The sequence below is a fragment of the Seriola dumerili genome, unplaced genomic scaffold (genome assembly GCF_002260705.1).
Source record: "Seriola dumerili isolate Sdu_G_001 unplaced genomic scaffold, Sdu_1.0 BDQW01000609.1, whole genome shotgun sequence".
NCBI lineage: Eukaryota > Metazoa > Chordata > Actinopteri > Carangiformes > Carangidae > Seriola > Seriola dumerili.
The window spans coordinates 680649-884354 of record NW_019174864.1 but is presented as its reverse complement, the minus strand read 5'-3'; the positions used below and the strand labels follow the sequence as shown (position 1 = coordinate 884354).

At 41.4% G+C, this 203706-nt stretch overlaps 6 protein-coding genes across 8 annotated transcripts; 5 read left to right on the top strand and 1 right to left on the bottom strand.

The window, feature by feature from the left end:
- The first annotated feature begins 5570 nt into the window (after positions 1 to 5570).
- Positions 5571 to 24816, top strand: LOC111236280 (calcium-binding mitochondrial carrier protein SCaMC-3-like). Its single transcript, XM_022764953.1, has 10 exons — positions 5571 to 5977; positions 11309 to 11432; positions 11611 to 11698; positions 14073 to 14184; positions 14514 to 14672; positions 17464 to 17616; positions 17877 to 17990; positions 20462 to 20629; positions 21667 to 21817; positions 21905 to 24816. Exons 1-10 carry the CDS (start codon positions 5762 to 5764, stop codon positions 22084 to 22086), a joined length of 1467 nt encoding a protein of 488 aa, XP_022620674.1. The 5' UTR covers positions 5571 to 5761; the 3' UTR covers positions 22087 to 24816.
- Positions 24817 to 36098: 11282 nt separating this feature from the next.
- Positions 36099 to 67210, top strand: pdxdc1 (pyridoxal dependent decarboxylase domain containing 1). The gene is made up of 22 exons (XM_022764912.1): positions 36099 to 36227; positions 36470 to 36538; positions 37637 to 37720; positions 38049 to 38198; positions 38847 to 39036; positions 40395 to 40463; positions 40551 to 40629; positions 40803 to 40887; positions 43510 to 43558; positions 44250 to 44351; positions 45206 to 45331; positions 46333 to 46383; positions 55370 to 55430; positions 57478 to 57548; positions 59754 to 59859; positions 60069 to 60243; positions 60608 to 60726; positions 60817 to 60938; positions 62735 to 62827; positions 63067 to 63163; positions 64264 to 64362; positions 65841 to 67210. The coding sequence occupies exons 1-22, from the start codon at positions 36151 to 36153 to the stop codon at positions 66122 to 66124; spliced, it is 2358 nt and encodes a 785-aa protein (XP_022620633.1). The 5' UTR covers positions 36099 to 36150; the 3' UTR covers positions 66125 to 67210.
- A 5861-nt stretch (positions 67211 to 73071) lies between these two features.
- Positions 73072 to 92311, top strand: LOC111236263 (eukaryotic peptide chain release factor GTP-binding subunit ERF3A). 2 transcript variants are annotated; one of them, XM_022764934.1, is made up of 14 exons: positions 73072 to 73495; positions 74608 to 74652; positions 79728 to 79970; positions 82050 to 82083; positions 82201 to 82278; positions 83179 to 83359; positions 84049 to 84203; positions 84946 to 85086; positions 85207 to 85300; positions 85814 to 85894; positions 86914 to 87087; positions 87781 to 87870; positions 88154 to 88322; positions 91632 to 92311. In XM_022764934.1, the coding sequence occupies exons 1-14, from the start codon at positions 73303 to 73305 to the stop codon at positions 91682 to 91684; spliced, it is 1731 nt and encodes a 576-aa protein (XP_022620655.1). In that variant the 5' UTR covers positions 73072 to 73302; the 3' UTR covers positions 91685 to 92311. The 2 variants fall into 2 exon arrangements, with proteins under 2 accessions (XP_022620655.1, XP_022620656.1); XM_022764935.1 differs by lacking the exon at positions 74608 to 74652.
- A 6995-nt stretch (positions 92312 to 99306) lies between these two features.
- On the top strand, positions 99307 to 101581 carry LOC111236277 (transmembrane protein 238-like). Its single transcript, XM_022764952.1, has 2 exons — positions 99307 to 99978; positions 101071 to 101581. Exon 1 carries the CDS (start codon positions 99442 to 99444, stop codon positions 99961 to 99963), a length of 522 nt encoding a protein of 173 aa, XP_022620673.1. The 5' UTR covers positions 99307 to 99441; the 3' UTR covers positions 99964 to 99978; positions 101071 to 101581.
- Positions 101582 to 106727: 5146 nt separating this feature from the next.
- gps1 (G protein pathway suppressor 1) lies at positions 106728 to 119242 on the top strand. Of its 2 annotated transcripts, none has more exons than XM_022764929.1 (14): positions 106728 to 106891; positions 108531 to 108623; positions 109341 to 109522; positions 111562 to 111726; positions 112777 to 112912; positions 113174 to 113251; positions 113480 to 113540; positions 113725 to 113810; positions 115653 to 115747; positions 115935 to 116040; positions 116159 to 116239; positions 116471 to 116608; positions 116696 to 116830; positions 118568 to 119242. In XM_022764929.1, the coding sequence occupies exons 1-14, from the start codon at positions 106859 to 106861 to the stop codon at positions 118640 to 118642; spliced, it is 1464 nt and encodes a 487-aa protein (XP_022620650.1). In that variant the 5' UTR covers positions 106728 to 106858; the 3' UTR covers positions 118643 to 119242. The 2 variants fall into 2 exon arrangements, with proteins under 2 accessions (XP_022620650.1, XP_022620651.1); XM_022764930.1 differs by lacking the exon at positions 106728 to 106891 and adding an exon at positions 107752 to 107833.
- A 1877-nt stretch (positions 119243 to 121119) lies between these two features.
- On the bottom strand, positions 121120 to 130459 carry LOC111236258 (fructose-bisphosphate aldolase A-like). Its single transcript, XM_022764928.1, has 8 exons — positions 130351 to 130459; positions 129043 to 129159; positions 126762 to 127028; positions 125369 to 125529; positions 124991 to 125074; positions 123146 to 123320; positions 122825 to 123024; positions 121120 to 122043 (listed from the first exon to the last, which is right to left on the bottom strand). The coding sequence occupies exons 2-8, from the start codon at positions 129152 to 129154 to the stop codon at positions 121948 to 121950; spliced, it is 1095 nt and encodes a 364-aa protein (XP_022620649.1). The 5' UTR covers positions 129155 to 129159; positions 130351 to 130459; the 3' UTR covers positions 121120 to 121947.
- Positions 130460 to 203706: the final 73247 nt, after the last annotated feature.

Here is a 203706-nt window from a genome sequence, read left to right as displayed (position 1 = left end):
TAAACAGGAAGTGCGAAAAGTCCAAACAAAACTAAGGGTGTCTGCCATAGCAAACCATGACACATATTTTGTTTTCTAACAGTTGGATATAAAATTGTCTTATAGCTGTGAAGAACTATATGTCTTCATTTAGCAAAAGGAGGATTTAAGTTTTGGTAAATTAATGTGACAGACACATGATGATGAGATGTTTTGGAATATTTCATTCATTTGTGTGATTTTATCGCAAGAAATTTAAAAATCAGTTCAATAGAAATGTATTCTAACCCATTAATTATACAGGACTGTCATGTCAGAATCTGCATTCCACTGGTTCACATACTGGTGGCATACTAGAAAACACTACAGTACTATTTCCCAGCATCAATACACATCACCTCTACAAAACAGAAGCAGTTTTATCACAGTGTCACCCACCATGGACTGGCACATCCCAGCCACTGTACCATGACTAGTTTTTCAGGCTGTACCAAGTGACCAGTGTGTTCGATATTCGTCAGGTTACATGCATCAAATGACACACTACATGATGCAGCTGTTTTTAAAAACTACGTGTTAAAAATGCTGCTGCCAGAGTCCTGGCAAACACATAGTGCAAAGTGCATCACCTTAGGGTCTGTTCAGAAATAAAGCAAAACCCATTTCCCCTGATCCAACAACATTGCACAAACAGCTCAGGTGACAACTGTAAAGATGATAGGCCCTATTTTAATCACAGCTGTATGTCTCCACCTGCTGCTTGCTTCATGTATATGTAATACACCCCTGAATAGGGGAAGATATAACTTGTGTTAAAAACAACAGCGACTGTTCTGGTCTCAAGTCAGTAAATTTAGTGACTGACACACAGACGAAGGGCTCCCCCTACAGGCTGTGTAATGGAAGGGACATCACCAACTAATTCCCTCAAAATAAAACAATAAAACAGTAAACAACATGAACATACATTATATTGCACATAACATTAGATTCAAGAGTACATTTGATACTTTATATTGTACCCACTACATGTGCAGCAGCACAAAGTGCAGAAGGACTGTTAAAGAGGAATATAGATCAGTTGATCAATTGATTAAAGTGATGATGGTCTCATCACTCTGAAACATTAGCTGACAACCTTGAGCAGTGGAAAGAAGCAGACTTGATGGTCATCAGTGCTGCAACTTCCACCTCGACAAAACCTGATACATCCTTGTTGTGTACAGTTTTCTGCTAACAATCCCTGCACAGATGGTGTCTGCTACATCACCAGGAGATGAGGCCACCACTTTCCCATGGCCTTCAGACAACAACACAAACTCAGTATTAAAATGTTAAACTCATATTTGTTATAATATATTCAACAATTTACTCCAGGGAAACCTTTCTCTGGCAAAGTCGGTTTAAAGTAAAATGCATTTTGTGTGGGACATAAGTTCTGAACACATTTACACACAAGGTTCATTTAAAATAAAAAAATAAAGTACATAATTTCCATATGAACATAACACAGCACATACATATGCACACAATAAAAATAAGACAAAGGTGGTGTTGTCTGTGATTTACATATAAACCAGTGAAATTAAGTTTTAACAGTGTTGCTGTTAAAAAACATAATGAATAAGAGACCTGGTCAGAGGCCTCTACACTCCACCTCTGCAGGTGCATCCAGCAATGATCCCTTCTCCAGCCAATGCCATGCTGATTTGTTGATGCATTGTTGTACTAGAGGCGACTGTGAGACTGGAAAAATTGCAATGTGGTATAAAGCCATAGTCTTTGGTGAGGTCCTGCCACAGAGCAGGATAAGTCTAATCTGAATTTACTGTAGCTTCATTCATTCTTTATTTATTCCTTATTCTTATGTGAACTGCCTCATGCAGTTAAATGTTTTACTTTTTGCCTTCACTGTCTTCTATACACTTTAGTGTTTGAGCAGAGAACATTGTCATTCCGCTCAGTTGAATTTGATTTGTACAGCATCACATGATAACAGACATTGCTCAGTGCATCATGGGAGTCCCCCCCAGAGCTGGTTGCACAGGAGAAGAGCCTGATAGCTGAGGGCTCTGCCTCCTCCCATTCTGCACTTAGAAACTCCAGGAACCACAGTAGACCTGCATTTAGAGAGCGAGTATTCTGTTGTGATAATAGGGAACTATGAGCTCTTTGAGATAGGTGGTGTCTGACCATCAATGTCTTTGTAGGTGAGGAGGAGGATTTTATAGGGAGCCAATGAAGCTGACACAGGAGAGATGTGATCTCTTCTCCTAGTTCCTGTCAGTATTCAGCAGCATTTTGAATCAGCTGGAGGTTTTTCACTGAGTTATTGGGACATCCTGATAATAAAGAATTACAGAAGTCCAGTCTAGAGGAAACAAATGCATGGACTAGTTTTTCTGCATCTTTCAGAGACAGGATGTGCATGATTTTCCAGTGTTGCATAAGTTAGAAAAGGCAGTCCAGTCTGTTCAAGAATATAACTTAGAGATTCATTACCATGGTGCTGGAGGCCAAGGCAGGGTAGTCCCATAATTTTCTGTCATATTTTACTATAAAAATATTAACAAGTATTTTTATCAATCCTAATTTGTCACCTGTATTTATTTTCTTTTTCCTGGTGGAGGTGATCAGAGTGTGATCACATATACATGTAGCCTACATTCAATCCACCCACAAGCCATTAAACATGCAGCCACTACACCAGAGACAGCCACATTAAGGAAGAAGTGTAGACCTCTATAATCCACATACAGGATTAGAAACAAACTCTCTACAGATGAGCTGGAGGGGAACTGCCGCCCATAGACTCATGTAAAAGGTCGCTTATTATCAGCTGAAAATCTCATATCTGCTCACCTGCAGTGGTTGAAGAGAAGAGGACATACCTCTGAGCCTGAGGCTTTCAGCTGCAGGAGGTCAGTGAAACGGAGCTTCTCAGCCTGACATTATTTACTCTTATCTTTAATTAGTATTCCAAAAATGTTTATAATAAAGATTCATCCACACTGTGTCTGTAGTTTGTGTCTGTCCAAGCCTCTCCTTCTCCTGTTGATGAACCTGATGAGCAACAAACTGTCAGACTGCTTCTTGAAAATGGCGTAGCCAATGAGGATTTCATATCTTGTCTCCCAATGATAATAACATGTTGGATAACGGAATGTTCTGAGAGGCCTGGTTGTAATGTTTTGCCCACACATTGAAGGCAGGAGAACTGTTGTACACTGTGAGGTATCAGTCACAGAATGAGGTTTATTCTTAGAGCAGCAAAGGGTTAGTCTGAAGAAACATCAGTCACCATCCATCCATGTGCGACTGGACCATGTTCCTAACCCTGGAATTTTTAAATACTGGGGGAACAATGTCGCTGATTCCTGCTCTTTATCAGGTCATTGGCTGCTTAATAAAAAAAAACAATATATGGGTTAGGTCCATGACACCAATAAAGAACTGTATGAAACACTGACCGTTATAATCTCTCCTTTCTCTATCCTGTAGATGCTGACCAGGCACTTCACTATCCTCTGCTGCACGTCACAGCTCACAATCCCTATTATTAATGCTATTAATAGCCAATAAGCTATCAATGGTTCATTTTACTCACACAGTGATCCACAGGATTGGCAACTAATACAATGTCAGTGCTCAGATCTTTAAATGCTTATTCTTATCATTATGTATATATACTGCTGTAGTTACAATTTAAAACTCAGTAAAATATGTTCTTGTTACTCAAGTAAACGTAGCCTATATAGGCCTCAGAAGGGCAGACCGACGATGGTTGTAACGCTTTTGACATTTCTGTCTGTTTCTTTTAAGCCAGTGTGTTCACACTGTGATACTAACTAGATCCATGTGTCTGCTGTTAAATGGTGTGGGTGTTATCTCTGCAACACAAACAGTAAATGTCTGGTTTTGTCTCAAACACAAGGAATGAAGTGTTGCATTTCACTACATAGTCCGGCTTAGTTGTAACATACATACATCGTAACATAATAGTACTGCATTCAAGACACAAGTATTGTGTATTCAGTGTGTGTTCTATTATATTATTGAATTGTTATTGTACCAAGGTACAATGTACAGTATAAGAAAAGCAGTTAAACAAGGGTCAGACTCAGCAGCAGGACAGACTGTGCAAAACTGAAAAAAATTATGAAAAATATCACACATGGTGGGAAGTATAGTGATATTTGATATTATCAAATATCGGCCCAAGCCTAAGGTTGTGTGTGGTTAATAACATATAATAACAAATAATCCATCCATCTATCTATTATCTATGCCACTTGTCCTTATAGGGTCGTGGGGTGGGTGGGTGGAAAGGACCCAGGCCCAGGGTTAAACCTAGTTCCTCCTTGCTGTGAGGTGACAGTGCCACTCAATGCTCCACCATGCTGCCCTAATAATAAATAAATAAGTGAATAAATAAAAATTAGAGATGAATCATGCAGGAGTTTACTTATAAAATACTTACAAAGGTAAACAACCGACATATTCACAAAAAGCAATTAAAATGATGGTTTAGCATTTGAAAATATAACAAAATTAACAAAGTATTCCAACTCCAATTTTGATTAATCTTTGTGACTCATTAATCTTGGTTATATTAAACTACTTATTAGACTAGGTTAGTAGACTCTCCTGAACTTAGCAGTATTTGAGCTGGATCAATAATGTTTTCAGTTATTCAATGTTCGTCTGTCCGTCCATCCCATTCTTATGGATATCTCTGTAACGCCTTGAAGGAACTTCTTCAAATTTGGCACCTGGACTCAAGGACAAACTGATTACATTTTGGTAGTTAAAGGTCAAAGGGGAAGGTTAAGGAGTGACCTCACAAAATGTGGCTTTGGCCTTGTGAATGCAATATCTCCATTATGCCTTGAGAGAATTTCTTCAAATTTAGTAAAAACATTAATTTGGACTCAAGGAATAACTGATTAGATTTTGGTGGCAAAGGCTAAAGGTCAAGGTCAGTGTGACCTCACAAAACACTTTTGAGCCAGCAAGAAATCTCACACAAATGGTTCATATTTTATATGACTGGATAAACAGGGATGTAACCTGAAACTAGTCTGAGTATAGGAATACAAGGAGGAGGAGATTCTGGCTACATTTCGGATCTAAATAAATAAATACGCCACATTCCGTTCACGTAGTTGCAGTAAACGGTTTGAACTCAGTACCCTCTCTCTCTATATTCGATTCTGTCTCTCTCTCTCTCTCTCTCTCTCTCTCTCTCTCTCTCTCTCTCTCTCTCTCTCTCTTCCTGTGCTGGATGGTGTACTGCCGTGAGCGCGCGCGCCGAAGATGCCGTGCGTCTCGTGTGATGCTGCAAAGCCGCGCGTCATCACTGAGAGCAGTTGCTTCCCTCGGACGCTGGTTTGGTTTTTTGACATTTACCGACTTTAAAATACAGATACCGGGTATCGCGTGACTGTACTAGTGTAGACAGTGTGAGCGCGCGCACAGATGTGCTTTGAGAGACTGCGGTAAAAACCGCTTGCTCATCCTCCGCGCGCTCCTCCTGTGACGGAGACATCTAAGTGAGTTGAAGGAGTGCGTGTTACCGACACGAGGATTTATCTCACGCTAGCTCGTCTAAAGCCGTATCTATCCATCCTCCCGGGAGGCACGTTCCCCGGTAGAGAACGCGGCGGGAATAGCGCGGCGCTCCGGTCTCTCCTGGAACAAGGAGAAACCTCGTCCCGGTTGTGACAGTGTTATGTGACATCGACAGTCGACCAGTAACGAGCACCGGCTTTCCCTCTTTCACATGGGCGAAGACGAGGAGCGGTTCAGCGTCCGGACCCACCGCGGAGGAAACGAAGAGAACGGAGACAGCAGCGGAGCGTCTCTGGACCCGGAGAGAGAGAGGAGATATGCGGAGCTGTTCGAGCAGCTGGACCTGAATAAAGATGGCAGGGTAGACATCAGCGAGCTGAGGACAGGACTTGCGGCTCTTGGTTTGCACCGGGGAGAGGCGGAGGAGGTGAGGAGACGGGACACAGGCTGATGCTAGGACAGGTGCACACACACTTAAGCGGCTTTATTGTCCTGAAGGAAAATGAGTGGTGCCCTGTATTAAGATTTAGATAGAATATAGTAAGAAATGTACACAATTTTTGTTATATAGGCTAAATGAGAGGTAACAATATCTTACACCAACTAATTTCTAATTTCTGTTCATTCATACTTTCATTACTCACATCATTTTGTATCTCCCCAGTGACATAAGTAATATTTGTGTCAATGCAGTAAAAGTGGTTATATCTACCTGTTTGTGCACAGTCTATTTGATTGTGAGCACTGAACCATGTTAAATTAACTTTTAAGCTTGAGGCCGCAGTACAGTTCTTAGATTTAAACTTTACAGTAGTGTGTTTGAGGTTTCTTGGATGTCACAGGGAAAAAAAACTGAATATAAAACCATTGAACTGTCTCTCCCATCTAATCTGTCTCTACTCGACTGCCTGGAGTGTCCAAGATCCACTCTGTGGTCCACTTTGTGGTCTGATGCCTAGTAACAATGTTCTCACAAGTTTAACCACCTGAATGCCAGAGCATGTTGTGAACTCTACCTTACAATTGGGGAAAATAAGTTGCAATATAAAGGCTGTTAGTGGTCCACATCTTTCCATCTTCAACGTTCACAACTCAATTTAAATATTTCTTATAGAATCACAGAAAAAAAAAGTATAAACAAAAAAAAATCATGTGGGCATCATAAAGAGAGATAAACGATCATTGTGATATTATAGTATTACTCAGCCGTCATATAACAAGATCATTCTGGGGTAATTTTCATATTTAGTTTTCATTCATTTTAGGAATTCCATCCAAACCCAAATTCAAACATCTTTCCAGAAATGCGTCATTTTTAATCTAGAGCATCTAGAAGAACCCTGAGTATGAAAGCAGACATTCAGCTAGTTCTGTGTCATTACAAAGAAATGTGGTAACTGAGAGTCAGTTCAAACACTTGGGAACCTTCTTAGTTACATTCAAAGAAATGCTGTATCAATAAAGTATGAGAGCACTAAGTGTAAGGGGTTACAGTCTTGTTTTCTCCATTACAACCAAGGCAGCCACAACAGTGTCAACGCCAGTGGATGAAAAATGGATGAAAAGTTAGGATAATAAAAGAGAAGTCAAAATTGAGATAAAGGGGCGTCGAGTAGCTCAGTTGGTTGGGCATCCGCCCCATGTGCAGAGGCTCCTCGCTGCAGGTGGCCCCGGTTTGAGTCCTGCATTGGACAGCCCTTTACTGCATGTCGTTCCCCCTCTCTCTGCCTCCCCATTTCCTGTCTCTCTCTACTGCACTGTCAATAAAGGCATAAAAGGCCCAAAAAAATAATTTAAAAAAAATGAGATAAAGGTTGCAAAAACTTGACTCAGTATCTCATATTTCAGACTTCCTACCTCCTAATTTTGAATTAGTTAGTAAAAAAGATACAGAAAGTCATAATTTTGACTCAGTAAATCTCGTTATAAAACTTAATAAATGTCTGGACCATGTATGGTCAATGTGTGAAATTAAGGAAGTAGCTGAAAACTGTAAGCTGCAACTACTTTCAATGTAAAATCAATCAATCAACATATGTGCTTGAAAAAATATATTTCAATACACATAAAGCATTTATAATAAATTTATACTATTATGGTTGTACTTTATTAGAAGAAATAAGACCAAAGTGTTGTCAACCTGGATAAGTCTTAGTTTTCCTCGGTGGATCCATTGCAAATACAATCAGTCAATGTCAATCAGTATTATTAACCTAAAACTATTAAATATCATTTCTCTCAGAGGTCTTATGTCGCGGTCGCTCCATAATTCGAACCACCACGAAAAGCAGTCACGTGGTACAGACAAGAAGCGAGGCTTCACATGTCATCAGTTAAGTCATACACCTAGAATGATACATGCATCGCGCTTCACTGGAAAAGCAGAACTGTACTTGACACACACTTCAAACATCTCACGTAACATCACTAGCAATTGTACTACACAGTCCACCAGTCTGAGGTGAGCCATTATGTCAACAGGGTACATGCCATTAGCCCAGCGCCATTCTTAACACATCAGTACAAGACAAAGATGCTAAGTTGGCAACACTGACCAGTGGTGTAACTTTCAGTCAGTGGTATTCCCGCTCCACTGTTGTGATTAAGCCAAAAAATTTTAAGTTTTACTGTCTCATAATTTTGTTAGTCAAAACTTTGACTTATCAAGTAAAACTTGTTATTGAGTATCTTACTTTTTACTTAAAAAGTAATAATAATAAATATATAATATACAAAATGTTCATAACCTGTTTATAGAGGCATATACCATTACTTTCTTAATCATATTCATATATCATTTGTATATTATTTATGATGTTGACAGACAAAATGTATCTTGAACATTAGAAAATATAGCATTGCAGCATGACCTTAGGGTGTAGAGCACATGGGCCTAAATTCCTCGAGAAGTGAGTCCCCAGTTTGACTGAGACCATATGCTCCATGTCATTCTCCACAATACCACTATCAAATACAGACATTTAGCAGTGTAATATATAAAATAGTATTTGAAATATTAAGTAACGTAACCCAAGTAAGAAGCCATTTTCTGGCTTTTAATAGTATGAATCCAAAAAAAAAAAAACAGTGCAGTCAAGCCTCTGGGGTGAGACTGTGATTCCATGTCATTAATCAACCTCTAACAGTTACTAATTTGTGTGGCCTGGTTCTAACACCATATAAAGACTGCTCCAGTTTGCAGAGGAATCGAACCCTTTGTGGATGAATATTTTAACAGTCTGTGTAACACAAAGCTGCTGCACTGCTGACCTTGGATGTCAGTCTGGCTCCTACATCACTTTACTGTAATCTACTTATTTTTGCATTTGACTGCAGCAGGCTTTTGAATGTTTATGAAGATGACTCTATTTAGCACAAACTATTGCCTGCAGCAGCCAGACCATCCACACCATCCACATACAGAGACTCAGAGACCTTCTCTGCTGCACGAACTTCACAACCTGTGAAAATGTGAGGATTTTTAAAGAATGTACAGACATCGCTGTCAGTGGGAGTGAGTCGCTTGCTAAATGTCTTCTTTTTACCTCTAAGATATTCCATAATGTTCTATATCACAATATTTCCCGCCGTTTTCAATATTTTTCATGGTATTGGAAAAAATAATAATAATAATTATTGTTATTATATTATAAAAATAATATGATATATTGCGATATTTGGACTGTACTGTACCAAGATATTACATTTTGGATATCGCCCAAGCCAAGTAGGCATTACAGAGAAAATAAAATTAAAAGCCTGAGCAGGCTACATGCACAAGTCCTCCAAACTAGACGACAGAAGTTTTAACACTTTAACATAAATTTGCAAGAGATGCAATACATACCCACTCACACAAAATTCTATTTAGATTAAAGACATTTTCTTTAAATGTGTTATTTTGTTATCATTGGCTTAAAAGATAACACCTATTAGCATTTTCTGATCTGCCTCCATCAAGCAGTTGTTCATTGCTCTACATGTACAGGACATGTACAGGAAGTCTCTGAGGAGACACAAGCAGGGTTTGCAGAAAATTAAAACTGTCTTATGTTCTAGTCATAAAGGACTCCCCTGAATAAATGAGGGACAACCAAACTAACTTCACTCCACACAAATGTGTCTTTGAACGTGTAAAAGTCTCACTGGTTCTCACAGGTTTAGAAAACATAACACACACAGTGGCAGTGTATAATCAGCCAAAAACACATGCTCAGGACGTTCAGATGTTCAAAGCTGCTACCAACAAACCCGCCACAGCACCTCTGTCTGGGCAGCTCTGACTTCAGGACATTTTTAGACTTTTTACTCTCAGCAGGTCAAGTAGAATAAATTAAATCTCAGGTACTTGATACAGTGAGCTACGTTCTGCAGCCATATCTGGGGAAACAAAGAAATCCTTTAAAAGAATTCAGGCTCTGCACCAAACCCTAATCCTTCACTCCCTGCTCTGTTGCTCTGTTGTCCATCCCTCCATCAGATTTCACTGAGGCCTGGTGACAAGTTTTTGGTTTCCTGGTAACAAACAGACAAACAATTATCTGCCAACTGAATCCAATACAGCATTTGTTTTGGGTCACACTTTATTTTGCAGGTCCATAATTCCCAAGTAAATTCCAATTTATTTCCAAGACATTTACTCAAAACAAAGCTGGTAGCAATTATAGAAAAACTAAAGACAATGATTAATTTCTATATTTCCAGTTAATTCAAATTGAGTGTTAATGTAACTTAGAGTATGTGCTTCACTAAGTTAGTCATTTTGTTTTGTCTCAGTGCAGTAAAATATATGAAATAGAAATACTAAGAATACACTGATGATGTGTGGGTGATGCAAATCTGTCATTTCTGCCCAAGCCCAAAAAGTGACTTATATTTTATTATTTATTATAAGCGACTTTTATTTTTTAATTCTCTGCACTGGAGACAGTCAGAGCCTACTACTGAAGGCATACTGTTTTCAGGTTGTCCATCCATCCATCCCATTCTTATCAACACGATGTGTCAGAAACGCCTCGACAGAACTTCTTCAGATTTGGCAAAAACGTTCACTAACAGTATAAGGATGAATTGATTTGATTTTGGGGGTCAAAGGTCAAAGTACACGGGCAGGGTGACCTCATGTGATATCTCAGTAAGCCTTGAGGGAACTTCAGATTTGGTAAAAACGTTAACCTGGACTCAAGGACGAAGTATTTGAATGTTGTATGCTTTATATAGTTGATATATTTATTTAAAAATTATAATTTATTATTAGTGCTATTTTCTATACAGAGACAATGTTTGTATATTCTGAATTCCTTCTTTGAGGGCCTGGTCAATGTTCCTGTGATGAAAAAAAAGGGAAAGACTTGTAATCATATATTTTGATATCCATTGTTGAATCCAGAATAAAAAGATTATTAAAACAAATGTCTCTAAACCTTGTAGCTTGTACTGAGGCTATAGCACAGAACAGTAACAGTACCTGAGTGTGTTTCCTCCTCTCGGTGCATAGGAACTAGTCGTGTATTTTCTGTCTCTCTTTCTAGAGAGGAGAGGTTGTGTTTGCAGACAGGTAGGATGTGTTTTCCTTCTTGACCTTCACAGGGAGCACAGAGCCTTACATCCTGTCCTCACCCTCTAAACCCCCCACCCCACCCTACCAACATCTCCATGCCATCTTCACTGTTAAAATGTCTTCACCTGTGCACATGTACCTCAGCAATCTCCACCCACTGTCTTCACCCTGCTGAATGACTGGTGCTTCTCCCTGCAGATCGTCCTGGAGAGTGACATCAACCACGATGGTTTGCTGGACTTCCAGGAGTTTTCTCAGTATCTGCGGGCTCACGAGAAGAGGCTGCGGCTCATCTTTCACAACCTTGACCGCAACAATGATGGTGCAATCACACACACACACACACACACACACACACACACACACACACACACACACACACACACACACACACAAGCTCTCCATCAATTACAAACATCCTTGTTTTTTCATTAGTAATCATGGAACATGAATATCATCTCTATATGGACTGAACACCAACTTCCTGTTTTTCCCTGTAGGTCGAATTGATGTGGCCGAGATCCAGCACTCGCTGCACAAGCTCGGGGTGGAGGTCACCATGGAGCAGGCCTCCAGAATACTGCAGAGGTGAAGAGTGTGTGGGAGACTGCAGGCAAAACGAAAAACATACATTTCCTACTAAATACTTTTTCTAATTTAATGAGAACTTCTCACTAACCACATGGTATCTCAGTATCTCTGTCTGAAGTTTACAGGACAGCACTGATTGATTGATTGCCTTATTGATTGCTTGCTTGCTTAATTGATTGATTGATTGATTGATTGATTGATTGATTGATTGATTGATTGATTGATTGATTGGTTGATTTTATTCACACATATAAAACATTACAAATAAATTGTATATAGTTTTTTTAAAGGAGAGAATGTGCAGCTGAGTTAAGAAACCCATCGAGGGGCTTATGTGAAACCTCACCACAATGTAAAAATAAGAATTAAATCATACAAAATGAGAAAGGAGGAAAGAAAGACAGGAAAAAAGAAAGAAAGACAGAATGAATGAAAGAAAACAACACGATATATACAATGGAGGGAATACAGATATTTAACTAGATCTATCAACCAGAGATACAAAGAAAAAGAAAAATACATAAACCAAATCATATTAGTTCACCCTTATTCCCATCCGAGAGCTTATTAATGTTTCTCCTAATTTTCTTTTTAAAAACAGGTAGAGAAGGTGTCCACCAGGTGTAAGTTGGTGTTCCACAGTTGTGCACTGCTCCATACCTCATAAATCCCACATGAGTCCATTTGAATATCTGCTGTTAGAGTTTTATAACAGTTTGTTCATGAGCGGTCAAACAGGAAGTTTGAGTCCAACTCATCCCAAACATAATGTCACTATCTCAGGTAACTTACTGCACATCTCTTTGTCTCTGAAAATACATTTATTCATGAAAAGCCCGTAAAACATATAAAAGATGAAATGTTATTATTATTTATTTGGTTCAACAATCTTTCATGGTCTTTTCATATTTTGTTGCCGTTCTGTTTTTTTATTTTTATTTTTTATTTATTTATTTATTTATTGTGCAATTATTAGTCTTTGACTCTAAACAAGAAAGCTAAGCCAATGTGAAGAAAAGACAAAACATATAGTCACATGTGAATTGTTGTGTCATTGGATTTTGTGTGTTGTGAGCTTGTTCATTGTTCACCTACACAGGTGTTTTGTGTGTGTTTGGGCGTGTACAGAGCTTGACTGACAGCTGTCTGATGCTCTGATTAAGCTTGTTGTCTCTTTTTTGGGAGCGGTTCGACCGACATGATTAGTCTTACTGGTTCATGTGGTTTGGTGACCTCATGATTCAGACACAGCCCTGCTCCACTTCAAACTGAGCAGTATGCCATTGTTTTCAGTGCTATACCAGAAAGTGGCTTTATACTGTCAGGAAACTCTAGCGCTGTAAACCTTCCTATTCATTCTGAAGATTGGGTGGGAAGTATTTATATTTTTGAAACTAATATCTTGAAAGAGAAGTGCTCTAACAAAATTATTAGGAATACTCTTAGTTATGTTACTGTCCCATCATCTCAATGTGTTTGGTCTTGCGTATTTGTGATATTTTGTGGAAAAAAAGCATGGAGAATCTGTGATTAATACTGTATTGATAACAAATTTAAAGAGGTGTCTTTCAAGATATTACAGAGTTAAACATGTGTTCAAGAAGAGTATTTGCCATCTATTTTCACTGTGTATATATATATACATGTATATATATATATATATATACAAGACTGTTCGGGATTGATGTAGACAACTTTCCGAAAAAGAAAACTAAAAGTGAATATTGAAATAGTTATGTTTGATGTAATACTATGTTTTTTTTCAAGATAAGATTAAACATATATGTAATTCAACATTTTATAATTTTTTTGGAAAATTCCATATTCATAAGAAAAAATGGTCAAGAACGAAGCCAAGCCTTTCCTGCTCTTAAATAATGAATTTAAACAATATAGCACCACTCAATCTGATGTTAAAAACAAAAAAGCCATTAAGACCTTAAAACTATTGAATTAATATAACATGCTGCATATAACACAAACTCTGGCTATGTGTGTATTTGAAAAAACAAAACAAAAAACTAAATTTCAAACTGAGCACAAGTCTAATGAGCCAGAATATGTGAAAACAACTGAGAGGGGAGTGCAGGGTCTTTAACAGAAGAATGGTGTCAGAACATGAACACTGCAGGTCCAGTACCCTGATGCAGGTTTGTGAATGAGCTGTTCTTAATGGAGCTGCCTTCCACTAAATATGCTCTTATTTTGAAAGTCATGCTTCCATTACTTTTATTCCACAACAAAACACGTGGTAAAAAAGACTGAGGCCCCTGGTTTGGAGTCGTTCAACTTAATCAGCGTTCAAAGAGGGATGTCAGAAGCTGTATGTGATCTGGTGATGACACAGTACTGTCTGTGTTCTCTCTCCCAGTATGGACAGGGATGGCACTATGACCATTGACTGGAATGAATGGCGAGATCACTTCCTGTTCAACCCTTTCCACAACATGGAGGAGATTGTGCACTACTGGAAACACTCCCATGTGAGTCATCAGGTTCCACTCATTGTTAATGATAAAATAATAATGACAATAATGACATCCTAAAGGTGATTTTTTACATTTTTTATACTTCTGAAATCATAAGCAGGAAGTGGCACTATTTTACGAAATAAAACAAAGCAGGAAAGGAACAGACAAATGAGAGATGGTTAAACAACATATGGTGATAACTAATTGCTACGTTAATCAGTAATTATAAACATAAGTGTAGATTTGTGTAATGTATTGTTAAGAGATGGTACAGAAGAAGAGGCAGAACTTTATATTGTACTGTATACTACAGATTGGGCCTCTAATTTCTGATGTGATAGATGTTTGACATCGGGGAACATCTGACAGTGCCAGATGAGTTCTCAGAGCAGGAGCGGCGCTCAGGTCTGGTGTGGAGGCAGCTTGTTGCTGGAGCCATGGCAGGGGCAGTGTCCCGAACAGGAACCGCTCCTCTGGACCGCCTCAAAGTTTTCCTGCAAGTGGGTCATTTAATTATGGCTATGTAAACTGTACTTTATACGATGCATTATGTATAGTCTTGTCTTAGGCATTTACTGTAGAGCAAATATGCAGTTTGCAGGTTCTCCACAACATTCCCCTGATCATGGTATTTAATATAATAATAACAATAATAACAATAATAATAATAATAAGAGTAATAGTAATAATAATAATAATAATAATATCATACAATAGTTTTGTAAAATGTACAATGAAAGTACTACAGGATATTTATAGTATTAACAGCTGTAACAGTTCCACATCAGCTGTTAGTGAATGTGATGTGGCAACATTGTTTTTAAGTCTGAAGCTCACTCTTCACTGATATTCACTCACACTCACATAGAGTGATAAAGCACATGGTGGGTTGTGTGGGTGGGTGGATGGTTGGAGTGTTTCCAGCTCCACCCATGTTAAAACCCTGAAATATCACTAACCGTTTAGGTAATAGAGAATAACTGACACTGATCAGCTCATTTATTGTCATCATTTTCTGAAGTGAGGCAGTAAAATAAGTGACTAAGTGATTATTGATTAAAAGTTTAAACCTAGATAAATGCCCAATGTGTCTTCACACTAGCATGAATTTAATATAATGTGGTTTCATTGAATTTGGAGTGTGAAAGCAGCTTTAATCAATATTTTGTTTATACAGATGAGCTGACTCTGCAGTTCCCGGTTTTAAAGTCATTGTTGTGGTTTTCCAGTCTGCAAACTATTGCTCTCTAATCATTTTCTGTCACAGCAGCAGCTGATTTCAGAGAAAACCCTGTAAAAATCCACTATCACTACCTGCTCAGCAGCAAACAGCAAACACACACAGTTAGAGAACAGCCGGAGAACACAGAGCCAGATATTTCCCTCAGGAGCTGGTGAGGAACCAGACCAGAGTTGATAGGAGAGTGAATATTAGACTTAGCTTCATCAGGTGGACACTTGTTTCCAGTGCCCCCATTACTGCAGGTCTTATGTTGCTATTCCTCTCTGAGAACGATAATTAGAAGAACCAAAAGCACTTTTTATTTAGGTTTCAGGGTTGATCATTTTTACAGCAGTACCGTTATTCACCTCAGTGGAGGATTCTACATCAAAGGAGAGAGATACTGTAGCTCAGAAGGTAGAGCGGGTCATCCACTAATCAGAAGATGGTGGTACATTCCCTCACTCCTCCAGTCCACGCATCGGAGTGTCCTTGGCAAGAAACTGAACCCCAAATTGCCTTTAATGTATCATTGGTGTATGCGTGTGCATGATAGAGATGTGCTGTGTATATAGCAACTGCTGTATGAAGGCTGTGTGAATGGGTGAATGTGACTCATGGTGTAAAGCATTTTGAGCAGGCAGCAGGCTGGGTAAAGCAGCCAACCATCCTAGCAACCACTGGACACCGTGCCCAGGGGTTAAGATTTCTTGCAAAGATCGTGTGGCAGCAGAGAAGATGTACAGCATTTTTATATGCACTCTAAATTTTAGCCACTAGGTCGAGCCAGAGACCGCACAATAGGCACACATGAGGCTCTGTATCAGATCACATAATGAAAATGTCATGTACATCAAATGACTGTCACTCAAGAGTTAATTCCTGTTTTCAGTAGGTGGCGCTGTGACTAAGAATAATTATTAGTATGCAGATGTTTTCAGTGTGAGACTGTAATCAAACATGTGAAATCTAGGGAAGACTGGAAATGTGTAATAGTGTTAAAGCTACTGAAGGGATTGCATGTTTATCTGCATTCTTAACTTTGTCCACCAGGTAGAGCCAGAGGCCATGCAATAGGCACACATGGAGCTGTGCATGAGACCACACAATGACATAATATTAGTATCCAGATGTTTTCAGTTTGAGACTTTAATCATATTTCATATTTCCATTAGGTGGCGCTATGAGCATTAGTAAATACAAGCATGTAGATGTGTTCAGGCCGGGACTCTTATCAAACATATAAAGTTTGGGACAGTTTGGACTATGCATACTCGAGTTATAGTGAGTTGGTATTTCATGGCGAAGGATCAAAATTCGCCAGGCAGGTTGTTCCACAAAATCTCACAGTTTTCATTATGAAGCATATTCAACTTCTTGCAAGCATATGGTGACGAAGTTTGACGTGGATGTGGTCAACCCTCTAGGATTAGTGCATCAACATGTAAAACATAACATTTCCTGTTGCCACAAGGGGGTGTTATGAATATCACTAAATATTTGCATATGGTTGTGTTCAGGGCGGGACTCTTATCAAACTCAGAAAGTTTAGGGTCGTTTGGACAATTTGTGTTGAAATGAGAGCAAGTTCAATTTTCATAGCGAATCATCGCCGCGCCACCATGGGCGGGTCCTCCAACGAAAACTCAAAAGCTTCACAATTTACCATCGCAGGTATTAATATTTGACTTAATGTAGATCTGATTAATTCACGAGGAGGAGTTTGTTAAAGTATGATGTCTCTAAATTGCCAAAATTGCAGATTAAATTCAAAATGGCTGACTTCCTGTTGGGTTTAGGGTATGGGCTGTAACAATGTTTTTTGTATGTTTTGGCATGTTACATGTGCCTACCAAGTTTCATGCATATAGGTGAAACCCAGTGCTATAGTGCTCGGGGCCGAATAAACACTGCTGTAGCAGTTAAGATGTTGGGAGCTGGTGAGCTTCAGAGACAGCATGTCCTTTTCCATCCTGTTCAGTTTTCTGTCCTGCAGCTGGTTACATGTGCACATTATCTTAGCAGAGGTTGTAATGAGATGACTGACCTGCCATTGTTTGTGTGTGCAGGTGCACGGCTCCACGTCTCGGGGCATTAATCTGTGGTCCGGATTGAGGGGGATGGTCCAGGAGGGAGGTGTCTCCTCACTCTGGAGGGGAAACGGTATCAATGTCCTGAAGATTGCTCCTGAATCTGCCATTAAGTTTATGGCCTATGAACAGGTCAGCACTCTAACCATTTAGTGACACTTAGCTTGTCACTGAATGTTTGTGCAAGTCACTGAAAGCTGAGACAAATTTATTCATTTAGGGGAAACCCTGGCACAGATAGGGTGACTGAATCCTGCATCAGTTTCATACATAATCAAAGCCTTTGCACATCCCTCCTCTCATGCTGCATTGTGCAGTATCACTGTTTCTCTTCTGTGCCCTGCCAACATCTTCTTCCCCTCCTCCTTCTCCTTTCTCTTCTCTTACTCCAGATCAAGTGGGTAATCCGAGGCAGTAAAGAGGGGGGCAGTTTAAGAGTACAAGAAAGGTTCATTGCTGGCTCTCTGGCAGGAGCTATTGCCCAGACCATCATCTACCCCATGGAGGTCAGTCTGAAGTTTGCGTTAATTCCACAGTCATTCCTTCTTGATGATTAGTCTCCCTCTTTTCTCTGTATGTTACATATATACTCGATCTTTAATTGCAGGGTTCACCTTAACTAAGACATGTATGAATGCAAATGATGTTGTGTAAAAAAGAAGTGTCTGTTTAAGCACAAATTTAATTCAGCTGCAAGATTCATTAATTGACCCCAAGCACCACTTCTCATTGTTGTAGAGATGTCCTTAGCAGCTTTCTTCAGATCAGCATTAGGACTAATTAGCTTCCCACTTATTACACGTGTGCAGAAACTTTATTTTGGTGTTGATCAAGTGGATTAAGGAGATGTAGAGGGATAGAGCCAGTCTGAGACCCCCCCAGGGAGCCTTAGGCCGGGCCCAGACACTGGTGGTGGAGGAATGAAGTTGCAAGTGGCTTACACTGCAATGACAGCAGAGAGAGACAACATAGGAAAGGTGGTTTAAATGTTCCTCAATGTTACTGCTGCAGCCGTAACAGTCAGCTAAGATGATCACTGGATGATGTGAAAGGCCGTGCACAGAACCCAATGAAATCAAATCAAGCTAATAGAGGAGAGGTGGAGCCTCAGTGTGATGAACAGATAAGGTGGCTGACAGTTGTCTTCCTGCTTGAAGTTGCACTAAAAGCTTCATTTTGTACATGAAAAACATCAGTGGAACAAATGTTTATTGGCAGATAAAAGCCACTGTATAATCAGATAAAGAACAGGAAATAATGTCTGGGTGAGAGAGAAAGCCTGAATGATTGATTGTGAATCACAGTGAGCATTGATCACAACAAACCAATTAAATGCATGACACTCACTGGATGTAAGTTTGTTACAGCAAAGATGGCTGATTGGACGGGCTGAATAAAGAAAAGAAGAGTGGAGTGGAGTGTCCTTGAAGACTACAGTCTGAACAGGTGGTATGTGGGCATCCTCCAGTAAGCTGAAATATGGACTTCTTTGTCCAGAACTGAGCAGTCGAGGCCCAGGTTACATTGAGTGATGTAGATTGCAGCTCTGCTTGAAAAGTCTTTGTGATATTGGTAGAATATTTTTATTATAGGATTATAGGATTTTTGATCTCAGCCTAAAGGATATATTAGCAACAGAAGAAATGAATGTTCTACTGGATGCAGGAAGGGCCATTGACAGCATTATGTGTAGGAAGTGCTTGGCTGGAATGCCGATTGAGGAGACTGGAAGGTGTGGTGCCATTAAAGATCTGTGGCTGATTTGAAAAGGAAGATGAGGAATTTTCTGCTGCTAAAAGATGTGTATCCATGTTGGATATGGTGTTGGTGAGCTGGTTGAAGATGGACCTTTTGCACGTGGCAGGTGGAGGAAATGGAGATGACTTTTTTACATGCTTACAGCCTCGGGCTGAAGTTGGGGGCTGACTGCCCAAGAAAACTCAAAGCCATGGGTTTAAGTTGGGACAGATCCAGGTTGGGTGGTGGATTCAGACCTTTTTCAGCTAAAAGGCTGATCAGCTTGATCTTGTGCTAAAAGCTTAATTTTTCTTTGAACTGAAGCAAGTAGCAAGATAATGATGAAGCAAAAAAAACAGATTCTAACCTCATTTTGTTAGCGCTTAAGTGCTGTTTTGCTCCAGAGAATTCACTCCCCCCATCTGACATCACCTCTATCTGGAACACCTAATGGTGGTGAAAAGAATGTGGTTAATCAAATGAAGTTTTCAATATACCATTTTTTTTTTGGCGATGCAAGATAAAAAAAAAAAGTGATAACATAATAAGACATAACATAAGATAGAATAACATAACAAGACGTAATTTAACATAACGTAACATGATGGCAACCTGAGAACAACGGACAGCTTTTTATTATTGCTATAGATTTAGATGACTTATATATATTTTGATTTTCAATTTACCAGTTGATCGAACATCTGTCTCCAGAGGTGGAAACAAACACCAATGTTAACCCTTGTCTCTATCACATCTTTTCATCTACGGAAGTTAGCACGCTAACCAGCTAGCTCCAGCCACTCTGCTCACTTTCTTATAGCGACTCACTGTAGCCTCCAATGCCCTGAAGACGTAGCTACTCAAAGGACATATTATAACCTCTTGTCTTGTAAACAAAATGATTGACGAAGCTCTTGTCAAGCGACAATCAACACCACCTGCTCCCAGCAGGAAACCACAGGTGGCACAGGAAGATACATACTCCATCTCATCCAGGAACTTCTTGGAATTTGGGGGATATGTATAAGTAGAACAAATTCTGGACTACCTTTCTTAGCCTGCTGCTACAATGACCCAGGAGCAGGAAATGGATGGATGGAAAATGACTTCTTGATGCCCATAAAAGAATCCAAAGATTAGTTCTGTCTCCTTGTCCAGTTGAAGAATTAACCTTTTGCCAGTGGTGTCCTCACTCTTCTAACCATGTTGTTCATCCTTCTCGTCCTCCTCTGCTGGGTAGGTGCTGAAGACTCGTCTCACATTACGGAAGACGGGACAGTACTCTGGAATGGCCGACTGTGCCAGACAAATCCTGAAGACAGAGGGGGTACGAGCTTTCTACAGGGGCTACCTGCCAAATACACTGGGCATCATCCCCTATGCTGGCATCGACCTGGCTGTGTATGAGGTGTGTGAGCATGTGTCTACAGTGCAGTGTGTGTGTGAGTGAACAGGCCTGTTTCTGGTCTGGGAATTTCTAAAGTGTAGAGGTTATAAAATGTTGTAATTCAGGCCAAAGAAATCAGTAGGCTGGTTAAATTCTCCAGAGAGGTGGGCGATAAAAAGTGACTTTTATACTTTACAGAAGTTACAGAAGAGTATGTTTGAGAAATAGTGTCACTCATTCATATCATTTGATGAGAGAACACACTGAAAGCAATGGTTTAGTCTAACTTTAAACTTATGTAGTTCTGTAAAGTAAGCCAGCATAAGAATAACTAACAATGGATCCAATAACTATGGACCCACAGAGAGTGATCATCAGCTCTACAGTTTCCCTTAGATCCACTCAGCTTTTTAGTGTCTTGTAGTTTGTTGTTTTGGTTTTCCCACCATCAGATTCAGTTCTCATCAACCTAGCATCATCATCATAACTCTCTTTAGAGAAAAAGCTCCTATGAAGCCACTGTCCTCTACCTGCCTAACTGTTTGCTGACTTTACAACAACTTTATAAAATGATGTCAGATTTTGTGTTTTCAACTTGTTTTGCCTCCAAGTGACCAAAAGAATCAGTTACTGCAGCTTTACCTGCGAACTGCAGTCTCAATAATGTTATCAGATGTTGAATAGCAGATGTTTTGTACATAAAATTGAGCCACTGTAGTGGAAACCAGGAAGAGCTATAATTTAGATAATTATTAATAACAGGTTTGAGAAAATATATCAGTGTTTGAATAGGAACTTGGACTCGGGGACATTTACAGTAAATATTTAGCATTATTCTGTATTCTTTAACAGCAAAACCATATATGTGTTACTCTGTCTCTTTATGCCTTGACTGCAGCGCAGATGATGTCACGGAGTGTGTTTATACAATTTTATTTTGAAATAATTCAAATGTAAAAGTTAATTATTATTTTCTTGTCTTTTCTCTCTTACCTCTAATAACTCTCTTTTCCACCACTCTTCTCCTTTATTGTCTGAACTCTCCCTCTTGCTCCAAGACTCTGAAGAACGCCTGGCTGCAGAGGTTCTGTGTAGATTCAGCAGATCCAGGAGTTCTGGTCCTGCTGGGCTGTGGCACCATCTCCAGCACCTGTGGCCAGCTCGCGTCCTATCCACTTGCTCTCATCCGGACACGCATGCAGGCACAAGGTCAGCAACACTGTAGATTTTGACATTTTACAAACATACAGGTTCTTCTACCAGCCTCTGTAACCTCCGTGACTCCTCTTCCTTCAGCCATCACTGAGGGGAAACCCAAGATGACGATGGTGGGCCAGTTCAAATACATCATATCCCATGAAGGTGTACCAGGCCTGTATCGTGGTATCACCCCCAACTTCCTCAAAGTCATTCCTGCTGTGAGCATCTCCTATGTGGTGTATGAGCACATGAAGAAAGTCCTGGGGGTGGGGTACTAGACTGAGACAAAGAAGATGGACAAACAGCAAAAAAGGACAGAGAAGGCAAAGACTCATTGTGCTGGTGGAGAGGTGATGAAGCAGCTCCTCTGTTGTTCAGGAGGAGGTCAGAAAGGAACCATGGCTCTGCTATAGACTGCACTTCCTGTCGACACATTCAGGTTTGAGCTTGTGTAACATGCAGATAGTTTGTCAGTAGATCATATTCATGTGTGGAGAAGAAGACGAGGTTTGACACTATTATACCACATTTATACAGGCCATACATCAACTCCCAGTGTATTTCTAGTTTATGCTCCACAGTTGAACAGTCAGGACATTGTAACAGTTCAGACTGGGGTGTACTAAATGTTTGACTGACTGAGAACATACAGTAATGCTGGTGTCTTGAGAAACACAGGGTCATTTCATTTCATCATTCACTAAACATCTCAGAGCGGTCAAGATGAAAACGGCACTGTGTAAAGAAATGGACAAACAGAGAATCGAGCCAGCGGTTCAGAAGCTCATCAGATGCTAAAATGCTGCACAGTGGTTCATTATTGATAAATTACTTTATAAAGGAAGCTGTGCATTCACCTGATTGGCCAGTGCAGTCAGTCTCTGGTTGATATTGCTTTGTGTTAGAGTAAAGTCTAATTGTTCTGCTGGACGTCCTGCTTGTTTGTGCTGGAGTGGCTCTGTATTAGGACTGCTGCAGTGTTTTTTTCACTCAGTGCCAGATGTGAAGAACACAGCCTTAAAACCCCAAAACTTGTTTTTGTCTGAAGTACTTTACAGTCAGAAGCTGTCTCTGTCTGTGTCCAGTTGAGGTTGGTGGGTTTGTGACTGCTGTTTTCAGATTGCCTCCATGGCAACCATGACAGCCACAGAAACCACACAAGGTGAAACTACACAGGAGATCATTTTAATCATTAAAATACTCATATAATATATATAGATATTTAATAATATATAACTCATCTACACTAGCAGTGGACACACATGTTAATATGAATAGTCCTGGAGCAACGCCAGCATCAAACTGGGATTTTCCACTCTGGGCCAATCAACACTGTTTATCATATTAGTTAAACTTAGTACCTGTGTCATTGCTAATGCTTTCCTCCAGTTTGGAATAACAGAGGGCTCACAAGTTACTACAACCAAACCCAAACAATGAGAAAAAGCAAGTCCAAGTGTTGTGGTGTGATAAAATACTTCCTGAATATGGCCTCAGGTACTTTGCACAATACAATGTCCTGTTTGTTTCACATGTACACTGCAGTTCATCATACTGCATAGTTTTCAGATCAACAGACCGTTGACCCTGTAGAACCAGAAAGGACAGAACATTTAGATCCATGGAAGCTTTGACTCAGTCATAGAAACACATGGGATCTGACTGAAGGTGCATGATGTCCGAAAATAGAAGTGCATCAGCATCTCTGTGCAAACAAAGAACTGTGAAACGGTATCAACAGTTTGTGAGGAGCTGAGTGTTTGAACAGCAATCAATACACTGGAGTTTTGTTTCTTAATCATTTGACTGAGAAATGAGGCAGTCCTTGACTTTATGAAATGTTGCTGTCCAAATACTTCAAAGGCTCAGGGTGGAACTGTTACTCATGAGGTGTAAGTAGTAGCCTCTAGTTTCATCATGGTGGGGTGCAAAGCCAGCAGTAACGAGACTGAAGAGGTTGAGCTAATTAAAAAGCTGTCTCTGCTACCGACATCACGTAGCTCATCACAGTTTAACTCACTGATATCTCTCCATGTCGTCTTAATCCTAGTTAAATAAAGCAATCCCAATTTAAGGTCCACTTACTATCTTTTCCTGGAGCTTTCAATTGTATCACACAGGCTTAACAGCAAATGTAGTTTGCTTAGTTGTCATGGAGATGGAAGTATTGACATACAAACTCAGCATCATCCTTAGTACTTTTTGTCCATGTTAGCTAAGCTAGGTATGAAAGTTTGTGGAAATTGTAGTTTGAGCAATGCAATCCCAACTCAAGGTCCACTTACTGCATTTTCAGAAGGTTTCAACCTGGGGCAACTAAGAAAATTGGTGATGAAAATTGGGCTGTTGAAAGCTTTGGAAAACTCCAGTAATAGACTGTACTGTGGGAGCCAGGAGGGCTGTCAGCGTCCCAGCAGCCCTTTACTCAAAAGTAGATTCATCATTTGTTATCTTTGATATGAATATATTATATTAAAATATTTGGGGGAGGGTAATGCAGTATTTTTTAAGTGAAGGAGAGGGTCCATTTGAGGGCCTTTGTTAGATATATTGACAGAAGAGAGATGACAGGGAAAGAGAGGAGAGAGACTGTGACTAGTGAACACTGGTTCCTGGACTTGAATCTGGGACATAACAGTTCATGGTTGACCTTAAAGTCTAAAGCAAGAAGTGCACTTGGTGCACTTACAATGAAGCTAAAGATTCAGCCCCCTGCCTACCCCAACAGTGGGGCCAGTCCTATAAATGTGAATGTCGCTGACTGACTGAGTGATGAAGTGACACCACTGGAGTGTTGGAGACTCAAATCTAGTGACTTTTTGGACAAACCTTAAATACTGTCTGTAAAAGAGAGTCGTACTGTCCCGTTACCATCTGCAAGCACACCTCTCTCTGCTGAACGTATGGCAGCTGATGTGAATGAGCTTCAACCTTTCTCTGTGAGTGATCATGTTACAGTAAATCCAACTGAGCTCACAGCTCAGTCTTTGTCGTTACTGATGTGTTTGGTGGTTTTGTCAGATGATGTTGTTATGAAATCAGGATTTTAGCAGCAGCTTGAAGTGACTGCTGGTTAACATGTCATCTTAATGGGCCACTTTTTCAGTCACTGTTTCAAATTTGTTCTGTTGTGTAAGATACTGTATATGTGAGCACAGAGAGGAGAGAAGAGAATAGATAAAGAGCTGAACCCAGCTGACCCTAGACTGAAACCAGCTGACCCTAGACTGGATGATAATACGATATGGTCCAGCCAGATACAAGGTTTTGACCTGGTCTTGTACAGTCCCTCAGTAGACCTTTAGTTCGAATTGTTTAGAATTCTTTTATATTAAACTTTACTATAGTTATAATTTATCATATCATATAGTACCATATGTACTGCTGTACATGTCCAACGGTGATTGTTTAATACTTTTTCATATAATATTATAAGGGCTGTCAGTCTGTGTGTGCAGATTCTCTGTTACTGTCCACCTGTTTACCACCATGATACTAGAGGCCAGTGTGATCTGTGTGTATTAATGCAGATGATTGAGTCATGACAAATATTTCAAACCCTCTGATTTTCTGACTTAGAATATATTTTGTAAATTTAAAGCATATTGAACTATTTTCGATACCAAAAACCTCAACCTTAGCTGCAAGTGCAAGTGTCAGAATAAGAGGGCGGAGTCAAAGGTAAAAAAGAGGTGAACAGGTGATTGAGTATGCATCTGTGCATGGTTTTTAAAAATCATATTTAGATATAACTTGAATATGAATTGCATAAAAACTTTTTATAGTAGTTTGTTGGTGCAGTTCTGAAGCAGCTGCATGTAGGTGTTACACTCCCATAGACCCTGAATGTCATTATTTGCATAGTAGGCAAATGTATAACATGTATATTATTATGCTTATGAATGCCTAATTCCCTTAAGAGTTGATTTTCTGTTTGTTTTTGCAAGCGTACTTGAAATGATGGATGCTTGTTGCCACTGGGGCCTTGCAAGCATGATGTACAACATTTTGAAAGCATGGGTGCATGTTTCTGAGCCTTTTTTCAAAGGTGTAGCCGGCTAGCTTCAGTGTGACGACTGTATCGCCTTTCATCTATCGGCTATCCCCCCCCCCCCAAAAAAAAGAAAAAACAGAGCTATTGTAGAATGAGTTTGATAAGAAACATGACAAAAAGAGCTTTCTAGTTTTGATAAATTATCTATGTCAGATGAATGTGTGTGTGCACTTTACATGCCTCCATGATGTAATTAAACCTGTGACAAAGAAGAGGGTGATGTTTCACGTCTGTTTCATCTGAACAACTGCAACATCTCCATCTAACAGTTATTAGTATGGAATGCCATTTTAATCAATACTGTAATGTAAATGTAAATATAAATATATAAGTGAGTCAATAAATAAATAAATAGCTTTATAAATTAACTAATTAATGAATAAATAAATAGAGTTTTATTTAAAAAAAATGACTTTTTTATTTATTTCAGGGGTCTTTTATTTCATTATTCCACATTTATTTATTTCTTGAGACTTTTCTTTCCCAATGCCACATTTATTACCCAGCTCTTTTCCATCTGTTATATTCAAATTAGGGGGCGCGGTTATCTCACAATTTTATTATTTTATTATTTCAGGATTTATTTCATAGCTGTATTTATTTATCTATTTCATATTGATTAAAATGGCATTCCATATATCAGCACATGGTCGTCTTTAAAGCTGCACTAACTGACACTATCATTTCATGTGGTTGTTATGGTGAATGTTTTGTTGTTACTGTTATATTATTTTGGTCTATTGGAGGCAGGATGTTGCAGTTTTAATGAAGTCAGGGTCAAATCTTCCCATCCTAATCATTTTCTTACAGTCCCCAAATGATCCTCTATGTGGTTTTGGTCTCCAGCAACTCCTGAGGAAAATATCTTTTTATAGCTGCATTGTGTTCTCTGTTTTGCTCAGAGGAGGATAGACTGACCTTCTTTGGGAGAGCAGTTTTTATTCTCATAATATTATGACTTCATTTTTGTAATTTCTCATTTTTGTTTCCTCAATGTGGCCCTAATACTTGTATTTATCAGACCCTCTTCACTGAAAACATCTGGCTGCTGCAGCTGGAGATCAGGTGAATAGTGTAGAGAGTGGAGTCTGTGGGCTATAAACCAAAACAATGAACCACAAGAGGCTATAAAGCTCAATAGAGCTTAAGGGAACTGAATATCTGTGGGTCCATCACTATGAGTGACAATACAATTGATTCATTTCATTTATTCATATTTTTAAAATGCAAATTTTCAACTCAATTCCAAATTTTATTTATTTATTTTCTAAAATTAAAGATAAAAAATGAAGAACCCTGCACACATCACACACCACTTTGGTAATAAGGGTTAACTGTTGACATGTAAAAGAACTTTATTACTCTGAGCTGAACTGTATTATTCTCTCCTCCAGTCACAGTAGAAACTGGACAATGGAGTGAGGAAGAGGAGAACCATGTGTTTGTGAGACATTATTACAGTGTCACATTCAAAATATTAATACAAGGTGAGCTTCAATACCAAACCACAATACAAAGATTCACGACTGATTCACTGAACTCTGAACTGGAGCATGATCCTGCTCGAAGGAGCCATTAGAAGATGGTGAACTGTGTCCATGAAGGGATGAACATGGTCAACATGGCAACAATACTCAGATAGACTGTGACACTCAGACCTTGATTGTGAAAATGATTATGAAAACACTTCCTACACCATCACACCACAACCACCAGCCTGGACTGTTGCAAGACAGATTGGTCCATGGATTCAGACTCTGACTCTACAATCTGCTGCCTCAGCACAAATCCAGATCCATCAGTCCAGAGGTCTGTACTGCGAAGCAGGATTTGAGGTTATCGAGGTAACTTCAGGTTTAACTCTGGGTTTTCAGTCCTACAACAGTGGTTCCCTTGTTACCGGGGTAAATCACCATGGTAACTCCTCACCCGCTCAGAGGTTGCCTAAACCTAACCGCAGACAGTACCTAGATGTATCATTTTATCCACTCAAAAAAACGATGCCTCTGAATATGATCCAGGCAGCAATTACATTTGCCATCACAATGTAATTGAGACAACAATTTATTAAAACAGACTATAAACTTAAGATACAAGGGAACATGGCAATAGAGCACAGTCCATTCAATCCACTCTCATCCAGCCTTCTGTCTTCTCTCTCTTTACCTTCCTGTTTTGTTCAAACGCTCCCTTCCTTCACTTACCTCCTCCTAACCTCGTCTGTCAGTGTGGCAGTATGGGGTGATGATTGTAAAGTAAAATATAAATATATATATATATATATATAATTTTTTCTTGACATTGTTTGGAACCGAATGTTGCTGTTAAGTTCAGCATGTGCCACTTTACAGTCAGCACCCCACACCAGCTAGACACACATTTCTTGTAAGGGGTCAAAAGTAAAATAAAAGTGAGTGTGGGTATAGTTATAATTTATTCTATAACAATGTGTAGTTATCTATATGCTTTTCTAATCTCATTTTGAAAAGTAGCTTATAGAAATCTTATCTGTTAATAAATGTAGTGAGTAAACATCCAATGTAGCCTAAAATGAAAATTCTCAAGTTAGGTAAACCTCAAAATTATATTAAAGCATAGAACTTACTGAGTTACTTTCCACCAATGCTTTCCAAGAAATCTCCTGGATTTACAGATACATATCAGTTCCTTGGGACTCATAAAATAAAGTCTCCCCAGTCAGTCAGGTGAATGCAGACATTACACAGCAATATCTGCCAGATTTAAAAGCCTCTATCAACTGTAACCTGCAATAGGAACTGCCAAGTATTCCACTTGTTGAAATAGACATGCCATCCATGGGAGCTGGGGTTTTGCCAACTCCTCCTTTCCCAGTGCTATTGTGGAGAAGGTATTAACTGCTGCTGACAGCCATTAATGGTGAAGAATAACTACAGAGAACTGCTGATCAACAAGTGAACTGCATCCAACCGTGCTGCGCCCTGTTCTGTTCGGTTTTTTGTAGTATGACTGTGAAACAGTTGCAGAACTATTATTTGTACAGTTAGAGTTACAGAGATAATTCATACATGAAACCACTGACCTTTAGCCTGAAGTTTAACATTTTTTGAAGGTTTACACCTTTACACCTTTAAAGCTGACTTTGTTGCAAGTTTATATAACCTAATATACTGTAACTTCACCAAGTGTTTGCCCATCTCACCACATATAATCAGAGGGAGCAGCTGTGCCCAGTGGATCATGACTGACTTGTTTACTCAGAGTCACCTGCTGGGCTGGGACACTTGGCATGTATAACAATGAACACATTTAAGAGTGTGTTTGGGTTAGAACCAGCTCTCTCTCAGACGGGCAGATTAATGTTTGTATAGTGGCCTCTCTCTGGGATTTGAATTTGGTTACTCTTGTGCACTCAATCAAATCACTCTGTGAAGACTCCTTGAAAACTCATTTAAAAAGATTAAGTCACCCATAACTAAGCCATTATACTTTTAAAGGGGGACTGCAGAATAATGAATTAAGTCATGCTGCCTTCAGCTCAGCTCAGCTCCCAGCTGCTGGAGACGTCCTGTCCTGTGTCACTGAAGAGCGTCAGTGAAATTTAAAGGTAAACTGCTTTATTCAGTGTTTCTACTGGTTTTAATCCCCTGGTGTGTTTGTTATGGAGAGGAGGACACCTCTGTGGATAATTCAGCTGCTGGTAAAAACCTGCTGAACATCTGGTTCATAAGTTATCAGAGAAACAATCAGAACAAAGGTTAGCATCAATCTCAGCTCCAACTCTTCCCTGACGTCTCTGTCCTCCGTACAGCGTCAATCAAACACTGACTTTAAATGTCAAACTACTTTATTCAGTGTTTTTAACTGTTAGAATCACTGGGTCTGTTTGATTCCCTGAACCACTGACACTGAAGGAATCCAAACAGGGAGGAGCTTATGGTAATGATGGTGAAGATAACAACTCCCATGATCTTGCGCTATTTCATGATGTCACCCAATGCGGTCTTTTCTTATTGTTTTGTTTGACTCAGCTTTTTTCTATGATAACTTCAGATCCAGACGTCCGACGACTAAAATCCTTCATCTGGTTCAAATATAGAATTGAAAACCACCAAGGTGTAAAAAGTGTATGTGACTTAAAACTAGATAAAAGTCAATGTTGACCTTCTGTCAGACAAACACACTGACACATGATCCTAGAGGATATGATGTCATTGACAGGAGACCAATGACACCTACTGTTACCATGATTAAAATCACAGATTTCTCTGGTTTGAGAATTGATGGAAACATTTGTGATAATGACACAACTCAACATCATATAGAACATAGGTCTAGATGTTTTTAGACATTTTAATGTGGAAATTACAGATTAAAACTTTACACTTAACAACTGCATTATTTTGTGAGAATGTTTTAATGAAGAAATTTCATATCCAAAACTTAAATTGCAACATTGGTCAAAATAATTGCAATCAAATGTTTTCCTCAAATCCTTCAGCCCAAAATGACAGTAACGCCACTGCTAAAATAATGAATGTTTGAAATATCTTATTCAGGAACTGTAGAGGCTGAAGTGAAGTTGCCTCACACCTGGAAAGACAAGTGTAGCCTACCAAAGTAATGCAGGTAGGACACGCCTAAACATTTCTCCTGCATTAAGTTATGCAATGTTTTACAGAAAAATAAATACATTGTTGCTATTTCTCAGTCTCATAACAAGAAAGTCCATCTCTATTATGTCTTCTAATGTTGTTTTTATGGTTCTGTGTTCAACGAAATAAATTTTAAAAATCCGCTGTCGTCATCAGTTACCACCTGACTGGCCAGTTCTGTAGCAGAGCATGACGTCGGCGCTGCCAGCGTGGAACGCACGTCGCGTACCAGTCCAGGAAGTAAACTGTCCGGCTCAGTCTGCGGGACACAGGCACAAGTGAGAGCAGTAACTACGTGTCACAGTTAACGTTTTAACACGGCTTTCCTCGCCACAGATTTTCGGCGTCCCCGGACAGGCTGTCAGCCGTGTGCAGTGAAGGTAAGAGTCAGAGCTAGCTGGGTCAGCGGTGTGAAGCTGGCTGAAGCTGGGTGTATGTTGCTAGCTCGCCGTCTGTGTCCTGCTCCTCTCTGCGGCTGTGGTGGAGCTCTGTGAAACATGTATTTCACTGTAGCTGTTCTTGCCTCATTTCTAATGTGTCCGCTGTAAGACAGACAGACACCCGGTGACACTGCGGTTCTCCCAGGCGAGGAGGAGACAGCAGGCTGTCAGAGGATCCTCCTCCGTTAGCAGTGCACCTGCTATAGCCACGACCATGAAGATACGTGGCCTTCAACAGATGTAGACATGAAATTCTCACAGTGTAAATGTTAGAAAAGATACCTGATAGCTCACTTTATACTTAATGCCTTCTCTTGTTGTGTTAAAGAGATCCTGCAGTAGCTATAACAATAATAATAATAATGATAATAATAATAATAATAATTATTATTATTATTATAATGATAATAATAGTGATGTTAAAACAGACTGGATTTCAACCTAAGATGAGTTTGAAAAAGTAGGTTTTAGCATATTTTTCATTTTCTAGAGTGCCACCTCAAGGCCAAAATGCACCAAACTGTACAGAACCTCAGTGTGGCCTATGCAGCCTTAGAAATAGTTTCACATATTTCACATTTTTTTGTAAGAAGTGGGCATGGCCTATATCACCAAATTCAGCTAAATTCAGGAAATGCATACATGTAAGGTTTTCAAATGTGCAATGTACAATGTGTGAGTTACCGGCCTAAATGCCCTTACCTTCATGATAGCACCACCTGCTGATGGTCGTGTCATTTTTAGTGTTTGATGTGTGTGAAAGTGGCCTGTGAGATGAATAAAATGCACAACAATAAATCACTCAAACACATGCACAAGATTTGTTTGGGCAGCATGAGTGTGTGTTTGCAACCCAATATAAACCAAAAATGTTACTGTTATTGTGTGTCTGTCTATGACAGCTGACATCTGTTGTAGCAATGCTCCACACACAACGTTCATAGAGACTAATGTTAGCTTGTTTAGGCTAACGTTAGCCTGTGTATGCTAATACAGCGACAGCTCATAATATGAGCTTGGTCCTCACAACATTAGCAGCTACAGTCATCACTTCTGTCTGTCAGAATATAACACAGACTTTTAAAATAAATATTTCTGTGTGTGTGTGTGTGATCACACTGTCTGTTTAGCAGCCTCTGTTGTTTTCTGTTTTTTGGTGTTTTATGGAGAATTGTGGAATTTCATTGATATTGGTCCCAACTACCAAATTCCTGGTATCGTGACATCCCTAATTAGGAATCATGAGAAGGTTTCAGAGTGACGGAGCCATAGAGAATCTCCATTACCATAGTAACTTGTGAGTGGAGAGAGGGAGTGACGCTGTGCTGCGTCCTCTTTTTGCTGCGTGACGTTTTCACTGTGTGAGAAAATGGAAGTGTGGCGTGAGAGTTGGCAGCTCTGCTTTACAAACAGCAATAAACTAAGTGGGCTGGGTGTAGGCAGGGTCCAGTTTCAGTCACTCTCACACTCACACTGACACACAAAGCGCCTGTTATCCTGCTAACTAACTTGCTTGCTAGCTCACAACTCGGTCAAACTCGGTCCTGGGATGACGGGAGGTCCCTCAGCTTGAGCCCTGATATGCTGCAGTACCAGTCAGTACCACATACAGTGGGACATAAGTCCTTAAAAAGTGTCATAGATGTAGAAAGCAGAAGAAATGTAAATTTCTTGCAGTTGCTTATAAGAGGCGAGATGATTATTAATGAGCAATCTCTAAAAGAGATTATCCCAAATTGTGAAAATGTGTAATTGGAGTTTATCAGGGGGTCCAGGTATATTTTAGGGCTTTTCAGTGTAGACAACACCTGGGACAAAACTTTTAAAGAGGTTTGGATTATGGGGTTATTTCCATATGTTATTTTACACCTTGTTGGAGTGTTAAGGAGTGCTGGGAGGCATGAACGCTCACAAGAACGGTGCAGTCATGCAGGCATTTCTTCCAGGTTACTGCCAGGAGGGTAACCACGCCTGAAAGTAAATATTTAAATGGACAGGCAGATAGTGGATTAAAAATAGGGACGACCAAATCCACCTTCACTTTATTTAATTATATTTATTATTTACCTGACCACATGACATATTAAACAACAGTCGATCTTGTTGAAGAAAGATTGACGGATGTACTTGAATCTCGGCAATGCTACCATCTTAATAGCATTAATATGTCCTACTGACATAGGCAAGGTGTTCCAAAAGTTTATGTTTTTCTCCAACTGTTTCATTTATGAAAAGTTATGGCCCTGTTCTCTTCTCTTCTGTAATACCCAAGCTTGAAAGTTTATCTCAGACAATCTTAAACGTGCTGGTCTTCAGGAATGCCTGTCTACCAGTTGTGATAAAGGTGTTATTTCACTCTATCTCACTTATTCTCCACCTTGAGAATGAGCCAGACTTGTTTATTAAATCTAAAAGAGGGGCAATAGAAGCTTCAGGTATACATGAGGCTGAGGGTTCTGGAACTAAAGCAAAGATAAATGCTGAAATGTGATCACCCTGGCATGTCAGGGATTTGATATATTTTGGTTTGTAACAGAAGCTGTAGACTCTTTATAAATGATCCTCATCCAATTCATGAATGAATCACTGAAAACAAATTTAGCTAAGACAGCAAATAAGGCTGCTCAATTTGGTTAAAAGCCTTTTAAACCTCAAGGGAAATTCCAACTGAGTCTTCCATGCTACAGGCAAGAGTGTACATCATATTTAAAAAAAGCCTTTGTATGTTGAAATATATATATATTAAGAAAGATCCAGATCCAGATGTATAATTTTATTAATGAATTCATTGAGGCAGTTTGATAAAAATGTTACATATTTGTTTTTAACTGGGGGGTCACAGCCTTTCTTCAGTGTTAGAAGAATTCTGTCTTGGTGAGGATCCCACCTCTTTGGAATGATTTAACACCCGGGGTCACTGGCGTACAGCTAACATGGCCTGACACAATCAGATTTCTACCATTGGGATCCCCAATTGTTGTGTATTGGATAAAAGGGATGTTTCTCCTGCTACTCCTCAAGCCTTGCCTCCAAAGTTAGCTTGATACGCTGCGCCCAGCCAATTATATTGAAGCGCTGCCTTTACATTGCCCTTAGCATGTCTCTTGCAGTAAAATAATGTAGGGCCAGGGTGCCCCAGTGGCTCACTTGGTGGAGCACGTAGGTCAGTCCTTATAGGTAAAGATAGCCATACCTGAGGTTGGACTGCCTTGAACTCTGTGTCGGGGAAGCATCTCAGCAGTTTGATCAGGGAAAAACTCAAACCTTATTGGACATTCACAGCATCAGGAGCGGGAGGTGGAGCGTGCAATAATTTGTGTTGCTATCGGGGGAGTAGTACTAGAGGTAGTACCTGCAGATAGCTGTATGGGGCAAGAACTAATTTTAGTGAATTAAGTCTCCACAGTCCTCTGTAGCACTCTAAATGCACTCATCACATCTCCTGTGGGAGGGCTTTGGCTCCACAGACAAGGTTGCTGAGCTAGCTTCACCAGCCCCACTGCTAACGACAGGTTGTTTGCTTCTCTTGTTGATTCAACATCTTCAGGTGTTTCCTCGTACTTTTCTCGAGCTGTGTTCGGTTTGGACTTGGTCGTTCTCTGTGTCCTGAGTGAAATAAATGATGAGAACAGTAGATGGAGAGCAATATCTTGAAACTCAAAAACTAGCCACGCCCCCTCAAGGCAGACAGCACACCTGTCACTGTAACGTTAAAAGTTTTAGTGCTATTTGTGCTATGGAGCTGTTTTTATATGAGTGGGTCACGTTTCATTTATAATGCGCATGCACACACACAGGTGACACGATACACAGTCCAACCAATGGTTATCCACAGTTCGACTGACCTATAGATGGCAATAACAAGCCAAGATATGCTGCAGTCCACTGACACAGGGTGGCAAGAAGAAGACTACAAGCTAGGAAACATGGATGTAAACATTGCTGCAGTTAAAATACGTGAAAAGATCAGCTGATGTTTTATCAGCAAATGTTTTATGAGGAAGGAAATACACTCGACACATTTATTTCACCTCAAGTACACACAGGGAACACTGAATGTAACAGAAGTTTTGTTTACAAGAAACCTGGTTAACTCTGGTGTGGGACACGTGAAAGAAGCATTATTAATTAAATAATTCATGATGACAAATGATGACAGCTCCTCATTAAAGTCTTATACACATTGAGCTTTAGGCTCTAACAGAAAAGTGAGGATGTTTTCAAAAATAAAGCCACAGTTATCATCACTGAAATTCATACAGAAAAAACTAAATACTAAAACTCAATTTAGGGCTGAACAATTAATTGAAATATTATCGAAATCTCAATATGACCAAGTGCAAAATCCAAATCACAGGAGCTGCATTTGTTTTGATAAATGTGAAAAATGTGACAACAGACCATTAGTGAAGCAGTGTGGTGCTAGAGAGACGCCTCTGCCTATAAATCATATTTTCCAGACCTAAGGGAACGCGATTATTTGTTATAAGACCCAACAAAAACTGTTTTCAGTGAAAATGAAATGAAAAAATGATATTTGCTGTATTTGCTGTGACAACATTTTAGTCAAACAATGATATAAAAAGGTTTCCAGTTGAGCATGTTCCCTGTTATTTCATAAGAATTTTGATGCTACATTTCTGAACTCTGAACTTCTGTATTAGGAGCCTTTCAGCCTGCTCTGAGTCTTTATGACATCAGGTGGTGCACTGCTGCACGCCTGTTCTCATATGATCCCAAAGAACCAAATACAACTGAAAAAGTCCGGTTTAATGGTTCATCTCAGGCTTGAAGGGAAAAGCTGCTGTATGACAGGTGTAATGTGTTTAGACAGATCAGGTCCTGGGTGCTGATCTGAATAGATTACTTCAGCTACTCTTTGGTCTTTTTATGGCTTCATTCTCTCTCTCACTGTCTGCTGCTCATTGACCTGCACACAACCTGCAACAACACTGTAACTGAGGGAAACAATGAAAATGGTGTTCTACTGTTACCGACACACGCTGTAGGTTTTTACATGTGAACGCTGTGGAATTGGTATCAGTGTGTCTAAATGTGTGTCTGCATGTTGACTGTGCTGATGTAATTATTTATTTTTAAATGATTGTCCTAACATTCTCCCTAATTCTCTCCCAGCACACACACACACACACACACACACACACACACACACACACACACACACACACACACACACACATTCAAACGCCTTAGATGATGGTGGACTCCACGCTGGTTCAAGTGGGCAAGAATCTGAGTGAAGCCATGAAGATCCTGGAAGATGGACAGAGGTAATAGGAAAAATTTTATACTTGTAATTAAAGAAACATCAGATCTGACTTCCTGATGACCCTGTGACTTCAGTGAAGGCGGGAAGATTCTTAGATCTTTGACAACAAGTCGAAGATCTCAAACTTGTCAAACATGTAAAGCAGCTGAACATCCATCCTAAGGAGCACATGAACGCAACATTACATAATATATCAAACTGGAGCGTCTTTAGATCTTTGTATGTTTGTATCCGTCTGTCTAGAGAGCTGGAGCCGGGAACAGAGAGGAGGCGTTTCAGCAGAACCAGCATCCCTGGACCGCTGCAGGGAGAGTAAGACACACACGCACACACACACACAGACACACACACACACTCATCAGTCCAAGCTAGAGTTTAAGGTTCTTTGTTTTCCAGTTAAACGTGATTGACTTAATTTCTGTCAAGGGATTCTGATCCACTTGGTAATATGAGAGCAAACATATTCAAATTCATCAAGGTTTGAACAGTCAAGAAAAATATACATTTGTTAGAGGCTTTCCCATCCCATTTTTTCCTTCCCGATACTGATTCCGGTACCTGAACTTGTGTGTCGGTCAATACCGAGTACTGATCTGATAGCACTGTTTTAACAGGCTCAGGCTAAACCCTCTGTAAAACATGAACAGATACATGAATCCTTCCTTTGTTATCTAATTTGACTGTAAATCATAATAAAATGAATCTAGGAATAAATAACTCTTCCTACACTGGTGCCACCCCTCCAGATTAAAGCCTTTTATACTGAACACGTCTCCTTTTTACTGCGGGGACTTTCTAGTGTAACATGTTCCAAAATTGACGAAATTTTGCTATTGGCTTAGGTTAACACTATCAACCAAAAATCAATTGTTCTTCTGCGATCTTAAACAGTAGCTGCACACCAACTTCCTGTATAGGCTACTGTTTTAGAGCAGCAAAGAAGAATTCATTTGGGGGAAAACTGACATTTTATCTGGCTGTGAAACTATAAAGTTCATGAATAAATTACATGGTGTCGGATTGGTACATAGACTCACATACTCCTATCGGAACAACTCCAGCATTTGACACCTTGAAGAACTTTGAAAACGATTTTCCATAGCAGAGAAGTAAAATTACTTTTTGTTCCATTGTGGCACAAGCACAAAAAAAAAAAGACTTTGTTAAAGTAGTGAGAGTAGAGTCCATTAAAAATCTTCTAATGTCATATTTCTGCACAGTAGAGAACTGTTGAGAGACCAAGTCTGAGCTTTAAGTAGGAAGTGACTGGAAACAAAGTCAAAATGTATTATTATTGTTATCCTTATTATTATTATTATTGTTAATAATAATGTATGATAAATTTGAAGTTTGTTTTCTGGAGAACAGTTAAGGAACTGAATCTTTGGTTTCTTGGTGTGTCTTGTTCAGCGGTCAGGATGTCGCCACTATTCTGCACTTAGTTCACAACCTCATTCATGAAGAGGAAGAGACAGAGGACAAACCCAGCCAACAGTAAGTCGAACTAATGAGTGAGCGGTCTGTAGCTTCATGGAGGAAAATCCTTATTAATAAGTGAACAATTCTTTGTAAGTGTGAGTGATGATGAAGCAGTTTCTAATGATTGTGGTGATTGTTGTACTTTTCGGTGTGAAGTTATAACAGTGAAAAAGCCGAGTCATTTCAGATGTGTGTATTTCCCCCCCAGTTCCTGATTTATAAAGCATTTTTGTGCAGTACACGCCCGATGCATGTATGTGCAATGTTGAGTTACATTAGCTTAGCATCTGAGTTATGCCCTCAGTGTGCAATGCATGGTAAAGCTGCTGTTTGGTGTCTCCAGTAGAATGCAGAATGTGGGTGAACAGGGTCACATGGCGCTGCTGGGTCACAGCCTGGCGGCCTACATCTCAGTGCTGGACAGAGAGCGACTGCGGAAGCTGACCACACGGATCCTGTCTGACACCACACTATGGCTCTGCAGACTGTTCAGGTACGACTGAGGCCACAACCCTGCAGCACGGCTCTGGATCTGTACAAATCACCTCTGTCTGTCTTTTCCGTTGATGCTGACAATCACAGTCTAGTGTAAGCACACAAATTATTCATAACATGCACATAGAACAGTATTACATATTGTCCCACATCCTAACAATGTCCAGTCCCTCACTACTATGAAAACAGACAAGATAAAAGGACATATAATATTTTTTCTCTAGATAAAACACTCTAAATCACCTTAAAGATTAAACTCCATTGGTTGTTTCTACACATTTTCACATCTGTACTGTGAAACCTCTGGGATCTGCTACCAACATTGATATGGTAAATGGGGTAAAGTCATTTAATCTAGAAATCATCTTATCACATTACTTTGGCCATTGTAATACATCTAGGTCTCATTTTTACTTTTCTCTTACAAAACTGTTTTATTAAATATCAAAAAAGAGTGAAGATTGGATGAAAGTCATGGGTAACACTGAATCCTGAGGCTGGGTGAAACATGTTTTCTCAGATTCTGTAGTTTGACCATTTGTTTTCTTTGAGTCTGAGTGACTTGAAACATTGGTGGATCTTGGTTATTGAGCATTTTCTACTTTCAGTATTTAGTCTTTACACTTTGATGTGACGTGTCTCCCAGGTATGAGAACGGTTCAGCCTACTTCCATGAGGATAACAGGGATGGCCTGGTCAAAGTTTGTCGGCTGATCATCAATGCCCGCTATGAAGAATACGCCTCTGAGGGCTATTCAGTGCTAAGCTTCAAACAGCCAATCATCTACCAGAGTGCGTCCTGCAGGCCTGGTCTGGGACAACACCTCTGCAGCCAGGTAGGAAGAGAAAAACGCACACGCACCCCAGAAATCATGAAGATGAAAAGGGCTATTTGTAATTTTGCTGTTGCTATATAGCTAGCGTTAGCATTAACAGCTGTTTACTTACCATTCTAGAAGAAATGTTTAAAACCTTTACTCACCAACATCTGTCTCCAGAGGTGGAAACAAACACCAATGTGAACTCTTGTCTCTTTCACTTCTTTTCTTCTACTGAAGTTAGCATGCTAACCAGCTAGCTTCAGCCAGTCTGCTCACTTTCTGATAGTGACTCACTGTAACCTCCGATCTGTTGTGAAGGAATAGCTGCTCAGAGGACATATTATAACCTCTTGTCTTGTAAACAAAATGATGGAAGAAGCTCTTGTCAAGTGACAATCAACACCACCTGCTCCCAGCGAGAAACCACGGTCGGCTGCGGACAAAACTTACAAATATCACCCTTAAAGCGACAGAGTTTCGGCGATCCCAGATCCTATCCTCTACCTCCACTGTGATCTTTTACAAATTCTCACCCCCATTTACCTGGAGGGAGTTAGTCTGTTCATTTCAACAAAATTAAGTATTTTGAAAATATCTTTTCTAGTTTTCTGCACTGACTAATCATAAACTATGATCTGATCTTCATCTAAGTTGCAAATACAGACAAACACAGTGTAAAGTAAACTAATATAACACAAACAACTATAATCTTCTGTGTCTTCATTGAACACAGCCATTAAACATTTACAGTGCTGATGGAAATAGTCAGTGAGGCTTGGATTTAATAACTGGTTGAGGCTCCTCTGAAACCAGCTCTTCAGTAGCTGCTGATCAGAGCTGCTCAATGTTCAGGAGGAAGTTTGGACCATTCTTCCTACAGAGCTGCTTCAGTCAGACAGATTCTCTGGATGTCTGGTGTGAGCGGCTCTCTGAGTTCAGTCCACAGCATCTCTACTGGATTCAGGTCTGGGCTCTGACTGGCCCGCTCCAGAAGGTGGATTTACTCCGATGTTCAGGGTCATTGTCCTGCTGCATCAGCAGCTTCTCCTCAGCTTCAGCAGGTGGACAGACACCCTGACATGATCCTGGAAGAGACCTTGATAAACAGGTCCAGAGGCAGCAGAGACCCAGATCATGATGCTCCCTCCACCCTGCTTCACCTCTGGGAGGATGATGTTGGGATGTAGTATGCAGTGCCATTTACACCACACACATAGAGCTGCATGTTTTTCCTAAACAAGTCAACCTCAGTTTCATCAGTCCATAAGACATTTTCCCAATGATACTAATATTCAGTATTACTTATTCACAGTTTTGATTGTATTCTATCCATTTTCATACATAATACAAAGTGATTGTCTCTGTGTCATCAGCTCGGCCTGCCTCTCTCCAGTTTGTGCACAGTCCCATGCAACACCATCTTTGGATCCCAACACCAAATGGTAGGAGAACACAGATGAAACAGACACAGCGAATCAGATAGTTGATATGAAAATGATTTTGGCTCATGTCCTGTCTGTCCCTGTCAGGATGTTGCCCTGTTGGACAAACTGATCAAAGAGGACGTGGAGGCAGGGAAGCTTCCTCTGCTATTGATCGCTAATGCAGGTGAAGGACACTAACAGACAAACATTGCACTCTGTATGCATGTGGTACATGACAGCAGTTAAAGATAATATTATTGTAACAGTAGATTAGCAGCTTATGAGATTTTTTCTGCAGTTTAAATATGTTACTTTGGAATTCAGTGCAGTAATGTGTACGTGTGTTTTTTTTACCAGGCACCCCTGGGGCAGGTCATACAGACAAGTTGGGTCGCCTGAAGGACCTGTGTGACCAGTACAAAATGTGGCTTCATGTGGAGGGGTAGGTCAGCTCCTCCTCTACAACTTATGCTCTAAAATAAATGGTTGTAATTTCTCATCTGTCTCATCTCTGTGCCTCTCATCAGAACAGAGCTGGAATTAGGATGTGGTTTGTTTACTTCATACACAAACAGAAATGATGGAATGACAAGTTCTGGTTTTATGGGCAGTTACATGTTTGAACTATTTCTTGGCGTCAAGTGACGTCCTGGAGTGTCATCATGGCCATGAGGTTGCCAGGCAACAAATAAAAGTCTTTCCTGAAATGTTAGACTATACATGATATATATATACTCATTGTTTTGATCCCCTCATATACTGTATGTAACTGTTACCTCCTGTCAGCTGTAGTGTCAGAACCTGTTCTGAAGCTTTTGGTGGAGCTTTGTGTTTTGATGCCTCGTGGCTGGATTCATTATGTCTGTCCAGTTCTCGTGATATCTGAGGAAACGTTTAGTTTCCTCTAATTTGGTACAAACGTTCACACAGACTCATTAGATTTTGGTGGATAAGGTGATAACGCTAGAATTCATATGCTAATTATTAAGTAAGCTGTGTCCCAATTCAGGGGCCACATCCTTCGGAGGAGGCGGCCTACAAAGGCGTGGCCTCTGAAGGAGGTCTGGTCTACGGAGGATTTCCTATTAATCCTCTGCAGCTGTTTCATTTGCAGAGTTTGCCTTTGTCTCTTTTTGAAAAGTTATTCATCCATAGATTGTATGATGCACAGTGAATCTTGGGATAGGTTGGGCTGCAAAGGATTCACCCACTGGGTCCTTCATTGCCCAGGAGCCTTCGAAATGGGACAGTCTAGTCAGTCTTCAAATGCAGCCTCTGATGGACATGGCCCCTGAACTGAGGCAAAGCTAAAATTTCACACTAATGTCTAATAGGATCAAATGATGAAGTGATGATGTTTTTACATCCAAAAGGACAAAGGTCAGCTTCACTGTGATATCATAACGTTCTACAGAAACTCTTTTCTGGCCATAACCCATGAACAGAAGGGGAGCTTGTGACCATATTTTGTATTCCATATTTGAAGCCTTGTCTTCTGTCATGGCTACAACTTTGTGTTGTAAAGGACTCAGCCTCAATGATTTGTCTTGTAAGAGTTGAGCCTCCTCACTTCCTCTCCCTGGATGACAACCAGTACAGGAGGCCTCTTGTTTCTCTGGTCGTCCACCACAGGCTGATTGGATTTGATGATATTGAGCTTCGGGTGATTGTCGTTGCACCATGTGATGAAGCTCTCTATCAGTGCTCTGTGCTCCTCTGTAAAAAATCTCTTGAGTGAAAACAGCATGTTTCTCACTGGAATCTTAGCACCTTTTATTATTTTCCTTCAAAGGCTTCACTACATACAGTATATTATATGAGTCTGGGCAGACATGAATGTAAACTGCAGCGTGACTGACAACAACCATGAGGTGGTAATTCTGGTTTCTGGTGCAGTCATCAAGTCAGCATTTTAATTTCTCCAACACTGGTTTATTATCATACATTGAGATGTTAGCACACTGAAGCTTTGATGATGACCATGGTAAACATCATCAGGTTAAATTTACTCACTTTACCATCTAATCTAAACCCTCCATTCGTTCTTCACTGCTTCTCCAGGAAGCGGTGGCAGCAGATCGGGCAAAGCATCTCAATACCTTTTTCTTCAGCCACATCCTCTAGCTCAAGGAAATACTTGAAACACTGGGCATGTGGAGATATACTGCATGTACTGCATGTTCTGGGTCTGCCCAAAGTTGTCCTCCCACTTGGAGATGGCTGGTAGGCATCCCAGTCAGATGCCCCAAAGACTCAAACTGGCTCCTTTCAATATTCATTCATTTTCTTCCGCTTATCCTCTAGTAGGGTCGCAGGGGGGCTGGAGCCTATCCCGGCATCTTTTCGGGCGAGAGGCGGGGTACACCCTGGACAGGTCGCCAGTCCATCACAGGGCAAATACATAGACACAGACTCCTTTCAATATGAAGGGGCAAATTAAAGATGAGAGCAACCCATACTGGGATCCTTTTGATTTCTAATGAAATGAAACGCTTCTTCAAATTTGGCACAAACATTCACTTGGACTCAAGGATGAACTGATTAGATTTTGTTGGTCAAAGGTCAAAGGTCATGGTCACAGTGATCTCAGGTTCTTGTGAATGCAATGTATCAGGAACACATAGAGGGAATTTCATTACATCTGTCACGTTTTTGCCATGTTTTTGGCCATAACTCACAATTTTTTTCACTAATTATAACATAACTTAACTCAAATATCTATAAACATAAAATTAAGTGATAACATTTTATATCCAAGAGGTCAAAGGTCAACTTCACTGTGACATCATAATGTTCAACAAAAACACTTCTGGCCATTATTCAGTGCTGTAAATGAGGAAGGAGAGACTGTGTTCCCTGATATTTGTCGGGTTGGTGAAGGAAACAACCAGGAGGAGGTGACTCTGGTTTTAAATGATAGACAGCATCACTTTAAAACATTAATTCTATAAATGCACATGAGCATTATTCCTATGATGTTTTCAGGCTTGAGTCTGATGAGTGACTGAAGTGTCACCAGTGCTATCATCTTTATTTCTTATAATGTTGTTTTTTTGTTCTGCAGGGTCAACCTGGCAACCCTGGCGCTTGGGCAGGTCACCTCTGCCGTCATGGTAATCTCATGTTTAAATGGTCCCAGTTTGATTCACATACATTTTATCAGATTAACAAAAAGCTGCAGCACATGTTTAAATACACACAGAGAAGTTGTATACATGTTCACTGTTATAACATTATCATCTTTTTATTGCAAAAAGAAACTAAAATCAGTTTAATAAACTATGAACGCTGTGAATGGAGATTCTTCTTATGTCAGAGCTTAAAAATGTTTCTCCCCTTGTTTTACTACAAAATGATAAGAAACAAACCTAATAATCATCATTCATTATCAATATTATAAATGATGAAATTGATTATAAAATGTATGGTGATCATGGTGGACAATGGTCTTCAACTGTAAAATAAGTTTTAAAATCAGTGGTGCAGCCTGTAAGAGAACTGAGAACATTCCTTCTCCTTCTTATCATCGTTTTCCAACCAGTGTTCCTCAGCAGTGACACTGCTCCCTCTGTGGATCAGAGAAATGAAGAATAAACTGAATCATTTGTTTTTACAGATACATGAAGCCAACTCTGTGATATTCTGTGCTTTAAAATATCTATTATCACGTGCACAGTGTAAAAACCTGAAGAGAAAAATTGTCAAACATCTGACTATGCTCTCCACACCATCCGTCCCAGTGTTACTGTCTCACCTCACTCTGTCTACCTCATGTTGACTGTGTATTTATGCATATTGTTCCAGGCGGCCACCAGAAGTGATAGTATGACACTGACACCGGGTCAGTGGCTGGGACTGCCTGCTGTTACCGCTGTCACCCTCTACAGACATGAAGACCCAGCACTGGTAAGCACATATAACTTCATTAAGTGTTTTTGTAGCTTTTGTGGAATTTTCTGGTCACTTCTTAAACAGGTGTATCACCATCACTATTGTGACCTTTATGTCCGTCCGAATGTTTTTAAAGGATGTGTCGTCTTCTGTTAAAAACTTTTTAACTACTCCTTCAGTTCACATTAGCTGTTATAGACAAATAGACCTTACATTGCATGCGTCTCTCCACAACAGTCCTGAGTGAGTCCAGACTTCTGCCAAGCACAGACCCAGCCTTTTTGACCAGCTTATCCAGTCTCTTTGTGTTCATGGTGGAAATGCTGCTGCCCCAGCAGACTGCAGCATAAAAGAGTACATTGTCTACTACTGGCCACAGTTACCCAGCCTGCTATACTGTGGTCGTCTTGTCAGGTAATCCACAATCAAGGATCCACCCCCATCCCTTCCAGCTTGTCTTTAAGAATGGGTGGTTGGATGGTGTTAAATGCACTTGAGAAATCAAAGAACATAATCCTCATGTAACTACCTGGCTTATCCAAGTAAGAATGGGCCCAGTGGAGCATGTAAAGGACAGCATCATCCACTCCAATATGTTCTCTGTAGGTGAACTGTAGGGGTCTAGTGCATGTTCAGCCTGTGGCCTCAGAAGGTGGAGAAGCAGCCGCTCCAGGTCTTCATGATGTGTGATGTGAGGGTCACCGGTCTGTAGTCATTTATCCCAGCCGGTCGTCCTACTTTATGGACCAGAACAAGACATGATGTTTTCCACAGGACCAGGACCCTCCCTGTTATTTCATTTGGATTAGTTGTATTTTGTCCAGCTCTCTGACTGTCTCACCGCTCTGTGTCTCTGTGTTGTCTCTCAGTCTCTGGCAGCAGGTCTGACCTCTAGTCAGCCGGTGGAGAAGCTGCGAGCGCTGCCTCTCTGGCTCTCTCTGCAGTACCTCGGTCACAATGGAATTGTCCAGAAGATCAAACATGCCGCCGCTCTGGTGAGCATCACTTCTCTTCCCCTAAACCACAGGCCATCCCTTTTACATTTCTGTTTGTGTGCAGACTAAACAAATGAGACACAACATAGTAGTTAGGGGGAGTTATGTGCTGGAACTATTTCTTGGCAAACAACAGTCAGGCAGTGTTTCTAGGTTAGGTACCATTGTGCCTGTACAGAGACCAAAACCAAAGCCTGTTCTGTAGCCAGAGACACTGCACAAAAGTACTGGATGGATAAACTAATGTTTGTCTAAAGTATTAGGGCCACATTGAGGGAAAAAAAGAAATCAGAAATTTTGAGAATAAAGTCGTAATATTATGAGAATTAAAAATGTAAAATTTTGAGAGAAAAAAAACACATTTTTAGGAATATTACATCAACCAATCAAAGAGGTGAAAGGGCAGGCAGTGGTAGCCTGAGCTGCTTCTGTTTGTCTGTCTAACAACAGAATATAGATATAGAAAAAAACTGAATAATGATGATGATGATGATGATGAAGTTTCTCCTTATTTGTGAAACCAGCTAAAGTAGAACTTCACAGGATGCTCCATGTTCCTCATTTTAAAGCTTCTGATATTTCCCCTCTAAAACAACACACAACCTAAAATTACAACTTTATTCTCATTATATTATGACTTTTTTCTTGAAATATTATGATTTTGTCCTCAAAATGACTTTATTCTTGAAATTTCTTTTTTTTGTCCTCAATGGCCTTAATGTTATGTTTCTCTTTGTTTACAAACTAAACAAACAAGATACTGTGTGTCAGTCAATGTATGTGAGCCAGGGTAGCCCTGCATCCAGTCTTTATGCTAAGCTAGGCTAACTGCATCCTGACTGCAGGAGATGTTATCAATCTTCTCTTCTCTTTGTGAGAAGGAAAGCAAACAAGCACATGTCCCAACAAGCTGAACCAGTTTAAACATTTTCAACTAAAACAGGGTTTTCAGAAATGAACTTTGGTGCATCACTTCGCCTTTATCTCTCTCTTTCCTCCAGAGCCAGCAACTCCTGCAGAAACTGAAATCTTTGGCCTCAATCAAGACATCGGTAGGTGATCTGCCATCAATAATGACATAATGTAATAAACGCCGAACAGGCTTCATGAGGATAGATCAAGGATTCTCCACTGTGAGCAAAGTCATTGAAATATACTAGTTAGTGGCAATAAAGCCCTGTTGTATCTGTATCACATGCTGCCCTGACTGACAGACTATAAAGATGACCTTCAGGAAATAATTCATCCTGAAGAAGAACATTGTAGGTGTGATGATCAAAGTATAGATCTGCAACAAAATATTATGAAATAACTTATTTTACTATAAATATAAGAACATACAGAGACGTCACAGGTGTTACTGCAGTATCTCTGGTATTATTCCATGTTTTTTGTTATTGCCATGAAAAGATTAAAACTATCAGTGTGTTTGTCTCTCAGTACTTCCTGATGTCACGACTATGTCTCTCAGTCCCAGTGGTTCCTCCTGAAGATGTAAATCTTAAATATATAGTATATATGTTTTCTAAAACATCTGGTCACTGTAGTTTTTAACATACATTAGTCACACAGGAGGAAGTAAAGCACTCGTTGGGAACTATTTTTAGCAGCAGGTTAATCCATACTTGGTGCTGTAATGAGTACCAGGGCGGCAGCATCATGTATGTGTACTAAGTGGTGATATTCTATTTACTCTTATTGTCAACAAAAATAGCCAAAGCCAACAATGTGTCTCTCAATGCTGAATGACTTCCCCTCCCTGTCTGTGGCTGTCATCCCCAACAGCATCAGTTTTCTTTTCTCTTTTCTCTTTTCTCTTTTCTCTCTTCTCTCTTCTCTTTTCTCTCTTCTCTCTTCTCTCGTTTCCTTAAGCAGGCGGGGGCGATACGCTTATCTCCTGATTCAATACCATCACGGTACTTTGGTGCAGAGTCGATATGTATTGCAATCTTTAAGTGTTGCGATTCAATAATTCAATTCCAATTTCAATTTATTTTTGTTTACTTTTTTTAACACTAGACCGTGAGAAAAATTTGAATCATACATTCTACCATATATTGTATATAATCAGTCTAAGGCCCTGTTCAGACCTGGTATTAACATCTACTTGACTGTTGCTATTTCCCTGACCTGATGATGTGATATGAGCGCAGCTGGAGGTGTGTGCTGAACTATCCAGGCTTCCTTCCTTCATCCTCTTCTGACTCTTCTTTCTGGAAATGTTTTCATTTTTGCAAAATTTGTTACAATCTAAGATAGATAGCGACCGTTAATGTAACATTGATTTACGGTTAATAGAACACTTATAAAGCGGAGTGATACATGTTGTTAAAAGTCCCAGTGCTGTTATACTCTATTATCAGCACTCATGGAATGACTCTCATCCACTCAAATTACTTGGTTGGAACTAACTGTTGTATAATGTTAGTTAAGTAATTGTACTTAAGTTAAATAAACTATTAACTAAACTATTACAATAAAGTTAAATACTGTTGCAGTCAAAGTAAATAAAGATAAATAAAGTGTTGTTATAATGAAATGTGTTGACATAGAACAACTGGTGCTTTTATTATGAAGCACTAAGCTCGTCTCGGGTCAGATGTGTTGATATAGTTGCTGTGAACTTGAGGCTTCCAGTCAGCCGACGGTCAGACAACAGTTAGCAAATACAGTTGCTGTTAGCTGTTAGCGGGAGTTAAACCATTTACAGTCAGCGGTGCCATTAAACATGAAGATTTATTCAAAGTGGGCACTTAACAGTTGACACAGTATGTCTTATTAAAAAATTTAAATGGAATAAATAAACTCACTGTTTAGTGGCAGTTCCAGCCGCTCTCTGTTACGCGCTGATGCTATCAGGCTAACTGTTAGCTGCTAGCTGTAATAGCTGGCAATAAAATAAAAATTGATTTAGGAATCAACTAGTGATTAAAAAATAATTTAAAAAAAGAATTGCGATAGTTAAGTGCATTTGTTGGGGACTATTTTCAGTGGTGATTAATCCACATTTAGTGCTGTAGTACGTATTTTCAGCAGCACGACTGTGTGTGGGACTGAGTCAAAATAAACTACAGTGTGTGTGTTCATGGTGATGAAGGAACATTGATGGAGTTCTGCACAGAGGAATAAGATGTATCAGGCTTTGATACACAACCAGTATGTGCTAGTAGATACATGCATTGGTGGTTTAGTTTTTATTTTAAATTGTTGACAATAAAAAAAAATCTAGGATATCACCACCTTTAAATACTTAAATAGATTAGGTACAAAGAGGTTATAGTGAATGTATCGCTTTTCTCAGCTGATGGAGCAAGCTGGAAGTAAATATGAGCTGCTGATAGATCTCAGTGGTGAACTGGAATTAGACAGATAAACTTCTGTTAAACTGTGAAGTTCATGACATCAGTAGCTGAGATAGCTGTTGGAGAGATAATCCGCTCAGTTCATTATTTTTAATCAGACCCACCTCGTCAGACCCAACACACCACCATGAAAAGTGTTGATATTTACATCTCTTATATACAAGAAAAACTGATCTGATTTATTGTATTATATTCACCAGTCACATGTAAAATTCAAACACACATGTTGACAGAGAAATATTGATGAATTTATTATTTTATTTGCATAATGGACAGCTTCAGTGTCATGTTATGTTTGGTGAGAAAGTCCACAGCAGCACAAAGGATCAGAACCTCTTCATGTGTTAACTTGACTCCAGAGTTAAAAGACAAAACCATTTGTGTTTATAGGATGTGACAGATACAGAGATCTCTCTCGTCGAGGCTTTGACCATGGTAACATCAGAGTGGTGTTGATACAAAAACAGTCTTAGGGGGTACAGACTTAAAGCTTGTTCACTGACATCCACTACAGATACTGTATCTATACAGTCACTCGGATGTAACACAAAGTGACATTATACATTAAAACTATTGTAAACAAGATGCAGTGAACAATCAGAGTGCCACTGTGTTGGTGAGATGTGTGTGCGTCTGCAGGTGGGTGTGTGAGTGCTTGTCTGTGTGTGTGTGTGTGTGTAGCTGTAGTTATAGTCAGTGTGGGTTGCCTTGGTTCCAGGGTGTGGTGCCGCCGATCCCGCCTATCTCCGGGGCTTCACTGCGGGACGTTCTGGGCTCTCTCATGCTCTCTATTGTAGGTGGGACCAAGCCTCTGCCTCTCTCCCTCACTGCCCCCTCCCTCCCCCTCTGTCCTCCCCTCTCTCCCTTTTCTTTCTTCCTGTCACTCCTGACCATTTTCCTTCACCTACATCAGCTTAGCGGTTTTTGGGTCTCCATTGGCTGATGGACTGTTCACTTCTTCCTAATTGTTTAGGATGTGGACCACTCAGGCATGTCCTTTGAGGTACTTCAGGGAATGCCTCTCCACGCTCAATATGTTTTGTTGACTTTTGAAGAAATACAAGGGTCATGAATAATTGATGAATGTGTCACATGCTGTTGCATATCATTACTTCCTTTAGTTTACAATCCAAATATGTGTAAATGTCATTTTACCATTAAAAGAAATTCCAGTATTCAGATATTGTTAATATTAAATGTTCAAACAGAAATATCCAGGCTTGATAGAAACGTTTTGTCCCTGATGGAGCAAAAGCTGGTTACTCTACCAAACATAAAATCCCATTCTGCTCATAGCCTGATAACTTTAGTCATTTGCAACGTTAAAGTTTTGTAGCAAATGCTGTGGTTCCTCATTTTCAAATGTTGGTAGTGGACAGTTTCTTATTTGCTAAAAGTGAGTGTGTGAACAGAATGATTATAAAGAACACAAAATTAAAGTTAGATAGTTATAGTTATATATAGATATATAAATGATATGCTATATAATAGAATTATGCACACTTGGGTGCAAATGTGCAGGGCAGTGGACAATGTGCTAGACAAGGCTGAGGATATATGCTGAGTTCTGAGTGTAGAAGCAGGACTAGTCGAATACTGGTGGTAGTGAGGATCTTGCACCTCCTGATACATGAAGCCATGTTTGTACTGACAGTAGCCCTGCATGATAAAAAAATAAAATTCTCTTACCCCAACTCAGGTTGCAGGAAACCTAGGTGTCATGTTTGATGACCAGCACTCCTTCCCTGACCATGTTGCATACATCTCTCAGTTGTGCCGCTTTGTTCTATACAACATCAGAAACATTAGGTAGCACCTGATGCAGTACACCCCCCAGCTCTTGGTTAAGTCCATGGTTATCTTTCACCTTGACTACTGCAATGACCTACTGGCAGGCCTTCCTTCATGCACAGTGAAACCCTTACAGATGGTCCAGAATGCAGCTGCATGTTTCAGTCAACCCATTGCTGCCCGGATCACGTTCAATCTCTGCTGAGATGCTGCCTTCAGAGGGACTTCTGGGTATGCTCCATCGACTTGAACTCAATCATTCAGCCTTATGCTCCTTCTCTGCCGCTGTGTTCCTCCAAGGAATGTGGTCTGACATCACCATCCCTGCTCACAAACAGTCTCAGTCCAGACTGTTCTGGTCTGTGGTTCCCTGATAGTGGAACAAGCTACCAAAATCTATCAGAGCAGGGGCTTCTCTCTCTATCTTCAACATGAATCTCTTCTGAGAGCATTTCCTCTCCTAACAACCTAACATATATAACTAGCACTTGCTATGCACTTTTGTTGCACTTCCTTATAGAGTCTCCTTGCACTTTAAATAGATGTAGTACTTAATACTTACACCAAGGTCTCCTACTGCACTGACGCTTGGCTGATGTCCTTCACTTGTAAATTGCTTTGGAAAAAAGCGTCTGGCAAATGAGTAAATTCACTTGGTTTCAACTTTTGCTGCAGTGGTGGCAAGATGCTGAGTGGGTCAGTCAAATATATGCAAGCACACATCTGTAACATGAATACCGTGTTTCTGTTGTTACCCTGTGATGATTGTGAGGGAAGTAAAGTAGATGCAGCCATGATGAGTTGTTCTAAACTCCTGTGAGTATCGTAAACTGTTGTGCAGTGTTTTGGGGTTTGATAACTTCAGCATACTGTACATCTGCTTCAATTGGACTTCCTGGATCACATTTTAATATCTCACTAGCTGTGTCCTAATTCAGGAGTTGCATTCATCAGAGGCTTCATTTGAAGACTAGACTGTCCCATTTTGAAGGCTCCTTCAAATGTGGCGAGAATTGCATCCTTCTTTTCCTGGTCCAACCCATCCAAAATTCACTGCACGCCGGTAATGAAAGCAAACAACACTAACAGAGAGCCTGAAATGTAGGTAGAGCTAACAGTACAACTGTTAAAACTAAGGAGCTGAAAACCTCAAGTTTTAGTGAAAAAAAGTTGCATGTGTTCAAGGTTGCTAAGCGACGTGATGTAACGGTAAGGGCTGACACAAAGAAAAAATCTTCTGTAGCCCAGACCGTCTCGTTTCAGTTCGGTCTGTCATGGCTATGAAGGGCCATACCGTTGTAGACCGCATCCTCTGAAGGATGTGATCGCTGAATTGGAACAAAGCAACTGTCACCACTGACATTTTACATCCAAAAGGTGAAAGGTCTGCATCACTGTGACATAACATTCTGCAGAAACTCTTTTCTGGCTGTAACTCAAGAACAGAAGGGGACGTTGTTACCATATTTCACATTAGGTCTGATACTGAACTGGTGACACTGATCTTGGTGTCCACCTTGAGACTGTGGTGACTGTATAGATCCTCTGAAGATGTATGAGCAGCAAACATGTTTTAGAATTTGTAGCTTCCATGTTTGTCTACTGTCATGGCTACAACTTTGTGTTGTAAAGGACTCAGCCTCAATGATTTGTCTTGTAAGAGTTGAGCCTCCTCACTTCCTCTCCCTGGATGACAACCAGTACAGGAGGCCTCTTGTTTCTCTGGTCGTCCACCACAGGCTGATTGGATTTGATGATATTGAGCTTCGGGTGATTGTCGTTGCACCATGTGATGAAGCTCTCTATCAGTGCTCTGTGCTCCTCTGTAAAAAATCTCTTGAGTGAAAACAGCATGTTTCTCACTGGAATCTTAGCACCTTTTATTATTTTCCTTCAAAGGCTTCACTACATACAGTATATTATATGAGTCTGGGCAGACATGAATGTAAACTGCAGCGTGACTGACAACAACCATGAGGTGGTAATTCTGGTTTCTGGTGCAGTCATCAAGTCAGCATTTTAATTTCTCCAACACTGGTTTATTATCATACATTGAAATGTTAGCAATACCTTTTTCTTCAGCCACATCCTCTAGCTCAAGGAAATACTTGAAACACTGGGCATGTGGAGATATACTGCATGTACTGCATGTTCTGGGTCTGCCCAAAGTTGTCCTCCCACTTGGAGATGGCAGGTAGGCATCCCAGTCAGATGCCCCAAAGACTCAAACTGGCTCCTTTCAATATGAAGGGGCAAATTAAAGATGAGAGCAACCCATACTGGGAGGCAGACAACTGCGAGGTGGTAATTCTAGTTCTGTTATAGTTTCTATCATTGTTTGCCATGAGCTGAACCTTTTCTCTGGTTGATACATGTTTGTTGTCATAGTCTGTTATTCTCATGGCACAAGTAGAGGCATCATATCTGGTGAGGTTTTGTTTTCTCTTTCTTTTGTCTACACCACTGTTTCTTCTTCCTGCTTGGTTGAAAACATCAACAGTAGTATGTTTGGGCCTCTGATGTGGTTTCCTGAACCTTCAGTTGTCTGTTTTAGCTCTGCCTGTTGGTAACTCCTGGGTCCTCTGTGAGACTGTTGCTTATATATACTTATATACTTCTGTGGGGTCCACCATGAAAGGGAGAAAACCCTGTAGAAGAAGCCATCTGAGCTGCTCCCTGTGCCTCAGCCCACCAACAGTCTAACTACATTAGATACACTAAAACCTTTAAGGTCTTAGTACACTTCAAACACTCTGTGATCCTGTCCAAAGGTAAAAGTCACCACAGTCATAGGTGGGTCTGATAGAGAGGGGCAAGATATGATGAGTCATACAGAGAGGGTGCTGAGTCTCCTCAGAGGCATTCATGGTGTTACACTCAGTTGTACGTCACAGAAGTAGTTTTGTTAAAAACAAATATGAACCTGAGAAAGAAGTTAAATCCCTATCTAGTTTCACCTGTCCAGTCACTGTGTAAAGTCAGATTGTCTGTTTTGGAAAGTTACAAAAATCATTAGACAGTTCCATCAGGGGAAGAGGGTTTTTTCAGATCCCGCTGATACTGATCCAGCACTTTGTTTGAAGCATACTGAGGGCTTGAGACAAGGCCTGGATGAAATAACCATTTGACAAACAGACACTTCTTTTTCTAGTTTTATAACCTGACAGCACCACACATGCACGTGAATTATTCATGACCCTCACATCAACACCTCAGAAACACTAGCCCTCATTTCAGCCCAACCCAGGCATGATGCTTGCCTTAACCCCTCGCCTGGATGTCATCAATGATTGGCTTCACTCTGGGTTTTATTTCCTGGCTTAGTGTTGTAACACATGTAAATTCACAGAGATCAGTTGTTTTCTGAATCTGATTCTGGTTACACAGTCTGTAACTTCTGCCTCTAGAGGACATTGTGAAATACCATGGGATCATGGGAGTTCTTCCTGTTCACCACCATTGCTGTCATTGCAGCCAGCTTCTCCCAGTATAGGATTCCTTCAGGGTCATTGGTTTTATCCACTGGAGTTATCCACAGAGGTCTCCTCCTCTCCAAAACAAATGGACCCCAATTATTAAAACCAATAAAAACACTGAATACAACAGTTTCATCCTGTAGGGGCTGCAAGCCGGACAGACACTAACGTTTGCTCAGCTTGTTTCTCAGATAACTTATGATCCAGACTTTAAGGAGTTTTTTAAGGGCAACCGAATTATCCACAGAGGTGTCCTCCTCTCCAAAACAAACAGACCAGGTGATTATAACTGATGGAAACACTGAATAAAGCGGTTTGACGTTAAAATCAGTCTTTCTCCCATGCTGTTTGATGAACACAGGTTGCCTTAGAGGGGCTGCAAGCTGAGCTGCTGCTAATGTTTGCTCAGCTTGTTTCACTGAGAATTTAGGATCCAGATATTCAGGAGGTTACTAGCAGCCGAATTATCCACAGAGGTGTCTTCCTCTCCATAACAAATGGACCAGGGGATTAAAGCGTTTGGAGACACTGAATAAAGCAGTTTCAAATTAAAAATCAATCTTGCTCTAATACTGTTAATCAGGCACTGGACATCTCTGATTGGGAGCCAAGCTGCCATTAACATTTACTCAGCTTTTTTCTCTGATAACTAAAAAGTCAGTGTTGAGCTTCTGTCAGACAAACACAACACATGATCATAGAGGATATGATGTTATTGACAGGAGACCAAATGACACGTACTGCTACCATGATTAAAATCACAGATTTCTCTGGTTTGAGAATTGATGGAAACATTTGGGAGAATGTAAGAACACAACTCAACAACATATAGAACATAGGTATAGTTCTTTTTAGACATTTTATTGTAGAAAATTTATATATCATACCTTTTGACACAAATATTAAGATGATGCTAAACAGGAGACAACAACCCTGGGTGATCTACTCAAAAACCCAGTCCAGGTGCTGCCTGTTGCATGGTTCATGGACTTTATTTTGAAATATTTTCTAGTCATATTGGGGTAATTGAAGTGGCCAATGCCATTTATTGATCTGTTTATTCAGTTTAGTTTTGATTTTATCTAAATCAAGCATCAGCTCGGGCATCTGTGCCCCCTGAGTCTTCTAAACTGGAGCTGTAGCTTTGCTTTGGGCTGCTCCATACCACTGAGAGGCAACAACCTGGGGCACCATCCCCTCCAATACAGAATATCTGTATGTGACATACAGTTACAATGACCATCCACATATATCAGCTTCAAAAGGCATGCACACAGAGCAAACTCTTAAATACATTGCACCTTTTCAACATGATAATTGTTTTGCATGTCATTAAGAAAGTCACTTGAAAAGATTTAATGATAATGAATGTCTCAGGTTTCTGATCGGTGTGTTTTTGTGTCCAACAGGTGGAGGATGAACTCAACTCACCTGTGGTGCTGTTCAAGTTCTCCCAGGAAATGAGTGCTGGTGAGGGTCTCACTCTCTGGACCTGACTAACATGATGGAGACAGGACTGTGTTTTAATGTTGGAGCAGTAATGTACCACAGGATGTCAACCCTGTGGTGAATTAACATTACACATGTTTGAAAAAAAAGGGATCTGTATAATAATAAATTCTAAACTCAAAGGTCAACTTACTAATTTTTACTGCTTCATCAGAGATTGGAACTTGCTCAGTTGTCAGCACATGTACAGAACTGTGGTCATGTGATAACAGGTGGTTGTATGTACAGGGGGCCGGTTACCTCTGTCTGGTCATCCACTGACCTCTAGTCGACCATTGACCTCCTGCCTGTGGAGACTTGGATGGTTTTGGTCTGATGTTCACAGACAGCTGATGTTGTTCATCCAGTCTCTTATCCAGGGTCCACAGCTTTTACATGCGATGATGTCATGATGATGTCATACTCTTCCTCTCCTCTGTCTTTAGGGTAGATCAGCAGAGATCTTAAGATGCTAAATGGTTTGTTGTGACTTACGGACACTGGTTAGATGTTCTGAGTCCCCCTGGGAGGCCTCTTGTGGTGTCTGTGTCGGGGCGGATCTCTCATCATCCGCTCCTTGTACCTGTCTGCCTTACCTGGCCCTTGGACCCTCTGCCCCTCCCTCTCTCAATCTGCCTCCTCAGTGATAAGATGTGCTCTGTGTGGGAAGGTCCTGACTGATCATTCATGTTGGTAATAGTGGTTGGAGTCAAAGGTCTGTGTGAGTTGTTTTCCTCTACACTCTGGTCTTTAGCTGAAGAAGACCATGAGATGTACTTGAAAGCTCTGAAAAGCTAGTAAGTTGACCTTTTGAGCTTATTTTACTTTTTTTTACACTTTTCTCAAAGTCAAATAACAGTTTTGGGTGGTGATTATTAATTATTGAGATAATACCAAGTAGGGGTCGGTGATATATCGAATATACTCGATGTATCGCGGCTTGTTCCACGTGGGATGTATAACATGACAATATCGCGAACACCGATTATAAATTGTCACATAATTGGTTTAACACGCTGCATGAAGTTCTCTTTGGCGTCTCGTTCCTCTCGCTCTCTCCCTGTCACAGAAACGCATCCCCGCCCATTCTGAAGACATCGCATGTGTGACGTAGGTGAGGAGGCGTGTGTGAATGTATGTGGAGCGGAGGGAACTGAAAAGCGAAAAAAGTGAATCGCTTAAGCGAGTTTATCCGTATGTAGAAACGTTAACTGAAGATAGAGGCAGACGAATTGGTTCAGAAAAGAAACGGTATTGGACTGTCTACCTCGCGTGTGGCCGGCAGCTGCGTTGCTGCTACTGCAGCTCTGTCTTTCTACATACGGTTTACCTTGGCTTTTGTTTTCACTCGTTCACAGCAAGACACACACAGAGATCGAGAGCAAAAGAGAGAGAGAAAGAGCACCTGTAAAATACTGCCCTTCACCTGTTAAATTATCAACATAATTTTACTAACATTGGGTTTCTGCTATGACCGTCTAGTACATGTGGTCTCCTCTGTCTCTCCATGCAGTTGCTAAAATGGTTTAAAATAATATATATATATACAACTTTATATATATTTATATTTATAGATATATAGTTGTATATTTTTTTCATGTTTGTGTCATATTCATATAAAGACCAGACATTTAAACTATAGGCTAGCGAAAGGTGCCAGTTATACATAATGTTGCTGGTATCATATCAGTATGACTATCAACAAAGGTTTTCCTGTCTATTTTTGCTGGGAACCGCTCATCATAAGTGAAAAACAGGTGAGATGCTGAATCTCTAGATCACACAAAACAGCAGCGAAGCATGAGAGTGTCTCTTTATGCACCAAAGGGTTAAATCATGTGTTTATGAAGTTCTACACAGTGGATTTCAAATTATCACAATATATATCATGTATCACGATATAGCCTAAAAATGTTGTGATATTACTTTTAGGCCATTGCCCAGTCCTAATACAAAGATAATAATGTAATACATAAAAGAAACAGAATATTGTATTTTTGCTTTATTTCCCTTTGTGCTATGTTTTTAGCGTCCAGTGGGGGCTCAGTGGAGGGATACTGTGCTGGGGAGAAAGAGGTCCTGGATGCCTTCAACAGATGGGTGAGTGTTTTTTTTTTTTCTTCTATTCTATACTTTATATATTTGTGCCTATGCTAGTTAATACTGCACTAACTAATGTTTTATACACAGTGACAAGAAAAAGTAAGAGAACACTTTGGAATTATCTGCATTTCTGTATAAAATGTCCTAAAATATGATGAGATCATCTAAGTTATAGTGATGAACAAACAATCTGTTTCAACTAACAACACACAAATCATTGTGTTGTTCTTGTCCATATTGAAAACATGATTCAAACATTCACAGTGTGAACCTCGACTAATGACATGAACAGAAGCTAACTGGAGTGGGGAGTTATCAGACCTGGAGTCAGTCAGTGAAACCAGATTGGAGGTTTGGGTTAGAGACACTTTGACTTCTAAACAACACTCAGACACTTAAAGAAACATCAGCTGATGTGAACCAGACAGCACAACAAAGACCTCAGAGACTGAGGATGAAGTAGAGTTGATGAACATGAAGCTGAAAGGGTCACAGAGTTCAGATCTTCATCATTCCACAGTCACACAGACTGTCTACAGATGGAGATGATTCAGTGACGTGACGTCAGCTGACACTGCAGCAGCTCAACACAGATGAAGCTCAGAGACACAGCTGAAGGCTGAAAGGAACCATTGGAGCTGGTTCATATCTCTGTTCATGAGTCCACCACTCACACATCATGGAGCATGGAGTCCTGTTGCTATGGACACCACAGAGGAAGCTGCTGCATCACTGAGCTGAAGTTTGACTCTCCAGAACACAACTGGAACATGTTTGATGGACTGATGAGACTGAGGTTGGACTGTGTGAAGAACATCAGCTCTATGTGTGGTGTAAACAGATCTCTGCACACCAACATGAAAACATCCTCCCAGAGGTGAAGCAGGGTGGAGGGAGCATCATGATCTGGGTCTCTGCTGCCTCTGGACCTGTTTATCAAGGTCTCTTCCAGGATCATGTCAGGGTGTCTGTCCACCTGCTGAAGCTGAGGAGAAGCTGCTGATGCAGCAGGACAATGACCCTGAACATCAGAGTAAATCCACCTTCTGGAGCGGGCCAGTCAGAGCCCAGACCTGAATCCAGTAGAGATGCTGGTTTCAGGTTATTGGAGCCAAATGAGGTTCAACCAGTTATTAAATCCAAGGTTCACTGACTGTTTCCACCACAGCAGTGAATGTTTAATGGCTGTGTTCAATAAAGACAATGGATTGTAATTATTTGTGTGATATCAGGTCTATCAGGTATTTGAGACTTAGGTGATGATCAGATCACAGTTTATGACCAGTTAATGCAGAAAACCAGGTCCCTCTGAAGGATTAATGATTATGTGGAGTGCGAAAGGAATAGCTCATGGTGACAAATCCAGAGAATTATAAGGGGTTCAAGCAGCCCAGCAGGCCAGAGATGCTATGGAAACATGATGTCATTATGCCAAGGGCGTGGTTGTAAGCACACACAGCAGGTGTCATATCAGTTGATTAAAGATCGACTGAGATATAACTTGATTTCTTGTTCTGCACCTTTGCCGCCAATTTCAGTTGGTTTTCGCTTCCGATAATCAAAAATCCATACGATGAGTTTTGTGAGTCTTGGTCTGAAAGTCATCTGTGCCAACTTGGGTAAAGATTGGACAAAGGTTGTTCATGGTGTAGCAAATATAATGCTTTCCGATAAAATCCAAAATGTCTGCTGCATCAGTGAAGTTGTCTTGATCAGAAACAGGAATTGTGTTTTTAATGTGTCAATGTGTGACAAATGAATTAACTCAATGAAATTAAATTGCATGGAGTTAATAAAAACAAACTATTCTTGATGTTATGTCAGACAGCTTCTTCAATTTTAGCAGCTAAACCATGTCCACCGTGTTTTATCTTCATATCCCAGTGTCATACTCTTTAGAATATCACCATGGATTTATGGATGTTTAGCTGATAAGCACTTTCTATCACTTTGTGTCTAATGCAGGTTTAATCTGTCACTCTTCTTATTGTTCTTTTGTGAACAGTTTCAAAACATCAGGATCATACAAGGACATTCAGTAAATTAGCAGCACTTTTTCTGCGTGACAGCAAACGTTCAAAGAGTCAGAACTGAACTTTTTTCAGACAAAATAAAAACAGGCAGTTTTGTTGTCAGTGCTTTAAACACTTGCATCTTAAGTTGACCAACAATTCAGTTTATGTTTATCCTCTTTGTTTGTAGCTGGGTGAACAGCTCGCTCAGTTGGTTCCCACCAGTGGAGTAGATGTGGTGGAGCTTGAAGACGAGGGAACCTGTGTTCGCTTCAGCCCCCTCCTGACTGCTGCAGGTAACACAAACACAGACAAGCACAACATTCTGCCTTCATGTGTTTTTAATATTGTTAATATCAGTCATAGTGCAGTGCCCTTTCAAAATGTGCCTGTCGGTGCCCTGATGGGAGCAAACTCACAAAGCAACAGTCTGTGATGTCATCAGTTTATGTGAGGGTAAGGATTGGGGTTTTGGTATGTTAACTGACTTCTCCCTCCCACCCAGTCCTGGGCACCCAGCATAAGGATGTTGAGGACCTGGTGGAGAAGCTGATGGAGCTAGTGCCTGTGATGAGCTCCACAATGTGCCTCCGACAGGACTTCAGAGAGGAGACCCACCGACACGCAGCCACGCTCAGATACATGGAGGAGCTCAGCTGGCCTGGCCTGGGAGCTGTCCGGTAAGAGCTCTGCAGTAAACCATCTGCTTTACATGAAGAAAATAGAATCAATTTAATGAACATTCAGCTTTGAAGTCTCTGAGAAGATTCTTCCGATATCAGATCAGTCAGACCGGTACTCTAACCTCACATTTATTTTTCATTTATGCCAAGTGCATGAAGGGTTCAGAGCACAGATGAGGGTTTGAATCCAAGCTGAAGAACATGTCCAGGAGACATGAAGTTGATAAACTGATGATTTGATTTAATAAACTCCTCAGGTAGTCCATGTGGGTGAGGTAAGGACACTGATGAGTGGGAGAGGTTCAGTGGAAGTGAGCATAGGGTTTGATGATGGGGTTGTGACGGATGTGTGGTTGTTTAGGTACGAGCCGCAGGCTGAAGAGATGGATGAGAGCAGGAGGAAGCAGGAGCTGGAAAAAATTAACACCGAGCTGCTGAAGAAACTACAAGAGCTTGACACGGACATCATCTTCTCCACTGGTTAGTCCTGCTTCACACCATAGAGGCTTTTCAGCAGTGTGACTTACAGCATGGATGTTACTCTCGCCTTCTCTCTTCCTCTCTTCCCAGGTCCTGAGTTTGGAACAGAGGAGGGCTGTATCTTTATTGGCATGGTGACTGAGGACGTTGATGTTTCAGAATTGGTGGATACAATAGCTGCCTTGGGGAGGGACATAGAGGAGAGCGGAAGGGTAACTGCTATATTAATTTTATATGATACCTGAAGGTCATTGGACAGTATGGACATTGTGTAATTATAGCCCATCTTTCAATAAAGAAAGAATTGGATGAAATATTTTGTCTGACACCAGAAACGTAATGTTCTCTACAATTTTACATCAGGCCTAAGATTATTCTATTAGCTTCCAAATGAATCAAAGAATAAATAAATAAAGTGTTTTACAATAAAAGACTAAATAAAGACATAAAATAGAGACTCAACATAGAAATAATAGAAAGCTTCAGAGCTTCAATGAGGATTTTCCTTTTTATTGAAACAAAACAGCTATAGAATGCAATTATCACAAAAAATAAATGACAGCCATCGTCCTTACAAACAAATGAACTGATATGTAGGAGATGTTTAATCCCAGTGAAACTTTCATTCACATCATATCAATAATTTGTGTGTCAGATAAAGTAGTTGTTATTTCAGTGCATGATGTATGGTACATATCTAATTGAGAGTTAGGTAAATAGAAGTATAGGGTTGGACTTGGTAAATACCTAATATTACAGGACTTGGATTGAAATCAGGAACCAAGGTTTTCTTGTATCTCAGGAGAAGACCAGCAGGTGAAAGATAAGGACCTCGAACTGTAAGAGTTTCCATTATCCCTGCAGTATAATAGCAGTCAACACAGGCATGTAAGATGCTGTGGCCTGCAGTATGAGATCCAATAGCACCAACACAGAACACTCGCCCACATCACCATGAATTAATGTGTGATTTGAGACTTTCACTGCTCCACTTCTCCCTGTCCTGCTGAATATAGTGTCATCAAAAATTAAACATTTTGGACATTTGTTTGTCTATTTTGTGCTGATGTATTGTTTCACAACAGAAATGTATCATTGTTGTGACATGACCACTTCCTACAAGGCTGTCAGGCTGCTGGTTGATTTTAAAATCTTGATGCTTGTTTTAAAGGCCATACATGGTCTTGCACCTCAGTATCTCTCTGACGTGGTTGTGAGGTATGAACCAGCTTAGACCCCTCAGGTCAGCTTGAACAGGCCGTCTGGTTATTCCCTGGGTCTCCACAAAAACTGGTGAAACTGCTTCAGCTTTTATGCTCCATGCCGCTGGAACAGGCTGCCTAATGATATGAGAGGTGCTGCTACGCTATCATCTTTTGAATCTGAACTGGAAACTTTCCTTTTAGCTGCTCTTTCTAGTCGTCTGGTCGTCTTATTATTATTATTTTAATAATTACATTTTATTTCTACTTTTTAATATTTTTAATTTACATAATTACTTTTTTACTAATCGGTTGTTGGTCTTAATTATTTCATTTTCTTAATGGTTTTTAATTCATACGTATCATTTATGGGTCTGTTTTCATTTGTGTCTAATGTTTTATCTTTACACTATTCACATAGTTTTTGTGGTTGTAACTTCCTTGCTAATTCATGCTTTATGCAGCACATTGTGCTTCCACCTGGAATGAGATGTGTTGTATAAATAAAGCTTTGCTTTGCTAGATAGTTCAGGTGAAGGTCAGAGGGTCAGGTGCAGGAGTTTGATGATGGGAGAGCTCCAGGCTTCTCAGATCTTAGTGTTAACTCTGTCACAAATGACAGAAGTAAACCCATCAATCATCCATCTAGTGATCTAGAAAGGTGTCAGCTGCCAAATGACATCACACAGACGACACTGTCTGGAACAAATGAGCAATTACTGCATATCACCACAGGTGTCACCAAAGATAACCAAACTATATCACGATATCACATTTGTAAATAGTTATGACTCTCTCCTGTGCAGCTGTTGGAGAACATGACAGAGGTGGTGAGGAAAGGCATCCTGGAGGCAGAGCTGCAGCTACAGAAGGCCAATGAGGAGAAACTCATGGAGGAGGTGTGTGTGTGTGTGTGTGTGTGTGTGTGTACAGATGTAGTATGGTGGGTGGTCCTTAGTGTAGTAAAACTAACACGTGTGTTTGCTCTCTTGCTTCATAAATTGTGAGTGTGGTTTTGTGTGTTTAATTATACAAATCTAATCCACTGATATGATTGACTTCTTTGTGTGTGTGTGTGTGTGTGTGTGTGTGTGTGTGTGTGTGTGTGTGTGTGTGTGTGTGTGTGTGTGTGTTATAGGGGATGCTGAGGCAGCTTCCTCTGGTCGGCTCTGTTTTAAACTGGTTCTCTCCAGTTCAGAGCTCCATAAAGGGAAGGACCTTTAACCTGGCTGCAGGTATTGTGTGTCACTGTGTGATGAGACTCTAGTCTCTTTGAATAGAGGGAATTATCATAAATAAGAAGAATCATTTCTTTTTCATTTTAATTCAGATAGAAACACACTATTGACAAAAATAGTAAGTAATGAGTTTTAAGTATTCTGTTCCTCATTTGCACACATGCTGTGTCCTGAATGTTTGGATTGTAGCAGATAAGCTGTGAAGTAAGCTGAGAACTCAACACACTGCAACTTCAAAAAACACGTGCAAACACAAACAAATTCAGAAAACATTTTCATCAGTTTGATAACACGTGCTGCAAATACTCACAACAAAAGCAAATACACAAACGTGCTGCAAGTAGCACAGATGACAATGGAAGTGTTTCCAGGGGACATTAAAAAGTGATGAACCCGGCTTGGACGCACTTGGGCTCAAGTGGAAAAGTCAAAACAATCTCCTCTCTAACCTCTTCTCCTCGACCTTAATGGAAATAATCATGAGGTCGAGGAAAGATGTGAAAGAGAATTCATAAGGATTTAAGAAAAGACAACGGTGGTGCGGAGAGAATCCGACTGCCCTTACACTATGAATTTTTTTTTAACTAACTTTATTTATTTATTTTATATAACACATGGACGATAAATCCTCCTCTCCTCATCATTTAGAGAAGTGGAGCAGCTCTGATCATGGCTGCTGCTCAGATACTTATGCTCATTTCTCTCAGTTTAAACCTTCTTAAGAAAAAAGACTTCTCAGCTGCAGCCATGTTGTTCAATACTTTGTGACTTCTGAAGTTAAAGCATTGAACAACAAGTGTGTCCCAGCCTGGTTCACCACTTTTCCATGTTCCCTGTGAACACTAATTTTGTCATCTTATGTTATATACACTTACGTCTTCATGGACAAGTGGAGTGCATGTGAACAGCTTATGCTCAGTACATGTTAAAAACATACATACATGTGATATTTGGTGCTACATGCAGGCTGTAACCAAAGCCCTGTGTGCATAATGCTAATTAATTAGCTCTTATAAAAAGTATATATCAAAGTATGTAAATCAGTGTGTGTGTGTGTGTGTAACATACATGTACATGTTCATGGTGTGTGTACACAGGTTCCCTGGACTCCACAGAGGTAACATACTCCACCAAGGCCCAGGCAGGAAGGCCGTCCTTGCAGGACACTCCCACCTCCTCATCAAAGAGACTGCCAGGTAGGATTGTCTGGCAGAACTTTAGTTTTACCTCATTAATATGCAAATTAGTATCCTTGATGACAAACTATCATTGCTTTCAGCATACATGTTCTTTTGTCGTGGAGACCATGGTGGGACATAATCCCAGTGCCTCTTGTTTTATATTGTCTTTTATATTTTTTCTTTAAAGTAATCTGTAACTTTTCCACATGAAAACATGTAAAAACATCTAGACCTGTGTTCTACATGATGTTGAGTTGTGTTCTTACATTTTCCCAAATGTTTCCATCAATTCTCTAACCAGAGAAATCTGTGATTTTAATCATGGTAACAGTACGTGTCATTGGTCTCCTGTCAATGATATCATATCCTCTATGATCATGTGACAGTGTGTTTGTCTGACAGAAGCTCAACATTGACTTTTATCTAGTTTTAAGCCACATACACTTTTTACACCTTGGTGGTTTTCAGCTCTATATTTGAACCAGATGAAGGATTTTAGTCGTCGGACGTCTGGATCTGAAGTTATCAGAGAAACAAGCTGAGGAAATGTTAGACAGCTCAGCTCCCAGCTGCTGGAGACGTCCTGTCCTGTGTCACTGAAGAGCGTCTCTGAATCTCTGATTTTTAAAGTCAAACTGCTTTATTCAGTGTTTCTACTGGTTTTAATCCCCTGGTGTGTTTGTTATGGAGAGGAGGACACTAACCGCTGACACTGAAGGAATCCAAACCGGGAGGAGACTCCCATGATCCCACGCTGTTTCATGACATCACCTGACACTGTCTTTTATTATTGTTTTGATTGAGTGACCCTATAGAGGCAGAAGTTACAGACTGTGGGTTGAAACCACTTTGACAACCCTTGTTTTTGAAAGGTTCCAATAAATAAGTCTTGCTAAGTCATCTGTAGATGGTGCAACACAGCCAATAGGCTTCCATAGCGTCCTCCACTTTGGACTTTTCAGCTCGCTGTTCGTTAAGAGTTCAGCTCTGTTTGTGAAAGTTTTTTTTTTTTTTTTTTTTTTTTCTTAAGTAATTTTTTGGGCTTTTAATGCCTTTATTCTTGGAACAGTGAGAGAGGGACAGGAAAGTTGGGGAGAGAGAGAGGGGATGACATGCAGCAAAGAGACATAGGTTGGACCCAAACCCAGGCTGCTGCGCGTAGGACTAATGGTAGGCGCTCCACCAGGTGAGACACCGAGGCGTCCCCGTGAAACTTCAACTTGATGTGAAAACATTTTCACAGATATACTTCATCCCCATGAGCAGATCCACTGAAGCGGTGATTCTGTTGGATCAGATAGGAAGTTTTCTTTATCTACAGTGTGTTGATTTGTGTTTTTGTCACTTCAGGCTTTGCCGCAGGTTTTTTGACAGGCTTCTAAATATTGTCAGTGTGGAAACATTTGCCTCAACAGCAACACATATTTCCCTCTGCTGCTGCAGGTTAACCAACACTCACCTTGTTCACTTCCTGTCTTTATGTTTTCTCACAGGTCAGAGGTTATTCCAGCGCCCAGGGGCGAGCTCCGACTCCTTCAGTGAGACCAGCTCCATCGGACAAGCCGATGACACGACCAGGGAGGAGAGTGTCACTGTGAGCAGCAGCATCCACCCTCCCCCCACTCCACCTGCACCAGAGGACTCACACACTGGAAGTGACGTCTCACCTCAGGAAGTCCAGGAGTCCTCTGAGCAGGTGCAGGCACAGGTGGAGACTGAGGAGGCCTCAGAGGAAAGGCCGTCTGAAGACCAAGAGGTGGAGCAGAGCTTTAGATAGGACGAGTCTGTGCACGTGTCTTCCAGCTGTCCTCTAAATGGTGCCAGCCTAACAGATGTTTAAAAAGGGATTTCAGTGTGAATGTAACTTTTCCAGATGTGAAGGAAAACCGATGGAACTAGATCAGGCAGCGTGTCTCCGTCTGATGTGTCAGGTCAGAGAGGACCTCAGAGTTAAAAGAGAAATCCACCCATGGATACATTTACATTGTACCTGATGCATTCTACTGATTTAGTGATAGAGTTTTAATATATGTTTCCTCTGCCTGAAGTCTGATCGCTCACATTTTTCTTGCCATGTTTAATCACTCCTGTAGGGACATAAACAAGCTGTTTTCATTTCATTCATTCACCTATGACTTGTTAGTGAAATGAGCAGTGATGGGTCTGTTGAGGCTCCTGTCTGGGGGTGAACAGGTGTACCGTACCTGCCTCTGTATGATTGCTGCCTTTACACTGATGAGAAATGTTCTGCTGTCAAACACTACAAATATCTTTGACTCCTGTCATCTCTGGCTTACTGTGTATTCAAGAATACACTTGACCACAGGATGGAGTGAAGTGTTTCTGGGTGGATTTTTCCTTTAAACACAGGATGGAATAGAGTTCAGTGACTCTGTCTTGATTTTTACACTGATCTCTGTGTGTGTCCTGATCATAGAGCAGAGGAGTAGCCATATTGCACACTGATTTTTTTTAGATATAAAGAAAAATATGATTCTTTAATATTCCATTCACCTGAGCACTCAACTGGAAATAAAGCAGCTAAATATTTAAGCAATGAGTGCTGCAATTAAAATGTTTAGATTCCTCACTGTAAATAGTCTACACGCAAAATGTATTTAACTTGCCCAATTACTGACTATAATAATTTATGATCAAATTAATCTGTAGAGGAAGAGAAGTATTTAATTACAAATGGCTCCTAATGACAGCAGTCACCTGCTTCCAAGCTTCAAACACTCCCTTCATGTGTGCACTGCCCCGCAACACTGTGATGGATCGTTAGAGTCACTGCAGGAAAAATATAGTCCAAATATTCTGAGAAATCAAACATTATGAGGATGAAAAAAAAAATTCACAAAACGACAAGAATAAGGCCAGAGTTTTTCCATTAGAAACATCACAACATGAAAGAAAAAAAATACTAATGACATGCTATTACAAGATAAAACTGTCATTTTATATTAACTGGTCACATTATAAAAGTAAAACTGGCATTTTACAAAAAAATAATTTTAAGATGAAGTTGTTATTGTACAAGAAAAAGTTATGTGAGATAATTAGAGAGAGAGTTGTAACTTTACAAGGAAAGTAAAGAAATTCGTTGTAATTTTACAAAAACAGTTTTGATCTACAAGATGAAAAAGTCACATTACGAGACACAACTGTAATTTTATAAAGACCTGATGTTACAAGATAAAGATGTAATTTCATAAGAAAAATTCAGAGATAAATTCATAACTTTACAGGAAAAGGTGGTATTATGAGACTGGTCATGTTTTGAGACTGTGTACAGTAGATCACTGCCTGTGCACTGTTCACAGACACAGTTACTGTCGTTCCTGTTTCCACTGCAGTCATTTTATAAGTATACAGCTGTGCTCTCTGTGCACACTAGCCACATGATACCTGTGTCATTACATACAGTCACTGTGCAACAAGTGGGCTGTAATGTTGTCAGGTCTCACCCTGAGCTCAGTCTGACAGTGTGTAGCTACAGTTGGTGATAATGTGCTCAAACCTAAAACCTTCAGATCCTCCACGCTTCTCATTTAGTAAATGTCAGTACACTACTGTTCTGTTAACTACAGAGAATTCAAATATAACTATATCATAACATCATTAACGTATTCTCAAAATTAAACTTGTGATCGTAAAATTACAACATAGTTCCCATAATATCACCTTTTCTCCTAAAATTATCAGTCATAATGTTGCAACCTTTGCAAATTCTGACTTTTGTCAAAACATTAAGATCATTCTGAAACTCTCAGACTTCTTTACAACAGTGGCCCCAACACTCCATCACCACAACGTTATTCCCTTTACAGTTACAGCTGGGTTTAGAGTTATAACATGTGTTTAATTCTTCTGTAGATGTTTCTTATTTTGTGAGCAGCAAGAGGCCTCTTGCCGCAGAGGGGCAGGGCTTGTTATGTATTTACTGTATGTGGAATATTTCTTTTCTTTCTCAAAAACATCCTGCCAGTCTTCAGTCAGACTACTTCCTGTCCTGGACCACCCTCTGATTTTCAAGTGCAATGTTAGAGTGGCGTCCAGGTGTTGACCAGCTGCAACAGCGTGGCTGGTACCGTTTTCACCTTGTGAACAATATTATTGAAATCACAATATGACCAAGTGCAATATCCATATCTCAGGAGCTGCAGTTTTTTTTTTTTGATAAATGCTAAATGTGTCAAATGTGTGATCATAAATGGAGCATTTGGTGCTACAGAGACACCCCGGCTACAAATATTATTCTCCAGATGTCACAAAAATCATCATGTGTGTGTATAATTTTTGTGGCAATTTATGTGTTTCTTTCAGTGAAAATGAAATGCAGAAACTACTCTAAAACTAAACTCTAAACTATTCCCACTAAAATTGTGGCTCATTTCACAACATCTGCCAAAATAATCGCACTAAGGTTTTTTTTTTGCATATTGATCCGTGTGTGTGTGTCATCATGACAAAAGGTGTTCCTGGAGACACTGACTGTAGCAGCAACTTCCACAGAGGAGGTCCTGGCAGGTGTTTATATGTGTGTGGACAGGTTTTTGTCACAATCTGTAAGATACAGTCACAAAACTTTCAAAGATGGGTGTTGTCGGACCAATGCGTACTGAGTACTTGTGTAGCTAACTACAACTAAAAACAGACAGACACCCACCAGTATGGACTCACAAGGTGAAAACGATATCAGCCCCACTGTTGTAGCTGGTCATGTAGTAATAATTACTGAGTACTGGGATTGAGCAGCTGCTGTGATCCCATCACAGGATGGTCTGTGATGATGGATGGTCTCTTGGTTGTTATTTTGTTTGTTTGTGTCTCTTTTTTCCTTTCACTGTGTCGAACAAGCTCAGTTGATTGTGTGAGGCTTTGAAATTCACCCCCCCGACACCAACGTCCCATCTTTTGCTTCCCTTGGTATGAATAATAATCACAAGCAGCAAAGGCAGAGTCTCAGCACGTTGTGTGCACTTCAGTAACTTCCTGTAACATTCTGTTTTACATGACTGTACATTACTTTGTAGTGTGCCTATTACACCGGGACATTTTCAGAGGAAATCCTAAAGACCCTGATGCACTGTGTGGTCCCAGATGAAAATCAGTCAATGGTGAGACACACCAAAAACCGATCTGAGCTTTGGAAACCAAAGACAGTCTGCTCAGTGTAGCCACACCTACAAACCAACCAATCAGAACACAGTATGAAATGATGCAAACAGTGTCCGACATGACATTGTAACTGCTGGTATATGTGCCCTCAATACTGACATTACACTGTACAGTCTGATGGGTTGTAGTCGACCATCTCACACAGTGTAATGTGTAACAAACAGATTGTGTCGGGGCCTTAAAAGATAACTCACATTTTTGAACCTGGGCCTGATTTTCCATGTGTTTGGATGTAAATGATTGATAGGGACAAAAATCCTTACAATCAGAACAGTCGACCAGGCAACTAAAGCTAAACAGCTGCTACAACATAAACAACGGGGCGTTTGATCTGTGTCATTAAGCGTTCTTGTTCTTGCCAGCAACAGGTTCAGATTGTTACTCTAAGTGTCTGACAACAAGATTCTTACACAAAGCCACCAGACTCCAATGACTCCAAGGATAGACTGATGAGATCTTGATGGGCAAAGGTCAAGGTCACTGTGACATCACAAAACACCTTTTAGACATTACTCAAAACTTCACACAGAAATTACGACAAAATTTCACACAAATGTTTAATATTAGGGATGCAACCTGAAACTAGTCTGAGTGGCGGAGGGATACAACGATGAGGAGGTGATTCTAGTTTTGGAGAGCAGTGTTTCTTTGTTATATTACTGATCATCTGTGTTCTGGATGTCCACCTCTAGGAGAGTAGCCGCAGAACTAAATCATCTCCATTTATAGACAGTTCGTGTGACTGGACTGATGAAGATCTGAACTCTTTGAGATGAGCCTGTAAAACTTTCAGCTTTATGCTCAAACAAACACATGGGAAAATAAGGCCCAGGTGGCCTGAATCCACACTTGATATGAAACTGTGATGGGAACATGCAGAACATGCAAACTTCTGTAAAAAAAAAAACATGATGAGCAGCTTCTCATCATTGAGGGATTGTCAGTGTTTCATATATGATATTGGAGTCCAGTGGGAGTGAATGAGCCTCAGTAGATGTGGTAGGAATGGTTTTACCTGAATGTAAAACATTAAAACAAAAGGAAAATGTCCAACAATGAAAACTTGAAGACAGATGTGGCTGGACTGGCCCTGTAGTAGACTGAGGCAGGTGGTGGAACATTTACTGTAAAGAGTTATTAAAATGGTTTAATAAGGAATTAACACAGAGGAGATTACAAAAGCTTTATTGCACTTGTTCTGTAGATACTACTGTTCTTTATTTAATTTCTTAAATGGTGTAAATGAAGCAGATTAATGATTATTTTTGTCATGTGATTATAATGCAAAGTTGAATCAATAACTTTCTATGTTTGATGAAGAACTTTTGGTTTGATATGAAATGTCCTGCAGCTTTCACTGTCTGAATGATTGTATTTAATCAGCAGAATCCTTCCTCTTGAATATTTTCTACAATTAATTTACAGCACAGAAACACGTTTGTTGTGTACATTCTGTCTGTCAACAGATTAAATTGTAAGTTTTCTAGTCTGAATGTGAGGCCACGGCTTTCTGTAGTAGTTCAACCTCTCCAGCTGATTTTCAGTCTTCCTCTTGGTCAGTCAATGCGACTGGTGTGTCAATGATGCAGTTAGTCAGCATATGTTCTTAAATACACCTAACTGTAATTGTACTTGAGCCCCAGCACATAATGCACATGTAATGCATATATATGCACATATAATGACAAAATGAGATAATTACATAATGGAAAAGTGCTGTGTGTGTACATGTACACCTTGTAACAGAATTTTACAAATAAAAGGGTAATACTACAGCATATCTGTAATGGTGCTAGAAAAGGAGCCAAATGACTTTTGGAGTGGAATCTGTAGAAGTTTAAAACAGAGCCAGTCTGAGGCAGCGGTGGTGGGTGAGTGAAACTGTGACTGGACTCAAAACTGAATCTACATGTGTTCACAATCTGCCTTCATGTGTGAATCTGAGGCCTTGACAACCAGCAGTAAAACATGCACTACAATACAAATAAAAATGATTTAAAATAATACTGATAACCAGAGGTGTGGACTTGAGACAGATTTGACTCATTCATCACTTAAAACTTGACAACGAAAACATATTTGCAACACGACTTTGACTCGTACATTCACTTGGAATTAGCCGTTGAACCTGGAATGACTTGATATCCTTCCCAAACCCAAAGATTAAAAATGATGTGTCACAAAAAAAGCTAAACTTTGACTCAGTCCGACAACAACCAATCACGTTGCACAAGCAGGATGGAGAAAGGTGCGTTTGTCGGTCTAATATGCAAAACATTGAGCTCAGAAATAAGAATGACACACCGAGACACATGTCATTTTGCTCTTAAATATTTTGGTATTTAAAATTTAGGGATTGGACTGGACCCAAGTCCAGGTCGTTGGTCTTGACTTCAGACTTTTGTAGCCAAGACTTTAGACTTACTTGTGACTTGGCCCTTGTCTTTTATATTATGTCTTTTAATTGTCTCTTATATTTTCACATACACAGTAATGGACATAGAAATTGTAACACGTGTACAATCTAGTGCAACAGATTTCCAGATCTAGTCCATCCACCGCTTCATGCACAGGAAGTGAGTCCTGGTTGCATTATATTCTACAAGTGTTGGTTTCATTGAGTTGCTGTTATGTGAAAAAGATTATTAACTAACAATGATCATATAATCATAACAAATAATTACATCACACTTTAATGTAAAAGCTGAACTGGCAAGTTATGTCTTCTGAATGTGAAGTTTACACCTTCAGGAGTTTCTTTTATATGAACAGGCCACTGTCTCTAGTTGAACTGGTAATTAAATGGTCGGACCAGTTAAACACCTGAGGGCATATTCAAAACCACTAAATGTTCAGAGATGATACACATTATGTACACAAGATAATGCGTTTCAGTTGATTTGATCAGTCATGAGTATCCCTGAGGAGCTTTTTATATGATTTATTTGTTGATTAATGTAGTGTAGTTGTATGACTTACTCCATGTCTATGAGACTGAAATCCATTAATGGATAAAATGAAAAAGGGAATGACTTCAGTGACTGAGATTGGTGTTTTTTTTAATTAAATCATGAACTCAGTACGTTGCTGTTGTATTGTCTTCATTTTTCTCATTAGTTTGGGGAACAGGGTGAAGTTTAATAACGTTATTATTGTTGCTACAATTAGTGAAAAAACTTTCTCAACAAATCCTCATGAGGAATTTTTCGAAATCCCATATTTATAGGCGATTCAATGTGAGACTTAAAATGTTGAACCTGTGTATAGTGAACCTTCCAAACGAAAATGAGTTTAAATGAGTGAGTGAATTAAGTTGTATTACTGAGCTTAAGTCATTTTCCATTTGCTACAAAACCTGAGTCGAATCTGCGGTTCCTGAAAATGTCAGAAACTACTGACGTAAACTGTCTCCCACGAGCCTTTGGGAAATATAGTTTTCTTGCCCTAAAAACTCCTTTACAGCAAACGTTTTACGCTCTTGAATAAGACTTCATATCCCAGAGGGCACCGCGGGTAGCACGTCGACTGACGGGACGCATTAGCTCACGCGGACTGTCTCTGGGAGTGCTGAGTCGAATATCCTCTCTGGCGTCCGTACCGATAGAAGCCGGTGGCTGAATTTCACCTGAGCAGGAGACAAAACATTACACTTCGAGTTGGGACGCGCTCGATACCTCTGAGGGGTGACCTTAACGTCGGGTTTCGGGCGGACACCCACGTAGACCAAGAACTGCGCAGCTCAAATCTCACAGTAGTGAAAATCCAAGACCAACGATGGACCCGAGAGACACTGCCCCTGATTCCTGGGAACAAGAGGACGATTTGGAGGCCACAATCGACGGACAACTTGAACCCGCATTCACGACTCTCAACGTGAATGCTAAACCGTTTGTGCCCAATATAAATGCCGCCGAATTTGTTCCGTCTTTCGCCATGAAAGCACACTCGGAAAATCTCAATTCCGCTGGTAAGTTCACAGTCACGTTGGGGAGCTACGTTAGCTAGCAGTTAGCTAGCCGCCAACACGAGCTTGGGCTGGGTAGTTGCTAGCTCACTTAGCCACTCCACAGACACGCGTTTCTTGAAGCGCGACAAACTAGCTAACTGCTGCGGCGTTTGGTTGATGTAGTAATATACATGCTGCGCGCCTTACGCTGTGTAACTCTAACTACAACCTATAGATACGGTTAATGTTACTTAGTCTTGTTGTGTAGCTTGTTGAGCACTGGCATAACTGTGTAAAAAGTGATCAACCCAGCCGGCATCGGCTTCTTTAAACCAACCGGCAATAGCCACCTAGCATGTTCGTTAGTGGTGCGGTTTCACAACAGAGCACCGAGCTTCTGTATCGCTCAGAGTTTAGGTGACAAGTTCTATCGTTAATTTAATAATAAACTGTAAACGGAACCAAGGGGGGTGTCACTGCAAACACCCCTGTTGCCGTTTTCTAACACCCCGATGATTAAAGTCAAGGTGGTGTTTGGGAGAGAAATTAGTGGGAACGTGAATGTTTCGCGTGACGTGGATGTACTGACGCACTGTTGGTCAAGAGTGGAGCAAAATGTGTCATTGAAACCCGCGTCAAGGCTGACCAGAGACCTGGACCGAGTTGAATGCAGTATTAACACGACAGAAAGCAGTTTTTTTTTTTTTTGTTTTGTTTTTGTTTTTTACATTAGCACGTCCTGTATCCGCTGAACTTATATTGTTTGACAGACACTGTGATGCTCATTGAGCATGTCACTGGTTTCCAAACCTTCTACTGTTGTCGACATTAATACCACTCATGGTCAGCATTAACAGATGGAAGTTTGAAGTTTGTGCTCCACATGACAAACTGTTGGGAAGTCCTGTGTATATATTGGGCTCTGGTGTCTTCCTCTAGCCTTGACTGAAAGAGGCCTGTGAGGGCAAAGTGAAATCTCCTTTTGGGGGTTAAAGAAAATACACTTTTGTATTATTTCCACAGTCAGTTGCCACACTGTTCATTTAACAGAGTTCAGCCTGCAGCAGGTGGAGCAGGTTGGACTTCATGCAGGTGGACTTAAACATTAACTCAACCATTGTTTCTTTTTTCAGTTGCTGTTGAAAAAATCTCCAGCATGGAGGTGTCAGAAAGTACTGGTATGTATGGAGTCTGCGTTGAAGCTGGGTTCCCTCTGTGCCATGTGTCACATACACGTTGTTACTGCTCACCTCATTGTCCTGGCTGGTGTGGGCCACAGTGAACAGATAGGATTAACAAAGCCTAAAGTGACCCTTACATCAGTCACTGAGGCCCAATTACAGAAGTTCAGTTTGTCTGAAAGCTCTATTCCCCCTCTCTGACTGCAAATTAACTGAATAGTCAGTTTTGTTAGAGATTGGCATCAATTTGTCTTGTGTTGTGTCTCTGGTCATTGGTCATTCACTCAGTCAGTGTTTCATTATCACTTTAAACAGACATGACCTTATTTCAGAGGGAGATAAAGCTACAACATTCAGCTGAGTTGTAAACTGGTGAAATGTGATTATTGTGAACTAAGGTTGTGCTTCTTGCAGGAATATATCTTGTGGGCCATGTGTGCAGCGATATTACATATAATAGTAAGAATAGTAAAATATTAAACATTGATAACATTACATGACTGTAGTACATACATGGGTCCTAAATCTTGTTGACTGCATACATTGCCTAAGTTTGTATAGTAGGCACTGTAAGATGATAATTCAGAGAAAATATAGTCATGTACCTACCTTTTGGAGCTACAAGTTTAGCTATTGCTACATAGCTAACATCAGCATTAACAGCTGTTTACTTTCTAATCCAGAAGAAACATTACAAGTTCAGCATCAAACTTTGTTCCTGTACTGACCAAGAACTGTCTCTTTTCCTCTACTGAAGTTAGCATGCTAGCTACAGCCAGGCTGGCCCGTTTCATCACTTTCCAAAAGGGAGTCACAGTAGCGTCCAGTCCGCCCTGAAGAAGTAGTGCTGATGAGAGGGCATATTATAACTTCTTGAATTGTAAACATAATGGTGACTGAAGCTTTTGGCAAGACTGGTAAGTAAACAGCTGTTAAAGCTAATGTTGGCTATGTCCCCATAGCAAAACTTGCAAATAGCTCCTTTAAAGGTAGTAAAAGATTTCTCTTGTTTAAATTTGCTCACAGTTTATAATGTAGCGATTTCTCTAAACCTCATGTGGCAACCTGTAAAATGTCACAGCCCCGGTTCTAGTAATAGTTTGGTCGTTCTCAAATATTCTCAATCCAGAAAAAATTTGAAGCTGTAAAATTGACCATCATAGAGAAAGATGGAGGCTTTTCAAAAGCCTCTGAACTTCTGTATTTTTGATAGAGAAAGTAAATCTTCATGATGCTTGTTAGATAATGGCAGCACAAAAGTGTTCGGCTGTAAAACAATTGGTTAAAACAATAAGAAATAATGTACAATACAATTGTATCATTATACAATATGATTTTATGGGAGTGGTTTCCAACCTGGGGGTCAGGAGAAATGGGTCGCAAGATAAATCTGAGGGAGTTGAGAGACATAACAGGAAATAAGAGAAAAAACATTTGTGCCTTTTACAAGGAACTATGTGTGGTTACACCTCATCACTTTGTTAAACTGCTCACAAACAGACACACACTGTGGTGAGGGATCACAGGTAGAAATTGCATCCATCCTTAAATGTCATGAACCAAAGAAGTTAAACCAGTGTTTTATGGCAGTCCCGTGTGTCTGTGTATGTGTATGTTACAATCTGAACACTATATCCAGGCCTTAAGTGTTTGGACAGTTACACATTTTTTGTTCTTCAGGCCCTGAGCTTCAGCTCATTCAATTTGAGTGGATCAGCTGAGTCCTGGTTTTGAATCGAATCCAGTCCATCCCCTCTCTTCTGCTGTTCCTGTCTCTCCACTGTCACTATCAAGGCAAAAATACCAGAAAAAGTAACCAGAAGTTTTTTTTGGACACGTGTGTGACCTTTCAACATCAGTTCATGCACAAAAGGGCTTACGTGGCTCAGAGTTGATTGACAGCAGACAAAAACCCCTTCATGACTTCACACAGAGCTTTCCATACGCTGCCAGCCAAACAGCCGACTACTCATGAAGTACAGTGTGTACGTTTCATGACTCTGCTCCAAAACAATGTGAGCATGGTGATAGAGAAAAGCCCCACCCCCACATGCTCTATATGAGTGAGTGTGCGTGTGTCCTGCAGAGTACAGAGTGGAGAGTTGTCTTCAGCAATTGACAAATATTAGCAAAATAATTGACAAAACCCATGAAAAATTGCACTGATTGCAGAGACCGGACGTCCTCCATAGTAAGGCAACTTATATGAATACTGGTGGAAGCAACCAGAAACACTTCCCACATGTACCACACAGATGTTCATGGGCTTAATGAACAAATTAATGAATAATCTGTGTTTACTTTGCACACAACAGAGCCATCTTTAAGAGACATTGCAAACACACACTAGAACAGATGATGATGTCAAAATATCAGGTCTCTGTCAGATGGGGAGGATATAGCTATGCCTCGGCCTCACACTAACTATATACTTGAAAATGTACTAGAAGGTGTTTGTATTTTTTTTCCATTGACCAGTTCTGCAAACTAATGTCAGATTCCCCACATCATACATTTTATCCATGGTTTACATTTCTGTGTGTAAATGAGTGAGTCTTCTTAAAGAGTACCTTCTTACTGACTACAGGTGTGGAGTTTTTCATTGGAGAAGTAGTGAAGAAAACTGCCCATCAGTTGATCAAGAATGTTATTTTGCTGATGCAACGTGTGATTTAGTTTTAGATCCTGATCATTTGCTTCATGATTCAGACAAACATGTTTGTATTTTATGGAGCAGGCAGAGGATCCAGAACCATGAATGACTGTTCTGATCAGTAGGAATAGACATGGTTTTGAATATTAATAGCTACGGTATATACAGACTGTAAAACACACACAGTCTGTAAATAGATATTGATATTAATATTAAATGCAGCACTTTCATTGACCAAAGCTTTTGATATTTGTGCACAAGAAGCTTAATTCTCCTTCACAAGAATTCACTGTTTAAAGTCGGGTTGGCAATCTCATTAAAATATGCAATAATTAAGATCAGTCTATATGATGGAGTACTGGCATTAGAATGTATCACCAAATTTGGGCTTTTGTGAACAAACTTTTTCTCTCACTACTCCATATCCTTGTGGAAAGCCCTGTGGATTCACCACAAGATGCAAACTTAAAGAGAGAGGCCAGACTGCAGTTTGTGAAAACATCCAAAAAGAAACAAATGGAGAAAAACAGAAACAGCTGATGACCCAAACCCAACTCCTCATGTGTCAAATGTGGAGCTGGGTCTGGCTTCAGTGGAGGTAGAACACTGGTATTTACTGATGATTTGACTGCTGACAGAAGCAGCAGGATGAGTGCAGCAAAACTCACTGGATGACATTTCATCGTTCAGCAGGTAATTGATCCTGAACATTCAACTTATAAACAGGCCATCATCAGGTTTTAAGCTATCAGTGTATGTGAGGCTCTGTGGATGTCTGTGTGCCCTATACATTCGTATCAGCCACTACACAACAAGGCATCAACTGCTCCTCCAGACTAAAAGAAGTGTAATAAGAAACTGTCTGCAGCTGTGCATGTGCACTTTTGCAAGGGAGTGTAATTGAGGCCATAGTTTGAAGCAGTGTGTTCATATGAGCTGAACTGTAACTTCCCCCTTTTCCATCTTTGGTAAATATTCAACCAAACTGAAAACATGCAGAAAAGCTGCATGTTGCAGCCCTGTGTCTGTGTTCAGATAAAGATGATGAGAAACAGGACTCAGTGTCTTATCATGTGATTACATCATGAGAAATTGTAATGTAGTGTAAATACTGTTTGTGAATACTTTGTAAATACTGTTTGTGAATACTTTGTAAACGCATTGACCCCAAGGAGTCAGAGATGTCCCTGTGGGAAGATGCACTATTCTCTGGTATTGTTTGTCATTCAGAGGTGCTGTGTACCATTTCCACCTGTGGTCCCCAGGAATGGAGAGGTGACATATTCTGGACTCTGAGATAAGCACAGGGAAAGGTTGCCTGTCATGTAAAGCTTGATGTACTGGTGGTGTGTCTGCACATGGAAATAGTTAACTTAGGTTTCCCAAATCAGACTAAAAGGATTCATGAGGAACCCAAACTGGTTCTGCTCTGAACCAGGATGTGTTCTCTGCAGTTCTGCTGATATGTGTAGGAGACTTGATGTCAGAGCACTGTCTATGTTTCCCGTTTTGTCTCCTCCTGTGGTGCTTAGTGTCCATTACTGTGCTGTTGTAGCTCTGCACTTCATAGAGAGAACTCGGGGTCCCTGTCGCAGCGCTGTGGTGGCTTTACCTCTGATTCACTGCTGGTCCTGATTGAATAAAGATGAACAGAAATACGGAAAGCTTCACTGAGATGTTGCAACTACAGTAGTGAGTTGTTTAGTAGACATATATGTGTTAATGAATGTTCATGTAAACTGTGAAATATAAGATATAACCGGCAACAGCTAGGGCCCAAGGTCTGTCTGTCCCATTTTCATGAAAGTGATATCTAAGGGAATTTCTTTAAAATTCGTACAAACATTCACTTGGACTGAAAGATGAACTACTAAGATTTTGGTGCTCAGAGGTCAAAGATCACAGTGACTGCACAATACATGTTTTCATTAAGGAGATCTCTCACACGCAGTCTGTATGTCACCCGTTCATATGTGGCCATTTTACACATTAAAGCTATCCATTCATTAAAAGTGGACATAGAGGAGGATTTCATCGCTTTCTGCAGTTGTTACATAGCAAACTACACTTAGTTTGTTTTCTGGTGTGAATTTGTGTCTTAAACTTAAATTATGAACTTGTTTATTATTTAATTTGGTTCTTGTCTTTCCTTTTGCAGTGTGACACATTGTGATTTACAGCAGACGTGGTCTTTGTGACAGAAAATGCTAAGAAAATATGTCCAGTAACAGGAAAAAAAACACACACATGCTGTGGATCATCAGTATTCACCTAAGTTTTAGGCTCAGATAAATAAACACTGCAGTCAAAACCATGACCTGTCCATGCTTAACGCACCTCCATAGCCATAGTTTTAAGCAGTTTGTCAAGATGAAGGAAAAGCCAGTGAATAACGTGCGCTGTGTTTGTGGCTGTGCAGCTCCGGTGGAGAACGGCGACACAGAGATGACCACAGAGGAGCCATGGGACCAGAAAGAGGCTGAGCCAAACGAGGAAGAGCCAGGAGGCGGGGACCGGGGGCCAGCAGTGGCAGCAACAACGGAGGAAACGGCTCCAGAAATGATGGAGGAGGAAGAGGAAACGCCAGTGCCCAAGGTTCCACTTACACAACCAGACGCCCCCAAGAAGGAACACATCAATGTCGTATTCATCGGACACGTAGGTCAGTGCAAACACCTGTCGGCTGTGGTTCAGTCAGTGGAGGATGATATTCACAGGAGGGATTTTAAACACATAAATATGTAGCTCTGAAGTCCAACTTTACTAAAACACCTACATCAGTTAAAGCTTTAAAAACAATCTCAGCTATATAATTGTATTTTGAAAGAAGGCTCAGTGATTTCCTGACACAGCTGGACATAACTGGGCAACATGGCCAAGCCATCAACTAGGTTTGTACCCAGTCTCGTTAATTGTGTGGACATCAGAGGAGTTTGTGGAAGTGTGAAAATGATTCATGCTGTTTTATTTAGTTTCATTGATGTTTTGTATATAATTGGTCACCATTCATTTTATTGAGGCTGGCTGGGCTCATATTATCAGCCAAAGATATAATGGAGGAAATTTGGAACAGTGCTGTATTACAGCTATTGTTCTGCTTTCAAACTGTCTGCTCACACTACCTTTGCCAAACTGCTACATGGTGGGGGAGGAGCCCACTGAGACTCTCTGAATGCTCACACATTCAATTGCAATTGTACACATGCAAATCATAGCTAACAACAGATGGGGCTAAAACAATGTACGGATGTTTGTTCCAGCTGCCGTGTTTCTGTTTTGTGTCTGTTTACTCAGCTGTCCAGTGTACAGACACTGTGTGCCACCAGCTAAAAGATTATCACCTTCACACTGTATCAAGGACTCATTTACACTGTCGTCTGTTGTCACTCCACACAGACTGTTCAGGTATCAGTGTGGTACCTACTGTAACACAACAAACAAGGCTGTCTCAGTTGATTCATCGTGAAAGACCATATTTGTTAACCTGAGGAGCAGGCTGGACTGGAGTCAGTCATGTATACATGATGGCCCAGCTGACCACTGTCTCTGTGATAGCGATCGACCGATTATGGGCCTGGCCGATTAGTGGTTGTAATATTCAGCATTTTACGATTATTGGTGTCATTATGTTTTTTAACAAATAACTGTTAAAATAAAATATCTCTGAGTGAACGTGTTACTGCATTTCATTTTAAAAGGGGAGGGTGAATTAGTTCACAGGTGAGAAGGGCACCGGAATCAACCAATTAATTCCAGTCAGGCACTTTGCAGTCTGTGCATACAACTGATAATTACTAATATACTCTCAGTTGTCAGTTTATTAGGAATATCTAGCTAAAACTAATGTAGTCTAATACAACATTACCGCAACAAACCCTCCAGCATGGAGTTTATAATGTTCAATTTTTATTAACATTGTTTTAGACAGTTCAACTGTATGATCATTATACAGAGGTGTTTCTGTTATTTAGCTACTTTCACTGATATAAATGGGGTGGACAACATAATGGAAACACCTGGACGCCACGGTGAGTGTCCTTATACAGCAGTAGTTTTCTGTTGGCATATTGGTTCCAAATATCGGTTATCCCTTGATTACAGATAATCAGTATCGTACCTGAAAAAACCACATATCGGTCGATCCCTACTCCTATACGACAGCTGAGATGTGACACTTTAAACAAGAAAACAAGATTAGGTCAAAGCCTATTATGTTCCTCTGCTCCAGATCAGCATTGTGAGTTCAACACTCAGTTGAATGCATTTTAAAAACCTGCTTATACCTGTTAACGTTGGTGTAAAAAGGGTGTAAGTGTATGTCTGTTCGTCCGTCTCACTCTCTGTTTAGACACTCATATTTATTCACTTATTAATCAAAGGTGTTGGAACGCTGCTCTGGTTCGTTCCTGCTGGAGACTCTCTTCTGTGGAAAGTAGCTAAGGTAGCCAACACTCAGCCATCAGTCAGTGGCTGACGGACTGATTGATTGACTGTTGGAGTTCACTGAGAGCAGTGACTGACCTTTTTGAAGTTGGTTCTGTTTCTTTAGTCCTCATAATGTCATCGAACCTCATGTCTGTCAATTGAATTAGAGAAGTAAAGGGACCAAGACAGAAATATAAGCCTGTGATAAAGCCTCCGTAGCATTTAGCTCCTGCTGAGGTGGTGGCACAGACCAAAGTTTAACATAAGTTATGTCAGAGTTTTAAATTTAAAGCCGCTCCATGTGCTTCTTTCCCAGATGCTGGCAAGTCCACCATTGGCGGACAAATCATGTGAGTCTCCCTTTTTGGTTCTCTGCTTTTCCTCATACTGAGTGAGGTTATATTCATCACATCAGGCCTTTGACCTGTTGAGGTGTGTTTCTTAGTTGTTCCCTTCCTCTCCAACAGGTATCTAACGGGCATGGTAGACAAGAGAACCTTGGAAAAGTATGAGAGAGAAGCCAAGGAAAAGAACCGAGAAACCTGGTGAGTGCACACACTGCTCTGTCTGAACAAGGAGAAGTGTGAATTAATTTTAAGCACATTGTAACTATGTTAAGAAAACTGCTATATAAATTAAGTTATCATTATAAATGTGTGATGGCCTATCACTATAGCTATGAAACAGGATTTAATGAAATAGAGGTTTTTGCCAAGAACCATTTGTGGCTATGGGTTCATTTGACAGTATTAGCTTAGAGCATTAGCGTAAATATCATTGATACTGAAATAGTGACGGGAGCCTTTATTTGCCTGCAGATGGTCACAGGTTTTTATTTCTAACTCCCCCTGTTTGATGAGTCATTGGTTGTATTCTAGTATGAAGCCTTGTTTTGATCCGCTTCCGTTTGCCCTGTTAAAGTTGCTGCGTTACACTATTAATACAAACTCACAATACTTCCTGTAAGCATTTCAAATTAAAAGCCCCCTAGCCTTTTAATGGACATAAACCCTTCATTTCTTAACTGGGCTTTATTGTGTAACCTTTGCAGGCACATCATATACAGTAACAAACAAATGGGATTAAAGGCGGACAAAGCAAAATGGAGCAAAATTAATGAATAAAATGCCACCAATGTGTCAGTTTGAACCCGGTTGTATGGTAACGTCATTTCCAGTGTAGCTGCTGCCATCTATTGACACGTGTATGTTACTACAAACCAAGAACCAGGAGTTTATCCATCCCTGGTTTTTTCTGGTTTGTATTTGGGGGTTGGCCTTTATTTGTTCATATCAACCACACCCCCCACCATTATTGGAGACCCAGCTTTTCATTGATGACCTGTTGTAATTTGAGGAAATACGCTATACTGGTATCAACCAAATTGTCTCTGAATGCCCACTGGTTACCAAATCAACAACAGCAAATCACTGTTTTTGTCTCAGGTATCTATCTTGGGCTTTGGACACCAACCAAGAGGAGAGGGACAAAGGCAAGACGGTGGAGGTGGGCCGAGCGTACTTTGAGACAGACAAAAAGCACTTTACCATTTTAGATGCTCCAGGCCACAAAAGCTTTGTCCCCAACATGATTGGAGGTGCATCACAAGCAGACCTGGCTGTTCTGGTAAGTCATGTACATAACCAGTGTTGTCAAACTGTGTGGAACATCAGTTTAAGACTTAACTAGCAGCCCCTTTTCTGCCCAGTAGCCTTAGAAGCTAAAAAAGTTCCTGAATTAAAATCAACCTAAAGACCCTTAAAGCCAAGCCTGTTTGAACAGTTTATTAGAAGACCAATGAATGAGCCAGGCTGATGTTAGCTTGGTGCAGATAACATAAAGAAGTTGCATAACAGATAAAATAAAAAATAAAATCCATAGAAAATACAAATTCTAAAATATTAGGATTGTTTTATGTTTAAAAAAATAAAAATAAAAAATTGGCCGATATATCATTATCAGAGTTCATCGTATCATTTGAGATACAGTTCAACTGCTGTTTAAACGTCAACATGAAAGTAACTTTCATATTCTGATACAGCATCATGCCACACTTCATTTAACATGAATACTTGACTTCCACGGGAACACTCACCCAACTTTAAACACATTTTACTGTAACAACCACTTGTTGCTCATTGTTGGCTTGTGTTTAACCAGTCAGCCATGTTCAGTGCTGCAGTCTCGTCCTGGATACTTCTCAGGCTGTTTTGTTGTCTGTCTCTCTTGATTATGAAACTAAATGACCTGTGAGGAATCACCTCTGTAAACATTGTAGACTAAACCACTGTCTGAATGAATGTGCTGCTCCTCAGGTGATCTCTGCCAGGAAAGGCGAGTTTGAAACTGGTTTTGAGAAGGGCGGACAGACGCGGGAGCATGCCATGTTGGCCAAAACAGCTGGTGTCAAGCACCTGATAGTTCTGGTGAATAAAATGGACGATCCCACAGTCAACTGGAGCCTTGAGAGGTGGGTAGAGGTGTTCAGAAGGAGGCAGTTCTTGTCGCTCCGATCACAGAAGGCCATCGTCAGATCCCTGTACCCCTTTTCCTGCCCATTCCTGATACACGCCACAATAGCTGTGTCATCCGACAAATATATACTAATATATATAAATATATTGCAAAAACCACGGACTTGCTTCTTGTCAGCACAGCATTTGAAACATTTTGAAGGTGAAGGAGACTCCCATCGCTTTGAGGCTCACTGTCCAATGATGTGATGTGTGAAGAAGTTCTAGAGCTTCTCCCACTCTAGCTGTGATGTCATCCACTAGCTCTGAACATTCCGTGCAAAAAGAAATAAAAGAAAGACATGTCACTATGGTCCAAATGGACTCTGTGTTCCTCCACAACAAGGAGTTGCATCCAAAGCACAGCTGTCTTGGTGCTGTGGTTTTTGATGGTAACCAGGTTACTGTCAGCATTGAATATAACACAGTGTTGGTTGTAACTTTAAGCCCACTTTTTAACTAGTTAACAATAATTGCAGTCGTTCAGTTCATGCCAATGGGCCACTTCCTGTCTCTACTTCAAAATAAATGCTTTCCCAAAAGCCAGAACAAACACCCAACATCCCACATGCATGGTGTTTCTTCAATACCAGCTGGTTAACACCTTCATCCACTGACTCTGTTACTTGTTTTGCTGTGTGGAGGTCTGTGTCAGTACAGTGCTGCAGTGACTTGAGCTCCTGTTGTCTGAACCCTCAGGTATGAGGAGTGCAAGGAGAAACTGGTGCCATTTTTGAAGAAGGTGGGCTTCAACCCGAAGAAAGACATTCATTTCATGCCATGCTCCGGGCTGACAGGAGCCAACCTGAAGGAGCCCACTGACATGTGCTCCTGGTACACGTAAGTCCTTCACTTCCTGTCAGCAGCTCTCTGTGTTCAGCGTGGGAACTGTAGAGACACAAATGATTTCTCCTGTTTATCCATCCAGTTAACTGCTCTCTGTGGTTAATGTCATTGCAGAGGTTTACCATTCATTCCACACTTGGACAGTTTGCCAAATTTCAACAGATCAAGTGATGGTCCTGTCAGATTGCCCATTGTAGACAAATACAAGGTAAGAGTCTGTTTTTAACCCTCTGTAGGTTCAGTATAGTTTAAATGTAAGTTTGCATTAAAGGGTCAAGCTGCAGACGTGGATTCTGAACACCTGGTTCTCTGTCACACAGATGTGTGACAGATATATATATGACTGTTCCCAGTGCACAAGTGTATCTTCTAAAATGAGCACATTTGCTGTTCTTTGTGTTAAAGATTGACTCTGAGCTCTGGCTGACTGTTTATGTTGTGGCACTGGTGCACTGTGTTCAGAGTGAAGGGAGTGTTTAATGTAAATGTTATTACCCAACTTTTCATCATACATACATCATATCTGAATTTGGACAAAATCTTTAAATCACTGACTTTACATTCACACAGTTAAACAGCTCAGTTTATGTGTCATGTTGACTGTCAGACTCGGACATGAAGCAAAATCATTTTATTTGTTGTGGAAACAGCAGGAAACGACAAACTTCCTGTCTTAGACTGATACTCTCACCCACTCTGACACACTCTGTCTCATCATCAGGACATGGGCACGGTGATTCTGGGCAAACTAGAGTCGGGCTCCATCAGTAAAGCACAGCAGCTGGTCATGATGCCAAACAGGGTAAGATATTCCACAGGCCTTTCTTCCAGACTAACTTTTCCTCTTTCTCAGTTGGTCGCATCAGCACCTTGATACATCGATCCCTGCAGGGTTTGTTTCTCGTTGTTGTTGTGCTTCTTCAGTTTCAAGCTTAAACTGTGTTGACCCAGTAACAAGTTTAGAGTTGCCACTCAGTCTACAATACACACAGCATAGTATTCCATTCATACCAAAACCATAGCTAACTACATTAGCCTCCTGTGCTCTCCCTGCAACCTCATTTCAACCACAGTGACTAACGCAGTACCTGTGCTGGAGTCTCACACACTCTCAGTTATGTTCACATATGCAATCATCACAATCTGGAGCCCTGAGACGAGAGTGAAAATTTAAAACTACATTTTTAGGGCGTCATTTAGGATATTTTACACTGAAATGGTAAACTTCACTGGAAATTAAATTTTAAAAAAAAAAACTATAAAAATAAATAACTAAATAAAAAAAATGTATATAAATAATGTATAAAATATGTATATATATTAAACTTGAATGAAAACAAAGGATCAAATGTACATAAAATGCTGCCTATATAACCTGACTTGACCCGACCATTTCCACTGCATTATTGCTTCTGAATAAAAGTATTCATATTGGTGCAGGTTGGACAATATATGCGTTGATACTGAGTTATCTGTGATAGGCCAAAACCGTCCGACCGATAAATCGGTCAGGCTCTACTGACAGCCACAGTAAACTAGCTCCCTGTCATTTAGTAATAAGACACGTAGTTTGTTTTTAAACTCAACAGGCAAATGAAAAGTCAACATGTGGAGTCTCTGTTGTCACTGATGTCTGCCCTTATATGGATGATGCTCACACACTGGACTTAACTCCAATTGATAATTAAATTGAATCAATTCATCTACTGCTTTCTGATCTGATTCTTCTATTTTACACCATCAAGCACTTTTCTTCTACACACGTCAATCATTTCCTCTTTCTCTCTCCTCGTCTCACCCCGTGCTTCTCTCCCAATGCAGCATGTGGTGGAGGTGTTGAGTCTCCTGTCAGACGACGTGGAGACAGATGACGCTGGGCCAGGAGAAAACCTTAAGCTGCGGCTGAAGGGCATTGAGGAGGAGGAGATCCTGCCAGGCTTTATCCTGTGTAATGCTGAGAACCTCTGCCACTCAGGGCGCACCTTCGACGCCCAAGTGAGTCCACACAGCAGCTCTGCCTCTCCCTGAACTACACTTGCCTCTTTATGATCCAGCAGTTATTAAAAAGTCTTTTGTCAGAAAATGAATAGTGGGTGACACTGTGATGCAGTGGTTAGCATTGTTGCCTCACAGTTACAGTTTGTGTGTGGGTGTCCTCCAGCGCCCCCCCCATGACCATCTAAAGAATAAGTGATACAGTGACACAGTGGTACAGTACCTTTCCAGCTCCTCAAGTCTTCCTCTTCTCAACAGCTAATAGTACAACTGTTGAAACCAAGGGCTTTAAAACCTCAAGTTTTTGTGAATAAAAGTTGCGTGTTATCAAGGTTGCTAGCCGACAGGAGCTGCACTTAGCGACGCAGCGGTAAGGGCAGGCACAGCTGGTTACACAAATCAGAAATCCTCCATAGACCAGACCGTCTCCACCAAAGGATGCAGCCACTGAATTGAGACATGGTCTGTGTGTGAGACAACATAAGAAGGATATTCTGTTACTTGTAGCTTTCTCTCTGGATGAGGGTGGGTCGGACGCTACTGAGAGTCATGTCCTGGTTGTTGGGACGAGGGAGCTCAACTGGTGTTTTGGTTCATCCTACCTGTTGTAGCTTCCTCAGTGGCCAACAGCACAGTCAGTAAAGTGGCTGGTGTAGTGTCTTCTCATCGTAACTGTGAGTGTCCTCTCCTCAGATCGTCATCATCGAACACAAATCCATCATCTGTCCAGGTTACAACGCAGTCCTCCACATCCACACCTGCATTGAAGAAGTGCAGATTACGGTAAGACCTGAAACTTGGTCCACACAGTCTCACACACGTTTCACATTAGTCACTGAAGTGACTCACAAGTGACTGTTTGAGCATTTGAACAGATGTAACATGATGCCCTTCATTATTTGTAACAGTTTTGGTTAAAAGATGTTGCTTCTGCTCCTCCTCTATTAACACAAACATAATACATAAAGGGAATGATGTCATTTCTGTCATTATGAGTGGCTGTAGTGATAGTTAATCCATCACACGTGTATGTGCTGACATTGTGTTACTCTCTGCTCCTCGAAAGGCCTTAATCTGTCTGGTAGACAAGAAGACGGGAGAGAAGAGTAAGACACGCCCACGATTCGTCAAACAGGACCAGGTCTGCATCGCCCGTCTGCGTACAGCAGGAACCATCTGCCTCGAGACCTTTAAAGAGTTTCCTCAGATGGGACGGTTTACCTTACGGGACGAAGGTGAGTGGCCTCGCTCTACTGCTGACTGTAATCATCAGCACCATCTTTATACTCCTGCTGTCACTATTAGAAAATATACCAGTCAATACCTAAAGCTACGTTCTGTGTTAGATTTTAAACTCTTCAAAATAAACCTTCATCAAACTAATAACAGAAAAGTATCAACAAGATTTTAAGGTCATTTCAAAGGAAATGTCAGGGGCTGGTTTCACAAAAAACCTCAAGTTAAGATTTTCCTTCAAGTTACAGTTCCCTTGAAATAAAAACAGTTGCACAGAGTTTTATCCTTCAGGTTTCCGAAAAATGTTCACTAAGGTATTTAAGGTGTTTTCCTTATCTTAGTCTTATAATTAAGGAATCCGTTAAAGTCAGTAAAATTGTTGCACAAAACACCTTGGTGACCAAAGTTCACTATGGTGAAGTTCCCATGAAAACAACAGCATGATGAGACAGTGGCTTCTTTAATGTTACCCGCTTCCCAAAAGTGATCATAGTTAGGCCTCTCACAAGTGCTAATGGCAGCAAATCAACAGTCTCAATCGAAAAAATAGAATTTACCGACGTAAAATCTCCTTTCATTGCTGTAAATTACTTAACTTTTTTTCCTTAACTAAGGAAACATTTTAAGCGATTCTGTGCAACACCTTTTAAGTAACTCCCTCAGCTAAGGAAAAATTAAACCCTAAGTGTCATACTGAAGTAGAAAACCGGAGGTGTTTTGTGCAACTGTAAAATCTACAGTTGCACAAAACACCTCCAGTTTTCTATAGTGGAGTGTAAATACACTATAAATACATAGACAGTAACATACTTCATACAGCTACACTAAAGGAGCATAAAAGTAGAAAAAATAAAATAACAGGAGATTCAAAGTACAAATGAAGCCGTGGCACCAGTTCCAATGTTCAGATTACAATCAATGAATAAACAGTCCCGAGGCTGTATCTATAGTACATGTTAGATATTCTGTTTGAAAGATTTCCAGGTTCATCAGTTTTTATTTGATCAAATATGGATTGTTCAAATCCCAAATCTATCTCTGCATTTGAGCCTTTTCCCATTCGACATGTATCATCTGAGCTAAATGTTCAGAGTGTTCAGTGGTTAGATGTTGTGAGTGGAGTGGTCAGGCTTATTACAAAGTTTATAAAAAGTGTAAATGACAGCTGCTGTATGAGTCACAACAGTCTCATGAACTGTGGGATGAGCAGGAGTCAGTGTGAACCCACTGCAGTTCACAGGATGCTCACTGACTCGACCAGAGACCTGATCAGAACTCAGTTTGTGTCTCTGGCTGTGAGACGTGAGGCTGTGTAAGTGGAGTGAACTTTATTCCGTCTGTCCCTGCAAACAGCAGCCAACATCTGTCTGCAGATGTCAAGATGATGTCAACACAAACAGATGAATCAATGACAGACCTCTGTGCTCAGTGATCATTACAGCGGAGATCTGTACTTAGTTAAAGCATCTGACACTGACTGTGCAGAATGATGCTGCTCTTCATTATTCTTGTTCAACTTGTTTTGCACATATAGGCCTAAAAATACTGCTGGTTGTTGTTTTGCATTTTTCAGGGAAAATTAATCCTCGGTTAGTTTAATAAGCTATAAATGTGTTTACAGAAACCAGAAGAAAATCCTGCCTGTCTGTACACAGCAGTTCAGTATGATCTCTGTGTGGAGCGTAGACATTTGTTCTGATCAGGAATGTCACAAGAACCAATACTTCAGCACCAAGTCAATGACAAAATTCTGAAAATGTGCTGCTGCTTGTTTTTCTATAGTATTGAGGACACTGTAGGTCAAAGAAAAACACACCATGATGGTGTGAAGAGATTTTACAACCCTGCTTTCCCAAAAGTTGGGACACTGTTAAAACGTAAATAGAAACAGAATGTGATTTTCAAAACATTGAAACCCCATATTTAATTGAAAATAGCTCAAAGACAACATATCAAATGCTGAAACTGAGAAATGTCATTGTTTTTTGAAAATTAGATGCCCATTTTTAATTTGATGCCAGCAACATGTTTCAAAAATGTTGGGACAGGGTCATGTTTACCACTCTGTTGCATCACCTCTTCTTTTAACAGACTCTGAGAGTGTTTGGGAACTGACGAGACCAATTACTGTAATTTTGAAAGTGGAATGTTTTCCCATTCTTGCTTGATGTAGCCTACGATTTCAGCTGCTCAACAGTTCAGGATTTCCTTTGTCGTATTTTACGTTTCATACTGGGCCAAACATTTTCAATGGCTGACAAAAGGGACTGCAGGCAGGCCAGCTTAGCACCTGGACTCTTTTACTCCGGAGCCATACTGTTGTAATACTTGCAGAATGTGGTTTTGCATTGCCTTGCTGAAATAAGCAAGGTCTTCCCTTGGCAGAATATGTTGCTCCAAAACCTGTATACATTGTCCAGCATTAATGGTACCATCACGAATGTGCAGGTTACCCTTGCCATGTGCACTAATATACCTGCATACCATCACAGATGCTGCTTTTTGAACTGTGTGCTGTTAACAAGCCGGATGGTCCCTCTCCTCTTTTGAAACATGTTGCTGGCATCAAATTCAAATGGGCATCTAAATTTAAAAAAATAATGACATTTCTCAGTTTCAACATTTGATATGTTGTCTTTGTGCAATTTTCAATTAAATATGGGGTTTCAATGTTTTGAAAATCACATTCTGTTTCTATTTACGTTTTACACAGCGTCCCAACTTTTTGGGAAACAGGGTTGTAATATTTGACGTGGTTCAACAGGGAAGTTGTAGATGAGCAGAAGTCAGTATATTGTTCACTTTATATCAACATGTTGTCAACATGTTCATGTCCTGAATGTTCCTGTTACTGTGTGTGAACTGTGACAGCTGACATCTGTTGTAGCAAGGCTCCACACACAACGTTCAGAGGCTAATGATTTGGTACTTAATGACAGTTTCTTGTGATGTTCCTATGACTCATGGTGACTCTTCTCTACAGAAACAATCAGCTGATCAGACCAAATCAATCCCAGAACCTCTCAGTCCAACTTTGATTCATATCACACCAACAGTTGAAATGGTTGTGAATCAGGAGCCTCAGCAGCAAGTGAAATACAGGAGCCCAGAACTCTTCATACTCTGCTGCTCATCTCATTCTCAGGTTGAAGCTACAAGTTGTGAACATGTCACTGAAACTGTAGTCTCTGTCCTGAGAGCCAACAAGAGCTGATCAGATGTAATTTTAGCCTGTAGTTTCTCAGATATGTCGATGTGGATTTAAGTTCAGTGAAGTGTGACTGTAGTGTTTTGTCTGTGTGTCTCAGGTAAGACCATCGCCATTGGAAAGGTGCTGAAGCTGGTCGCCGAGCGGGACTGAAGAGGACTGAGCTTTCTGAGAGTCCTAGTGAGAAGGAACGGGCAGAGCTTGGTTATAACCCGCCCACACTGTTGTCAGCGGCGACGGCACCTCCCTGTCACGCCCCCCTTCTGCGTGCCGAAGATCAGCTTCAGTAAAAAAACTCATCTGAAAAAGAAAACCTGTTTTTAAGCAAACGACAAACCAAGATGAAGTCCACACGAGTCAGCTTTCTCATATTGAGAGCTCAGCTATGCCATTTCTGGGTTAGCCCTCCCGCCACCTCTCCCCACCTCCTCCTCTGGTCTACTCATCATTACATGATATTTTTCTTCTAGTTTTTTTTTTTCTTTCATAAATGACAGTGACAAATGGCAGAAGTTATATCTGTAAACAGATGTGGACCAGGATTTGCTTGGAGTATAAAAATGATTTTCAGAAGTAAATTGCAAAAGAAATTGTTTGAGAGAACTTAACCAGTTGAAACCAAATGTTTATCTTGGGTGTACATGTCTCCCTTTGCTTTGACCCAGTTTTTGGTTTCTCGTTGCGTTCTGGCTGTGTGCTTGAGCGTGTTCAAATGTTATTAAAGCAAACAACTATGACAATAAAATAATAAATTGGGAAAACAGAGTGTTTTCATTTTCAGAGACGTAACAGTGGCTGGCTTTGTGTTTCACTCTTATTTTTTTAAAGTGGGTTTTGACTGTTAATGAGAAACTCCTGACAGACAAATGCAGTTTTCAGTTTAAAGTTTGTGAAATATTTTTAAAAATTAAAAAAATATGATTTTGTTTTTAAATAAAATTCTAAACTCTTTTGACAACCTTAGAACAAGTCCCAGACTGATTCATAAAGTGGCCTGATCCATATTATGAGCAGATAGTATCTCAGTATAAGTATCAGCTGTCAGTGAAGAAATGCCACAGATGTTTGGGATCATGTAGAACCAGTGTCATTGCAAAGTTTGTCTTTAGTGACTGAACTTCTATAGAGCTGTTCTAATCTTGCTGACCACTCAAAGCATTTACACTACAAACCACATTCACACATTCATGCTTTCTCTACCATGCGCACACTCGATGATCAGTATCTGGAGGAAGCCAGGAAACAAACAACTGACCTTCTGGTTGGTAGATGACCCGCTCTACCTCCTCAGCCACTGTATCCCACTCTCTCCATATGTTGCTCATAATTCTTAAATTTTTGGTATAGTTGCTAATGTCACTGACTGACCGACTGACTGATATTTCCACCACTGGTAAGCCGAGTGCTGAACTGCAGTCACTCTGGTTTCCTGGCTACTCAGGAACTGAAGAGGAAGAGCGCTTCCAATACACTGAGCCTCGCCTCCATTACAGCAAATAAACTACTTTCATTCCATTTATCATTATTTCTAAAGGAGGCAGAGGAATAACTAAACACGATACACACCAAGCAGAGAGAGAGAGAGAGAGGGAGGGAGAGAGAGAAGTCATCAGTAACGAGGCTTCATACTAACGACTATGACCAACTCTTCATATCAAACAGACATAAAGACCTGCCTCTAATAAATATAGTCTGTTACGTTTCGGAGTTGAAGTAAATAAAGACTAAACTATTGTAGATCCAGGCGGAGGCTGTGCTCTGAGTGACAGACTAGGTAAGAAAGATAGTCTGTCGGGCCCCAGTGGCTCACCTGGTGGAACGTGTCACATTTGACAGTCTGGGGTCGAGTCTGGCCTTTGGCCCTTTGCTCTGTGTCTCTCTCTCTCTCTCTCTCTCTCTCTCTCTCTCTCTCTCTCTCTCTCTCTCTCTCTATGACTGTGATAAAGGCCTGAAAAAATAACTTTAAAAAGATATTGTGCCACTTCTAACTTTCCCTCTGATCATGTTACAGTAAATCCAGCTGAAATCACAGCTCAGTCTTTGTCTTTCGTTTATGGGTTTGGTGATTTTGTCAGACAATGTCACAGTTATGAAATCAGGATTTGATCAGAGGCGATCCAGACAGACACTAGGTTTAGACCTAGTCTTGTTTTTAAATATTCAAAAATCCTGTGTTGGTTTTGCTGAACTGAGAACACATGCTCTTACTGAGCAACATTCAAGATAAATGGAGACTTGAATAAGTGACTGTACTGAAACTGGCAGCCAGTGGCCTGAGAGGCTGTTAACAAAAGATCAACTTGTTTTAATTCTTTTTCTTACTCATTTAAGCCTGATTCATTCCATCATAAAGAGAAACTCCACCAGCAGGTGGTGTTACTGCCAGTCAAGAAACTGTAATCAGTATAATTAGACGCCCTTCCTGATTTATATACACTCCTCTGTAGCGTCAACGCCATATATCGGAAGCCATGACTTCTTGATTCAATGGATCTCCAGTCTCTACGTCAAAAGAATACGACAGGACAACAACTGGGTGTAAATACAGGAGTTTATTAACTAAACTACTATCTACAGAGTAAATGCAAGGTGTAATAATCATAAAGATGAAAATAATAATGAAATGAGCAGTGTGATGAGTTGGCAATGGTGGGAGAGAATATGTTATGGCTATACACTATGGCTATACAGCTAATGATGCTACATCTACGAATTAGGTTTGATGATTAAATATTGCTATATTTCGACATCAACCCAGTCATGAGCAGAGTGTTAAGACCGGCCTACTGTGAGTTGCGCTGTAGCTGAAGACCCTCGGCTGGAACCCAGGTGGCTGTGGTTGCCGTGGTAACCCTGGAGACGCGGGATCTAGGTGGATTCTCCTGGAGGCCGTGTCCCGTTATCACGATGACGGATTCTGCCGGTGTCTCAGCGGTTCAGCTCTGGTGGAGTTTGCCAGGAGACTTTCTGTCTCGTTCACTCTTGATTTCTGCTCGGCTTCTCTGCAGGCGGTCGTGCAGATGTTATCTGCTGGTGTCTCTTGCGGGTTGATGCGAAATAAACTCTAATGCTCTTCACTTTGGCTGGATAACTTTAGAGGAGACTGGCGTTGACCAGATGACTCTAAAGTTGTCAAAATCTTCAAAAAGGAAAACTTGATGATTAAAAGTTACAGAATGACTCTGAGGCTCTTCTGTTGCTTTGGTTCAGTTGGTCTTGACTTGGCTTATAAAAATAAAAGATCGCGCATGTAGACAAAAATGATGTTACTTGGAGCTTGTGGCAAAGAAAAATAAAAGACGCGAAAAGTGCAAAAATGACTAAGAGCCATGAGTTTGTGGCTAGCAGCTTAGAGCTAAGAGTTTACATGGCTACAGAGCCGGGCTTTGAGCCGGGACTCTGAGCTTTGAGCAAAGATCTCAGCTTCTAGTTTCTGCATCGTTTTCTAGCTTCAGCTTTTCAGCCTCTAGCTTTTAACTTTGTTTCTTGCATCTTCTTCTTTCTTAGCATCTGGGTTTCTCTCCTCTTTTTCTGACCAATGTGTGAATTGTTCATGACTGTTTTATCCCCTGGGGGCTGGCGCATGTTTCAGGGTTGTCACTCATCTTCTCCTGTGTTTCCACTTGGAGAAGAGAGTAATTTTCCACTGAACTTTGGAATAATTTAATTCTAGAGTTTACTTATAAACTCGCACATCCATCTTCCACCATGACCACAAAACATTAAGTGAAATAACATATAAAACTACTTGCACTAATAATGGCAGAGAGGAGTAATAGGAATGTTGATTTCATATTACATCCTTCAAAACCTGGAATTAATCATGATACAAGTGGTTTAATTGATCAAACAACAATATAAACATTTCCCAGAGCTAACGTCTATAAATGTGGATTACACAGCAGTTCTTTGACTGTAATAATAGATAATATGGACATGCTGGATGTCATGTAGTTTGTGTTACCTCGTGTGAAGGATGCTGACAGTATGGTCACATGAAGGACATTGTCTTAAAATCTACATGTTACATTTCAAACATTCTATGGGATAGAAGTTTGGGGTTAAACTATTGCATAGGAACATCTCATGAGTTACAGAACAGCTAGATATTTAATTTTACATTCTTCCTCAGATCTGTGTCTGTGAGGAGAGTTCTGCTGGTCACTACCCAGGATTGGAATGTGGGTTGTAGTTTATGACTCTTATCTAGAGAAGGACAGAGGAAGGGAGGTTGGTGTGTGTGTTCATGCATGGCACAGAGAGGCCAGGATTCACACCTTAGTGTTAATCAGTCCTTTTGTTGTTACTTGTCCTATACAAGAAACAATCAAATATCATTAGACAGGGTCTTATTGTTACAAACTGGAGATTTTGCCTATATTCTCCAGTTGCCTGGTGTCCATTGGTTGATCCTCTGGAGCTGACCCTTTGACCTTTGGTCTGGTTCTGTGTCTCTCTGACATGCTAAAAGCATGGTCTGCTTGTGGAAGAGGGGTCCTTTGTCTCTGTTTCCTATCAATTTCATAGTTTGATGGTGGGAAGAGTCGCAAAGTGTCAATTGTGGATCTGTAACTCTGCATGTCCTTACAATGAACTTCCTTAATGGCTTGTGACTGATGCCAGGCCAGGTATGTACGCTACACCTCCATACTGTCACAGCTCAGTATGAAGCAAACATCTGAACTCAGCTTCAGTGTTAACGACAGATGAGTAGAAAACAAAGTTTAGATATTAAAACAAACCTAGGTTTATTAAAAGAAGCTGTAGATAGCATTAAATTATGGGTGGAGGGGGAGTGTGATGTACATTAAGTGGGGGGTAACGGGTGGGTGAGCTCAGTGGAGTGGATGTGACTTTAAGAGAGGCTTCAGGTCAGATGGAAACAACTTTTAATACTTGCCAGTGTTTTTCATGTAGCTGATAAAATGTCTGATAGAGATGATGGTTCGGAAGTGATGGAAGGTCATATTGTAGAGTCATGGCTTCTTGCACATGTTTTATTTTGCAGAAAGAATTTTCCTCAACCTAGAATAGAAAACTTTTAAAGTTCAGTAAGTTTTCATTCATTTGTGTGAAATAATTATTGTATATTTTTCCTACTATCAACAAACCTCATGACAAACCAAGCTGCTAAATGGAATTGAACCATCATTCATTTATTTGCATCTGTGATTTTTTTTACAGTCACAAAATGTCACAAAAAGGTTTATATACACATTAATGAGTCACACTGTTGCCCAGGGCAACATGTTCCTTCATCACCATGAACACACACACTGTATTTTATTTTCTCAGTCACACATACACCGTCCTACTCCCACAAATACTCACTACAGCACCTAATGTGGATTAATCTGCTGCTGAAAACAGTCCCCAGCAAAGACTCTATTTCCTCCTGATTACCTGTAAATGTGAAAACTAGTGACCAGATGTTTCAGTAAACTGCAGTGTGTGAGGCTCTACATGCTCACACTGACAATGTTAACATGCTGATGTTTAACAGGTATGTTCCCAGATAGCAAAAATGATTTGGCCTTGGCCTGGATCATAAAATCTGTGTCTAATCGTCACAGTGGACCTGGGCCAGTGTCCTTTCATATAATGTGCCAATACCGGCATGGATCCATTTTTAAAAAAAATCTGGGCTGGCTCCAGGCCGGCTGAAGATTCTTTTATGGTGATCCGGCCCAGATCTGTACTGGATCGGGCCCAAGTGAGGGTTGGCTCTATTATGGATCTGGGCCGGATATGGATCCGGATCTTGCACAGACTTGGGTCAGATCTGGTCAAGTCTGGCCAGTGGGAGCATGAATATGTGGTAAATGTGCCAGATTTTATGGCCATTAGTTTTTAGCATATTTCATCACGAACATCAAAGTCGTGACTGACTGACCAATCTCTAGCATGTGGAAAAATGAAACTATAGTATAAATATTATAATCGTCAGTGTGCTGAGAGTTACAGTCAGAAAAGAGACAGACTAACACACTGTTGGTTTTGGTCTTTTGTAACATTCGTGAGCAGCTGGTTGTCTGTCATCAGTGTTGTTATCTGAGGCCTGGTGCCTGACCTCAGCAGTGCCGTCAGGTGTGACAGTTCGCTCCACAGAAGTCACCATATCAACCACAGATACATCCTCCCAGCACAGGAAGGACACTGAAACCTCCAGCCCACTCTACCCTCCCCAGGACAGGGATTTACCTCACTGTCAGGAGGGTGTGGCTCCATCCTGAAGCTCGTCTGCTTTAACTTCATTGGGGTCATCAGGGCTGCTTTTTGGATCAGGCACAGGAATCCTGGGTCTGGATCTTCATTCTCAAACAGAACCCGGAGCACAAGGCTTTCACCACAGCCAACCTCGGCAACCTAGGTCAGTGGCTGTGTGCTGTAAACCTTCATTTTCTATGTTTTATTTGATGAACCTGTCAGTGTTTGTAGTAAAAGTGTTGGTGTTGTTGTGTTTGCTCTGACGTACAGTGATGCAGATGGATCTGTCCCAGTGTGATGCACAGAGGCTGCTGGTGGCTTCCTTATCCTTTACAACAAGATTAATGATGAACTGTTACTGGGAAGATACATCTCTCATCACAGACAAACACACAAATATGCACACACACGCATGCGCGCACACACACACACACACACATACACACACACACACACACACACACACACACGTGCAGACACACACACACAAACACGCACAGACAGTCTTCTGCTTTGTGCTGTGGCTTCATGCAAATGAAGCGATCTGACCTAATCTAACCTGCAGCATGTCTGTCTGTGTGTGTGCTCTCAGAAAACATCCTGTTAGACAGCAGCTTAGTACAAAACACTGATGATGTGAATGTAGCCTCACGTCTGTCTGTTTCTTCCATGTGTCCATCAGTTGAATGGATTCATTGATTGAAAATCTATTTACTTTACTGTTAACCCTCAACACAAAGACCTGCCATTGGCTATGACAGTGAATGCATCCTGTTTAATATATTCTCATTTCAGAGGGACATGACATTAAACTTTAGTGTCTCTGTTTAGAGGATGCACCAGTACAAAAAATGCAGTTTAGCAACATTTGCAGCAAAATACATAAACAGTATTTCAAACATAAAGTCATGAGTAGTTTTTGTTTATCAGTTAAGCTCATACAGAGAGCAGGAAACCGAAGAAACCTAAGTCAGATCAGTATTTGCTGTGACCCCCCCTCTGCCTTTAAACCAGCTCCAGTTCTCCTCAGTACACCTGCACACAGGTCTTCAGGTACTTGTGGGTTGTTCCAGCATCTTGAAGAACCTGCCACAGTTCTTCTGTATAGCAGAAGTTTAGCATTGCACAAATTAATAGGCTATTTAGCATGTACAAAGCTCATAAAAATGATTACCATAAAAATAAAGATATCAAGTATTATCTTAAAGAGTTGTGTAAAAAAAAAATCCAGGACAAATAACATAAAGTTATTCGTTATTATTTTATGGCTGTTTAAGCACAGGGTGCATTAACATCATCATTTATTTTCAAGGCCAGAATATTGACTGTACAGTGAGTGTATCTGTGTAATTTAATCTGTTTAATTTGTGTAAAAATCGAGATCACGTGTCTATCTTTTTATTCTGTGAATGTAATGTGCATGGATCATAAACTACAGCAGGTGCTTTACATGATCTGTATAGTGTAAAAAAAAAAAAAAACGTACCTGCCAGGTAGAGGTTTGAGCCCCTCCTCCAGCGGGCACCACGCCCCTCCTCTGAGCCTCAGCCGGGCAACCTGAGCGGGACTGAGCGGCCCACCTGGCTCACCTTACAGCCGCTCTGAAACTCAATGCCACGGTACAAAGGTCCCGGGAACTAATCAGTTATTGTCAGAGACTGCGTCTCTCTGGAGTCACGCAGTCTGCCGGTCTTCATGTTGACATGGAACCGGTCCACCGGGGTCTGGGTCGCTGTCAATGCTGTTTCTGGCTCGCAGTAGTCTTTGACATCGTGGGACTGGCGGTTCTTCTCATCGGTGTGTTTGTGAACGTCTTCTTCTATGATCTGCTCATCTACGCGGGCGCCATCGTCATCTTCCTCAGCCTCATCTGGTGGGTGTTCTGGTACTCCGGGAACATCGAGGTGCCCCCGACGGAGCTGGAGGATGACGTCGGTTTACTTAAGAAGGACAAGGGGGGCATCGGCGGCGTGGTGAGGCGCCTCTCCAGCCGCGTGTCCAGCGGCATCAGGAACTCGTTCCGCAGGAACGGAGCGCCGTCCGGTACCCGCCGTGGCCAAGCGCAGAGGTCAGCCGCCGGGCTGCCTGTTGCTCCGCAGGCGGAACAGGTGGTCGTTGCTATGGCAACCATGGGCCCGCAGGAGAATACCCCGCACATTGTCTCCTCGGTGGCGGGCTGTGACATAGAGATGCCGCACACAACTACAGAGAGCTCACCTACATAAAAAGTAGGCGGACAGGTGAGGCCTGACGCACAACACTGACTGTACTGTGGCTGTAGACCTGCTGTCAAATGACACAACACAAAATACACAGCTGAAATGAGCACGAGGTTCATTGTAACTGTTTGAGCCCTGAGCTCCATTTAGACCAAAACACTTGGTAATGAAACCTTTCTTCCTGCCTGCGCACGTGCACTGTAACATATATAATGCAGATTTAACAGGTTATTTTCTCTGTAGGTTATTGTAGATTAACTGCACGTCTAACTGTTGATTTTCTGTTTAAGAGGCCTCTTCACTCTGCCACAAATACAGCTCTAAAGATATGCTAATACTTTTTAATTAAAATTTTTATGCTGTGTTTTATTTTATATTTAAACACAAAAACTGTTGATTTTATATTTCAAAATATATTAAAATAAAAGAAGCAGACTGTATAAAACCATGTGCCATACATGTGTAGGCTGAATGTAAAATCCCCCACAGGTCTGTGATATCAGTGGTCAGGTGCTCAAACACTGGTAACACATGGTCTCAACACAATATTATAGGAATGAAGCTAAACTAATTTAACATAAGCCATTACTATTATCAGTAATATTTTACATACCAGTGAATATGCGAAGGTGAATATTAAGACAACAACAAAGTATTTGTGTTTCAATATGAAACCTACTAAAACAAGCAGGTTCAAATATACTGGAATCATAATCCTGTTTTAAATGTATTTGTTGAAGGATTTAAAATTGAGTAAATTATCTTTATTCAATAGTTTATCCTAGAATCCTAAAACTATGGAGAAGAAAAAAGAAAAACTTGTTTTAATGAGGACTTCCTCCTTCCTGAGTTATTTCATTTAACTGTGCAACTGAAAGGAGTACCTGTGGCTGTGGCAGAACAAAGCTCTTATCAGTGGATAATCATTAACCACAGTTCACTGCTCACTGAGAGACAAGCCCTCAGTTTAAACAATATCAGGCTCACCTGAAACTTCCCAGTCATCCACAGACTGATGGAAAGGTGTCTGACGAGATAACTCAAACATCAAACTCATCTCCATTCTGTACACAAACTTTAATAACAATGTTGTTTTCATTTCCTCTCCCACAGATATTTTGTTATTAGTTTCTTGCAGCACTGAACAGAGGCAAGCCTGCACCACACTGTCCTGAGCCGTCTACACTTGACTCCAGTTGATGTTCAGGTTTTTTTTTTTTTACAGTTTGTGTTTAATGAGAAATTATTCCTAATTGATCAGGATGTATGGAGGAGGTGTTAGCAGCTGGACATAGATGTCATGTCTTTAATCAGTACGTCAGATGTCTGGCAGCTTGGACTTGGATCAATACAGACAGCGTATTCATAATGTGATGACAACTGCACACTGTTATATAAACTATGAACAGCATCTTTATGTCTCTGTTTGTTGGAGAAATCATAATTTTTATGTTGAAGTAAAATAAACATTGTGTTGACCAGAATAACTGTTGCCCTGATGGTTCATCTAATCACCTGCAGAGTATTTTTTGAAAGCACCTGTCCTTTTCCAAACTGTTTCCAACGAAGCGTTCCAGGTGGTTCTGTGTTACAAACCAAATGTTGCGTCAGGTCAAGGTTTACTGTGGGGAGGCCACATCCTATATTCACCTTGTTAATTCATACATTACTTCTACTATACATGCACACAGGGGTGGACAGTAACAAAGTACATTTACTTCAGTACTGTACTTAAGTATATTCTCCAGTATTTGTTCTTTACTTGTTCTTACCTTTTTTTGTAAACGTCTGACTTTTACTCCTCTACACTTAAAGACTAATATTGTACTTTTGACTCCTCTACATTTCTATGAAGTACTTTTACTTTGAAGCAAAGCTATTAGTCAGTGAAATGAATTTTCTTTTATTTTGAAAATGTGATATATCATACACTGTGTTCATCACAGGAGAAAAACCAATCACAGCCAACTCCTCCACTGTCAGTCATGTTTGAACTTGTTAGTGGCGTCTCCATGGCTCATCTGGTAAAATACCACCTGGAAATAAAGAAACATTAATTTAGTTTGAAATGTTTTCTGTGTTTACCAAGACCAGTCTTCATCACTGACTAAAAAAAGAAATATGAAAACCACAAAGGCTCCTTTAGCTGATTCAGTTGTGTTCTACAGTCAGTCAGTCAGTCAGTCAGTCAGTCAGTCAGTAGGTTGTTTCAGAGTCATTAGGTTCTGTAAATGTAGAACAATACAACAATGTGTTGACATAAAAATGTACTTTTGAATACTTCAGCATCTTTAAAATCAAGTACTCCAGTACTCAAGTAAAAATGTGACTGAACAACTTTCAATTGTATTGGAGTCATATCTGACCTGGAGGACCCATACTCTGACAGGAGCTTTTTTTCCACCTGGGCACACACACTCATACACTGATGGAACAGCCATCACTGGACTGGAGGAGGAGCTGGGAATCAAACCAACGACCTTCTGATAAGTGGATGACCCGCTCTACCTCCATAGCCACAGCTGCCATAATGCCATAATCACATAATCAGCCACGACAACCTTCCCTACAACTACCGATTCACTTCGACTACTGATTCATGAAATCTAGAGATGGATGGACCAAAACTTCCTGCAGCTGAAATTCAACACAAACTTGTCTTTCAGCTTTTGTAACTTCCTGGTTTCACTACTGTAACACACTTTTCTCTGGCTTATATTTAATCATCCGACTGCAGGTCTCAACCCACTGAGTCAGACAAATAACTACTAGCTAGACTATTGAATTACTGATGTAAATATGTTGATTGAAGTGGAGTTTATGTGAGACCACATGTGTCCTAGGTAAGGATTGGGTGGGTAAGGATAACTACATAGACGTGTCTGACTGTGCAACTGAAGCACCATGGATATCAATAGCTTGCACCATTTTACAAATGATGTGGTGTTCTTTCTGAGGCCTGAAATGAAAATACATTGATTCATACCTTCCTCACTTTTAACTGAGTATAAGCAGCATAATAAAAGCAACCGGCTGAGCAACCACACCCCTCAGGTGATAAAGCAGAAGCAGCTTCTGTTGTGATAATAGCAGTAAATGTGGAAATGTGGATCAGGCTTTCAGCTCTACTCGTGTATACAGTGTGACCCTTACACTAGACACTATGGTCATGACTCCTCTTATTATATTACTGTATGTTGGGACTTACAATTACATGATTCAAGAGGGAATGCAAATATGTAATGTGATCAATAAACGTGAGCTGGTGACTGCTGTGGAAAAATAGGTGTAGCTGGCAACAGGTCTCCTCGTTCCCACTCATGGTGATAACAAGCCTCAGTGTCCAACCTTTGGAACCAGCTTCACTTTATTATTCTGCTTTTTCCTCTGACTGTACCTGTACTTACATGATCAATTCTACCAGCAAGTACACTGCAAACAAGTCTATTCAATCACTTGCAATAATTTAACACACCATCTGTGCAATATCTCTCATATGCTGTTATTTTTTTGTTTTTTGTTATATTTAAATATCTAATTGTAGATATTATATTATCATAAAATGTATCTTTTTAAAGTATTTGATCTTGTCATTTTGCAGTTTTTCTTTCTTGTACTGTCACGTTGCTGCTGTGATACTGCAAATTTCTCCACTTTGGGACTAATGAAGGAATATCTTATCTTAATGTTGAAGGGAGTGTTGACATGTTTACCATGACAATGCATTTCTTCCAGATGTGGAAAAGTAAGTCCTACTTAAACAAACATGCTGAGAGAATAATGCATTAAATGGAACAAAAGACACTAACAGTGTCAAAAGGAGGAAGAAAACAGCTGAGCTAGAGATGGTGATGAGTTTTACAGGGTGAAGTGCATTGAATCCCACAGGGCAGAAAACTGATCCACTGTCTTCATGACTTAAAACCATACACATGAAATGGAATTTATGGGCGGGGCCATTTTCGCCAGTATTTTGGAAATACTGAGGTCACAAGGCACCACCTGGTACAAGGTATTTGGATTGTGCTGAAACTGTTCCTGTAAAAGCAATTTACCTTTTCCACTACAGACATTTTCACTTGTCACAGTAGGGAAAGTGCAAGTGTTATTTATAAGAGATGGCTTCATTAAATTTAGGTGTCCCAGTAAGCCATACTGGTGAGCCAGCATGCACAATACCAGGGCCCTGAAACTTAAACTGAACATGAAGCATTATTAATGATATTAGTAAAAAGTGTTGTTTTCCTGCTGTGGTGAGTGAAAATGTCTGCTGTGGAAAAAGCTCCATCTTCTTTCTCTCAGTGTCATCAATAATAAATCTAATACAGATCTGTAGATTTGTATGACTCTTTAGTCTCCATTGTACAATGCTTGATACAGCCAGATGGCTCCTACTGGATAGAAGACGATGTCAGTAACACATCCTGGTCAGCTCCTCTTAATGGTCCCCTTTGTCTCTGTCGGTTCCATCTGACTGGGATAATTCACCTCTATGTATTTGATCTTTGTCTTCAGTAGTTACATTTTTTCAGTAATGGTGAAACTGTTTGTTAAATGTATTTTTGACTAAAAAGTTATATTTAGCCTAAAAAAATATATCGGAATCAACCTTAAAGTAAATCTGTAACTTTTCCACATGAAAATGTCTAAAAACAACCAGACTTATGTTCTATATGTTGTTGAGTTGTGTTCTTACATTATCACAAATGTTTCCATCAATTCTCAAACCAGAGAAATCTGTGATTTTAATCATGGTAACAGTACGTGTCATTGGTCTCCTGTCAATGACATCATATCCTCTATGATCATGTGTCAGTGTGTTTGTCTGACAGAAGCTCAACATTGACTTTTATCTAGTTTTAAGCCACATACACTTTTTACACCTCGGTGGTTTTCAGCTCTATATTTGAACCAGATGAAGGATTTTAGTCGTCGGACGTCTGGATCTGAAGTTATCAGAGAAACAAGCTGAGGAAATGTTAGACAGCTCAGCTCCCAGCTGCTGGAGACGTCCTGTCCTATATCCACTGAACTGTGTCGGTGAAACACTAATTTTAGATGTGAAACTATTTTATTCAGTGTTTTTACTAGTTATAATCCCCTGGTCTGGAGAGGAGGACACCTCTGTGGATAGTTCAGTTCCAGGTAAAAATCTCCTGAACCACTGATACTGAAGGAATCCGAACTGGGAGAAGCTTATGGTAATGGTGGTAAAGACAATGACTCCCATGATCCCACGCTACCTCATAACATCAACAACAACAACAACACTGTCTTTTGTTGTTGTTTTGATTGAGAGACCCCTAGTGGCAGAAGTTACAGACTGTGTGTTTAAAGTAGGTCTTCTTAAAAAGCCTAGTCTTGATGCAGGTGTGTTATAGAGCTGTGTCTAACCCCAACCCCAGCTTTCTCTCCAACATCCTCAAGGAAACAGTCACCAATCAGTTGTGTGACTTTCTACAGAATAATAGGTTTATTTGAGGATATTCAGTCAGAATTTAGATGCATTCTAGCACAGAGACAGCACTGGTGAAAGTTACAAATGACCTTCTAATTGCATCGTACAAAGGACTCTGTACTTGTCTAGTTAGTGCTGCATTTGAAAATAATAACCATTGCATCCTATTACGGAAACTATCCTACTGATTGATTTTAGTTTGTACATGGTAATGAGGAATCCTCCATGCACGCAAAAGTTAGACATAGCATGTACGATATATGACCAGCAATTCTCTACTATTAAACATAGACAAAAGTGAAGTTATTGTACTTGGCCCCAAGAACCTCAGAATCACATGATCTAATAATATATGAAATTTTTGATCAAGTCAAAATTATACAAAGTCAAAATTTTGACTGAGGCTACTTAAATGCACCATCTGTAATTTCTGCCTCTAGGGGTCTCTCAATCAAAACAATAGTGATGATGGCGATGACATGATATAGCGTGGGATCATGGGAGTTGTTGTCTTCACCACCATTAACATAAAATTCTCTCTGTTTGGATTCCTTTAGTGTCAGTGGTTCAGGAAATCAAACACACCCGGTGATTCTAACTGTTAAAAACACCGAATAAAGCAGTTTCACATTTAAAGTCAGTGTTTGAGCGACGCTGTACTGAGACAAGAGACATCAGGGAGGAATTGGAGCTGAGATTGATGCTAACCTTTGTTCTGATTGTTTCTCTGATAACTTATGAACCAGACGTTCAGCAGGTTTTTACCAGCAGCTGAATTATCCACAGAGGTGTCCTCCTCTCCATAACAAACACACCAGGGGATTAAAACCAGTAGAAACACCCAGAATGCAGTTTACCTTAAAGATCAGAGATTCACCGACGCGCTTCAGTGGACACAGGACAGGACGTCTCCAGCGACTGGAAGCTGAGCTGTCTAACATTTACTCAGCTTATTTCTCTGACAACTTGTGCAAAGAGAGCCAGTGTCACCCACATTTACAGAATTCTTCTTTGAAACAATACAAAAAGCCAAATCCTGTATTACCTCATTACATGGCCTTGTCTTAAAGATTGTCCCAGTGTCAAAATGTCTTTCCAAATGTTGCATAATATAATGCAATATAACATACTTGACGTGCTTAATGAAATAACTACAGTAAACCTGTAACATTATTCTTGGCATTGTTTTATCAGAGAGAAACACTGCAACAAAAGTAGGGGGTTTAGATCTGCAATGTGCGGTCAGTTCATTTACAGTCCACCACTGTGTCGAGTGGTGAAACTGCGCCCTCCAGCAAACCGTAGCGAAGTACCTCTCCTCAGAACTGGAACCGGTCAGACCAACCCACCCAAGTTCGGCTGCTGGGGTGCACGCCATACGTCAACATCTTTACACTATAGTTTCCCTAAAACGACAACGACACCGAAGTCAGAGAAAAAAAGATGCCTTTGCCTGTGCAAGTGTTTAACTTTCAGGTGAGTCGAAGCCACTGCTGTTTGTGTCTGTATGTCAACAGATTCATGTATCCTCAGAACCAGTAGCTAGCAGTTAGTTAGCTAGACTAAGCTAAATAGCCTGCTGTTATCGTGGTAAGAGATCGCAACTTAAGAGCACGCAGCACAATTTGCGCCTAATGTTGTATTAAGCACATGAATCATTTGCGAAGAATCACCTTTAAAATTCAGCTTTAAAACTGGTTGACATTTTTGCTAACGCTATCTCTCTCTACCCTGGTTACAGTGCATCTTAGTGCAAGAAAACGAAGGAGTAGCTAATGAAGGATACATTTACTGAGATACTGCTTGGAGCATTGGTTTATGGCAAATTGAGGAATGACCCCCGAAAATCCTTGAAACGTTTTAAATGCATGGATGTCTGTTAGCTAACCATACTGTTTGAAACTGACAGACTAAGGCTAACAACTGGTTGAAGGCCTGCACTGGCTAATAACATCAACAGTGACAGTAACGTACACCGGCTAAACAACAAATGGCGCTAGTTGTTAGCTCGTCCAGAGGAACAGACATCGTAACATTGATTCTTTAGCTGATACAAAACACACCGTGAACTGATGAACGGCTTGTGTTCATTATTCTAGCATGAAGCTAACGACAGTTAGCATTGCCAAGCTAGGTTCCTGTTATTAGCATATTGTCATATCAGTTCTTAACGACAGTTTATGTTGCCGCATGTGTAGCGGTTGATACTATTTTAGCAAGAACCTCCTCTTACTAAAGGTTGCATTATCTCGCCGTCAATAATTAATGTCTGAATGCCCCGCAGTCCGTCAGCCTGTTAAGAAGCTAACATAGCTAACTCAAGCTAACGTCCCTTTAGGAATCCAGCATGGACATTTACCTTTCTTATTGTCAATCATACATCCTGTTTAGAAAGACTTGAGGCCTGTTGTGAGTAACGTAAGTATTTCACATGATTATAAATGCAATATTTCAGTCAGACATGACCTACTTCTCTCCTCTCTTCTCCTCTCCTCGCTGCTTTGGCACCAGCAGTCTTACATTACTTTTAACTTTTTTTAGTTTCTTCATCATCAGACAAAAAGCAAACAGTTCCATACTAGCCTTAGGCTTATTGTAATATGTAATTATTTCTAGTATTTGTACAGCTTGTTATATTCTAGGCATGTGATTGTGAATGTGACCTCATAGTGGTCGCTTAACTTCAATTTTTTAACTTCATGAAGCAGGTTATCCAGGACGGCCGGTTTTAGGCTCACTGAAGCAAGAAGCTCAAGAGAGCCAGGCCCCAGCTTCTGAAATGAGGTTTCATGTTTAGGTTAAGAAGCCTGCATCACCATGTACAACAGAGTTTAAGGCTGATAATGTTTATGAAGCTCAGCTCCTGTAAACCATAGTTTGTGTTATGATTCTTATAGTTCACTGGTTGAGTCTAAAATCTTTCTTATTCCATTTTACAGTGTCACAGCATCATTGCTTATTGGAAAACTGACACTAGTCTTCTCAATGCTTACTAAATTTATGAGACCTCTTATTACAGTATTATGTGTTATCATTTTATGTTGATGTTATCAAGTTATGCTATTGGTCAGATGTTGCTCACAGCTGAAGCCTGTGCCTGGTGTTTTTCTCTCAGGGGTCTGTGGAGCCTATGCAGATTGATGCAGATCCCCAGGAAGACCAGCAGAATGCTCCCGACACAAACTACATAGTGGAAAACCCAACACTGGTACTGACCTGATAGACTTTCATTTGCACACACTTTAACTTGATGGTGGTATACCAGTGATATATGCTACCAGTCAAAAGTTTTGTTTTCCACATTTCATTGAAATTCCAGAAGTTCAAGTCTAGTAAATAACATGAATTGGGTTAATGGAAAGCAGTAAACTATCCAAGATACAAAAAAGGTTTAGGTCACCAAAAACCAAAAAATCATGTAAATTTCATATAAAGCAAACAATTCTTACAGGTTGATGAATTACAAACTGTCTGTACAAAGGCAGTGTTGGACCAACTGTATTACTACACCCTCTGATGCATCACTAGGACAGTACTGTGCTGCAGAAAGTAGCACTGTATATTGCTGTCAGAATGATGAGAAAAACAAACCTGCCAAACTGTATGCATGTGGTACAATTTGTTACTCTAAGGTATGCAAAAAGTTTGACTGGTAGAGTAACTGTTTGTCCACAATAATTATTTATGTGTTGCCTCTGTGGCAGTGATGTAAAGGAAAAATATGGTCACTGGGGTCCAAGCCTGCCCCTTGCCCACTGATGATTTGACGATCTGTTGAGAAGCCAAAACTAACTGATGGAAACACAACTCATCTCTGGTTCTGAATGCCCTTACTTTACAAATTATAATGTCACCTGAACATTTCAGTGGTGTGGTTCCGACATGGTTTTAATGAGGTCTCTCACCTGTCGCTCATCTTGTCTAGGACCTGGAGCAGTATGCAACCAGCTACAGTGGATTAATGCGCATAGAGAGGCTTCAGTTCATTGCTGAGCATTGCCCTCAGCTCCGGGTGGAAGCGCTGAAGATGGCCCTCACCTTCGTCCAGAGGACCTTCAACGTTGACACTTATGAAGAGATCCACCGCAAACTTACCGAGGCCACACGGTATTATAGTTAATGAGCGCTTGGCATCAGGGCTTTCAGAGAGAGCCTTAGAGTGCAAGCTTGATTTGAGAAAACTGGTCATGTTAGGAAGTTTAGTGGTGTACTCTTACCAAAGAGACTGATGTCTTGTTAGCTCTCTGTTAGCCTAAAATTAACATCTACACCCTTACTCTTACAGGAACTTAATGACCTGTAATTTAAAGGTAGAGTAAGTGATTCTAATCCAATACACTTTATGTCAAATTCAGTGAATATCTCCTGATAGTCTGTTAGCTGATCTGTTTGTGTACTATAAAAATAAATCTAGTGTCCTACTCAAGTGGCTTGGACTGAAACACAACACTATTTCAGCCAATCAGCAACACAGGTTGTTTGGGAAAGGGAATAGCTGCATTAACATCAGTGAGAGTTGAAAGGCATGAAGAGGGATGCAGAGGTTATGCTGTTTCTGCTTTACATTTAGCTTTGCCATGCTTCACAGAGCCAATAGGTCAGTATTGCCCCATTTGCTAATGTTTGTGACAGCTAACCCCAACTAGTTAGTGAGTGAGCAGTTACTGGTGTCACTTTTGTGTGTCCGGTATCATTATATAACTAACCCACAGACATTTGGCTTACTCTCTACTTTGCCAAAATGTGTTGTTGTGATGTTAGCTGTAGTAGCAGAAGAGTTGTGAATATCACCGTCTGCACCTATGCTAGCTCTGGGAAACTGTCTCAACCTCTCTGCTTAGCAGCAGCAGCAGCAGGAGCTTAAGCCTCAGTTTGCTGTCTCGTTTTGTGCTTTGTATAATGCCATTTATCCGTACAACATGCAAAGGGTTCTTTAGCCCTTAAGAACTTAAAACACAAGTTTGCTAGCACAGTGGATTTATTTGGATAGTTGCATAATTCAAGATGCTGTGACAAGTAATGTTAGCTTCATTGTTAGCTCAGCTACAAACCTATGGTCCTCTCCTCCTTCAGCTAGCAGTAGTGTTCACTTCCTTGCCGTTTAAGATGCTAAGGGGGCAGAGCTTCTGAAGGAGCATAAATTACCATGAATTATTCTGATGTTTTAAGTCGGTGCATATATATGTGTGAAAAGAAAAGTAACAGCTATTTCAGTGATGCATATCCAAAATATTCTGGCTCGTAAAACAATGGAAATGTAAGGCAGAACCTAGTGATCTAATGTAGTGTTTTGTGTTAGCCCAGTCCTAGAATACACACGCAGCATCGCACACTTCCAATGACAAGTGCACAAATAGGGCTGGTGAAGACACAGGTAAGGACTGTAGAAACTTCACTGGTCCTCGATTCAGTTCCAGTTCACAAGGTCCCATCTTTTATGACATTTCATATTCAACATGATATCGATTCAGTTGCAGATATTTCAGTTACAATACCAATTTTCCTTGGATGTGAATGAGATTCTCAAAGAAGTGATACTTTGAATTTTAAACCTCTGTTCTGGTGCATTATTAAAAATATTAATGTTTTCATTAAGAATGGACCCAAAGCAGTTACATTATAACAGGTGCCAATAAGTGCTTTCTTAAGTGCAGAGAAGGTGGTGCAGAAGTGGTACATACAGTACATGAACTCTTTTTTGCACATCTTACATATGGATTTGCTTTTGTCCAACTCTTTGCTGTCCTCATAGTTTTTAGATCTGAAACCCAACCACACATCTGCCTTTAGACCTGTGCCCTCAGTGGAGCTGCATCTGCCATGTTTTTGTGTCTCATGTAACCAGATCTTGTTATGTGTGACTAACAGGGTTACAGCTTCACACATCCACAGGAAAAGGCCATACACTGTAAAAGGTTTATATTAAAAGATCAGCCTCAGGATTTTATGAATTGATATAAAATAATTTAAATGAAGATAGATTTTAATTCGAAAAATCTGTTTTTTATCCAACCCAGCCATAATGTCTACGAAGCCCAACTGCACCAAAGTCTGATGGCAGATGCATCACTTTTTCACACCTTTTCAATAAATTAGTCAACATCTAATATGAATTGTTTCGTTTGTATATTTTTTTTAACCTCTAGGGAAGTACAAGGTGTGCCGGACACGGTGCCTGAAGGTGGGGTTGTTCCTCCTCCCCTGGACTCAGCATGGGCTGAGTCCACCAGGAAAAAGGCTCTGCTCAAACTGGAGAAACTGGACACTGATCTCAAGAACTACAAGGGAAACTCCATCAAAGAGAGCATCAGGTATGATGGAGGAAGCCATGGCGCTCTGAGTTTACCAACAGCAGTGTTCTTAATGAGAAAGGAGAAGAACTCTTTTGTTTTCATGAGTTTCCAGTTTAACAAGAAGATTAAAATGTAATGAAGTTAGTAAATGTTAATGGTACAACAGAGTATTAGGGCCACATAGATGAAAAAAAATTAAATTGAAATTTCGAGAATTAAATCATAATATTACGAGAATTAAAAATGTAAAATTTTAAGGGAAAAAAACCCCCATAATTTTTAGGAATATTACATCAACCAATCAAACAGATGAAAGGACAGTCAGTGGCAGCCTGAGCTGCTTCTGTTTGTCTGTCTAACAACAGAATAGACTCAGTTTCTTCACAATCTTCTCAATGTCCTGATGATGATGATGATGATGATGATGATGATGATGATGATGATGATGATGATGATGATGATGATGATGAGGAGCCAAAAGATGAAGTTTCTCCTTGTATGTGAAACCTGCTAAAGTAGTCACAGGATGCTCCACGTCCCTCATTTTAAAGCTTCTGATGTTTCCCCTCTAAAACAACACAAAACCTAAAATTACAACTTTATTCTCGTAATATTCTGACTTTTTTTCTTGAAATATCAAAATTATGAGTTTATTCTCAAAATCTCTTTTCTTTTTCTCTCAATGTATTATGGGATACAGCCAAGAAATATTAGGTTAGGATGGCATTAGGTATACAACAGTAAATGACACAGGCACCTGTGTGTGTTCAGAATAGCAGCAGCAGTAAGGTGTACAGTAGAATTTACTAAGACCGAGATAAAACAATATACGTTGTAGCTACCAAAACACCTGAGCTTTACAGCTAAGCCTTTAAAGATATTAGCACAGACAGATGCTGCATAACAAGAGTGTTAGTGTTTTGTTCATGTAGTTTTTCTGGCTTGATCATTAGAAACTTGGAGAGGACAGCTGTTTACTGGTCAGTCTCCTCTTGAACTGAATTACTGGTCAGTTACCAACTCTTTATTTCCATCTCTCCTTTCCTCATCTCTGTCCATCCTCCTCAGGAGGGGCCATGATGACCTGGGGGACCATTACCTGGACTGTGGTGACCTCAGTAATGCCCTCAAGTGCTACTCCCGAGCCAGAGACTACTGCACCAGTGCTAAGCATGTCATTAACATGTGTCTGAATGTCATCAAGGTGCTGGATGGAACCACAACACTCTGCTTCATTTATAACATATGTAACATGACATATATAACAATGTTACAACTACACTGGTTTAATTTACATATGAATATGAATATGTCTGTGTGTAAACCCAATGTGTTTTTGAGAAGAAGTGGTTTTGTGTTTTGTGGCAGGAGAGTAGAGCGGGGTAAAATCCACTGGGAGAGGTTTCAACAATTCACCTTCAGTAAACTGAGAATGTGAGTGACTGAATCCTCTCTGTGCCCACAGGTTAGTGTTTACCTCCAGAACTGGTCCCATGTGCTGAGCTACGTCAACAAGGCAGAATCCACACCAGAGATAGCAGAGGTGAGCACCAACCTCTCTTGTACCCCTGTGTCTGGACTGTGTTTAATATGTGAAGCCTTTAATGTGACTAAAACACAGAGACATAAATGTTTTGGGGTGTGAGTGCTGTTACTAGAAAGATTGTTTGTGTTTGACAGTGAGAAAGACAATTCTTGTTTATTTTCAGCCTTTCTTTGCTTGTCAAAGTTTGTTACAGAGGTGGTTGATGACATTTCTGTTTGTTTTTAGCAAAGAGGAGAGCGAGACAGCCAAAATCAAGCAGTTCTTACCAAATTAAAGTGTGCTGCAGGTAAGACAGTGTTATGCTCTGTGATGCTAACACTCACGTCATCTCCAAGTATGGATAAATATCAGTGATTTATCTTAAAAGACTTATGAGAGCAACTAGTAACAGCTGCCCTCAGCGTATACAATATACAGTATAGTGTTTGGTTATTATTATTTAAGTGTTCTCCTGTTTGTTGGCGTTTCAGGCCTTGCAGAGTTGGCCTCCCGAAAATACAAACCAGCTGCTAAGTGCTTCCTGCAAGCGTCCTTTGACCACTGTGACTGTCCAGAGGTGAGTTGATGTCAGCCACAGGAAGAGGTGGGCGATATGGTCTAAAAGTAATATTGCGATAATTTTAGGCTATATCGTGATACACTATATATGTTGTGATAATTTGAAATCCACTGTGTAGAACTTCATAAACACATGATTTAACCCTTTGGTGCATAAAGAGACACTCTCATGCTTCGCTGCTGTTTTGTGTGATCTAGAGATTCAGCATCTCACCTGTTTTCACTTATGATGAGCGGTTCCCAGCAAAAATAGACAGGAAAACCTTTGTTGATAGTCATACTGATATGATACCAGCAACATTATGTATAACTGGCACATTTCGCTAGCCTATAGTTTAAATGTCTGGTCTTCATATGAATATGACACAAACATGAAAGAAATATATAACTATATATTTATAAATATAAACCATTTTAGCAACTGCATGGAGAGACAGAGGAGACCACATGTACTAGACGGTCATAGCAGAAACCCAATGTTAGTAAAATTATGTTGATAATTTAACAGGTGAAGGGCAGTATTTTACAGGTGCTCTTTCTCTCTCTCTTTTGCTCTCGATCTCTGTGTGTGTCTTGCTCTGAACAAGGGTAAACAAAAGCCAAGAATAAGGGTTAGCGAGGTAGACAGTCCGATGCTGTTTCTTTTCTGAACCAATTCGTCTGCCTCTATCTTCAGTTAACGTTTCTACATACGGATAAACTCGCTTAAGCGATTCACTTTTTTCGCTTTTCAGTTCCCTCCGCTCCACATACATTCACACACGCCTCCTCACCTACGTCACACATGCGATGTCTTCAGAATGGGCGGGGATGCGTTTCTGTGACAGGGAGAGAGCGAGAGGAACGAGACGCCAAAGAGAACTTCATGCGAGGTCTTAAACCAATTATGTGACAATTTATAATCGGTGTTCGCGATATTGTCATGTTATACATCCCACGTGGAACAAGCCGCGATACATCGAGTATATTCCCCTGCCCACAGGTTTCTGAAGAGCAGTTTTGAAGCTCAGAGTGAGCTGCTCCATCATTGTCATCTTGGCAGTGCCTGACTCCGCCCCTAACTCCCAGCTAATTCAAAAATGGACAAAGAGGAGGGGCGTGTGCAAAACTGTTTTCGTACCAGGCTGTAAACATGTTTCTTTCTGTTGTAAAGTTGGATATTTTAACATAGGAGTCAATGGGGATTGACTCACCGTTGGAGCCAGACTCTAGTGGTCATTAGAGGAACATCACTATTCAGCCCTGGAGGTTGATGTGTGGTCTAGACTCAGCTCTCTGCAGTCTTTCAGCTGTAGCAGCAGCAGAGCTGCTAGTGCTCTCAGTAGAAGCTTTCCTGCCATTACAGATGGCGGACTACATGCTTTAAAAAAAACACTGATATTTACTTCTGACTTTCAGGTGTTTAGGGTTGATGTCTGTCCATCTTTGGTTTTAGATGGATTTATAACACTTGCTGGAAAACTTTCATTGCAATTAACATAACAAGTTGTCGACCTGTCTGTCCTCTGTCCGGCTCTGTGTGTGTGGGAGGGGCTAAGACACACATGGTGAAACAGGAAGCAGAGGAGAGAAACACCACTGTAAATAAAAGCAAAACACAGAAGAGATTCTCACACTGAATAGAACAAAATGTAGATAAATTAGGCATCAAATATCATATTTTTATATAATTTTTTTCTTTGGTTGGTCCGTTGGGGGTATGTGCCCTCAAGGCAGTGGTAGGGAAAATACTGTGTGCTTTGGAAGCTAGAATAATGTTCATTTCATGAAGTTGTACAGTTCTGTTGAAACCTGATTGTGTGTCTGTGTATGTGTGTGTGTTGTGTGTGTCTTCCTGCAGCTTCTGTCACCCAGTAATGTAGCTGTATATGGAGGCTTGTGTGCTTTGGCCACATTTGACAGACAGGAGCTCCAACGCAACGTCATCTCCAGCAGGTAGGAGGCAGTGGTTCAGTGAATGGGAACTGCAGTGTTTTACATACAGTGATTCATTTATTTACTTTTTTACTATATCAGTGTTCACAAAAAGAATCTAATTCTGTGGGAAACACTCAACTGAAAAATGTCTTAGTGCATCCAAAGAATAGAAGTGTGTACTCATGATCTTTTTTTCTGTCCTCAGCTCCTTTAAGTTATTTCTAGAGTTGGAACCTCAGATCCGTGACATCATCTTCAAGTTCTACGAGTCCAAGTATGCGTCCTGTCTCAAGCTACTGGATGAGATGAAGGTTAGAGCAAAACCTTAGTGTTGAGGCTGCAGAGTTTATAGGAGCACGTGACATGGCAGTTCATTATGTGATCATTTTGAATCTGTGTTGAGATGAATGACTGTGGTATCCCCTGCAGGATAACCTCCTGTTGGACATGTACCTGGCCCCACACGTCAAGACCTTGTACAGCCAGATCAGGAACAGAGCCCTCATTCAGGTGAGTCAGACTGAGTACACCGCCTTCCTACCTTCTACCTGTGAAGCAGACGATGATCCATGCTGCTTTAAATCACTGTTGCTATTACATTTAATATTATGAAGCTTCATTCTGCTTTCTCAAACAAAGTAGGTTTTGAAGAAAAATGAAATACTGTCTAATAGCATGACAGACATGTGACAGGTGCGTATGTGTGTGTGTGTGCGCGTGTGCACGTGCATGTCTGTTCAGTATTTCAGCCCCTACGTGTCAGCAGACATGACTAAAATGGCTCAGGCCTTCAACACCACAGTAGCAGCTCTGGAGGACGAGCTCACGCAGCTCATTCTGGAGGGGCTCATCAATGCACGGATCGACTCCCACAGCAAGGTGAGAAACCCACACAGACGACGACAGTGTTGGAAATGAGTCATCTCATTGGAATCATTACAAACTGCTTCTCTTACTCTTTGGTAGATTCTCTATGCAAGGGATGTGGACCAGAGGAGCACAACGTTTGAGAAGTCGCTCCACATGGGCAAAGAGTTCCAGAGACGGGCCAAAGCCATGATCCTCAGAGCTGCTGTGCTGCGCAACCAGATCCATGTCAAGGTAAAAAAAAAGTTTTTACCCCTCTTCATCACAGCTTCTACTGAAGTTATTCTTCTCAGCAGCAGTTCAATATTTAACAGTTAGAAAACCACCCCGACAAAGTGGTGAATTCATTCTCATGTTGAGACTTCACTGTAAGTATTGTTCAATGTGACAGTCAATGGTTTGAACACGGACTCTGAGGTAATCCTGAAGCTGGGAACACACTGCCTGTTTTGTGTGAGCGTGGTGGCTTCCGTCGCTGTCCATCTGTGGAGAATCACACGTGTGTGTGTTCACACCAGCTGCGTCGCTGCTGCTGCAACTCTGTTTCTCTACATAGAGTTTACAGGTTACTGGAATGTTGGATTTCTTGTCATTGTAATAAGGCCTGCACTATATGCAAAAAAAAAAAAAAAATCGTGGATTTTTTGGGCAGAGATTGTGATTTCAGTTGGACTGATCGTTTTTGCATTTTCACTGAAAAAAACTCTAAAAATGATAATGATATGATTTTTGTTGAGTCTTGTACCAAACAAACATGTTTCCTTTATGTCTGGAGAATATGATGATGGGGCGTCTCTGTAGCACCACAACACTTATGGTGCTAACAATGAACAACATGTGACACATTTTAGCTTTATCAAGAAAATTACAGCTCCTGTGAATTGAATATTGCACTTGGCCATATTGGGATCTCAATTATATTTTGATTAATTGTCCATCTCTAGGTAAAACTATCAGGTTCAACTCATTATGAGAGTATTTTGTCATAAGACACATCAGGAAGGATCTTTAACACGGAAACACTGTTGTTAGATATTTCCATGTATTAGGACATGTGGACACCTGAGACAGATGACATCAGACTGTTGAAGCTTAATAATTATCTGGTGTGGCATCCTGACGAGTCTCACAGCTGAAGCACTGGTTTTGTTGAGTTTAGTGAACCAGAGAGTGTGGTCAGTTTGAATGGGGAATCGTGTCAGGAATCATGACTGTAACACATTTATGTTAAGGGATAATCCAGCAATTTTGGAATGCACAGATTGAATAAAGAGTGGTTAGAATCTGTACAGTGGAGGGCACAACACCGTATTCTGTAGTTGTCAGGGCGCAGCCTGACATCAGGGTTATTGTCTCAGACCTGACTGAGCTCACTCAGACACAGAAGATGAGGCAGTGATCCTCAATGTGTGTAAACTGAAGGTGATGTGTGTCCCTTTTATATAAGGTACAACACAAATAGAAAAGCAACCACAATCAGTGACCTGAAATACATGAAGTTCTGTCATGTTCATACATGTTTATGATGATGTTTGCTTGTTAACGAATGGTTTAACTGGCTGTAAGTCACGAGTACATCACAACAATACTACCAGTGGAAAAAGTACTGGACCTTGAGTTCAGGTTTTTTTTCTTAGTTGTTATTTCAATGGTCAAGAAGAACCCATGATGCTCAAAATTATGAATTTATTTCTATATATTTACCATTAACATGGTGCATTGCTCTCCAGTCGTCCATCACATGTTGAAGTGAACTGATACAAGTCAAAGTGTGGAGGAAAACACCAAGCTGTGTCTGTGTGAAGAAGAGGCTTCTCTACATGCTCTCATTTGTGAATCCTGATTATACCAAAATACTGATGCCAGTTCATTTAACAACTATATTGATGATTTAAAATGATGAACACTGCACTGATATTAAACAGTAAACACTTGTCAGAGTGCCTCACTCATGTCGCCTCCTCTCCTCAGTCTCCACCCAGAGAAGGCAGCCAGGGTGAACTGACACCAGCCAACAGCCAGACCAGGATGAGCACCAACATGTGAGGAGGAAGTCCTCTTCATAGTCTGCACCCTGACTCTGCTGTCAGCCACAGACACACATCAACACCAACCCAACCCCACCCCAACCATCCCACCTACAATGTAAAGACTCTGATGTTCTCTGATGATCTCTGTCGTCCCTATCGACGATGTGGGGAGTAAAGCCTTTTGTTAGTCTGGTGGTTTGAACAGGATGAAAATGTTTTTTTGATGATAGTGCAGCACTTATGCTGTAAGTTACTGGTAGGAGATGCACTTTGTTCTGCTTACACATGATGGAGGCCTCATTAACAGAAACAACCTTTTAAAATAAAAACACCTACCAAAACATAAACTCACTGGTTGTTTTTATACTCAGCCCTTTTTTCAGTATAATATTCAACCAACAGGAGACTGGAACTTATTGATTTGGGCCAAATATGAGGAAGGATGGAGCTCTGATGTCTCCAATGAACAGGTTAGAAGACGTCAGTGACACGGTTTTCTGTATTAACTGGTCATAAACTGTGATCTGATCTTCATCTAAGTCACAAATGTAGACAAACACAATGTGCTTGAACTGATATCACAAATAATTACAATCCATTGTGTCTTTATTGAACACAGCCATTAAACATTCACTGCTGTGGTGGAAACAGTCAGTGAACCTTGGATTTAATAACTGGTTGAACCTCATTTGGCTCCAATAACCTGAAACCAGCATCTCTACTGGATTCAGGTCTGGGCTCTGACTGGCCCGCTCCAGAAGGTGGATTTACTCTGATGTTCAGGGTCATTGTCCTGCTGCATCAGCAGCTTCTCCTCAGCTTCAGCAGGTGGACAGACACCCTGACATGATCCTGGAAGAGACCTTGATAAACAGGTCCAGAGGCAGCAGAGACCCAGATCATGACGCTCCCTCCACCCTGCTTCACCTGTGGGAGGATGTTTTCATGTTGGTGTGCAGAGATCTGTTTATGTTGCAGTTTTATGCTTTAAATCATTTAAATCATTTTTCCCTCATCAGTCTACACTCAATCCTCCACAATGACAAAGTGAAAACAGAGTTTAAAAACTGACATATCACATTGACACAAATATTCAGACACGTTGCTATGATACCCAGTTTCCTCCATTCTCTTGATCATCTCTGAGATGTTGGGGTCCACCTGTGGTAAACTCAGCTAAGGCTAAGGAGCTTATATTTTCTCCTGTGTCCATTTGTCAGTAGGAATACTCAAAAAGTTCTGAACTGATTTGATGCAGGGATGAGACCTGGACCAGAGAAGAACCAATTAAAGTTTGGGGCAGATTTGAATTTTTTTCTCTGAAGTCTGGTGTATGTTGTTAAATATTAGCCTTGGTGGAGGTCTGCAGTCTTGAAGTTCTTAAATGGAAAACGTTTGGAGCAATTACAAACATCAAAGCTGGCCACCCAGCCAGACTGAGGAATCAGAGATGAGAGGAGACCAAGACCCTGATGGTCTCTCTGAGCTCCAGAGATCCTGTGTGGAGAAACTTCCAGAAGAACAACCATCACTGCAGCTCTCCACTGATCTGGGTTTCATGTCAGAGAGTCTAGATAGAACCTCTCCTCAGTGACAGTTTGTAAAGAAGCAGCTAAAGGACTGAGAGAAACCAGATTCTCTGGTCTGATGAGACCAGGACTGAACTGTTTGGTCTCAGTTCTCAGATTCAGGTCTGGAGGAAACCAGGTACTGTTCCGCAGCTGAACAACACCATCCCAACCCTGAGGCATGGTGGAGGCAGCATCAGGCTATGGGGGGACAGGGAGACTGGTCACTGACAACCTGGTCCAGAGCTCAGGACCTCGGACTGAAGGTTCACACAGCCAAGACACCACAGGAGAGGCTTAGAGACAAATCTGTGAATGTCCCCCAGTGGACCAGACAAAGTCCTGACCTGAAACCAATCCAGCATTTGACCTGAGACCTGAAAACATCTGTCCACCAACCTGTCAGAGTCTGAGATCTGCAGAGAAGAACGGAGCAAATCCACAAATCCAGATGTTCAAAGACAGTGACGTCAGACCCAAGAAGACTAGAGTCTGTAGTCACTGACCAAGCTGCTTCAAGGAAAGTGTCCGAATACTTATGTCACTCTGATATTTCACTTTCTTCTTTTGAATACATCAGCAAAATTCTCTAAAGTTCTGTGTTCACTTTGTCATTATGGTGTTTTATCATGTGGAGATTGATGAGGGAAAAAAAATGTAACATAACAAAATGTGAACAAGTGAAGGGGTCTGAAAACTTTCTGAATGCTTCAACAACCCACTGCTATTCTATGGCAGCTTTACAGAGAATATTGCTTTAATAATGTTGGCCGTGTTGTTGTGCTCTGGGTCTTCAACCTAACATGGTGTCACCAACAGCCCCGTTAAGGACAAAGATGAGATGTGAGGCATTCAGAGGAAGTTTGACATAAATGATTGAAATCAATAAATATATCCAAACTGATCAAAACAACACAGAACAAAATTATAAGTGGAATCTTTTAATTTGAAATTCTTTCCAGTGTTTACACTCTAATACTTTTTTGATTTGAAATCAGTCCTGAATTCAAACAAGACTAAATATAAACAAGAGTAAATATTGAGCCAGAGAGATTGAGGAAATGATGTAAAGTACCACTCTGAACAGACACAGTATTGAGAGGGCAGCTTGGATCAATAACTTTCACATTAGCACACGTGTCAGCTATGACAAGAAACTGGACATTTGTACAGAAACAGTGAATTTTGGAAAAGCACACTAGTTTTTAACTGTTCTGCTGTTTGAATTATTCTATTTTAAGAGATTCAAGGTTTAAATAAAGGTTGAGTGAATACTGTCCATGCATCATAACATGCTCTACAAAGTCTCTCTCCAGCGGCTGGTTCAGGTGACAGATGAAGGCACATGAAGTATTACGACAATGTCAGAGACGTGTCGATGTGACATCAAACTACAGGAGGACGACGCTGTAGAGGAACCCTCTCTTTCTCTGGGGTTTAAGTGCACAAACACGAAATAAAGTGACAACACACTGGTTCAGTACAGTAACACTGACTTTACAAGTCAAACTCAAAGGTAGGACACACGTGGAGCATTTATTATACTTGGATCTTTTTCAAATCATAATGTTTCTTTATCAGGAACTCGTTAGGAATCATGTTGATTAACATATGTGACTCAGGAGACTGCTGCCTGTTGCTGTGACAGGAAGCAGTGGAGTGACAGTGGAATGCGGATGAAGTGCGCTGAGGGGTGGGGATCGGGGTGGGGGTGGTTGCAGCTGGGCGCTGAGGTCGGGCCGCTGTGCTGACCTCAGTAGGCGTGGTCTGCCACAAACAGAGACTCCTGAGCTGCCGCTCCCTTGTCTCCAGAGGACACGTACTTCCCCACAGCTGCCTGGCTGTTGTTCTGTGGACAAACACCAAGACAAGCTGAGCTCAGGTTTTCATTATATTTGTCAGAAGTTCAACATCAACATTGTCATGATTTTATATAACTTGTGTGGAACCGAATAACGGACTGAAAAACCATTTACATGAGCTACTTTTGTATTTAAGTATTTCAATTTTCTGCTTCTTTATACTTGTACTCTGCTGCTCAGAGGAAAATACTGAAGTTACTTTGCAGATAAAGATTATACATCAGATTATATAAGATTATACAAAGAAAATTTATTATGTTAACACAATGTGAAAAGGTATTTAAAGTAGTTCTGACACACCGGGCCCTTTAATAAGATCAAGCAAATGTGCAGCAGCAACCTTAAGGTTCTTATCATATCAGTCAACACTTTGCTTTAGTGCTGCATGTAACTAAACAAATGTGACATTAATCAAATGAGTTCAAGGTAAAAGCCAGCTTCCTGAAGCAGCTGGTCTTTTGTTATTGGGCTGAAATACTGAGATGATAAAAGAGCTAAAGCTATAGCTACGTGCTACACCTGCTGTAGTTCACGGTTCAGTTTTCCCTCCAGATATGAAAAAAAAATTCAAGATCAAAAATGAGCTGTGATCTGTAACATGAACACTTGTGTAACTCTGTGTAACCCTGACCAGACCTGTGTGGTCTGACACTGTTTCCACATTCATGTTATTCCCTGCTTTCACCAGATACTCTGTCTTTTTCCTTTCTGGTAAACATCATCTACCGTCTGTCCATCTCTCTCCTCCTCCTCCTCCTCCCTCCTTACCAGGGCTCTCTTGATGTACTCCTCCTGACAGGCCTTGCCATTCTCCTTCTTGCCCCCCCAGGCTTTCAGTGCTGAGGCCTGCAGGGCCCGGCCGTAGGAGAAGGTGAGGGCCCAGGGCCGGTGCAGGGGACACTGGTTGATTGCGTTCAGGTTGAGGGTGGCCTCCTCTTCACTCTGACCACCGGACAGAAAGGTCACACCTGTAGGTGGAAATAACATGTACCTGTTATAACTGTGTGTGTGTGTTTATATATATATATATATATATATATATATATACATATACATATACATATACATATATATGCCCATCCATCTCACCTGGCACAGCCGGGGGTACGGTGCGCCGCAGGGCAGTGACAGTTGCCATGGCAATCTCTTGAGGCTTGTACTTTTTGGGGCAGGAGTGTCCAGCGGTCACCATGTTGGGTTTGAGCAGCGTGCCCTCCAGATAGACATGGTGGTCAGACAGAGCCTTGTAGACAGCGGCCAGCACCTGAGAGCGAGGGACACTTATCTTCATCTAGTCTCAATGACACTTCATAGACACTCAAAGACTCTGCTGCGCTGAGGGAGCACTGCTGTGGGTTTGTAAAGTCACTATGTGTAAGAACTGAACCTCCAGGAACTACTGCTGAGATTAAAGGTTCATTCACATAAATGGTTGTGTTACTGGACCTAGGATATTGCATTTATGTATATTCCCAAGCGGCCAGTGTGGCTAAAAGCAGACAGCTGACAGTGTTGGTCAGTCGGTGCACCACTCTGGTCCAGACTGAAACACCTCAACAACTGCAGGATAGATGAACACAAAAGTTACAGACATTCACCATCCCTAGAGGATGAATCCTACTGACTCTAGTGATCTCACCCTTACAGAGAACCATGAGTTTCACATGTGGAATTTAACACGTGAAAACATGTGTGAACGTGTGAAGCCCATGTTAATTACCATGTGAAACCTCTGGGATTACATACATGTATGTTTGTTTGTTTGCATGTTTGTCACTCACATTACTGCACTTGTTGAAAATGTTATTTGCTGCAGCATGTGGTACCATGTGACACGTGATCAAATGTAGGAAACGTGGAAAACATGGGAAAACCCTGGGAGATCCATGTGGTTCTCCCAGGGCAGCTGTACTTTGTGTTTAGCAGTACTGCTTAAAATCAACATAGGCTACTGTCAGTTTGAGCATGTTAGCATGTCGATATTAGCATTTAGCTCTGGCACTGCTGTGCTAATGCCAAAGAGTCACTTGCATGGCTGTAGACTCTTAATCATGTTGTTCTGAAGTGGAGGTCTGTGACGTGAGGGGCAGCGTGACCTGAGTGTTGTGTCAACAGTAGGAGAAGAAGATGTACAGTGACGTCAACGGCTGAGGTACAAAATGTGCATGACACAGGCAGCGGGACACGTACCATTGTACAGGGCTGAACAATATGCAAAAAAAATCATATTGTAATTGTGATACGAGTCATGATGTCAGATGTAAAGGTCATCATTTGATTTTCTCTGTATCAAACAAACATCTGGAGAATATGATTTTTCAGCTGGGTGTCTCTTGCAATTTGGATATTGCACTTGGCCATATTGTGATTTCAATAATATTTTATCCTGACAGTAGTTGAGAATATAACCCAGGCCAAAAGATATTTTTGAAGAATGGAATCTAAACTAAAACAGCAGAGAATGATTCTGATATTACCCTGATACTAAATTGGTGCACAGAAAGAGGACAATGAACACTCTTGTTGGATGAGTTTCTTTAGTGAAGCAGGTCTAGACATGCCAAACAATAACATCCAGAGCTTCCTGACAAATGTTTTTCTTTTCACATATGTTCTTATGCTGCTTTGACAGCTGTTTTAATGCTGTTTCGACATATACATCGATGAAGCAGCAGATATACGACTATCATGGTCCTCAAAACAACTAAGAAATTAAAGTGAAACTATGCACAAGTTCTCACATGTCTAGGTGCAGGCAGTGTGCAGGCAGCGGTGAATGAGATGGTGCAACAATCTTTTTTTTTTTTACCAAATTCCTGCACAGATTTGTTTGTCTGCATTTGTTTGTTAGAGTCACATTAGTATCCTCTCTGTCGTATTAGACGTGGACCACAATGACAGGCTGTTGTTATTCTCAGGATCAGCTTCACTCACCTTCTCAGTCACATACTGGCAGCGCTGCAGGTCATGGTCACCGTCTGGGAGAATCTCAGGCTCCACAATAGGCACGATGCCGTGCTGGGGGGAGGGCAGTGAGGGAGAATGTTAAGTGATGGGTGGGAGAGAACACAGCGACCAGCGTCATGACAACAGACAGGAGCACTTCCTCTCCTGAGGTTGTGACTTGTGTACCAACAGTTAGATGGAAGAGAAGAAGATGGGCCAACAGTGCAGTGAGTGTTGTAACAGCTGTTTGTGTTACATCACTGCACTGAGGAAGCAGGCTGAATGCGAGTTGTATATGAGTGTGTGTGTGTGTGTGTGTGTGTGTGTGTGTGTGTGTATGTGTGTGTGTACGTGTGTGTGTCTAACCATCTGGCAGATGCTGGCGTAGCGGGCCAGCACGTTGGCGTTCTCAATGATGGCCAGCTGGGAGGGAGTGGTGGGGGTGATCTTCAACACGCAGCGCCACTTGGCAAAATCAGCACCATCCTTCTTGTACTGAGCACAGCGCTCATAGAGCCCGTCCAGACCTGACAGAGACAGAGACAGAGACAGAGACAGAGACAGAGACAGACAGCAGATGTAAGACATGAGATAAGCTGTGGACATTTATGAGACAGGAAGCAGGAAGAGGAGGCTGAGAGGTCTCTGCTGGGGGAGCACTGTCACAGAGATGTTTCCTACTTAAACACAAACAGACACCTGCAGTCTCACTATAGAGAAAACAACATGAGGTTATTGGAAAGCTGTGGAAAAATCAGCTAATCAGGATGCGCCTGTCCTGTGGGCAAAACCTTTAATTAAAGCTGCAGTATGTAACTGTTTTCTAGTATTTCTTTATGTTGAAATATGATCCAAAACATATCTGAGAGTGGAGAGGTGCTATCAGAGGCTTCTGTGATCCAGACTAACTGAAAAGCCTGGCAGCAGTACAGAGATATTTGCCCTTTTAACCAATCAGAGAAGGCCAAAGTCAGGTGGTGGGAGCTTTAAAACAGCTGTCAATCAATAGGTGAATGCGCTTCTGGTCTACTACTCCTCTCACACTGAGGCTTTAAGTAGGTATTATCTGCTGGCAGGTGATTGGATGAAACATCTGTCCATCATATGGTGTAGTAGGAGAGCGCAGAAGAGGAAACACAACAACAAACCGCAGTCTGAGGAGCTTTGAAAGCTAGTTAGCTTATCGGGAGAAGATTCGTGTCGTCTTCATAAAGATATGATAAAGACAGAAAGACATGTCAGGATAACAAAGCTCGTTATCCTGAGACAAGATATTATCAGGAGAAAATGATTTTGAGTGAACCTCATACACTAAGTCACAGTAATACGCCTCCTTAGCAGCAATCCTTAGTAACTTGTTAGCTGACGAGGAGGACTGATGTGAAAATGATCTATGAAAAGACACATCAATTCGTCATCCTGACATTTTCACTTTACAGCACTACAAGATTCCATCTGCATCTGATCTCTGATTGTAAGTAATTATAATGAGAAAACAAGCTTTGTTATCTGGAGATAACGGGACAATTATCCCGTTCTGTCAGGATAAGAAGCTCTGTTATCTTGAGATAATGGGATAAAAAAACAGTGATTGGTCCAAATCACTGTGGATCAGCCATGAGCAAATAGCTTTGAGCTTGAAAATGTGTTGATTCTGTTTTTCTGTGTCCACTGTGAATATGTAGCATCCTCCACTATCATCCTGATGACAGCAAATCCAATCAGTAATCAATACCCTTTTCTATGTTCACCTCTGTACCTTGAGTGGTCGTCTCTCCGTTGGTGCCAGCGAGGGGAACCACGCCCTTGTCCACCTTGATGCCCACCACCATGCCCTTCTCTTTGACCAGCTGGGGGAAGAGCTTGCCGTTGTCCGTCTTCTGGTAGAGCGTCTCGTGGAAGAAGATGACGCCGCCGATGCAGGGGTTGACCCGCTCGTCGGCGGTGAAGAGGAGCTGGCGGTAAAGGCGCCTGTTCTCCTCCGTGTTCTCTGCGTTGATGCTCTGGAAGCGCTTGGCCATGCTGCCTGGAGACAGGACATGGGAAGAAGACTTTAAATGGAAACGCCACTTTAGAAACTTGAGTTCAAAGGATGTGAGCATTTACCAGCCAGGGCAGGTCTAAGTGTGTTTGGGGCGTAAACGATGTAGGGACTAGATACCTCCACCAAATCTTTCCTGTTTTCTTCTGACTTTTCTAATCGCAGGTTATTTCTATCGGCTGTGATTAGTTCAACCACAGAGAGATGTTGTAGTCTGAGACTCATTCTTTTAAATACTTAAAAAGAAGTAAACCTCTTCAGTATTTCATGAGAAAAAGCTTCTTCTCCTCTTCTACCTGTTAATCATCTGGAAAGCTCTCAGATTAATCATGCAACTCCTTGGCAGGTCCTGAGAACAGGTTGGGAATAATTAACAATAAAATAATAATAACAATAACAATAGTAATAATAATAATAATAATAATAAATCAAATCAAAATCACATCACATAAATTAATAATTAAAATATTGTGCCAGAGAAGTTGGGAGTTTCTGAATGGATACCAAGCATCAACCTCCAGAGCTGCAACCCAGCACTTAAGAACCAAAAGCTGCAGTTCCTCTAATGACCACTAGAGTCAGGCTCCAACAGTGAGTCAATCCCCATAGACTCCCATGTTAAAATGTCCAACTTTACAGCAGAAATAAACATGTTGATTTCTGTGGATGGATTACCTAGTTGTCATTAGAGGAAGTGCAGGTTCAGACACTCAGACTAGTGTCATGGCTGGATCTTTGTTCAAAGTCCAAAAATTCTCATCCACATCAACACACTGACATTATTAAAGCTCACTGTAGTCATTTGTGTTGCATAGCTGAAGAGGATGTGTCAATCAAACGTGACATCTCAAAATGTTGTAATGATCACAGACATGGCTACACACACACAAACACACACACATTGTGAAACCTTCAAACTGTCAGTTCAGAGTTCTTCTTAAAGTAGTGTTATCATTTTCTTTAGTGTTTCTGTTATTTTGTCCTCCACTGATGAACAAATGTTTATTCTACCAACATTTGAGCCCAGGAATATGACTCATATAGATATTTGAGGGTTTAAATAAATACAAAACTATATATTGGTCAAAAATCTTTTTTTTCATAAACACATGACCTAAAGAAATACGTTTGATAATGGTGCAGCAGATAACTGTATATTTCAGGAGAAATCTTTCAAATGTGGATGCAAGTATTAAACTTGGCACAAATCCTCCACGTTAGCCACTCAAAAATTCAAGATGGCCACCATTTCCAAGATGGCTGGTATTTGTGAATTGTGAATTTGATATCCTTATAATCAAAAACGTAGGATTCAATAGCAAACTCATTGAAATCTGTCCAATGGATAAAACTCTGTGGTTAAATATGTTTTCCCTATCCTGGAAATGGCAGCGATCTTGAAAAATGCTGCCCTTTAGAAATTTCAATGAAATGAAAATTTTCAAATTAATGGTCTCAGGAGGATAAAATGCCAATTTTGATTCTTGTATCCACATTTGAGAGATTATTACAGTTATTTGCTGCACTATAAGGACACCTTAAAACTGTACGTGACTAAAGTGTAGTGAGTGGGACATTTTACAGTGTCAATATGAACCTGCCAGAGTCACTCACACTTTACGTTTCTGCAAACGTTTCTGTGTTACGGTTTCTTTCTGTGTCGATACTGATTTATACTTTTGTACGTCTTTGATGAGTTAAACTAATCCAATGATATCGGCCCTGCTGATGTGCATGATAGTGCGTCCAAAAATGGAGGGCAGAATACATTTGTATGTGCTTTTATATTTCTAGCAGAACACTTTAAATTTAAAATGAATTCTAGTATCTTCAGCTCTACACATCCAGCACACAGATGCTGTAGATATTCTGTTTCTACTGAGTTACTGAACTGGACTGTGGTTGATCATGGTGGTTAACAGGATGAGTGTGATCCTAGTACAGGCCATTCATCAGCACCTCCTCCCTCTCTGCAGGTCACACAGTGTGTCTGCCGTACCTGTGGATTCATCAGCTGCCAGGATGCCTTTCCCAGGCGCCACGATCCTCTGAGCGATGTCACTGAGCTCCTTCTTCTGCTCAGCACTCAGGAAGGGATACGCATGAGTCATATTGACTGTGATGGAGACAAGAGAGGAAAGAAAACACTTATTCTTGAGTAACTCCATATATTGGTCTGACAGACACAGAAGAAGATGTCTCCACTATATATTCCACATCTGAAAAGGAAAAGTCAGGAGAGACCACACAACTCTTTGTAACTGCTTAGAGCTTTTAAACTTTTATTTTTTTCATTTCAACTTTATTGGATAGAGTAGTGTAGAAACAGACAGGAAAGAGAGAAAGAGAGAAAGAGAGAGAGAGAGAGCGAGAGAGAGAGAGAGACAGAGACAGAGGTATGATATGAAACAAAGTGAAATACAGATGTTGCAGCTGTGTGGTTTACCTGTAACTATTTAACTATCAGGACGTCCCAGATTTAAAGTGTCTATACATCGATCAGCCACAACATTAATATATATGTGTGTAATACATATATAATATGTACTGTATGTAATGCACATATATATATATATGATACTTTTATATATTTGATACTTTTACATTAGTGTTGTTTTAGTGTCAGGACTTTGGCTTGTAATGAAGTAGTTTCACATCGTGGTTCTTGACATTTAATCAGAGGAAACCATCAGAGTTCTGAAAAACCCCTTAAAGTCATTTACAGAAGTCCTGTTCACTCGCCAAGGACCCGAGACCTTCACCAGCAGCCCTGGAGGAATCCACGGACCGCTTTCACAAGAAATGAATGCGTCATGACTCGCGAGGAGTAACTTTACTTTACTTCTGACTTTACTTCTTACTTCTGACCACTTTACTGTGGAGCACTCCTGTCCGCAGTTTTACTGATGGACTTTTAGAGAAAGTTACTGACTTTTCAACAACTGCTTCTACTTGAAATTATAATAGAGTAACATCCGCGTTAGGCTATTAGAAAGCGGCTCTCATGACTGCACTTCCGCGTCCTTGTCAAGCCATCTGAACGACTTTGAGTTCTACTGGGAGTTCCCAATGACCACCAGGACCCAGAGGAACTTCAGCACAAACAGATTCCGTTTTATTAGACCACAGTAGGTCTGTTCACTCCAATAATAACATCAATATCAAAGCAGCAACATAAATACTGGATAGATACAATAAGTAACGTGACAGGCTGGACTAATAAACTCTATAAGAGATGAACAGGAGTGAAGCTTCCTCTCCTCAGCTCCTGTTTTAAACTCTGGATTCATCAATAAATGAAACTCACCAGGATGTTGCTCCGCAGTCACAGAAGAAAGCACACAGATGCAGGAAGCTGCTGTTGTAACAGAACAGAGATGGAGACGGAGAGAAGGACGAACAGGGCAGCGGCAGAGGGGCGTGGTCACGGCGGGCGTCCTCCAATCAGAACGCAGTGTTCATCTGGCTGACGCAAGGTTTCCTTCAGTAGGAGGATGTCTGGTTGTGTCGTCGGGCTTTGACGGGCTGGACGATGATGCTGGTAAGAGGGTAAAATTTACCCTCTTCCTTGTCTTACAGGTAACCGGTGAAAATCCTGCCAAACAGCTCTGAGCAGGTCTTCTAGTTCCGTCTTAAGTCTCCTAGAGATCCTTATCAAATTTAATCTGTCTGTAACTGTGAGTTATTTGCATGTATATTAATTGCAGTATGAGTTAATGGATTAAAAGTGTCAGTAGAAGTGGAAGCACTGAAAGGAAGTGAAGTGCAGTTAAAGAGCTGAGAGTACTTTAGTCTGGAAACCAGACCAATCAATGAGGTCATGTTTATTCACTCTCACAGATGGGTCTGAAGCGCAGTCTGAGGCTGAAACGTGAAGCCAACACTGAACTACCAAAACCTGCAGTTCCTCTAATGACCATTAGAGTCTGGCACCAACAGTGAGTCAGTCCCCATAGACTCCCATGTTAAAATGTCCAACTTTACAGCAGAAATGAACATGTTTACAGCCTGGTACAAAAACAGTTTTGGTCTCTAGAGCTAATTTCCTCCTTCATGACAACTGTTTGAGCAGCTAACTCTGAACTTCTTGATGTCATGGAGGCACCTCCTGCTCAGACAGATTTCTATCTGTCCTGAGACACGTCAGACCAATCACAGCTATTTACCTAAAAAGGGGTGGGTTTGATACGATGACTGACAGAGGAGCATTTTCCTTAACAACCAGGATGGTGTGGAGAGGTCTGTTGAATCCACTGTTGTGGCAGTATTAAACAAAGTGGATGGAATATTTTCTCTAAGATGAGAACAAATGACTGCAAGTAAAGAGCAGACATTTTGTTACTCTGATTGCTAAAAACAAACTAATTTTTTGTCTGTGACTGTTGAGGTAACCCAAAACAAACAGGGAGGTTCCAGACCTGTTTGTTAATGCAAACAGATCTGGTGATGCCAGGCTAGAAAGCAAAGGAAAGTGTAATCGCTGAAAACATTTGACATTTCAGTTTCAAGTTTAAATCCTGTAGATAGTGCTGAAAGCAGTTGAACTAAAGATAGTTGAAGTGTAATGCAAAATAAATAATGTGCAAATCACTGTTATTAACAGATAGATACCACAACAATGACAAATTTAACAGCTTTGAGTTCAAGTTCAAGATGATAAATGGCTGATAAACTGATAAATCACAGATAAAAATATGCAGTAAAATGAGGACAAGTTAACTAGCTGTTAAACACTGACAAGGCAGCCAGGTATTGACTAAGTGAAGAGGAGAAGTCAGCTGTTCTCAGCTGTTGTTGCCTTTTGAGGCAGGTGTGTTACATCACATGGAAGACATCTTGTTAAGCTCACAGGGGTTTTAAAACATTCTAGTACAAAAGCACTGAGAGAAGAGAGGAAGGCTGTCATTACACTTTAAACCAATAAGGTTACACTATGGAAAACTCATTCGTACCCATGAGATACAATAATCAGATATGATAAGTTTGATGTCTGAGTGCTCTCTACAGCTGACTGTAGGGCTTTGAACATGTTATGGGACAGGAAATGCATTTATTGTAGGAGTTAATGGCCTCACACTGAACAGAGTGCTTAACGTTGGCTCATCATCTCTGTTACCAGTTACAATAGAAGGGATGTTTGCCTGTAAGGCAGAGCTGAGGGCTTAATCAACCCACCCTCAGTGCAGCTCTAGGCCTACGTGAGGATCCTCACATGCCTGATGCGTGGGTGATACGTGACTGGAGCATCATCGCAGGAAACCCCACTGTAGTACTACTTCAGTATCCACTGATGTGTTCATATCAACTACATTTAGATTCATTTACTATGGTTGAAGTGATTGTTTACCTCAGTGATATAAAGTGTAAAGATAGATATGTGATACACATCTCATCACACATCACCTCTCTCCTGGAAACACCAATAATGACTTTATCCACTGACTCATTCTTCTTTACACTGATTGTCTGTCTCAGTATAATCTGACAGAATCACCTTCCATTCATCATATGATGAAGAATCATTGGCTGAATAAGGAATTAGTTACAGTCTATGACAGTCAGTCACACACTGTAATGTAACATAACCTCAGTGCTGCTGATGCTTTTTCCACTGGGGATGAAGAAGAAGAGTTTAAGTTTCTGACTCTCTGTTGCCTGGACGTCCGGTCTACACAGAGAAATGTGAGCTTCACAGATAATAAAACTAATATCCCAACATATACAGTGTTATAAATGAACAATAAATAAAAACTACTAGAATTACTGCCTCACCTCCTCCACTAGGAGTAGTTTCAGGTTACGTCCCTGTTTATCCAGAGTCATATAAAATATTAAACATTTGTGTGAAATTGTGTCATAATTGCTGTGTGAAGTCTTGAGTAATGGCACATGATACAGTACACTGCTGCACGGCCATGTCTTTATTGAGTCTCTACCAGTAACCTTCAAATGTAAAGAAAAACTCATTCTGGATCATTAAAACAAAAAAGTTCAGTTCAGCTCAGATCACAAGAGGAAATTCTCTTTACAGCTCAGCAAGATAAAAAAAAACAAACACCAAGGTGAACTGTAAACAATGTGATCACATGACTAGAATAAAAAAGAAACACATTAGAAATAACTAGAAACTAGAAATAATTTCTAATTATTAAATTCAGGCTAATGATAATGTGCAAAGAGAGCATGAATTATCATTAAGTTTCTTCTTTGGTCTGATGATGAACAAACTGTTATGAACATTGAACAAACAGTTAAAGTAAATGTCAGATGGTTTCTGCTGCAGAGAGGAGAGAAAGAAAAGAGAGAAGTAGTTGATGTCTGATGAGTCAGAACGACTGAAATGTTCATTTATAATCATGGAAATATTGAACAGTGTGTGGATCATTCTTTTTTATTTCTCCTCATGTTGTTCTGAGCTGCAGTGATGAAGAAGAGAGTAAAAGCTTCATCACTGTCAGGAATCCTGTCGGATTAAAGAATCTGTGTCAGATCAAATGAAGCTCTAATAGTTGAGATGTGGTTATTTAGTGATAAACTCTCCTCTGTTTGTTTTTGTAAAACCAGTGTGGAAAGATACAAACAGCAAAACAACTCGACTGATTTATATAAATATCTACTTTCATCTTTATTACTTTATTGTAAACTCTTTTGTCCCTGTCAGGATCCTGTAGCAATGATGGCTCAGTTTTTCCAGGTATCTGATTTGGCTGTTGACAGGTTTTGATCTGATCCGGAGCAGGTTAGGAGTTCTTTTGACTTTGACTGACTACAGGACATTTGTATCCAGAATCTGCTGATATTTAGTGGAGTCCAGTCCTTCTGTGTCACTGCCACACGACCTCAAAGCAGAATACTTCACCATGTCTGTCAATGGGTGTGACCAAGGTGTGGAGTGTTGACTTAAAGAATAAGCAGAGATGATTAATGGGAAGAGTGTTTGGGAAAATGTGGCCAAAATCTTAATATCAAATGATCAATTACAAATTTATTCACAGATTTTATTTGACATATTTGGAAATGATTCCAGCCCCAGCTCTGCCCCTCACCCATTTGTGCACTGTAACAATAATGAAGTGAGAACTTATCTACATATGACGTATTAACTCATTCATTCAATGCTGCAATTACTGTTTAATGTTTAACAAATGTTTTATGTTCATGAAATAACGAGTAAGGTTTAAAGACCAACATGCCCTCAGCTTTTAAATCAGTAACATACCAAGGGAAATACTTGCAGGTCATTGTTAACTGTATACAGTTTCTATCCTTTCACTCCCAACATGAATTTTCTCATTAGATGCTTTTGTGTTTTATAAGAACATTGAAGAGTGAGAAGAATAAATCTGTGTTTATTACAACTGTCCTCTTTGATAAGGCTTATAGTTAACACCCCCCCCCCCCCCCGTTTCTGACAGGAACCCCCCCCTCCTATAGTGAGTACACTAGAATTGATATACTGCCACCTACTGGTTATCATGTATCAGACCGTATTACTTTATTCAACCTCTGGGTGGCACACTGGTCACAGGGCAGCATCAGACATATGGGATGTAAAATCAAACTCTGGAAGATGAGTGGTGTTTCTTTGACCTGTCACTGGCCTCAGCAGACACTTCCCACACTTTCAGTTTTTCTCCATTGCTTTGATGCAATTCACACATAAGTAAAATCATTCTCACAACTCTTAATGCAGTTCTCAGAGCAGTTCATCATTTCTCCTAAACACTAAATCACCAGTGCAAAAGCCTCTAAAACAATCACAGTCAGTCAGTCAGTCACTTCAACATTGTCACTAATGAATTAAACCTTTTCACCAGAGCTTCAAGACTTAGACTCCAAATGTTTTGATGTTTTGATAAAAATCTGACTGACTTTAGAAAAAGAAAATAAAGAGTAAAAAATGTTCAGACACAACAATGAAATGTGAATGATGTACTGTAACTATGACAGAGGCTGGACTGAGAGTCCACCCCAACATGAGTCTGTTTACAGGGGCATCCACCAGGAATGAAAACTGGTATGATCAGATGAGATCAGGTGTGATCAGGTTTATCTTACTGCTCCTTCAGCATTACTGTATAATACGTATTACTACATTGTGTTGCATAAACATTTATAGGTCTTACTGTAGCCACCAATTTACTGCACTGCATTGTGGGAATGGATGGTTAGTATACTGTACAATACATCCAACTGTGAAGAACGTGTGTAGTTTATACTGCACACACCCACACTGTTTGTTACTGTAATCTTCTACAGAGTGGAAGGACAGACACATCATGGAGGACGAGGTCACATGTTTACTGAGGAGCTACTGTAAATGTAGTTTTTACACGTGTATGGGTTTAATACAAATGACTATACATGGTATATAGTTTTGTTTTCTTGTACAAACTCTGCACTACAGTTACAACAGTAATGTTTTGGATATCTAAATACATTCTGTTTCAATACTGTATTTGTGTTTAGTGTACTGTTAGTGTCCCTTTACAACACTGTATGGAAATGTATATACAAGCCTGTGGAAGACAGAACAGCTTCAAGTAGCTTAAAGTAAACACCTGTGTTCAGTTGCTGTGACAGACTAAGAAGTCGACACTACCGCTTCATAAATACTATTTGTTCGACCAAAACACTCTGAACCCACCTGTTGGAAATGATCAATTCAATCAATGAAATCATTTAACTGATGTTTTATTTAATCCTCTTTCAGGTTTGAGTCATTATATAATATCACATTCTGGATATAATAATCATTACACCCAACTGTTGCACCTTCATATTTGCCATATGTCTGCAGTAAACCAGTGCAGGTTTTATAGGTACAATGGTGATTACCGCCCCCATGTGGGGGGAGGAGTGAATAACAGAACCAAAGCTCATAGATTGTATTAGTGATGGCTCACACCCTGCCAATTCATTAGTCCTGGTTGTCTAGTTTTTTTTTAAGCCATATGTTTTGTCTGTATTTATTTTAATTTATTGAGTAATACAGTTGATTTGAAAACTGTTTCACCAAACACAGCTGATGGTGACAATCAGGAACACCTAGCTAAAATGAATGCAGTCTAATACAACAAGCCTGCAGTTAATCCTCCTTCATGAAGGTTAAACTGTTTCAAAGAGGTGCAGATTCACCTGTGAACATTTTATTTTGCAGGGTGTAGTTGGTGCTGCTGTTGAACTGTATTATGTTACACAGAGACGTTCTTTCATTTAGCCTACCCTCACTTACAGTATTTGAATCAAAGAATCAGTGAAGTCAAATGAAATGAGAATATTTTGCACTGATGTAGTTACTAACTACAATCAGTGAGTCCAGCTACAGATCACATGTTTACACCAACAGGTGTAGATGGGCCCAGAGTGTCTGATCTGGGGTGAATAGGTACCACACTTTATTTTGAAGGAGGTTTGTTTTTGGTTCAGTTTGTCTATTTGCAGGAAAATCTGAAAAAAAAGACTTCAACCACAAATCAATAAAGAAAATGTATTGCCAATTATTTTGATCTGAAATATTTGATGATCCCAGCTTCTCAGACATCAGGATTTATATCACAGTAAACAGAAAATCTGTGGGTTTTCTACTGTTGGTCGGACGTCTCCTTGGACACTGGGAAACTACGGCTGGTTTACGGCTGGTTAATAAAGGCTGGGACACACATTGCAACTGGTTCTCAGATTCTCAATAAGACGACAGATGACTGACAGGACCAAGTTGGACCACACCATCAAATGAGCTCCTCTCATCCTTTATAAAAGCAACAGACAGATGAAATGGACCAGGAGGAGAGAGGATGTGTGACATCCCACATATTAATATACATGCTGTTGTTTGAAAGGTGCTTGTGTGTTTGCATGTGTCTCACTCAGGAGGTGGTGTGAGCAGTCAGAAACAGCCAGGAATAAATGCAAACCTGAGTATTACAGTTTTTTTTTTACAACTGCTTTCACACATTTTTTAAACTGTTCATACCTGATCAAACTGGTTCATACCTGTTCTCATTTCTGAAGGTTTGAATTATGGAGCCACTGTAAACTACTCATGTTGGGTTGGACTCTCAGTCCAGCCTTTCTCATAGATAACCTGTGGTTGATGACATGGTCAATGAGTGTAACCCTGTTCTCATCGGAGACAGGTCTCTCTCCTTCTGTTCTTCGCCCTTGTCCTCTTCCTCCTGACTGTCATTCTCATAGTGAATACGTGTAGCGTTTTGATTGGTCGTTGTTAGAAAAGGCATGCATGTTACTTGTGTAAGTTGTTGTGTGGTTTTGCTCTTTGAGTGACAGGTTTCAGAAATTGTGTGATATATAATGTTTTTGTGTGTAAGCAGAAGGTGACTCGTATTCGAGCGGACAGCAGGTTGAACTCTGCTGAAATGAACATGTTCCACCACTAGATGTCTCTGTTGTCTGTATCATTTCAGACTGAATGTTTCTGTGTTTCCTGTGGGACACAAAGTACACATGAAACCTCTGGCTGAGACGACAGCGCATCAGTTTCTGAGCAGGTTTAAGTTGGTTTTCTCTTTACACTCTGCTGGTTTCAGTCTGCAGGCAACTACTCAGTGAAATAATACAAGCAGATGAGAAGAGCGGATGCTGTTTGGTTGCAGTGAGTGTGAGGACAGAGACAGGTTCATGAGAGTAACATGTTTGATAAAACACTATAAATTACCACTTTACTCCCCAGACATGTGACTGCAGGTTGTGTTTACAGCTCAACCCACCTGTCCCCTCTTCGGGCCAGTATCACCTCTGTTGTTACCTGGCTTCACTGAACCTGGTTATCAGCTGGCTCAGGTAACTGTGGGTTATTTTATCAGGTTACAATTGTGTTCATGTGATGAGACAGTGTCAAGAGACAGGGTTGTTAATTACAAGCAACATCCTAAGAAACATTAATGAAGTGACCAACATGAGATGAGGTAAATTTGTCTACAGTGACAGCAGAAAGTGATATTCAGAATATAATAACAATAATATGAATATTGATGAATATAATAAGATGGTGTAAGAGTAATAAGGTAAGGGTTAGGGCTATACTGTAAATAAGTGCAACAACTGTTATAAGGTCTTTATTAGAGAGTTATTTTTCCCTCTTTGTCTGATTATGAACATCTGATGCACATTAAGTTACAAGTAGTGTCAGGCTGTTTCTGCCACTGAGGATGAGAGCGTAGTTCATGTCTTTTGAAGTCAGTATAAATATAATGTAAAAGTATAAAAGCATGGACACTGTCAGCAATCGGGTTGAAATGAAAATGCAGCTATTATTGTCATTTTTGTTTGTTGTGGTAAACTCTGTTTGTTAGAAGCTCTGTTTTAAAACTGGAGTGGTCACATGGAAGATCTGGAGCAGCAAAATGACTCTACTGATGTACTGTAGAAAATATCTAATGCTCTATATTATTTCTCACTTCATCATAAACTGTCGGATGTTGGTGAATAAAAGTGAGCCAGTTTTGTGATACCAGAAAATCTGAGATAAACCCAAAGGAAGCCAGATAACTTTGAAGAACTATTACATCAAGACAAATCGACAATAGTTTTCCCTTTCAGACCCTTTAGCAGCTTTTTTGAAGAAAGCACCTTGTGACAAGTGGAGCGACTTTTTGAACAAACCTTAGCTACTTTCCATAGAACAGAGTCGCCAGTAATAGAGACACACCTCCCTCTGTGTCCCTCTGAGAGGTGGAGCAGGAGTTTGTTACTGTAGCGGACACAGGTTGGCGCCAGTTATAGGACACAAGGATTATGGTAAGGACACTGGGGTGCTCTGATTTATCAAGAAGAGCCTCCTATGTCTGTGAGCATTATTAAAAATATTATTCATAATATTATAACATATTGAAATATTATTATTATTTACCATGCTCATCTTTCTATTTCCCTGCCAGTCAAAACATCATTCATCACGAGTGTTGACCTGGGGTCTGCGCCTGCCACCAAACTGCTCTGCTCCTGAAATAGCTTGCTTGCTAGCATGTAGCTAGCTGTTGCTTTTGCACATAAGTGATGAGTGCCCGAATGCGTCCTATGCCTCAAGACCTTCTCAAATGAGTTTTTAAAACCATCTGAACTTCAGTGTCACTTGACACAAAACACCCAGCAGAGGCCGAAAAGACGGTTGATTTTTTCAAACATAAAGAAGAACATATGGCCAGGCTGAAGGCGTCACTTTTAGCCTCATACCACATTGCTTGTGCTAAAAAACTGCACACAATTGGAGTGTGTGTGTGCATGTATGTATTCAGATAGATATGAATACTGTAAATTTATGCTGTAAACCTAGTGTTAACTTACTTTTTGAACAAATTCAGCATTACAAGCAAGTACACTTGCTTACCAGGTAGCTGCCTGTGGAGCATCTGCCCTCAGCCCCATGGCAACAAAACAGGGTCAAGACACAGTCAGGATTAGACCAGCTGGGTCAACAATATTATTACAGTCCAGGTACCATCATCATCATCATCATCATAATCATCATTATCATCATCATCATCATTTATCACCACAACATTTTAGTGCATAGCTTCAGGCTGCCCTGTCACAGGTCTGATCTGGACTGAACTGCTCCCTGAGGAGGAGGCTCTGTTCATTATTGATTAGCAGATGGATTAAGGCCAAGATCCAGTGTCCCCTTTACACACTTATTGACTTTAATACATGCTGCTAACCCTGAGCTAAGGGATGTGCACTGTGAAATAGGCAAAGCCCTTGAGGACTGTGAGGAGGATTTGAGCCCTTTGACACTTTCTGTAAGTCTGGAACTCCACAGAGAGAAAAATCTACAATATATGATGCCATGACAGTTAAAGCAGCATAATGTTTTGCATTACATGCATTATTATAGTATAAAAACAAAACATGGAAGGCATTTTTACTTTAAATTACAATCGCACAGTTAACTACAAAATGCGCAGATCTCCACCAAGGCCAATGTCAAACACACAGCATACTTAATAAAAAAAAATGTAAAAAACGAGCCCACATGTCGTCTGTGCAGCAGGTTATTATGACCATTAGTTATGTTTTGTTGCTAGGTGACATCTAGTGGTTGTAGTAATTATGACAGGTGCAAAAGGAAAAGTGCGGTGACGTGGTATAAAGAGAGACAAAGTCCATGTCAGGAAGAGGTTGTGGTGGATGGATGGGTCAACATCTGATGTGAAACTAGCTGTTTATATTGTAACCATGACAACAAAGACTGTAATGTTAAGGAAGTACTTCTTTTAACCTAAATCACCATCTTTTCCCAAACCTAACCAAGCAGTTTTTATGCCTACACCTAACCAAGCCATGATTGTTATTTTAGTGACCATGGCAACAAAGGAAGGTATGGCACAGTTGGCACAGTCCGCATGTTTATTAATGGTTGGAGGAGTGGTTGAAATGATCTGGATATGCCCCAAAGTTTAACTCATTCTTCCCTGGCTCATGACCCATCATTCCACCAAGTCTGGTGCAAATGGGTTCAGTAGTTCAGCAGACATATAAAAATATCAAATATACAAACAACTGGGCCTTTGCTTGATGGAGGATGACCCAGCCCCTTCTTCCTTTTGCTGCCCAAGTTAGTCCAACAGAGAGCCACAGACCCTTTGTCACCAGAGTCTGGGCTTTTCAAAGGTGGTTGCTCCAGTTGACAGCCATTCAGCTTCGACCCCATCCATACATCTTGCTAACATTGACACGCCAGAGAAACTACATCTCCTTGTAGAAGCTCAGCAGTGCTTGAGGGCCCCCGAGGAGGAGCCTGCAGGAACAGCATGGAAAGGAAAGCAGTGATGGAGAAAAGGAGTCTGGTTACTCTGCCTTCCTCAATCAGCGTGGCCCCTCACCTGTAGAGGTGCCACTCAAAATCTCTTCATCGTCACATCAATCGACATCACTTAAAATCCTTCCAACATGAGATCTGACATCTACATTTACAGAATGATTGATAACAAAATTCAAACACATCTTGGTTCATTTTCAGGGACTGCAGGTGATTTAAGTCAGGATCGGAGACAATGATGGCTTTTCTTCACAGTCCTCTGCAAATTTTAGAGATGCTGGATGATGAATTGTGGGTGAGTTTTTCCTGCCTCACATGCATATGAGACATTTTTCAAAATGACGCTCATGGAGCGAGTTGTAATGTGCCTCTCTCGGAGGGGAGGGAGGGGGGCTGCTTGGATTTTCAGAAAAGATGAGATAAGGAGGTTTTTGAAATAGTCTCTGTGAGGCTGAGGAGCTCACTGCTGATCTTTCATTTATCTGCCGCCCAGCTTTGTTTCTGGTGATGACTCCAGTCCGAGCCCACTGAAGCGAGAGGGTAATAACGACTATTTAACAGAGGAGCATTCATTTTCATATTATTCAGAGACTCACTTGGAGATGGACAGATTGATAACTGCTTCTCACATTATATGGGCCACACTCTCACACTCTCACACACACACACACACACACACACACACACACACAGATTGATAACTGCCACACATAACTGAAAGCATGGCAGCAGGGAGGAAATGGTTTCACAGAAATGAGAAAGAGACGAGACACAGGAACAGGGGACGACAGAGGCCAGGGACGGTCCAATACAAATATAAAGGTAAATTTAACTTTCTTCAGTACAGTTTCATACTAATGCAAGTGCAAATGTAAAAGTAGCTCAAAAACATAACTGATATAAAGGTGACAAAACAAGAATAGTAGAACCCCACAAGACTTTGTTTATTTGTTCATGTGAGGGGCCCCTTATGGTCCTGGGCCCTGAGCAGCTCTTTACTTAAACCTATGGCGGCCTGTAAAGGATGGACAAAGAGAGGGAGGGTGAGACAGTAATAGATGGAGGGGACAGAAAGAGAAGCTGGACAGAGGGAAACGAGTGAAATGAAAGAAGAAACAAAAGGAGATCGTAAACAAATCAGAGACTTGAACCCGGTCTGTGAACCTCTGGTTTTCCAATATTAAAAGAAAGACAAGGGTAAAGAGAGACAACAAGACTGGAAGACAGAGAAGGGACAGAAATGGACAGATGGGGATGAGTAAGAATGTGTATAGCTGCTAGGACAAATGGCCAAAGTCCAAGTCTTATTTAGTCTAATCAGGTTGCAGGTCTGTGTCAAGTTGCCCAATAGCATCAAGCTGCTGACAGTGTAGGTGTTCACAGAGACTGTCCTCCTGTGAAAAACGAGCAGACAGGTCGTTTGTGCAGCAGCTTATTACAACCCATAGTTACGTTTTGTTGCTAGGCGACATCTAGTGGTCGTAGCAATGATGACAGGAACAAAGGGAAAGGTGCAGATACAGTCTGTGTTAGGAGGAGGTTGTCGTGGATGGATGGGTCAACAAAACACAGGAATATGACACAGGAGATCGGTGTTCGATTCCTCCTGATTCCCAATTAGTTTATATTGTTGCTATTATCCATGACCGTTCTTTGTAATTGTTGTAACCATGACAACAAAGATCTGAGCCTCGCCTCCATTACAGCAAATAAACTACTTTCATTCCATGTATCATTATTTCTAAAGGAAGCAGAGGAATAACTAAACATGAGGCACACCGAGCAGAGAGAGGGAGGGAGAGAGAGAAGTCATCAGTAGCGAGGCTTCGTACTAACGACTCTGACCAACTCTATCAAACAGAGGGAGTTAGACATAAAGACCTGCCTCTAATAAAAGTCTGTCACTGTTCTGACGTTGAAGTAAATAAAGACTTAAACTATTGTGGATCCAGACGGAGGCTGTGCTCTGAGACTAAATAAGAAAGATAGTCTGTCTCTGGCCCCGGTGGCTCACCTGGTGGAGTGGTGGCCCAGAGTCCAGCCTGTGGCCCTTTGCTGCGTGTCATCCTCTCTCTAACTCTCTTTCTCTCTCTCTCTCTCTCTCTCTCTCTCTCTCTCTCTCTATGACTGTGATTTTGTGATTCTTCTAACTTTCTCTTTGAGTGATTATGTGACACTTAATCCAGCTGAAATCACAGCTCAGTCTTGGTCTTTCATTTATGTGTTCGGTGATTTTGTCAGACAACATCACAATTATAAAATCGGCATTTGACCAGAGGTGATCCAGACATGTACTAGGTTTAGACCTCGTCTTGTTTGAAAATGTACAGTACATACTGTATGTCATGTTCAGGTTTGTCTGTTTCAAATCAGGTCCAGATTTCAGACCAGCCAACACAAGAAGTTACACATCTGCGACAGTGGCCAAAACACTGGTGACAGTCATGTAATACAGTTCAGATCAGGGCTAGTTAGAAATCAAACAGGTGAGATATCATACCATGAACTGCTATATTTTTGTTTCAACCATTTCCACTAAATCATAGTGTCTGTGCTCTCCTGCCCCTGCACTTCTACAATATCCCAGAATAAGCTTTGCAATTAGTTCAAACTTGTCAAGAAGAGAACAATTACTATGTCGGTACATTCAAATCCATGGTCCTGATAATAGATGATTCTTTAAGTGATCCAATCCTTAAACACACTGTCACTGTCAGAGAGGAGAGTAAGAGAGGCAGACAGGAAGAGAGACAAACACAGGGAAACAGGAGGGGATGATGTCACGCCAGTTTCTGTCAAACACTTTCAGTATCACCGATTGGAAAAGAAAGACTGACTCACAGCAGATATGACAGGAGGGAAGAAAGCAGCGGCAGGAGAAAGAGTAAAACCCACTACAATGATGTTGAACAATAGACTGAAGAGATGAGCAGCATCAGTCAAAGTGAGTCACGTGTTTGACTCTCTGTCTTTAACACGACCAGAGTGACTCACTGCTCTTTTGTTATTTTAAAGTAATAAAACGTCAATCATCACTGTGCTGGAGTTTGGGGCTCTGAACAGAACAAGACTACGCATGGCCCAAGATATCTCAACAATTATTCATAGGATTACATAACATTATATGTATCTTATATATGTATATTCATTTTCCTCAGAAATAAATAAGAAATGTTAAAGTCTTGTCATCCACCATGAGATTTTCTGAGAACATTTTTGTTCAGCAGAGGATAAAACCTTTTCATTTCTCACCATGAACTTTCTTGTAGCAGCACCGTCAGGAGAAAATGATGGGTCTGTTCCAGTGATGATCTAATAGACAGATGAAAAAATACTATGGAATACAGTGTGCGAATTTATACCATAGCATTCAGGGGGGCTCACTTTTTTGTGGTGGTGGTGGGGGAGTGAATTTCATCATAGCAACTCATAATGTGACTCAGTAGTGTGTATGGCACCCACGTGCCTTTATAAACTCCCAAAAACATCTGGGCATGCTCCTGATGAGTCGGTGGATGGTGTCCTGGGGGACCATCCTTCCAGACCTGGATCAGGGCGTCAATGAGCTCCTGGACAGTCTGTCGTGGTACTTGGGTCAGGAGAGACCAATTGTCTGTGGCCACCACATGTAAAACCATTTCCTTTTTGGGGGATGTCTTGCTTTGGCCTCTCCATTGCACCTGTTGTCACTTTCATTTGCACCAAAGCAGGTGAAACTGATTCACAATCACTTGTGCTTCCTAAATGGACAGATTGAGATCCCTGAAGTTTAACTGACTTGGTGTTATACAGTTAACATATATATGTATACATATATGTATACATATATGTGTATATGTATATATATATATATATATATGTATATATACACACACACACACACAGTATATATACATACAAATATAGTAAACTTCAAGTGAAGTAAACTTCTATTAAACTTCTACTAAACTATTTTTATAGCACATTTAAACACAGCTTGAGCTGACCAAAGTGCTGTACAAAGGGCAATTAAAATAAATAAAACAAGCAGGTATAAAACAAATATATACTGTACATAAGATACATATAAGTATAATAGCACAAACAGGTAGACAACAACAAGCAAATACTCAATATGAACATGACAGTGGACTAGGAGGTTAGTGAGCCAAAAAGAACAGTGAAGAAAAATGTCTTTAACCTTGATTTAAAAATGGAGATGGAAGGAGCACATCTGATGTCAGGTGTGAGGGAGAAAATACACATTTGGGTAGTTGGGACTTGGCGCCTATCTGTCTGCATACAGTGCCATCTTCCTTTATCTTGCTAAATTCCTCACTATCTTACAATACTCTTACCTTACCAACCGATACAGTCTGGGGGTCCCTCCTGGCGCCCTGGTAAGTTGACCCTAGGTGTTGCACTGTAAGGCCTCTAGAAGTAATCTCCAGTGAATCCACACTACGGCAACACCACTGATGACCTTAGGGCACACACACACACAGGGCAGGCCTGTGGGCTCGCGGAGTACTACCCTACCAGCGGAGGCCCGGGACGGCGAATAAAGTATCACCTTTGGGAGTCTCGGAGACGTCCACACAAGCTAGTGGGTAGAATCACATAAGAGGACCCTCCTCTGCCCCTCTCCCCTTCCTGTGTCCACAAGCCTCAGTGCTCATACGTATGTTGCCTCAAGTGAGGGACGAGGTCAGTGAGTGAGGGTGGCCGCGTAGGGGCCCATGGTAGCAACCAGACAAGGACAGATAAACTAGCAGTATTTTTCCCTGAGGGCTACGGGCCCGTTAGCATAGTACAGCGATCTTTGAGCGCTAAAGGCAGCAGATTAATGAACGTGCTGTTGCTGGCGGGAAAGTCTCAGTTCTGACACTTCTGAGGGCAGCCCACTTCAAAAAGAAATCCCTGCCTCTTGTTTCTATATATATATATATATATATATTTATTTATATGTATATATTAGGGGTTACGTTTTTATTTGATTTCGATTCCTGGTCTTGATTCAAAATCAATTCTTAATTCAAAAACGGTGGTAATAGGTCATATATCATATGTTGGTGTATATTTTTATATGATATATGGTTTATATGGTTATATAGTATATATTACTTTGTCTTTTTGTCTTTTTGCCTTTATCCCAACAGGACAGTGAGAGATAGACAAGAAAGTCAGGGAGAGAGAGAGGGGATGACATGCAGCAAAGGGTTGTGAGTCAGACTCAAACCCATGGTCTTTTCATCTTTACTAATTAACCATCTAATTCACTGAGCAGCTCAGAGGCTACCGGCAGCTGCCGGCATCTTTTAAGGTGGAATGTTTTCTTGTTTTACTCAATGCATGATTGACATTTGGAAATCAATTAATACACCTTCAAGGTTATAAAATCAGAAATGTGTCCAAATGCTGCCTTCACTGAAGATGGGGCAGACTGAATTACTTCCTCCTTTATGTTTTCCATCGCTCTCACTGCACTTTCTTCTTGCTCACGCCACGGAGGAATACCTGGGAATACCATCTATAGGACTGGTGAGCTAACCTCATGTCAGGATAAAATGTAAACCGGCGCTGTTACAAGACCAATCTGAATCTGTAGAGATAGAATCGTGATTCTATACTGTGATATACATGTATATACTCTGCAGAGTGATGTACTCCATTCTATATTTTATCAGCATGAATTACATACAGATCAAATAACAAAACAGCCTACACACAAATGTATGAGCATTAAATCAGAAACAAAGCAGGCCAGGCTGCCTACAAGGGATTGAGTCCTCATCAACAACAGTTGAGGTTACCCATCACAGCCGCAACACACATATGCATGAGTATTCACAGAGCGACATAGTGCTGCCACGCTTTCATGGTGAGAAACAAAATCCTGCAAGGTTGGATGGTGGGTCCAGGTGGGCGGGGCTTGGGGCATGGTTGAGAGCAGTGACTGCTATGTTGTGACATCACAACCTGGGAGTTAGGGAGTGAGTCAGACACTGCAAAGATGGCGACGGTGGAGCAGCTCACTGAGATTCAAAACCGCTCTTCAGAACCTGTGGGTGACATCATGGAGGCTACATCTATCTTTATTTACAGTCTATGGTTTAATACAAAAGATGCAACATGTGGACGTGTTTAAAGGCACCTTTAATAGATCTGACAGCTGAGTAACAAAAGTACAGTAACAAGTAACGTAAAGCTTTACTTTTGCTGCTGAGTGACTGGTGAAGTTATGTAATTACTTTTATTTGAGTGTGTACTGAGGAAAATCTCCCTGATTTCCTGTGATGCTGCTTCCTGTGACGCGAAAACTTTCCATGAGATTAATAACACTTCTCTGCTGTCTTTCCTGACTCTCCTTACTCTACATCTTCTAAATCTCTTTGATTCTACAGTTGATTGATTAGTTGTCACTATCTTCTAACTTAACTGAGTGTTAGAGTCAGCCCACCTGGTATCTTTTAACAGGATTTTAAACGGAATTCTCTCTTTTAGGTGGTTGATTGTTTGCTTAGCTTAGCCTAGTTTTGCCTATCCCACTAGCCTTTCAGCTAACGCTACCTCACTGTTGTAACTATGGCTTGTGTTGGCTGTTCCGCTTTCGCAGACAGGGTGTCTCTACTAGAGAGATGTTTCCGTCAGTTAGAGCAGCTGTTGTCTCCGAGCCTCACTTTAGATATGATGGGTACTCCAGATAGCTGTAGCTTCAGGCTTGACAGCAAGCCTGCTAGTGTTAGCCCTAGTCGGCAGAGGGATATAGTTTTGTGGATAACTGGCCTTCTTTCTTGGGCCGCCCTGACCTGCTAAAAGCAGACAGCCTTCATCCTACCGGAAAAGGTGCTGCTGTTTTGTTTAGCAATATAGACAGGTGTTTACAGCAGTTGACACCAGGGATGTAACGCTCAGCAAGTCGCAGGTGATTAGCGAGCCTGTTAGGGTTTTGTGCGGTTTTGGAGTCCACTATTCTAGAATCTAAGTCTAGGGAGGAAAATCTACCTAGACTATCTGCCTGATAACCATATTTATAATATTGAGACTGTCTCCCTCCCTCGCCACACTAAGTTTCTTAAACATGCAAATTCCCAAACATTGGCCACGATTCCTATAACCTGTGGCAATGAAGTGTCTTACAAAGCATCTGACACATTTTTCCAAAACAATATCACTACTGTATCCTCACTCCGTTATGTGCGCAGGCTCTCTAAATTTTTCCTTAGAAATAAGATAAAAGATATCTTATTCCTATTTAGGCCTCATCTACCGGAAGCCTCACTGACCAGCCTGTTGCTGATAACTCCAGCCTTAACAGGACCCTCAAATTCAGTTTCCTGAACATGACATCACTATCCAGCAAAGCATTACTACTAAATGACTTGATTCTTGAGCATAAGCTGGATATGATTGGTCTCTGTGAAACATGGCTTAAACAAAATGTTATCCTTCCTCTTATTGAGGCTTCTAATTATACTAATGCACATGCTGCTCAAGCCACTAAGCAAGGTGGGGGTGTGGCTTTAATCTATGGTCAGATTTCAGGTTAACTAAATGGGAAGTGACCTTTAACTCTTTTGAGGCTCTTATATTGAAATCTTCTACATCAGATAAGATTAGCCCTCTCCAGGGTGACAGACTACAACCATTTCATCTTGTGGTACTTTACATACCACCTTGCCCTTATTCAAAGTTTTTAGAAGAATTTTGTGAATTTATTCCAGGTTTCATCACCGACACCAACAACATTCTAATTATTGATGACTTTAATATTCATTTGAATAAGGCCTGTGATCCTCTAAGTAAAACCTTTCAAGCAATTGACACTTTTGGTTTCACTCAGTTTGTGAACCAACTCACTGCAATGGCAACACTCTAGACTTGATCCTATCCTGTGGAATTGAGGTATCTAGTCTGACTGTCTCTCCCGTCACTACCACAATCTCTGATCACTTTTTTATCAAGTTTGAAGCAACACTAGCCTGTCCTCACACCACTAGTTCAAATGTATTTACCTCACGACACATTGGTCCAGCAACTGTAGCTGCTCTTGCTGAGAAACTACTGGAGGCCCTTGCTCTGTTCGCTGTAGCAACTGACTCAGACTATTTTTGTACTAGTAAATTAAACACAGCTCTGGCTAGCCTGTTGCCTCAGTCTCTCCTCTCACCACTAAAACCAGACTGTTAAAGGTGTAAAATGGGTGTAGTATGGACCCAAATGCTGCACACAACTGGATATAGTTTGTAATGACCTTTATTTATGAACCAGCAGAGATTGCACACAGGTGGATATTGGGGATAGAGGAAGGGGTCTGGGGCTGGGGCTGGAAAGCCGTGGGTCACGTGAGTGGAGCATGGTGACTGAGCACACACACACAGGGGAAAGTTCATGGACCCAGAGGCTCATGAGAATGTGAGTGGAGCGGATTGGGGAGGGTCACACACACACGTAAGAGTTTGAAGGAAAGCAACAGTACCATTAGGGAGCAGGCTGGAGATGTCATTGAGGGAGTAGGAAGATCAGAACCAGGTGAGCAGTCAGCGGGGTGGACGAACCAGGAAGGAGCAGAGGTGGGGTGAGTGGAAAAACACCAGAGAGATCAGGTAGGAGCAGAGGTGGATTGTGACAGAACCCCCCCTCTAGGGACGGCTCTTGACGTCCCAAAAGATCCATCCAAAACCGGGTGGGAGGAGGGCAGCTAAGGATTGTGGGGCTAAAACTCCTTGGAGCCAGACCAATCCATTTCTTCAGCAGGGGTCTCCAGAGAGAGTGATTCCTCCTCTTCAGCTGAGGACTGATCCTCTTCAGGAGGAGGAACTTCTTCCAGTGGATCGAGGAGAGGAGGGGCTGCTTTGCGACGTCGGTTGGAGGCAGGTACTGGGGTCTTGGAGGGTTGGTCCCTGATGAAATGAGGGTCCAGTATGTGATGAGCGGGGGCCGATGACCTCTCTTCCGGACTGTAATCCTCCCAGTTGAGGTATTGGAGACCTCTCCCTTGACGATGGGAATGGAGGAACTGGCTGACTGTAAAGGTGGGACCTCCCTCGATGATCCGAGGTGGAGGAGGAGCAAGAGCAGGCACAGCCGGGACCAAGGAAACATGGAAGGTGGGATGAACCTGCATTGATCAGGGCAATTTGAGCCTAACTCCTACCAGGTTGATGATCTTCTCGATTTTGAAGGATATGAATATGGGAGTCAGCTTCTTGGTTTCGACCCGGAGGGGTAAGTCACAGGTTGAGTGCTACACTTTCTGGCCAACTTGGTAGAGGGGTCCCTGTGATCGACGACGGTTGGCAGTGGTGGAGATGCTGGCAGCAGAGTGGATGAGGGTGGCTCGAGCCTGCATCCATGTGTGGCAGCAAAGACGGATGAAGGTATGGACAGAGGAGTAGGAAGCTTCATTTTCCAGGGCCGGAAACAGAGGAGGTTGGAACCAGAGCTGGTCAGGGAGATGTGGGCATACTCGACCCACAGCAGCTGCTCAGCCCAGGAAGAGGGGTGCTACGAGACCATGCAATGGAGAGCCGTCTCCATGTCTTGGTTCTTGCGTTCCGTCTGGCCGTTGGACTGGGGGTGGAAACCAGAGGATAGGCTGGTGGTGGCCCCAATAAGCGAGCAGAATTCTCTCCATAAGATGGAAGCAAACTGGGGACCTCGGTCGGACACCACATCCATCAGCAGACCATGGAGATGGAAGATGTGTTGCAGCATAAGTTCAGCAGTCTCTTTGGCCGATGGCAGCTTGGGCAGGGGAACGAAGTGAGCCATTTTACTAAATCGATCGACAACAATGAAAATGGCCATGTGGCCCTTGGAGGGAGGTAGACCAGTGACAAAGTCTATGGAGATGTGAGACCAGGGGCGACAAGGGACAGGTAAGGGATGCAGGAAGCCAGCTGGGGCTTGATGGGAGGATTTGATTACAGACGGGCAGGCGTTGACGAACCCTTGTGTCCTCATCCAAGGTGGGCCTCCAGAACTGTCGTTGAAAGACGTCCTTAGTGCATTGAATGCCCAGATGACAGGCGAGACGGGAACCATGAGCCCACTAGAGGACATTGGACCAGAGATCAGGAAGGATGTACAGATGGTCTGGAGGACAGGAACTGGGTCCAGGCTGGTCCACCAAGGCTGATTTGACCCATTCCTCCACTTCCCAAGTGAGTGGGGCCACAAGCCTGGAGGGTTAGAAGGATGATGTCTGGGGTGGACTCTCCTCCTTCTTTGTCCGGGAACTGTCGAGAGAGGGCATCAGGTTTGATATTCCGGGAACCAGGGCAGTAGGATAGAGAAAAGTTGAACCACCCCAGGAACAGAGCCCATCTGGCCTGGGGGGAATTCAGCCTCTTGGCAGAATGGAGGTACTCAAGGTTTTTATGGCTGGTCCATACCAGGAACGGGAGCGTGGCACCCTCTAGCCAGTGACACCACTCCTCCAAAGCCAGCTTGACTGCCAGCAGTTCACAATGCCCGATGTTGTAATTCCCTTCCGCTGGGGACAACCGTTGGGAGACGAAACCACAGGGATGCAGTTTTTGATTGTCGGTTACTCTTTCAGAGAGGATGGCCCCTACCCCCGTGTCAGAAGCGTCCACTTCCACCACAAACTGCCTCTCAGCGTATGGCATGCAGAGGATGGGAGCGGACGTGACCCCGGCCTTGGGGGTCTGGAACGCCTTGTCAGCATTGAGAGACCGGCAGAATGGCACCTTGGAGGATGTCAAGGTGGTGAGAGAAGAGGGGAGGTCATGGGAAACCAGCTCATCCTTGATGTATTCATTGAGAACCAGCAGATAGGTGTCGCACTGAGCTGCCATGTTGAAGTCGCTTTGGCAAACTTGAGTGTGAATGTCAATGGAGTAGTCGACAACAGAGCGGTTTCCCTGGCGGACACCCAGCAATCCACCAGCAGCATCAGGACCCTGGGTAGGTACCCCAAACACCTTGTGAAGTTCAGCGGTGAAGGCTTGGAAAGTGGAGCAGGCGTTCTGATTCAGCTGTTCCCCACAGGTTAGCCTTGCCTGTGAGGTGGCTAATGGCGAATGCCACCTTGGCAGCTTCTGTGGCAAAGGTCACGGGTTGCAGAGTGAAGATAATGGTACTTTACGTGAGGAAACGGCTGCAGTTCTCCGGATCTGCAGTGTAGCGTTCAGGTGTCCACACATGAGGCTCAGAGACGTGACCAGCAGGTGCAGACGAGGTGACAGGAGCAGGTGCTGGAGGAGGCGGAGCTGGTGACTGGGCGAGAGCCATGGCGAGCTGTCGGACCTGGTTTGGGTAGTGCGGCTAATGCTTGGTCCTGATTAGTTGCCATTTGCTGGATCTCTTTAATGGTGGAGGCTAATCTAGCCTCATGCTGCTGCAGGGCTCCTTCCACGTGTTCCAGATGAACCATTGGGGGGTTTGTGTGCACTGAATCCATGTTGTGGCCAGATTGTACTGAAACGGGTGTAGTATGGACCCAAATGCAGCACACAACTGGATATAGTTTGTAATGACCTTTATTTATGAACCAGCAGAGATATTGCACTGTTACAACCTGTAGATGTTGTGGGATAAGGGAAGCTACATTTAGCATGTTATCAGGCTATTCGCCTGATGCCTTATATTGTTTAGTGATCAAAAAGTTGACAAACACAACCCAAATGTATTGCATAAGGCGAAGAACAAAGGGAAAGGGCAGCGGGTGGCGCCAAATCATAAAACAAACAGAACAAGCCCCACTTCCTAACCAGATGAATCCCCACTACTAGAGAAGAAAACAAACGAAAATGAAAATCCTACCTCCAATCTTACCTGCCAAAACAAAATACAATCTAGCAGCCACCCATAAATCCTAATGTTGCCAGACTGAAAATAATGTAGATAGGACAATAACAGGTTAAGTTAAACTAAACTAAACCAAACCCTAGAGCCCATGATCCCACAACTACCAAACTAGTGCCACAACGAGTCATCAATTAATAATCACAAATATCAAAGTTAACTCCTGGAGAGAGAACTATCACACACGTCAACACTTTCAACAAAGTTGATACTGCTCAGGTCAAATCACAGCCCACCCCTGCCATTTCAACAAGGCAGCTTTTAAATGCTCAATGACGGGACCAGGCGGGCTGGTGACAGGCGGCTGGGACCAGTCGAAAACAAGAAACACCCGGGCACAGACAGAGAGGATCGGTGGGGAGGGGCTGATGAAGAGGAAATCCATTTCCGGAGCAGCGGATGATAGGTCGCCCTGAGCTTAATTCAAAAAAAGGGGAGACTGCACCATAAAACATAACATAACAACAACAAGAGCTGTACCCAGAGCCCATAACACCCTCCCACATAAATACCAACCTATAGTTTTTGTTATACTACAGAAAATCTACACCTGGGACAGATTGTCGGCTACGGCATTTTCTGAACCCCTTTTGTCAATCTCTAATATAAACGGCGGGGGCAGACAGTATCGGGGCGTGACATAGGAGAGTTTTTACACTCTCAAAAGCATGTTGACACTCTGGGGTCCATTTATAGTCGAATTTGGGACTGGTGAGACTAATCAGTGGGTTAACCACAGCAGAGAAGTTCCTACAAAAATTTCTGTAGTAGCCTGTCATGCCGAGAAAACGCCGCAATGCACGCCTGGTGGTTGGAACAGAAAACTCAGTGATAGCACTAACTTTCGCCTGAATGGGACTTGACCCTGACCAACCTGCCTGCCTAAGGACAGTGCCCTTCCCAAACTCACATTTGGCTAAATTCAGAGTGAGCGATGCTTTCGTAAGTCGGCTGAACACTTTGGTTAATGTTTGCAGGTGTTCAGCCCAGGTAGCAGAGTATACGATCAGATCATCCAGATAAGCGTTGCGTTGCAGTTAGTTAAGCCAGCCAGAGCAGTATTTACCAACCATTGGAAAGTAGAGGGGGTGTTGCACAAGCCATAACGATGTACTTCAGAAAATAAGTTACAAAGTCAGAGATTTCTGACATGCGCTCCGTCAGTGGCACCTGCCAATAACCTTTTAGTAATTCTAATTTACTTACAAATTTGGCAGAACCCAAGTTATCCACGCAATCTTCCATTTGTGGAAACAGATATGAATCGGGCATGGTGACTGCATTGACCTTCCTGAAATCAGTGATAAATCTGGGTGAACCGTCAGATTTGGCTTCCAACAGACAGGGCAAGCTCCAAGAACTAGAGCTGGGTATTGCCAATCCATATTCTAGCAGGTACTGTGTCTCCTTTTTCATCAGGTCTCTTTTTATCTGATTCACACGGTAGTGATGCTGTTTAATTGGCCTGGCATCCTTCACGTCAATGTCAAGCTTTAGCACAGTAGTTGGAGTGGGGATATCACCAAAAAGACATGGAAACTCTGCAACTAAAGCTGTAATATCACGCTGTTATTTGATCTGTAGGTGGCTGAGCTGAAGTGGCAACACTTCCAGCATCTCTGAATTTGGCAACCGTGCACTCTTTGTGAAGGTAGGACATGTGGGTAAACCATCCTCATCATCGGGACAAGCCTCGGTTACAACGAGCGTGAAGCAGCCACTTACCAGGACCGCAGAGCTAGTCTTATCACGAGAGTGATACAGTTTTAAAATATTTATGTGACAGATGTGAGTTTTTCACTTTCTGTCAAGAGTGCTGATCACATAATCTGTATCACTCAGCTTCTGATGGATACTGTATGGTCCACAAAAGCGTGCGCAGAGAGAGAAGAGCCAGGGATGGGTAACAGAGCCAACACTTTAGCGCCAGTTTTGCATTGTAGAGCTACAGCGGGACGGTCGAACTGAATTTTCATCTCAATTTAGGAGATAGCCAGTGCTTTCTGTGCAAAGGAACGGGTGAGATGTAAACGTTCACGGAATCTGCAGACATAGTCCAGCACATTCTGCTGGACTAAATCCTAATGATTCCTGCACTGACTCACGGGCTGCAAAGAGGACAAAAGGAATGCCTTCATCCCAGCGTAGGTATTGGACACAACGGAGCCAGCGGAATGGTCTTATTTGGTTTTGCTGCCAAGTGACAAACGTGACAAGTGCGACAATGTTTAGTAACGTCAGACTCTAAACCTGGCCAGAAAAAGTGTCTCAAAATGCGACTGTAGGTTTTGTTAAGACCTAAATGCCCAGCGGTCTTTGGTGTGCCAGAGTTAACACCTGCTGGCGATAACTGGTGGGCACGACAATTTGGTGTATTACACTCCAATCCATTCCCTCAGCTATTGTCGGTGACCATCACACATGAGCACGTCCTTGTCAACAAAATATCTTAGGGCTTCATCCCCACTCTGAACATTGCTCACCACAGCAGCGAAGCATTTACAAAAGGCTTCATCTGTCTTCAGAGCAGCAATGAGTAGTTCCCGAATTACCAGCAGCTGGAGCCCGTCAGGTGACGAGACACTGATGTTCGTTACCTTTTCATTTTCAGTTTTTGCAGGAGACTAGGTCGGCACATTGGTTTCTGATTTTGCTTCCCCTGCAAAAACTTTCATGAATACACAGTCAGATAAATCAGTATCTTTTGGGTCTTGAGCCTCTGTCTCTGCGAAAAGTGTCCGTGTCCGCACGTGCATAATTATGCAGGAGGGAAACAAACCGGGCTGTGCCAAAATATCATCATCATAGAAGTTTAACACTTCAAGAGCAGGAGTCACTTTACCCCCAGCAATATAATTTCCCATTAACATAATGACAACACGGATTGGCAGAGCCAGACAGACAGCTACAGGGAAAAATCCACTGATTCATTTGGACTGCACATGCACCTGGTGCAGTGGCCGCAGAACAACCATTTCAACCCATTTCAATGCCACAGAGTACAGTACTGTAACCACAGGCAGACTGGTGGGAGAAGGGCAACACTTTGGTGAGGATGACAGATTGAGAACTCCCAGTATCGTGTAAAATATGCACAGGGCACTGATCACTTGGTTCGCCAGTTAATGATGAAAATGAACAGTTTGAAACGGGTGTCGTCTGTAGTCATCACACTGATCTGCGGGAGTTTTACACAGTCCAGATTGAATTAACCTGATGCCTTTTGAGACGACTGTTGCTGCTCTTTATGTTTTAACAGTAAACAATTCACGATAACATGCCCTGCTTTGTGGCAATAGAAGCATTCCCTCTCCTCTTTGCAACCAGCAGGAGCTTTGTTAGCGCTACCCTGAGTGACGGGAACTGAATGGGATTTGTCAGTGGAAAGGGAGGAATAGGAAACCTTGTGCGTAGGCACATACTCTTCAACCAAGACAGCTGCAGCAGATAACAACGTCACCTTCTGTTCGTTTAAATATACCACTATGTGCTCCGGCAAGCTCTTTTTGAACTCCTCTAGCAACATAAGCTCACATAGGGCACAAAAATCCTCAACTTTAGCAGCAGCAGTGCACCATTTGTCAAAAATGTTTCTCTTATCCAGAGCAAACTCTACAGAGGTTTGAGCTGGGGACCCTCTGTGGTCTCTAAACTTTTGTCTATAGGCTTCTGGAACCAAATTATAGGCATGCAAGATTGTAGCCTTCACAGTGTCATACACTAAACTGTCCTGTAGTGGGAGCGCTGACACCACCTCTTGAAACATGGAGTACCCCAGGGCTCTGTTCTTGGCCCTCTGCTTTTCTCTCTCTATATTTCACCTCTTGATCAAATTATTCGCAGTCTTGGAATTAATTTCCATTGTTATGCTGAAGATACTCAGCTGTATGTGCGTATAAAGGTTTATGATTCCTCTCAGATTACGAATTTAGAGGTCTGTTTGTTTGCTGTGAAAAGCTGGATGTCTCATAATTTTTTGCTGTATCGAGATGCTGGTTGTTGGTCCGACCTGACATAGACACCAGTTTGATCAATTAACATTAACTCTTGATACCTGTATTATTTCTGATAACCCTGACAGTCAAAATCTGGGTGTCACTTTCGATTCTTCCCACTCCTTTGATCAGCACATTAAAGATATCACCAAGACTGCCTTTCATCTACGTAACATAGCTAGGATTTGGTCTTCACTGTCTAAGACTGATGCTGAAATCTTAATTCATGCTTTCGTTTCATCTTGATTATTGTAACGTTTTGTTTTCTGACCACATGGTCGTATTAAAAGCCTTCAAATGGTTCAGAATGCCGCAGCTAGAATTGTTACTAAGTCCAGAAAATTTGACCATATGACACCGATTTTAGCCTCCCTTCACTGGCTTCCTGTCCATATCAGATCAGACTTTAAGGTGCTTTTGATGACATATAAGGTTCTAAATGGACTTGCTCCTTCATACCTGTGTGATCTGCTTAAACCCTATACTCCAGCTCATGCTCTCCGTTCCTAGAATTTGGGGCTCTTGTCTCTTCCAGTGTTTGCTGGCTGCAGACCCTTTTCCTATTGGGCACCTCTGCTCTGGAACAACCTACCTGCTGATATCAGACTGTCTTACTCCATTCAGGCTTTCAAATCTAAACTTAGAATGTATTTTTATGCCCTAACTTTCAGTTAGCTTGTTATCCTTTTACAAACTCAGGCTCTGTACGTGTTGCCATCCTACCAGCTGCAGGTGGGCCTCAGTGTCAATAAATCAGTTAACTCAGTACAGTATAGTCCAGGTTGTTCTGCCGATGAGATCACTGTAAACTTTCTGAATATCACTGCATCATTCTAACTGTTTGCTTTTTCCCTCAAGCACATGAAGTGCCCAGGCTGTGTGCCTCTCTCTCTTCCTTCTCCATCTCCTTCCTGTTACTCTCCGCAGGTCCTCCTGCCTCCAGAGCTGCTGCTGCTTGCTATCACTGTACGTTCTTGTTGTTTTCCTCTGTGCTCTCTCCTGCTCTTCCTCTCTCTTTCTCTCTCTCTCTCTCGCTCTCTCTCTCTTTCTCTCTCTATCTCTCTCCAACCCAACCGGTCGAGGCAGATGGCCGCCCTCCCTGAGTCTGGTTCTGCACAAGGTTTCTGCCTCTTAAAATTAAGTTTTTCCTTGCCACTGTCACCAGCTGCTGCTCTTGGTGGGAATTGTTAGGCCTCTGTAAATAATATTATAAAGAGAAGGTCTAGACCTGCTCTATTTGGAAAGTGCCTTGAGATAATGTATGTTGTGAATTGGTGCTATACAAATAACAATTTTTAGGTAAGTTGCCCCACACTGTCTGGATGGACAGAAACTCCTGAAGCCTGTGGTGATAACGATGAGTCACCACAGCTCATTTAATGCTATTATTTTAATTCAGAAGCTTGTGTGCAGCGTGTGTAAATAAGTGTTTCTTTTTTAATTGCTTAAACTCCTTCAGCCCGCGTTGACCAATTGTAGTGCAGTCTGGCAGGACAAATGCTCAGACATAATCACATGGTTTGCAGCAGCTTGGAAAGTCTTGTTAATAAGTCTGGACATGGCTTGTTGGACGGAGAAAGCCTCAGGTTGGAATGGCAGGGCACCCGACTGCTGCTTCACAAATAATTAGCCTCCCATTAACAGGCTTTATCTTGTTGTTGTTGCCAGTTGTGTGTGTATGTGTGTGCGTGTGTGGAGGGGGGGAGATCGGTGGGGTGGGGGTGGGGGGGCGGACATTTATTTTGTGTACTGTCGGTATGGGCTTGTTTTGAGGCTCTATTGTGATATGTGGCTTGGGCCTGCTTTCAAAATATGTGTGTGTGTTGTGTGTGTGTCTGTGTGTGTGTGTGTGTGTGTGTGTGTGTGTGTGTGTGTGTGTGTGTTTGTTGTGGGTGTGTGTGTGTGTGTGTGTGTGTGTGTGTTGTGTGTGTGTGTGTGCATGTGCACATGTCCAGGAGTTGTATATTTTTGCATGCCTGCATTTCACTTTCCTCTTAATTCTGGACAACAGAGACCAGATAAGAAGCCTCTCTCTGACAGTGAGAATATAACTGCTGGTATTTTAAAAACAGACTTCATTTTATGGCTTTTCTTCTTCAGTGGAGGACTGATGGGATGGCTAGAGAGGAAACTGTCTCATTCCCTTCATGGTCTCCTACCCTCTCCTCCATACATGTAAATGCTACCTTACACACGCACACCTGGATTTTACACATTTCTATGCAACAGAACAAGGACAAACCTAAATATTTTTATTGATGCTAAGTGGTACCACTTTACAATCAGACTGTCCTTATAAAGGATTTATGAATGGTTTCTAACTAGTTTATAAATTAGCTTGTTAATACTTTATGAATCACTTGTAAGCTGTTATAACACCTTAGATAAAAAGGGCAACAGTGACTGGTTGCTTGCTAGTAAGCCCACATTTCTCTGTACTGTTCAGCCTCATGTCTCATTAGTTACTGAGCTTTCTTTGTTTTCTCCATTATCCAGCGTTTGTAGGTGCTGCTTCATCACGTGTTTGTTCAGTTACTATCAATGAACCAGCATCAGCATCTTAATGGTCAGAAAGTTTAATCTGGCAGATCTGATCATATCACATGAGCAGATTCATCCTCTGAGGCCTTGGCAGTGATGTTTATCTTGACATCTATCAGCAGCCGTATATAATCACAGGTTGATCAGACTCTTCTGCACAGTGGAGATTAACATGGAGATGCTTTTTCTTTTTTAGGACTTTAGCATTCCAGCTAGAACACAGGTGGTAACCTTCCTTTACCTGGTGAACTGCTCACTCATTCTTTGTCCCCTGTTCACATCTCTGTGATTCTCCCTCCATCACCTTCATGTTTCTTCATCTCATTTTTACAATCATAAAACTCCTTTTACCATCTATAAATACTAGTAACTCATTAATAAATGATGATGTGTTTTACACTTTACTATAAAGCTCCTTTTACCAGTTATAAATGGTAGTAACCCATTAGTAAGCTTAATGAGTAGTAAGCAATAACTTGCCAAATAATGAGCCTACATCAATGTATAAAAACAGTGTTTTAATATAACTTGTTCAAAGTGTTAACAACAGACTAATTTCTCATTAATTTTAAACATATCTTTCTTCCATTGGTGCAGAGCATGCAGTCCTGTAGCTGAGCTGACTGAATGAAAAAGACCCTTTTGGGTCATGGGGAGTCTGACCATAGCCACTATATCAACAACAGCCTCACAGCTGCTGTTCCTGGAGGCTTTGTCAGTTTGCTTTTGTGTTAGAATACTGTACATAAGTTGTCCCAGACTAAATGCTAATGTGACCTTTATCATTTTCTAAAAGGTTTTTATGGCTTTTATACTTAAGTTCTTTAAACTTTTAATAAGAACAGGATTAAAAATGAAAACCTACTATCATAATGTATTTCATCCTTTCCCTTTTATCACTTTGACAGACTGAAGTTAACTGGCTTTAATGTAGTGAAAAGAAAGTAAATATGAGTTTTTTTCTCTGTGAATTTGAGCCTTTCATCATAGGAGATCTTCAGGTGGGTGGAAAAGGTTAGTTACCACTTATATGAGTATTTATACCACAAACATATATACTCATACAGTGTTTGATTAAAGGTGGAGAAGCATTTGCAGCTTCTATTTCTACGTGAAAACTATGAAACTATGAACTGTTAAATATACTGTATATAAAGCTCACATCATCCGCTCCCTGTGTTATTTCATCCTCCTTTTCTTCTCACTTCTCTTTAACTCCCTCTGTGTTTCTTTATTTCCTGTCTTTTCTTTGCACCTCATCGTTTGATCTCCTCTGACCTCCTGACCTTTGGGGTTGTATGAATTGAAGCTGCACCCAGTGACAATTTCTCTGGATAAATGACTCAGTTGAATAGGTAAAACTGAAATGTGAATCCATCCTTCAGCTTTCTCTCAAAGCCTAGAAATTACTGGTGATAATGAAAATTCTTCATCTTCCATTCTTTGTGTGTGCTGTGCATACTCAACCTTGAACTCAAGCTTTTAATTTTTGCTTTTATACTTTTTTGTTCGTAAAGTATGATTGGTTTTTCTTTTTATTGACATTTTTCTTGAAAGGAGGAAGTTAAAGCTGCCTGAACTCAGAGACAGTGTAACTAGCTGACAGCACCACACTGACTGAAGTTGAGATGGGAAACATTTAACAGTTGTCTGTTTACACGTCCAGCAGAGCTGAGTAAACAAGTTTCTGTCCACCACATGAACACGGGTTCAATATTCATTCTGATTATAGTTTTGTTTCCACCAGCTTGTGAGGGAAATATGTAAATATGTGGCTCTTTAGCTGCTAAATGCTCCATTATGTTCACCTTACTCTGACTGTGTCTGCCTGCTGGTTGGTGCTGGACAGGGAGTGGAAACTTTTTCACTGAAAACAAATGAGTTAATGAGAGTTTTTGAGTCAGAAAAACAAAACAATGAGCTAAAAGAGGCTGAAACACTCTGTGGAGCTGGTGGTGATTCCTTGTGGCTTTGTCATGACAAGTGAACCCTTTCATATTATACACAATTATCTCATTCATTGTTAATATACTAATATTCACCAGTGCACCATGTGTCCTATTCACAAAGCTGCTGAGACCAACTTTTAGTAAGGAAAAAACTCTTAAGCCAAGAGTGCGACTCCGTTGCTATGGCTGACATCAATTTTCATGGACGAGTCCCCTTGCAGCAGATTGGTTGATGAAAGACTGCCTGTGCCGGTGAAAACGCAGGCGCAACATCCCGCAGTAATGATTTAAAAAACACAGAGAAATAAACGAATACAAATGAAATTATAACAGATTAGGTGCTGTTTACAAAAGTAGTGCATTCTCCAAAATGCATCTGTATGATTAGGTTTGTGTCGACCCGGGAGAATTTAATTTTAATATAAAAACTTACATTCAATTCTCTCAATGGAAAAAACAAAACAAACCTGTCCTAGACTGCCTAACTAAAGCTAACTGGCCTGTTGTAGCCTACTGTAGCTGTGGTCCCGGCTGTGGGTTGAGGTGTGTGAAGATTTCCACCTTCCCCCACCAGGTGACATCCAGCTGGAACACGATCCTTTCAAACAGCTGATCCGGTCACTCCTGACCTTGTTAACATGTCCACATGATGTTTTTATGCCTCTGTGCTGGAGATGTCACGATATCTTAGTAACGCCTTGACGAAACCTCTTCAAATTTGGCACATGTCCACCTGGACTCAAGGAACTGAGTGGTCAAAGTTCAAAGGTCAAGGTCAGTGTGACCTCCCGAAACACTTTTTAGCCATTACTCAAGACTTCACAGAAATTATGACACACATTTCACACAAATGTTTCATATTTTCTCTGACTCTGGATAAACAGGGATGTAACCTGAAACTAGTCTGAGTGGAGGAGGCAGGCAACCACAAGGAGGTGAATCTAGTTCTTTCTCCTTCCTTCCGTTTCCTTTCTTCCCTTAACTTGTTTCTCTTCCTCCCATCCCTCTTTTACTCTACCCTCCTTTCTCCCCTCTGCCTTCGTCCCCTCCCTCCCCACCTGTTCTCTCCTCAGCTCTCGTCTGTCTTGTCGATGTGTTTTGACATTGAGTTATTCCAGTTCAGTGCTTCTCGTCTGAGCTGAGCCGGGGTGGGAGGCGTTTAAGGTTAGCCAGCAAGTGAAAACATCTCATTCACTTCAAACGCAGTCAAAGCTGCTCTTGATCTTCATGACGCAGGGGTTTGTTTGATCAGCAGGCAAATCAAAAATTAAACATGCATGGAGCCTGAGCAGCCAGTAGTTGTTCATAATTCATTGGGGAATGTTGGAGTTGACTCAGGGTGATGTATAGCTGTGATCATGGCAGTAATGTGGAGCCTTGGCTGTGTGATTTGGGGAGAAAGTGAACAGGAGAACATGCAGCAGGGCTGGAGCTGCACTCTGAGAAGATGTGGATGATGCTAGAGCTGCACTCAGAGGTGCGGGGTGAAACAACTGTAGACAAAGCACCTGTCAGACATACATCATCATCAAGGACCTGTCATTTTCTGTGTTACCTTGATACAACTAGACCCTGAACTGAATACTATCTGATTAATGTAGAGACCACAGATGCACAAGGTGAAACATGCAGACAGAGAGATGTGTCTTATTTCACTTCTCCAATATAATCAATTTAATATCTCAATATCTCAATCAGTGATACACACAGTTAAACAAAATAAGTCAACCAAATCAACCTTTGTGAAAAAGCCCACTTTAAGCTGCTGGGGTTATTTATTATATCATTATATCATCCACCATAAGGGCTCTTTATTTGGACTCTGTTTTTATTATGTACAGTTTTATTTTGAATTACTTCTTTGTGCGTCTGTTCATTTACTTCTTCATCTTCTCCTTGACCTTGATGGAAAACATCATGAGGTCAAGGAGAAGATGTCAAGGAGAATTTGTAAAGACTTAGGAAAGGACAATCACAGTGTGGAGAGAATCTGACTGCACTTACACTAGGATTTTTCTTTAACTAACTTTATTTTTCACATGGAGGATAAATCCTCCTTTCCTAACCACAAAACCAAAACAAACAGGAATGAATGAAATGTTGAAATAAGATGACATGAAAGGAAAATACAAATAGAGTAAAGTTGATCCATTAAAATAATAAAACACTGGAAGATTAATGAAGTGAAGATTATCCTGCTGAACAAAACCTGTCAGTATCATAAACTCTCGTTAATCTTCTTTAATAATCCAACAATGGGAAAATCACATTGGCTTTTTGTGGACAGAACCAGGGTGATGCTAACTTCAGGGCTCGTTTACAAAGAAACATCATCCCTACAGCTCTGTTCTAGGTGGTCTTCAATTCATTAACAAAAACTGTGAAGAATAGATATGCCCACAACCTTTTCTTTTTTCATGCCAGAGACGAGACTCTGTTGCAACTGAAATCAGCATCAACTGAATAACCTCTTTTTGAAGGTTATTGAAGTTTGTTAGTATTTGAAACATTCCAAATTTAGTTTGAAAAAAAAATGGCGGGAGGTTCATCAGTGTGCTGAGACATGAATACTACCTGTCTGTGTAGTGGTAAACGCTTTCAGGTAGTGTAGGGCCTGTGAACACAGCCCTGGGATGACTAAGTAAAGGGCACCTGCTGGCTGATTTCAGTCTCCTGGTTTCTGTCAGTTGTGACTGGTAGCAATGGCTAAGTGGTAAAAACAAAAAGATAATTTTACACCCACCAGTCACCTTGCCACTTACCTGTACTGCCTCTATTTTAGTGGTGCCTCCTCATCCAGTTCTAGACTCTTTCATCCATAGTGGGCCATTCATGCCCCGTACCAGAGGTGTTGAGTAGGGCCCCTTTTTAAAATGATACGTTATAGCATGGTGAGCCAACTAATTCTGCTTCTGTCTTTTTAAGTTCACCTGCTGTTGTTCACCCTTAGTTGTTTTGCCTGGTTTATTTCGCTTTATTGATTCCATTTGTTTAGTCAACTGGGTTGTTAATTCTTTGGTTGTTTAGTAGTCTAGGTGCGTCTTGTGATTAATTGCTTTTGTCCATACGTCTGTCTGTCCCATTCTCATGGACACAATATCTCAGTAACTTCAAATTCAGCACAAACATTCACTAGGATTCAAAGAACAGATTAGATTTGGGTGGACGAAGGTCAGTGTGACCTCACAACACACTTTTGAGCTATTACTCAAGACTTCACAGGATTGTGACAATCGTAACATTGATATTTAGATTACTGATGGGTCCTCTCCAGCTGAGAACTAGTTATGTATATAAATAACAGAATATTAATGTTTTATTATTTCTGTTGTCCCTTATTTCATCAGCCTGTGCGTCCTCCTGGACGACAAACAGTAATGAGTCTTTGTCTCTTTCTGACTCATGGTTTATTAAACTGTGTATTAGAGCTGAAGACTGAGGTGAAACATTGGTAGTGATCTTCGAAGGTGGTGCAAGATGCGTATTTACTCTTTTCTTAGTGCACGTCTGACCTTGTGTTGCCGTCTTAACAGTCACACAGCACTCAGATCAGACTTGTGCTGTGTTGAATGTGATGCAGAATATTTTACAATCTGACTCAGTGAGACTTTTATGTAAGAATGATGGAGGCATGGGTGCAGGTCTGAGAGAGGCTATGGAGGAATGAGCTGCGACACACGCTCTGTCTCTCCTCTAAGGTATTCATAGTGTCGATGGCTGTAGTTGTGCAAAGAATATAAAAGGAGAGCTTGAGAAATGTGTTCAGACCCCACCTTCTTCCTCACTTCCAGCTGACCAGTCACTCTAACGTTTCTCACACTGCGTTCTCCTCTGTTCTTGTGAAAAGACGTCATCAGTCACGCCCAAGTACTCTTCCAATTCCAAGATCAAATATCAGGAAGTGTTCTCGCTCTGCCTGTTTTATCCAGGATGCATTGGTACATGACTTGTGTGGACTTGGGATGGCTAAGTATCGCAGAATACATTTCACACCAAATAGTGACAACGGCAGAGATTGTGAGACAGGATCAAAGCTGAAACTATTTCACCCTAGGACTGTTATTATATCACTTCATTAAGTTTTGATGTTTTTCCATTAAGACTTCAAATATGTGTTGGTTTAAACAAATAACACCTGTTTGGTAATTCTCTGGGTGGTATTTTCAGAGATGTGAGGACCGTCCTGCCGGGTGACACCAGCAGTCATCTCAGCAGCTCGCTGCCCAGCTCCTGAGATGACTGTCCGGTCAGTGTCTCTGCAGCCCTTTGGTCAGTTACTGGTGGCTCTGTGTCTGTAGTGTTTTTATATCTGATAAAATTCCTTTTGGAAGGTGAAATTTGAGTTGAAATATAATGTTTGTTCTGAGAAGATAAAGACGAATAAAAACATGATTTGCTGGACAGTTTAACAACAGTGCTGCCTCTGTGAGCTTCTGTGTACAATCACATCTCAATAAAAATAAATATATATAAATGAAAATGAACAGAGGCAGTGTGCTTCATATTCATGGGGATTTGAGTTTAGATCAATTAGTCACAGTACAATCAGGTACAGGTGTGTTGAAGTGTAACATACTGATCTGAGCTGCTGATATGAGGAAGAATGCTGCTGTTCCAGTTGAAAATAGTCCTCCTGTCCTCAAGTACGGGAGTCTGGACTTGGCGTACTCTGTTTTGAGAAACAGCTTCTGTCTGGACTGAGTGTGCTCATTGTTTTGTCAGTTTCAGAAAGTTAGGAGGAACACAAATCCATGGTAAAAACAGGTTTTGAGGTTTTTGTATTTTTTCTCCACCGATCCATTGTAGTTTTTCCTTGACACCTGTCTGTATATGAATGGATTTACTTTGGAGATTGATTAATTTTAAAATGTGTCAGAATTAACACAAGGTTAAAAATTTGTTATTCATAAGAAACACAAACCACACTACATCTTCCTTTGAATGCACAGTCTGTAACTTCTGCCTCTAGGGGTCTCTCAATCAAAGTAATAACAAAAGAAGGAGAAGAAGAGTTAGAGCTGAGATTGATGCTAACCTTTGTTCTGATTGTTTCTCTGATAACTTATGAACCAGACGTTCAGCAGGTTTTTACCAGCAGCTGAATTATCCACAGAGGTGTCCTCCTCTCCATAACAAACACATGAGGGAATAAAACCAGTAGAAACACTGAATAAAGCAGTTTGACTTTAAAAATCAGAGATTCAGCGACGCTCTTCAGTGACACAGTACAGGACATCTCCAGCAACTGGGAGCTGAGCTGTCTAACATTTCCTCAGCTTGTTTCTCTGATAACTTCAGATCCAGACGTCCGACGACTAAAATCCTTCATCTGGTTCAAATATAGAGCTGAAAACCACCAAGGTGTAAAAAGTGTATGTGGCTTAAAACTAGATAAAAGTCAATGTTGAGCTTCTGTCAGACAAACACACTGACACATGATCATAGAGGATATGATGTCATTGACAGGAGACCAATGACACGTACTGTTACCATGATTAAAATCACAGATTTCTCTGGTTTGAGAATTGATGGAAACATTTGGGAAAATGTAAGAACACAACTCAACATCATGTAGAACATAGGTCTAGATGTTTTTGGACATTTTCAATGTGGAAAGTAGATAAAGTACATTTATAAGAAGAAAAAATGACAGAAATCCAGTTAAGTTGCAGTGAGAATAGGTAAAAAGTTGGGACATTGTGTGTGTGTGTGTGTGTGTGTGTGTGTGTGTGTGTGTGTGTGTGTGTGTGTGTGCATCCCCACACCAGGCGGTGCTGTGTATGATTATGACTGAATATGAGTTTCCTTATCAAGCCTCCAGCCTCCTCTTTATTATTATTATTCCACCTTTCTTCTCCTTCCTTCCTTCCTTCCCACACACACACACACACACACACACACACACACACACAGCAGCATGTCCTCCTCCCTTATCATTGCCGTCCACCTGGGCAGAAAACAACCAGGGGGCTCCATGAAACACTTGTTCCCTCCTGTGTTTGTTTGCTCTCTCGTCCCCACTGAGGCATCTGTTGGCAGCTTTGTTTTCTCTTGCCTCACTTCACTCCACTCGTCCATCACTCCTTTTTTCTCCCTCCATTCCAGGTTGCACTATTTCTCCCTTCACATTTCTCTTCCTTTTAATATTTCTCTTTTTTATTTGTAATGTTCTCATTCCCTCATCCTCCTTTTTTCCCTCTCTCCTTCCTCTCCCAATCACTCCCATCCTAAGAGGTTTCTTTATTTACCTCCCCTATCTTCCCTTTAGTCCTTCCCTGCTTCCTTGCTTACTTCCCACAGAATCACCTTCTTCTTACTCCCTCCTCTCCTATCTCTTCATGCTTCCTCCCTAAGGCTGGAGCAGCATGGAGAACCATTTTTCAGACAGAAACTACACTTTCAGCTGATTCACTGGAACTGTTCTCAGCATCTTTGGGATAATGTTCAAGCAAGGCAGAAAAGAAAAAAAATGACAAAAGACAAAAATAGATGAGGATGAGACCGTTGAGTATCACAAATGAAACCATAGCAACACGGCAAATGACATCATTTTTTTCTCCTCCTCCTCTTCTTCACTGAGATGGAAATCCTTCCAGGTTTGTTTATTTCCCCACAGACACAAGTTTGGGATTATGTTTTTTTCTGCTGTGTGTCAGCAGAAAAGAATCTGGGTTGTTGTGTATCATACTCTCGACATCATTTTTAGTTAGTTTTAGTTTTAGTTTGGTGGTCTTTATCAAAATAAGTGTTTTGGTCATTTGTATTACCTGTACGCAGGGCTTCATTTGTTAACCTGGAGAGACTTGGACCGGCACCTATTTGATTAGATGTTCCTTTGTCACTATCAAATTCTATCAAAAATGTTTGTTCAATATTTACTTTTATCTGTTTCCTTCATTCTTTTATTTCCCATTAGTTGCTCTTAAATCGCCTGTTTGTTTTGGATATTTGGGTATTTTAAATGTGATTCAAATAAAGAGAGAGAGAGAGAGAGTTTTTTGCCTCATGAATCTATAGAAAAATAGCAAAATTATAGCAATATTGTAATTATATGTTAGTATTATTGCTTGGCTGTTGATTCAGAACCATGGACAGTGCTGTTTGGTACCACACCAGTTCAATAAATTCAATTGCTTCGGTGATCCATTCTTTCTGCTTTGGTGTGTACATAATGAGAGAAAGATATTTTTATTTTTTGAAGGAACTGTGTTGACGCTATGTAGATCTCCCAGGATGCATGTTTGAGGTGTGAGTGGAATGGCTGTATTGCTTGCTTTGTTATTCCAGTCCAGAGCTCTGATGCAGTCCCACAGCAGATGGAGCAGAGTTCCTTCAGCAGCACCACACTTTATGCATTTACTATCATTGCGTATTCCCATTTTGTACAGCTGTGAAGAAGTGTAATATAATCTGTTTATTTTTTTGTACAATGGAATGGCAGTCTTGAGTTTTTCCATATGTCATTCCAGGAAACATCTTCCTCTAGTGTCTGGAGGTCCCTGATCCATTTCATAGTACACATGTTACTAGCTGTGACCATCCTACAACCGGTGGGTGGGCCTCAGTCTCAATAAATAAATTAAACTCAGTACATACAGTATGGTTCAGGTTGTCCTGCCGACGAGATCACTGTACATGTTCTGAAAATCACTGCACTGCACTCCTCTGTGATGCCCCCTGACTCCCAGCTAATCCAACAATGGTCAAAGAAGAGGGGCCTGTGTGGAGTTGAGACTTTGGTGCATTATGCTTAAGTTTAAGCTGTAATAAAATGTAAACAGTTGAATAATATAAACAGTTGTAATGAAGGAGGAAATTAGCTCTAGAGACCAAAACTGTTTTTGTACCAGGCTGTAAACATGTTTATTTCTGCTGTAAAGTCACTGTTGGAGCCAGACTCTAGTGGTCATTAGGGGAACTGCAGCTTTTGACAGTTCAGTGTTGATGCTTCATCTTCTAGTCCTGGAGGATGATGCTTGCTGATGACAGAAATAGTCTTGGTCCAGCATTTCATCCTGTCATTGGATTTAACAAGCCTGAGCACAGAGTGAGAAATACAAATATTTTAGTACCACTACTGACTGTAAGCTTCACTTCAAAACCAAAATGTCAACAATATGTCTTCCTTCACAACTCCAGCACCATGTTTCCCAACAACGGTCACTTTTCAGGTTTAGCATATTGTCTGATAGTATTGATATGAATGTTTATCCTTTTTACACTAGTTTGCCAAAACCGCAGCAGGAAGATATGCATGTGCACAACTGTGATTCCTACTGTAATGTGAGCTCTCCATGGTGCTGAATAGGATGTTTGACCTAACTAAGATTGATTGCTTAACTGTATAAGGCAAATCAATTTGTGGTTTGGTCACAAAGAACAACATACACAACATTTTTTCATCATCTAGATAGATAGATAGAGAGATAGATCACCTGAACCTCTCTGTTCTGCAGCGCAGTGAGATGAGACGTTTGCTGCAGCTGTAGCTGCTTCTCTGTCCTGCCAGAATGTTGTGGAGAGGATGGTTGGTATTGTCCAAGATGGCCTCCATCTTACATTGGATGCATCTCTCCACAACAGTCCTGAGTGAGTCCAGACTCCTGCCAAGCACAGACCCAGCCTTTTTGACCAGCTTGTCCAGTCTCTTTGTGTTCATGTCTGACATGCTGCTGCCCCAGCAGACTGCAGCATAAAAGAGTACACTGGCCACCACTGACTGATAAAACATGTGCAGCATTTCACTGCAGACATCAGAGGACCTGAGCTTCCTGAGGAAAAAGAGCCGGCTCTGCCCCTTCAGGTAGATGGCATCTGTGTTCAGGGACCAGTCCAGTTTAATGTCCAGGTGCACACCTAGGTATTTATAAGTGTGCACCACCTCAATGTCCTTCCCTTGAATGTTGACTGGCTGAAGGGTGGGCCTAGACCTCCGAAAGTAAATGACCTATGATGTATGTATGTATGTATGACCGATATAGGATGTAGATGACACATCATTTGGACTTTGGCAGCATGTCTCTTGTGAAGTAGCATGAATCTCACATTCATCTGGCATCTGGACTTGAACCAGAGACCTCTTAATGTGTAGTCAAATACTCCATCAACTATGCTAAATGCTAACATACTCATAATGACAACTGTAACATACAAAAAAACATAGAAAATAAATATTATTTATTTAGCATGTTAGCATGTTAATGCTAATGAAGTGTTACAATTCACCACATAGTCCGGGTTAGTTGTAACTCTGGGCTGAAATGTGACGGTATGACATGAGGATTATAATGATGATGATATTGAAAAAAAAATTTTATTCAACGCTTAAATTACTTTTTTAACATAACTGGTCTGTGTGTGTGTGTGTGTGTGTGTGCCAAGTATGTTGGTTATTGTAAGTCATAGTAGTGAAAAGACATTTGAACATAATAATAAAACTGAACAGTTAAAACATTTCACTCCTTGTGTTTGAGACTAAACCACAGACAGTTTCTGTTAGTCTTGCAGAGATAACACCTACACCATTAAAAGCAGACACATGGAACTAATTTGTAATACATTTTGATACAGACAGAAATGTCAAAAATGTTACAACCATCCCTAGTCTCCCTTACTAAACACAAAGTACACCTGAGGCTGATGAGAATGTGATTGGTTTTTTAAAGTGTTTGCAGAGGTGGGAGTGAGTCACACATGTACAGGTCACAAGCAGGTTTCAAGTATTAACCTTCAAGTCTCAAGTAAGTTCCAAGTTACTGTGGTGAGAATCAAGACAAGTCAAGTTGTATGAAATTCTGATTGAAAAGTTTAATTTCATGTTCAACATCAATGAAAACTGTTGCAGCGGCTTACACAGCCGCTTATATTATAAATCTTACTGATTTTTGACATTTTGTAGAAATGTAGAGTCCAGGTCTGTGACTGCAGCCACCCACTGCTACAATTATTATTGTTAGTCTTATTGTTATTATTACCTCGGCCAAGGAGGTTATGTTTTCACCCGTGTCTGTTAATTTGTCTGCAAAAAGCACTGAACTGATCTGCAGGGATGGGGCATAGGCAAGAGAAGAGCCCATTCAGTTTTAGTGCAGATCTGGTTAAAAGGGCGGATGAAGGAATTTTATTTATCACTTTATGTGTAGGACTGTTTGGCCTTAGCCTATGTGCTCCACTCGGTGCCATTGTAGTTGTTACTATTACTACATCTCGCTGTGAGATTTGGATTGTGCTTCCTCCTTGTGCAATCCTAATTTTAGTAGCTTTGGATTTCGTCCCTGCCAATGAGAGCTAGTTTCAAGCATTGCACTAGAAATCACCCAATCATGTTTCAGACACAAAATGTAAAAAACATCTAGAAAATTGCAAACATTTAATAAAACAAAGTCAAGTCCATTTGAATCCTCTGTCTCAAGTCTAAGTCAAGACTCAAGTCATGATACCAAGTCAAAATCAAGTCGAGTCTGTTATCAGTTTTAGTCAAGCAAGTCCTCAGATACTGTATGTGACTTTAGCCTGACTTGAGTCAAGTCATGTGACTCAAGGCCCCCATCTCTGCCTAGAGAGAAGAGACAGAGTTGTACATTACAGCAATGCTCCCACCTTGTTTAGAAACCTGAGCAACATGGGCATTGGTGTTGTCAGGTAAAGAGGCTTCAATTAGTGGTAAGAGAATATCATGTTTAAGTTTCACAGAAACCGAACATTTCCAGATCCATATTATGGACCTGAGTAAACCTGGACTCCCTGCCTTGTTGACCATTTTTACTTTAAATGACAGCACATACAACATTTGGTAACTGTAAGAAAGGGACATGAAACTGAGAGTTTTTAATTAACCTGCAGACCAGCAGCAGCACGAGTGTGTCACAGCAAAATGAACACACAACTATTATGCAACTGTTTTCCAACAGTTGCAACAGTTTGAATAATTGTGTGTGTGTGTGTGTGTGTGTGTGTGTGTGTGTTTGTGTGTGTCCGTGTGTGGCAGATCAGACAATGGGAGTCACTCAGCATCATGCAGACATGCAGATTCACTGATGTTCTTCCTGCTTTTCTTGCTCTGCACTATCTCAGGATTAATGCTCTGGGTCTTGATCAGTTCTGATTAGCAGTTTCTTAAGCATCCACTACTTCCTGGGGTGTGTGTGTTATGTACAATATGGCAGGCTTCTGTACAGTTTTCCAAACAACAAACTCCATGTGATATTTTTTTGTCAAACCATGCTAAGACATTAATGTCTTATGACTCTTGCAGTATGCACCTAGTTGTTGAACAACACAGGACCCAGAATGGATGAGGAACACCTGTACCATAGAATACCTTTATTCAGGATAATCTTTGTGATCTGCTGTATTAAAGGCTTTTGATACATCTACAAATATGAAAGTACATTTCTTATTCTCTAAACCAGTAATTCAATTATTCATAGAACATACAAACACATAAAACCAGAATTTGCTTAGAATAATTACAATATATTCTAATAGCTGACTATTTGTGCAGCATTGTCATGATGCACATTACTGAGTGAAAGTAAGTTTGAGAAACTAAGCTTGCTGTGATGGATTAAGCTGCTGTTCAAGGCAGATGTTGCTCTGACGCATAACTGAGCCTCAAATGTTGGCAGGATCTCAGAAGAATAACAGTTCCTTTGAACACTGCTAAGAAAATATGTAAACCCTTTGGAATGACTGGCTTTTCTGCACTGATCTGATCTTCATCTGAATCACAAGCGGGAAATCAAGTGTTTGTTTCACATCAGCTGTCACACAGGTGGCGTTTGTGACAAGGCGCAACATAAATGTCTGCAGTGTAGAAATACTGTATGTTCAATTGGAAAGCAACCGCAGTCCAACAGCCACTTGTAATGTCATTTTGCGAAGTGGTAATAACAGAGCTGCGTTCAATATTATGGCACTCAGGCAGAGGCTGCATGAAGGCAACACACACTGGAAGATACAAGAAAGCGAGCAAGGAAATTACCTCCACTAGAGTGGGTCATTAAATTCATTGCTTTAGATGACCGGCCCATCGCGGTTGTAGAGACCACAGGTTTTCACCATCTTTTCAACCTTTTGGAGCCACAGTACACCTTCCCCTCTCGACTCAACTTGCCCTGCCGGAGCTTTACAACAAGGATTATGGCCTTTTATTAGATGTGACAGCTTTTGTCTTTACCACAGATATTTGGAATTCTGATGTTTGCCCCATGTCATTGCTTAGCCTCACCGCACACTGGATCAACTCCACTTTTGATTTAAAAATAATAATAAAGAAATACTGAGGAATTAAGGATTTAGGATTTTTTTCTTAATGCATTGCAGAGCTTTTCTTTTGCCAAGCATATTATTGTAATAACTTTAATGTATTTGAAGTTTGCACTGTGTGAAGTATAAGATCAGGACTCTGTATTGGCAATTCAATATCAAATGACTCAGATCAGGATCAGGGGCAAAAAAACTTCATCGGGACATCCCAAGTCACAAGTACAGACAAACAAGATGTGCTTTATTTAATATCACACAATACAATTATCATTATTTGTGTCTTTATTGAACATAGCCATTAAACACTCACAGTGAAGGTGGAAAGGTAAGTGAACCTCAGTTTGGACCATTCTTCTTGTAGAGCTGCTTCAGTCAGACGGATTCTCTGGATGTCTGGTGTGAGCGGCTCGCTGAGTTCAGCATCTCTACTGGATTCAGGTCTGGGCTCTGACTGGACCGCCCCAGAAGGTGGATTTACTCTGATGTTCAGGGCCATTGTCCTGCTGCATCAGCAGCTTATCCTCAGCTTCAGCAGGTGGACAGACACCCTGACATGATCCTGGAAGAGACCTTGATAAACTTGATGATATGGAGCTGTCCAGGTCAAATAAATACTATGAAAACACAGGAGAAGATGAAAATATGGAACTTTTAAGGAACAACATCCCTCACTGTTGCATACACACAGGAAGGCCCCAGCAGGACAGCAGCTTCACACTCTGGACCTTCTCAAAGTGAAGTGACTAACCACTGAACCACCATGAAGCCTCAAAAAGCTGCCAAGCTTATGTGGTACAATTGAAACACTACATCTTACAACTGTCATATGGCAGTTCAGTTATACCACTCTATTGTTGCACTGCAATGTTATGCATTAATTGGACATTGTAATAACTGAACACACACTTATGCATTTCTTGCTGTTGTGCCAGCTGATTTGAAGACTCATTTGAAGTCTTTTCCTCTGGACGAAGGACCACACCTCTGCTGCCCATCTGATGACTACAGTGGCCCTGACAGCTCACCACACTGCAACTTCAGAAAACACATGCAAACAGACACAACACAAACAAATTCAGAAAACATCTTCATCAATTTGACAACACATTCTGCAAATTCTCACAACACAATGGAAGTGTTTCCAGGGGACATTAAAAAGTGATGAACCTCACTTGAGTTATTTTTATGCCTCCATGCCGGCGACAGTCAGAGCTGGAGGCATATTGTTTTTGGGTTGTGCATACTGACAGACAAAACAGTTGTGGCCTTGTGATGCAGTAATGCCTTGAAGGAACTTCTTCAAATTTGGCACAGATGTCCAATTGGACTCAAGGATGAACTGATTAGATTTTGGTGGCTGAAAGTCAAAGGTCAAGGTCAGGGTGACCTCACAAAACATGTTTTGGCCTTGTGAATGCAAAATCTCAAGAACTCCTCAAGGGAATCCCTTCACATTTAAAACAAACATTCACTTGGATTCAAGGACAAACTGATTAGATATTGGTGGTCAAAGGTCAAAGGTCAAGGTCAGTGTGACCTCACAAAACACTTGTAGCAAAACTTGACTTGTAGCAAATGACTACACCCTCATGGTATGCGCTCTACCATGTGATCCCCAACCCCGCTTGTATCCCCCTCCATACACTTCTGTTGTGTTGTGAGTATTTGCATCATGTGTTGTCAAATTGATGAAGATGTTTTCTTAAGTTGCAGTGCTTTGAGCTCTCAGGGCCACTGGAGATGACCCTTATGATATTAGCTCCTCCCCAGCACCTGGCTCCTCTCACATCTTATCCTGGGTTGTATGTGGGTGCTTACAGGAGTTAAACAGCATAAAGGATGCTGCTGCAAAAATGGAGCGGTGGAGGTAGCTCGCTGTACCAGCACCATGACAAAGAAAGAGTCTGTCAGTCTCTGAGGGCTGCAGATAAAAGCAGCAAAGAATGGATACAAGAAAATAGCCTGAAGTGTGGACACACACTCGAGCATTAGCACACAAGTGTGCAGCCATGCAGGGGATGGACACACACATGAATGAAAGCACATACAATCTCATAAATGCATCCAGAGATACACACAAAGAACAGTCACACAAGTCACACACACACACACACACACACACACACACACACACACACACACACACACACACACACACACACATATGCATTTATGTGACTTCATGCACAAACGCACACACACAGAGGAGAGATTGATCGCAGTAAGATGAGGCAATGAAGAGGCTTTATGAGGCGAGGAGAAGAGACTTATCACAGGGAGATGGCGTGCAAACATGTATAAAAGCACACACACACAAAGAAACCCATACACACTGTCATGCTAGAGGTCACTTCCCTGTATATTCATCCATGAAGGGCAACATCCCTGTCCCTCCTTCACAGCTACTCTTCATCTCTGCCCTCGCTCACAGAGTCAGAGGTCACGGCTCTCTGCAGGAGGTTACATATCACTGTGAGAGTGTTTTCAGTTATACACATGGGTCACATGTGGCCTGACATGTCAGACACGGCTGTGTTAAAGCTGCATCTCCATATCAGGGACAGCAGAGAGGAGGAGGAAGAGGAGGAAGAGGCATTTATACCAGCTAGAGCAGGTGTTACAAATCACACATCTCTCAGCAAAAACAAGTGGACAGAGAAAAGTCCTGCTGATGTCATGCTGACATCACACCAGCAACATGACATAAAACTGACTCCTTCCACTATAGTTTCTGTCTAGACTAAATCTTAATATGACACAAACATGAAAAAAAAATCAAATTAATTTATGATGAAATGAATTCCAACATTCCAGTAACCTGCAAACTCAATGTATAGAGATAGAGCTGCAGCAGCACCTGTGAACACAGATGCGTGATTCTCCACAGCAGCTCAGTGACGTCAGCTGCCACGCTCAAGCAATGGCGGACTTAGATATGGGCGACAAGGGCAGCCGCCCAGGACAGCATTATGTCAGGCCTGGTAGCAAAAAAAAAAAAATTGCACGAACGGTTTTCTATTGCTCACATCACATCAGTGACATCATGTCACTGTGTGGGTCACACCCTTTCTAGTTTGTGCTACTGAGAAGGTCTTTTCCCTCAGTCTCAGAGGTGGTAGGAGAGGGGGAGGGTGGCAGGGGGTAGTTTGGAGCAAAGGAATCCATCAAATGGTGCACTTCCATCTCTGTACAGTACTAATGCAATTAGCAAAATCAGACACACCAAAAACATAAATAAATAGACCGCAATTCATTCATAATACTGTGAATACAGACCTATAGTTTCACACATATCATTTCTCTGGGTTGTGTGAAATCATTAGGAATTTCAAGCTAGAACCGCCACTGCACACAAGCAACACAGGCAGTGTGTTCCCGGTGTTAGAGTCCTATTCAATAAGTAGACACAGCCCAACAGTGTTATATGTTACCTGGACAGATCTCCAGTTCCATAAGTCTGTGTGTAGATCACAGTTGCTCTGTATCACAAAGAACATGAGAGTGTAAACATTGTTACTGTGGGGAAGTGATCCAGTGTTAGCATCCCTCTTTATGAAGAGAGATGCTGCCTGGTCCATGTCTTAAATCCTGGTGCAGGTTCTTTAGAAATGTAACAGCTGTAACTGACACTCACCTTTAGGAATGTGCCACTGGTGGAACCTGGCTTTGTGTAGTACAGTGTTTACCCTTCGGTAGAGGGTGAGTCCTTTGAAGGTCTGGTATCAAGGAAGTCCTGATATCATCATATCCTTTCCTCTTTTTTTCAACCCTCGCCTCATCTCTGTGGTCCTTCCTCTCCTCTACAACTTCCTTCCTCCTCACCTCTTCATCCCTCTGTTCCCTCTACCTCCAAGTACTCCTTCTGTTCCACTTTTTCTCCCCCTCAAATATTTCAAATTTCCTGGACCCCATAAATATAGTTAAACTAAACCACACACACACACACACACACACACACACACACACACACACACACACATACCCCAACAGACATGCACAAACATCAAACAAACATGGCCAAATATCATCAGCCAAAGCCATTTTGCAGCAGCTCCCTGCAGCTTAGCCAGGGTAAAGAGCAGAAAGACATTTACACTGGAGAGAAAGGAGCAGGGAGAGAGGTAATCTTTAAGACTCCAGAAGCTGCCGGCTGTTGTTGGTCAAAAAGCATATATTCACCACAAAAGAAAAAAGAGAAAATAGAAAAAAAAAAGAAGCACATTTTCTTACAGCAGAAAGGTGGGTGGGTGAAAACACCTGAGGAGGAAAACACAAAAGGGGAAAATTAAATAAAATTCTTCTATAATATATATTGAACAGAGATAGATTATAACTGTCTTTGTCCTGTTTCCGTCCTTTGTGACTGCCTACCCTGCCCCACCTGTGTTCAATTACAATTGCCTTCCTTGTGTGTATTTAGTCTTTGTGCTTCCTGGTGTTTTTATCAGTTCATCTGTTTGCCTTAGTTTGGATTTGAAGTTCCCTGTGAATCTTGCTCCTGCGTTCCCTGTTTTTTTGGATTTTTGGTTTTCCTACTGTTTTATCTTTGATATTCCCAATGTTGGGGACCTGTTATAAAGTTGGAATAGGAAATGTTTTTCTCATGTTTTCCTCAGTGATTCCCAGTGCTGCTAAACACAGAACTCCAGCACTCTTCAGGATTATGTGACAATCATACAGGTTAATGTGAGACTGTCCTGTAAAAAACAAGCCCATAGGTTGCCTGTGCAGCAAGTTATTATGATGTATAGTTACGTTATATTGCTTCGTGACATCTAATGGTCATAGTAATTATGACAGGATTAAAGGGAAAAGTGTGGTGACGTAGTATAAAACGAGACAATGTCCACATCAGGAGGAGGTTGTAGTGGATGGGTGAAAATGACACAGGAGAGTGGTGTTCAATTACCATGTGAAACTAGCTGTTTATATTGTAACCATGACAACAAAGATTGTCTAGTATTGAGGAAGTACTTCTTTTAACCCAAATCCCCATCTTTTCCTAAACCCAACCAAGCCATGACTGTTATTATTGTAACCTTAGTGATAAAGGTAAGTATGCCACTGTCAGTACAGTCCACGTTTATTAGTGTAACCATGACAACTAAGGTCTGGTACACCTGGCGCCTGGCGCTATTTCAGGAGACTCTCCTATGGGTGGTATCAGAGGGTTGGTGGTTGTTCAGGTTGGAGGAGTTGTTGGTTTATGTTAGCAGCAGTTTCACTGTTTTAACCATTGTTTGTGAGAAATCATGTTTTATCCATCATTTCTGCATGGTGGACAGTTCTTAATACGACAATACCCATGAGCCTCAGCCACTGTTTCCACCAGTCAGGGCCTTTCTGTGTGGAGTTTGCATGGGCTCAATTGGTGGTGGTTTGTCTCTATGATAGACTACCTGTCCTCATCCAGTGTCAGCTGGGATTGAGTCCAGGGTCCAATCCCAATGTCCCCCCTCAGACCTGAAGCCTCACAGACTTAATTGATGAAAGACTGAGTGTGAGAGGCTGAGAGAGCTCAAAATGGTATAAAGAGGAATGTGACAGCACTTTGTGCCATATCACACTACCTTGACGACACCATGTTGCATACAATTATGGGCTTGGGACTTTTGAATTTGCATTTTTTATTCCGTCCCTTCGCTTCCTGTTTGTAAAGAAAAAATAATGTTGGATCAGATCTGATGAAAGCAGATTTTGAATTCATTATCATGTCATCATAGGACAGCAAACTCTTGCTCTGAATCACCACTGACCTGTGTTTATACTATAGAAATCGAGACCAGGGAGACAGCACTCAGACCTCATGAACTTGGTGGTTTTACAGGGGGGCAGCACTCATGGACTCCCCAGGAATGCGGCTCAGTGTCTGTGAGTCCCTGAGGGTGGACACTGGGATTGGGCCCAGTGCCCCTGTGACTCTCAAAGGATAAGTGGTATAAGCTAATGGATGGATGGATTGATGATTGGATCTTTCTTGTTGAAATGCATTGTGGAAGTTGTAGTTAACTTCTTGAAAGTACACAAGTTTGTACCTTTGACTGTTTATCAGAGAAGCAGCTACTTTTTAACGCAGTTGTTATTATTTTGGACTGATGATTGAACTCCTCCCACTTTCTAACTCTATAATAAAACACACCCGCTGTTACCTGCCTTAACCACAGGTATAACCAAATCAATCAGGATAAAAGATTTATAACTCAGGGTCAGGAGTCAGTTTCAGTTGTTATAATGTGAATCCAAATAGTGACAGTGAACAATGACTATTTACTGAGAATGTCTAGAATAGTTGTTTTAAATGAAGTTGAAGGAACTGGACTCAACAGTGAACTTATGTGTAATAAATGCTGAGAGACTGTTGGGAAAAAGTATTTTACAAATTGAAGCTGATGTCATTCACAAATGGCTGAGCTATTTGAGATCATATAACCAGCCCCTCTGGGAAATTACTGAGCCTTTTTTAAAGATAAATGAAATTATATATTTATGAGTACTTATTCTTTTAGGGCTGAAAATCATACACAGAGTGAGGAAGTCAAAAACAAATGGCAATAACAAAATAACTAAAAATTTAATAGATGAAACTATGAAAAATATACATTCACTTGAAAGAGGAAGTGGTCTCAGACTATATAATAACACCAGCCATACCCTTTAATTGTTAGTTCATCTAAATGATAAGAATAACCTATTGACAAAAATTATATATACACTTTTGAGAAAGTAAAACCTGAAAACAACAGTACTACAATAATTCATCATGGTCCTGCTCTTTATTCTTTACCATTAATGTTTCATGTTTTGAATGGATTATTAAGCATGATTAACAAATCTGTATTACATTTCTTTTTTTCTACACTATACTCACAAAACATTAACCACACATTTGCTTTTTATTACTGGAAAATTATACAAAATGCAACATAACATACATTTATGTTTTCAGAGAACATTTATCCACAGAGGTATAAGTTGTATAATTGTATAAGAACATGGCTAAAGAAAAAAAAAATATGATGAGAAACAATTATTTTCTTCTTTTTTTGTGGAAGTGTGGTAATGTTGTAGAATGACAGGGTAATTTTTAGCCAGGCTTTGTTTAATCCTCTAAAAGGACATCATTCATTCTGTGTGTGTGTGTGTGTGTGTATTTGTGTGTGTCTATAGATAGAGGAGCGTTTTATGTGAATGCTGCACGACTTGACAGATGTCTCTTTTCATATGGAGGAGGACAAACGGTGGGTGAATGGTTGAGACAGAAAGAAACTGGGTTAGAGTGAACGAACGTGAGAAAAAGATAAATACATAATGAAGAAATACACAGTGAACTTATATTCAATAATATTTATTATGTTATTTTAAAATATTATCTTCTTATTTCTACACACAAAATTATTTGTTTTTTATAAGAAACCTCACATATTGTAAGAAAAATGTATTATTATCACATTATATCTTATATATATCAAGATATTGTTTCATACTTTGTGTAAGACTGGAAGTGACTGGCTTAAGCAGGGAAACGTGGAATACTGGGTGGACCTTGAGAGCTGGGGGAAGCTTAAGCTGGACAGCCGCCAGATTGATTATCTGGCTGATTTAGTATGACTGATGTACCTGGGACCCAGTTTGCAGGCACATGGGGGCATTGGTCATGGTGTTGTGGGCGTACTCGATCCAAGGCAGGTGAAGGCTCCAGGAGGCAGTGTGACCGGCCGTGACGCAATGCAGGGCAGACTCCAGATCTTGGTTGGCTCTCTCTGTCTGGCCGTTGGTCTGGGGATGGAAACCGGTTGACGAGCTCGCTGACACCCCCAGAGCCTGACAGAATGCTTTCCATACCTGTGAGGAGAACTGAGATCCACGGTCTAAAACGATGTCCACAGGGATTCCGTGAATGCGGAACACATGCGTCACCGGCAGAGCCGCCCTCTCGGATGAGGATGGTAACTTGGGCAGAGGGAGAAAATGCACACACTTTGAGAACTGATCCACAATGATAAGGATCACAGTGTTACCTTGTGACAGTGGCAGGCTGGTAACAAAATCCACCACGATGTGTGACCATGGATGGGCAGGTATGGGAAGGGGGTGTAGAAACCCAGCCGGAGCCTGATGGGAAGTCTTGCTAGAGGCACAGATGGCACAGGAGGAAATGAAGGCTCGGGTGTCCTGAATGATGGTGGGCCACCAGAATCTTCAACGGATGAAATCCAGAGTTCTGTGGGATCCAGGATGTCAAGCCAGCGTAGAAGAGTGGCCCCACTTAAAAACCTGGGAATGAGCAGAGTGAGGGACAAATAAACGATTAGGTGGACCATTACCTAGGTTGGGTTGCGATTGTTGAGCCTTGATCACTGTGTCCTCGATCTTCAACTGTGTCGCCGCCAAGATGCAGGATGGAGGAAGAATGGGCTCTGGCCAAGCTTTGTCACTGTCAGGATCAGTGAGTCGAGAGCAGGCATCAGGCTTGACATTCCGGGATCCAGGTCGGTACGAAAGAGTAAACCGTAACCTCCCCAGAAACAACCACAAGCAGGCTTGACATCAGTTCAACCACTGAGCTGAACGCAGGTAGGCCAGGTTCCTATGGTCGGTCCATACAATAAACGGGTGTGCTCAACCCTCCAGCCAGTGTCTCCATTCGTGGAGAGTGAGCACTACTGCGAGCAGCTTTCGATTCCCTACGTCATAGTTCTGGGGAGAGCCGGCAGGAGAAGAAGGTGCACGGATGGAGCTTCTGGTCTTTGGGGCAACGCTGGGAGAGAACTGCCCCAGCTCCTGAGTTTGAGGTGTCCACCTCCACCACGAACTAGATGTTAGTATCGGGGTGAGAGAGGACAGGTGGAGAGTTGAATAGTTCCTTAAGGTGGTCGAAAGACCTGTCAGCCTTGGGAGACCACGAAGAGAGGGTGGAGGTGAAAGTGATCCCGGTGAGGGGAGCCGCCATTCTGCTGTCATTTTTGATGAACCGCCTGTAGAAGTTTGAAAAACCAAGAAAACATTTGAGCTGTTTGCGGGCGAAGGGAGAGAGTGACAGCTTTAATCTTGACAGGATCAGCTTTTAATTGGCCTTGGGTGATGATGAAACCAAGGAAACTCACAGAAGTGGCATGGAATTCACACTTCTCTGCCTTATCAAAAAGCTTGTTTTCAAGAAGGCATACTGGACATACTGAACGTGGTCAGTGACATATTGAGAGAATATCAGGATGTTGTCTAAATAAACAAACAAATTTGTTGAGGACATCTCTCAAATCATCATTGACCAACTCCTGAATAACTGTGGGGGCATTGGTTAACCCTAAGGGCATGATGAGGTACTCAAAGTGGCTGAGGGGGGTGTTAGAGGCGGTTTTCCATTCATCACCTTCACAGATGCGGACAAGGTGTTAAGTGTTGCGTAGGTCTAATTTTGTGAAGATTTGGGCATTATGGAGGGGTTCAAATGCAGAGTCCATGAGTAGAAGGGGATATTTATTCTTGACGGTGATGTTGTTAAGACCCTGATAATCAATGGATGGGTGGAGAGATTTTTTTTTCTTTTAAACAAAAAAAAATCCAGCACCAACAGGGGATGATGAGGGTCGAATGAGACCGGCAGCTAGGGAATTGCATATGTACTTCTCCATCGCCTCCTTCTCAGGGTGCGATAGATTGTAAAGATGGCTGGTGGGTAATGAAGCCCCAGGAAGGAGGTCAATGAAGCAGTCATAAGGTTGGGTGGGTGGGGGGGATAATGCTTTAGCCTCACTAAAAACCTCCGCGAGATCCTGATAAACTGGGGGAGAAATCGGGAGGCACAGGAAGTGGAACAGGATGCGAGTGACCAGGAGTGGGTGCCAACTGAAGGCAATATAAGTGACAGAGAGAACGCCAGCTGCTGATGGAGGCTCATGACGGTGAGGGATTTTAAGCCAAGAACAATGGGGTTGTAAGGGGACAGAAGGACAAAAAACAGTATTGTTTCACAGTTGTTACCAGAAACAACAAGCGTGACAGGGACAGTCGGGTAATGGGAAAAGTGGGAATGCCAGTCTTGGTGATGAGAGTCAATAAAGTTTTCATCAGCGCCAGAGTCAAAAAGGGAAAAGAGGGGATAAGACTCACTGTTGTGCAGAAGGGTCGAAGAGAGCTTTATCTGGGTGAAGCGGTCTTTGGAGGAGGGTGTGGACTGGGAAGCAGCCTGGTGGCTGGCTTCTCTCCAATAAATACAGACCGGTGGAGAATCTGTATTGCCACTCCGCGGGAGGGAGGCGGGCTCGACCCAGCTGCATGGGTTTGGTGGGGGTCATGGAGGCTCCAGGGACAGCGGGTGGCAGGTGCTCTGGGGAATGCTGAAGCAGGAGCAGCAGGGAGGTGGATTTTTGGGGAGTGTATGAGTTAGCTTGAGCTTGGCGTCATTCACAAAGTCTGTTATCTAGATGGACGGCTAACAAGATAAGAGACTCGAGGCTGGTGGTTTCATCGCGAGCGGCTAACTCCCAAATTGTTAATGGCATCAGACAGACAATGAAAAAATCCAGCTTGCAATGTGGTCTCATCCCACCTGCTCTCTGCTGCCAGGAAACAGAAGTCAACTGCATACTGAGCTACAGATAACTTTCCCTGGGAAAAAGGAAATTAGGTGCTTTCACAAAAATTTTCTTTTTTTTTTTAATGGCAGCAAACTGAGGATAGGAGTTACAGAGGGGGGATTTACTGTTCCAAATAGCTGAGGCCCATTGTGACGCTTTACCAGACAACAGACTGATTACAAACGCCAAGCGTGTCTTGTATAGGTTGCAGGCTGATGTTCAAAAATGAAAGAGCATTTTAACAAAAAGGTAGCACATTCCTCCAGCACACCTGAATAATGTTGTGGTGTGGGTATATAGGGTTCTCTAGGCGCTGGTTCGTGAGGAGCTGGAGGATCATGGCTTTGATCGGAGGGTGGAGCCTGTGAAGGAGAGAATTGAGAAGATACCTGTAGCAGTTGATTACTGAGTTCAGCCACCTGTAGAGCCAGTGTCTGCAGAATGCTGGTGACCTCCTGTAAGCACTGTTCATGGCATCCGATGGTGGCGCCTTGACTGGCTAGTGCTTGATGAAGTGAGGGGAGATCTGCTGGGTCCATTCTTTGCCAAACTATTCTGTTACGGCTTAGTGTTAGGACCCAAAAGCAGACCTCCAAACTTGACAGTTTTATTGAGCACTTGGGGGTGGAAAATGGTACAGGCAGGCAGGTAGATGAGCCGATGGCTTGGGTGTTGGTTCTGGATCCATAGCAGGAAGGCAGGTGCAGGTGCGGCTGAGGACAGAGGATACACAGGATGAGCACAGGGAAAAACTAGAAATAACCACAAGGAAGAATTACTTGAAGGTTTGAGTGGATAGGTACCACATAGGAGTTGGTATAAATTGGCCATGAATGGATGATCTGCTGGGGTTCTTATACTGAGGTGATGAAGATGGAAGAGATTCAGGTGAGCCGCACTGTCCAAGGCCAGATAGCCAGGCCATGCGTCCCTGGGGAATGACAGACAGGAAGGAGGGAGAAACACACTAGGAGCAGGGGAACAGGGGGAGAGAGAGAGAGCGGAGGAGGGTGGAGATCCTGTCGTCGCGGCTGGGACCATGACACTCTAGTCTATTTGACAATCTAGTCTTATCTATTGAAAAAAGTCTGTAAATGTGTATATATATATATATATATACAAATATAAAAAGTACATAGTAAAAGAAAATTTATGCAAATTTACTTCTGTTTTCATTCATCATCCTATCAGATGACCTCTGACTCCCGCGTTGGCAAATCATCACTTACCTCCTGCCATACAAAGGTGGTGTCTTATATGCAACGAGTTAGTAACTGCAGGTCTATACAGTGTCATTTATTAAAAGACCACCTCCAATGAAAATCAAGTGTTTAACCTTGTTAACATCCATATGATGTTTTTTATATAATGGCATGATGAGTGAAATAATCATCAACACCATGACTGAGTGTTTCCACCTTGAACTGCAGTGAACCAATGACAGTCTCATAAAAACAGATTCAGACAGCCAGGGTTTCATACGTCACAAACCTAAGGAACCAATCTTGTCAACTTGTGGGGACGGAGGGTGGAGCTAAATAAACCTGAAACCTTGTCAGTACAGCGAGAGAGTTAGCATTAGCACAACCATTAACATTGTGTCAGCCACTGCCAGTTACAAGCTAACAAACAATATAAACAAATAAAAGACGTTATCTACGCTAACCGTTCTGATCCGTCTGCTAGTCTCTGATTCTGGTCTCAACAGACTCCTCATCTGAGTCTGGGTCTGACTGAGGCTCAAACATGTGGCTGAGTCTTGTAGTGGAAATACCTGACCTGGCATCAGTCATGAGCCATTAAAGAAGTTCATTGTAAAGACATGCAGTTAGTTACGGACCCAAAATTGACACTTTGTTACTCTTCCCACTATCAAAGTATTAGGGGGGGTGCTATTTATGTAGCATCAAAGTTATCACACAAATGTAAACGTTGGCCAGATATCATCCAACACATTACAAGTCTCAGTCAAACGTGACTATGTTACCAGTAAAACTTAATTTTGTTTGATTGAGTCCATGATGTTTGATAGTTAACAGGCTGATAACTGATGAAATTTAACACAATCTCAGGGCAGGACAGCAGTAAATAACATCCACATTTCCTTTCAAATGTCACACTGATCTTCTTGGGTAAATCGTAGACCATAAACTGTAAACTTGTGTAGCCAGTACTAGTGTAGTGAGTAGAGAGTGTTGTTACAGTCGGTCAGTTACAACGCAGTCAAACAACACTGCAAAACAGCCAATTAAAAAAATAATGTTTAAATTCACATATGAGTTGATTTAATATTGAAAACAAAACATATTCAATAGCTATTAGTCAGCTTTGTGGTCACTCACAGACAGTTTGAGAAACACTTAATTTAAAACATGGTATTTTAACAAATCTACTTGCATCTTTGTAGCACATAGATGCAAGCTTTCATCAGTCTGAAGTGCTGTGAACATATCCACTCATCTAGTTTGGCCTTGCACAGGCGTTTACACTAAAGTTCCAGATGAAAAGTGACATCTAAGGGGAACTGGAACCACAGAGTAGAGGTCAGATCCTAGTTCAGCTGCAGATGAATTTCTTAAACCCTCCTTCTTATAGCTGTGTTATATCCAATATCTGCAGATATCTACAACAGCTGTATTAGTTGTAGAATGACCTCTTTGTTACTGAGGTGAGCACATATACTTTATGCAGATGACAAAAAGATGTAATGAGCCAAAACTTCAAATTATATGTTCTTTATTACACAGTGAACAGTCACTTCCTAATTAGACACTATTCACCTAAATTAGACCGTAATTAGAAACCACAAATAATTATGCATTTGATCCAAAAGACACTATTACAACAAATTATACTCTGATTAGAAACCAAACAGTCATATCATGATCCATGATATGTTAAAGTTAGACACTAATCTACAAATGATGCTGTAGTGCACACCACATTTAATTCTACCAACATGGGCCTCATGTGAACAGGTTCCTGTTTGTCCCTGTGGGAGTTTGTCTCTCTCCTGCCGAGGGGTGAACAGGTCTGCGTGTCGACCCAACGTCTTCCTGTCTGAGGCTGATGGTGAAGAATTATACTTCTTCAAAAGGCTGATTAAACTGTCAGACTAGTTAATATCTCTTCTATTTAAGTTGTTATTGTGACACATACTTCACTGTGAAGATGGAGGAGGCTGTTGTTGTGTTCGGGTCTCATAGGAAACAGGTGGTAGATTCATAAACAGACCCAGAATCTGTCAGTGAACTCATTTCCACTGATGATGATGATGATGATGATGATGATGATGATGATGATGATGATGATGATGATGATATGTATTCAGGTTTTTAGAATTGTTTCATCTTTATCTTACAGAGAAAAGAAAGAAACCAGACACTCCCTGACATAGTTTCATGTTTAGTACTAATTGTTCATCCAGGGCAGTTGGACCCGGGCAGGTCCAGGTTTCAAAGTCCAACCATCAGTCACCTGACATCACCTCGTCTCCATTGGACATGTTGTGGCTGTAATGAACACTGTGGCCTCCAGGTGGTGATAGTAGAAAGTCAAATATTCAAGTCAATATTTAAGTCTTCATGTTGAAGAGGAGCAGAAGAAGTTTTTCTGATTTAAATGAATTTAGTGTTTATTTAAAAGGTGAGAGACAGGGTGAGGAAATAAAGAGACACAGAATGGAGAGAATTTGGGGAAGGGAAGGGGGAGGACGGGTGAAGAAAGGGGAGAGAAAGGAGGTGAGAAGGTGAGATGAAGGGAAGGGAGGATGAAACGGAGGAATGGGGGGTGAAGAAAAGAGAGAGAAGATGGAGATGGGGTGAAGAGAAAGGGGAGAAAAGAGGAAGTGGGGGGTTGGGGTGAAGAAAAGTGAGGGAAAGGGTGAAGAGGTGAGGAGAAGGGGGAATGGGGGAGAGGGGTCAAGGAAAGAGGGGTGAAAGGGGGAGGTGGAGGAGAGGGGATGAAAGAAGAGAAAGGGGGAGAGAGGAGAGATGGTTGCAGACAGAGGTGAAGTTACTGCTCTGAGTATCAGCTGCAGAAAAGCTGCCGCATCCACAGAGGAGCCTTCTTTTTCTTCTTCTTCTTTATTTTCTTCTTCTTCTCCTCTGTTTTCTTGTTCTCCTCCTTTTGTTTCAGAAGTGAGTAAAAAGCAACATATTGGTACAAAAGTAAAAATAAAACACAGCTGTAACAGACCGGAGGTAGACCCAGATGCAGCACACAACTCTCAGGAGTCTCAAGGTCTGGTTCAAAAGGCTAGTCGTGTACTGGGGAACAGGCGATAAGGGGGAATCGAAAACAGGCTGAGTCGGCAATGGGAGATATAAATGGCAAATGCGGGAAAGGCTTGCATAGGTGAGAGTGAAGAACAATCTGGCAAAAAAATGACTGGAAGGCTGGGGTTTGTGTGAAAGAGCCCTTCCTTGAGGGACAGCTCCTGACATCCCAAAAAAGTCAACAACAGAAACAAGGTGGAAGGAGGGGGTCTTGAGGTATGGAGGCGGGCTAGAATTCTTCTGAGATGCCATCCCAATCCATCGCCTCGACAGGGCGGGAGGCTGGGAACATGAGGAGGGAATCATGCTCGTCAGATGATGGCCCCTCAAGGTCTCCAGCACTAGCGTGCCTGGGACTGGAGTCCTCCTCATCCAAAAATGAGTCTTCTTCCTCAGGAGAATCTGGAGCAAGGAAGGGCGAGGTCGTCTGGGGTGCCTCTCTGGAATTTGAAGTGGACCTCACCGGTTGATCTGGATGTCGACGGTGAAAGGCCTTGATGAACTGGGAGTCAACGATGTGCCGAGCAGGGACCCATGACCTCTCCTCCGGACCGTATCCCTCCCAGTCAACAAGGTACTGGAGGCTCCATCCTTCGGCAGCGAGACTGCAGCAGGCGCATGGAGGTGGCAGCTGCGGAGCTGCAGACACCAAGGGACTCTCCCGGACCGGCTTTACCTTGGAGACATGTAAAGTAGGGTGGACTCTCATGGACCAGGTGAGTTTCAGTGTCACCATCGCTGGGTTGACGATTTTCTCGATCTCAAAGGGACCTATTAACCTGGGCCCAGCTTCTTGGATTCCACCCGAAGAGGATGGTCTTGGGTGGACAGCCATACTTTCTCTTTCTGGCCAAGCTGTTGGCCGTGGCAGAGAAGCTTGTGCGGCAGCGGAGGATGAAGGACTGGACAGACGGGCAGGATACCTCCTCCGCCTGGGCAGGGAAGAGTGGAGGCTTGAAACCAAAGGCACATTGGAAGGGTGTAAGTCCCCTCCTCCAAACGAGACCAGGAGGAGGGGTTCTGAGAAACCATGCACCGCAGGGCCTTCTCCATCTCCTGGTTCTTCCTCTCTGTCTGGCCATTGGTTTGGGGATGAAAGCCAGAGGACAAGCTGACTTTTTCCCCCAGCACCTTGCAGAACTCCCTCCAAAAAACAGATGCAAACTGGGGGCCTCGGTCAGAGACCACATCAATCGGTAGACCATGGAGCTGGAACACGTGTTGGAAGATGACCATGGCCACCTCTTTCGCAGATGGCAGCTTCGGGAGAGGGATGAAATGTGACATTTTACTGAAATGGTCTACCACTGTCAAGATGGTGGTGTTGTTTGCAGACCGGTGACAAAGTCCAGGGAGATGTGAAACCATGGATGATACAGCACAGGCAGGGGTTGCAGGAGTTCGGCAGGAGCCTGATGAGATGGCTTGTGTTGGTTACAAACCTGGCAAGCGTTGACGTAACCCCAGGTGTCTTCATCTAACGTGGCCCACCAGAACCGCTGGATGCTGGGGTGACAAGAGAGACAGGAGTCATGGGGAACAAACAGGCGACCAGGGGGACAGGAGCTGGGGCTGGGCTGGTCCTCCAGGGCAGCCCTCACTCTCTCCTCAATCTCCCAGAAAACCGCAGCAGCTAGGCTTAGAGCAGAGAGGATAGAATCAGAGGCAGGACCCTCCCCATCTTGGAAATGTCAGGATAGGGCATCAGGCTTGACATTGCGGGAACCAGGACGATAGGAGAAGGCGAAGTTGAACCTTGTGAAGAAGAGTGGCTATCTGGCTTGCCTGGAGTTGAGGTGCTTAGCTGTGTGAATGTACTCCAGGTTTTTGTGATCAGTCCACACCAGGAAAGGCAGCTTGGTCCCCTCGAGCCAGTGGTGCCACTCTTCCAAGGCCAACTTCATCGCCAGGAGTTCTTGGTTCCCAATGTCGTAGTTGACCTCTGCGGTAAGCCGGGACAGACAAGGTGTTGGCAGCAGACACTTTTTCTTGGTCCATCTGCATGTTGCCCTGGCCGATGATGTACCGAGAAATGTGACAGAAGCAGCGTGAAACTCACAGTCACATTTATCGACCTTGACAAACAGGAAGTTCTCAAGGAGGCGCTGGAGGATGGTCTGGACGCGGTGGATATGGTCTTCATGGGACTGGGAGAAGATGAGGATGTCATCTAAATATACAAAAATGTACTTGTTCAACATGTCTCTTAGCACATCATTGTCCAGGGCCTGAAACACAGCTGGGGTGATGGTCAGACCAAAAGGCATGACAAGGTACTCATAATGTCCTGTGGGGGTGTTGAAGGCTGTCTTCCACTCGTCCCCCTCCTGAAAGCAGACCAAGTGGTAGGCGTTGCCTAGGTTAAGCTTTGTGAAGATGGTAGCCCCTTGGAGCAGTTCAGAAGCAGAGGAGATGAGCGGAAGAGGGTATCGTTTTTTTACTGTGATGTCATTGAGGCCCCAGTAGTCAATACAGGGCCTTAGTGACTTGTCCTTCTTCTCAATTAAGAAGAAACTGGCCCCAGCAGGTCACAAAGACGGGCAGATGATACCATCAGCCAGGGAGTCATTGATGTACTTCTCCATGGCTTTCTTCTCCGGGGCTGACAGGGAGAACAGGCCCCCCTTGGGAGGAGAAGTACCAGATTGCAGGTCAATGGTGCAGTCATAAGGTCTATAAGGTGGCAGAGATGTCGCTTTGGTCTTATTGTATTCAGCCGGCACCGTAGACAGGTCAGGAGCAGAACTGGAGACTGGCGAAGACTGGGGCATGGAGGCTTGCTTGAGGTAGATCTGGTGACATGAGGAGCTCCAACTGAGGATGGCCCCCATGGACCAATCGATGTAGGGGTTATGGCAACGGAGCCAGGCGATACCCAGGACCAATGGTTGCAGGGGCGACGGAAGGATGTGGGACTGCAGCATCTCGTGGTGGTTGCCAGAAATCAGCATATAAACTGGGGTGGTCTGGTGAGTGACAGTCCCAAGCAGATGGCTGTCCAGGGCACTGGCCGGTACTGGCTGGGGCAGAGGAACTCGGCCATGGTCCATAAAACAGACATCGGCCCCAGAGTCAATAAAACAGACAAGTGTGTGAGCACCGCCAGGCAGCAGGAAACGGGCATGGATCAGTGATCTTCAGGTTGAGGAGAGTTTGGTCAGGGTGTGGCTCATCAGAACTTCTCCACTAACTGATGAGCCCTGATTTTTGCTGGACAACTGGTGAGAAAATGGCCACCCTGGCCACAGTAGAGGCAGAGGTCATTCAGGCGCCGGTGCTGATGTTCCCCTGGAGACAGGTGGGAACGAGCCAATTGCATTGGCTCGACCCCCTCAGGTGGTTGCTCGGCTGGTCTGGCTGGGCTAGCTGAAGCTGCAGCTACCCAAGGACGGCCCCAGGCATGATGTCCGGGGGCCCCCTGACGTCTTTCTCGTCTCCGAGCCTGGATTCGATGGTCTACCCGGGTGGCTAGCCCAATGATCCCATTGAGCGTGGCTGGCAGTTCATAAGAAACCAATTCATCCTTGACATAATCAGCTAATCCATGCAAGAAAGCATCACACAAAGCAGACATATTCCAATTATTCCGGCGAGCCTGAGTGCAAATGTCTATGGAATAGTCAGACACAGTCCAAGCCCCCGATGCAGGTGAAAAAGTTCTCGCCCTGCATCCGAACTTTCAGCACCCATGCAGAAAACTTTGCAATGCCAAGACTTCAGTCTTATCTTGTCAGATCTGCTCACATAGATTCTTGTGTACTTTCACTGCTCTCACTGATTTTCATTTCCATGTAAATGATCCTTAGCTTTGAGAAGATGTTGAAGTGGTGAAAGCCATTTCTGCTCTTAGTGTCAGTCTCCTCAACACTGAGACCCTGGCTCGCAGATATCTGACTGATGGAGGACAGAGGAGTCTGAAGTCTGGTCCTTATCCTCCATGTTGTCCTCCAACTCCAGTGGAGCGGAGTGCAGGTCTGCTTTCATGGTGACACTGGAGCAGGTGGTGGAGGACGTCTCTGAGAGAACCAGCTGGAGCCTCGTCCTGCTCTTCCTGGTCCTTTTTTTTTTTTTTACAATTAAAAAACAACAACAACAATTTTAAAATCAAACCTATAAAATTCAACAAAAAGGTGACAGGAGCTCAACATGACACTCTAATAACCTCAATTGAACTCAAAGATCATCCAATGTAGAGTAACTTACCTTCAGAGTGGTGAACAGGTTGTACTGAGGAGAGGTGTCATGGTTGCGGCTTTATTTTAGTGAAGAACGTCTTGCTGGCTGGTGTCTCAGCTTTGCTGTCAAGAGTCTCTGGACTCATGGGTTTTGATGGACTGCTCAGTCACCTCAAAGATGGCTGAGGTGGTGCACATAGAGGAAGCAGTTAAAATTGACTTCCTGCTGACCTGGTGGAGTCTAGAGACTGTTTCCGAATCTGTTTCCCAATCGTCAACCTCTGTCTCAGAGATCTCTGAATCTTCCTGGCCTTTAAAGGGCAAGACCTGAATTTTCATGTCCATCAGTCCATCAGTTGGTTTTCACAAAGGCACAGAGCAGCTGGCCACTAGGTCAGTGGTCAACTCTTCCTCTTCAGTGTCAGCAGCAGGTGACCTGAGATGCAGAACTGTGACAACAGCAGTGAGAACGTCCTGAAGAGGCTTCATCACTTTAACACTCACAGCGTTTTTGGACTAAGAAGAACAACGTTTGAAACACAAGGATGGATTCTTCTCATTCCAGATCAGTTAAAGAAGAAGGAAGGAAAGGAAGGAAAGGTGGATTAGTACACATAATCTGACTGTTCACTGTGAAGAGTAAAACTGAACTGAGACCTGTGTCTGCAGAACATTGGTCTACTACTGCACTGTTAGCTCACACAACTCTGTTCTAGCAGAATGTTCATCTGTTACCTTTCATCTATTAAAGATACTTATAGTTGTTTATATAATATTTATTTATTTTAAATATCAGCAACATTCAAATATCAACATTATCAACTCAGGAAAACTCAAACTCATTTGCAGCAACAACAATTTCCTCACCAATCCCACATCTACTTAATTTTGAACAGAGACATGCACAGCTTAGTGATTGTTTGTGGATTTTTTAGCAATATGCACATATCAGACCACACAGAGCCATAGCTCCTCCAGTAACACTAAACCCATAAACTCAAAGTAAACGTAGCCTCCGTGATGTCACCCACAGGTTTCTAAAGAGCGGTTTTGAAGCTTAGTCAGCTGCTTCACTGATGCCATCTTGGCAGTGTCTGACTCCCCTAACTGCCAGCTAATCCAAAAATGGGCAAAGAGGTGGGATGTGTGTGGAGCCAAGACCCACCTGTCACTCATAGAGGCCACACCCTCAATTATACATAACTCTAAGCCTTAATAAAATGTAAACAGGTGAGTTATATAAACAGTTGTCATGAAGGAGGAAATTAGCTTTAGAGACCAAAACTGTTTTTGTACCAGGCTGTAAACATGTTTATTTCTGCTGTAAAGTTGGACATTTTAACATGGGAGTCTATGGGGATTGACTCACTGTCTGAGCCAGACTCTAGTGGTCATTAGAGGAACTGCAGGTTTTGGCACTTTTATTTTTCAGCCTCAGAGGTTGATGCTTGACTAAAACATAGTGTTAACTCGGAGTGTCTCAGCAGCAGTGGAGCACCATCATTTCTCCTGTTGCTTTCACTCCTCGTGGGTGTTTCTCTGACTGTCTGCCACTGCAAGCTGATGGTTGGCCTAGTGAGGAGACACCCCACACATCTTGTTAACAGCATTGGTATTTAGTTGGCTTTCATATTGACATTAATCAAGGACAATTATGTTACAGTTCTTTGATTCAAGTTTCATCTTTATTTAAAAAACAGCGACACAACAACATTACAGCATCCATAACCTTACTTCAAACGTCACCAAATCATTACACAGCTCAGTATTTTGTTTGGATTATTATCATCATGCTGAGCTGCTGAAAACTAAAATATATCACATTTTCTTTGGTGATTTAAAATCATGTTTCATTTGTCACTGGCAAAAAAAGCTTCACTTTTTCAATGTTGTTCACAGTTAATTTGAAATCAGATGACTGTGACTTGACACTGTGCAAAGAGAGAGAGAGAGCAGTGAGTGGGTCCACTGGTTCTATCTTCATCAGTTTGCTTTGTTCTGATATTGATATAAATCATAGTGAAATCCATGTGACTCATCTGAGACACAGTACAGGTCATAATTAGAGCAAGTGTTGGAACAGTGAGAAACTGAAACACTGAGTGAGGATCCACACTGTTACATACAGTTGAGTTCTGCTGTTTTGTTTTTATGGTTACATATATTTTCCCACAAACAAATCCACCTGTTTTAACCAAATTTGCATATACTTGCATATGTAAATGTAATGCCAAAATGCAATTATGATTTGAAAGGTAACATTATCTAGCTTCTGAAAATATGCTTATTTTGCATGTGACTAAAAACCCAACCTAAACTACATCAGTTCACACACAGCATTTTTTTTTGTCTGCACTGAAAAAAAAGTCATATTTGATAACCACCACTAGGATATACTTTATACAAGAACAATGAAAAGCACTATATTCCTTCTACATCCTGACAAAAAGTCCTCTCTGAAGGTTCAGGTCCAGGGCCTAATATTATGGGAGCTGGGCTTTTAAGTTTATTTTTTCACTGGCACCCATAAACCTCTCTTAAAAGAAAACTGGGAAGAAATGTGATTTAACTCTTAAATGTGAAATAATAGAAAACATACTGAAGCATTGTGCTGCCTATGAACCTTTTGAAACCATTCAAAACAGAGCTGCTCATTCTCTGTCTCATACACCTCCACCTGTAGTCTCTCATCTGTTTTCACACCCCTCGCAGCCAATCAGTATTGGATCTGTTTTTCGCTTGGGTGCGCTTGCTGTCTTCACTCAGGCCTCCTGGAGTGAAAACTGAATGGATCTTTGCAGGGAGACCTACATTTTGTAGCCAGAAAGCTTACGAACATAAGCATACCCTCTGACACAACCGCAGATGCAGCAAAAGGATATTGATGAAATAGGGAGAGAAGTGCTGTGAATAAATAATCGCTCAATAGTCTGCTATGGACTTCTCATGATGATATTCATAACTTGGAATACTTTTATGAAGAAACCCTTTTGATTTTTATGATCTGTGGACATTTACTGACTAAATGAATATATACTGTATAATGGAAGAATGGGCAGGCAATATGACTTCTAGACTTCTTCAAAAGTAGGGAATCACCACAGCTTTGCTGGTTTTGCTGGTACACGATGCTGGAAGATATTAATAAATCATATTCATATGCTAAAATTAAGTGAATATTTGAATTCTAGAGACTCTAACCGAACTAATGGGATATAATCTGCCCATATTGACAATATAAACAAAAATACTAACACATACACTTATGATTTTTCATATTTTTACTTTTTATTTGTGGAACTTTTGTGTTTGATCCTCTTAAATGTTGAGTTACTCTTCACTGTGTCTGTGGTCAGACTGTTTGTCTCCAGCCTCTTTCAGAGCGAAAGACAGAGCAAGGGCATAGGTTTGGTCTCAACATTGGCAGGGACGCAACAGGCCCGCCACCCCATCAAAACAGAGGAATTTTTAATGCTGTCAACCAAACGCTAAATTTATATTCAGAAATGCATTTACATTTAAATAAAGTTATGCACAGTAACAGATCAATGACTAAAAACTTTAATAAATCATCCTGTTATAATAACTTCATCAGAATAGGTGGACTATGGTTACATTAAATTTGTAATTTGCAATTAATCCATAATAAGATATAATCACACTTCATCATCATTTTAAACCCTGAAGATGGACCTGTTTCCTCATCAGGCTGCTCTGTGTTACCAGCACACAAAATAAATCATTCATGGTGACATTTTCTCCACAGAAATTCAACTCATACTTTAATATATCCAGTCATTTTATGTTTACTCCTGCTAGCCTACAGAAGGCAGAAGCCATGGTTAGCTTGCTAATTAACACTAGCTAACATTAAACGTTAAATAATATCAGTTGACATTTTTCCATCGTGGAAAGGCTGGTGATGTTAGGTACCAATGCAGTATTCTCACATGATGTGAGTCTTCAGATAGCCCCCACCCTTTCAGCCAATCAAATGCTAGCATGTTTCTCATCCCTGGTCATCTTCAGGGTGTGTTTATCATATGGGGTCTTGGAGTCTCCCAAACACAAATATAAAGATAAACCTTTCATTGATTCTGAAATAAATAATTGTTTTTAAAATATTACTACATATTTACATCAATAATGAATCGAGAATGTGCAGTGTTAAACCATTTCACTCCTTGAAGTTACCTGATTATCAGTTGCTATCCATCACTCTCGGTCTCCTCTGGGGTATTTCACTGGGGAATCTATCTCTGGGATATTTCATAGGGGTATAGCTTTTATCTCTTGTGGTGTTGGAGTCAATCAAAGACAACCTTGGATGTTGTTCCTCATCTTGTTTCTCATGCTGAGGGGGTATCTCTTTTTTCAAACTTAGGACAAGATCAAGGCTGTGGGGAAAAAGTCATCTATCAAGGTTCTGAATCTGTGCTTGTTGGCAGGGATGAAGGAGTCGAGGTGGACTGAGCTCTTTGGTCCAGGTGTTTCCCCGAATTGCAGCTGGAGGTCCTTGTACAAGCTGCCCTTTCAAAAGTAGACAGCAGACATCCAGTGGAGGGTTGTACACAGGGTGATAGTTATTGTTGGGTCTGAGCTCTACCTCATGAGCTGGACACCAAATATGTTGGATTTCGGTTGTCTATCAATTTAATGGCTATCATAAATTAAGAAAATATTAATATTAAAAATATTAATATTAAATAATAACTTTAAAATTAATTAAAGTCCTCGGGGCACCAGCCTAAACTAATAGGCAAAATAGCCAATATGGTTTCAGTCTCAATTTATTACCATTAATCTGGAACTCTGATTAACAATTAGAGTTTACTAACTATAACCAAATTACCATATCAACAGTAAGTTAAAGTTGAAGAATTGGAATTCTACAAAGTAGAGGTTGACAATATTCACGCTTGTGCAACATTAATCACACCAGTAGTTATACTTAAAGGCATTTATTTACAATGGAGCAGAGTAAAACACAATGTCTAATCTAGTATACACAGGTGTGTGTATGTGTGTGTGTGTGTAGGGGTATGTGTGTGTGTCTGTGGGGACACAAACAATGGCAAGATGGCCAATTCAGGGACTTCTGAGAGTCCGTCTGAGGGTGGAGCACTCTTATTATCAGATGGTGGACAGAATGCAGGCTTTCAGTGACATGTGGTGTGTAAGTGTGTGTGTGGGGTGGGGGGTTGGTGGGTGGAGAGCTTATTGAACGAGAAAAACTTTTTTGGTTTTGTTGAGAGGTTTGTTTGATATTAGGAATGTTGGCGCTGTGATGGTTTTCTCCTGAGAATGGGTTAATAAAGGCACTTTTAAAACCAAAACTCTTGTGTCTCCTCTTGTTTCTCCTTGTGTGTCTCCTCTTGATTCTCCCCGTGTCTCCTGTTGTTTCTCCTTGTGCGTCTCCTCTTGTTTCTCCTCGTATGTCTCCTCTTGTTTCTCCTCTTGTTTCTCCTTGTTCTTGCTGGACTCGCAGTGTGACCTGTCTGGACTCAAGCCATTCTACAGGTTAGTGATTGATACATGAAGGACACTTGACATCACCTGGCCTCCTGACCCTCGGCCTGGAATGTGGCTGTTTGAGGAGCTGCTGTTCAACAACAGCTTCCTGTCCAATGGTGTGCTCTCTTCAGCCACTTTGAGGACTCGTTTTCTCGAAGCTGGGGTCGTCAAGCTGGGCAATCTAATAAGGATGTCATTGGACACACTGACTGAGGTGACCAACATCAGGTTGTCCCGAGTGCTGCAGAGGTTTGTAGACGAGGTGGGACAGTCTCTGTCTGTTGCACTGAGGGCTTTTGTTCAGGACCGGGCGCTGGCTGAACAGTGGAGTGATGGCCACGAGTTTGTGTTCCCCTTCCTTATCATCAGTCATGCTGTGGGGGAGTGGAGAGAGAAGAGCGGCCTGCTTGTCTCCCTGAAGACTCCAGCGTTGGGAAAATTTGTCTCCTGTGGGAAGAAGCAGCTGTATCACAGCTGTGTAAAGGTCCTGAACCTCGGCTCTCTGACAGGACTCAGGGAGTCCAAATGGACTGAGGTGTTTGATGGAGATTCTTCCCCTAAAGGCTGCTGGCGGCTCCTGTATAAGCCTCCTGTTGAAAAATGGATGGCTGACCTCCAGCGGAGGATCATACACAGAGCTATAGCTACAAACAGATACTGAGCTCACCTGAACCCCAGCACTGGGGAGGGCTGTCCTTTTTGCAGTGTTGGGACTCATCATTCAAGAGACCATATGTTTCTTTGCTCCACTGGACAAAGGAACTCACACTCCACAGTTCCTCACCGTTCACACCTGGGGACGACCCTTCCCCCCATGGACCTTACTGGCCAGCCAATGTGGGTCAGCGTCTGACATGTGACCCCCAAGGGTGTCACCAAACAAAACCAGATCTCTGGCCCTCTTCTTTCTCTCTCCTTTCTTGGCTTGCTCTGGAGAGCAGCTTCTGCTCTTGGCTCTTCAAAGGGCAACAAGGCCCCAGCCCAGGTCAGCTCTGCTACCTGAGAAACCAGCTCTCTCGCCCAGCCTGCTCACAGAAGCCTGAAAACGCTCTTCTCCTCAACAGCAGTGACCTGCTTCGGATTAACTGAGAGTGAACCAAATTCTCTTCAGAATCAGCAGCTATGACACAAGGTCAGCTGATTTTCCAAGGAACAGGAGTCATAGCAGAGTTAGCAGGGAACAGCTAACTCTGCAAGGAAAGGAGATAACTGCAAAGCAACACAGCCAGACAGGACTTTACTCCACCAGGAAGCCTCCCAACTCACTGGACTTTACACCAACACTGGAAAGGACCTCTTTGTTTGTTCCAAGGACTGGGTAACGTTAACTGACTGGGCCTAACCCTTCCCAGCACAGCATAGCACAGCACAGCATAGCTAAGCAGCAAAGTCTTAACTTTGTTAATGTACTTGTTGATTGATGTCTTGTTGTTGTAATGTTTGCTTAGGTTGTGGTCAGTCCATACAGTTAATCGGTACTTTCGTTCACACAACATATTAGTACGTCTCAGTTCTAGAACCTGCATGAAGCTAAACTCCTCCCTCTAACCTGGTACCTTTAGATTACATGAGCTAGGCTAACAAAGAAACTCACACCTTCCCTCTCACACACCCCAGGTGGTCTCAGCGGCCATTTTGCGTAGTTTCTTTGTTTACCACCATCTTGTGTAGTCTTCTTTGTTTCAGGCATGTGGTTCACAGTGAATCACTTTGAATCGGCCATCTTGCCTTTGTCTGTGTCCCCCCACAACACACACACACACACACACACACACCACACACACACACACACACCACACCTGTATATACTAGATTAGAACATTGTGTTTTACTTTTGCCTCATTTTTAACTTGTAGGTAGGAGTGTGTTGTTGTTGTTTTTTTGATTGAGGGGTTTTAATTGTTGACTGGTAATTTATTAGAAGCTTTGAAATGGACCATTTAAGATTTTTGGCATAAAGTGTCTGTAGCAGACATACCTGGCCTGGCGTCAGTCACAAGCCATTAAAGAAGTTCATTGTAAAGACATGCAGAGTTATGGACCCAAAATTGACACTTTGTTACTCTTCCCACCATCAAACTATTAAATGACAGGAAACTTATTTCTCACTTATAACTTCATTATTAGTGCCATTAGGTTTATATGTTGTTTCATTTAAATGTTTTGTGGTCATGGTGGAAGATGGATGTGCGAGTTTATAAGTAAACTCTAGAATTAAACTTTAAAAAATTTCCGTGGAAAATTACTCTATTCTCCAAGTTGAAACACAGGAGAAGACGGGTGACGCCCCTGAAACGTGCACCAGCCCCAGGGGATAAAACAGTCGTGATCAATTCACACATTCCTCTAAGTCATCAGCTCAAAGCCCAGCTCAATGGCTCTGTAGCTATGTAGTTCCAAAGTCTCAGCCAAGGCTCTCAGCCATTTTGCACTTTATCGTTTTGTCCTTTATTCTCTCTTTGCCACGTGCTCCAAGTACCATTCTTTTTGTCTACACAGGTGATCTTTTTATTTTTATAAGGCAAGTCAAGACCAACTGAACCAAACAACAGAAGTGCCTCAGAGTAATTTTGTAACTTTTAATTATTATATCAGGTTTTCCTTTTTGAAGACTTTTGACAAACTTTAGAATCATCTGGTCAACACCAGTCTCCTCTAAAGTTATCCACCAAAGTGAAGAGCATTAGAGTTTATTTCGCATCAACCTGCAAGACGCCGGCAGATAACACCTCTGCACGACCTCCTGCAGAGAAGCCGACCAGAAATCAAGAGTGCCTGAGACAGAAAGTCTCTGGCAAACTCCACCAGAGCTTATTCTTGATGCACAAAACTCAGTTTTGATGCACAAGAGAAAAGTGTCATGCTTTTTTCAACTCAGAAAGATTGTCAAAATCAGATCATTCTTGTCTCCAAATGACTTACACGAGGTCATGCATGCTTTTATTTTCTCGCGCCTTGACTATGGTAATGCACTTCATGCTGGCATCTCTCAGAACTCTCTCACCGGCTACAGCTGGTACAGAATGCTGCTGCATGGATGTTAACTGTCACCAAGTGATATGAACACATCTGTAAGGTTTGGATGGTAGTGAACCCTTACAACTAGGATGAGGCCAGCAGGATTGACGTGAAAGCGCAGTGGAGAAATGAACAGCATAGTCACATAAGGATCGGTTTACAGAGCTCTGATTTTTGTTAACTGGTGACCATAGGCAAATCACAAAAAAGTCCAACAGCTCTTACATATATGTAGCAGAATGGCTTGACAACAAAAAGCAGTCTGGCTGGTGTAGCAGGTCGCAGCGGATAGCAGCAGCAACGGTGACATTCACCCTGACCCCCCTTCTCTGACACACTACCTGCTTTCCCACCTGGCATAACATACCCACAGTCTCTACCAAAACATTACATAGTGAAGGGATCCTAAACACTACACCATACATTTTGAATACATATTTACAATTTAACCATACTGATATTTACATACACAAGATACCCCGACATTTGGCCTAACACAGATAAAATAAAATGCATAATAAACTAAGAAATACCAAACAAAAGCCAAACTTAAACAAAAACCCTCTACCACTCCCTCTCTCTTTCCTGCCCACTTGGTACAGCCTGACAAGGTAATTGACACCTGCTGAGTCGGTGGCTGCATTCCCATGTGTGCACTCCATGAAAAAAAATGCCCCCAGAAGTAGACCTCAAAGAGAGAGTGATTAGTAGAGGTTCCCAAAATAAAAGCACAACATAACAAAAATGAACTTTCTGTATTAGTCAATGTGTGCTGTTTTTTCAACTTAGTGAGGGGGATGCTTGCCCTCACAACATCACTCCAATATTGCAAATTCACACTGGCTGCCTGTTACATTCTGGATTGATTTTTAAAATCTATCACTACCTACACCTACTCAGGGACGGCGTGCCCAGATGTGATGTGATGTGCTTTGACTTTAGTTTTGGCTCACTTTTTCTTCTACTAAAAAAACTAATGACACTGTAGAAAAAAGTGAAACTGTGTTAAATACTGTAAATGAAGTGTGGCCCAGTTTTGTATGTAGCCTCTGTTAATCCTTCAGCAGCTGCCACCGATCGATCCCGTTCTTATTGCCTGTAATTAGAGCAGTGAGTTGTTGACTGCTGTTCCTGCAGGTGGGACTGTGTTGTTGATGCATTACATGGTTTTAAATCGGAGCACGTCTACTGGCACAGTTAGTACAGCGGGTTTGAGTTGTTTTCACTGAAGAAAACTCCTGAAACTCTCTCCATCCTATCACATTATTTGACCTGTGCTGTTTTGTGATTTTGTTTTTCTCCTCTAGCCGTCTTTTGTTCTTAGTTATTTTTTTTTATTTTTTATTTTTTTGGGCTTTTTTGTGCCTTTAATGGACAGGACAGTAGAGAGACAGGAATTGGGAGGCAGAGAGAGGGGGAATGACACGCATGAAGGGCCGTCCGATGCGGGAGTCAAACCGGGGGCCAGCTGCAGCGAGGACTGTAGCCTCTATATATGGGGCACCTGCGTAACCCACTGCGCTACGCGACGCCCCAGCTGCTTTTGTCTTTTCTTTCCACAATTGAAACATACACTAATATACTTTTCCCAAGTCTAGTAAGGTGGTTTTTGCTAATCAAGTCAATAGTGTTAGGTCTGCATGTATAATGAGAAATGCATCGTGAGTCTCTGGACCTTATGCATACATACTGTACAAAACTAAAGTCCATGACAAGCGTGGTCCAATGCATCCCAACTGTATTTGTTGTAAGCAACAGCATTTAGTAGGTTTCACTTTAAATCTAACGTTGATGGAATGATGCTGCTCCTGACAGAGTGAAGGGGACGGGTCTGTGTATATATGTAATTGTGGTCTTCAGCTTTCTATGTGTCTATTGCACCTGTTTGGCAGTCCAGCTCCCTCTGACTTTCTACTTGTTGAGTGCATCGTATAGAGATCCGACATCTCTAGGAGTCTGACAAGGGATTTTGATGACCAGAGACGCCAGCTAAACAGACAACTGAAAGAAACACATTGGTCTTCTTCTCCCTCAGTATTCAATTGGAGAGAGTTGGAGATGGTGGGACGGGGTTGATCAGTGGTTTATTTGAACTGTGGATCTAATAGTTTTACAGTATAAACTAGTGTGATCTCTGACACTCTCTTTCTCAGGGCTTAGTGTAATAAGGCATCTAAAAAGAAGCAGGTTAGGACATGGTGCTTTGCATGACATTGCCTGCTGATATAGCTACAGGGACTAATTATTTTGTCATTAATGTTGAGGGTGGGAAATAAACAAATTCCTACTAATCAAGTTACTGTAACAAGTTGCAGGCTTGACCTATGTGAAACCGCATCTTAAAACATCGGAGCATGAGAGTCACAAAATACATGCGGCGTTATGCTGCTGCATGATTATGCTGCTGGTGTCACAGACAGCATGGAACTGCTTCACTCCTTCCCAGCCATCAAGCTGAACACAGCTCTGCCTCTGCTGCATGTGAACGGATTTGTAGCTGTGCTGGTCTGATCTTCACATCCAAATAAGGACGGGTAGAAAATCAGCTCCAGAACAAAAGGTTCAGAAAGTGAACTGTGCATTATATGTTAGCTGTCCAAGCATGTTAGCCTGTATGTTTGTTTGCAGTGGATTGGGAGAACTTTATACTACTTAAACGTCTTTACTCTGCTCTCGATTGTGTATCTTTGTTTCGAACACAAAACTGCTGTAGTTTGATCCATCCATAACTTTTATCTTGCTTTTATCTAGCCTTTTTG

Excerpts from the sequence above, each read along its gene's own strand:
- LOC111236277 (XM_022764952.1), top strand. The coding sequence starts at position 99,442 with ATGGAACCGGTCCACCGGGGTCTGGGTCGCTGTCAATGCTGTTTCTGG.
- LOC111236280 (XM_022764953.1), top strand. The coding sequence starts at position 5,762 with ATGGGCGAAGACGAGGAGCGGTTCAGCGTCCGGACCCACCGCGGAGGA. Across the intron at positions 5,978-11,308 it reads ACCGGGGAGAGGCGGAGGAG|ATCGTCCTGGAGAGTGACAT; the intron begins GTGAGGAGACGG and ends TTCTCCCTGCAG. Across the intron at positions 14,673-17,463 it reads GCCTCAAAGTTTTCCTGCAA|GTGCACGGCTCCACGTCTCG; the intron begins GTGGGTCATTTA and ends TTGTGTGTGCAG.
- pdxdc1 (XM_022764912.1), top strand. The coding sequence starts at position 36,151 with ATGATGGTGGACTCCACGCTGGTTCAAGTGGGCAAGAATCTGAGTGAA. Across the intron at positions 57,549-59,753 it reads TGGATGCCTTCAACAGATGG|CTGGGTGAACAGCTCGCTCA; the intron begins GTGAGTGTTTTT and ends CTTTGTTTGTAG. Across the intron at positions 63,164-64,263 it reads GACCTTTAACCTGGCTGCAG|GTTCCCTGGACTCCACAGAG; the intron begins GTATTGTGTGTC and ends GTGTGTACACAG.
- LOC111236263 (XM_022764934.1), top strand. The coding sequence starts at position 73,303 with ATGGACCCGAGAGACACTGCCCCTGATTCCTGGGAACAAGAGGACGAT. Across the intron at positions 74,653-79,727 it reads GGAGGTGTCAGAAAGTACTG|CTCCGGTGGAGAACGGCGAC; the intron begins GTATGTATGGAG and ends GTGGCTGTGCAG. Across the intron at positions 85,087-85,206 it reads GACATGTGCTCCTGGTACAC|AGGTTTACCATTCATTCCAC; the intron begins GTAAGTCCTTCA and ends ATGTCATTGCAG.
- LOC111236258 (XM_022764928.1), bottom strand. The coding sequence starts at position 129,154 with ATGACTCATGCGTATCCCTTCCTGAGTGCTGAGCAGAAGAAGGAGCTC. Across the intron at positions 125,530-126,761 it reads CGGAGAGACGACCACTCAAG|GTCTGGACGGGCTCTATGAG; the intron begins GTACAGAGGTGA and ends TGTCTCTGTCAG. Across the intron at positions 122,044-122,824 it reads AGTACATCAAGAGAGCCCTG|AACAACAGCCAGGCAGCTGT; the intron begins GTAAGGAGGGAG and ends GTTTGTCCACAG.
- gps1 (XM_022764929.1), top strand. The coding sequence starts at position 106,859 with ATGCCTTTGCCTGTGCAAGTGTTTAACTTTCAG. Across the intron at positions 108,624-109,340 it reads TAGTGGAAAACCCAACACTG|GACCTGGAGCAGTATGCAAC; the intron begins GTACTGACCTGA and ends CATCTTGTCTAG. Across the intron at positions 109,523-111,561 it reads AAACTTACCGAGGCCACACG|GGAAGTACAAGGTGTGCCGG; the intron begins GTATTATAGTTA and ends TTTAACCTCTAG.